The sequence below is a fragment of the Anomalospiza imberbis genome, chromosome 9 (assembly GCF_031753505.1).
Source record: "Anomalospiza imberbis isolate Cuckoo-Finch-1a 21T00152 chromosome 9, ASM3175350v1, whole genome shotgun sequence".
Lineage (NCBI taxonomy): Eukaryota > Metazoa > Chordata > Aves > Passeriformes > Viduidae > Anomalospiza > Anomalospiza imberbis.
Window position 1 is genome coordinate 30,641,907 of NC_089689.1, and position 270,023 is coordinate 30,911,929.

The 270,023-nt window shown below is 50.1% G+C and overlaps 7 protein-coding genes and 5 long non-coding RNA genes across 27 annotated transcripts; 4 read left to right on the forward strand and 8 right to left on the reverse strand.

The window, feature by feature from the left end:
* The first annotated feature begins 269 nt into the window (after nt 1-269).
* On the forward strand, nt 270-10,795 carry LOC137478862 (biotin-dependent 3-methylcrotonyl-coenzyme A carboxylase beta1 subunit-like). The gene is made up of 13 exons (XM_068198976.1): nt 270-361; nt 1,061-1,372; nt 3,325-3,521; nt 4,418-4,596; nt 5,376-5,456; nt 5,639-5,817; nt 6,549-6,741; nt 7,681-7,772; nt 7,957-8,113; nt 8,629-8,751; nt 9,125-9,267; nt 9,601-9,682; nt 10,604-10,795. Exons 1-13 carry the CDS (start codon nt 270-272, stop codon nt 10,685-10,687), a joined length of 1,914 nt encoding a protein of 637 aa, XP_068055077.1. The 3' UTR covers nt 10,688-10,795.
* Nucleotides 10,796-10,811: 16 nt separating this feature from the next.
* Nucleotides 10,812-30,685, reverse strand: LOC137478860 (retinoid isomerohydrolase). Of its 4 annotated transcripts, XM_068198972.1 has the most exons (24): nt 30,585-30,685; nt 29,587-29,852; nt 28,511-28,655; nt 27,701-27,819; nt 27,181-27,311; nt 26,682-26,729; nt 25,876-26,016; nt 23,873-24,045; nt 23,029-23,205; nt 22,641-22,826; nt 20,745-20,878; nt 17,314-17,396; nt 16,826-16,976; nt 16,443-16,550; nt 16,209-16,350; nt 15,483-15,630; nt 15,142-15,223; nt 14,812-14,944; nt 14,555-14,694; nt 13,579-13,708; nt 12,607-12,721; nt 12,408-12,502; nt 12,209-12,320; nt 10,812-11,719 (listed from the first exon to the last, which is right to left on the reverse strand). In XM_068198972.1, the coding sequence occupies exons 1-24, from the start codon at nt 30,630-30,632 to the stop codon at nt 11,568-11,570; spliced, it is 3,159 nt and encodes a 1,052-aa protein (XP_068055073.1). In that variant the 5' UTR covers nt 30,633-30,685; the 3' UTR covers nt 10,812-11,567. The 4 variants fall into 4 exon arrangements, 3 of the variants coding, with proteins under 3 accessions (XP_068055073.1, XP_068055076.1, XP_068055074.1); XR_011001854.1 differs by lacking the exons at nt 10,812-11,719; nt 12,209-12,320; nt 12,408-12,502; ... (3 more) ...; nt 14,812-14,944; nt 15,142-15,223 and having other exon boundaries at nt 15,491-15,630; nt 16,209-16,330; XM_068198975.1 differs by lacking the exons at nt 20,745-20,878; nt 22,641-22,826; nt 23,029-23,205; ... (6 more) ...; nt 29,587-29,852; nt 30,585-30,685 and adding an exon at nt 18,187-18,353.
* Nucleotides 30,686-32,264: 1,579 nt separating this feature from the next.
* On the reverse strand, nt 32,265-42,811 carry LOC137478863 (cystathionine gamma-lyase-like). Its single transcript, XM_068198977.1, has 12 exons — nt 42,616-42,811; nt 40,976-41,057; nt 40,351-40,446; nt 38,914-39,023; nt 38,230-38,361; nt 36,954-37,011; nt 36,649-36,726; nt 35,861-36,013; nt 35,634-35,755; nt 35,097-35,149; nt 33,946-34,084; nt 32,265-32,816 (listed from the first exon to the last, which is right to left on the reverse strand). The coding sequence occupies exons 1-12, from the start codon at nt 42,775-42,777 to the stop codon at nt 32,808-32,810; spliced, it is 1,194 nt and encodes a 397-aa protein (XP_068055078.1). The 5' UTR covers nt 42,778-42,811; the 3' UTR covers nt 32,265-32,807.
* Nucleotides 42,812-46,801: 3,990 nt separating this feature from the next.
* ANKRD13C (ankyrin repeat domain 13C) lies at nt 46,802-65,925 on the forward strand. The gene is made up of 14 exons (XM_068199027.1): nt 46,802-47,212; nt 51,327-51,368; nt 52,808-52,912; nt 53,889-53,974; nt 54,966-55,011; nt 55,776-55,842; nt 57,111-57,255; nt 57,952-58,083; nt 58,829-58,990; nt 59,692-59,771; nt 60,351-60,449; nt 61,023-61,123; nt 61,923-63,740; nt 64,000-65,925. Exons 1-13 carry the CDS (start codon nt 46,906-46,908, stop codon nt 62,051-62,053), a joined length of 1,503 nt encoding a protein of 500 aa, XP_068055128.1. The 5' UTR covers nt 46,802-46,905; the 3' UTR covers nt 62,054-63,740; nt 64,000-65,925.
* Nucleotides 60,225-60,837, reverse strand: LOC137478895 (uncharacterized). The gene is made up of 2 exons (XR_011001862.1): nt 60,635-60,837; nt 60,225-60,482 (listed from the first exon to the last, which is right to left on the reverse strand). It is a non-coding gene; the product is annotated as an uncharacterized lncRNA (long non-coding RNA).
* Nucleotides 65,926-66,618: 693 nt separating the features above from the next.
* Nucleotides 66,619-83,477, reverse strand: SRSF11 (serine and arginine rich splicing factor 11). Of its 3 annotated transcripts, XM_068199028.1 has the most exons (14): nt 83,458-83,477; nt 83,136-83,288; nt 78,190-78,323; nt 74,252-74,361; nt 72,982-73,074; nt 71,717-71,766; nt 71,289-71,416; nt 70,182-70,263; nt 69,808-69,939; nt 69,475-69,564; nt 68,845-68,940; nt 68,107-68,245; nt 67,455-68,006; nt 66,619-67,242 (listed from the first exon to the last, which is right to left on the reverse strand). In XM_068199028.1, the coding sequence occupies exons 2-13, from the start codon at nt 83,261-83,263 to the stop codon at nt 67,809-67,811; spliced, it is 1,380 nt and encodes a 459-aa protein (XP_068055129.1). In that variant the 5' UTR covers nt 83,264-83,288; nt 83,458-83,477; the 3' UTR covers nt 66,619-67,242; nt 67,455-67,808. The 3 variants fall into 3 exon arrangements, with proteins under 3 accessions (XP_068055129.1, XP_068055130.1, XP_068055131.1); XM_068199029.1 differs by lacking the exon at nt 83,458-83,477 and having other exon boundaries at nt 67,455-68,003; nt 83,136-83,317; XM_068199030.1 differs by lacking the exons at nt 78,190-78,323; nt 83,136-83,288; nt 83,458-83,477 and adding an exon at nt 74,659-78,185.
* A 3,385-nt stretch (nt 83,478-86,862) lies between these two features.
* On the forward strand, nt 86,863-102,230 carry LRRC40 (leucine rich repeat containing 40). The gene is made up of 16 exons (XM_068199020.1): nt 86,863-87,052; nt 88,701-88,882; nt 89,134-89,207; nt 89,886-90,015; nt 90,362-90,485; nt 90,729-90,871; nt 91,404-91,576; nt 92,305-92,395; nt 94,702-94,747; nt 95,460-95,568; nt 96,069-96,176; nt 97,233-97,343; nt 98,102-98,179; nt 98,356-98,541; nt 99,193-99,449; nt 99,981-102,230. Exons 1-15 carry the CDS (start codon nt 86,896-86,898, stop codon nt 99,296-99,298), a joined length of 1,818 nt encoding a protein of 605 aa, XP_068055121.1. The 5' UTR covers nt 86,863-86,895; the 3' UTR covers nt 99,299-99,449; nt 99,981-102,230.
* LOC137478892 (uncharacterized) lies at nt 99,213-100,060 on the reverse strand. Its single transcript, XR_011001859.1, has 3 exons — nt 99,993-100,060; nt 99,435-99,883; nt 99,213-99,346 (listed from the first exon to the last, which is right to left on the reverse strand). It is a non-coding gene; the product is annotated as an uncharacterized lncRNA (long non-coding RNA).
* Nucleotides 102,231-103,506: 1,276 nt separating the features above from the next.
* On the reverse strand, nt 103,507-210,897 carry LRRC7 (leucine rich repeat containing 7). 11 transcript variants are annotated; one of them, XM_068198985.1, is made up of 26 exons: nt 206,797-207,022; nt 166,734-166,936; nt 162,775-162,892; nt 161,046-161,124; nt 160,179-160,268; nt 157,324-157,380; nt 150,032-150,095; nt 146,653-146,727; nt 146,024-146,168; nt 145,100-145,172; nt 140,552-140,681; nt 139,616-139,731; nt 133,953-134,022; nt 132,129-132,228; nt 130,776-130,900; nt 127,807-128,007; nt 122,261-122,372; nt 121,875-122,055; nt 119,310-120,987; nt 117,460-117,609; nt 113,926-114,045; nt 111,993-112,211; nt 109,778-109,870; nt 108,303-108,360; nt 105,140-106,168; nt 103,507-104,857 (listed from the first exon to the last, which is right to left on the reverse strand). In XM_068198985.1, the coding sequence occupies exons 1-24, from the start codon at nt 206,966-206,968 to the stop codon at nt 108,349-108,351; spliced, it is 4,383 nt and encodes a 1,460-aa protein (XP_068055086.1). In that variant the 5' UTR covers nt 206,969-207,022; the 3' UTR covers nt 103,507-104,857; nt 105,140-106,168; nt 108,303-108,348. The 11 variants fall into 11 exon arrangements, with proteins under 11 accessions (XP_068055086.1, XP_068055087.1, XP_068055082.1 ...); XM_068198986.1 differs by lacking the exon at nt 206,797-207,022 and adding an exon at nt 210,792-210,897 and having other exon boundaries at nt 103,508-104,857; nt 108,303-108,377; XM_068198981.1 differs by having other exon boundaries at nt 103,508-104,857; nt 105,320-106,168; nt 108,303-108,377.
* Nucleotides 106,767-107,113, reverse strand: LOC137478893 (uncharacterized). The gene is made up of 3 exons (XR_011001860.1): nt 107,073-107,113; nt 106,934-107,033; nt 106,767-106,894 (listed from the first exon to the last, which is right to left on the reverse strand). It is a non-coding gene; the product is annotated as an uncharacterized lncRNA (long non-coding RNA).
* On the forward strand, nt 146,734-148,071 carry LOC137478896 (uncharacterized). The gene is made up of 2 exons (XR_011001863.1): nt 146,734-147,550; nt 147,877-148,071. It is a non-coding gene; the product is annotated as an uncharacterized lncRNA (long non-coding RNA).
* LOC137478864 (uncharacterized) lies at nt 186,262-192,034 on the reverse strand. Its single transcript, XR_011001855.1, has 2 exons — nt 191,952-192,034; nt 186,262-187,788 (listed from the first exon to the last, which is right to left on the reverse strand). It is a non-coding gene; the product is annotated as an uncharacterized lncRNA (long non-coding RNA).
* Nucleotides 210,898-270,023: the final 59,126 nt, after the last annotated feature.

Sequence of the window (270,023 nt, forward strand, 5' to 3'; positions counted from 1 at the left end):
CAGTGTCCCCTCACGACCCCTGCGGGAATACGGGAGTCGGGAATGTCGCCTCTCCACCCCCCATGCAGTGCTGGAGTCGGGGCGTCCCCTCATGTCCCCAGCTGGAACAGGGGTGTCCCCTCACGGCCCCCGCGCAGGCCGGGCACCGGCGGAATGGAGTCAGGGGGTCCCCTCATGACCCGCGCCCGAGGCGAAGGGGCCGCGCTGCCTCAGCCGAGGGAACCCGCTCTGTAATTCCTGTCACTCGCTGTCCCTCAGCTCTCGGCGCCATGTGGAGCCCGGCCCCGCTGGGCGCCCTGGGCCGGTGGCGCCCCGGCCCCTCCGCGCCGCTGCAGCCCCTGACCCGCCTGCTCCAGAGGGAGTATCGGGAGAAAACCCCGATCCGCCTGCTCCAGAGGGAGTATCGGGAGAAAACCCCGATCCGCCTGCTCCAGAGGGAGTGTCGGGAGAAAACCCCGATCCGCCTGCTCCAGAGGGAATATCGGGAGAAAACCCCGATCCGCCTGCTCCAGAGGGAGTATCGGGAGAAAACCCCGATCCGCCTGCTCCAGAGGGAGTATCGGGAGAAAACCCCGATCCGCCTGCTCCAGAGGGAATATCGGGAGAAAACCCCGATCCGCCTGCTCCAGAGAGAATATCGGGAGAAAACCCCGATCCACCTGCTCCAGAGGGAGTATTGGGAGAAAAGCCCTTTCTGCCTGCTCCAGAGGGAATATCGGGAGAAAAACCCTTTCCGCCGGCTCCAGAGGGAATATCGGGAGAAAAGCCCTTTCTGCCTGCTCCAGAGGGAGTATTGGGAGAAAACCCCGATCCACCTGCTCCAGAGGGAGTATTGGGAGAAAAGCCCTTTCTGCCTGCTCCAGAGGGAGTATCGGGAGAAAACCCCGATCCGCCTGCTCCAGAGGGAATATCGGGAGAAAACCCCGATCCGCCTGCTCCAGAGGGAATATCGGGAGAAAAGCCCTTTCTGCCTGCTCCAGAGGGAATATCGGGAGAAAACCCCGATCCGCCTGCTCCAGAGGGAATATCGGGAGAAAAGCCCTTTCTGCCTGCTCCAGAGGGAATATCGGGAGAAAACCCCGATCCACCTGCTCCAGAGGGAGTATCGGGAGAAAACCCCGATCCGCCTGCTCCAGAGGGAATATCGGGAGAAAAGCCCTTTCCGCCTGCTCCAGAGGGAATATCGGGAGCTGCCGCTGCCGGGGCAGGGCTGGGGAAGGACGCAGCACCTGCCTCCCCGCCGGTTTTTAAGTAATAAACACAAATCCAGGCACCATCCCAAAACATTCCCGGTCCTAGATGGACGTGTCCCAGCCGTGTATCGACACGTGTTCGAAGAGAATTTAAGGAACAGCGAGGCTGTGATTAAAAGGTAATAAAGCGGTTTTGTGGGGTTTTTAGAGCATTGCTGTTTGTGACATGGTGTAAGAGTCACTTATGGGCACTTTAGGGACTTTTAACATGGGACAACATTTGCCCCATGGAGCAATGTAGCTGCCCAATCCCTGGAAGTGTCCAAGGCCACGTTGGATGGGGTTTGGAGCAGCCTGGTGTCCCTGCCTGTGGCAGAGGGTGGCACTGGATGAGCTTTGAGGTCCCTTCCTACACAAACCGGTCCGTGAAATGTTGACTGAAACACCCAAATCGAGGTGCAAACTGTTTAAAACAGTGCCACGTGTTGTTTTGCATATATTGCCAAGAAATACTTTTTCCAGACCAACGCAACATTTGTTTCGTGTTGCATTTCGAATGCAAAGACGTAAATGGTGACTCGCACACTCCTGATGGAGTAGGGGATGGGTGCTGCAGTCCATCATCATTTACAGATAAAACGACAAAATGTGTTTTATGTGTTTGTCCCGAAAGATCAGACAGCAAAAAAGGCCTTTGTTCAGGGGAGAGATCCACGAGCTGGAAGCAAAGCTTTGGAAAACACACTGTGCCCTCCTGTGGTGGCATCGAGGACATGATTAAAATCCCTTTCCTCCGAAGTTTTTCCAGCCTCCAGAGTGTGCAGGGAGCCACACTCATCACAGAGTCACACCCAAAGGGCTGTGCGAGTCTTTGTGTCAAACAACATTTACAGTTAAAGGTGATGCATCTGGGGGAAAAATGTCTGAAATAAAGGAAGAACTTGGTTTATTTCAGACCAAAGTTGAGATACCATGTTTGTTTACAGTTTACTCATTTTTTTACCTATACATGGTGCTGCCCTGACAATACCATGGGGTAATCACTTCCTCCTTGTGACACTGCAGTGTTCCCTGCTTTTAGTATATCTTCCAGATTTAGTAATTTATTCCCCTTCCCAGTTACTGATTTTTGTCAGATAAACTTGACAGAGGAAGCTCTTGGCTGGATTATTCCCTAGAGTAGATGGAACATGGAGGTTCATCCTGAATTAGGACAGGCGCATTATGGTAGTCTCATTATTACATATTATATTATTGGCTTTATTAAACAGCTTTTGGCGAACTAAAGTGAAATGTTTGCTTTAAATAATAGACCTTTGCTTTTTATTACACTTTGGAAAAACAGTAATCTGAAAATGTGAATTTATCATTTTCATGCCATTTGTGTGCAAACTGTGCAATATATTTAAGCTCAGTCTGCTAAAGAGTAACTTGTAAGGAAAATGGTTTGGGTCAGGAGGGCCCTCAAAGCCCACCCAGTGCCACCCCTGCCCTGGCAGGGACACCTCCCACTGTCCCAGGCTGCTCCAGCCTGGCCTTGGGCACTGCCAGGGATCCAGGGGCAGCCACAGATTTTCCTCTGGGAATTCCATCCCAGCCCCTGCCCACCCTCCCAGGGAACAATTCCCAATTCCCAGTGTCCCATCCATCCCTGCCCTCTGGCAGTGAAGCCATTCCCCGTGTCCTGTCCCTCCCTGCCCTGTCCCCAGTCCCTCTGCAGCTCTCCTGGAGCCCCTTCAGGCCCTGCCAGGGGCTCTGAGCTCTCCCTGGATCCTTCTCCTCTCCAGGTGAGCAGCCCCAGCTCTTCCAGCCTGGCTCCAGAGGGGCTCCAGCCCTGCAGCAGCTCCGTGGGTTCCTCTGGACAGGGCAGGATGAGCTTCCCATCCACCAACACCCCAAATCCTCCCAGGGCTCCTCTGCATCGCTTCTCCCACAGCCCGTGTTTGTCCCTGGGATTTTCCCGGCCCAGGGCAGGACCTGCACTTGGCTGTGTTGGACTCCTGAGGTTCCTCCAGCCCCACCTCTTCCCCCTGTCCGTGTCCCTCAGGAAGCCACCCCTCCCCTCCAGCGTGTGACCGCACCCCACAGCTTTGTTCCCATCGACTTTGGTTTGGTTTTTTTTTTCCATCAGGTACTCGGAATTGCTGGAGAGGGTGAAGAAAGGAGGGGGAGAAGACGCCATCCTGCGGCACACGCAGCGCAACAAGAAGGTGTTCGTGCGGGAGCGCCTGGGGCTGCTGCTGGACGATGCGGATTTCCTGGAGCTGTCCCCGCTGGCAGGGCTGCACATGCCCTACGGGGATGTCCCTGCTGCCGGCTGCCTCACGGGTAGGGGGATGCTGGGGGCACTGGGAAAGGGAAACGGGGGGAAAGGATGCATGGAAAAAAGTTTATGGGGTGTTTTAGTATCTGAAGTGCTTTCCTAGGAAAAGTTAATGCTGCTTTTATCAAGTTCTTATTCCCAACAGGGAAGAGTTCAGCCACTGCTGTATTACTGTAATGGGAGAAACCTTTGAAAAAAAGGTTTTTAATTTCTTCTAGATTTAGTAATTCTACTTACCACTTACTATTTTTTGTCTCAAAAAATGTAGGGTGATGTGTTAAATAAGCTGTTGCCTCTCAACGGAGAGAGGACAAAGTTACTGTGAGAAACAGGAGCTGTGACATACATTTTGAAGTGTTTTTAAAACACAGATAATTGGATTTTCTCTGCAGACATTGTCTCTTTAAACTGCAACAGTTTAAACTGGAACAGCTCTTCAAAATGAAATTTCATTGAAATTCAGTGAAATTCAATTTCATTCAATATCAGCGAAATTGCATTTAGAAGAGTGGTTCTAGTTTAAAAAGTAACTAGAAGAACAGTATGAAAACCCTTTTTTCATCACAGATTGTTATATTTTTCAGTTTTACAGGGGTAATTTTTAATTGCCTTCCCTTTTATCTCAAGGGTTGGGAGTTACAGTGTATTTTTTTCTGTTACATTGTCACCAGAAGTAAGTAAATTTATTTGAGGTTCTTCTGTCATTTAGATTAATGTTTTAAATACTGTAATTCCAGACAAGAGTGTAGATTTCTTCCCTGTGTGGTATTTTCACGTTAATCTGGACCTTCTTGATGTAGCATTACTGAGAAAAACTCCTGAAAAAGTTTAAAAGTTTGCCCCCCTTGCTTTGCCTGTTGCTTTAGAAAGTCCTGATAAATACCTGTGGTACTGCTTGCAGGAATTGGCAGAATCTGTGGGGTCTGGTGTGTCTTCATTGCAAGTGATGCCACTGTGAAAGGAGGAACCATTTACCCAATTGGAGTGAAAAAGCAATTGAGAGCCCAGGAAATTGCCATGGAGAACAGGCTGCTGTCTGTGCACCTGGTGGACAGTGGGGGAGCCTTCCTACCCCTGCAGGTACTGCTGGCACTCTGCAGAGCAGAAAATATCACTGTTTATTTCATCACCTGGGCTAGTCCTGCACCTCCCACCTGATCAGAGGTTAGAAACTCCAGTGAGTGTGCTGAGCTGCTTTTGTGTCCGATAAATGAGTACATAGTGGAAGGTGTCTGTTTTCTCTCCAGAATGTCTAAAGTGTTTGTATTTTATTGTCCTGCTTGTGCCAGGGTTGCACTAAGCTCTGTGGCCTTTAAAAGTGGAGTTTTTGCAATTCTGATTGCAAAATAAGAATTTGAACAGGTTCTTTGGTGAAATGCAGAAATCATCCTGTCATAGAGACTGTAGGTGTTCTCTATCCACACTGAGGGCAAGCACACAGGAAAAAATACCTGGAATTTTAAAGTTATTTAAAGTTATCAAACTTTAAAAGTTACCTGGAAGTTTACGTGGAATTGTATCCAAAACTCAGTAAAAAAGGAAACTCCTGAAGGCATTTCACAGATGAAGTAGAGCTACCACCCTTCCCTTCTCCACATTTGCAGTCAGTTTGTGTAGAATATATTGATTTCAGAAAAAATCACAAGAATTAGCCTGTGCTTTCAAAGCAAATGGGTATTTTTGGGGGATTTAACAATGTATGAAGGACCACAATGAATGCTATATATGAAAGGTTCAGGAGTGATTATTAATAGGGACCTTTCCAAGGGAAGTTTTGGTGTGTTTGGGGATGAATGGAGGGAAAAGGAAGCATCAATTTTCGTAGTTAACATTAAAAATCCCTTTTTCTTTTTCCTCAGTCAGAGCTGTTTCCTGACAAGCTGCATGGTGGCAGGATTTTCTACAACGAGGCAATCATGTCAGCCATGGGAATCCCTCAGGTACAGTGGCATGGGGAGTGCAGGGGGGGTGTAGGAAAGGTGTAAATGTGTAGTAAATTTTATTCTGTCTCTGGTTTGTTCCCCAAGCTGTGATTTAGCACTTACTGCATTTCTGAAACAACTTTGGGCTTGGCTTTGCCTTTCCTGTCCCCTTCCAGCTCTGTGTGTCTCTGTCCCCTCAGGTGGCCGTGGTGTGTGGCTCCTGCGTGGCTGGAGGTGCCTACGTGCCCACCATGGCTGAGGAATCCGTGATCATTGATAAAATTGGGACGCTGTTCCTTGCTGGGCCACCCCTGGTGAAAGCTGCCACAGGAGAAGATGTCTCTCCTGAGGACCTTGGAGGAGCCAGGCTTCACTCACAGTGTGTGGAGTATTCTCAAAACCAGGGAATTCAGCATGCTCAGCCTGAAAGGAATGTGGCATTGGCATTTCAGAGCAGGGCTAGGAGTGGAACCTGTGGTTACACTGGCTTGCCTTCTCAGGTTCAGGGGTTTGGGTTAAATCAGCCAAATGGAAGTAAAATGAAGTTATTGATGGGGTGAGGCAGGGACCGGACAGGTTGGATTTGGATCTCTATTGTTCCACATACTTCTTGAACAACTTCAGGCAAGTAATTTCCTCTGTGCCTCACAGGGAGCAGCTACAGAGGAGGGATGCTATCTCCTCTTTTCCAAGTGTTTTCTAGAGTACACATATTTAACCCAATTATGCTACATGGAATACATTCCTGTCTTTGTATCTTGGCTGCAACCACTTATTTTGAAATAATTCCTGAAGTTTGCTTTCCTCTTTTCCCTTTTTGATATTGTCTGAAACAACAGCATCACAAAAAATAGATGCCAAGGTGTTTCTTTAATCCAGATAAACACAAAAGTCACAGGGAAGAACAACTCCTTAGTGTGAATTTAATTTGGGATTGGACTGCACAGAAATTCCACTGAGTGACTGCTTTCAGCTCATTCATTCAGAAACAAATCACACAGTATTTCCACAGGGCATTTGTAGAGTCTCAACTTTTTCCCTAGAGTTTGGGTTTTCCCTCAGGATTCAGAACTCATTAATTCGATGCTAATTAATGTCTCTGTCTCCTAGAGTCAGTGGCTGCAGTGACCATTTTGCACCCTCAGAAGAGGAGGCCTATGAGTGCATTCGTAATGTTGTCTCTACCTTAAACTGTGAGCCAGTGCCAGAGCAGGACAGGGAGCCTGACAGTCCCTTGTACAGCCCTGAGGAGCTCCTGGGCCTGGCACCACTGGGTTACAGCTGCACTCTTCCTGTCAAACTGGTAAGGGAACGGGCATTTCATTCCTGCATCCTTCACTCTGCTCCATCCCACAGCTCCAGGTGTTATTCTGAATTATTTCCTCATCTGTTGCCAGCCTGTCTTAAGCCTGAAACAAAGCAGCATGGCAGCAGTTCTGTGGGATTATAGAAAATATTTAACCTGAAATCCTGCTGGAGATAAAATAATCCCAGATTGTGCCAGTGCTGCCCTGCTGTTTCCATGCACTGTTGGGATGCTTTCTTTCTGTCTTTCACTGTGTTAGCTGCCTTGAGAACATACAGCCCTTTAATGTCTGTGTTTCCCTTCCCCTGCCTTTTTGTTTCTTCTCCCCAAGTGTTCAAGATGATGTAAAAGAAATGGTGAAATTACTGACTAAAAAACAACACAGCTCAAATCAAAGTTGTTTGAGGTTGGGACAGACACTAAAGCTTAAGCAGAGACATGCAGAGTTGCCCACGCTATTTCCATTGTGTTCTACATGAGATTTTGTCTCCATGGATGTGAATGCAGTATCTTTTCTAGTGATAAATCCCTGCACTTGAGGGAATTGACTGTAGAAAGCTTTGAAAGCAGCTTTTAACTGTGTTAGAAAAAAGCATGAGCCATATGAACCAAGCATTTCTTCTGCACAAAATCTGAAACTGCACACACTGGGGTTTGGTTTTTGCTATTTTGCATTTTTATGCACAGGAACAACTGTGCTTTGTAAAACTAAAATAATTTTGGAGTTGGCCTTTGTCTTAAAGTACACAGTTGGTAATGAAACTGAACAGATATTGGAAGGTTTGTGCATATTGAGCATTTAGCAAGTCACCCAAAGACCCTCTATCCATCTTGCATAACTCAGGTACTGTTTGAACAGAGCATTTCTTTTGGCAGAACTCTCCTATTTTCACCTCTATTTCTCTAGTAAAGTAAAGTCTGTGTGTTTCTTTGCAGGTTCTGAGCCGGCTGGTGGATGGAAGCAGATTCCAGGAATTCAAGGCTACTTATGGCACAACACTAGTGACAGGATTTGGCCATGTGGAAGGGTATGGCTGGGAACATTCCCCATCCAAATGGATGGATGTGCATTTCTCAACAGCTTTTGTGTCCTCAGCAGGTTCCACACCATCCCAATCATTCCTAGGCCTCAAAAGGGAGAATCATGGAATTGCTGAGGTTGGAAAGAACCTCTGAGATCATGGAGTCCAACTGTCCATGTTTGTTCTGTAGGCACTTGGTGGGGATAGTGGCCAACAACGGGGAGCTGGCTCACGATGCTGCTCTCAAGGGCAGCCACTTTGTCCAGCTCTGTGGCCAGAGGGGAATTCCCATCCTCTTCCTCCAAAACACTGCTCCACAGCCAGCAGGGCCTGCAAGCATCTCACAGGTACGACGTGTTTGCTTCAATGTATTTCAAACACCTCTTAGTTCTTGTTGTGCCTAAAGTTACATTTTCAGAATTATTACCTGTTAGGAAAACTAGTTTTTTTTACCAGTCTTGATGAAGCTTCGTAATGACTTTGCTAACGGAAAGATTTAAGAACATTCTCACTTGAATTTTAAGCAGGGCTGGATGCTGATATAAAATGATACTGTTCAGTTAGCAAGGCAGGCTGGAAAGTTTGGGATTTGCAGTGCTTTTGACATTGGAATACAGCTTATTGATTCCTCTGGTAACTCTGCACTCCAGGAAATTGGCAATTTCTCTTTTGAAAATGAAGGTATTAAAGCCCAGTAGGATTTCTCCTGGGCTAAGGAAAGTAAAACCTCCATTAGATCCCAGATCTGTTTCTGCAGAACTGTAAATAAATAAATAGATAATTTAGAAATGCAAGTTTGTTGAGAGTGGAGAGAATCTAGAATAAAGTCTTAAAGGATCTGAAATATCTATTTTTATTCCAGGCAGAGGCTCATTCCAACAGGCTGAAGGCCCAGGCCTCCATGATGGCTGCAGTTGCCTGTGCTGCTGTTCCCAAAATAACCATTGTCATTGGAGGCTGTTTTGGGAGTGACAGCTACATCATGGTACGGGGTGGCACCAGCCCAGGGCTTGGGGACACACGTGTCACACTGCTCAAGTGTCACTGCATTTCTAAAACACAGCTGGGGAAGTCGAGCTCTGAACTCATATCTGAGTAAGAAATGCAACCCTGCATGTGATTGCTGAAAAGTTAACAGGGAAGAATTAAACGTGGAAGTGCTTGGAATTCAAAGTGAAATATTAAAATAGAAATATTGAAGGCAGTGGGGAGGTGGTGGTTCCTAGCACAGGGTGTCTGTCCTCATACAAATCCACCTGTGTTCCATCCTGCCTTGCCCTTGGTTGTTTCATCCCACAGACACCTCTTTATGATTCCTCTCAGTGAGTCTGTTCTGTTCTTTGGTTTTTTCCTTGTAGTGTGGGAGATCATTCAGTCCAAACTTTCTTTTCCTGTGGCCTAATGCAAGAGTTGGTCTTGTTGATTCTCAACATTTCCCCACAGTTCCACCAGCTGGGGACTGGACAGCAGAGGAACTGGAGCTAAAACAGCTGAAGACAAAGTAAGGACATTCAGTATAAACCTGACAGGGATTTCATTGTTAAATTACCTACTTTTGTTCGTCTTACAGAGCAACACATCCCAACTAATGAAACAAACATGGATCTTCTAAAAAAATATTTTAAATTTCCACATAGTTTGATGTCTTTCTGTTAGGGTCTTCCCATTACTGCAGAATGGTCAGCTGTTATTTGCTGGTTTCTGACCAATTTTAACAGCAGTGCTGCCCATTCTCTTGAGATGGATGGATTTGCCTGTTTCATCTGTAATTTCTTTTCACTGCTCTGCTGTTTTTATTGTGCTTTTAAGCTTGTTCAATTCTCTGCCTCTCCAGGCTAGAGGAAGAAAGCAGTGCCTTTTACTCCTCTGCCAGGCTCTGGGATGATGGGATCATTCTACCTCAAGACACCAGGAAGGTGGGTTTTCCTTTTAGGCCATTTTATTCTCCAGTCTCCCAGTGGGTGAACATGACTCACTCAGGGTTGGCAATGCGCTGATTCCAGACCTGGGGCTCCCACTTCTCACTCCATGGAATTTCTCTCTGTAATTCTCATCCTGTCTCTTCCCTATTAGTTTATAAAAAAAGTTTCTCTTGAATTCTGGTTACTTGACCACAGCATTTCCTCACTGAGCCTCTCCTTTGACTTTACCATAATTTGAATCTACATCTGAATCCCTTTTTTCTATATAATTACCATATCTTTGTTCTTTGGAGTTCAGGCTCCTCGGAATTCCTCTAATTTCCAAAACATTCTTTTATCCTGGGATGTTGCTTGTTGCAATTTTCTTTTCCTGCTTTAAATTTGCTGTGTACATTTGGGATGCTCCCCTGCCTTTTTATTGATTTAAAATTGGCAGACATCCCTCCCTCCATTAGGTTCTTTCTGAAAGCCGCTGCCTTTGTTCTTTTATTTTGCCTTGTTAGATTGTTTATTAGCAATAAAAATCTTCTCTGCACTTCTGAAGTTTGTTTACTTGAAGATCTCAATCTGTCCTGGTTTCAGCTGGGGTTAAATCACAACACAACCCTTCTAAATATGGTGCATATTTATGGAACTATGTGGATGGTAAATATTTTAATGGAGTTTATGAGAACTTTGATAATGGGAGAGCACCAAGAAGTTCTTTTAGTCCTAGAGCCCTGAAATTCCCACTTTATGAGCTACACATGAAAATAAGTGAGAGTTGAACTGTTCATTTTACTGTGTTTAGCATTTCACAAACAGAAGGAACAAATAAATAAGCACAGAACTAATGAGTTGTACTGTTTTTTTTGGTTTTTTTTTTTTTTTTTAGGCTCATTGTTTATATTGGTTTTTTTTTTTGTTTTTAATTAGGTGATTGCCCAGTGCTTGGAGATCATGGAACAGAAGAAGTACCAGGCTGTGTCTCCCCGTCCCCATCCCATCATCAGGATGTAACTGCAGCCCCCTCAAACCAGAACCCTCTACCAGAACTCTGAGTATAAACATTTTCTAATTCTTTGATACCATTAATAAAAGTGTTGAACAATTGGAGACAAACAAGAATCCCAGATTTTAAATCTGCTGGCAGGAAGTTTTTATTCTCAACAATAGCCCCTTTTAACATGAAAGTTTATTTTGGGAGAAGGAAGGATTAAGCTGAACATCTGTAGCACTCTAAGGTAGCAAAGTCAGCCCAGGGGGTAACAATTGTTTGATTTTTTCATGTCCATGTTTTAACATGAAATCCAGAAACCAAGAAGCTGCATTTGGACTAAAGAAAGGGAAAAGAGCAAACACACAAGGGAAGGTTTGCAGTTTGCAGCCTGGTTGAAGAACAAAACTCTACCTGCCACCCTCTGCTTTGGGATTCCCAAAGCAGCTATGGCAAAGCTCCACTGGGATTGCTCTGAGGATACCACAGTAATGACCAGGATGATGTTTAAATCCAGAATCCTTCAGTATAGCCTAAAAATTCTCAACCATGTAACAGAGCACAGCCAGTTGTACGCAAAGTTACCACATGTAAAAGTGTTGAGGTTACTCTCTGCTCTTTCAGCCTCTTCACTCTGCTGCAGCTACAAAGTTTAATTCTGCATAAACAGAGCCTCTCCACCACCCCCAACTTGTGGTTGAACTGGAAATGGTACCAAAGGGTGCATTTAAAAAATACCTGATTAACCATTTTGAAGAATCATTGACAAGACTGAACTGCCTGATCTGAGTTAAGCAGCCCCACAAATGCAAAGGGCTGTGGAGGGAGTTTGGGTCACCTGTAAACGGAGACTGCACCTTTTGGGAGCTGGAAGAAGCCTGGGCCAGGTGTTGCTGTTTGTGCTCACGCTCTCTTGAAGCACCCATGGAATGTCACGGGAATGTTCACCTCCACCTCGGCCCTGGCCACCTCGCTCATGTCTTTGGCGTTGAGGATGAGGAGGAAGGCGGGCTTGGGCCCCGTCCCCGGGCTGATCACGATGCTCAGCACCACCCCTGCAAGGTGAGAACACGGTGGATGTGGCCCAGGTGGGTGTGGGCTGTGTCTGACCCCGGCTGGGCAAGGCGAGAGCAGCCCTGGCACTCGGGGCACCAGAAATCCCAGGAGTGTCATCGGTGCTGAGGGGCACGGCCAGGGACACAGCACGGGCTGCCCAGGGAAGCTGTGGCTGTCCCAGCCCTGCAAGTGTCCAAGGCCAGGTTCAAGGCTTAGAGCAACCTGGGCTAGTGGAAGGTGCCCATGTCCATGGCAGGGCATGGAACAGGATGAGTTTTAAGGTCCCTCCCAACCCCAAAATTTTATTATTCTAGTTTTAGTTTTCCCGTGTTTCCTCAGAAATTTCCCACCAGTGTTAGCATCTGTCCCATCTCGTCCGGGAGCTGCCTGCAGGCTCTGCCCTGCCCAGCTGTGGCACAGCCCTGCAGCCAGCCTGGCACAGCCCTTCCCAATCCCAATCTCAATGCCACCAACCCCCCCAGCATTACCATCATCTTCCTCCAGCGCATCTGGGTGGGAAACGAAGATCGGCTCCGATGGGTACGCATCCGGCTCCTGCCACACCCAGGTCTCCTTGGTTTTCACGTTCAGCTTGCAAAGCTAAAGGTGGGGACAACACACAACCACAGAGCTCAGAAATACTCCTTGTCCCCAGACTGAAGCCATCCCCCGTTGGCTGATAGTTACCCTGTCTGGGACAAAGTGGTTCAGCCCCAGCCCATAGGTGTACGTGTACGGCTTCCCTCCGTACTTCGTGTAGTTGATCTGGGGGAATTCAAAGGCTACAAGGAGAAATAAATATGCATAAATGCTGAGGGTTAGTGGGACGCGGTGTGCAGGCAGCACTTGTCTGCTGTGACCTGGGGGAGCTGGGGTGTCCTCATACCATGACGTGGCCCTGAGAAAATCACCTCTGGCTCCAGCCAGATGGTCTCGTCACTGCGCAGCGTCGCTGTGGCTGTCGTGTAGGGCAGGGTGACCAGGTTCTTCCCCGTGTCAGCCTGTGACAAAGAGAAATAAATACCCAAGAGATTGGAGAAAAGTTTTGGTTTATTTGCACAGAACTGTAGCAAACAGCACTGAGCAGGGAAGGCAGCGACGTGTGTCGAAGCCTCAGGAGCGGCAGGAGGCGACTGCTGCTGTGTGCTTGGCAGTGCTGCAAGTGCTGTCCTGTTCCTCAGCCTAAACACAACTTCCCTCCCTGCTGAAGGCATTCAGAGGTTTCATTAAGCACTGCCACGTGGGCTTGCACTTCTCACTTGATCCACAGCACAGTGAGCTCCGTGAGAGGCTCTGCTGACCGGTGCCCTGCAGCCCTTGGCCCACCTGCCAGCCACCACGAGCGGGGTCATGGAAAGGAACCAAGGAACCCAGCAGCTGCCAGCCAGAGAGCTCTGTCTGTGCCAGGCTGGCAGCTCCAGGGACCTCACACCGAGGGCTGGAGGATTTAACCACGCATGCTTGGGCTGTGCCTGCTCCCTTCTGTGCTATGAGCAGATCCAGTGTTAACTGCTGCCCCACAGGCTCTGCCATGAACCGTAACACATGGAGTCATCAAAGAGTTCGGGTTGGAAGGACCCTTAAAGCTCATCTCATTTTCCTCGCCATTGGCAGGGACACCTTCCACTAGACCAGTTGCTCAGAGCTCCACCCAGCCCAACCTTAGACACTTCCAGGGATGGGGCAGCCACAATCTCCCTTGGCAACCATATAAATTACTAGAAAAACATTGATCAGCTAAAGGAAATACAAAGTTTCTCTGAAAGCCCATACTTCAAGTTTGCCCTCTTAAGGAGAAGGTTGAATTTGAAGTAAGTGGGGCAGGAGGCCTGGCAGGGAGAGGAGCAGACTCCAGTACCTTGTCGATGCTCAGGGGCAGGACGTATCTGCGGGCCTCGGGCTGCGGTGCCTTCTCCGCCTGCCGCTTCACCTCGTCCCAGTTGGCCCGAAGGTTGGCCAGGTACAGGTAATTGTAGACAAACTCAAACCTGCACCAAACAGCATCACAGCGAGAAACACAGCTGGGCTTTGTAATTTGGGGGAAGTGTAGGTGGTTTTTGACCAAAATTCATGGAAGTGTAGAGTGGTTTGGGGTGGGAGGGGCCTTAATATTCATCTCGTCCCAGCCCCTGCCATGGGCAGGGACACCTTCCACTGTCCCAGGGTGCTCCAAGCCCTGTCCAGCCTGGCCTCAGACACTTCCAGGGATGGGGCAAAACAGAGTGACAGAAGCCCCAGTCCAGCTCCTCAGCAGAGCTGAGCTGTGTGTGCACCACAGCCCCTGTCAGGAAAACCCAGCAACTGCTGATATTCAGCACAAGCCCAGGAAGGGGCTTGGAGCAACCTTGCTCATGGCAGGGGGGAGGAACAAGATGAGTTTTATGGTCCCTTCCAACCCAAAGCAGTCTGGAATTCTATGATCCGCTGCCAGCATCAGCTCAGCTCAGGGTGTCCTGGGTATGCAGCCAACACAGGATTGAGCTTCATCACTTCAGTGCCACATTTCTGTGTTTACATGAACAGCAGCGTTCAAGCCTCACACACACCCTGCTCATTGCAGGCCCAGGAGCCAGCATAGCATCAACCCTTCACCAGTCACTAACATTTCTTAAAGATAAAAGTAAATAAAACATAAAAATATTTTTCTCCTGGATTGTGAGTGCCAAGCAGGCTCCCTGCACCTCTGGAGAGGTCAGTGCTGTAGAGTCTACATGTCACCACATGTTAAATGGGTTGGTGGAAGTGCCAGAGGCCCCAGCAGGGATATGCCAGGGCAGGGAGTGGCGTGTGTGGTGCAAGGGGCAGTTGTGATGCCCAGGCACCCTTGGCCTCACCCCTTCCAGGTGCACAGGTCCACGATCAGGAACCCGTTGTCCTCGTAGGTGTTGATGTGGTGGAAGAGGTTGAAGGCCGAGGTGCGGTACTTGAGGTTGAGGAGCCTGCCTTTCTTCTTCTCTGCCACGTGAAGCCACACCTGGAAACCACACAGCAGCTGGGCTTGGGCTCAGGGAAATGAAGGTGAAGCCAATGGACCTCCCAACCCAGGTCTGGCTGCCCAGTCCAGCCCAGTTTGGGATGACCCCATGCTTACCCCCATGGTCTCGTTAGACTCAAAGCAGTCCATGTAGTTGGCTCCCCAAAGGCTCCAGGAGGAGAGGAACTTGAGGAGGTTGATTTTCACTGGTGTCTCCACAAACACAATGTAGTTTGGGGTCAGCCCAAAGCTGTTGGGAAAGGCAGGGGAGCACATCAGGCTCACTGGGGTCAGTTTGGACAAAAACCATGGAGTTGCTCATCTTAAACACATGGATCATTACTCAAAATGAGCCTGATTTTGGTTAATCACCTAATTTTCATTGCTGATTACATGTGAAAACTAGTCCCTGGTTCCAGCTGACCTGCTGACCCCATGGAATGTTACCTGTGGACATAGGAGGGCTTGAACCTGTCACTGCAGGGGAACTGCACCACCACCTCCGACTTGTTTATGGGGTCTTCCTTGTCTGGAATGGGACAGGTGAGAGGTTATGGAGGTCTCACCCACGCTTGGTCTGTACTTACAGCATCTACCCAGCAAATTTCTGCCTTTAACACAAAATGATCATTTAGAAGCCACCTGGAAGTGGTTTAAACACAACATTAAAAAAAAAATTAAAGGAGCTTAGAAAAAACCTAACTCGGTAACAAAGTTCATTTAAAGGATAAAGAAATGACTCATAAGGGAAAAGTTTCCCAGCTGGCTCAGAGGTGGGACTGACTGACCTGCCTGCAGAGGAGGAATCCGGATGATGTTGTAGGCCAGGGAAAAGTTTTTCCCAAAGCAGTTGCCAATGTTGTAAACGGTGCCGTCGTTCTCAATGTGGGGATGAGCCGTCGCCCCATTGACAGACACGTATTTACAGAGATCCACCTGGAGAACAGCAGGGACAGAGTCAGGAGCTTCCCTGGCAGGAGGTGGGAAGGCACAAGCTGTGCAAGGTGTTGTGAGCCAATACATCCTTGCCCTGCATGTGGGAAGATCCTCTCAAAGTCTGCAATTGAGCTCTGATTTGCAAACTCCAACCCTAACCTGAAGATGCTCCCTCTGCCATGGGGTGTTCAGCCTGGAGAGGAGAAGGTTCAGGGAGGACCCTTCCAGGGCCTAAAGGGGCTCCAGGAGAGCTGGAGAGAGACTTGGAACAAGGGATGGAGGGACAGGAGGGCAGAGTTAGATGGAATATTGGGAAGAATATCTGTGAAGGTGGGCAGGCCCTGGCACAGGGTGCCCAGAGCAGCTGTGGCTGCCCCTGGATCCCTGGCAGTGCCCAAGGCCAGGCTGGACTCCGAGGCTTGGAGCCACCTGTGACAGTGGAAGGTGACCCTGCCCGTGGCAGGGGTGGCACTGGATGGGCTTTAAGATCCCTGCCAACCCAACCCATTCTGTGACTCCGTGATTTTCATTTTAGTTTTACTTCCCCACACTTCTGTCTGCCCAGGACGAAGACCCACCTGCTTGATGGTCTCCAGGGTGTCTGGGTTAATCCTGGTGATGAAGTTGGTCTCAGTACAGGCATAGTAATCCTCACCCACAGGGTAAACATTCACCAGGGCGTTATCTGTCACCTCCACACCTTTGAAGTAGGTGAAAAACCTGAGCAGAGAAAACCGACAGGCAGTCAGGGGCTCCTGGGAAACAGAAATTCCGTAGGACATCCCAGCAATGTCTGCACCATCCCGAGGTACCTGGAGAAGATGTTCTTGCAGGGGTCTGGGTAGGCGTAGGTGCCAAACTCCGTTATCACGATCCTCTTCTCCGTCATGGCTCGCACGTAGGCGTCAGTCCGGACAAACCTGAGGGGCCAGGAGGGGAAAGTCTGTTACACGTGACACCAGGCTGTGCAATAAATACAGATATTCATTGAGGAGCCTCATGAGAGCTCTGGGAGCTCTCCAGAACCTCACGTTGCATCTGGAGCTGGGTTTAATGATATCACTGCTAGAGCTCTTCCAATAACCACATGGACTCAAAGTAACCAGGATCTCCCACAGGCACAGCCTGTTCCCAGCATTTCAGACAAGCAAATGCTTCCTTATTTATTCCTTTTTCTTGGAAAACTGGCACGTACCTTCGGTGGTAGGTGACATGCCCCTCCTTGAAGTCAAACTTGTGCAGCAGTGCCTGGCCATCAAAGAGGTGGTAGAAGGGCTCCGAGCCCACCTCGAACAAGCCAGGACCACATCTCAGGAGGCTTCCTCGCAGCCAGGTGGGAATCCTGCCTGTGGGAGACCCAGCATTGGGATGGGCACAGCAAATCAGACCAAGGAATTTTTATTGTGACAGCAAGAAAATCAAAACTTCAACTCATTTTCTAATTAAACTTAGTGTTTAAACACACATGAGCTCTTCAAGCTCTGATTTCTTCACACCTGCTGTGGACCAAGACACTCATACTGAAATACCTAAAGAGCTCCCCACCCAGTCTGACCTTTCTCTACCCCAGATCACCAGCCCTGTGAGCTCCTTCACATCCAGCCTTGTAAAGCCTCTGAACCCTGGAAGGCCCCGAGCTGCGGGAGCAAAGGAGAGCAGGAAGAGGTGAGGCCCCAGACCGACCTGTGACGTGGGCAGTCACTGGAGAGGACAGCTCCTCCACAGTCTCAAAGAGCTTCTTGTAGCCTCCAGCAGGATGCTCTACCCTGAAAGGGCACAGCTGGGTGAGCCTGGGGCGGGGGCACAGCTGGGAGCCCCCTCCCAGGGACGGATGGATCATTCTGCATGGAATGATCCATGACTTGCAAAGAACTTCAGGGAGGAAGGAGAAGCACCTTTCCATGGGGAAAGGCTCCGAGGCTCCAAACAGCTGCTGAGAAATGTCCTGAGCATGAGGAGGGACAGGGACACTGAGGGGACAGCCCATACTGCAGCCCAACAAACCAGGACACCCAAATCATCAGAAAGCAAAATCCAGCTTGTATCTTCCAGCTCTTACAAAAGCCTTTTTTTTTTCCTTTTTTGCCTTTTTTTTTTTTTTAAGCAAAGAATAATTTGTTGGGTTCCAATTTTATCTGCTGCAAAGCCCATGAAGACACACCAGGCACAGGCTAGTGAACTCTGCCCAGAGCAGCTGGGGCTGCCCCTGGATCCCTGGCAGTGCCCAAGGCCAGGCTGGACACTGGGGCTGGGAGCAGCCTGGGACAGTGGGAGGTGTCCCTGCCATGGCAGGGGTGGCACTGGGTGGGCTTTGAGATCCCTCCCAACCCAAACCATTCCAGGATTCCATTATTCTACTCCAAATTCTGGTCAAACCTCTGGAACCTGGAGGTGAGCCTGTTCTTCCAGACCAGAACCACACCTTGGCATGGGATGTGAGATGAAGACATGGAGACCTCCCCATTTCTCCTCCCTCCAAACCTTGCTGCCCCCCAGCCCCAGCCAGTGCTCCACTTGGGACGTGTTCCCACAGAGAGGAGCCTCAGCAATACTCACTGGCTGTACATCCTCACTGATGAAGGGCCCGAGGCTCCAGAGCCAAGCACGGAGCCAGAGCTGTGCTGGGTATTTATGGGGTGCTGAGCCCTGCCCAGGGCAGCCCCATCCCAAAACAGCCCCCGCCAATGAGAGCAACCCGGGAACAGAGCCGGCTTTCAGCACCAAAATCCTCCCCAGGCTTTGGGAGCTTTTGTCCTGCTGTTCACACAAAAAGGGGCTTTCACTGTTTTTCTGAGACCTAAATTCTTCCCAAGCAGAAGTGATTACAAAGAAAAAAAGCCCAGGGAGGAGTGAGACGGAGCGCGCTGGAGCCGTGCCGGGAGCTGGCACCGGCACTCGGCTCTGCAGGGACCATCCCAGCTCCTCCAGAGCCTCACCCAGGAGTGGTGAGACACCAGAGACACCAAGAGAGGAGAAAATGCCAGTGGCAAGCATCAAGGAATCTCCTGAGCTGGAAGGACCCACAGGGATCATTGATCCAGCCCCTGGCCCTGCACAGACCCCCCCCAACAATTCCAAACCCTCCCGGAGCTCTGGCAGCCTCAGGGCTGTGCCCATTCCCTGGGGATCTGGGCACTGCCCAGCACCATCTGGATGAGAAACCTTTCCCAAAATCCAAGCTAAACCTCCCCTGACCCAGCTGCAGCCATTCCCTGGGTCCTGTCCCTGTCACAGGGAGCAGGGATTGGAGCTGTCCCTCAGCCCCTTGAGGTCTCCCTCAGTCTCCTCCAGACTCATCATTAGTAAGAGTCAACATTTATGAAAACAACAGTGCTGTAAAGAGCAATTTCAAAGATTAACAAGGTCCAAGGTTCCTGCTGTCCCCTCACAGGCAGAGGATGAAGGTGTTTTATCACCACATACACTCAGGTGCTGCTTCCATACAGAAACAGCTCCAGGACCCAAACTGAGGTGAAGGGACAAAAAAAGACATTAAACACCCCCTGCTCCCTTTGCTGCCACAACCAGCACGCGAGGGTTGGCTTCTTTCCCTGGTGTTGTTTGCTTGCTCCCTCTTTCAAGGCAGCATTTCCACTTGGACAAGGGCTCATTTAAGGCTTCTCACAGAAAACCAGGATACTGCACTGAGATCTTGATCGAGGCCTCCCATTAACCCTTTGCATTGAAGAACCGTAATTATAATTTCTCTATTTATTCCCATTTTGGTTAAGTTCTGTCAAAGCCTTAGAAGGGAACATTAAATAACCTGGATCAAGAACTGGGAGTAATGAGGGCAGGCCTTTGAAAGCCAAATCCTGGGAAATGTGAGCTTCTCACCTAATAAGTTACTTAACTGGAACACTACATAAACAAAGCATTTATGCAACATGGAATGGGGTAGGAAGCACTGGAAGCAAGTTCAGGCAGGTGCTGAGTGCTGGAGGAGGCTGGTTACAGATGTTCCAGGGGAGGAACAGCTGTCCCCTGCCCTGAAAGCACAAAGTTACCCACAGGACATTAAGGCATCATTAATACAGGGTAAAATGAGGCTAATTTAGGTTTCTCATTTACAAAATCTTTTTTAAAAAAAAGGAGAAAAATTGTACTTTTCTGGGAGAGAACTGACAGGCTCAGGATCACAGCTGTACCAAGGAATTCCAGGCTGGGAAGGAGGGCTGTCCCTGGATCCCTGGCAGTGCCCAAGGCCAGGCTGGAGCAGCCTGGGACAGAGGGAGCTGTCCCTGCCATGGCAGGGGTGGCACTGGAGGGGCTTTAAGGCCCCTCCCAACCCAAACCAGTCTGTGATCTCAGAACCATGAAGTACACTAATTATTATTAATTATACTTTCCCAAATGTATTTCTGCAGATTTAAACTCACGTGGGGGAACCTTTATCTTAATTAACAACCAAATCCCTAACTCTGGGAAAAAACAGGGAAAATTAGTGAATTGCTCTCACTTCATGGATCATCCATCACTCCTATTTTGAGAATCACACCAACAGATCCAAAATGAGTTCTCCATGAAAATGTCAGAAATACGCTTCGAGTCTTTTAATATAAATAAATACCAAAAAGCTGATGAGGGTTTTGCAGATTATATGAACAGAAGCATTTATGGAGTGAGACAATCCTTTATTTATGGTGAACTGGCTCTCCTGGTCCTGAACCCATAGAAGCTCCTTTGTTTAAAGACAAACATTTTGAGAATAGAAAAGGCACTTAGTCACAACACACACACATGTAAAAACTACAATAAATGGCACAAATTCCTGACCAGACATTTAAAAGTTGTAACAACAGGCAGGTCATTAGTTTCCCAAAAAAAACCCATATATAAATTTTTGGTTAACGACAGCTTTATGTGTATTTTCACATTTTCCTACTCCAATATACCGTAATAATTTGTAAACAGATAAATATTTTTTCTTTTAAAAGTTATTCCAAAGTATCTGCACCAAAAAAAAGGTATTTTGGCACCTTCCAGCACAGTGTCCATGTAAACATTTCCTCCTTCCACAGCGCAGCCAGCACCAAACTCCTGCAGCAATTCCTTTGGTGAATCCCTCAGATTTCCAGCAGGGAGAGACGGCTCAGGTGTGCCGAAATCAGTACCTGAGGCTGCGGAATTTGGGTTTCCTGAGGCTCAGCATGGGCTGCTTGAGGGTGGGTTTGTTCTCCAGGAGCTGCGCTTCCGACTCCGTCGTTGGGAACCTGCTCCCGTAGATCTGGGGGTATTCCTTCTGGAACTGCAGCACACACAGGCACCAATGATGAGAAATCCCAGATCCCACAAAAAGCTCCAGCTGTGCCAGAGCACACTCCATGCCTGCTGTGCCTGCAGAGCTGCCTTCCAGGAACTCCTTGGATAAACTGTTTTACCAACAGGGAGCCAAGATTCAGCCCGTTTTGGAAGGGTTCTCCCAGGAAAGCTTAGCAGTGATTCCATGGAAATGAAAACACCTGGAATCAGAGCAGCGACTGGGACATTGTGCCTGTTTCCCTTGCAAGGCCTCAGTGAGGGATGAAAAACTGTAAATACATCTGAACATGAGCCAAACCTTTCCACTGACGGATTCAAACCACCTTGGTAACTTCTGGTGTTGACACAATTGGGACCTTCCTTACCCTCTAGAAAGTGCCATGAATTTGGCTTTTCCCAAGAATTCCCAGCAAGAAGAACATGTCCAGCAGGCCCAGGGCAGTGCCCATCCTTGTGCTAAGGCACCTCCAGTCCTGGGATCATTTTTGGGCCCCCATTTCCTTCCTCCCCTTTCCCCTGCTGCTGTGAATCACTTCTTACTCCTCACTTACTCCAAGCCTTAATCAACTCTAATTAACCATTCTTCTTAGATTCAGAAGTTTTGATGAACCAAACCAGACTCACTTTTAGAGGCCCAGAAAGTTTCCACAACACACATGGAAGTCAGAGCTGCAGGAGGGGCACCAAAGCCAAGTGTGGCTGTCCTGAAAAGCTGCTTGTTCCAATGGGAGTCACAAGACTTGCTTAGGAGATTCCAGGACAAGTACAAAACTATTCCATTGGGCAGAAAGACTTGCCAAAAGAAGGAAAAGCCCTCCAGGATTAAATCCTGACAGAACTGCTGTGTTTTAACCTTTCTATTAGGCAAGTTGTTGGTAGGCCAGAGAAGTGCAACATAATCTTGAGCACTGTAAATGTTACAAAACACAAAGCCAAGGCCACCAAAAGAATGTTTCAGGGTTCTCAACAGAGACAGTTTGGTCTCTTCAAGCCAAATATTATTGCTTTTAGCACCTATTGACTTTAACCCCACCTATGGCATGTTAATGGCGACTTGGATGGCCAGTGCAGCACAGGACTCCAGGCTGCAATTCCATCAGGAATCACTGAATGGAGAGCAGGAGCTCCAGCAGAATCATTTGTCCTGGTTTTACACCATTGTTTGAACACCACTGCTGCCAGTCAAGGGCCGGATTATTATGGAGAGGTTTGGATTGGAAGGGACCTTAAATCCCATCCCATGGCAGGGACACCTCCCACTGTCCCAGGCTGCTCCAAGCCCTGTCCAGCCTGCCCTGGGCACTGCCAGGGATCCAGGGGCAGCCCCAGCTGCTCTGGGAATTCCATCCCAGCCCCTGCCCACCCTGCCAGGGAACAATTCCCAGTTCCCAATGTCCCATCCATCCCTGCCCTCTGGCAGTGAAGCCATTCCCCGTGTGCTGTCCCTCCCTGCCCTGTCCCCAGTCCCTCTGCAGCTCTCCTGGAGCCCCTTCAGGCCCTGCCAGGGGCTCTGAGCTCTCCCTGGATCCTTCTCCTCTCCAGGTGAGCACCCCCAGCTCTCCCAGCCTGGCTCCAGAGGATGCAGCATTAAAAACCATCTTTAAAATCCCAAGCAGAGCACATGAAGCACTGAACAGCTCTTGAGCACAAACATTTCTCAGCACATTCTGCTCCTCTCCTGCCCCAGGCTCTGCTGCCTGAGCCCTTCCCTCACAAAGGCACTGCAGAAGCAGATGAAATAAACCCACCTGTTTCAACTTTTTCTTTTTGTCTTTCACAGAGAGGTTTTTATCCTTGATGATGTTCTCCAGGAGCTCTGCCACTGCAGCCTGTGAGGTGGAGACCTTTTGTTCTTCAAACTCCTGAGGAGTGATTTGTTTGCAGTAGGAATACGTTGGCAAGATGGCACAAATTTCTTCTTTTTCCTTTTTGCACTGGAAGAAAAAGGGCTCCGCATGCACTCAACTGATTCTGTACTGTTTGAGTAAGTACCTAATAAAACCCACACCCACTCACAAGCTGCAAAACATTATAATTAACATCTACCCATTCAAAATGTCCTGGGCTTATTTGCATTTTCCCAACTTCAGAAGAAGCAATTAACAAATGAATCTGAACTGCTCTCATGGCACCAACCTGAGCCTTCTCCATGTCCTTGAGGTGATCCTGCACAGCAACCTGCAGGTAAGCTGGGACTTGGAATATTTCCTGCTGATGGTCCATCAGGAAGGAAAGCAGGCGTGTGGAAAGCAGCTCATCCAGGTCTTCCTCCTCTGCACAGCGCAGGACACAGCGGGAAAACGTCTGGATCAGCTGGAAAAGTTCAGCACAGCTGCAGTGGAGAAAGCTGGGGGGTTTATTTTCTCCTCTCCACTCTACAATGGCTCAAATCCCCCAAAACCAACTTCCAAGTATGGTCACACAAGGAGGAAAAGTCATCCTTGCTCCACCAGCTGTATTAAAATGATTTCTTTGGAACTGAACAGCACTTTCGATTAAAAATACATAATATAAAAAGGTAGCAGAACGAGGCTTAGCCTATAGAAAAATTAACATTTTCACAGAACTGTAGAATAGAATCCTGGTTTGGGTTGGGGCAGGGACACTTTCCACTGTCCCAGGTGCTCCAAGCCCTGTCCAGCCTGGCCTTGGGCACGGCCAGGGATCCAGGGGCAGCCCCAGCTGCTCTGGGCACCTGTGCCAGGGCCTGCCCACCCTCTGAATAAAGAATTTCTTCCTACTTCTAATCTAAACCTGAATCTTCAATTGGTCATCTTGAGATGAGTGATGTGATTAAAACCTGCAGAGCCAACCTAACCCAGCCCTAATGCACAGCAAGAGCCAGGTTTAAACTGGAATGAACTGGGCTTTATGGCTCCTCCCAACCCAGTCCAGTCTGGGATTCCAAGTAGCAGCTGGGTGGGACATCGGGCTGAGGAAACATCGGCATTCTTTTAAGAAGAGCTTTCCCTGCCCTTACCAAGGACCGGTTGCCCATGGCATCGTGCAGCCGTGGCATGTCAACATTGCCACTGATCCTGGCCACCATCCTCAGCAGCAGCTGCAGCTTCCTGCGCCTCGGGGGGGGCAGCAGCAAGCAGCAGATCTGCAGGGCTTCCACTGCAATTCTCTCCAGGTGAGGCTGCAGGAGATCTGCAATTAACCACAAAGAGAGCTGGCATTAAGATTTGAAACAGCTTCCAGCATGTTTTTACCTCAGTATCTCAGATCTCTTATTTTTCAGTGTGATTACTTATGTTTCAGAGAAATCAGCTGTAACACAGAAGAGAATGTTCAGGCCTTTGTTTGTGTGGTCATCTTCAACTTCCTTCATTATGGTGCAATTAGGACCACAATACAATTAAGGAGTGACACTAATTATTCCTAGCAGTATTTCCAGGAACTACTGATTTACAGAACGGGAAGAGACATCTCCAGCAGGCAGGAGTGTGCAGATTCCCATCACTTACCCGAGCAGAGAGGCCAATTACATCGAGCTCATACTCCACAGGTACTACACACTGTTAGCAGAGCTACAGCAGCTGAAACAATTTAGCCAGCAGATTTCCTTTAAAAACCCCACAAATCCATGCTCTGTGCCTATCCACAAACCTAGCAAGGGTGGCAGAGGTGAGGGAAGCAGGGATTAGTGAGGCCACACAACAAGGCAGTACAGCATGCTGCAGAGAGCCCTTACTTGTGCCAGCCAACACGCAAGGGGAGGGGGACACAGAGCGTCCTGACAGGTCTGTGCTGCTCCTGCAGAGTCTCTTTTGGATGCTGATGGCCACAGAGGGGCTGGGAGTGCCCTGCCCCCGGGGCAGGGGCTGCACTGTGATCTCAGCACTGGGTCTGTTGATGGCACTGCAGCTCCTGGAGCTGCTCCTGCCCAGCAGGCTCAGGGAGCGGCGCAGGGCCCGGGACCCCTGGCTGCCGTCCCACGGCTCCTCAGCCCAGGGACACGGGCCAGGCACTGTCCTGAGGCCCTGGCTCTGGGCTGGACCTGAGCTATGCCAGCCCAGCTCCACCACTGAGTCCACTCTGCGCTCCTCCAGCAGCTCTCCACTCCTCGTGGTGGTGCTCGCACCTCCTCCCCTGAGGGGGGCACGTCCTCCTTTATCACACACACTTGAAGCAGCAGCTCCCATTCTTTCCAAGGAGTAACACCTTGTCCTAAATGCTCCAGGTGGCTCTTGGTCATTCCTGGATGCTGCAAGATTCTGGCAGCTCCCTCCTATCGGGCTCCCAGCACTCCCTTGCTGACGTGGCAGTTTGTGCTGCTGCCATTTCTTTCTGTGCCGGTTTTGGGCTCCCAGCTCCTCTGAGGAAAACCTCCTGGAAGCTTCTCCTTTCTCCTTCTTGTCAGACCCTTTGAGGAGCAGGCTTAGGAGAAGACACTCAGTGGACTTGAAAGAGTTCAAGTGAGGAGTTTTTGAAGGCTGAGGGTCACATTTCTCCTCTTGGACAGAACGTTTTCCACTGCCCAGACCAGGAATTTGGATGCAGCCACACAAAACTATCAGGAAATGAAAGAGATGTTAAAGATGCAAGTGGTATGAAAATGAACCAGTTCAGAGAGCTGCTAACTGGGCAGACAGACAACAAAGTCAAGATATTAATTAAGATATTAATTAAGAAGACTTTAGTTCAGTCCCAAAGCAATTTAACGAGGCCATTGCAACCAACATGCAAGAACAAAGACAGGTAACACTGCAGCAGTGAGGAGCAAGCAGAACAAGCACATCTTTTGAAGTTTTTGTTATTGAATATTTAGAATGTGAGCTGAAACAGCAATTTAAATGGGAAATCACGAGGCAGAAGTACATTTTAATTAACACTAATACAGAATGGAGCAGTGATGATCCTCCTCAGATTGGAGCTCCCACACCCATCAGAGGGCCAAGCTCTGCTTTGAATCACACATTTGTCCCCCAGCCGATCTGAACTCAGAGCTTCCCTGACTGTTTCTGAAGTCATACCTACCTAAGATATTAACAAAGAGCTCATAGTATTCAAAAGTAAGCAATGGCTCAGGAAGACTGAGAAAATAATCAGCAACTGTTCTGAACACGTCCCGCTCAAAGCCACTGTAGGTGGCTTGGCTCATGTTGTTGTTCCTGGGCCCTGAAGAGAGGGGAAGAAAGGAAATTCACACCAAAAATCCACAGTCCCATTAGAAAAGAAATTTTTGAAGACCAGCCTAAATGTATTCTTGTTTCACAAGCAAAGAATCCTATCAGCAATCCACAAGTATTTTATTTGGCACAGTTTGTAAGCAAAAGCAGTGTAAGAGATTCCAGGCAGCCTCTGAAGAGCTGTGCTCTGTTCCACACCAAGAAAACAAATAAAGAAAAATTAATCTGTGGTCTTTATAGCTTCCTCAGCAAAATAATCACCCACCCTTAGCGTGTCCCTTCATTTCCAAAGCACAGTTCTCCCACAGGCAGTTCAAGCTCCTTGAGCAAAAGGAAGCTCGGCACATGGAAAAAAAGCTCATCATCTCTGGTTCCATTAGAGAGGCACTCATCTAATTAATTTAGAGTTGATTGTTTGCAAACCAAAGAAAATGCATCTCCCCAGTGTAGTACGAAGTGTAGGAAATGTTTTGGTCCAGCTAAAAGCCAGGGACTGGAAAAGCAAAGTCCCTTTCACTCCTGAAAAACTGCATTAGAGGAAACCACCCACAGGTTTCTGAACTGAAACATCCCAGCTGATTTCACACACACAGATATTTCCCTTTCAACTCTCAAAAGAGGTTTCTGGAACTTGAAAGCTCCTCAGTGACTTACAGTAGGCCAAGCACTTCATGGCTGACAGCACCCAGTGAGGGAGGTCTTCTGAAATCCAAACAGATAAACCATCATTTCGACATGGGCCCAAATCATTAACAACTAATAATGGCTCACACGTAAAAATAACAAAGCACAAAACATTACATTTGAAACTGACTTAAACACTGCTCCACATGTAATTTTGAGAGGACAAAGGGGAATAATTTCAAGCTGAAGGTGGGCAGGGTTAGATGGGATATGGGGAAGGAATTTTTGGCTGGGGTGGAATTCCCAGAGCAGCTGTGGCTGCCCCTGGGCCCCTGGCAGTGCCCAAGGCCAGGCTGGAGCAGCCTGGGATAGGGGAAGGTGTCCCTGCCAGGGCAGGGGTGGGATGGGATTTAAGGTCCCTGAGCTGTGCTGTGGTTTGGGGGAAAAGTGTAAACAACAGACTGTGAAACAGGTAAATTATTATCTGTAAACAAAGACTTCTAAGCAAATCTAGGGAAATCAATGTCACCTGCTTTGTCCTGCAGGATCACCACCCCATGTCTGCTGGTGTTGCTCATGTTGTACATGACAAACTCGGGGATGATCTGGGCTGGCTGCAGAACCTCCTCCAGCGAGGGTAGTCCCAAAATGGTTTGCAAACTGGGGAGGAAGAGAGCAAAGATTCGCAAGGGATGAAGGAAAACAAGTTCTTTCCATATCTATTCCAAAACTCTGGGTGAGCTGAAGTGCTGTTTGAGAACTTCTCACTTCCAGGAGGGCAACTGGGGACACCTTTCCCCGGGACAAACAGCAACAACCAGCAAGGAAGAGCACCTGAGGTGTTTAAAATATATTTCTGCACCAGCACATGATCAGAAATTCCTTAAATGCAACAATCCAAAGTTCATAAACAGATTAGAAAACCTGTGTAAACAACAGGAAGAAATTCAACCTCAAACATAGTTTTAACAATCAAAACCAAAGGGTGAAAGCTTGCTTGGGCTATTTCACACCAAAGGAGAAGGTGCTGTGTGCAATTCCTCACTCACTGTATCTGGATGATGTTTCTCCATGTTTCTTCCACATATTCCTGGCTTATCTCCCTCCTCTGCAGTGTGCTTTCCTTCTTTTCTCCTGCTACATCAGCTTTTGGTCGTGTTAAGTTTTCCTGAAAACGAGTGGTTCTTACTGTAAGATAAACAAGCTTCTTATGGCAATTAATGATTAGAGAAAACTGGAATTAGAAGAACAGGGCATTCTGTGGAGCATTAAATTCTACACGAGCCAGGGGGTAACCTGCAGCCCCAGCACTGAAATGGGAGCATACATCTAAAAAGAAATGGAAAAAATGCTCATCAATCCAAAATCAGCAATTTAAAAGGTAAAAGCACCTCAAATCCAGATGTATTGATATGTGAATTATCTTCCTTTAGGACTGGAACCTAAATTCAGAATTTATGCATGCCAATCTCAGCTGAATCAAGGCCCACACACACATTCCACCTTCTCCAAAAGATGGCAAATCAAGTGATTTGTGCCGTTTATTTGTCCCCCCAAAGACAAATTAAATTTCAACAAGGCCATGTTGTGCAGCTCATTTCTAGGACTTCACCTTCCAGCCCTCCCAATACTTTAAATTCCCTCAGCAGGGATCATTCTGCACTCAGACAAAACAAAGAAAACCCAAAACAAAGTAAAAACCCCTCTCCTATAAATTTACTTCTTCATATTTCCGAATTCCTTAAGTCTAAGCTATTCTTTCTTAAGGGAAGATGCCACAACAGAGCAGTGTCACTAAATTTTAAAGAATGAAGACAACACAAGCCAACTGCAAGGCTGTGAGGAACAGAAGTTATTACCACAGACTGCAGGAACTCCTGTTTTTTCAAACCCCTTTTGGATGAGCTGGGCAGTTTAGAAAGTTTTCCTTTGTCTCCAGAGAAGTTTCCCAAGTTCTCCCTTGGTGGGCTTGGTAGAAGTTTGACTGGAGAGGTTGGAGGAAATCTGTAATGAACGCAAGAGATGTTAAATACGTCCCCAGTTGATCTGTAATCAAATAAACGACCTGACAAAACAAAACCTCTGACTCCAAACCAGTGTGGCTCTGTTAGATTCACTAAAAAAAGGAAATTATTTTTTCTTAGTTTATCATATGATAAATGAGCTTTAGGCTGTTTGTCTTGATGCCAAAGTCAAGCTGAAGACGTTGGCACAGCCTGAGCCCAGCTCTGAGAAGTGGGGGCCATCAACACCTCTGATTTCAGAGCTGCTTGGCTCTGTTCCCACTCAGACTTTGTGTGAAGGGCCCAAGAGAAGCAAACCCAGCAGGCAGCTCCTACAAAACACCCTGGCTTCACTCCAAAGCACTGGGCTGCAGCTTGAATTCCAGCAAAAACCTCGGATGGACAAAAGCATGGGCACACACAGGAGCGAAGTAAAGCACTCGGAGGAGCAAAATTACGCCAATAATTAACTTTTTGGTGTTCAACCAGGATGTTCAACCCAAAGCAAGCTCTTTTTGCAAATCTGAGCATTTTTAATTAAAACCCTCAACCTGAGAGACCACGGTGTCGCTACTGGACACAAAATGAGCACACAGAAGCTTGGTGAGCTCAAGAGAGAAAAAGAGCCAGTTTTATTTCTGACCTCGCAATATATGGAGTTCCAAAAGTGGCAGTGGATTGGAGGATGGAATTACCACCTCTCCAACCACACTGGTCAAACCAACAGGCCATCAATTCTCTCCTCCCACAGAGAAGAATGCAAAACAATCATTGTTTACATGAACGGCGTGAGAACGCCAGCAGAAACGTGTAAACATCAGAAGGCACGGAAAACTTGCAGAAGAGCTTTAAAACCTTCAAAAGAACTACGAAAGAGAACTCAACGCTTTTAAAAATCAGGGCAACGCCACGGGACAGCTTTCACTCAGTACCTGTACAGGGCACCGTTGTCTTCCAGATTCTCGGCGCCCCAGCGGCCCTTGATGTCCTCGATGACGTGGTTCTTGAGGAACTTGCGCAGCAGCTGCACCGTCTGCTGCCGGCTGACGTCGGGCCCGAAGCTGCTGTGGCTGCGGAGCACCTGGTGCAGCCAGTCCGCGGCCTCGGCGGCCGTGAAGCAGCTGCCGTGCGAGCGGAGGCGCTGCCGGTGCCGCCGCAGCGGCATCCCCGCGCGGAAGCGCCGCGTCACCTCGTTCCACTGCGGGGACACGGAGCTGCAGCCGCCGGCGGCCGCGGGCGCCCGCGTGTCGCGACACCCAGCGTGTCGCGACAGCAGGGCATCAACATCATCGCGACAGAGGGCGGGGCGGGGGAGGTCTCCGGGTACCCCCATGTCGCGAGGGTACGGCGGGGTCCCAGGGCACCCACATATCGTGGCACGGGGTGTCCCTGAGCGGGCAATGTCGCGACAGAGCGCGGGGCGTCCCAGGGCTCCCCCATGTGGCGTCCCCGAGCACCCGCGCACCGAGAAAACGGACTCGGGGCAGAAGGGCGCCAGGCGCCCGCGTGTCGCGACAGCGAGCGGGGGTCCCAGGGCACCCACGTGTCGCGACAGCGAGCGGGGGGTGTCCCCGAGCAGCGTCACGACAGCGAGCGGGGGGTATAACGACAGCAGGTAGGGGGGTCCCAGGGCACCCAGGTGTCGCGGCAGCGGGCGCGGCGCGTCCCCAAGCGCCCCTCTGTCGCGACAGCAGTCCCGAGGGGCAGAGCCACCTCCCGTCCCGCAGCGCCCGCACGGGTGCCACGGGCGCCCCGCTCCCCCCGCAGCAGCCGCGCCCCGGGTCCCGCCCGGCCCGGTGCCGGTGCCGCGGCAGCCCCGCCCGGTGCCGGTGCCGGTGCCGCGGCAGCCCCGCCCGGTGCCGGTGCCGGTGCCGCGGCAGCCCCGCCCGGTGCCGGAGCCGGTGCCGCGGCAGCCCCGCCCGGTGCTCACCAGCCTCGTGGCGCGGTACGGCCCCGGCCCCGGCCCCGGCCCGGCCATGGCGCCCCTCAGCCGGGGAGCGCAGCGCCCCCTGCCGGCCCCGCCGCGCGCACAACGGCCGCCGCCGCCGCCGCGCCGCCGTTCGAATCCGCCGCCGGCCGCTGATTGGGCGGGAGCGGCGCACGCGCGCGTGACGTCGCTCGGCGGGCCGGGCTGAGGGGACGCCGCGGGTTCGGGTCCCGGCCCGGGCAGCGGCAGGGGCGTTAATTACCCAGCTGTGACTGACACTAATTACAGCTCCTTTAACAGTCATTAACGTGCTGCGACAGCTGGCCCCGCCTCATGCCAGGGCTGCTCCCGAGCTGCAGGGGTGGCACGGGATGGGCGTTGGGATCCATTCCCTCCCAGAGCAGTCTGGGATGCTGTGGAATGAGGAGGGTTACGTGGGAACACCTTCACTCTGCTTTGGTCAGGATCCAATCCCTCGGTGCAATGAAGGTTATTCTGGGTGTGGCCAGTGCAGAACTGTCCTGCCCCAGCTCCAGCCTTTCCTCAGCTCCATTACCCTTTCTCCTCAGCTCCATTCTCTCTCTCCTCAGCTCCATTCCCCCTCTCTCCTCAGCTCCATTCCCCCTCTCTCTCCTCAGCTCCATTCCCTCTCTCCTCAGCTCCATTCCCCCTCTCCCCTCAGCTCCATTCCCCCTCTCTCTCCTCAGCTCCATTCCCTCTCTCTCCTCAGCTCCATTCCCTCTCTCTCCTCAGCTCCATTTCCATTTTCTCTCCTCAGCTCCATTCCCTCTCTCCCCTCAGCTCCATTACCCTTTCTCCTCAGCTCCATTACCCTTTCTCCTCAACTCCATTCCCTCTCTCTCCTCAGCTCCATTCCCTCTCTCTCCTCAGCTCCATTCCCTCTCTCTCCTCAGCTCCATTCCCCTCTCCCCTCAGCTCCATTCCCCCTCTCTCCTCAGCTCCATTCCCTCTCTCTCCTCAGCTCCATTCCCCTCTCCCCTCAGCTCCATTCCCTCTCTCTCCTCAGCTCCATTCCCTCTCTCTCTTCAGCTCCATTCCCTCTCTCTCCTCAGCTCCATTCCCTCTCTCTCCTCAGCTCCATTCCCTCTCTCTCCTCAGCTCCATTCCCTCTCCCCTCAGCTCCATTCCCCCTCTCTCTCCTCAGCTCCATTCCCCTCTCCCCTCAGCTCCATTCCCCCTCTCTCCCCTCAGCTCCATTCCCTCTCCCCTCAGCTCCATCCCCTCTCTCTCCTCAGCTCCATTCCCCCTCTCTCTCCTCAGCTCCATCCCCCTCTCTCTCCTCAGCTCCATTCCCTCTCTCCCCTCAGCTCCATTCCCCCCTCTCTCCTCAGCTCCATCCCCTCTCTCTCCTCAGCTCCATCCCCTCTCTCTCCTCAGCTCCATCCCCTCTCTCTCCTCAGCTCCATTCCCTTTCTCTCCTCAGCTCCATCCCCTCTCTCCCCTCAGCTCCATTCCCTCTCTCTCCTCAGCTCCATCCTCCCTCTCTCTCCTCAGCTCCATTTCCATTTTCTCTCCTCAGCTCCATTCCCCCTCTCCCCTCAGCTCCATTCCCTTTCTCTCCTCAGTTCCATCCCCTCCTGCCTTCCCACAGGAGAATTCCAGCAGCTCCAGCAGCTCTGATTTTGAACACAAGGAGCACGTGCACATGTAAAGACAAGCAAGGAAAGGAAAAGTGTGTTTTAATTAAAATTATTGACCCACAGCACATGATTTTTTCTTAAAAGAGATAAAGGCTCCTGTTTAGAAAGTTATTATTTACCTGGTGTTGGATTTCACTTCATTTTCAATAAAAAATCAAGAGAAGAAAGAGAAAAGAGAAGCTCTTAGGCAAATTTCTAACTTAATTAAAATAAATCTAAGCTCAACCAAGTTTTTGAGCCGAGCTGACGGGTGAGAAGAGAATGACCTGAGAGCAGTAGCAGGAAGCAGCCCCTGTGCCCCAAGCCCTGCAGGAGCAGGAGGAACACTGAGCTCTGCTGGGAGAACTGGGATCACATTCCCGGGGTGCCCACGGCTGCTCCCACACAGCTCCTGGCTCCAGGCATTGGCAGGAGAGCCCAGGCTGTGCCCAGCACACCCTGCACAGCCTGGGAGAGTCCCAGGAGCCAGGGCTGGAATTCCCAAAGGCAAAGCAAGAGCGGTTTGGTTTCCGTGTCCTCGTCCACAGCCATGTCCAGATCCAAGTTCCTTCTTGAGCCTCAAGGTTTATGCAAACTGCAGGAAGGAAAGGGAGGGATCATTGTGCTCTGCCCCTCTATCAGCCACACATTTAATTTTCATAAATTAAAGTCATGTTTTAGCATTAGATTCTCTTCATGCTGGCAAAGATAAACATGTGGAGTTACTGATGGTAATTTCTCCTTTTGTAAAAAAACCCAATATTCCCCCACCCAGTAAAAAGCCACACACACAAAAAGAGAAAACACAGGAACAAACCTTTCCTACCCTCTCTGAAACCCTGCCCTGACACACCTGAAGCCCACCCTGAGCCCTGAGTGAGCCTCCCTCAGCCTGACCTGAGCAGGGCCATTCCCATCTCTGCAACCCCTGGCACACCCCAGCTGCCCCTGAATCCCTGGGGAACTGTGCCTGGCACAGCCCAGCTGCCCCTGAATCCCTGGGGAACTGTGCCTGGCACAGCCCAGCTGCCCCTGAATCCCTGGGGAACTGTGCCTGGCACACCCCAGCTGCTCCTGAATCCCTGGGGAACTGTGCCTGGCACAGCCCAGCTGCCCCTGAATCCCTGGGGAACTGTGCCTGGCACACCCCAGCTGCTCCTGAATCCCTGGGGAACTGTGCCTGGCACACCCCAGCTGCCCCTGAATCCCTGGGGAACTGTGCCTGGCACACCCCAGCTGCCCCTGAATCCCTGGGGAACTGTGCCTGGCACAGCCCAGCTGCCCCTGAATCCCTGGGGAACTGTGCCTGGCACACTCCAGCTGCCCCTGAATCCCTGGGGAACTGTGCCTGGCACAGCCCAGCTGCTCCTGAATCCCTGGGGAACTGTGCCTGGCACAGCCCAGCTGCCCCTGAATCCCTGGGGAACTGTGCCTGGCACAGCCCAGCTGCCCCTGAATCCCTGGGGAACTGTGCCTGGCACACCCCAGCTGCCCCTGAATCCCTGGGGAACTGTGCCTGGCACACCCCAGCTGCTCCTGAATCCCTGGGGAACTGTGCCTGGCACAGCCCAGCTGCTCCTGAATCCCTGGGGAACTGTGTCTGGCAGGGCTGCAATCAGGGAACCTTTCCATGCCCAGCGCAGGGCCCATCAGGAGGAGCTGGAGGCTCAGCCCCTGGGCAAGGCTGGCTGGGGATCCTTGTTGGAGGGGAGCTCCCCACTCACCGCAGCCTCCAGGGCCCGGTCCAGGTCTGCCTTCAAATCCTCCTCATCCTCCAGCCCCACCGAGAGGCGGATCAAGGTGTCACTGATTCCCAGAGTTTTCCTTTCCTCCTCAGGCACTGAGGCGTGGGTCATGATGGCCCTGCAAGGACAAAAACCATCTTTATCCCAAGAATTTGGGACTTTTACTGGTAAAACCAGCCTGGCTGGTTCCCTGCCAGCACCCCCGGAATGGCAGCAGGCTCTGACACCTCCTCTGTGCCACCTGTGTGACCCCAGGGATGCAAAGAGCTCCTGGCAGCCGTTCCTGGAAATGGTGGGAATGCTGACAAGTCAGGGAGTTGCATCTCCAGGCTGTATTTCCAAGACACAAATGATTAACAAGAAGTGGATACTTTAAAATCTGGACCTGACGAAGGAGAAAATCCTGATCCTCTTCCTTCCAGAGCTGTTCTTTTATTCCACAGAAGCTCTGTAAGCTCTGCATGTGGGGAATGTGCAACCTCCAGTATAAAATCTCCTGGTTCCATTCCTGGTTCCTCAGATCCCTTCTCAAACTGTCCCAAAGGACTCTGGAGGGTTTATTCTCTCCAGCTACAGAGCACACAGGCAAGAAGGGATTTCCCCATGTGCCCAGTCACCGGCACCAGTTCCTTCCAGCTGCTGGAGGGGTTCAAGTTTTGCTGTGAAATCATGAAGTGAAATGATTTAACATTTAAATAGAGTCACTAATTTCCACGGACCTTTTCAAAAAGCAAACTAGTTTTGAGTAAAATAATGCAATTCCATGAAGATGCTGTTCTGAGCAGTTTAAAACGCCCCAGGAGGCCCTGCCAGGGACCAGAGGCAGCTGGGTGCACACAGTGACCCCGGGCATTCCTCAATCCAAGCTGCTCCTCATCCCAACACTGCAGCTTCTGGGATTGTCTTCATGGACGCCAGCTGTGCCTCAGCTCTCCAGGCAAAACTCCTCTGTCTCTGCACTCTCACAGAATTCCCTCCCTCTGGAATCTCCCCTGGCTTTGTGCTGCACAACTGTCCCTGAGTTTTGCTACAGGCAAACCAGCAAAACAGCGTTGGGGGCTGGGAAACTCTGGGAATTTTGTGGTGCTCTGCAGCTTTTTGAGGCTCTGAGGATGGGAGGATGAACTTACGGATGCTCTGCCAGGCTCTCGAAGCCACCCAGACTCTCAGCCAAGGCAAACACCTATGGCAGAAAGGGAAAGGAGTTATCAGGAGTGGGCTCAGGACACAAACACCTCCCGGGGCACAGGCAGAGTGAACACCTGGCCAAGCACCAGCACAGGCTGGGCCAAGGACCCAGCCAGGCACTCCCAGAGCCAGGGGCTCCCTCTGTGCCCCACGAGTGCCTTTCCCTCCTGAGGGCACCCTGCAATGTTCCAGCAGAGCTGCACCAGCCCCAGCTCCCCAGCCCTGCGGAAAGCCCTTTGCCAGAGCAGCTCCTGGGCTCAGCTGGACACGCCTCACCCTGGGAGCAAACAAGCAAACAAACAAACACTTCCAAGGGGCTGAGGCGTCCCTTCCTTCCCTCTCATTAACCCCATGGACAAATTATCCCTGATTTAGAGTGGGGCACAGCCAAAGGACTTGGCAAGAAAAGGCACTTCACCCTCCCCTCAGCAGGGCAATTTCAGCTCCCTCTGAGGGTGATTTTATTGCCTCTATTTTACCTTCAAGTTCCTGAGGAAGGCAGAGGCATTTTTGATGTTCCCTTTGATGTAGAAGGTGACCATCCCAGGACAGCCCGTGCACTGCCTCTTCATCACCTCGTGCTGAGGGTGGGAAGGCAGCCCTGGAATGGGGAGAGTTGGGAGAATTCCCCGTGAATTCCAGGGCACAGCTGGGCACCCAGCCCCAGTCACGGGGCACCGCAGCTCCCAAATCCCTGCCCACCCACCTGGGTAAATGACCTTCTCCACCCGGGGATGGGATTCCAGGAACCTGGCCACAGCCAGGCCGTTCTGGAAGTGCAGCTTCATCCGGATGTGCAGAGTCTTGAGCCCCCGGTTGCAGAGGAAGCAGTCAAAGGGGGAGGGGACAGCTCCCAGGGCTGTGGAAATGGGAACAGAATTCCAGAGAATTCCACAAATTCCACAGAATCCCACAGCAACGTTTGTGTTCTGCATTCAGCAAAGCCAAACACATCCTCATCTCCAGCATTTCTGAGGTTGGAACACGTGGGAGGACACCCGAGGCAATCTCTGTTCCTCATCTCCCACATTGGGGAGCCAATTAATGAGGCCAATTAACAGGCTCAGGCCTCAAGGGTTACATTCATTGGGCACAATGCACCTTCACTGCAGAGGGCAGAGCCATGGACAGGAATTTATTCCTGGCAATGAAGAGGCTGGAAAATTGCTGGAATCATCGGAGATAAGAAAATTCTGCACTGGGCACATCCTGATGGGTGAGGGAGTTCCAAACCCCCCAGACTGCAGGGGGCACCTCAGTGGGTTCAGGATGGGCCCCAGTGCTCTGCTGAGCGCTTGGGAAGTGGAGATCAACGTCTCTCATTTTATTGTCCTTTTACTTGTTGGAGGTTTTTTTAAATTGAACTTTTTTCAGTTCTGCCCATTAAAGTCACATTCCCAGGCAGATTTCCCACTCGCGTGCATGCCCACCCTCCCCAGCAGGAGCTGTGGATGTGAACAGGATTCCTGTCAGGAATTCCCTGTCTGGACTTACAGTTCTGCAGGAATTTGAGCCTCTCATAGAGATCATCCCGGTTTACAGAGACCAGGCCCATGAGGACATCGCTGTGCCCTACAAATGACAGGGGACAAGAATGGGATCAGCCACTCCAGGCTCCTGCCACAAGCCCCCAAGTGTAAATAAAACCCCCGGGACACCTCCCACCATCCCAGGCTGCTCCAAGCCCCAGTGTCCAACCTGGCCAGGGATCCAGGGGCCTCCCCTCCCTCCCAGCCAGGAATTCCTTCCCAATCTCCCTCCATCCCTGCCCCAAGGATGTGCTGAACTCTCAGACTCACCATTCATGTATTTGGTTGCAGAAGACATACAGATATCAGCCCCCAGGGACAAAGGACGCTGAAAGGAAAGGAAAATAACGTCATAATTCAAGTTTGGCTGCACTCGGGTTCATTCCCAGCCATTCCAAAGGGCTCTGAGCTCACACAGGAAAAACGAGTGGAGAAACAAACACAAAAACCTGAGGGTGACAACAGAACATGTGCTAAAAGCAGCAGTACAGGGAAGCACTCTGAATTCAAGGTAAGCACAAGAAAATGGGATTTAAAAGCACTGCTCCAACTCCCACAGGCTCCAGGGAGAGAAGAGACTGAGCACATCCAACAGCCACTGCAGAGCTGGGAAAAAATGGCTCTACTGCTCGGCTGAGGCAGGGACAAATCCTGGCATTGACCCCACAAAGTGCATTTCCATGGGAAAGGAAGGACTCAGACCGCAAAGCAAAAGAACTGCTTTGCTTTCCAGGTGCTGCAGATCCTGCCCTGGAGGAGCTGAGAACACGAGGAAAGGAGGTTCCTTTGGCAGCTCCCTCTCCCCTCAGCTCCCAGCTCTCTGCCCAGGAGCCTCATGAAGTGAGACAAACCAGGAGGTGGATGGGCAAGAGGTGCTGAGCAGTGCCAGGTTTTTAATCAATCACTAATTAGGGCACTTTGCACATGGTATCAGCACATTCTAAAGAGTGAGGGGCATCACTGTTAAAATGGAACAAAGCGGGCAGATGCAAAAACTGCTGCTGCCACATTAACACAGACTCCCACCCAGGGAATGTGGAGATGCCCAGCCAGGACCATCGTGGAAAAGGCCTTTTACACTCAGTATTGATGGACAGATCACCGTAAAATTCTCCTTTTCCTCGCCCAGTGTGGTACCTCACCTACTGCTCCCACCAATTAATCATTAGCACTGGCTTTCCCTCCACACCAGGCTGCTCCCGACACATTAACCAGCACCCTGTGTTCTTCCACACAGCCCTTTCCGGAGGAAATTGGGAATTCTGAAGTGAATAACACATTGCAGGGCAAATCCCCAAGCCTCTGCTACGCCCCAGGCCAACTGCAGAGCTGCTTGAGTTAAGCATTAAGACTTTCTGAGGAGTTCTCTTAATTCAGCAAGATCACAGGACTGATCCTGAACAAAACCAGGCACTTTGCACTCTGCAAAAGGGGTGACTTTAAACCTACACCACCAGGGCTTAGCTTGGGCTCCTGGGAAATAGATCTGATATAATCCCTTTCCGATCCCTTTCCCAATCTACCTGCCCTGGGGCAGGTGACACACCTGGAAGTAGGCAGACATGAAGCTGTTGTCCACAGCCAGCAGCACCCCCGGGTGCCTGCGCACGATGTCTGCGCAGGCTTTGATGTCGATCACCTTCAGCGTGGGGTTCGTGGGGGTCTCGAGCCAAACCAGCTGCACAAACCCAAAAACACTGCAGGTCAGAGTTGCCAGTGCTGGGCTGAGTCCCAGGGGCTCTGGGGGTTCAGTGGTGGCAGCTCCCCGTGGGGTTTGTGCAGTGGGGACGGGCAGTGGCCCTGCCAGAGCCAGGGGAGGCTCCGGCTGGTTCCTCCAGGCTCAGGGAGGTTTCCCTGGGCTGGGCTTGTGCCACCCCAGTGCATCCCAGCTGGAGAAGGCCTCACACAGCCAGGACACAGCCTTTCCCAAAGCCTTTCCCAGCACACTTCCCTTCCCCTGGAGCAGGGGATCACCCAGCAGTGCCACGGAGCACCCCCGGCTCCGCGCTCGGCGTTCCCTCTGCTCTTCCTCACCTTTTCCCTTTTCTTTCCTCCCTCTCCAGGGCTTTCTGCTCTTCTTAGGATGCTTTCCATGAGGCAGCACCGTGGGATATGGTGGACCCAGCTGTGCCCCAAGCTGCCCCCCTCAGCTCCACACACCCCCAAACCCAACAGAAGCAAGGATAAAACAATTTAACATCCCTTTAAAATCCATTTCCCTCTCCCCTACCTTGGTCTCTGGTGTAATTGCAGCTTCCAGGCATTTTGGTTTTGTGCAGTCAACAAAAATTACTTTCAAATTATTTTCTGAGGCTACTTTCTGGAAATATCTGTTTGTGCCTAAAAAAACCCAAAAATCACAAAATGAAACAACTTCTGTAATGTTCATTCCCTGCTCTCCAGCCTCCTGCACCATGCAGGGACAGTCAGGAGGGCACAGCTTTATGCTGCACACCAGAAATGGCACATTTATATCTTCCTTATTTATACAAAGTTTAAAGATTGTTGTGGGTTTAATGATCATGAGATAGCAATAATGGGAATATGGGATCAGAGTGATTTAGGAAGTACTTGAAATCAATGTGGGGTTTATGATCAGGAAATTAAACAGAGAAGAATGAAGGGGAAAGCTCCAGCTACTGTTTTCCATCACTCCAATAAAAATGATTCCTTCCTGTCCTTGAAGCCTTTCCCTGGGAAGATCAGGATAATCCAGCAGCAACAGGGGATCAGTGGATGTGCAGCACTCACTACCAGGAAACACTGCCTGCATTAAAAATTTATGGATCTGGCCCGTTTGCCAAGGTGACCCCCAGGGACTCAGTTTTCCATCTGAGCATGAAGGGATGGAACAGGGAGGTGGATTCTGCGAGCTGAAGGAAACATCTGAGTGATGTTTGGGTGGTTCTTTTGTGAGAAACCCTTTCTTTATAACAAACCAAGGCAGAGGAGGAATGAAATTCACCCCTGCAGAAAACAGCCCAGGCTGAGGCTGTAAAGCAAATGGGCTTTGCCTGACAGACCCACCCTGAGCCCCTCTGAATGAGGAACTGAGCCCCTGCTCTGCCTTAATGACTCTCGTTAATTGAGTGGTGGAGGGAGGGCTGGCAGTGAGAGGAGCAGAGATTCCTGCTGTCTCCAGGTTCCAGCTGCACTTTGGAGGAGGTCTCCTGGCAGGGCAGAACTGTGATATGAAAAGGAAATGTGTGTGTGTGTTGTATGTGCACAAGAACAGGGAACTCACTGGCCAACCGTCACCATTCCCAGGGAGGGGAAAGGGGATTCCTTTCATTTTCCAGCTCTTGCTTGGGAAAGGCCACCAGTGGCTGGGCTCTGTAACCTGCCCTGAACTGGATCTGATCCTCCCAGGCTGGATTTGTGTGCCACAGCCCTGGAGCAGGGACAGCTCTGCTGATCAGTGACACAGGTCACCCAGCAAGGACACCAATGTCACACCAGGGACAGCCAGGCTGTCCTGGGAGCTGCAGTGAGCTCACCCTGCTGAAGGACTCTGGCAGAGCTGGGTGCACTCTGCCACTGGGCAGTTGTGAGGAAGAGAGGATGGATAAAAACAGGCTTCAAAGGGGAAATTCAGAGTTCCTGAGAGCCACAGACAGGTTTGATCCCCTGCACAAAGAAGGCTGAAGCCACAGAATGCTGTACCCACCTCCATAGACATCATCCATGCAGATAACTGTGTCCCCTGTCTTCAGCAGGTGACAGATGTTCAAAAGAGCTGCTAAGCCAGAGGAATAAGCCAAGCCTGGAGGAGAAAGGATCATCAGTGTTTGATGTGACACAACAAGTCAGACTTGCCTTGGCCTTCCTCGCTTTGTCTCTGAAAAGAACCTGTTCTGTCACTGCCTCACTGGGAACGCGGAGCCAGTGGAAGCAGGAGATGGATGTGCACAGCACGGAACCAGCACGGACACTGGGACAGACCGGGACAGGACTGGGACAGGACTGGGACCAGGGGCTGCCTGCTCCCACTGCCTCCGGTGCTGCTGCACAAGGATGGATCCAGCTCAGCCCAGGCATCAGCCACAGTGAGGAAGCAGGAGAGACACCCAGGGATGGAGCTGGAATTTCCTGAACCAGAAGTGTTGGGCTCTTCCCCACCTTGGAGCTGCTCCTGCCCACAGCCAACAGCCAGAGCCGTGGTCACAGATCCATGGAATGGTTTGGGATGGAGGGACCCCAAAGCTCACCCAGTGCCACCCCTGGCCATGGGCAGGGCCACCTCCCCCTGTCCCAGGCTGCCCCAAGCCCCGTCCAGCCCATGAGGTGCTCACAGTATTTGGCTCCATCGAGGGCGGCCACGGCCTTTTCCAGGCAATCTCGAGTGGGGTTCCCAGACCGGATGTAATCGTAACCCTGAGGTGGGAATAAGAAACAAACATCAGAGAGGGCACTGGGAAAGTCTGGGATAACAGCAGTTCTAGGTTCCTTAAAAAGCCCTGGTTGAGGGCATCCAGCTCCTCCCAGAGCAGCAGGAGGGTGTCCTGGCTCAACATCCAGCTGGGCATCCCTGCCAGAGAAAGGGGCCTGGGGTGCACTGGGGCAAGGAGCCACATTCTCCTGCTTCTCCCCACACATCCATCTGTGGCCACTGTGGGAGAAAGGGCTTGGGCAGCACAGTCCAAGCATCCCCAGAACGCCAGGCTGGGGCAGGCTGGAAGGGACCACGAGGGTGCCCTGCTCCCACTCCCTGCTCAGCAGGGCCATCCCAGAGCACAGGTCACGGGATCGTGTCCAGACAGTTCTGGGTATCTCCAGTGAGGGAGACTCCTCAAGCCTTTCTGGAGGCAATTCTCAGGAAAAACGTGTGTCCATCACACCCACACGGTTCATAGTGCCACAACTTTTATGCAAATTCTGGGGAAATTTAATGAGGAAAATACCACTCATGCATGCACAGATGCAGTTGTTACCAAGAGAACCTGCTGAGCACCCTGGGATTTGCCTGCTTTTAGGATTTCTCTTTAATGTCAACTTCCTCATAGTCAGGAATCCTGCAGATCGCTCTGGCAGAGCTCCCGGCAAGAGCATGGATCCTGTCATCAGGATGTGGATACAGCAGCGTGAGTCCTCCTGAGGGCCTCCTCAGCACAGCTGGGATTCTGTGTGGAATGAGGAATTACAAGGCAAATTCCTCCTGCCCGACCAGCACAGCGCGAGTTTGGAGCAGGTGCTGATTTAGGAGTGACAGCTTTGTGCCACGTCCCGTCAAACCTTTCCAGCACTTTCTACAGGGCATCCACAAATTCCTTAGGAAATATTCCCTCGGTTTGGAAGCAAAACCGAAGGAGGCTCTTACACAAAATATGTGTAGTGGAACAGGGATTCTGCCCGGGCCCTGCGGCGGGTGCAGGGCCGGGAGAGCCTCCCAGATTTCCGGCTCCGGGCAGCCCCTGGAGCAGCATTCCTGCGAGCCTGGGGGCACTGGGCGCTCCCTGCTCCCCTTCCCCCGCCTTTCACACGGGAGTCATCCCAGCCTCATCCCAACCGCTCCGGATCGCCGCCCGCTGCGGGAACACGGAGCGCCAGGCTGGCTCAGGCTGGAAGGGACCACGGCGGCTCCTCGGCTCCCGTCGCTGCTCAGCAGGGCCAGCCCGGAGCACAGGGCACGGCATCGCGGGCAGGCGGCTCTGCAGTGGCCCCATGAGGAGCCTCCACCGCCTCCCCGGGCGAGAGCCCCGCTCCCGGCCGGACGAGATGCTCGCGTCGGCCCAGGAGCTGCCACGAGGGGAAACATCCGCGCCGGGAGCTGCCTGCCCTGCCCAGGACCTGCCGCCTTCCGTTCCCCCGGCCGCGACACGCCGGATGCTCGTGGCCTCCCGGCTGTGCCCAGGCCCGGAGGCGGGCTCGCTGTCCCTGTGGGTGACTCAGAACCCCGTGCGGGGCTCGGTGCCCCGGCGGCGGCCGCACTCACCGTGTGCTCGCCGGGCGCCTGCTGCTTGAAGGTGGTGGAGAGCGAGATGGGCGGCACCACGGCCCCGGAGCGCCACTGCTCGGGCTCCTGGCCGGCGTGGATGGCGCTGGTGGCGAAGTGCTCGAAGGGCGGCAGGAAGCCCGGCGTGCCCCGCTCTGCCATGGCCGCGGCTCTGCGGGACCGGCCCTCAGCGCCGGGGGCTCGGCGGGGCGGGGCCCTCGCGCCCTCCCATTGGCTGCCGGCGGGGCGGGGCCCGCCCTGCACAGCCAGCGCCCGCCCGCTGGGGGGCGCCGTGCGCTGCGGGGCCGCTCCCGGGGCCGCTCCCGGGCAGGAACCGGGACTCGTCCACAGGCGGGCAGCGTGCGGACAACCCCAGCGCTGGGAGTAACCCCACGCGGCGCAGCCTGGGCCGACCTGCTGCAGCAGCTCTGGGGGAAGGACCTGGGGCCGACCTGCTGCAGCAGCTCTGGGGGAAGGACCTGGGGCCGACCTGCTGCAGCAGCTCTGGGGGAAGGACCTGGGGCCGACCTGCTGCAGCAGCTCTCGGGGAAGGACCTGGGGCTGCTGGGGACAACGAGCTGTCCTGGCCAGCAGTGCCCGTGGGATCCTGAGGGACAACGAGCTGTCCTGGCCAGCAGTGCCCGGTGGGATCCTGAGGGACAACGAGCTGTCCTGGCCAGCAGTGCCGGTGGGATCCTGAGGGACAACGAGCTGTCCTGGCCAGCAGTGCCGGTGGGATCCTGAGGGACAACGAGCTGTCCTGGCCAGCAGTGCCCGTGGGATCCTGAGGGACAACGAGCTGTCCTGGCCAGCAGTGCCCGGTGGGATCCTGGGATGCATTGGGAAGAACATTCCCAGCAGGTCAGGGGTGATCCTGCCCTGTGCCCAGCCCTGGAGGAACCTCTGGGTGCTGTGTCCAGCTCTGGATCCTCAGCACAGCAGGGACAGGAGCTCCTGGAGCTGAGCAAGGGCCTGGAGCATCTCGGTGCCCAGGAAAGGCTGAGGGAACTGGGGCTGCTCAGCCTGGAGAGGAGCCCCAGTGAGAGGGGCCTCAGTCCTGGGTGTCCCAGTCTGTCCCTGTGTGTCCCTGGGTGTCCCTGTGTGTCCCTGTGTGTCCCAGTCTGTCCCTGTGTGTCCCTGTGTGTCCCTGGGTGCCCCTGGGTGTCCCAGTCTGTCCCTGGGTGTCCTTGGGTGTCCCAGAGTGTCCCAGAGCCACGGGCAGGGACTGAGCCCAGCAATTCCCCTGCACACGAGGCAGAGCTTCTGCCCTGGGCAGTGCCCGGCCCTGAGCAGTCTGTGCAGAGAGGTTGTGGACTCTCCTCTCTGGGAATATTCCAGAACCATTGGGACACAATCCTGTGCTCGGGGGTGTCCCTGCTGGAGCAGGGAGGTGGCTCCAGAGGAGCCCCTGTGGTGCCTTCCAGCCTTATACATCCTGGGATTCTGTGATTAAAAATTAATTCACTGGGTCTCCCTGCCAAGGTTATCCCACATGGACTGACGTCCATGGAACAGTACTTTGACATCTGAGGACAAAGGACATGTATGTGCTGAAGGCCACTGACGAATGATTTATATATTAGATTTTGTAAGGAAACATTTTCTTTACAACAAAACTATGGATAAAATCTGAACAAAGCTGGATCTAAGAAGAGCAAACCTCTGGATATGTGCAGGGCCATGCCCCAGCCCCACATACAAGCAGGAACCTGGGATTTAGGAGGGAGGAATTCCATCCCCTGTTGACAAATCTGCTTGCTGTAGGAAAGTTCTGTTGATAGGCAGACAAAAAAATCCATTCTCAAGAATTTCTAAGTGTAAAGTAATCCCAGAGTTGGGATTCCCTAAAAACACCAGTTTTCCCAGAGCCCTTCCCTTGAGTAATGCCGGGGTTCAGTTTCTGGGGTGAATAAGGGAGTCCATAATAAGCTGGTAAACAGTGACTTCATGCCTCTAGTAATTAAAAAGGCAGCGTGAGGCTTCCAACATCAGCTAAATCCCGAGCCAACCCCTCCATTCCACAAGACCAGCCACGCTCCGTGTGTGTTTCCAGCAGAACATCAGAACTGCTCACAGTGCCAGCCTCTCACATTCTGCTCGCAACTGGGTTTGACTTTCCTCAAAAAACAAGGAGAGACAGAAAAATCTCATTGGAAAGACCACTGGAGTATAGAGCAAAAGCAAACTGGTTGTTTTTTTTTTTTTGTTTTTTTTTTTTTTTTTTTTTTTTTTGTTTTTTTTTTTTTTTTTCCCTAGAATTACTTCAAATTGTATATTAGGACTGTAAAAAGCTGCGTGGGAAGCAGCTGGGGACAGCAGGCACGGGAATTCCTAAATCTGCCTGGAATTCTTCTTGGTCACTTGGGATGAGGGAGATGATGCGAACCAAGGAAAGACAAGGTCACCAGGAGGGCAATTCTGTTATCACAGCAGGTCTGGTCTCCCTGGCAACTTGGGGCTTGTTTTCCCTGGGAGAATTAGCAAAAAATCCAATTCACCAGGAATTTGGGACATCATCATTTTTACAGTTACTCATCCCATGCTGGAAGCAGAAACTTGCAGAACTGGCCCAGGAGCGGGAGGTGCAGCGGGAAGCTGGGAAGCTCCGACCCAAACAGGTCCTTTCTGAGCTGACACTGCACCTGCAAGGGCTCGCACCACGACAGGGGGACTGTCCTGCTTTTCCCTTTGAGGAGCACTTGTCCGGGTCCCACCATTTCCCAAAGAGCTTTCCATGGAGGGTGGGAGAGCTCTGGAACAGCTGCTCAGAGAGTCGTGGAGTCTCCCTGTCACGGTCCCTTGGGATGTGGCTGCTGGGATCCATCACTGATCCCGCCCGCCCCTCAGGATGTGCTTGTTGGGATCGATCCCTGATCCCGCCCCTCAGGATGTGCTTGTGGGGATCGATCCCTGATCCCGCCCCTCAGGATGTGCTTGTGGGGATCGATCCCTGATCCCGCCCCTCAGGATGTGCTTGTGGGGATCGATCCCTGATCCCGCCCCTCAGGATGTGCTTGTTCGGATCGATCCCTGATCCCGCCCCTCAGGATGTGCTTGTGGGGATCGATCCCTGATCCCGCCCCTCAGGATGTGCCCGTTGGGATCGATCCCTGATCCCGCCCCTCAGGATGTGCTTGTTGGGATCGATCCCTGATCCCGCCCCTCAGGATGTGCCCGTTGGGATCGATCCCTGATCCCGCCCCTCAGGATGTGCTTGTGGGGATCGATCCCTGATCCCGCCCCTCAGGATGTGCTTGTTGGGATCGATCCCCGATGCCGTCCATCAGGATGTGCTCGTTGGGATCGATCCCTGATCCCGCCCCTCAGGATGTGGCTGTTGGGATCGATCCCCGCTGCCGCCCCTCAGGCCGCTCCCGTTGGGATCGATCCCCGCTGCCCGGTCCCCGACGCCGCCCCTCAGGCCGCTCCCGTTGGGATCGATCCCCGATCCCCGGTCCCCGCTGCCGCCCCTCAGGCCGCTCCCGTTGGGATCGATCCCCGCTGCCCGGTCCCCGACGCCGCCCCTCAGGCCGCTCCCGTTGGGATCGATCCCCGATCCCCGGTCCCCGATGCCGCCCCTCAGGCCGCTCCCGCTGGGCGGATCCCCGCTGCCCGGTCCCCGATGCCGCCCCTCAGGCCGCTCTCGTTGGGATCGATCCCCGATCCCCGGTCCCCGACGCCGCCCCTCAGGCCGCTCCCATTGGGATCGATCCCCGCTGCCCGGTCCCCGATGCCGCCCCTCAGGCCGCTCCCGTTGGGATCGATCCCCGATCCCTGATCCCCGATCCCCGGTCCCCGATGCCGCCCCTCAGGCCGCTCCCGCTGGGCGGATCCCCGCTGCCCGGTCCCCGATGCCGCCCCTCAGGCCGCTCCCGTTGGGATCGATCCCCGATGCCGCCCCTCAGGCCGCTCCCGTTGGGATCGATCCCCGGTCCCCGGTCCCCGATGCCGCCCCTCAGGCCGCTCCCGCTGGGATCGATCCCCGATCCCTGATCCCCGATCCCCGGTCCCCGCTGCCGCCCCTCAGGCCGCTCCCGCTGGGATCGATCCCCGATCCCCGGTCCCCGCTGCCGCCCCTCAGGCCGCTCCCGCTGGGCGGATCCCGCCCCGCCCCTCCCGGTCACTCCGTGGCTCCTCCCGCGCGCTCTCTCGGTGCGGCGCAGTCTCGCGAGAGCGGCGGCCGAAGATGGCGGCGCGGAGCCGAGGCCCGTGAGGCGCGGGCGGAGCTGCGGCCGCTCCGGGGGCTCCGGGCGGGACCGGCCCCGCGGGCTCCGAGCGCTCCCGCCGGCCATGACCGGCGAGAAGCTCCGCTCGCTGCGCAGGGACCACAAGCCCAGCAAGGAGGACGGGGACCTGCTGGCGGCAGGCGAGGACGAGGCGGCCGCGGCGCCCGGGGGCGCCTTCACGGGCGGGAAGAGCGGGCGGGCCGGGGGGCACCGCGGGCCTGGCGCGCACCGGCACCGCCCGCCGGCCCGGGCCGCCCCCGCCGGGCCCGAGCGCGGCCCCTTCCCCGTGCACGAGTGCGTGTTCAAGGGGGACGTGCGGCGGCTCTCGGCGCTCATCCGCACCCAGGGCATCGCCCAGAAGGACAGTCACGGTGAGCGGGACGCACCGGGGCATCCGGGGCCGCGTCCCGGTGAGGCGGGAGATGCGGGTGCTGGACCGGGAAATAGGGAATTCGTTGGGAGTTTTGAAAGGGAGTTTCGTGAGGGTGTGTGAATCCCCTTTAGGAAGGATTGTGGACAAGGGATGGAGAGACAGGACACAGGGAATGACAGAGGGCAGGGGTGGATGGGATACGGGGAAGGAATTGTTCCCTGGCAGGGTGGGCAGGCCCTGGCACAGGTGCCCCGAGCAGCTGTGGCTGCCCCTGGATCCCGGGCAGTGCCCAAGGCCAGGCTGGACACTGCGGCTGGAGCAGCCTGGGACAGTGGAAGGTGTCCCTGCCAGGGCAGGGATGGACTTTAAGGTCCATTCCAACCCAAACCATTCCAGGATTCCATGATTTTCGTAATATGAGCGAGCACTGTCAGCTCCAGTAGCAGCACTGTGCAGGCAGAGCTGCCTCTGCCCCGGTGTTGCTCTGTGTCCAAGACCCCACTGCATTTAAAAGATTCATTCTTTTTTAGGATGTCTGAGCTGTCACCTGTTTGCTTTGGGCAATGCTGAGCGGTTCCTTTGGCTGTTGGCAGAGCAGTTTTTGATATTTCCCCAGGCTACAAAAATCAGTCCTTTCCCCCCCTTTCTTTTTGAATGCTGTGGCTCTGGATTTTGAGAGAGTTGTTCTCAGCTGCTCCTCTGCAAATGCTCTGTCCACGGCAGTGTCAGTGGCAGAGATGGAATCTGATCCTTGTGCTGCTCTGAAATTTGTAAATATTGAATGTCTTGCCAGGATATTTCAAACCGTTTTAATTTGGGGGATGTTTTATGCTGTTAACAAATAAATCAGCCTGGGGGATCAGCTTGACCTTCATGGTTGGTTTTAATCTCTATTTTTAATAGCTGTTTCAAGAGTAACATGATCCATTTCTGCTGGAGAACTCCCAGTTCCACGTGTGTAGTGTCTGAGAAGTTGTGATAAAGGGGATGCTTATGTTGTGTTTCTGATAAGGAGATCAGCTTTGCTTAATTGTGGTCTGCAAATTCCAAAGGAACACGAAGGTGAAGGATCTCTGGGGCTGGCACGGTGGCAGGAATGATGGAATTGGGAATTCCGGCTGTGTCTGTGGTGGCACTGGGCGCTGGAAGGCAGCTGAGGGCTGCAGAGTAACACAGGGCTCATCTCCCAGCCACGATGGGCAGGAGTGTTCCCTACAACTGGCACAGCACTTTCCTAAGGGCAGGGCTCCAAATCCAGCTACAGATCTGTTTATCCTGCCACCCTCATTCCAGCAAATCCTGCTGGAATGAAAGCAGCAGACTTGGGGAGGATTTTTCCCACTTGCTCTATTCCTGCTGCTGCTTCTCCCTGTTCCTCCTCCACTTCCCCTTCAAGCAAGGCAGCAGCTCCAAATCTTTCCCTGAAGGCACTTCCTGATCCCTCCTTGCTGTGGTGTCACCCTCAGTGTCTATCACACACATTGATTCCATCCTTTTTAAATCCATATATAAATCCGTGATTAATATCTCCCTGCTTTCCCAGCTCTGTTCCGAGTTGGGACACTTTGGGGATCTCTGACTCATCATCTCCCTCCAAGTTTTTACTTGAATTATTCAAAAAAACCCTACAACAAACGTCTTGATGGCTTGACATTCCAAAGGCCTGAGTAACATTTCCCTGTTATTGTTTTCTTCCTGCCTGATTCCATCTGTCACTTGTTTACACACGCTGGAACTGGGAATTATTTGGGGGACACTCCAGCTGATGATTTGCTCGGAAAGAAGCCAGAGGAATCCGGGGATGTGCTAGGGGTTGGACAGAGAGGAGAGAGAACTTACTGTTAATAATCCAGGCTTGTTTTATTGTTGGTTCAGTGCAGGAAAGCCAAATCTTGTGGAATGGGAGACTCCTGCTGTTCTGTTAAAAGCAATTGAGTGTTAATTGAGTGCCTACCCAGCTTCCTAAATTAACCTCCAAATCACTGCCCAGAGGAAGGCCAGGGTCATTATTCCCAAACAATGAGTTTCCTGGGAGAAGCCTGTAGCTACACCTAGCAGATGACTTTTAGTTTGATTATAACATGCATTTAATAGCTTAAATCCTGAACAGACAAATCCTCTTGCTGGAAAACAGCTGGAATACAGCCCTGGCTCCCTGCAGGTGTGCAGGTACCTCAGCAGAGGTGAAAGGCCACACGTCTGTGGGGACAGGTGCTGTGTTTGAGGTGTGGTTTTGGGCCAGCAGGCCTTGTTTGCCCACCTGGATGGGCACGGGCAGGATTCCAGGAGCTGCTGGAGCACTGATTTCTTGGGAAAAGGGGCTGTGGCTGTGCTGGGCACTGATGAGGCCTCACCTCAAATCCTGGGGTCAGTTCTGAGGCCCTCACTCCAGCGAAGACCCTGAGGGGCTGGAGCATGTCCAGGGCAGGCAACGGAGCTGGGAAGGAGCTGGAGAATCCCTGAGGGAGCTGGGAAGGGTCTGGAGCCCCAGGAGAGGCTGAGGGAGCTGGGAAGGGGCTCAGCCTGGAGAAAAGGAGGCTCAGGGGGCCCTTGTGGCTCTGCACAGCTCCTGACAGGAGGGGACAGCCGGGGGGGTCGGGCTGTGCTCCAGGGAACAGGGACAGGAGGAGAGGGAAGGGCCCCAGGCTGGGCCAGGGGAGAATTGGGTTGGACATCAGCAGGAATTTCCCCGTGGAAAGGGTGGTCCGTGGAAAGGCACTGGAGCTGCCCAGGGAGGTTTGGAGTCCCCATACCTGGAGGTGTCCAAGGAAGGGCTGGATGTGGCACTCAGTGCTGGTGACAAGGTGGGAATTGGGCACAGCTTTGGACTTGGTGATCCTGGAGGGCTTTTCCACCCTCACTGTTCTGTGACTCCATGATTTGGACAATGTTTCCCCTTGAGTCACGTAATTTGCATTTCCTGGGCATACATACAGCGTGGCTCCCTCTCACACGTTTTCCTCAGCAAGGTTATTTCCATCCTCTGCCAGAGCCTGGCAGCATCCAGGATGCCCTGTGCTGTGCTGGCTCCCAGATGTTGGAGCAGCTATTAATAGCAGCAGGAGTTGAGCTGGGTTAGTGTATAATGGGCTGGGCTGTGGCTGCCTGGGATGCTGCCAGTGTCCTGCAAGGATGAGATGCAGGACACATTGAACAGCCCTGTCAGCCCCTCCTGGGCAAGCAGGGCAGAGTTCCCATCTCCATCCGAATTTCCCTGGTGCTGCAGGGTGCTGGCGTTCGTGTGGCAGCCTCTCCCAGATGTGCAGCACATCCTCTGCACGGAGCAGGTTCTTCCTGCTGACAAAATGGGAGTTAGAGAATAACTCTCAACCCAGTGTGTGTGTGTTAGAATTGCACAAGGAATTTGTTTTCCAGCATTTTTTTTCTCTTGACTGCTCTAAGAAGATGTTTAAATGTGCAAAATACAGTTAAATGGAAGAACTTTATGTCCTTAAGCTTCCTAAATAAAGTGTGTCATGAGCCTGGTAGCAGCATTAATCCAGGAAAAACAGCTCTGGGTGCCTCACAGTGAATATTTAACACACAAATGCCACCTGTGTCACAAAATCAACAGGAAAATGGGACAGGTTTGAGAGGCTGCTGATCACCTCCAAAGCTTTCTCTGGAAACAACCAAAAGGCAGCTTTGTAGTGAAGGTGCTGTTCCTTCTCAATATGCCTAGTACTGTGGTTGTAAGAAATGAGTACTCAGTCTTTGAAAAATTAATAAAACAGGCTGTTAAATTTTTAATCAGTATCATATCTGTGAGTAGCTTTTAACCCAGATATGTCAGGCTGGGAAGGGATGGGACCCTTCAGCCCATGGGGAGCACAGGGGTTTTGTCTTTCTCAAAGACACCTCTGGACCTCTTTGCCTGGAGTGAGTTGCAAGATATCATTAAAAAGCTTCTCTTGGCCCATGAAATGTGTCTCAACATATTTATTTTGACAGTTATAATCCAAGCAAATGTCACTCCTCTGGTGGGTGTTGGTGTGTTCCTGGGTTAGAGCAGGAAGGGATTGCAGTGGATTCTGGTGACTTTAATCTCATCTTTTTATTTCTATGGTTTCTTTTAGGTAATCTCATCTTTTTATTTCTATGGTTTCTTTTAGGAAACACTCCTTTACATCTTGCTGTGATGTTGGGACATAAAGGTGGGTAGAACCATTTGTTTTGTTACCTCTTTGATGATCCTCAAGATTTAGGGGCAAGAGGAAAAAAAGGGGTTTTTTTTCCATTTTCCTGAATGTGATCTTGTGTTTCAAGTTAGTGAGGTTTTCTGGAAAGAAGATGCCACATGGATTTGGAGGAGAAGAATGGGAAAAGGAATCTGAGCTTTATTCCCAATATCCCACCTAACCCTACGCTCTGGCAGTGGGAAGCCATTCCCCCTTTCCTGTCTCCTCTTGTCCCCAGTCCCTCTGCAGCTCTCCTGGAGCCCCTTCAGGCCCTGCCAGGGGCTCTGAGCTCTCCCTGGATCCTTCTCCTCTCCAGGTGAGCACCCCCAGCTCTCCCAGCCTGTTTATTGAACTGGAAATGGAATCTGGCTGGTGATTCCAAGCTGGTTTGCCTGCTCCCTGCAGAGTGATGTTCTTGTCCTGGGCACTCTTTAAGGAGCCATAAAAATCCCTTGGTGTCTTGGCTGGTTAGTCAGGGCCTTTGTTTATCCCCACAGGAGACAGTTTATTCAGCAGGGAGGGATCTCGTCCTCCCCAGCCACTCAGCCTGCCACTGACTCACAGCTGCTGCATCTGGAATGACCAGTGCAGTTTCCTGTGGCACCTGTGGTAGGAAAATAACCCAGGAAGTCCCTGTCTTGGTGGTGAGACAGCTGGGCCCTGCTGCATCATCTCCAGACGGCTCAGGGTGGATTCAGTGACATGCGCTGAGGTTTCCCTGTGGCTGGAAACTGAAGAACCATTTCCAAGGAGCACGTGGGAACACTGAAACCCTCCTTGTCCCCTTCAGTTTTTCCACCATCATGTCCACCTGTGGATAGGCAATGCAGAGTGTTGGTTCCACACCTGCTCTGAGGCTTTCCTGGAACAGAGGTGCCTGTTTGCCCTCTTTAAATCCCGGATTCCCCAGGGGGTTCTGGCACACAGGAATGTGTTGGTGCCTCAGCCTCCTCTGCCTCCCTTCCACCTGATGGGAATTGCCCCGGATCTGTGTCCCCATGATCCATTCACCCCTTGGAGAGGGATGAAGGCCCTGAGGTATTTCTCTGCTTTGTGTGTGCAGCAGAGAGAGATGATGTCATGCATTAAATATAAATATCCTTGTTCCATAGTGGTGTGTGTGTCTGACACGCAGAAATATTATAAAAAGCAAACTCCATGTAACAGGAGGGACAGGTCTCTTCAGTGTTACATAATTGGTGGCTGATAACCAATTATTTTTAGTGGTAATATTGAACAGGGAAGTGCTGGAAGTACTTGCATAAATGGCTTTGTTTGTTAGAATGAGTCAGGACCCAGATATGTGTTTTGATAATCTGTGTAGTATTTCTGATATGAATTGCTTCGGTAGAGTTTTATTCTGACTGCTGGTGCTGCATCCGTTACTGTAAATAACTGTGGATATTTTGTTCCAGAATGTACCCACCTGCTTTTAGCCCATAATGCTCCAGTAAAGGTGAAAAACGCTCAGGGATGGAGCCCTCTGGCCGAAGCCATCAGCTATGGAGACAGACAGATAAGTAAGCACCTCTTCATTCATCCCAGTTTGCCAGTTAATCCCAAACTGGGGCTCACTCAGAGCAGGAAAGCAGAGTTCTCAAGCTGGGTTATTTTTCCACAGCCCTCTTTCAGCTCTCTGAAGGGTTTCTCTTAATCAGCTGAACATTTTATATCTGAACATGATCAGGCACATCCATTTCCTTGATGAGAAATTGCACTGGGTTACATAAGCAAACTGTTAACTCTGCTCAGACTGAGGGCGTTGGGAAAGCCCTGCACGAGCACAGTCTGGGTTTGGAATGGCAGTGGCAGCATCCAAATGGATCTGGGCTGGGTGGGATCATCTCCTTGGCCTGCTCCCTGTGGTCACAGGTTTGTTTATGCATCAGTTGCCAGTGGGATGTGGCTTTTAGGCTGCATCTCAAGAGGCCTGTGGGAAAATATAGTTTATATATTATGTATTATTCAAATATTATTTATTCACCTCAGACATGGAGTAGCAAAAGAAAATTATTCTGCTGCTACTCACTGGTGGATGTTAACAGTATTTGGTACTACCAAATGTTAATAGTACTTGGTATTACCATGTGTGGTGGTGCATTCCTGTAGCAGAAAACTCACTATATATTGCACATATACACGTATTATTAATATTTAATGCACTAGTTTATAATCTACCAACAGCATTTTCATCTCAGCTCCTCACTACTGATTTTCTCAGTGGAGTAGATGTTACTCAGTATATTTGTATCCACATATTTACTGATACCTGTGTAAAAACCCTCTTGACATGATTCTGTAGCTCATTTTACAAACAATTATTGAGGCTTTTCTTCCTGGGGTGATCCAAGCAGGTTAATGTGCAGTTCCTGTAACTGGGATTAATCCCTCAGGTCTGATGAAATGTTCCATTGCATTGTTGGGTTTAAGACCTCAAATAAGACACTCACCTATAATTACCAAACAAACAGAGTTCATGGATTAATTCCTGTGTAGTTTCAGCACTCCTGAGGAAGCTCAAGCAGCAGTCCAGGGAAAGTGTTGAAGAGAAGCGACCTCGGTTACTAAAAGCCCTGAAAGAGGTGAGTTGTGCTGACACAAACAGACGGGGTGGAAAGCATGGCTTGTGCTCTGAGTAGGGAGAAGTTTTTTCCATGTTTTTAACCAATCTTTTTGCTCTTAAAAGCAATCTTGGCTCTGTTTTAAGGGGTCCCAGAATTCTACTTAAGATAATACTTCCTTTCAACTTCTAGAAATTCAAATATAAGGTTTGTGTAAGGCAGACACATCATCATTGCAATCTCAGAGTTAAAGAATCTCTATTCCATTAGATTTTTAAGGCTTTCTTAAATCTTGCATCAATGAATAACTTCCTGGTCTGTTCAGTCCCCAAATGACTCTTGCCCTGTGATGGAGGAGATTTTTGGTTTAATTCTCCATCAGCATCCAGCAGCCAGTTGCCCTTGGGCACAGTCAAGTATTGCTCAGTTTGGGGACAGCAATTTGTAGAAACCCAGTTATTTATCAAAAGTTAATGAAATTGTCCCTGTGAAAGCTGAGCTGTGTTGTGATCCCCGACCACCTCGTGGTGGGGTTGGCTCTGGCTCACACGTGCTCTGGAGGCACAGGAGGTCTGACCTGATGACTTCAGCACATTTCCATGAGGCCAGTGGCAATTGATCTTTGCAAAACTCCTGCCTGAAACATGACTCATTAATTATTGTATAATTAATTCTAATTCCGTGGGATTGGTTGGGATCAATCAAAGCAAGCAAAGAGCTCCATAGGTGTTTTTTAAACACATGTTTACAATAATTCTTTTGCAATCCAGGGCTTGCTAGTTGAATCAGTATTAAGAAACTATTAAAAACGTGAGTTCAAATGAGTTACATCATTTTGTCATCATTGATTCTGCTGCAGCTAAAGTTTCAGTGATGTTTAAGTTCAGTGCAAATTCAAGTACAATGTTAGAGAAAGTTTTCTTTGCCAAACACAGCTTCTGCCTGTCTTCCAGCAAATGTTACAGTTATTTAGCCTGAAAAGCTTGTTAACACGTTCTTCTTTTCTTCTCAGCTAGGTGACTTCTATCTAGAGCTTCACTGGGATTTTCAAAGTTGGGGTGAGTGCTTCCATGTCCCTTCCCCGGGGAGATAATGCAATCAGCCTGCAGCACACTTGTTCTCCTCTGCTTTGTGCTGGAACAGTCACAATCCAGTGCTCGAGATCTGAGTCCTGAGGAAAGGACACATAACTTCTTCCTGATTTGTTTTTGCTTACTCACTTTTGGAGCTGAATTCTCTTCTCTCATCCAGTGACTCAGTAAGGAGGGGAAGTAGCTCTTTGCTGAAGAACCTGGGCCATGGAAGGTGTCCCTGCCCATGGCAGGGGGTGGGATGGGATGATCCCCAACCCAAACCAGTCTGGGATTCCAAGATTTTTTGTGTTTTATTAATTTAGTAATTAATATTAATACTTTGGACCATTTTTTATGCTTGTGGCTGTTCTGCTTTAAGTGGAGCCAGGCTTTCCCTTTGTATAAACTGTTAAATCCCATTAAATGTTAAATGCATTTTATAAACTGTTAAATCCCAGAATTCAAACTATGAAAAGCCATAATTATTAGGATTTATAAATGGTTTTTGGAAATACCAAAAAACTGGCAATACAAATTCTCTCTGATACTGGAAGCAGAGTGGGCAATTACAAAGAAATCAATTTTATCAAATAGAAACACCCCTGATGTTGTGTTTGATTGAGTTGATGATGGAAGATGCTGTATCTGCATTAAAACACATCCAGAATCAAAGTGATGGAGTGGTTTTAATGGGAATACTTTGCAGAAGGATCTCAGTGCCCTGACTGCCTTTTCTCTCCCTCCTTTAGTGCCTTTACTTTCCCGAATTCTGCCTTCTGATGCATGTAAAATACACAAACAAGGTATAAATATCAGGTGAGTGCTGCTTTTGTACCCAAATACTTCTGTGCCAGGGAAAAGCTGGATCCCAGTGAGCCTGACAGAATCCCTGAGGAGCCTGGGCACATCCATGACACAGCACTGAGCCTTGGAATTTCAGGCTCTGATTATCTCTTTTGAGCTGAATATAACTTAAATGTAGAGCAAGAGCAGTTCAGCTGGATAAGGCTTTATCTACCAGATGTGCCAGTGAAAAGCAGCGATTGGGTATTTATAACAAAATTGCACATAAATTCCAGTATTTTGTGGGGAAGTGTTGCTGCTCCAGTCTGTAGTTAAAACAAAAACACACACAAAAAAAAAAACCCCAAAACTGATATAATTTCTCTCTTTAAGGTGCTTAATGTGACAAATTCTCAGACTCAGTAGAGAGTTTCAGGAGTCTCTCCAAGCTCAGCTCTTTTTAGTTTGGAATCAAGTGTATTTTCTGGCATTTTCTTTAGGGGCCAAAATTTAAAACAATGAGGCAAGAATATGATCCTGGAGATTCAATCTGTAGGAACTTTTATTCTATCAAAGGGGCAGCTTGGGTGTGTAAAGTGAATTTTTTGGTGAAATTTGAGTCTGAGGCTGTTGCTTTCCTTCTCATTTCTGAATGCTCTGCCTGTATGAGGCCTGAACTGAGGGGATACAGATAAATACAGGTTTTTCCTTGGAATCAGAGGCAAATCTGTGAGGAGTTTTAATCCCTCACCACTTAGAGGTGAAGTCTCCCAGTTCAGGTTCTTTAACCACCTTTTTATGAGAAATAAATGCTCTGGCAGTACTGGATATGAATTGCTACAGACATCCGTGGTCTTAGCTCCATCTTCTTCCAGTTACTCAGGTCTGCAGGAGCATTTCTTTGGTGTTGGTGAGGGAGAAAAGTAGAAATAGCAATGAAAAGAAATCAGATTTTAAAAAATGACTTTGTTTCTGAGAAATCTTCGGATTTTGGGTCATGTCCCAATGCTGTTACTCAAGTCAGGACCCTGCTGAGGAGTTGTTTCTCAGTGTGTGGCACTGAATAGATTCTCTCCCCCTCCCCTCCTCATGCTGGCAGCATTAAATACAATTTTCTGAAGAAAACTTCGTAGCATTTTTTTGCTGATTTCTGCATCCAGGCTTCACTTACTGAATCCTGTGAAAACTCAGCCCTTTATGTGCTTGTCTGCCATTAAAAAAAATTCACTTTCCTGCTTGAAAGCTGAATTTCCTCCTGCATTTATGGGTAATTTTTATGAAATTTGGGTTTTTTTTCACAGGCTGGACACAACTCTGATAGACTTTACTGACATGAAGTGCCAACGAGGGGATTTAAGCTTCATTTTTAATGGTGACGCCGCACCCTCCGAATCTTTTGTAGTTTTAGACAATGAGCAAAAAGTTTACCAGCGAATACACCACGAGGTAAAGCTCTGGGAAGAGGGTGGGACACATCCCAGGCTTTTTTGGGAATGTATCAAACAAAATTAGCCTCAGAAACACCCAGAGAACTGCAAAGCAAAGAATTTTTTTCCGCAGTTGTTCCAACTTGAGCTGTGAAGGTGGCATGGAATTTTGTGAGGGAAACCAGCTTTGAATCCAGATTTGTGGTTGAGGAAAAGCTGGAATGGAAATAGACTGGAAAGATGTGGTTTAAATTGTGATGTGCTGCTTTTAGTCTTTCCACTGGGCTTAGCTTAGGTGGGTTTGCAGACCTGTTCCCATTGCTTTGCATCCTTTTAGTCACTCCATGGCCAGTTCAGCTGATAACAAGTGAGGGTCTGACTCACTGGACCCCCTGTAATTAGTCAAGTCTTTAATTACAGCTTTATCCCCCAATCGCTTAAGCAGGGCTTATTATTGCCTGTGGAAAGGGTGTGGCTGCTGAGCTGCTGCATAAATCCCATTGGGATGCTTTATTCACATTATTGTTCAAGATTAAACTATTTAGAAACCATTTGGCCAGAGGTTTTGTAAAACCGCTTGAAAATTCAGGAAATGCTGCTTCTGGGAAAAGATCCAAAGGACGAGGCTTATGGATTTGTATTTATTGGTGTATCTTTAGAGGGAGCAATTGTTGTTTCTTAAGTTATTCTGAGAATTTTGGAATTTTTCTTCCAGGAATCTGAGATGGAGACAGAAGAGGAGGTTGACATTTTGATGAGCAGTGATATTTACTCTGCCACCTTATCCACCAAATCCATCACATTCACACGGGCCCAGACGGGGTGGCTCTTCAGGGAGGACAAAACTGTGAGTGGGAGGGGAGCTCAGAGCCTGCTGCCAGGCAGGAGGGAGGAGGGAAAGGCACTGCAAGAAGCACTGGAGCAGATTCCCTGGAGAAACTCTGGCTGCCCCATCCCTGGAAGCGCCCAAGGCCAGGCTGGACAGGGCTTGGAGCAGCCTGGGATGGTGGAAGGTGTCCCTGCCCATGGCAGGGAGTTGGAATGGGGTGGGTTTTGAGGTCCCTTCTGGCCCAAACCAGTCCAGGTTTCTAAAAGGATAAAGTGTTCAGGACAAAGGAAAAAATCCCTCTCCCTGTATCCCCAGTTATCACAAGTTCATTCCATGTGGAATCTGTCTGCTGGACTGCCTTCAGCAGGAGAAAGGAGGAAGAAAGATTCTGTAGCTGTTGGGCAGGGGGAGGACAGATTGTGCTGGGAATGGTTTTGTTCCAGGAGGCTCTGATCTCTGCAGGTTGATTCCAGGGAGTGCAGGAAGGATTCTGTGCATTCCTGCGGGAGGGCAGGGATGGGAGTGCTCTGGAAAGGGATTTCACTCAAATTCTTCAACAATCTCTGCCTTAAAGCTTCCCTTCATAAGAAGTACCTGTTGCTGCTGGATTTTTGGGATTGCCCACTGCCAGCCCATGTGGGGGGCTGGGGGAATTCCAGCTCAATCCCCAAGTTCCCTTATCGCCATTATTTGATACGCAAGAATCAAAATGTTTTTATTTTATCTTCTGTGAGTCATTAATGTCCCAATTCCTTTCATGCAGGAAAGAGTAGGAAACTTCCTGGCAGATTTCTACTTGGTGAATGGACTTGTGTTGGAATCCAGGAAAAGAAGGGAACATCTCAGTGAGGAGGACATCCTTCGGAATAAAGCAATCATGGAGAGCCTGAGCAAAGGGGGAAACCTCATGGAGCAGAATTTCGAGGTATAATTGATAAACTTTGCCCAGGGTGTGGATGAATAATCTTGCACACCACTCCTCATGGTGCAAAATACATAGATAATGTTTTTATTTTCTTTTGATTGGCATAATCTAAAAATCATAAACATGACCCTCAAGTATAATTTTGGTGATGCATTAATGAATTACCCTGATTAGTGCACACAGGGAGGGATTTCTGTGGTTATATTGGGTATTCAGCCTTAATTTGTCTCTTAGAAGAGATGAGGGGTTTGGCTGTGGCAAATCAACTTTGGATTCTTTTAGACCCAATGTTGATTGTTGGGAATGAAAGAGAAGCCAGAAAGGCAATCGTGTTCCTTTGAGCTTCATTAAAATGGGAGGAAGCCTGTGATTAGCACCAGGAAATCAAGAGCTCTTCAGAATGAGCCAGGCTTCAGCTGGGAGCACACAGAGAGCTTTTAAAGTGATTAATTTATTTCTGTGTGAGCTGGAGCTGCTGCCGTGGCGCTCGGAGCCCTGAATTAACTCATTATGGTGGAGCAGCACAGCCCAGTCCTATGGAAAGTGCCCTTGGAGGCCAAACACCTCAGTGGGGGCTGAGAGCCGGGGCTGGCACGAGCAGGGCAGGCGCTGTGGCTGTGGTTGGAGCTGAGGGGCAGCTCCAGGTGGGAATGGCAGGATGAGGGACAGGAGCACTGAGCTGAGCTGTGCTTGTCCCACAGCCCGTGCGCCGGCAGTCGCTGACGCCGCCGTCCCCCAACACCATCTCCTGGGAGGAGTACATCTCTGCAGAGAGTGGCAAGTGAGTGCTGCTGGGTCTGCCAGGGATTCCGGGGACACCTCTGCATCCCTGGCATGGGGATGGGGGTTTTGGCTTCTCCACCTGGTGGGTGCTGCTTGTGTTTGTGTGCAGTTTTGTGGGGAGGGAGGAACGCTGGGTTTGGTGTCTCGGTGTTTGTTCTGCAGAGGGCTGGGAAGTGATCCTTGTGTGTGGGAGCAGTGTCAGTGCCTCAGCTACAGGCAGGGAATCCTGGAATGCTTGGGGTTGCAAGGGGCTTAAAGCCCATCCAGTTCTACCCCCTGCCGTGGGCATTTCTGGGTGGTGGTTAATAAACACTTCCTGAAGGGTTTATTAACTCCATGTTCATGAGGAATTATTTTATTGGAGTAGTTTTCCTGTTTTTGTCTTGTCTCCTGGTTTAGCAGAGCTCAGAGTAATGTAGATTAAGAGGTTTTTTATCTTTATTCTGCACAGCTTTACAATAAAGCAAACCCTTTGAAAGTAGGGATTCCTCCCTGATGTTTTCCAGCCCAAGTCTGTTTGCCTTCCTTTAAACCCAGGATTTCCCTGGGAAACACTGACTTTGTCTCTCCCTCACAGAGCTCCTCACCTGGGCAGGGAGCTGGTCTGCAAGGAGAGCAAGAAAACCTTCAAAGCCACGATAGCAATGAGCCAGGAATTCCCCTTAGGAATTGAATCGTGAGTCGAAGCTCCTGGCCACGGGAGTTGTTCCTGTCGGGAATGTTTTAACGTGTTCGTGAGCTGCAGAACCCTCCAGATCCCCAGGAATGGGAGCTGGGAGTGCAGTCAGGCTGTTGAGCAAGGAATCCCTTAAACTGGGAATCCGGGAGCTGCTGGGGCTGGGGGAGGAGCCAAGCCCTTACCTGGCTTGATGAGAGCAGAGTGTTGGGCAGGGTTATCAGCAACTGGTGCCTGGTCCCACAGAATTCTGAAATGCTTTTCCCCATAATAAACTTCAGCACAAAATTGTGTCCCTGACCCAGTGCAAAGCCAGGTCAGTTCCACATGTCCATGGAGAAGGGGGGTGGTTCCTCATCCCTCATCTCCTGTGGAAAATGAGGACAAGGACTTGGTGTCCTGTGTTGGTTTGTTGTAATTCTGGATGTGGGGTGACCCTGAAGCCCCGGGATGGAGAAGGGGGATGATGTCATTGTCACCTTCTCTGTCCCCTTTGGATCATGTTTTCCTGTTCCAGAGGGACAGGGTGTGTGTGGCAGGAGGATCTGTCACAGCCTCTGCTCTCCTTTGCAGGTTGTTGAATGTCTTAGAAGTCATTGCACCCTTCAAGCACTTTAACAAACTTAGAGAATTTGTTCAAATGAAGCTTCCACCAGGCTTTCCTGTCAAATTAGGTAAGAGCACACAGCAACTCCTGGGGCTTTATATGTCCAGAATTTTAGATTGGAAAAGCCCTCTGAGTCCAACCATTCCCCACCACTGCCTCATGTCCCCAAGTGCCACATCCACACAGCTTTGAAATCCCTCCAGGCATGGGGGCTCCTCCAGGGCTGGAAAACCCTTTCCAAGAGAAATTTTCCCAAATATTCAATCCAGATCTGAACATGTGCATGTATTCTTGCAATATGTTCAGAAAGTCTTTTTTGGAGTTTTGGGGAAGAACTCTCACCTAGGAATGTGTTGCTGGAGAGTTCAGGAGTGCTGGGGCCTTGCTCCAAGGGCAGTGGGATGTGCTGGATTATTCCTGCTTTAGGGGAGGATCTCAGGTGTGTGGAGTATTTTGTAACATTCCTGTGTTTTCTTTTATTGAAGGATTACTGGTGATAGATTTATTTTAAGTGAAAAATAGAAAACTGTTGCACTTGTAGCAGATGGAAATGTCTGAGATCAGCTTATTCATGGGATAGATGACCCCAGAAGCAGTAGCCCCTTTCCTAAAGGATGCAGGGTTTCTGGAGTTGCAGGGAGCTGTGTGAGCAGGTGGGCTGTGCTCTACCTGTGCCATGTTTGCACAGCATTCCAGAGCAGTTGGGGTTGGGAATGACCTCAAATTCCAGCTCCTGCTCCCATTCCCATGGGCAGGGACACCTCCCACTATCCCAGGCTGCTCCAAGCTCCATCCAGCCTTGCAGGGGTGGGGATCAGTGCCATTCCTGGCTGTGCCTTGCCCCTGACTGTGCCCCGTCCCCGCAGACATCCCGGTGTTCCCCACCATCACGGCCACTGTGACGTTCCAGGAGTTCCGTTACGACGAGTTCGATGACTCCATCTTCACCATTCCCGACGACTACAAGGAGGATCCCAGCCGCTTCCCGGACCTCTAAGGGGGCTGGGAGCTCCAGGGAGCGTCCACCCCGGCATGCCAGGGCCAGGGAATGGCTGCACCCACAGCAGAGCAGAGCCGTGGGGCACGGGAAGGGATGAACTCGTGAGCCCGCAGCGCAGGGAGCGAGCAGCAGTGCGGATGTGCCGGCACTGCACTGGGCATCCAGCCCCTCCAGCTCCCGCTTCCCAGAGCCTCCTGCTGCCATCCCCTTCAGCACAGCCACTCCTGGCTCGGGAGCTGCCACCCCCAGCTGGGAGGAGCTGCTGGTTTTTAAATTTTCTACACTTGTGGTGATCCACGAGGCACTGCTGGACCTTGGCACCGAGCTGGGCCTGGGGCTGGGGGTGAGGTGAGCTCCCCTGTCCTTCCCGTGCTCCCTGTTCCCTGAGCTCCCAGCTCAGCCGCAGAATGTTGGAAGGTATCCCGAGGGAATGCCTTGGCTGTAGATGAATGAACCAAATGGGCACCACCGGCACTTGGATTTCCTCCTGCACCCCAGGCAGAGCCAGCTGTGCTCCGCAGGGAGCGAGGCACCTCCGGAGCGCCGGCCCAGCCCGGTGCTGTCCCTGCCTGATCCCTTCATTCCCCTTCCCTCCCTGCTCTCTGCTCCCTGCCTGGCCCCTGGGCTGTTGGGGAGCCTCCAGGGCTGCCTGGCCGGGAGTGTCACTTGTTAATCCTTTATTTGACCCTCACCTGGGAGAGGTGTCGCAGAAAGGCCGAGCACCACCGGGTCAGTTGGTGAGAGCTGGGAAAAGCTCAGGCATTGCCCCTTCCTGCCGGAGGGGCTCTCCCTGCGCCCGGGGCCATCGCGGTGCTCACGGGCAGCGTTCACTGGGGTGTTCCCACGTTCATTTCCTGCCTCTTCGTGTTTAAATCACAGAGAATCCCAGACTGGTTTGGGGTGGGGGGACCTCAAAGCTCATCTTGTCCAGCCCCCCTTCATGGATGGTTCAGTGCTCCTCGAGCTTATTCCCATTCCCAGTTGTTCCAGTCTCCTCATCTAACAATAATCCACCTTTTTGGGGTTTGTTAGGCAAGATTTGTGCAGAAGGCTGATGGTGCTATTTGTTTGTATGAAGAAATTTAGATTCAAGTGCTGTGGTGTCATTGTACAAAAATGTAAATATTTTCCAAATTATATTCTTTGTGCACTGTAGGTAAAACTTTTCTGGAATTCCATAGAGTTAAGGATCAAAGTTTATAATGAAGAGGATCATTGATGCTCAGTGGAGGGAACAGCTGTGCTGAGCACAAGGGACAAGGGAGGGGCTCAGCACAGGGCAAGGTGTCAGGCACACCTGAGAGCAGGGAATTCCAGACTGCTGGAATCTCTGATCCATCCCAAAGAGGTTGCTCTGGGGAGGAACATGCAGGAGGCCCAGGGAATCACTTTCAGCAAGGTCCAGGAGCACTGGAGTGGGAGGGTGGGGTTGGTCCTTTCCCAGCACCTCTGTGAACCTGGGGAACAGGGAAGCTCTGGGACAGGGGAGCAGTGCAGCTTTCTTGTTAATTCAAACTCAAATCCAAAATTAAACTTTAGGGAAAACAAGCAAAGGGAAATGAGTCCTGCCAGTGCCGTGTCAGGGCAGGTGTGGAGCATCCTCTGGGAATGATGGAACTTGTTCTCCCAAGTAAGGATGAATTCCTGACGTGTTTCACACCTCTGGGATGAACTGACACCATCTGTGCTGCTCCTGGGAGCCAGGTGGGATCCTCTGGGACAGACTGGGGATGTCCATGGGCTGAGCTGGAGCTTGGATCCGCGCTGTGTGGCAGTGCAGGGCTCTGCCCCTCCCAGGGTCCCCTGTCCCCTCCCGGGGTCCCTTCGGGATGTTCTGTGTAGCTGCAGGACCGGGGCCAGCTGCCACACAGGGACCCCATTCCTTGGGAATTCAGTGAAGGCGAGAGGTTCCTCCCCGAGGTGAATGTCAGAATGTTGCTCAGTGGTACAGGGAGGATCCGTGGGTTTGTGTTTCTTTGCATTTTTGGTCATCCCAAATTCATCCCTGGCTCCGTGGAAGCATCACTGGGGCTGTGGGGCCTGGGCAGTGCAGCCACTGCTGGATCCCAGGGTGGATCCTGGGCTTGGAACTGGAAAACAAAAAGGGTTTTGGGTGGCCTCCTGTGGGCTTGAGGCTCCTCTGGCTCTGTCCCCTCTGGACCAGCCCCTGCTGGGGGCTGGTGGCCACGGGGTGTCTGCCCAAAGCCCAGGGCAGGTCCTGGAAGTGTTTCCAGTGGTTCCTGTGGCCTCTGGCTGCAGACCTGGGGGATTTTCACCCCCCAGGACACGGCTGCTCCCTGGGACACTTCAGGGGCTGCAGGAAGGGTTGCAGGAAGCTGCTTGTTCTGCCTTGGAATGTGGGCACAGCTTTGGGGCTGTCCTTGTTCTGGGTTACCCCAGGAAACCTGGCTGCTCCTGCTCTCCCTGTGGAGCTGAGGGATGGGAATTCCCTGGATTGTTCCCCAGCTGCCAGGGCAGCCCCATGGGCTCCCGGAGCTGCTCTCAGTACTTTTCCCTCCTCCTGGGATGTGCTTCCTGTCTGAACATTCCGGGTGATGAGTTCTCACAGTAGGGACACCTGGGCATTCCTAATGGATGCACTGCAGGAATTCTCAGTCAGAGGGACACTGGGCTGAGCCTGTGGATCCTGAGGGGCTGCCCACGTTGAGATCCATGTTTATATCGATGTTTTCTCCACTAACGCCTGTTTTTGTCACTGGGTTGTGTTGCATGGACACACGGAATGTTTGTGGGCCTGGATGTGTCTCCAGGGTGTTCCCAGCCCCAGCCTGGGGCACAGGTTCCCTCCCCTCTCCCCTGGCTCTGGGAAATTCCTTTTCCAAGCAGCACTGATCCAGCAGAGCCTCACCTTGGCTTTTCCTGTTTTCCTGGAGGCCAGGCCAGGTGTTCCAGGAGGGTTTGCCCTGGGAGTGAGCACAGATCCGTGGATCGTGTCCGTGCAGCAGCTCCAGCTCATCCCTGTGGCCTGGGAATGTCAGGGGGACCAGGAGCAGCCCTGGACAGCCCAGCTGGAGTCGGGGTCCAGGGCAGGAGGAGAAGGGAGCTGGACCAGGCTGGTGGGAATCACATCCCGCTGCTCCTGGGGGGTCGGGGCTGCCCAGGCTGGGGCTCCCCTCCCACCGCTTCTTTTTCTCCTGAGGTTTTTTATGGCTCTTAAAAGACAACCAGGAACTTTGCTCAACCCAATTCCGACCTCACTGCGGAAGGATCCCGCGGGTTGTTTCTGAACCAAACTGTTCCTCTGGTCTTCCAAGCTCCTGCTCTGTCCCGTGGCAAAGGGAACACCCTGGATTTCCTCCCCGGAGCTGCTCTCCAGCCACTGCACTCCCAGCACAGCAATTCCCCATTCCTGCCTTGAGTCCGTTCGTCCTGCCCCGATGTGTTTGTGCTGGAATCCCCCCGGATTCCGTGGATATTCCCAGCCACCTTCTGTTATTTCATGTCTCTGCTCCTGAGTTGTAATTCCCACCAGGAGAACTGCGTTATTTAATCCAGATTAACCAATTCCTGTAATGCTGCAGTTTCACCTTTCTTTTCCTGACAGTTTGTAACTCCCATGGAAAACGAGTCGCCTCTCTTGGTTTTCCTGTCGTCCGCTCCCTGGTTTTCCCTTCCCTTCACTCATAGTCACTTTGGGTTGTATCATTTGTTAGAATAAAGACCAAACTATGCTGTTGGATTCGGAAACTGCTCCACCTGTGCAATCCAGGCTTCCCTCTCCTGTCCTGCCGGGCCTGGGCTCCGCTGAGGGAGCGGGACCAGAGGGGAGGGAACGAGCTCCTGCTGCTGCGTTCTGCAAGGGCATTTTCTTGGTCATTTTTTAAATAAAATCCTGCATTTTCATTACAGCCTCTTCTCGGCCCTCTGTGAATCCCAGGTTTTATGGGGAAAGGATGCAGGGAGCAGTTCCTGGCCTCACCTGGAGCTGAGGGAGCAGGTTGGGAACAGCTGCCCGGGAGGGAGGGGGGAAAAGGAGCCTGAAGTTCACTGAACTCTCTTCAGTCCTTCCAGAGATTTCGGTCTGGATAGAGGCTGAACCCTGGATGGGTTCTTCTGGGTTTGGGTTTTTGGTTTTTTGAGGGAGGGCTGGGAGCTTTTTCTGGGGTTTGGGGTTTTTAGTTTTTAAACAGCCTTGCTCTCCTGCCCCCAGGGATCAGGGCCTCCCTCTGTAGGTACAGATCTGCTGATGGAAAATCTCCTGTTTCTAAAGGGGCAGGAAAACTTCCAGGAAGGGCTCCAGCCACTGCCAGTTAAAGATTTTTCTAACTGCAGCTGTGGCCCTGAGCTTGCTCCAACTGCTCCCTGCCAGGCAGGATCTCCCCAGAGCCTTCTCTTACTTTTCATCCACCAGCACTCCCAGGTGCCCCTCAGCAGTCCCACAAACCTCCACATTCCCATTTCAGCCCATTTCCCCCCCAAAAAGTAAAATCATTCCTTCTTCACTGTAACAGGGAGATGGAAAAGTCCCCTGTAAGGAATGAGGTAAAGTTCGGCGCAGCCAGAGGTGGAAATAAAACCCAGCAGTTTTCTAGGAAGAGGAGTTGAAGTTTCAGGGTTTTATTATCAAAGTTTTGTAAAACATTTTCCGAAACTGTACATCGACATGGCACAGACTGTCGGCTACTTTTGTCTCTTTACCTGCACAAAAGTAAAAGCTCTGGATCTGCTGGAACTAAGGAACAGCTTTGGGTAACTACTCTGCAAATACCATGGGATCACCGAGTGCGGGAGGGAGAGAACGGCCGGGACAGGAACACAAATTCATCTGTTTGTACAACTTGAGATCAAGTAAAAAGTACATTATCAATGGACTTGCTTTAAAAACAGACCAAGGTCATTTTAAAATGCACTCCCTGCTGCAGCGGGTGAGCTCCTGAGCCCCCAGCCCTGGGTGAGGCTGCTCCCCCAACCCTCCCTCACTGGGCACAGCCAGGATTCCCCTTCCCAAGCTCAGATGGTTCCAGCTCTCCCTGGGACGTTGGAGAGAGAGAGCCCTCAGGAAGGTCAGGGCACAGCACCCTGGGCAAAGCCAACCAAAACCCAACGGGAAACCAAACCTAACCAAGCCCAGCACATGGCTTGAAACCAGAACTAAAGCCAAGAGCACAAAGAGCTGGTGCGATCCAAGGCCAACTCCGGAGCGTCCGGCAGGCCCCCGGCAGTGCCTCGGAGGCTGCAGGACAGGAGGGCTGTGCCACACTCCCGGGGCATTCCCACAGGACAGGAGGGCTGTGCCACACTCCCGGGGCATTCCCACAGGACAGGAGGGCTGTGCCACACTCCCGGGGCATTCCCACAGGACAGGAGGGCTGTGCCACACTCCCGGGGCATTCCCACAGGACAGGAGGGCTGTGCCACACTCCCGGGGCATTCCCACAGGACAGGAGGGCTGTACCACACTCCCGGGGCATTCCCACAGGACAGGAGGGCTGTGCCACACTCCCCACACTCCTGGGACACTGCCACACTGCTGGGCCCTGCTGGCTCAGCCCAGGACGCTCCGGAGGGAGGGAAGCAGGGAGGGAGGGAGGGAGGAGGGGTGCTGTGGGAGGGAGCTGTGGCCTGGCCCGGCCCCAGCCGGGCCCCTGGAGCAGGGGATCCCTGTCTCAAGCTTTGGGTGTGAGTTAGTATCGGGATGGACAGACCATGGAGATCTCGGAGCTGGAAACATCTAGGTTGAGGATTAACAAGTACAGCATAAAGGATCACACTGGAGGGGCTGTGGGCGGGCTCAGTCGCTCATGTCCATGTCCTCCTCGTGGTGGTCGTCCCCATTCACCTTGGATTCCCTGCCCGGATCCCCGCTGCCCTTCTCGGCTCCGGGCTCCTTCCCTTTGGGGGAGGGAGCATCCGCCACTTTCTTCTCCTCCTTCTTCTCCTTCTCGCTGTCGTAGCCCTGTTCCTCCTCGTCGTAGTCCCTTGTGACCTGCTTTGCCAGGGAAAAGGACACGTTAGCACTTCCCTGTGGGCCGGGGCGGGGGGGATGTGGGCAAGGGCTGGGAGCAGCTCCAGGGCTTTTTGGAACATACTTTCACATCCTTGTCGCTCTCGGATTTCCGGTCGCGATCCTTCTCCTTGTCTTTGCTCTTCTTTTTCTTGCTCGTTGACCGCTCCCTCTCGTCTCTGCTCCTCTCCTTGTCTTTATCCTTCTTCTTTTCCTTTTTATGCCTATGAGGATCAGCAGGAAGAGGATGAGGCCCATCACTGTCACCCCATTCCATGGCTGGAACTGTGTCCAGAGCGTTACCCACAGCAAACCCAAAGGAAAATGGCAGAGTGCAAGTAGGGAACAGGCTCTGCTTTCAGGAAATACCCAAAATCCCAACTTCTTAGCTCTGGCTCAAGGACAACACCGGAAAGCCAACACTGAGCAATGCTGTGGCAAACAGAACCATGGAATCTCCTGAGCTGAAGGGCCCCACAGGGATTACGGAGTCCAAATCCTGGACAGCAAGAACAGCGATGCTCCAGTGTTTTACAGAGGAGCACCTCGAGTCCCCCATGCTGGCACAGGGTCACAAAACCCCCAGGCCACCCAAAATCAGCCGATTCCTACTGTGCAGAGCCAAAGGGGCTGACAACTGTGGCACGTCCTACTCCTGCCACCCATGGAACCCTCCTGACCCTTGGAGCTCCCAGCCCAGAGCAGCTCCACAAAAGCAGCAAAGATTCCCCCCACACAGAATCCCCCGGGAGCCTCCCTGGAGGGCACAATTTGGGAACTTCCCACCCCAACACCATTCTTCCCAGCCAAGTGTTTCCCTGACCTTCTGGGTGACGGGGACCGGGACATTTTCCGTTTGGGAGACCTGGGCTTTTTCGGGGACCGTGTCCCGCTCCGGCTCCGCCGGCGCCGCCGTTCTCTGCAGGGAGACACAGGAGCTTTGGAAATTTCTGTTTATTTTTTAGAGCTACAAATGCAACCCTAACTCCAACCCTAGCCATGCTCACAGGGTACTTAAGAGTTGGTAAAACTGCAAATTGAATTTGGAAGTTTTTTTAAAAACATGAAACACTTTTGCCTGGATTTATTCCCTAAATCAGGAAGAGCTTGGCAGTGACCCTGGAGCATCAAATTCTGACACAGAGCAAGGAGAAATTGTTCTAAACCCAAAGAATTTACCTCAAACACTGCAGGAAAATGCAAATATCTTACAGACATAGGTGGCAGAGGTGCTGCTGTGCCTGTACCAGACACATCCTCATTGGAATTATGCTCCAATGGGATCCAGGCATAGTTTGGGTTGGAAGGGACCTCAAAGCCCAGCTCCTTCCATGGGCAGGGACACCTTCCACAGACCAGCTGTTCTATCACAAGAACATTTTTTTCTATTTAATACTGAAGTGTATCAAAATCCTGCTGGGCACAAAGAGCAAGGAAAATCCCATTTCTGTACCTGCTTGTGCTTCTGGATCTTCTGGTTGTGCTGTAGCTTTTGGGGGGCGTTTTAGAACGTTTCTTTTCTTTCTCTTCCTTCTTTTTATCCCTTTTAGTAGAAGAGAGAAAGTTTAAGTCACTTTCAAACAGCACTTCCTAATCTGGGAAAGGGATGCAGAGCTGGGAGGGACAGGGGTGGCTCCCCAGGCTGAGCCCCTCCAGGTGCTCCAGCCCCTCCGTGTCCTCCCTGAACTGAGGGCCCAGAGCTGGACACAGCCCTGGGGGGACCCAGCAGTGCCAGCACGGGGACAGTCCCTGCCCTGCTCAGGACTGGGCTCCCTGGAGCCATTACCTGGTTTTGGATGTGCTCCGAGACCTCCTGCTCCTCTCTCTGGAGTGAGATCTCCTTCTCCTCGGACTTTTGGATCGCCTCCTGCTTCTGGATTTGGAATGGGACCTTCTCCTTGATCTGCTCCTGGAGCGTCTGCCAGGGACACACCAACATGGAGTCACAGGAGGGACATCCTGGGACTGCTCCCAGCCCAGCTGCTCGGGACAAGGAAACCCCCAAAAACCCAACAAAAGCCTCCATCCACAGGAGCTCTGCACGCTGAAATGTCAATAAAGCTTCGGAGCCCTAAAGCAAACCCAAGACTCTTCCCAAGAATGATTTTTGCAGGAATTGTTCCAGCCGTGGGAGGTGTTTCTAAGGAATTGCTCAGTCACCTGTGTCTGGATGAGGAAGGTGTCCTCCTCCTCCTCGAGCGCGACCTCGACCTCGAATGTCTTCGTTTTTCATCTTTTTTGTCTGAAAAGGGAAAAGCAGAAAATCCAATGTTTTGTTTTAATACTCAGAAAGATTTTCTGAAGGAAAGGACCTGGAGCTTCATGTAATTGATGTAAATCAATGTGATCTTGCTATTTGAAATGAAGGCTCATCTATAATTTTCTTCACAAAAAGACAAAAAGAACAACCAGAGGACAGGGACATGTTTGTGACACAAAATAATGCAAATTATTTTGCAATTAAAATAATGCAAATTAAAATAATGCAATTTTTATGCAAAACTGGAGAAGTCAAAATTCAGAAAAAAGTCTAAAGTCAGTGAAAAGCTGATGGCTGCAGGGCAATGGAAAATCATGTGAAAATCCCAGAATCTGCCATTCCCTGAGGGGCTGAAGAACCTGTCAAGTGATTGTTCTGAATTTCCCACAAAAAAGCCTCAAGCTAAGCAAGAACAGGAGCTCTGTTCTTTCCTAGAAATCATCAGGAGGCTGCAGAACTGATGAATATTCTGTATGTTCATGTTCAGGTTTCTGCCTCCCAGATTTGGTGGCTCTGACATTTGTGAGAGAGCTGCTGGAGCTTGTTCTAAAATCAAACATGCTGAAAGAAGCTCCAATAAAGAGAATTATTTACAAACCTGCCCAGATTAGGAATGAAGATAAAGGAAAGCATCCCTGAGCAGCATCAGCAGGGTGCCAAGTGGTGAGGCCAGGAAATCCATGTTCCCTTGGAATATGAGACAGCAGCAGGAACTTCCCTCGGGGAAGCCTGGGTGTTTTACAGCCTTCAAACCAGTGAATTTTGGGAAAATCAAGGGATTAATTCCAGCCCATTTCTGCAAAACACATGGAGCACCCACTGCAGGATGACTAAAAACCTAATAAAGGGATTCCCTACAGACCACAGGCATTAAGGCAGGGCTCTGCAGACCATCAGTTTGTGAATCAAACCCTATCAGATTGATTAGAACAAACCCATCAGTTTAGATCAGGTGCTGTGTCCAAGCCCCATGCTGGCTGGAATGGCTCATTCCAGGCTGGAATTACCTGGCTCTATAGCAGCAGAAATTAAGGACTGTGCTTCTCGGACTCTCTTCATGGCCTCCTCTATTTCTTTGCTGGAGGTATCTGATTTCAGGCTGGGGGACACGAGACCTGCAGCCACATGGTTCAACCTGGGCAACACAAAATTCCAAAGTTCAGGACTCAGGAATGCAAGGGGTACAGCTCTGCATTGTCAGACCCAGCCAGTTCACAGGCTCGGGGAATCCTGGGATGGTTTTGGTTTGGAGGGGCATCAAGCCCATCTCATCCCTGCCATGGGCAGGGAACCTTCCCTAGCCCAGGGTGCTCCAAGGCCCTTCCAAGCTGGCATCAGCTCCAGCAGGACAGGGACTGGGCACCGAATCCCCATGGATATTCCCATGGAATCCCCCAGCACTGCAGTACAAGGGATTGGGAACACTGGTGCTTACTTTGGATCCACTGTGCTCATCAGTTTTAGGAGCTGATCTGCTGCAAGAGACTGTGAGGGAAAAACAGAGTTAGAACCAGGCTGGGAGATGTGAGAGCTCCAGAGAACCTTCCTTGGGATGTCCCCCGAAGTTTTCCCAGCTGGAAAACCAGAGCAGAACACCCCCCAGCAAAGAGGAAAGGCCACACTGGGCTGGTGTGACTGGGGCTGCTGGGAGGGTGTGAACAGCCCACACCGGGGCTCAGGGGATTTATTTCCCACAGCAGCCAAAGCCAGCCCTGCCTGGGCAGGATCAGGGATAAAACCACAAATGGATAAAACTACAAACGGATAAAAATACCAACAGATAAAAATACACTGCTGGGGTGTGCTGTATCCATCATTATGCACTAGTAACTTTTTGTGCCCAGGTTATTTCTGTCACTGCAAGAGAACAGAGCCCTCTCTAAGCTGTCTGTCCACTGAAGACCTCAATGCCAACTTATAAACATTTAAATATTCCATGAAAAAATGTATTTTACAGCTCTTAGGATAATCCAGGTATTATGATGATCAGTCATTTCCTGCACCAATGGGGTTTTAAGAAGAAAATGTTTAATCCTCACTCGTTTTTTACAATGAACCCCGAGTTTCATTTTTGAAATGTTGGTTACAATCTGATGGTTTAATGTACAAAGTCCTCCATTACTCCAAATTTACATTTTTCTAATTTGCATTTAATTTTTTTTTCATTTGTTTTTTAATTTTCACCATCATTTGCTTGTTCTTCCACATGGGAACACATTAAAAAAATTCAATGATGGCACTAGCAATGCATTAAATTATTGATGCTTCTTGCTGCTGTGAAAGTGTATTTGGTTCTTACCTCTTAAATATTTTATCTATACAGATATATTTTTATTGATATAAATATACTAAATGTTACAGTACTTAAAAGCCTTTTTTGTTCAGCTGTAACAACCTAATGAAGTTTCCTCAAATTTTTGACTCCTACAAAATTAGAAAGTCAAACTATTTTTTACTTGAAGAACAAGGCAGGTTCCTGGCCCGATAATGACACACATTTGAAATACTTCATTGCTATTCCCAAATTATTCCTTGGCCCCTTCCAACATTTAATTTGATATTCAAGCAGGTATTTTTTATTCCAAGCAGAAACCAATCCCTGGAGCTCCCAGGCAGTGGCTGTGAAGCGATACGAATGAAAACCACTCTTAGAGCAGGAAAGAGGGGGGCAATAAAGGATATTTTGGAATGAGGACGTACCTGGGAGTTCAGGTTTGCTCCAGGAAGCCCAAGAGCAGCAAGGGCAGGGTCGAGAGCAGGAGCTCCTAAAGCAGCTAAAGGGACAGCACCAATCTGTGGCAGAGACAGCAGTTAGGGCAGTGACAAAAATCAGTCAGGGACATCACTGGGCAGGGGAAATCAAGGTGAAGGAGTAAAGCATTCCAGCAAATCGAAGGGATAGTTGAAAATGAAGTTCTGTTTCAGTGCTAAAATGGAAATTCATTTCAAGTTTTTGAGGCTATTGCCCCATTTCTAATTCATTTTAGGGTTGAGATGGCCATGGTTTACGTTGAAAGGCAATTTAACAATATTGCATCCCTGTAAATGTCTCTAATTTGGTTAAAAAGCTACTGGGAGAGCAGAAGGCTCCCTATAGCAGCTCATTTTGGGCCATTTCAAATGAGATGACTGAGACAGACACCCAAACCCAACACACACTGCCAAGATGTGCTTGAAACCCTGGCTGTGCAGCACAGTCCCCTAAAATGGATGTGTTGAACACATCCCACCAGAGGGGCTGGGAGCAGCCTGGGCTCCAGAGACACAGCTGCAACTCAGGTGGCTCAACAACCACTTCCAGGATTCATATGCACAGTTTTTTTAGTGAGTGACATCTTTTGGGTTGTATTTGGTCCTTCCAACCCCCTTCCCTGGGTTTCAAAGGTTAAATTTAGGCTCTTCCCTCCTGAGCAGCTCCATGGCCAGGGGGTCCTTCAGCTAAGCAGGAGCTGAGGTGGGTTTGAGAAGTGCAGGATTGATGAGGCTTTATTATGACTAATTTGCCTCCTGTACTTCGTTTCTGTGCCCTGTTAAGAGCTGAGCAGTGACTCCAGCTTCTCCCACGATGTGCAATTCTCACTGTTCATCTTCCACATGAATTCCTGTGGCTTCACACAACCAGGCTCCAATTTGCCCCTCAGCTGGAGGATTAATGAAGGGAATTTCACAGTGTGGCAACTCCTTGGACTTGAGGAATTTAAAATCTGTGAGACCTCTACTGCTTGTCACATCTGTAAAGTACAGTGGGTGAGAGGCACAAACAGGGCCCTGAGAAACCAGGAAATAGGGAAATAAGGATTTTCCATCTAACAACTTGTCACTGTCGTGCCCCCATTCACATCAGAGCTCTCCCAATCCACCAGGGTCGATAAACCACTCTAGGAATTGGAATCAACACATCAGTCCTGAAAGAAAGAGCAGGAATGAAGTGGGAATGCAGCAGAAGACACCCAGGGGATCCCCAGCCTACCTGAGACAGAGGGTTGGGAGTGGGCAGCAGGCCACCCCCGGGCAGCAGCCCTGCCACGGCATTAGCTGGTGCCAAGAGAGACAAAGCCTTAGTCTCATCAGGAATGACTCCTGCAGGGAAACAGCCTGGCATTAGAGAGCATCCCAGCCCAGAGGCACCAAATACACAAATACACCCAGCAAAGTCTCCCTGATACACCACCTGAGTTTGTTGAAAGTACTTATGTTGGCTAAAATACAAAGCTTGATGGCTATTAATATTTAGCATTAACTTTTTTTGTCAGAATGCAACTTCAATGGGTGACAATTTGACTGTTCCTTTTTCTCTACAAAAGGTTAAGTTTCTAGAGCAAAAAAAATAGCACAATACACACTACTTTGTTGTTAACACTGCCAAGGTTTCATCACCTGTACTCGATTTTTAAGTCATGAACCAAACGTAAGCAAGCACAGTCGGTTCTCCAGGGGTGAGAGTGCTCTCAACTTTCAAAAGCTGTTTTATGAACAACGACTCGTGTCGGCTGCTTCACTACAAAGCACACAGAAAAATCAAGATACACAAGACAAAAAAAGTTGGATTTAGGGGTTAATAATATGGTACAGTTCACTATGTTTTCTTTTACACCTACCATACAAATTTTGGCAAACTTAAAGAGAAGGGATGGGTGTTTTGGGTAGGGCTTTTGCTGACGTGTCACATGGAATGCGGTCCCTGCGGCTCTCCGGGAATGCTGGGGGTGTGTCTGTGGCTGGGATACACACAGGGATGCTGGCACATTCCTTACCTGTGCAGTAAAATGCTTTTGTTCCAATATGTGCCAGCTTAGAGCACCAACAATGCTGCTGCCACCTGCCGTGGCACAGGGGACTCGTGGCCCAGAGTCTTGCAGCCAGCTAAGCCCAGGGGTGACTGCACTGCCTGCTCTGCACACAGAGTGCTCAGGGCCCTACTAGCAAACAGTTGTGGAGGGAGTTTTACTCTATCCAACAGCAAAAGCCCTATACAGATGGATTAATTTGTTAATGTGCCCAAGCCCCCAAAATGAGAGTTCAATAAAACAATTTTACTATATAGTTGCAAATACCAGTAGTGTTTCTGTAATACATATTAAGAAACTGCATCTCATCATAAAACATACAATATGTACAGGGCACTTAAGAGAAACTGGATAAGCTGCAGAAGAAAACTGTTGGGTGGTATTTTCAGCAGGGCCTGGTATATAGTTCAGGCTGAACCAGGGAAAAGAACTGTAAAACACAACAACAAAAAAGAAAAACCACTGTTAAATAAAGGTAATGGTTCCTCCCACCTATACTGAGAAGTGCCGATAATCTACACAAATGTACAATACACAGCACTGATATCTGGCTCGTGGCACTGAGCTGGCAGCACTTTAGATACCCAAAGTTATGGAGGGACAGGGGAAAAAGGTCATGGAGGCAAAGGGCAGGAATGCATAAATATATCAACATACCTACAGAGAGATTATGGGGTCATTTGGCATGCAAAATTATGTCTCAAGAGGATATTTATCAATTACAGCTAAACATTTCAAATTAGTGCAACTACAACATTTCTGGCATCCAAATACAAATCCTCAGTTAGCTCGAGACACCTCACAGAAGATCTGCATCCATTAAAAAAAATCATGCATCTGATCCTCTAATTGTTTCTTTAAAAAGTATTTAAATAAACTACAATTTAAAAAAAGCAATGAGGCCCCTCACCAGTTAATTTTCATGCTTCAAGAGCTTTTTTTACTGCTGCTTTGTTAGAACCATGAAATACTGCATGAATGTGTAGAAATGAAAGAAAAAGAAACAGACAAAAGAAACAAACATTAACCAAAGAACCTAGACACCCGCCCCAGCCATCTTTAATCTTAAGAGTTCCTTCCAAATCCAGGAATTAGCCCAGAGAAAATGACAAATACTAAACCTTACCGTAGCCTTTGTGTATAGTTCTATAACACAAAGCAACAGCCAACACCAAAGTGTCTGTGTGAGCTAAAACTTGGGATGGGGGGGGAATTATTGCACTAAACAGATAATAAACATTTGCTTTAGTGACAGGCAGTAATCACACAGATTCATTAGCACAGCAGAAATCAGAGAGGAGGGCCCCATTCAGCACAGGCCTGGCTTTAAGCACATCAGCAGTGGCACTGTGGGTTGGGGAAATGCTGCTCCTGGTTGAATTGGGACCCTGGCAGGCTGAATTTTGGGGGAAAACTGTACTCCAGCACAGGGACAGAAGTATGGGATAATCAACCCAGGGGCAATACTTTATTGGCTGAACATCTCTCTTGTGATGTGCCAAGGCCATTAAATTCTGAACTGTTAGACAACATAAGGTACAGCCCAGGAGTGACTCCTAACAGGCCCAGGAAAATATTCTACTTGAATAATTGGATTTTCTGAAGCCCAGCTGCTGGGCAGGTTTCTCTATGTGCCAGGTTTATCCACAGTGGACAAAGAGAAAAGTGGGTTTATCCTTGTAGGAAGAGTTAAACACTGGCATTATCCCCATGGGCCTTGGAGAATATTCCAGCACCATCTCACTGGACTGGTGCTGTGTTGAACACCCACACAGGGCCAAGAAGCCTCTCAGCTCTGCTGTTCTCTAGCAGTGGCAGAGGAGCAGTAACTCCATTGCAGAAGGGGCTCTGTGCCCTCAGGAAGCAGCAGGGCTCACTCAGAGGCCACACTGCACATTCCTACACTCCAGGAATTAGGCTGGACATCTTTTAAGTTGAAGTTTTGTATCTTTTAAGCTTAAGGAATACAAAGATAAGATAAGACAGCTCCCCAGGCCTCAAGAGACAGCTCCAGCATGACAGATTACAGGTGTGACCCCAGGCCATGTACCAAATTTAGCACTGTAGTATGACTTAATCTGCAAGATTTTATTCAATTCAACCTTTCCCAGAAGTAAACCAAGAAATGAACAAGTACAATGGAAATCAGTTACTTCTAAAGCAAGTCTAGAAGAGTTTAATAAGACTTCTGTAAGAAGAGGTGTCTTCTCAGCACTTTGCTTTTAAGGTAAGTTCCAAAAACCCTGCTCATTGCCTTTCAAATTACTGTAACACCCTAAAATGTAAAAATAAAAAGAAGAAGAGAAAATGTAGTTAACAAGTGGTTACACCAGGAAAACACTTGGGGACTTGAGTGCTTGCTGGCCTTTAGTTAATGGCTAGAATCCCCTGTAGCTGCAGAGGACCCACTGTTTTTCAGTCATCTGGAAGGGCTTTGCATTTGCCTTCTCCACTACAAAAATCACACACACAAATAACAGAGAGAAGAGTTTATTATTTAGTGAAATTCTATTAAATATATCAAGGATGAACAAGAAAACTTGGAATTAAAAACTAGGACCAGTGCCCATGTGGCACCTCTTGGAAGTTGTCACTTTTGAATTAAACCGTAATTATTCAAACCCTTGGTATACTGGACTCCACAAGGAGAGTGAGGGCCTTTTTTTGGGGATGTTCCCAAATAAATGCAGCGGCAGCATGTCCCAAAGGAATGCTCATTCCTCTCCCATGCACTCTGAGGGAGGGAGAAACCGTTCTCATGAAGAGAGTGAAAGTGGCAAACAATTATTAAGGTAAAGTTGCCTTAAAATATTGACCTGTTTGCATTACAATCTGTTTGGGAAAATGTCTCATTGAGACTGACACAGAGCAAAATTTGCATAGAATTCTGCCTAAAATGTTCTTATTCTACACTTTAAGACACACAAAACTTTCCACTTAGATTTGGTGTCACTATGGAAGCAAACTGACCAAATCCAGGCGCCAAAGGCAATATACCAAGGGTTTCAGAATGGCAATCTCTGATGTGTTTGACATAGGACTACTGTTAAATTCTGTGCACTAGACAGGAACCAGCCACCACCCAAGGGTGGCCCCATAGAACATCAAACAAGTTACAAACCTTCAGCATAGGGAACGACTATGAGGGCTCTGTCAACGAACACAGTGTTTGTCAGGTGCTGGGCCACCACGGCCGAGTCGGGGTCGTGGAACTTTACAAAGCACACGCGCGACGACACCGGCAAGGGGGAGTCACTGCAAGAGACAGAGGCAGCACTCAGGGACAGCAGGCAAGCACGCCCACCCACCCCAAAATCACAGCAGCTGTTAGCCCCCTCACTCGGAGCTGCACGTGAGCACTGCTATCGCTTGGAGCCGCACGTGAGCTCTGTTATGCACAATAAACCCACGAGCGGCCACCCGAATGCAAATTCCGCCCCGGCTGGGAGGAAAACTTGGCTGAAAAAAAGAGAAAAAGTGACCAGTTAAACTGTCTCAGTTAAACCCTGCGGTCTCACACTCGCTGCTTTAGGCCCCAGATGGCTGATTAAGGTAGACTATGAAACGAAGAGGGTGATGATAAAAGGATCCTTGTGACTCGGGACAAGGGCATGCAGGGGCAGGGTGTGGGGTGAAGGCTTTGATCTGACAGAGGGCAGGGATGGACGGGATATTGGGATGAATTCCTGGCTGGGAGGGTGCAGAGGCCCTGGAATAGAATTCCCACAGAAGCTGCGGCTGCCCCTGGATCCCTGCAGTGCCCAAGGCCAGGTTGGAGCAGACTGGGACAGTGGAAGGCGTCCCGGCCATGGCAGGGGTGGCACTGGATGAGCTCTAAGGTCGCTGCCAACCCAAAACAGTCTGAGATTTTGTTTTATTTATCAACCCAATTCCAACCCAGCTTCTAGACTAAACTTCACACCGCTCCCACATCGTGAGGAATGCCCAGTGCTGAGCTCCTGCCTGTCTTCAGCAGGGATGAACAAACACAAGGAAATTTAAGGAGCTCAGGCAGGAATGAAAAGCTGAGCACACTAAAACACACCTCTCTCCAAGCTAGGCCTCTGCCTGCTCCAGCTCAGAACAACTCTCTGTCAACCTACAAACCCAAAACTGAGAAGTTTTGAGCCACTTTGAAAAAAAATCAACCCAGAAATATCCACTTTCTATAACAGGAAAGAATGCTAGAACTACAGCTGTAAGTTCCCTAAAACCAAACCAAACTGAAAAACCAGGTGCAGTCAACCCAGGCAAGCTCCAGGATGGGTTTTAAGAGCCCCCCTGTCCTGAAAGTGGGGCAGATTTTGCTGTAATTGGATGTACAAAGCGAAAGACAGGAAGAAAAAAAATTCTTCTGCAGACAGAACTGTGGGACAGAGGCGTCAAAAGCTGCCTCCAGAAGGCACAGGCAGGGAGTGGAAGCAGCAGCAAATCCTAAACCCCTTGTTGCTATACCAGGCCAGAGGTCCAGATCAGCCTGGGGAGCTCTGAAAACATCACTGATCCTGACAAAAGCTGCTTTTCCTACCTGGATTCCCAGCCAAACTCCAAAACATCCGACTTCAAAGGCATGCCAGCTCCAGAGCAGTTTGATCTGGGCTGCTGAGGCTGATCAAGCCTTTCAGCACTGGGGGTTGTCAGAATTCAGGAACAGCTCCCACACGAGCAGACAGATCCAGGGTCTATTTTGGGCACTGCAAATGCCAAAAGCTCCCTCACCTTCAGCCCCACTGGGCCCACCACACACAACTGCCCCAGTGTCTGTCAGACCACACTTCAATTACCTTACACTTCACCTGGTGTAGAAAACTAAATTGGAGCTAGCACATTGCAGCTTCTGAAACATTAAAATTAGAAACAGCCACTTGCTCCCACAGCTTGCAGACTGAATAAATTGGGAAATAACTGCAGTGATAAATGGGAGAAAAAAATTGAATCTGTTGGCTCTTTTGTGCCCAGGAAATCACAGCAGCTTGCCAAAACGGTGCCTTTTTTAGCCTGTAAGTAATAATTAATAATAAATAAAAAATAATAATAACAAACCCAAAGAAGCATTAGTAGAAGGTGTTTAACAAAATCACAGTAAAATTGTAAAGGAAAGTAAATCAAGGGTTGATGGCAGAGCTGAAGGAGTTCCTGAACTAAACTGTATAAAAATTACACAATTCATTACAGAAATGCAGCCCAGTATTTTGAGGCATTTTTAAAATGCCAGTGATAACATAGGAATGTGAACCAGAGCAGATCCTATTGACTCTTCAGCAGATCCTGTTTACAGCCAGGAGAGCCACTGGGAATGCTCTGGGGTAGCTGAGCTTTCTCCCAAAATAATGAACCTAAAATAAACAACTGAAAATGTGTTAGGCAATGCTTCTGCAGCCTGACATTTAATTTACATCTGTGTATTGCACTTTTAAAAATGGTATTTCCACTCACTCTCAAATCCAAGCTGGGTGAAATTCAACAAGAACTGGATGTTCTCAACAGCTCCCCCAAAAAAGCCACCATCCATCATTATTCTAATTCACCCAGGACTGAAGCATTCAGGAATTGTCTCTCAGCCACTGGAATGCTGGGACACACAAGGATTTCCTGGGGCTGCAATACAGGAAACTCAGACATCCACTCCCTCCACTTTCCAGTTTGGATGGAGTTTTATGGAATATAATAAAGATGAGAACCAGGCAATGGAGTCAGGGAAAAGCAGGAGGAGGAGGAGAATTGGAAGAAGTCCCAGAATTGGTTGTGCATTAAAGATGCGGCTGAGGAGTACAATAAATGGGAAGCTGGGGATTAAATAAACTGGGAAATGGGGTGGATAAGGAGAGAGAGGGAAAACCAGGAATTGAGAGAGGCTCAGGAAGTTACACGTGATCTGGAAGAGCAGGAGAATAAGGAAGTTCTACAGCAGAGTCAGAGTGACACAGATCAAACAAGGAGGTGGAGCAAAGGAAATAGGATTGGTTCCCCAAATACTACAGGCGAGGGAGAATCCCAGCATGATCCAGAAAGGAATCCAGATTATGGGGAGAATTCGCAGATTATGATTTATATCCCCTACCCCTCCAAAAATGGATGGGCACCATGGGAAGGGAAAAGTCAAGAGCTGGAGTCTGAGGGAAAAGGAGCAGAAAAAGAAGGTGGCACTATTAGAAAATGTCCCTTTCTCTGGGACAAAGTGGATGGGGGCCCTGAAGTGACCCAGAGCAGACTGCCATCAGCCCAGGGAAAACCCCCTGGGGCTGAACTCCTCCCACAAGGGAAAGGACACCAAGGCACTGCAGCAATCCCCGAACAGATTAGTTAATGTGTATCTAAAGCTGCAAAGTTTCAGAGACACAATCACCTCCAACAAGTTCCCTGAAAAGCGAGCCCAAGCGCTCAAACTCAGAGCAGGCCAGGAAAGGACTGCACCTGCCACAGGTGAGCTCCTGCCAGGTCGGTTATCCCAGCTGGCAACAAGGAAACCCCCTCTGGAACTGTCTGTGCTAGCAGGGATGGAAGCCTCAATGAGGAAAAACAAATGCTCTGCTATAGTTTTTTCCCCTAAAATAAATAAAAAAAAACCCCAAGTAATTTTGGGTATTACAAGTAAGTGATTGATTAATCTTCAACGTGGCAGAAAGAAAACCTTTAACTTACGTAATAAATATGCAAAACACCAACATATAATGACACCAGGCTCTGTAAATCAATCAAACTGAAACCATCAGCACTGCTAACACCCAGGCTTTAGATTGCATCAGAAAGGATTCTGAAAGCACTATTTATGTTCATTAGAACTTAATTGCAAGTGAAGACATAAAAAAACTGGCTTACTTTTTTTGTTTGTGGCTATTTGTAAATTGCCGGGGTACCTGAAACTTTCTTTCCAGTTATATACACACCTGAAATGTGCATTATTTGTTTTAATTTGCACAGAGTTCTTTGCAAGATGCGCAACTGACAAATATGTACTTGTTAGCGGTTTCCTCTCTGCTCAGCTCAGATTTGTTTGCAAGGAAGATTAATAATAGAAGTGTATTTTTTGTAGACTGGGGGTAAGCCGCTCTTCTAGCAAAAGTTTCTTTGTAACGAAACGCATTTATCTACATCTAGAAGTTCTGGTGGTGTGGAGGTGACGCAGACAGCAGAGGCTCAGCGGGCACAACCCCGGACAAACAACTTCAGGAGACAAACGCGCATTTCACCGGAGCCGCACGTGTCGCTCCACGCCCCGCACTGATGTGACCGAGCGGGGAACACCGACTCTCGGGGTGCGCAGCGAGTGCCGGGCCGGGAGCGATCGCCGGGAGCGGGAGCGGCTCGGGCCGGGAGCGATCGCAGGGAGCGGGGGCGGCCCGGGCCGGGAGCGATCGTAGGGAACGGGGGCGGCCCGGGCCGGGAGCGATCGCCGGGAGCGGGGGCGGCCCGGGCCGGGAGCGATCGCCGGGAGCGGGGGCGGCCCGGGCCGGGAGCCGCCGGGAGCGGGGGCGGCCCGGGCCGGGAGCCGCCGGGAACGGGGGCGGCCCGGGCCTGGAGCGATCGCAGGGAGCGGGGGCGGCCCGGGCCTGGAGCGATCGCAGGGAGCGGGGGCGGCCCGGGCCGGGAGCCGCCGGGAGCGGGGGCGGCCCGGGCCGGGAGCCGCCGGGAACGGGGGCGGCCGGGTCCGGGAGCCGCCGGCAGCGGGGGCGGCCCGGGCCTGGAGCGATCGCCGGGAGCGGGGGCGGCCCGGGCCGGGAGCGATCGCCGGGAGCGGGGGCGGCCCGGGCCGGGAGCGATCGCCGGGAGCGGGAGCGGCCCGGGCCGGGAGCCGCCGGGAACGGGGGCGGCCCGGGCCGGGAGCCGCCGGGAACGGGGGCCGCCCGGGCCGGGAGCCGCCGGGAACGGGGGCCGCCCGGGCCGGGAGCCGCCGGGAACGGGGGCGGCCCGGGCCGGGAGCCGCCGGGAGCGGGGGCGGCCCGGGCCGGGAGCCGCCGGGAGCGGGGGCGGGCGGGAGGCGGCGCCGGGCCGCGGGCAGGGCGCGGGGGGGGGGAAAGGAACGGAGCGGGAGGCGGCGAGGCCGGGCCGGGCCGGGCCCGCACTCACTCGGGGGGGAAGAGGCGCAGCTCCTCGATCTTGCCCAGGAAGCCGAAGAGGGTCCGCATCTGCTCCGAGCTGGCGCTGGGCGAGACGTTGGTGACCTGGATCACGTCGGTGCCGCTGCTGGAGGCCATCGCGCCGCCGCCCGCTCCGCCGGTGCTGCAGCAGACACAGCGGGGGCGGGGAGCGGGTGAGGCGCGGGCGGGGCGCTGCGGTCCGCCGCTCCCCGGCGCGGTTCGCTCCCTCCCCCCACCCCGGTCCCGGTTCGCTCCCCCCGGTCCCGGTTCGCTCCCCCCGGCCCGGCCCGGCCCCGCGCGCGCCGCCTCACCAGCCTGCCCGGGCCGCAGTGTCCCACAGTGCACCGCGCCGCGCCGGCGCGCGCGGGGCCAGGGCGGGGCCAGGGCGGGGCCAGGGCGGCCCCGCGCGCGCGGGGAGGGGGCGGCGCGTGCGCGGGGACGGGGCGCGCTCCGCCCCGCCCCCTCCCCGGCCCCGGCGCGGGCCCGCGCGCGGGAAACCTGAGGGGGCGGCGGGGCACCGCCCTCGGCCCCTCGGGCCCCGGGCAAGCGCTCGCAAAACACGCGGTCCCGGCGGTGCCTCGGGATCGGAGCTTCTCTGTGCTCCTGTGTTTGTGGTCCTGCAGTTCTGTAGTGCGTCACTCTCAACTCCGTACTCGGTGTGAGCCGCTGCTGTCCCGTTTTTGGGCAGACGCAGCAATGCCTCTGCAGGCCTGGCAGTCAGGGGCTCCTCACTGCCTCAGGCCAGAGAGGTGGGAATCTTATGTGTATTTGAAACAAAAGTGAGTTGTGGGGAGCAAACCTGAGGCAAATGGCTTCATTAGCTGAAGCTGTAATTGGGAGATTAACCCCAGTATGCAAATGGACCGAACTTATAAAAGTATGAAAACCCGTCCGTTTTTGGGTGTACCCCCTGGAAGGGCTTAATCTGCCTAAATGCTCCAAAGGTACCTGAAGGTCTTTCAAAAATGTAACAAGTTTTTTTTCCCCTAACTCAGTGTGGCCTCTGTTTTCAGGTAGCCCCGGAAAAGGCATCACAGGCAGTACAAGGTTGGGTTGGGAATTTCTCATTAATGCTAGGGGGGAAAAAAAGATATTTGCAGTTTACATAGTACAAATCACGCTATTTCCTGATGAGTTTGTTGCTTTGTGTCAATGTGTTTCCCATAAATGTTCCTGAATGTAAATAAAACAAGCCTTATTTATTAATCAAGCTGAAATTCTACCACATCTGATTCCCTTAGCAGATACCAGTTTCCACATGAAGTGTCACAGACACCGTATTGTAATAAACGCCAACCACTTGGTTTTTAAAATTTATAAAGGTTTAATAAAAATAAAATGGGAAAAAAATTAATACAAGTATAGTAATAAAGATTAAACAATTAGAGTTAGGACAATTAAAGAGACAATAACAGCAAAAAGTTACAGCCCGGGCTGGGTACCTCTCTCTGGACAAAAGTGAGGCGGGAGAAGGACCCCGATAAAAAGAATTCCCTCCTTAAGAGGGGTAACCTGTTGCATACACAAATCACTTAATGAATAGGCATATTTTTTATTTAAAACAAGAAATTCGTCCGGTACTTGTTGAGGAATTCCTGTTAATCCCAGGCGCCTTGAAGTCTAAGTCGAGTTTGGAGAAGTTCGGTTTTTTGTTGATAAGGAAAGCCATAAATTCCTCTCCTCTGGAAGATTTAGGGGTTTCTGTAATTGTTATCTCTGTGTGAAGAATTTCTTGATTATCTTCTTCTCTTGAGCAAAAAGAATACCACACACACATATTTTCTATTTTAACTACTAAAGCTTAATTTCAATGACAAAGCTACATTTACTATATTATTAAAATGTTACTACAGCATAACTTTCCAACCTAGCATAATACATATAGTAAATATCTGCGTAGAGCCATGTAATATGCATTTTTCGCAGTATCTTGTACCGAGTTGCCCAAAGCTTATTTAAATTCCCGATTTGTCAGCAATGCTCCATGTGGAACTAAGTTATCCAACAGCATTGAAACCGAATGAGATGAAAGTGACACACTGTTTATACCAGGCGCCCTGAGGCACAGAGCACTCACCCTCTGAAGCGCTTAAAACCCACTTTTAAACACCACCGTTTTAAAAAAAAAAAATCAGCTCAAATATCCAGTATTTTCTGTGTGTTTCTGCCTCCACTGAGAGAGGAGAAATAAAAAAGGTGGGGGAGAGGGATTAAAGAGCACTGGTAACAAACTAACGAGGCCAATATCCTTAGTCAAGAGCAGGTGCCTGAGGTGAGTTTCCCGAATTACATACTTGACTAATGTGCTTAAACCTCCACTAACTGCTTTTCATTCCAATGGAACTACTCGTAGGAGCATTTTTCACAGAGGGGAGTGCCTGAAACACAGATGTGCTGTTTCAGAGCGAGGAGAGCCACAATCCAGCGTGGGACCGCGTTCCTTCGCCAGCATTTTCCGCTCACTGGGAGCTGCTGGTGCGATCTGCAGGCACGGGGCTGGCTCCACGCGCTGGTTTAGATGGGACACTGCGGGGGAATCCTTCCCTGGGACGGTGGGTGTGAAATACTTGCCAAGCACTTGGTTTTGAAAATTTTAAAAGTTTAATAATAAGACAATAGTTGTAAAAATAGTAATACAATTAGAGTAATGAAAATTTAGAGTTAGGACAATTACAAGACAATAAAAAGCAAAGAATTACGGACGTCCGGATGTTTTTGGGCACTGAGCTGCCTTGTGAGCAAAGGAATAACCCTTAAAAGCAACAGCCTGTTGCACGTTCCTGTATCTCATACATGGTGCATAAATTCCCTGCAAATTAAGAACTTTTCTGGTTTTTGTCAACTTCTTAATCCTGGTGGTTCCATGGAGATGGAGAGAAGGAGGAAGGATGTTTGTCTTTTCTGATAAGGAGGCTGTAACTCTTTATGGGCCCGTCGCTGCCATCTCTGTGCGAAGTTTCTTGATTCTGTCATCTCTTGCTTGAGCTAGTAAAAAAAATCCTATATTGCAGAGTTTCTATTTTAACATTATGTTGTAACCTAAAACTATATTTAACACACTACTTAAGAGAATTAATACAGCGTAATTTTCTAACATTACACATATAATATTCATTGTAATATTTGCGAAAAGCCAATCATAAAGTATGCATTTTTCACAATGGGGAAGTCCTGGCACAGAGAAGCTGCGTCTGCCCCAGGATCCCTGCAAGTGTCCAAGGCCAGGCGGGACACTGGGGCTTGGAGCAGCCTGGCACAGTGGGAGCTGTGGAATATTTCGTGTATGATTATTCAGAACATCACTCTTCGCACCTTCCAAGCTATTGTGACTTTGAATATCCTCTCATTCCAGCCCAGCCATGGGATCCCTCCCAAGCCAAACCCACCCTGAGATTCTGCTGAGGTTGGAACACACCCTGCAGCTCATCGCGCCCAGCCACCCGCAGCCCCCAGGAGGCTGCAGCGTAGCAAAACCAATAGACCGATGCGAAAGCGCCGCTCCGTTTGCTGCTCCTCGTGTGTCCGCGTCCAGCACCCCGCGCTCCGGGGCTCCATTTCGGCGCGGCGGGGCGGCAAATGGCGGCACCGGGGCCGGGCCGGCTCCGCCCGCGGGGCCCCGCCTGCCAGGCGGGCGGGCGGCTCCGGCTCCGGCTGCGGGCGGCTCCGGCCCCGGCTCCGGCGGCGGGCGAGCGGCTGCGGCTCGGCCCCGGCCCCGGCCCGGCCCCGGCCGCGCTCGGGCTGTGTCGGGGATGGCGGCGGCTCGGCGGGCGCGGGCGGGCGGCGGCGGCGGCGCAGCGCCGGGTTTCGGGCGGGCGGCCGAGCCGGCGCCGGCGGTGCCGCAGGGGCTGCTGCGCCTGGCGCGGCGCAGCGGGCAGCTCAGCCTGGCGGGACGCGGCCTCACCGAGGGTGCGTGAGCCCAGCCGGCCCGCGGGGCCCTCCTGCCCCGCAGCTCGCCGGGGCTGCTGCCGGGGAGCCCGCGGGGCTGCTGCCGGGGAGCCCGCGGGGCTGCGGGCGGGGCGGGAGCGGCTCCCGGGGAGCGCCGTCTGCTCGCCGTCGGCTAGCTGTTGTCTGTTTCTGGCATGTTCCCGTCGGCTTGGTGTTGATAGCTCCGCAGCAATGTCTCTAGAACACAATGCACCGGAGAGTGACTATGGGGATGTGTGTATTTTATATAAACGTGTGCATGTGTAGATATATTTAGGGATGTGTGTATTTTATATATACGTGTGCATGTGTATAGATATATTTAGGGATGTGTGTATTTTATATATACGTGTGCATGTGTATAGATATATTTAGGGATGTGTGTATTTTATATATACGTGTGCATGTGTATAGATATATTTAGGGATGTGTGTATTTTATATATACGTGTGCATGTGTATATATATATATTTAGGGATGTGTGTATTTTATATATACGTGTGCATGTGTATATATATATTTAGGGATGTGTGTATTTTATATATATATGTGTGCATGTGTGTATATATATATTTAGGGATGTGTGTATTTTATATATACGTGTGCATGTGTATATATATATTTAGGGATGTGTGTATTTTACATATACGTGTGCATGTATAGATATATTTAGGGATGTGTGTATTTTATATATATGTGTGCATGTGTATATATATATATTTAGGGATGTGTGTATTTTATATATATATGTGTGCATGTGTGTATATATATTTAGGGATGTGTGTATTTTATATATATGTGCCCATGTATATATATATATATATGTAGGGATGTGTGCATTTTATATATATGTGCCCATGTATATATATATATACTTAGGGATGTGTGTATTTTATATATATGTGCCCATGTATAGGTATATTTAGGGATGTGTGTATTTTATATATATGTGCCCATGTATATATATATATACTTAGGGATGTGTGTATTTTATATATATGTGCCCATGTATATATATATATATGTAGGGATGTGTGTATTTTATATATATGTGCACATGTATATATATATATATGTAGGGATGTGTGTATTTTATATATATGTGCCCATGTATATATATATATATATATTTAGGGATGTGTGTATTTTATATATATGTGCACATGTATAGTTATATATATTTAGGGATGTATGTATTTTATATATATGTGCACATGTATAGATATATGTAGGGATGTGTGTATTTTATATATATGTGCACATGTATAGATATATATAGATATATGTAGGGATGTGTGTATTTTATATATATGTGCACATGTATAGATATATATAGATATATGTAGGGATGTGTGTATTTTATATATATGTGTCCATGTATAGATATATTTAGGGATGTTGTGTATGTTTTTATATATGTACACACGTGTGTACATGCCCGTATACATCCATATATATTTATCTATCTCTATGTATGTCATCCCCCAAGGCAGAAGGGTTGGAACTAGTTGGTATTAAGGTCCCTTCCAGCCCAGCCCACTCCGTGATTTTACCCACAAAAGCCCTCTGACAGTGAAATCTTGGAGCAGACACCTGCGGGGTTCAGCGGGTGGCTGTGTTTGTGCTGCAGTGCCCGAGCACGTGTGGAGGATCAACCTGGACACGCCGGAGGAAGCCCAGCAGAACCTGTCCTTCGGAGCTGCCGATCGCTGGTGGGAGCAGACGGACCTGACCAAGCTGATCCTGGCCTCCAACAAGCTGCAGAGCCTCTCGGAGGATGTGCAGCTGCTGCCTGCCCTCACCATGCTGGACGTGAGTACAGGCATCCCTTGGTGCTTCCCTGTAGGACATGGGGAAACGTTCCTGGATCTTTGTTTTCCATTTCCCTGGTGTATTCATTTCACAGGGGCGTGGAGTGGCAGGACAAGGGGGAATGGCTTCCCACTGCCAGAGGGCACAGAGAGATGGGATACCGGGGAGGAATTCTTACTGGTGGGGAGGCCTGAAAAAAGCCCCTCCAAGGTACAAATTAGTAACTGTGTCCTGAAACCTCTCTTTTCCAGGTGCATGACAATCAGCTGACATCACTTCCTTCTGCTTTAGGGCAACTTGAAAATCTTCAGAAACTCGATGTCAGGTAAGGCCATGTTACAGAGCAAGAAATGCTGCAGTGACTTTCGGGTATGAGTGAAAGATTGCAGGATAGCAACCTTTCTTTCAAAAAGTTAATTCCTGATTACTCACTGTAAAGTATTATTATATATTATATATGTTATATTATCCATTTTGGATCAAGACTGGTGGCCTTGGGTTTCTAGAAATTGTTTTCACTGATATTCAAAGTCACAATTGCTTGGAAGGTGCAAACAGTGATATTCTGAATAATGATACACAAAATATTTATTTGCATTCATTTGCTTCAGTCTGGCAGTTCTGAGGATAAAACATTTCCAGTCATGAATAATGCACAGTGTAAATAACTGTGTAGATCTTGTTTGTGCTGGAAGGTTCAGAATCTTCTGTTTACTGGGGTAATTTTGTAAATTTGTGCACAAGGAGAGGTTATGCTACCCACTGCGTGTGTGAGGTACATAAACAAAAAAACCTGGGGATGTTGTAAATTCAGAGTAGGATTAAAAGTGTTCTTGAACAAATAAATAAAGTTAATCAATTGTTCCCATGAACCAGGTTTTCCTTAGAGGCGGCAGTGTCCTGACCAGCAGGCTGTGGCACACAAATGATCTGTGTGCAGTTACATTCCTGGAAACTCCTGAGTGTTTTTCCTTCCCCTTTGTGTTCCATGTTTCCACCCCAGCCACAACAAACTGAGGAGCCTTCCGGAGGAGCTGCTGCAGCTGCCCCGTCTGAGGAGCCTCCTGGTGCAGCACAACGAGCTGAGCCAGCTGCCCGAGGGGCTGGGGCAGCTCCTCAGCTTGGAGGAGCTGGTAAAGCACAGCTTCAGACCTGTTTCTGTGTTTGGAAGGGGTTTATATGCTAGTTAAAAATCCCTGGGATTCAGTGGCAGAGCTTGGTGACTATTCCAGTGGCTGTTCTGATGTCAGTTACTGCATGGTGGGGTTTGTTTTTAGTTTGCTCTTGGTTTGACATATTTTGGGAAAGCTGAAATCCCCAGTGATCTGTCAGTCCTGGGGGAGTTGTTTCTTCTCTCACACTTGTGCCAGTTGTCAGCCATCTAATTTTTCTGTTCTGCCACTAATTAACTTTGCACTAGCAGCACTCCTGGGATGTTTCAGACACCTCTCATGTCTCTCTCTCTGTTTCCATGTGCAGGATGTGTCCAACAACCAGCTCACAGCCATCCCCACCAGTTTTGCTCTGCTGGTGAACTTGGTGCGGCTCAACCTGGCCTGTAACCAGCTCAAGGAGCTGCCTGCGGATCTCAGTGCCATGAAAAGTAAATCACTTTCCTTGGGTTATTAAATGGCAAACAGCCGGTGCTGTGCTTATGTTCAACAATACAGAGCAGGGTTTTAAAATAGATCCTTAAAGAGTTACTGTTTCTTCAAGAAAATCAGAGTTATTACTTCTAGAATCTGTTTGGCAGAATGGTGTTGTGTTTATTTTAAATTAAACCCCAGGACAATGATGCTATTATCTTCTCCTCTTTCTGTTTGCCACTGGACATTGATTTCCACAGGCTTGAGGCAACTGGATTGTACCAAAAATTACCTGGAAACAGTACCTCCTAAATTAGCAACCATGGCATCCCTGGAGCAGCTTTACCTGAGGAAAAACAAACTGCGTTCCTTGCCAGAGCTTCCCTCCTGCAAGTTACTGAAGGTGAGCTTGGAATGGCTGCTCTGCTGGAAATGCATTTGCTGTAAACTTTGAAACAAGGACAGTTACTTTAAACACCAGCTTTTTTTGTGAGGTGCTGTGATCAAAACCAGAAGACAGCTCTGTGTTTAGAACTCTGTTTAACGTGCAACTTCTCTTCCTGCCCTCATTATTCAGCCTTTTGAAAGATGAATTTGCAGGACTTTCCAGATTTGGAAAATAAAAAGTGTTTAGGAGAGGAATGACTGAAAGCTGGACCTAATATTGCCTGCAACAGTTGGTTTTTATCTCGGGGGACTTTTTCTGGATAAATTCACTTTGTTCATTATCATATTTTCTTCATAACTATGGAGTAAACACACTGTTTTACCTCTTAACATAATCCAGTTATATCCAGGTATTTTGTAGGCAGATGAAAGGGAATCAAGATGTCCATATTCTCCACATCATCATACTGATGACTGTTGATGTCACTGTTTAGGAGATAAATTATGAAGTAATTTTACCACAGTTGGGGTGCTCTTTGTTCCCACAGGAATTACACGCTGGGGAGAATCAGATTGAAATCCTGAATGCAGAGAATCTGAAACAGCTGAGCTCCCTGTGTGTGCTGGAGCTCAGGGACAACAAGATCAAGGCAGTGCCCGAGGAGATCACGGTGCTGCAGAAGCTGGAGAGACTCGACCTAGCCAACAATGACATCAGTAGGTAATAGTGGCACCTGGGCTGGGGCTGGGTGGTGGCAGCTCCTTCCTTCCCTGGGAGGGGCACTTGAGGAATGACTCAGGAAATGAAGGAGCCCTCTGTGTGTTGTGGGATTGCTGAGATCAAAGTGGGACTTGTGAAATGTTCCCTGTTCTGCCTGTGGCTTAGGTGTGACTTGGGAGTGCTGTGAGGAGCAGCTGAGGGAGCTGGGGTGTGTCTGGAGCCCCAGGAGGGGCTGGGGGAGCTGGGAAGGGGCTCAGCCTGGAGAAAAGGAGGCTCAGGGGCCCTTGTGGCTCTGCACAGCTCCTGACAGGAGGGGACAGCCGGAGGGTCGGGCTGTGCTGCCAGGGAACAGGGACAGGAGGAGAGGGAACGGCCCCAGGCTGGGCCAGGGCAGGCTCAGGGTGGACACCAGCAGGAATTTCCCCATGGAAAAGGGGGTCAGGCACTGGAGGCAGGGGCTGCCCAGGGAGGTTTGGAGTCCCCATCCCTGCAGGTGTCTGAGGAAGGGCTGGAGGTGTCACTCAGAGCTCTGGACTGGGGACAAGGTGGGGATTGGGCAGAGCTTGGACTTGATGGTGTGGGAGAACTTTTCCAACCTAAATTAATGTGGGATCCTGCATCTTTTCCTTTGAACCTGAGCTTCAGGTTCCCCTCTGACCAGCCACTGCACATTCTTCAGCAGTTGTTTTGGAGCTGCTTTGGAATCAATCAGTTGTTTCCCTCTGCAGGTTGCCTTACACCCTGGGGAACCTCCCTCAGCTGAAATTCCTGGCCCTGGAGGGAAATCCTTTGAGAACCATTCGGAGAGACCTGCTGCAAGTGAGCACTGGGGTTTGGATGTGTGTGTGGACATCTGCACTGGAAGGACCTGGAGCTGCTGGAGAGGGTCCAGAGGAGGCTCCAGGATGAGCAGAGGGATGGAGCAGCTCTGCTGGGAGAGCTGGGATTGTTCACCTGGAGAGGAGAAGCTTTGGGGTGACCTCAGTGTGGCCTTGCAGGACCTGAAGGAGCTGCAGGAAAGATGGAGAGAGACTTTGGACAGGGATGGAGGGACAGGACAAGGGGCAGGGATAGATGGGAATTAGGAATTGTTCCCTGGCAGGGTGGGCAGGCCCTGGCACAGGTGCCCAGAGCAGCTGTGGCTGCCCCTGGATCCCTGGAATGTCCAAGGCCAGGCTGGACACTGGGGCTGGAGCAGCCTGGGAGAGTGGGAGATGTCCCTGCCATGGGATGGGATGGGATGGGATGGGATGGGATGGGATGGGATGGGATGGGATGGGATGGGATGGGATGGGATGGGATGGGATGGGATGGGATGGGATGGGATGGGATGGGATGGGATGGGATGGGATGGGCTTTGAGGTCTTGTCTTAATGAAGGATCTGGGATTCAGTGCTCTGTTCTCTTGTAGGAAGGCAGCAAGGGGAGGGTGTGAGTTGTTCCCAGGAAAAGGAGTCCTTAGGGCAGCAGGGAGGCTGGAGCCTGGGCACCACTCCTGCTGCACAATTCCTTGTGATTTTTTTCCCTGGCAGGCCCCTCTCCTCAGTGGTGCTGTACATTCCTACTTCTGTGCCTTTGCCAGGCTTGTAAAATCAGTGTTCCCAAAGCACTGGGATGCTCCAAAAATAAGCAGAGCTGACAAGTCTGTGTTGCAATGAAATCTGTAACATGTGTCAGGAGAGGGAAACCCTCGTGTGCCTGGCTGAGGGAGCAGAGTGTGCCCTGAGTTAATGAGCACTTGTCCAAAGTGCTCCTGGGAAGGAGTCTGAGTCAGGAAGGCTGGAGTTCTGCTGTTCCCTGGATTACTGAGGATTTGCTGCTTCAGCTGCAATTGTCACTCCTGGGCTGTGTTTCCCACCTGGGGCAAAGGCCAGGCACGAGGAGCCCGTCAGGCCACGCTCTGTTTGTGCTGCCTGGATCCATCACCAGCACTGTAAATTCACGTGGCTGCGATTTTCTCTGCCTGGCCGGATTTTTTCCACTTGATTTAGAGGAGGAATTGGTGGAGGAGCTTTAGGACTCCCCAGGCATTGCTTGGAGCAGGTGGATAGTGAGATAAAGGAGTGGGGCGAGTGCAGAGGAGCAGCAGATTCTTCTCTTCCCTTCTCCAGCCTTGCCCAGCTCACCTTCTCTTCCTCAGGCCTCATTCCAGTCCCAACCCCATTCCTGGCTCTTGATGAATTTCCAGTTGATTTCTGGTAAATCCTGGTCTGTTTTTGTTAACTCCCATGCCATTACTTGGCTCTGGAGCTTTACCCTGCTCTCTGCTTTCCTTCCCACACCTCTGTTACTGAGATTTCAGTTTGACCTTCACCTTTCCCTCACAACTTCCCAGCTTGTTCCCTGTTGGCTTCCCTTGCCATGCTCAGCACAGCCCCACTCTCCCTGCCGGTCCCCTTGTGGCAATTCCCTCCTTTTCCACCATCCACATTCCCTTCATCCCTCTGTGTTCATCCAGTCTCCTAGGCTGTGTCAGCTGGAGTGAGAAATGTTCATTCACATCCAGCACTTCAGGTCAGTCCCCGCTTCTGAAACCTGTAAAATCATCCCCCAAACTTGCCTTTCCCCTAAAACAAACAGTGCAGAGGAGACTGGGCTTCACTACCCACAGGTTTGTGCAGGTGGCAGCTGTGTCTGACCACTGGGAGTTGCTGTGAGAGGACTGAGGGGAATCTTTGGAGCTGTTAAAAATCCCTGCAAATGATGCAAACTGCCATGATTTTCCCAGAGTTTGTGATTTGGGCTATGATAAAGTAGCAGAACAATGGGCAGTCAGCTTCACTGACAAACTGTAAATGTGTTCTCCACAGCAAATTGTGCTGGAGCTTTATAAAGGGAAAATTAAGCTCATTGGAACTTTTTAACTTGCTCTTGGAAGTGGCAAAAATCTTCACATAAGGAGCTACAGAAGTGAAGCCCGAGGCTGTGATGCAGGATCAGAAATGTTCAGCTGGAATAAACAAAATGATGACTAAGCAAGTTCCCAAGCTGCTGTGGGATTTTCAGTGGGATTTTTAGTCAGGAGTGCTGTGGGCTCCACCTGTGTGCTGGCATTGTCCCTCTGCATTGTCCCCCCAGCTGCAGAAATACTGCTGAGTGACTTGGGGTTTGTTTCTTTTTTAAAGAAAGGCACCCAGGAACTGCTGAAATACCTGAGAAGCAAAATCCAAGGTATGTTGCTTTCTTCCACTTCATTTTAAAGAGAATATTCTCAGAAATTAAAGTAAATTAGAATTTAGGGAAGACGGTTGTTTAAATCCAAGTCCCCCCAGTTATCCTGCAGCAGTAATTTCCTTTACTCAACAGTTTGCTGTGATATTTCAGTTTCTGATCCTATTAGCTAATACTGAATAATAAACATTCTGAATTGAGGATTATCCTTTACCAACCCGGAGTCACCCTGCTCAGCTGGATGGGGATTCCCATTTCAGGCGTGCAGGAGCTTTTTCATGTGGATTGTGGGGAGTAATCAGAAGGAACTTCATAGAGGAGGGTTTGTAAATATTAATGCTTTAACTGAAGTTGTGGTCAGATGTGCCAGTGTGGATAAAGCTGCTCTAGGCCATCATTTCCAGTCAGAATTCCCTGTTTTTTGTAGTTTGCAGCTCCCTGCCCCACAGAGCAGAGCCTCACAGAATCACATCTCCAGTGCTCCCTCCCCTGCTTGACAAAGTCCAGGTCAACCCTTCTCCCTCCTCCACCCTCAAAGAACCCCCAAATCCAAGATGGTAAAAAACCTTTATTAGGAAATGATTGAAATAATCTGAATCTGATGATCTTGAGTTGAGCCACGGTAGAGCAGGATTAGAGGGGGGTGGTGGCAGCTGCCCGGGGCCATGCACGGCAGCTCAGCTGTGTCCCTGCACCCCTCTGGTGTCCCCAGATGATGGACCTGGCCCCAATGAAGAGCCTCCTGTGACAGCCATGACTCTTCCCAGCCAGTCCAAGGTCAACATCCACGCCATAACCACACTGAAATTATTGGAATACAGGTATTTGGGAATATTGCCCATTCCTGAAGCTGTAAGAACACTGTCCTATTTTATGCTTGTGGGTTTTTTCCCCCACCATCATTATACACCAAGCTGTCCACAAACCCTGCTGCATGTGGGCATTTTTCCCTTTAATTCCTGTGCTTGGGAGAGGGCAGATTTAGGTTGTGGGGTTTGAATTATTTTTTGTATTATCAGATATTCTGCAGTAACTCACTGAAGTGCTGAATCCCAGCAGGTGCTTTTAGTGCCTTTGAAGCTCTTTATGATTTTCACTGAGCCCCAGAACATCTTATGGCAGGGGAGTGCCTGCTCAGTTATTCCTTAAATGGACCTGGAAGGGTTGGGAAAGGGGAAAAAATCCAGTTTGGTGGCATGGGGCAGCGCTGGGGGTTTTCTGCAGCTGTTCCCTGTGTTCTGCTCTTCATCTTCTCTAGAAGAAGGTGGAAGTGCCCTGCTGATGAGCAGGCAGTGGTTAATTGGTGTCACTCCTGTCCCAGTGACAAGCAGGCTGCCGAGATCCCCGAGGCCGTGTTCGATGCCGTGGGCGCCAATCCCGTGGCCACCGTGAACTTCAGCAAGAACCAGCTCAGGGAGATCCCCCCAAGGTACTGCTGGGAAGGCCATTCCCAGCTGGGATTTGCTCCCCAGCATGCTGTTCTCCCCCCGAGCTGTTGGTGCACACAGATCCCAGTGTGGGGAGGCACTCGTGTGCAGGGGGGCTGTGGGGCCAGCCACAGCCAAGGAAAAGCTTTCCCTGGCACTGCTGGGAACCAATAATCCCTCTGTGTCAGGAGGACGGTTCCTGTGTCTCTGGGAGCCCCAAAAAATCATCCACAGTGGTTTTTGAGGACAGTTTATTCCCAAGTGTGCTGAACACTGGACCTCTGGCACAGACAGCTCGGGCAGGTGCAATCCCAGAGGGACAAAAAGGCTTCAAGAGACTCAGTGTTGGAAGCTGCTGCTTGTGCATCCCATGCTGTGTCACTGCGTGAGGGGCTGCTGAATTCCCTGGGATGGGTGTGGGGGAGTGTGCAGCTGCCTGAGAATTCCATTCCATGCCAATCCAGACAGGAGAGTTTTCTCATTTGATTGCCTCTTGTTTCAGGGCTGAGCCAGAGATTCTGTTGGAGGGGTTCAACAGAGAACTTTTTGAGCTGTGAAAACCTTTACACCAAAGCGTGTTAGTACAGTAAATAACCTCCTGCAAGCAGCAGCAGGTACTCCCAGAGTCTGTAACAGCACCACAGGGGAGCAGAAACAAAGGATGGGAGAAAATAGGATTTTTGGTCAGGTTTTTTGGCTGCAGGGGAAGGTGGGTAAAGTCTGTGTTAAAACATCTCCAGGGCAGGAGGTGGCAGTGATGTCACCTGTGCCGTGGTTTCTGAAACAGCTCCTGACTGCATTTACTGAGGAGGCTTTGGTAGCAATGTTTGTGAGAGAAAATGCAATCTGGTAACTGCAGATAAATGATTTGAGCTTCGCCTTACCCCACATGTAAGGCTGGAGGAGCAGCAGCTCTCACAGGTGACATTGCATGATCTCCCCAAAATCCCTTCAGAAAAAACACGTGTCCTTGATTTGCAGAATAAATCAGGTTTTCTAATAGCTTCCAAAACAACCACGAGCTTCCACAGTGAGAGGGTGTTCCTTTTGTGCTTCAGGCTTGTGGAGCTGAAAGACTCAGTTTGTGACGTCAGCCTGGGCTTCAACAAAATCTCCTCCATCTCCTCGGGGCTGTGCCTGCTCCAGAAGTTGACACATTTGGATCTCAGGTTGGTGATGTGCTTTGCACTTCCTTGCCTGGGAACTTCTTTGCCTGCCTCCCTAAAGCAGCCATCTGTTCCAGTGGGATGGCAGCACTGAAATCATCTCACTCCCAAAATCTCTCCGTGCCAGAGCCAGATTAGGACGTGGCCTCAAATTTGGGCCTTGCTTAAAGAAGACACAAAAAGAAACGGACCGTTTCTGAGACTTGCTGGAGGAGAGATCCTGCCTCACTCAGAGAAGGGTTCTGAGATGTTGCTATTCCAAAACACTCCCACAACCCCCCAGAAGAAAACCACACCAAAAAAAAAATATCCTGGGAATTAGGACAGGGAAGATGCAGCTTTTGTTGCACTGCTGGAAGGAGAGGCGAGAGATGGTTCCTTGTTGTCACCTTGCCTCCTCTTATTCCTGAGAAATGCTCCTGGATCAGGATTAGCTTAATCCATTGGTTTTGGGGAGCTTTGGAGTGACCTGATGGATTCACTTTGGCTCCAGGGTCTGGGCACTTTGATAAGCTTTTCTCTGGGAACAAGGAGCTAAATTTCCAGGCAGGTGTGTGCAGTTGGTGGCTGCTTGGGAATACTTGGGAATCTTTAGGGGACAGGCTTGGAGTGTCCTCCTGGCAGAAATGGGAATCCCTGGCGTGCTCTTGCCCCTGTTATGAGGCAGTGAACTGGCCCCAGACTGTGTAGCTGATCTGGGAATTCTCAACCAAACCCTGACTAAGTTTAGTGCTTGTTGTTTTTCCTTTCTCTGATAACAGAAACAATGTTCTGACAGCCTTGCCTGAGGAAATGGAGGCACTGAAAAGACTGCACACAATAAATCTTGCTTTTAATAGGTGAGCAGCTCTTCAGATTTTGTTTAATACAATAATTAAAAAGAGCTGGGCTGAGTTTGACACAATTTTCCTGTGATGTGAGAACAAGGAGCCACTTCAAAGAGCTGGGAGCTCCCATGAAGTGCTTCTCCTTTGAATATCCTGTTCCTGACTATCCCTCCTTTCTCTTCCTGAAGATTTAAGGTGTTTCCCAGTGTCCTGTATCACCTCCCAGCCCTGGAGACCATCCTGCTCAGCAACAACCAGGTGGGATCCCTCGACCCCGTGCAGCTGAAGGGGCTGGACAAGCTGGGAACGCTGGACCTGCAGAACAATGACCTCCTCCAGGTGCCCCCAGAGCTGGGCAACTGTGAGAACCTCAGGTGTGTGGGGTCAGGGGGCCTGCTTATAAACACATTTGCTGTCTGAGTCCTTCAGGGAGTGTTTGCCAGAGGAAGAAGCACCCATTGGCAGGGTGTTGGGTTTGCCCAAAAAGGGTCTCTCTGCCCACCTGTAGAACAGGGCAATTTCTTCCATAATCTCTTCCCTAATTTCTCAGTATTGCAGAGAATTGTGGCAGTTGTTTCATCAATTAGAGCTGATGTTGAGGGTCTGGGGGTTGTGTGAAGCGTGTGGTGGAGCCTTGGGGGGTGGCATTTCCTGTGCTCCCGGTCACGCTGCTGGTGCACCTCCCGTCGAGCAGGGAGGTTGGACCAGCTGGCCCCACTGCTCCCTTCTGGCCTGAGCCACTCTGGAATTCTGTTTCTATATTCCAGAAGTTCTCTTCTCGCTGCTGCTGGCAGAGGCTGAAGGAGTGGGGTGTGGGCTACACCCCCACTGATTTGTCAGCATAAATTAAAACTCGGCCGTCTCAAAGCTCAGCTGCTGAGAACGAGGGAGGCAGAAACCCAAACTCCTTTAGCAGCACAGAAGGGGCACTCCCCAGGAATTTCAAAGGCCTCAGAAAGCTGCACGCAGTGGATGAGTGTGTGGGTACAAGGAGATTTATCCCAGTAACTCGTCCCCGTTTGCAGGAGCCTGCTGCTGGAAGGGAACCCGTTCCGCACGCCCCGCGCCGCCGTGCTGGCCAAGGGCACGGCTGCCGTGCTGGAGTACCTGCGGAGCCGCATTCCCTCCTGAGCCTGGGCACTGCTCCTGAGCCTGGGCATTCCTCCTGAGCCCTGAGCCCTGGCCATTCCCACTTCAGCCCTGGCCAAGGGCACGGCTGCCGTGCTGGAGTACCTGCGGAGCCGCGTTCCCTCCTGAGCCTGGGCACTGCTCCTGAGCCTGGGTACTCCTCCTGAGCCCTGGCCATTCCCTCCTCAGCCCTGAGCCCTGGCCATTCCCTCCTCAGCCCTGAGCCCTGGCCATTCCCTCCTCAGCCCTGAGCCCTGGCCATTCCCTCCTGAGCCCTGAGCCCTGGCCATTCCCACTTCAGCCCTGGCCAAGGGCACGGCTGCCATGCTGGAGTACCTGCGGAGCCGCGTTCCCTCCTGAGCCTGGGCTCTCTTCCTGAGCCTGGGTACTCCTCCTGAGCCCTGGCCATTCCCTCCTCAGCCCTGAGCCCTGGCCATTCCCTCCTGAGCCCTGAGCCCTGGCCATTCCCACTTCAGCCCTGGCCAAGGGCACGGATGCCGTGCTGGAGTACCTGCGGAGCCGCATTCCCTCCTGAGCCTGGGCTCTCCTCCTGAGCCTGGACTCTCCTCCTGAGCCTGGGTACTCCTCCTGAGCCCTGGCCATTCCCTCCTGAGCCCTGAGCCCTGGCCATTCCCACTTCAGCCCTGGCCAAGGGCATGGCTGCTGTGCTGGAATACCTTTGGAGCTGCATTCCCACCTGAGCCTGGGCATTCCCTCCTGAGCCTGGCCTGGCCAAGGGCACAGCTGCACTGCTGGAACACCTGCAGAGCCCCATTCCAGCACCACAGGAGCAGCCAGGTACCCCCTGTCCCACCAGCACCCCTGGGCTCCACTGCTTCCATCCTTCTGCTCCTGGCTGGGAGTCTGCCCAGTGCTAAGAACCCAGCTGTGGAACATTCCCTGCCCTCTGCATGTTCCAGCAGGGATTTCATCATCCCACACCACTCTGTTTACACTGTTTGTAATAAAGGACAGCAAGGAAACCTGCCTTCAGCATAGCCATGGTGCTTCCTGCAGCTGAGCTGGGCTCAGGAGAGAGTTCTCACCACCAAAGCATTGGGGCCAAAGGCAGAAGGGAACACTGTGGGTTTTGTATTCCTGTTCCCCCTTGTTTCACTGCTGTCCCCTGAACTGTCTCCTGGTGAGAGTGAGGTTGAGTGCTTGAGCTGTGAGGTGCTGAGAGATGCCCCAGGTGTAAGCAGGGCTCACTTGAGTGAAAATGGGGCTGGTGCTGTGCTGAGACAATAAATGTTCCCCTTGGATGTCTGCTTTGGGTCCTTCAAGCTGTAACTGAGCTCTGTAGATGGGAGCATTGAGAACTTCTCTTGTTCAGACACACTTCCAAATGTCCTGCAGGTGATACCTTTAATAGTAATCGTGCTGTGGGTGAGGCTCCACCAGCCTCCAGTGCCTGACCCTCCTTTCCATGGGGAAATTCCTGCTGGTGTCCACCCTGAGCCTGCCCTGGCCCAGCCTGGGGCCGTTCCCTCTCCTCCTGTCCCTGTTCCCTGGAGCACAGCCCGACCCCCTGGCTGTCCCCTCCTGTCAGGAGCTGTGCAGAGCCACAAGGGCCCCCTGAGCCTCCTTTTCTCCAGGCTGAGCCCCTTCCCAGCTCCATCAGGGATTCTCCAGCCCCTTCCCAGCTCCGTTCCCTTCCCTGGACTCGCTCCAGCCCTGGAGGTTCTGCAACACGGCAGGATTTTATACAGTTCCTCACTAAAATTCCCAGCTTTTGAACGTGTCCAGATGAACATAGAGCACTCTGAGCTCACCCTCAGCTCCCCAGTTGTGGGAATTGCCTTCCAGCTGGAGCAGGGATGGCTCGGGGGGCTCAGGCCCAGCTGCACCTCCCCGTGTCCCCAGGGAGGGGACCAGAACGTGGTCCTGGCTGCAGGAAATGGGTGTCACTGACCTGGCTGGGAAAGGGTTTTGGGGAGTGGGAATGGGAAGGGCAGGATCTGTCCTGTGGGAAGCAGATGACAGGGCGGGTGTGCAGTGACAGCAGGGGACACCTGGAGCTCCTTGGATGATGGAACTGCTGCTGCCCTCACCCTGCCCCTTTTTGTTTCCATACATTTTGTCCTTTGTGCATTATTCCTTTCATCCATTTCTTCCATGCATTCATCCTCCATACGTCTGTCCTGCCACACATGTGCCCCAAAAGCTGCCAAACCTGAGTTTTCTTCCCCATTTCCATCGCTCCCTTTCCATAGTTGGTGTCTCCCAGTGGCTGCAGCTGGACCAGGAGAGTCCCAGTTGGGAGTTAACCAATTTTCCAGGCTCATTCCCCACCCTCTGAAACCTCCTTTCTGCCGGGGAAAAAAAAAAAAAAAACCAAACCAAAAAAACCACCACCCAAAAGCCTTACAATAAGGTGACGTTTTTATTATTTATACAATAAAGAGACTTTTTAATGTTATTCAAAACACTTTTTTTTTTTTTTTTTTGGAAATACTGAAAAAGGTGGGTACAGCAAAGCCGAAAATGGCTCTGCTGCACTGCACAGCATTGGTTCAGTCCCTGGGCTCCCTCTGCAGCAGAGCAGCTGCAAAATGCAGCAACCCCACAGCACGGGCCAGGCCCTCCAGGGCACGGGGAGGGGACAACCTGCATGTGCCAAGGGACAGGAGCTGATTGCACTCAATCAATAGATTTAAAATAGAATTCTTGAAGTACCTTTTTGCACATAAAATGAAGCAGCTTTCAAGTTCGGTAAGTCTTTATACTGCAAAAAACATGAAGTACATTCACAATCTATGTTAATAAAGTAGTAAATATTTCCTCATTCAGCTTTATTTACATGGATACTGGAATTCAACTGAAAAGTACAGTCATCTGGAATATAGCAATCTTTGAACACATACAAAAATGACCATTTCTGTATATAATTTAAGCTCAAAATCACAATTATCTCAAAATATTAATTACAATACAGCCATCTCCATCATAATTAAACATGTCTTTTATAAAATGGTAAAATCTTTACTAAAGGAAGCTGTTGGTTCTGAACTGGATACAGTACTCACAGGTAGAAAACCGAAGTGATGAGCGAGTGCCCTGCCCGGGGAGGAGGAGGAGGAGGAGGAGGAGGAGGAGGGAAGGAGGGAGGGGACACAGCCACCGCCACCCAAGGGCACAGAAAGGTCCCAGTGCCACCTCTTGTGCCATGGGCTGTGCCAGGAGTGCCCAGAACCCCGGGAATCCTGACCCATGCCATGGTGTCAGCCAGTCACTTCCACTAAATCAGCTGGAATCGGCCGGGGAGAGGATTGGCAAAGAGCTTTTTCTTGTTTGGTGTTTTTTTTTTTTTTTTTTTTTTTTTTTTTGGTTTGAAAATCCACGATTTGCAAATGGTGCCTTTTGGGGTTGGGTGGTGGCACCACGGCTGTGCCTGGCCGTGGCTCCGGGGCCAGGCCAGCTCCCCGTGGATCCCTGGATCCGTATCCTGTCCAAACTGCTGCCCAGAAAGTTGTATGGGCACGGGATGGGCCTGCCCTGCCTGCCAGGGACAGCCCTGGAACTGTGCACTTCCAAAGGGATGGCGAGGGACGGGCACGGGCAGGGAGCTCCAACTGGCACAGCATCCCCAATTTCCTTTGGAAATTCTAACTGTGACACCCCACCAGTTCACAGAATCACAGGAGGGACCTCTGGACACCATCCAGCCCAGCCTGGGGACGTGTCCGCGTGGGGTTGGGATGTCCCCAGAGAGGGAAACCCTAGGTCCGCTGTGGGCAGCTGGTCAGGGCTCTGCCACCCCCAGGGAAAGAAGTTCTTCCTCGTGCCGAGGTGGGACTTGCTGTGTTTACTTATGTCCAAAACCTGCCAGGGTGGGTGCTGACCCCGCAGCTCTGTCACCCCCTGAGCCGTCCTGGGACCTGTCCCCTGCCCTGCTGCTGTGGGACAGGCTCTGCCTGGCCAGGGCGTCCCAGCAGGACATCCCTCATCCATGGGCAGCGCCTGGGAATGAACACCCTGATCCCCCCGGGACCCGGGGCCTCCCCGGAGCCCTGCCCTCAGCTGATCCCTTTGGAGTGGGGTCATTTCCCTGGTTTTGCATTCCCTGTCCTCGCGTTCCCCCTCAGAGCCCTGTGCACACGCCTGTGCAGAGGCATTTCTGATTGCATCAGGAAATTCAGTGCTAAAATACAGCACAGAGGGGTCCCGGCATCCCAGAATGGGCTGGGGGGAAGGGACCTCCGAGCCCCTCCAGTGCCACCCCTGCCCTGGCAGGGACACCTCCCACTGTCCCAGGCTGCTCCAGCCTGGCCTTGGGCACTGCCAGGGATCCAGGGGCAGCCCCAGCTGCTCTGGGAATTCCATCCCAGCCCCTGCCCACCCTGCCAGGGAACAATTCCCAATTCCCAATGTCCCATCCATCCCTGCCCTCTGGCAGTGAAGCCATTCCCCGTGTCCTGCCCCTCCCTGCCCTGTCCCCAGTCCCTCTGCAGCTCTCCTGGAGCCCCTTCAGGCCCTGGAAAGGGCTTTAACCAAGGGTTTTAACATCTTTACACTCCAAGCGCTCACTACCAACAGCAAACCAACCTCCTGGACATTTCCTTCTCAGGTTTTTCCTGGATTTCCTTGGCTCTGCTCTCAGCTGCCCCATTCACCCTCAGTCTGGTCCTGCCTGCTCCCCGTGTGGGGCCCCCTGTCCCCTCCCAGGGCTGGCACTGCCACCAAACACAGATGCAGACGTGGATGTGTTAAACAATACCTTGAAAAACATGAAACCGGATCTGAGGATGTTAAATGGTCGCTCTTGGGAACAGCTGGCAGAGAACTTTCCTGGTTTGCCATCACCTGGGTGGGAACTGTGAGCTGGCACTGGGAAAATGGGAAATTGTTAGGGGTGGAGGGTCCTGGAGGCTTCCCTGGGCCTGCAGCTGCCCACAGCCAGAGAGAGAAGGTTTGGGAATTCTTGGAGAAGTGGAACATCCCCATGGGCTGTAGCTGCACCCTTGGCTGTGGGATTTTGGGTGGGAATGGTGCAGGTGATCCCAGAGCTGTCCCTCAGCCCCTGGCCATTCCTCGAGGGCACTGGGATCCCCTGAAAACACCTGCAGGGGGCTTTCCCATTTTGCTGTCAGGGATAACCAGGCTGGACCCTGGCACCCCTGAAGCAGCAGCAGCTGGGCACAGTCTGGGCTTTGGGATTCTCCCTTGGGAACAGCCCCAGGACTTGGATATGAGGAGTTGTCCCACTGGCCCTGTGCTGGGAATGCTCCTCCCGGGCTGGCTCGGGGTCACCTGCTGCTCCCTGGGATGTGTCTGTGCCCATCCCTTTCCAGGACTCCAGGCCGGGCTCCCAGAAAGCCTCACCCATGGGAATATCCCGAGCAGGGCCCGCCAGGGCCTGGAGCAGGGGGGAAAAATACACAACAATGTCAATGGGGAGTCTGAAATGAAAAATTAACGAGTTAAATTAGCAGCAACAAAAGGAGTTTTACTGCCACCATCACAACCTTCCTCCATCCGTGAGCCAAACCTGCCTGTCCTCGGTGTTCTCCTGTAGTGTGTGCACATGGAATCGAGGGAAGAGCCAAAGCAAAGGGAGTTAACCTTTTCTGAAGGGAGATCACCCATTCCAGAGGAAGCTGGAATCAGAGAACCATGGAATGGGTTGGGCTGGGAAGGACCTTGAAGCTCACCCTGCTTAACTCCTGCCATGGCAGGGACACCTTCCACTGTCCCAGGCTGCTCCAAGCCCTGTCCAACCCGACCCATTCCAGAGGGAATTCACTCCTTCCAGAGGGAGTTATCCCATTCCAGAGGGAGCTCACCCATTCCCAGAGGGAGTTCACTCCTTCCAGAGGGAGTTATCCCATTCCAGAGGGAGCTCACCCATTCTAGAAGGAGCTATCCCATTCCAGAGGGAGTTATCCCATTCCTGAGGGAGCTTATCCATTCTAGAAGGAGCTATCCCATTCCAGAGGGAGTTATCCCATTCCAGAGGGAGTTATCCCATTCCAGAGGGAGTTTTCCCATTCCAGAGGGAGCTCACCCATTCCAGAGGGAGCTGACCCATTCCAGAGGGAGTTATCCCATTCCAGAAGGAGCTGACCCATTCCAGAGGGAGTTTTCCCATTCCAGAGGGAGCCATCCCATTCCCACATGGGCTCCTTGTCCCGAGGTCCCAGAGTTACAGCTGGAGAAGTCTCTCACCCTGTGTAGTGAATTGTTCCTGATCCCTACGGAGCCAGCTATACACACGGCATATGTACAGGTATTTTCATAAGGCATAGAATATCTTTGCATTGAAAATAAATGAACATTATTAAATTTAATTTAATATATACTTTCTTTGAGGTGTTTATGAAAATATTTTCTTCTCTATACTTTCGTATGCGACATGATAGAAATATTTCATGGGAAGTACAGGTTAATATATTTCATCTTTATAAAGGCATATACAACTTTGAGGCAGTGTTTCTGATGGACAGCAGAATTCCTAAAGGATTTGTATGTGCTTCTGTGTTTTGAAATCATATGAAATTGACTTTTAAGAAGGAACTTGGTTAAAAAAACGCACCAATGCACAGCCAGAGGCTGACAAGTAAAACTAATACGGAGCCACATGAACAATATATTTATAGAGTTAATTCTTATATTTTCTCCCGATGATTGGTACTAACATAGAGTATTATACATTTGGCACTACTGTTTGCCATTGGTCCAGCAATTGGCAAAAAATTGGTTTCCTATGTATAAATCCTTTTGAACATTAGATCTGGCTAGACATATTTACTATTTATAAAAAAATATTTAGACAGTAAGCTCACGTTGGATAACTAAGTCTACTGTGTTCTGGAAACTCTTCAGTAGGAGCACAGCCTTCTCGTGTTCCAGGTGTACAAAGCTGTGTCCGTTGGCCTGCAGCAGGGAAAACACAAGGGAAGAGGCTTTAGTGGCTTGTTTTGGGGGAAAAAAAGGGCTATTTGGCAATTAAAAGCAAGGCTGAAATAAATAATGAACACACAGGGGTTTCTCATGTGCACAAAGCACACATTTCTCTTGTGCTCCGTGGAATGGTTTCAGGGCTGGGCTGGGGGCTCCAAGGAATGATTTCATTCCCACTGAAATCATGCTGTGACTCTGGGATGGCTCTGGGGTCTGACCATGCTTAAAGCCTTAACACAATAAAATACCTTTCCCCTGGGAAAGAGGAATCCAAATTCCGGGCAGGGGAGATTCCAAATACACTGACAACCGTGCCAAAATGAGGCATTAATGGAATCCCAGAATTCTGCACTGTGGGGTGGGGGGGATCTCAGGGATTTGGAAGATCCGAGGGAGATCATGGAGCAGAGTGTGAGGAGAGTGCCATGGCAGGGACACCTTCCACTGTCCCAGGCTGCGCCAAGCCCTGTCCAACCCGACCCATTCCAGAGGGAGCTCACCCATTCCAGGGGGAGTTATCCCATTCCAGAGGGAGCTCATCCATTCCAGAGGGAGTTATCCTATTCCAGAGGAGTTATCCCATTCCAGAGGGAGTTATCCTATTCCAGAGGGAGTTACCCCATTCCAGAGGGAGCTCACCCATACCAGAAGGAGTTACCCCATTCCAGAGGGAGCTCACCCATTCCAGGGGGAGTTATCCTATTCCAGAGGAGTTATCCCATTCCAGAGGGAGCTCACCCATTCCAGAGGGAGTTATCCTATTCCAGAGGGAGCTCACCCATTCCAGAGGGAGTTATCCTATTCCAGAGGGAGCTCACCCATTCCAGAGGAAGTTATCCTATTCCAGAGGAGTTATCCCATTCCAGTGGGAGCTGACCCATTCCAGAGGGAGCTATCCCCTTCCAGAGGGAGCTATCCAAGGCTGTGGGGGGAGATGGATCCTCTCCCCAAGCCCCAGCTGGTGGCACAGGTAGGGACAGACTCCAGAGGGAGGATCAGGCTGGAGAATCTGGAATGAGGGGCTGAGGGGGACAAAGGGGGAATGGCTGGGGCTGATCAGGGTCCTGACACAGCCTTAGCTGCACCAAGGGGAATTTAGGCTGGATATTGGGAAAAAGCTTTTCCAGAAAGGGTGATAAAGTTCTGGAATGGCTGCCCAGGGTGGGTGGTGCAGTCACCATCCCTGGGTGTGTTTAAAAAGCCTGGAGGTGGCACTGGGTGCCAGGGTTTGGCTGGGGCGTTGGGGCTGGGATGGACTCGGTGGTCTTGAAAGTCTCTTCCAACCTAGGGATTCTGGGATTCTGTGGTTCTGGGATTCTGGAATTCTGTGATTCTCGGGTTCTGTGATTCTGTGATTCTGTGGTTCTGGGATTCTGGAATTCTGTGATTCTGGGATTCTGGAATTCTGTTATTGTGGGGTTCTGGGATTCTGTGGTTCTGGGATTCTGGAATTCTGTTATTGTGGGGTTCTGGGATTCTGTGGTTCTGGGATTCTGGGATTCTGTTATTGTGGGGTTCTGGGATTCTCTGGTTCTGGGATTCTGAGATTCTGGGGTTCTGGGGTTCTGAGATTCTGGGGTTCTGTGGTTCTGGGGTTCTCTGGGAATGACTGGGAGGGCACTGTCAGACCTCAGCAGGAAAAGCAGGAGAAATTTGATACCCAAACAAGCCAAAGGGTTTGACCTCCCTTTGAGGGAAAAATTCCTCTACCCTGAGCCTGCCCTGGCCCAGCCTGGGGCCGTTCCCTCTCCTCCTGTCCCTGTTCCCTGGAGCACAGCCCGACCCCCCGGCTGTCCCCTCCTGTCAGGAGCTGTGCAGAGCCACAAGGGCCCCTGAGCCTCCTTTTCTCCAGGCTGAGCCCCTTCCCAGCTCCCTCAGGGATTCCCCAGCCCCTTCCCAGCTCCGTTCCCTGCCCTGGACTCGCTCCAGCCCCTCAGGCTCTGGTTTGGGGTGCCCAGAAGTGGGCACAGGGTGGAGGTGAGGGTTAACAGCTGTAAATCAATATTGGAGTCCCCCCAAACACCGCAGGCAGCTCAGTCCTGCTGCAAACACCACCCACTGTGCTTTCAGGCTGAGCTCTGAGCCCAGGACTCCCCAGGATCCCTACCTGGAGGATTTTGTCTCCGGGCTGGAGCAGGCTGGAGGCAGGGCCGTCAGGCTGAACCCTAGTAACAAAGATACCCTATAAGTCAGAAGTAACACAGGTTAGGATGCTTTCTCCAAGAACTACATCCCAAAAAACACGGGGCTCCCTCCCTAGCTGGGGCCTGGGGCCTCTGCATACCCTGGAGGTGGGTTAACAGCAAACTGGGTTATTGTGTTTGCTGTCAAACACCAGGCTGGGGTGGAGCAGCTCTCTGGGACATTCAGCACTTATCAATACTTGTGGATAAATTTAAACTAAAATCCCACATCACAAAGAAAGTCCAGCGTGAACAGGGCAAGAGTGGCAGCTTGTCAGGAGGGTAATTAAAATGGAGCAAGTGTCAATTCTTGGAATGATGTGTATCGTGATCAGTACAGCAATCTTTGCTTCCTCTAGAAGCACAGCTTCAATTTCATTATTTGAAATATTTATGGAAGTTCTCACTGTCCCTGCAACACGAATCCAGTATTATCCAAGCACGTCAGCTCCAGGAGTGTGTTCAAGGCCTCCTTTTCCAACGACCTCCAGTCAGTTCCGTGGCACCAGACACTAATCCACAGGGGTACGAGTCCACGTCCCAGTCCTACAGCCCTGGCAGCTGGGACTCGGCACACGCTGGAGTTTCCGTGGCCTCCTTCTATTGCAAATCGATTTCTCTTAAATGTGCAATTCCCAAAATGAACCCTGAGTGTCCCTGACCACCACCAGGTGTCAGTTTTAACTCCCGGTGCAGGAGACATCTGCTGCCATGGGGACTGAAAGGATCCAGGGACTTCCAGGCTGCTTTTATTTGACACAGCAGCTACAAACCCTGGAATTTCAGCCTCCAGGGATGATACTGTACTTTAGTATAGTAAAATATAATAAATAAAATAAAATAAAATAAAATGAAAGGAAAATATAATATAATATAATATAATATAATATAATATAATATAATATAATATCATATCATATCATATCATATCATATCATATAATATCACATAATATCACATAATATCACATAATATCATATAATATCATATATATTTATATATAATATATATATTGTTTATACTATACTATGATATATATAATATAATATAACTCTAATTAATTGATTAAAAGATTAATTGGGGTCTAAGGCAATTCTTAAAAAGTGAGAGAGACAATTCTCCAGAAAACGGCCCAAAAATTATCTTGTCCAGGGAATACGGGCCAGACACTCATGGGATTGATGCTTGATTCCCTCATCTTCTTTAACTGGGAAAACAAGCAAACAACACTCTGCTAAAATAAACAAACAACCAAAAAAACGACCCCAAAACCAAAGTATGGGGGGGAAAATCTTTCAATTACACCAACAGAGAGGTACAAACATCCCCCTCATTGTTCTCTGCCTCCGCTCTGTGACCTCTGAAACAAGGAGCAGGGAGAGAGGAACTTCAAACTTACCTTATCAGAAGGTTTGAATGGATTTCCTTGTCCACTTATTCCACCACTGATGCTAAACCCAAGGCCAGGATTCTTCTCTATCCTCACACAAAACTAGGTAGGAAAAACAGGGGTGTCAGCACTGAACCTTGCCCCGGGCAGGCACCTCCTTCCCTCACACCCCATTTCCCTGAGGAGCTGAGCCCCTGCACTCCACCAAATGGGAAAAGCCACTGGGATATTGCTAACATATAAAAATATTATGAAATTATAAAATTATAAAATATATAAACGGGAAGGACTGGCAGCATTTTCCCACACGGCAGCAATACCAAAACATTCCCTGTGGTTCTCAGATTTTTGCATGGATTTTAATGTTCTCTTTTTGAGCAGGACAAAACACTTTAGATTTGTGGAAGAGAAGTTTACCATGGCCAAGTTTTTCACTTGAACACTGGTTTAAACCCATCAGTGAGGCTTTGGTGTAATTTTATTTTCCCAGGAGGAGCCAGACGTGCAGCACCCCTGGGACAAAGGCAAGGGATAAAATCCTCTGGGATCTCTGGGGCACTGCTGGGATCTGGGAGCCTGCAATGCCACAGGAATCAGAGCTGAGCCTCCTCTTCTAGTCAGGGTGGCTCCAAAGAGCGCCGGGGAATTGGATATACAATAAAAATGAGCTCAGAGAGCTTCGTGGCCGTGCCCTGAGCTGGTGTGAGCACGTCCTCCCCCAGCAGGCGCTGAACATCAGGGATGTGGGGCAGGAGCTGCTCCGGGGCTCCACTGACACTCCCACAGGAGAGAGGTTTGGGGATGGCTCTGCGCCTCATTCTGCTCCCTCTCACAGCCCTGCTGAGGGACAAATCTGAGGGACAGGAGCAGGGAATGAGGAAACTCCCCAGTGCCTGTGCCAGGCTGGGGCACTGGGGCAGCAGCTGGGCTGTGCTGGGCAGGTCTGAGCAGAGCAGGGTCCCACCAAAGCCCTGCCCTGCTGCCACTCAACCGGGCCACTGTGGAAAGGGCAGAAGCTGAATTTTTAATTCAGTCTGACCCAGGAATGCCAGCTCTGCCCAGGGACCTCAATTCCAAACGGTGTCACTGGGTCAGTCTGGGAGAAAATGGGTATTGGTGGTTGGTGCTGGGGAAGGGATGGACCTAGCCTGTCCCCAGCCCAGCCGGAGCTCCTCCAGTCCAGCCAGAGCTCTCCCAGCCCAGCCAGAGCTCCTCCAGCACAACCAGAGCTCTCCCAGCCCAGCCAGAGCTCCTCCAGCACAACCAGAGCTCTCCCAGTCCAACCAGAACTCTCCCAGTCCAACCAGAGCTCTCCCAGCCCAGCCTGAGCTCCTCCAGCACAACCAGAGCTCTCCCAGTCCAACCAGAGCTCTCCCAGTCCAACCAGAGCTCCTCCAGCCCCACCAGAGCTCTCCCAGCCCAGCCTGAGCTCCTCCGGCACAACCAGAGCTCTCCCAGCCCAACCAGAGCTCTCCCAGTCCAACCAGAGCTCTCCCAGCCCAGCCAGAGCTCCTCCAGTCCAACCAGAGCTCTCCCAGCACAACCAGAGCTCCTCCAGCACAACCAGAGCTCCTCCAGCACAACCAGAGCTCCTCCAGTCCAACCAGAGCTCTCCCAGCACAACCAGAACTCTCCCAGCACAACCAGAGCTCTCCCAGCACAACCAGAGCTCTCCCAGCACAACCAGAGCTCTCCCAGTCCAACCAGAGCTCTCCCAGCACAACCAGAGCTCTCCCAGCACAACCAGAGCTCCTCCAGCCCCACCAGAGCTCTCCCAGCCGCACCAGAGCTCTCCCAGCCCCACCAGAGCTCCTCCAGCCCCACCAGAGCTCCTCCAGCCCCACCAGAGCTCCTCCAGCACAACCAGAGCTCCTCCAGCCCCACCAGAGCTCTCCCAGTCCAACCAGAGCTCTCCCAGCCCCACCAGAGCTCTCCCAGTTCAACCAGAGCTCTCCCAGCACAACCAGAGCTCCTCCAGCCCCACCAGAGCTCTCCCAGCCCCACCAGAGCTCCTCCAGCCCCACCAGAGCTCCTCCAGCCCCACCAGAACTCTCCCAGCCCCACCAGAGCTCCTCCAGCCCCACCAGAGCTCCTCCAGTCCCCTCCCCTGTGCTGCCCGGCTCAGGTGCCCCACTCCTGCCCCAGGTTCCCGTCTCCCGGGGCACTCTGCAGAAGGCACCGGGGGCTGCTGGTGCCCGGAGCTGCCCGGCGCCCCCGTGCCTACCTGCTCCTGGTAGGCGTCGGTGCTGCGCTGGCCCTTGGTCTGGATGAGGCACCGCTGGGGCTGGGGGGCCCGGGAGCCCTGCGAGGACGGGATCTGGATGGGCAGAGGGGGCTGGTACTGCTGGATGGTCACCTTGTTCATGCTGCCCTCGTACTGCTGCTCCCGGCTCCGGTGCTGCAGGCTCTGCGAGCCCATCAGCGTCTGGATGTGGCTACCTGCCTGTGGGCAAGCATGGCGTTAGAGCAGCCGGCCCCGCGGCTCCCAGAGCCCCGCGGCTCCCAGAGCCCGCACACCGCCCGGCCCCAGCGCTGAACCTTGCCCCGGGCAGGCACCTCCTTCCCTCACATCCCATTTCCCTGAGGAGCTGAGCCCCTGCACTCCAGCAAAGGGGAAAAGCCACTGGAATGTTGCTAAAATATAAAAATATTATCAAATATATTAACTGGAAAGACTGGCGGCATTTTCCCACGCGGCAGCGATACCAGAACATTCCCTGTGGTTCTCAGATTTTTGCATGGATTTTAATGTTCTATTTTCAAGGAGGGAAAAAGCCTTTAGATTTGTGAAAGAGAAGTTCACCCTGGCCAAGTTTTTCACATAAACACTTGGATAAACATCCCCTGCTGGCCTCTGGAGCTGGGAAATGCAGGGCTCGGACATTGCTCAGCCCGATTTCTTGCAGATCAGGGGACAAACAACTCGGCTGTCAGGGCCAGCTCCATCCCACACCATCAGCTTCCCTCCTCCTCCTCCTCCTCCCACTCCCGTGCCTGGAGGCATCCTGGGAGCGGTGGCTTTTGTTTCCATCCCCCAGCAATCCTCCTGCACTCAGGGATCCCTGGCTGCATCTCCCTGTGAAGCCAAGGATAAAAGCTTGGAGCAGCAGGAGCTCCTTGGGATCCTCCCACACCGCAGGGGCCAGTGTGCACATCGTGGTGTCGCTCACTGCTGCGGCTCCAGGGCTGGGCAGGATGGATCTCCTGACATGATCCCTGTCATTATCCTGGCTCATCCCTGCAGCTCCTCCTCCAGCACGGTTCGTGAGGATTCTCCATTCTCCAGCTTTACTGCCACAGCAGCTCCTGAACCCACCAGCAGAGCTGGGGCTGGGAGGGGCAGCCACTGGAGTTCAATATCCAGCAGCACAGAAGCACCAGGAAGAGACCCTTTTCCTGGGAGTTTATCAGCAAAAGGGCTGTGCCTGTGCAGGGCTGGGCTGGAGCCACCCCACCACTCGTGCTGTTTATGGACTGAACATCTCTGGGGTGAAACCTCGGGATGACACCCTGCAGGAGCAGCCCTGCCCAGCCCTCCGTGCCCACTGCCCACAGCAGAGCCAGAGCACACAAAGGGCTGATGCCTCAGGTTTGGCTTTTATATTTTCACATTCTGAGCTGCTTTAGTGTGTGGCTCTGGGCTGCACATCAGGGGATGGTGAGCTCTCTGCACAGAGCAGGGAGACAAAACAATTCCTGCTCCAGCTGGGCACCGAGGACAAAGGATCCAAACCTCAGGCCCAGGAGCACAAACAACGTGGGCTGGAGAGAGAAAAACAAGCAGGATGGGACTGCACGGGCTAAAGCTGGAATGGGACAGTGAACTGCAATGTGCCCATGGAGCAGAGCTGATCCCAGGGAGAGCCCCCGGGAGCGCTCGTGCATTTTGGGACCATTTGGGTTCCTCTTGGGTGCAGCCCTGGCTGGGCTCTGGTGCTGCCCAGGGTGGATCCATGGAGGAGATCCTTTTGATCAGTCCCTGCTTTATTCTGTGACTCTGCCCAGCCTCTGCTCCGGGGCAGCCTCACAAGGCATCAGGGCCACCATGACAACACTGCCCTCAACTCACAGCAGCTGCTGCTCTAAGCCTTGGGACGCCCCGAGTGCTGCCCAGAGCTGTCCTGCTGTCCCCAGGGCGGGCTGGTGGCACCCCTTACCTTCTTGGTGACGGTGTCGGGGGGCACGTCCCGCCGGCCCAGCGGGTACGGGGTCCAGGGGCTGCCCACGGCCACCTCGTCCTGCCCGTTGTCCAGGAGGCTGCTCTGCTGCGACGGGGTCTGTTCACAAAGGCAGGGCAGCCTTTAGTCACCAGCACAAGCCCTCCACACCCAGTGGAGTGACAACCCTCCACAACAACCCAGCAATGCACTACTGCCCGGTGCTCCACCAGCACGGCATCACTGGGGGGGCTGTCTGCAAGCAGGAGGGCTTGAGAGGTTCAGGACAGAAACAATGAGAATAATGAATGGTGAGAGAGAAGAGAAAATTCATTGAACGGGACTCGTTACTTTCAGAGAAACAGATTTTGGCAAAATTCCAATATTTATACAGCCTGGCATTAATTCTGGAGTTAGGACTTTCTCACTGCTCATTCCAGCAGCAGGAATCCTTCCTTTTTTAGGAAGGCTTTGCCACCAAGGAAAAGGAGCTGTTTGTGTTTTCTGCAGCAAACATCCCCTGCTGGCAGTGCCGAGGCTGTGCTGGCTCCGTGTGCAGCTCCCAGAACCTCCTGGCTTGTGCCAGGGACATTTTTGGTACAATATTAACCTGGAATTCAATGTTTGCCTCATCATGAATGGCCACAACACAAAGGGAAAGTTTCCTCAATGCTTATAAATTCCCTTTTCTCTCCTGTTCCTGTTTCTTCCTTGTCACTTTCCCCTCTGGTTGTTTCATCCCTGTTTTCAGGACTTTGGAGGGGGTTTGGACTTTTCCTGCCTCACTCTGAGTTTCCATTGTCTGTCCCTCTATTTCTTGATCATCACTGGGAGTTTTCCTAACACCTTTTGGGTGTCAGACTTCCCAAAATTCCAGCATTTTCCCACCACTGACAGCACCTGGCACAGTCCAGTGCATATTGATTAAAGGGAATCTGCAAAGGAACAAAATAATATTCTTCCCCTCTGCCGTTCCAGGCATTTGTTCTCCAGCTTCGAGTAAAAACAAAAAATCAGGATACACTTCTCTAGATGGATGAAGAATTAATCAAATTTGCTTTGAAATTTCAAAATTTTTCCATTGAAAACTGTTTTTAAACAGAAGCTGAAAAGTAAATAGAAGGAAATTATAATTTAAATCACATCTCTGAGATGAGGTGAAAAAAGTCCAACCCTGATTACTTAAAATGAAAGGAAACTTCCATTATAATTCTTTCATCATTCAAGAGATCTTCCAGAAAAATCATGGAATTTGTGATTTTCCTTCTATGAAAAACCACTAGAAAAAACATTTTCCCTATTTAAAGCCCAGGATCTCCTTGCAGAGCTTTCTTTACCCCCATTAAAATGGAAAAATGAGCAATTCCCTCCAGAGCTGTCCTGGGAATCCACTCACATCCCGAGGGATCAATTTATGGACCCCTCTGGGTGGCCTCCCCAGGCTCACTGCTCCCCTCACTGCTGTTGCCAAGGAAGGTGGGAATTCCCATTTTGGGAATGGGCTGCACCAAACCATGAACTTTTAAAAGTTTTCACTGGCAGCCAGAAGTGGAAAGGATCCCTCTGGAGGGGGCTGGGCCTGACCTGCAGAGGGGAGTTTGCACTCCAGAGGGAAAAGGGGAAATGCAGAGAGTGCTCTCAGCCTCCTCCAGAAACAGGGAAATCCTGGGATTTTATTTGCTGCGGCAAAAGGAATTTGTCCCCAAAATTTTGGCTGTTTTCTGAGCTGCGACAGGCTGCAAGCCAGCTCCACTTCCATGAAATCTGGGGAAAAGAGGAAAAGCAGCACTTCCCACATTTTCTGCAGGGAGCAGATTGATGTAATGAACATTTTCAAGGCAATTCATTGTTAAAGTTGATTTCCTGACATCCAGAGCTCACTCATTACTCTCTTGAATCCAGGCCACGGGAAGGAGGGAGCAGAAGAGGCAAGGATTACACTGCTGTGGCCTGGATTCTTTAGGAAATGCAAATTCTGTGGAAGGTGTGAAGCAATAAAATTAAACAACACTAAATATACACGGCATTTTTCCAACAGTCATTTCCCCCTGCAGTGGTCTTTCCCAACAATAATTTTCCCAAAGAGTACAGCGAGAGAACAACCCCTCAATGCAGTTCAGCATCACAGTTTCTATGGATATGGATCAATGGAATGCTGGTGAGATAGAAAAGCAGAGTAATCCACATCAGACCACACCCCAAAACAGATCACAGAGCAGATTCCTGGATTTCCTCAGACATCCATCATTAATATCCGCATTCACCTACAGCCTCAAAGCCTGGCAGTGCCACAAACCACCTCATTCCTAACGTGTGGAGGGAACCAGCGCCACTCTTTGGGGCTGATGCCCAGTGGATTTTTGCAGGGACTCGTGACAGGTACCTGAGCAGACAGACAAGTTCTTGGGAAGCAAAGACAACACCGGGACGTCCCTGCCCAGCACACACATCCAGGTGGGATCCCCTCGGAGCCTCCCGCCCCACCGCAGAGCAGCACAGACCCAGAGCAGCACGGGAGCCTGGGGGGACGTGGCATGGAGGTGACAGGGGATGGAGGGCTGGGGACACTGGGGAAGGCCTGGCACTGCTCCCTGTGTGCTGCCATCCTGCCCTGGGTTGCCCGGAATTCCGGCTGGAGCACGCGGGGGGTGGGCAAGCGCAGCAGGGCCGGCTCTGGGCCAGCTCCTGCTGCTGCTGCTGCTGCATCATCCTGCTCTCCTCAAGTCCTTGGATCTGAGCTCTGAACCCTTGGAAGCCTCCTTTGGGAACTGTTCCACAGGGGCCGCCTGGCAATTCCCAGCACAGATGGAACACTGGGATCCGGGCTCTGCTGCCCTTTCATCGCTCACAGAGCCGCTGCTGCTGATTTGTCCCCTCAGCTCCTGCGCCAGGGCAGGGAGAGGCTGAGCCGTGCCCATCCCTCAGGATGCAGGGAAAGGTCTCAGCATTCCTCCCTGGCACTGAGAATCCTGCAGGAACGGCCCTCTCTGCCTTGTCCTGTGTGCCTCTCCCTTCAGATATTCCTTGAGAACACACAGTTTTGCATGTCTTTGCTAGTCAACAATATATTGATAATAAATATAAGATACATAGAAAATGAATGAGGAAAATATTCCCTTTTTTAGGTGTTTCTCAAAGTTTAAAATGGGTTTGGGTGTGGTAACGTGTTCAAAACCCATCAGATATTACAGCACACCCAATTAATGCTCAGATATTAAAACCCCTGTCTCTTGGAGCCTGTTTAACATTCCCACACCCATTTTTCTAGGATCAAACAGTCCCAGTCCCACATTCCCCACTGAGCAAATGACAGCGCTGGCCTGTGTGAGGAGAGCAGGAGAGCAGGAATGACAGCCAGGGAGCTCCAAAATCCAAAAAGCAAGGCCACCAAGGGGCAGAGCTGCGTCCCTGCCAGCCTTGCTTTGTGGACTGGGCATCCTAAAAGCACGAGGAAGAGGCAGAAGCTAAACCAGGAGGAAGCAAGGATCATTAATGAACCAGGAATGCCGGGAATGCTGGCTAGCCCATACTTACTTTCGGTAGAGGTAGCTCTTGAAGCATTTGGTTTTCAAATTTAGATTTAGGCTGCAAGTTTAAAGTCATGCTTCGGCCGGCATGCATGGCTGAAACCCCTCCAGAGTGCAGCATGCCAAGGCTAACTGTGTGGTGTTTGTAAGCAGCGCTCTGAGTAGAGGAAACAACCACGGGACACATATGAACACACATGCTCAGAATTAAGTCTCACACATACATGGTTAAGTTCACAGAGTTTTAGTTTAAGCCAACAAACAGTACCGAGTACCGATAGCTCCTCCAGGCATGCACTGGTCACACAAAGCGAGTACATTGCTCCTCGTACAGAAAATGGGCACCAGAGAGGACTTCCACGCTGACAGCACAAGGGGGGTGGTGGCATCTGGAGTTCACCTGGTACAAGTCTTGCTTTTGCAAAAAAACGGCCAAATTCGGGGTGGGCTGTGCAGCCAGGGCCGTGCCCGGCGTGGAGGAGCAGCCCCTGGGGAAGCCCTGCTCCATGAACGCCTGGCTGCCCACGTGGGACGAGCTGGGCAGGGCAGGGACACGGGTGCTGTGCCCACCCCAGGGACAGGGGCTGCTCCCCTGTGCTCCAGCAGGCAGCCCAGCCCAGCCCAGCCCAGCCCAGCCCAGCCCAGCCCAGCTCCTTGGAGCTCTGCACCCAGCAGGAACCACCTCGCAGGGGTTAGGGACAGCCACCAGCGTCAGCTTTGCAGGGTTAAAGCACCCTTCATACATGTTGTAAACCAAGTGTAAAGATGTTCCTTAAGCCAACGACACCTGGCAAGGGTTTATTTGCACCAGGAAGGGCCCTGCTCAGGGTCCACTGGTTTCCCTGGGTAGGAGGCAGTTTCCACTGGGTTTACACAGCACAAGGAAAAGCACTGAGGGAGGAAAACGCTTCAGCCTTGGAGCCCCTTTTTGAAGTTTCCCCATTTGATCCTTAAGGATAATTTAATGTCATCACATCCCAGCAACTGGAAGGTAAGGAGAATATTAACACCAAACTTAGGAGGCTCTAGCATAAAGCAGTATATGGACACATTTGGCAATGACTCCTTAATGCATTTCACCACAGGAATTTGTCACAACCACTTCAGATCACGGAGTAAATCGGATTCATGGATTAGGTCATTAAACAGGTAATGACTGAATCATGCACTAAAGTACCCTTTGGATAGAAGGCAAATCAGCATAACTTCCTACAGCTAAAAGGAGTTACGATCACATTCCCATTAGAACCGTGGCAGTGGATACCCAGGGATATTTCTGTTGTAGACACTTTTAAGCCCCCTGCACTAACAGTGACACCAGAGCTAAAATACATTTTATTACTTATTCTCTTTATCCTTTATTCCCTTTTACTGCCAAGACGTGCCCAGCACCTCTCCAAGCTCTCGGTCGTTACTGACCTGGTGGCTCCAGCAGCGCTTCCGTGGGCAGGGGAGAACCTCAGGGTTCTTCCTAATTTTGGGCAGAGCTGCAGGAGTCACCACCCCCGTGACGGGCACTGGGGCAGAGCCTCTGGATTTACCCAGGTTTCAGAATCACCACCCCACTGACTGCCCCAAGGAACGTCACCAGCGTGAAGCCTCTGGATTTACCCAGGACCCAGAGCCACCACCCTGGTGACTGTCCCAAGGGACATCATCAGTGAGGAGCCTCTGGATTTTCTGGGATCCCTCACTCCAGCTGAGCACCCCCAGGGCCCTTGGTGGGCCGGTCCCTCTGACACCACGGCAGGAATTTCATCCCTGGGAATTCTGGTGGTCACCACTGCACGTGCAAATCGTTTGACAGAGCGAAACACACAACTAAAGGCATTAATTGCAGAGAAATGCCAAACATACCCTGTCTAACCTTCTAGCTTCTATATGTCTAAGTAGCTGTTGTCTCCAGTCAGCGGGCATTTTAGCACAGCTCTCATTTCCCTTCCCAGGGGGAGGCCTCGGCTTTATATCACTGCTATCGGAAGGCTTGTCGCCATAGTTACCCAAGTTATAGTCTGACGGAATCTTTTCCAGCAGAGCTGCCATGGTGGGCCTCGCTGAGACCGGCCGCGTTTGGGCCGTGCCGTAGCTCTCTGTGCTGTAGCTTCGTGCCGACAGGGGCCTCCTTTGCGTGAGGTTTTTAACTGGGAAGCTCCCAGTCTGGGCTTTCACTTCCTGGTAGGAAGGGTGCTCGTCTTCGTAGCGCCCGTTGCGCTTGAGGAACTGGGCCTCGGGCACGGCCATGCTGCCCTGGCGCTCCGGGGCGCCACGGAACGGGGCCCGGCCGTACCTGTCCGCCGGGGGCAGCTCCTGGGGCTCACCCACCCTGCGGAACACCGACATCTCCGCCGAGCTGGCCAGCGAATCCGCCCTGCGCAGGAAGCCGGGGCGCGCGGCCGGGCCGGGGAACGGGGCGGCCGCCGGCTCCTCGCCGACTGAGGGCTGTGAGAAGGAGAACATGGGCTCCACGGGCGCGTAGCCGCGGTAGCCCCGCGGGCTCACCAGCTCCTGGGGCAGGCTCTTGGCCGGCTGGGGCAGGTACTCGGCGTTGAGCTGGAAGGGCGGCAGGAGCCGCTTGTCGGCCGGGAGCTCCACGGCGCCCTGGGGGTTGAAGCTTTGGTCGAACTGATAAACCTTCTTGGTGACCGACGCCTTGTGCTGCGGCTGCACCTTGACGCTGCCGTAGGTCAGCAGCTCGTCGTCCAGCATGGGCACGGACTGGCTGCGGGACATGCTCAGCACGCCGTGCTCCGGGCCCAGCAGCTTGTCCACCCTCTCGTGGGGGCCCACGGTGTCATTCCCGGATGCATAGTTTTCCAGGGGGATGTTGTACACCTTGTACGCACCGATGTCGATCTCGTCGATGCTCTGCGACTTCTTAAACTTGTTCGTTTTTAAATCCCGCATCATCGGGGAGAGCCGCTCCGTGCTCTTGCTGATGGAGATGACATTTTTGGAAGGGTCTGGGCGACAGTGCATGTGGGAAAAGACGTTTGTGAGGCTCCTATTAGCGCTGGCATCGTGATATTCCCACGGAATTCCTGGAGTGAAAGTGCTCGTCATTTCGGGGGACTCCTTGACGTGATCTTTCCGCTCGGGCAAAGGGCTGGTGTTGGGGGTGCTTTCCAGTTTGGAAGGAAAAGCTGTCCTGTCTTCAAAAGGACTGGGGGTTCTGGTCCAATTTTGCCAAGGATTGGGAGGAGGCACTTCAGAGTCGTGTGTGTTTCTGAGCGCGGGCTGCTCCAGCTCCAGGGGGATCCCCACGATCCTGTCCTGCCGGATCAGCGGCCGGCGCCCGTGGGCGGAAGAGCTCCTGGATTTGGTGCTCAGCAGGGGGTTGGTGCCGGCGTTCTCTGCCGTGCTCTCCTCGGCCACGAATCCCGTGTTGTCGTAGTGGGAGCTGTCGTTCCAGCTGTCGGCGAAGGCGTCGCTCAGCGGGCGCCGCTCCGGGCGCACCGGGACGTTCCCGGCCGGAGCCGCTTCCCGCTGGCTCAGCAATGGCTTGGTCTCCAGGGGCTGTGGGAACGACTGGGCCAGCCTGCAAAGACAAGAGAGGGGAACAAGATAAAATGTCCTCTGTCCCAGCACGCCAGCACTCATCATCCTTGGAAAGCAACTCAGCTTTCTCCCATCTACGCTCTGGCTTCGGGATCGCACCGGGAGACTTCGGGGATTCTTAGCATGGAATATTCCCAGCTGGAAGGGCCACACAAGGGTCACTGAGTCCAGGAATCAAACCTGCCCCCTCAGTGTTTTTAGCACCAACTGAGCTACTCTCAAGCTGTTGGGAACTCCATGGATGTCGTGCCACTGGCACGGGAATGGTGGCAGCAGGTTTCTGCCCCGGAGCACAGACTCTGCCAGGACACGCATGGAGAAGCTAAGAAGTCACTCAAAGGCCTGGCTGGCTCCATGCTGTGTTCCCAGAAATCCCGCTGAACAGATCTTCCTGCTGGAAAAATAATGGATGAGTGCAGCAGAAGGTTTCCCCCACTTTTTAACCAGAGACACTAGAGGCAGATTTTGCTTGTTCCCATCCAGCTCTTTAACAGGGCAGAGCTGTGGAGGGAACAATGGGAGGGGATTTAGGGCAGGCACAGACAGGACAGGCTGGTCCTGGAATGTTTCCAGTGCAGGTTATGGCTTTCCAAGAACCTTTTTGGAGGTCCAGGGCAGAGGGAGCTGGGACAGCAATAATGGGACACCAACAGCTGCAGATCCACCTGCAGGAGCTTTAATGCCTGGAGATGGCACAGAGCTGAACCACCAGCTGTGGGATTATGGAATATGGAGGGCGGCCATCTCTGCACAGCCAACATGGGACAAAAACGTGGATTTTTAAACCCAAACCCCCTAACAGGGTCACTCTGAGGGCCCAGAGAGGACAAAAGGGAAGCAGAAGCTGTGTCAGGAAAGATGTCACACCTGTTCCCCCACAAAGAGTTATTCACTGCTTCTTTAGCCGTGGTCTGCAGGGAGCCCATTTTTACGTGCGCGTTGGAGGACCCTGAGGAAGCCTGGGAAGGGGAATAGTCTGAGTAAGTGCCTGAGGAAACGCTGTTATTCAGACAATGGATCTTATCTGCTTCAGACTCATCTGTCGACTCTGAAACAAAACACAGCAAACGCTTTCAGGGGGCAGCACTTGGGAACGAAGCACCAGAAAAACACATTTTTAAATTAAATCTATTACTGTATTGTATTGGGTTGTACTGATACGTGCACAAATGTCCACGGGCTATGGTTTACAAGCAGAGGGGGAACATCCCCATCACAAGGTTTCATCTCAAAGGCTGCAAATCCATCAGTACCTTTCTTGTCTTTACCCAGCAGGACGAGTTTTGGGGGGTAGAGCGGCGTCTCGGGCATGGAAGGACGGAGCTCCCCTATCCTCATCTCGCTGCCAGGATGTCCAAAGGCATCCTGAGGGACACAACAAGGCAGAGTCAGCACAGGGAACAGCAACACTTCAAACTGCAGCTCACAAACAGCTCACAGCCTTCTCGTGATCATTCAAACACCCCAAACCCACCACACGGGCAGTGCAGGAAGTTCTAATTTGTCAGCAGAAAGTTCTAATTAATCCTACACAAATCCTCCTCAAAATTAGGGTGACGTGCTCGTTATGGAAATGTGGACAAACCAGATGGAACTTGCAAGATACATCAAGGCCGTGTAAACATTTTTGAGGAAGTCAAGGTCACCAGAAATGCTGCCAGCAGAAAGAAACAAACACAAATTGAGTGTAAACAATTGGTATTTCAGGAGGGAGGATTCCTCGCTCAGTTATTTCTGGTGAGTCCTTCCAGAGATTCAGCTGTCCCTGGAGCTGTACTTAATTAAAATGGCTTTGCCTCTGAGGAGTTTGTGGCTAAATTAAAATTATTTGGATTTAATAAACTTCTGCCTGAGGGTTCAGCACACCTGACCTTCACACAGTCCGTGCAACAGGACATGTGCTGAAAATAACCCCAGTTAAACCTGGGGAGGAAAGTGGGACTCATTCTTAGAAAGAGACATTTTAAATTAGGACAGTTAGGCCCCTAGGGTGGCCAGGAGGGAATGAAGGCACCAAGGGAATTTTGGGGCTTTTTTCATCCCTGCAGAAAGCTCAGAGATGAGGAGGATGAGTGTCAGGGGAGACAGGGATGGGTGACAGAGGAGGGTTTCTGTACCCTGACGGGTTGTAAAGGTTCTCCAGTGAGTTTGGAGAGGGAAGGCAAGAGGGAGAGATGTAATAATTAGAGAAACAATTTAAACTGGAGTACCCAAACCAAATCTGCATTGCTAGAGTGTTTAATGCTACAAGGTATAAAAAATTTTCTTGCTTTCACTTACAAGGAGGAAACTTCAAGGGGTTTACTGCCATTAAGTACTTTTTGTAGTGACAGAGATTTGTAGGAGCATTTGCCATGTGATTTATCCTCGGAGAATTTAATTCTGTTTACACCAGAGCTATTTCAAACCCTCTGTATCTGATGTTCTACTGGAGGCAGGGCCTTCCCAGAAGAGCCATCCTCAGTTTAACCAACGCCCTCGGGGCTAATTTGGCCACAAAAATGCCCTGCAATGTTACAAGCTGGGGACAGTGTGGCTGGACAGCGCCCAGGCGGAAAGGGACCTGGGGGTGTTGGTTGACAGCTGGTTGAATGTGAGCCAGCAGTGTGCCTTGGTGGCCAGTGGCTCCTGGCCTGGATCAGGAATGGTGTGGCCAGCAGGAGCAGGGAGGTCATTCTGCCCTGTACTCGGCGCTGGTGAGGGCACACCTCGAGTGCTGTGTCCAGCTCTGGCCCCTCAGTTTGGGAAGGACGCTGAGACACCTGAGCGTGTCCAGAGGAGGCAATGAGGCTGGAGAGGGGCTGGGAACACAAACCCTGTGAGGAACGTTTGGAGGAACTGGGGGTGTTTATCCTGGAGAAGAGGAGGCTCAGAGGTGACCTCATGGCTCTCCACAACTCCCTCAAGGGAGGCTGTGGACAGGTGGGGTCGGTCTCTTCCCCCGGGCAGCACTGACAGAACAAGAGGACACAGCCTCCAGCTACGTCAGGGAAGGTACAGGTTGGATATTAGGAAGAAATGTTTCACTGAAAGAATAATAAAGTACTGGAATTGTCTTCCCAGGGAGGTGGTGGAGTCACCATCTCTGGATGGGTTTAGAAAAAGACTGGACATGGCACTTGGTGCTGTAGTCTAGTTGAGGTGTTAGGGCATGGGTTGGACTTGATGATCTTAGAGGTCTCTTCCAACCTCATCATTCTGTGATTCTGTGATTCTTCAGGCAGTTCCATGGTGATTCCCACGTGGAGTGACCCAGCCCAGCCTTCCCTTCCCCATGCAGAGGACTTCCCTGGTGCTCCCCAGGTGCCCAGTGACTCCCACAGCCCTTTCCCAGTGCAGTGGGACAAACTGGTGGGAGCCCAGTGCTGGGTGCAGAGCAGTGCAGAGGGTGAAGTTCTCCACCTGAGCAGCCCAGGTGTGCCTGTACCTCTGAGCTTTGGGCTCGGTCCTCCCTGCCCGGGGCCTCCAGAGGTGATTTCGGGCTGTGCTCAGGGTCAGCCTGGGGGCTCTTGGGGGGTTCTTTGGTTTCTTTAGCTTGGACCTGGAATCCCAATATTGTGCCATGAAGCTTGCAGGAGTTTGAAGCTTAAACTGCTTCCCCCCCACCTTGCTGGAAGAGAGGAAGACCCAGCAGTTTGATTTTTGACAAGATGGTGAACTTCAGGTGCATGAAGTTCCCTATTTCATTGTGTTTTCCTTTTCTTTTCAAACCCCAGCCCAGCTATCCAACAAAAACCAATGCACTTTTGAAAGAACCACTCTGGCATTTGTGAATCTGCCATGAATATGTGAAATACGCTGTAAAAACCCCAAATCATATTCCATTTAGTTCCACTTTCTTTAAGAGGACCTTTTTCTTACAAGCTGAAGAACCAAAAGGTCACTAATAGGAAGAAAATTACAAGGAGAAAGGGAAGAGATAAATGCAATTGTGTTGAGTGGGTGCCTGGAGATTATTCCTCAGGATTATTCTCAGGATTAACTGGGGAAGGATGCAGGAAGAGGGCAGAGAACTGTGGTGAGGAGAAAATACCTGGTACAAACCATTAAAACAACTGGCAAGAGAAATATCACCAAATATTCGGGCTGAGAACACAAGAACATTAAATTATAATCCGGAGGGACAGAATGTTTGGAATGACCAGACTCCTGGAATCTGCCTGGAGCAGCCCAGGGCTCTGGGAAGGGATGAGGCAGAGGAAATGTGGGATATTCTCAATGCAAACCCATCAAGAGCAGGAACTATAAAGACCTGACTTGCTGATCTTGATAGTCCTCATTTTTTCTCATGGAAAGGCAGCACAACTCCCTGAATAATCCCAGACTCCTCTTTGGCCAAAACTCACATCTTCCAGAAAGAATTAGTATGATGAAGAGGTTTGTTTTAATTGATGATTAATCAAGATATTGTTTGCTTATTGTGAATGGAGGTGAAGGATGGTACAGTGGATTTGACATGCAGCTCCTCATTCCAGATGCTCCCTTTCATTATTTAGAAACAGTTTCTGAAGAGACACATGCAAATTAATTGCAGGAAAAGGCAAAAGAGATCAGAAACCAGCTTATCTGAGGATGAAAAGTGAGCACTGCACCTGAAATTCAATTACCTGGGATCAGAAACTGCCTTCAGCCTTTAGCTACATCACAACACACCTGCAATTTCAAAGTGCACTTTAACTCGAGGCTTGAGTTTGTCTGCTAATTATCTGCAAAGCAAATGGAGCTTAATTATGTTTTATTTAATGGGTTACAACTGAAATCAGGCCAATATTGTTCACAAATCCATTCACACTCTGCCTCCACTTCCCGTGTGTTTTATCCTGGTGCAGGAAGCCAAGGAAAGGGAAATGGATCTGCACCACCCTGATTAGAGCTCAAAACCCCTCCTAATGTCTGGGAAGGACAAGATCATCCCTTTTCTTCTCTTCAGCTGCTGGAATAGTTGTGGTACCACTCTTGACTCCCTTCCAGGGAAATGAAAATCTGGAAAAGTTCCCCCATCTCCACCACGACAACACAGGAGATGAAATCTCATCTCTGCTGGCACTTGGGAACAGGGGGAGCTCCCAGCTCTGCGGTGGCAGAGAATGAGGGAGGGAACTGCGCTCCCATTATTTAGAGGCACTTCAGGAGTCACCCCAGGCTCTGGCTGCAGCAGCTCAGCTCTCCTGCAGAGTTCTGTGAGGTTCCTGCATCCACACCCCCCAGGGATGTCTCCCCAGCAGCATCCCATGTTTGTGGTGTCACTGCCATCTCCTCCTCCCTTCAGATGCATTCCCTGGCTCTGCCAGCTCCCAGGAGTCTGCTGGGGCTCAGCTCACTGGGATGGCCATGTTTTCATTGACAAAATGAACATTATTTTAACAAATATTAACAAACCACTGATTTCTGGAGGCCACACCGCCAGCCACAGCCACGAGACCAAACACCTAAAACCTCTGCCAGGCCACATCGATCAAACTCCAGATGGAAACATGTAGGGATAGTAAAAACCCACAGAAAGCTGTTGAGAATATTCAAGTTCAAATGATAGCTAATACTGAATAAATTCTATATATTCAGCAACAAGAGCAGAATGTCAAGACTCATGGCCTGAGTCACCAGCTGGTTCAAGGACCAGATTTACACAGTGAGAATTTAATGAGCAAAAGGGAATAATGGTTGAATTGAAGATTTCAGATTTAGATGGAAACATGAGTGATTTAACTGAACAATTTTAGTTGAAATTAAATATTTAACTTCAATATTTTAGTCCTAATTGAAATCGTGCCTAGAGTTGAAGTCTCCCCAAGCCAACTTGAGGAGAAAACTTTGGGGGGTTATTTTTTTAAGGAATGAAAATGTTTGACTGCAAAGAAAACACAGCGCTGAGAGAGCAGCTACAGCTGAATGTGTAATATTTGTGCCAAAGACATGGAAATCAGAGGGAGAACAATTCCTGCCCACAGGAGTGACCACGGACAGGGGATATTTCAAGGATATTCCTGTTTCAAGGACAAGGAGTTTATTACAACGTTCAGATAACAAAGCAGTGAAAAAGAAGGAAAATGTTTCTCCTCATTTCTTTCTTTTCAGCATTAAAGCTTTGCAAAGACTTCCAGGAATGCTGGCATTCCTGCAAGACCTCTCCAAGCTTTTCAGCTCCCATGGGAAGGGATTCCCCTCCTGTGGTGGGGTAGATGAGATCAAGCTCCAGCAGGACTGCAGGATTTAGGAATTCACCTTGTGGGGATTAATCCTGGGGTAGGATTTGTCCCTGTGCTTGGCAAACACTCCAGGAAGAGCTGGATTCTGCAGCTCACAGCATCCAGGGCTGCTCCCTGCACTGGAAGGAGCTCTCCCGATGCCTTCATTAACTCTGGGCAGGGTTAATTGGATGCCTGCTCCTGGCAGCAATCCCAAGGGCAGAACCTCCTGGCACACAGACCCAAGGAGTCTTGAACAGATGAAATGGGATGGAAATGGTGCCTGGGCCCATCCTCCTGTCACATGCCAGCCTCACATCCTTGAAATGGAACAGAGTGCTGGGAGAAATCCACAGCAAAACTCCCATCTGGGGAGAGTTCAACCCAAAAATTCAGCAGCACTGGGAAAAACAGCAATGCAGTCTAAAACTGGACAAAACTCAGCAGCTCAATCTAAACCTGAATGCAACCCAGCAAGTCAACATAAAACTTCACAGGCGGAACAAGGAACTCTCGGGTCTGAGGCTCCCAGTGGATCAAAACATCCTCTGGGTCTTCAAAACCCTGAAAAAGAGCCTGGAATTCTGGAGAGGAGCAAGGGTCCTTCACAGTACCTCCACGGAGATCTCCTTGGGGGTCAGGGGCCACTTGTGCTCGTACTTGTCCTTGCCCGTGGGGTCCGCGTTGGCGGCTGGGGCCGAGTTCTCGGGCCGCACGCCCAGGCTGGGCTTGCTCACCAGGTTCTGCACAGATTTCACCATGTTCTTCAGATCCTCGGGGTATGGCGTGGGGTAACGTTTGAGGTTTATCTCAACCTGAGTAGCCGGGAAACGAGGAGTTGGAGTTAGGAATGGAAGCAGAAGCACAGGAAGGAAACAGAGCGCAAAGGAAAGCCTGGTTGCAGTTCTGGGCTGAGGGCGCTTTCCTCGAGGTTTGGTTGGTCTGTTTGGGGAGTTTGAGGAGTTTAAGGACTCAAATTTGCTCATTCCCTCTTTGTCAGCATCGAATGCAATCCCAGGGCCATAAAATAAGGGATGGAATTGTTCCCTGCAGGCCCATCTCTCCCCCTGGGAGGGTATTGGTAGCTCTGCTGACACATCCCATCACGCCTTCCCAAACAATCCTGCTGTAAATGCAGAATTAATTCAGCCACGCTCCGTGTACTCAATTAATGTGAATTATGGATGGCAGCTGAGAGCAGGATCTGGTCCTCTGGGAGCCACTGGCTCCCGGAGATGGATGATGCTCACACGCAGCCGGGTGTCTGTGGCTCTTTTCTGGCACAGGAGAACAGAGCCAGAGTTCTCCAGGGAGCCCCCAAGGCCTGCCTGAGTTTTACTGAGTGCCAGAACCACAGATCTCCTGGAGAACACCACATCTGAACTTCCCAACTTTCCCAGAGCGTGTCAGGGTGATGAGGGTGGGAAAGTTCAAATTCCTGCTGGTGATAAAGGATCTGGAATTGAGCACACAGCAGCTTTTACCTCGTGGTGTAGGTGAGCTGATTTGAATAGCTCCCTGCCAGAGCTGCCGCATTCAAATTCCCAGCGAGTAGGAAAACCACACTTTTGGATTTAGCTGAAAATGGTCTGTCCATAGGAATATTTCAGAGGCAAAAGCATGATTGATTTGGTAAATAAAACCGTGTCAAGTGCTGGCATCCAGATCCGAACCAGGGGAGAGTAAACATCACGGGGTAGAACAGAAAATGTTAAAATCTGTGAGCGGGATGTCACTTTTAATAAAGAATTCCAACAGAAGAAGACAGATGAAGTCTGGAAAGCAGCACTAAAAGCCCTGCTTCAATTATGGCTGAATGAAACTGCGCTCAGGAGTGGCCTAATGAGGCACTTGGTGTCTCCCAGAGCCCAGGCCATGGCTTGAGGGCAAGGCACAGAGCAAATCCTCAGGAATCAGCCAGGGAGGAGGAACGGGAGGCTGGGATGAGACAGACAACCCCAAACTGGGATTTCAGCAGGAGTTGCACCTCCCTGGGAGTATTAATTTTCATTAACATCAAACTGCCAAACTCCTGCAGCCCTGGTAGGGGACAGCAGTGGGATGCAGATCTTTCCCTCACTGATCCACATTCCCCATCCCAGAGGAAATCTGTGCTCCCTGCCAATCCCCTGCCAGGGCTACATCAAAAGCAGCCTGACCCCAAAGACAGAATTTTCAGAAGCTCAAAATCCTTGATGGAAAAAAGCCATTGGACAATCCCAATTATCAAATCTATTTTAGCATCTGCCTGGCTGAAAGTTCAGTTTGATGAGAGATAAAAAGTGAAAACTTCTTCTGCTGTTATGAAATGCTGCAGTGTTGGTGGTTACTGCCTGTTGAGAATTTATGTTTATTTAAATTTATCCCTTAAAGCTCTGGTGAAACTGCTAAAAATGTTCATGTTGAAACCTCCAGCCATGTCACCCCCAGGGAAAATTCTGATAAAAGTTGTGGAACAACAGAAAACTGTCCCAGATGCTGTTTTCCATGCATGACCCATAAACCTGCAATTCATCAAGGGGAAAATTCCACTCTAATTTATTTATTGTGAGGTGAAGGCTGCTTTTGGCTTCATTTTCTGTTTCACTAAAGCAGAAGAGTCCATTAGCTCTGGGCAGAGGAGCTGGAGAGAAATTCCCAGCTGGGAAAAATATTGGAAAGAAAAATCAAGAATTTCCACCAAGTTTTCAACGGGGTGTTAAAATGCCGTTGACGAGAGAACTGTTAATTAAAGAAGTAAAATCCGACTTAAACCTCCTCAGATGATTTTATCTCTGACCCTGCATTTTACCCTGGGTGTTCTGCCAGAGTTAGAAATCTGCAGGGTTGAAGTGTGGGATAATTCCTTGTTATTATTCAAAAAAGAGAGATTTCCATGCCATGCAAAGGCTGACAGGTTTCAAAATACCCTCCTGACAGTGCAGCTGATTGAGGGATTCATTTCATGGAACTGGGGGAGGAAGCTCATGCTTTGAACTTCATTTTTCACAGGTGATGCCCTTTCCATGAGGCTGCAAAGCCCTTGCTGACTTCTGCTTTGAGAGGAATATGGGATCCCCTATGGGATTCAAATATTCCTGAAAAAGCAGTGGTTGGACAGTAATTCTGTAGGAATATAATAAATATAATATAATAAACATAATATAATAAATAATATAATATAATATAATATAATATAATATAATATAATATAATATAATATAATATAATATAATATAAATATAATATGACGTGATATGATAAAATATGATATAATATAATTAAAATCATATCATATAATATTCTGTAAATTATATATATAATTTCTATATAATTAACATATAATTATAATGAATATATCATTATATATAATATAATTAATCATATTTCAATATAATTTCTATATAATATATAATTATATGATTAATAATATAATTTATTATCTATAATCTGTAAATAAAACGTGGGACAGTAATTCTGTCTCAATTCCCTTGGGACAGAGCAGGAATCTGACATTCAAACACAAACCCAGCTCAATTCAAGACCTGCATATTGAACCCTGCCCACAACAAATGAATCCCAGAATAAATCCAGCAGTACTCACCTTGACTTTCCCTGGATTCTCCTCCTCTTCCTTCTTGTCCTCGAATTCAAAGGCCACAGTCATTCTCTGCTGCCTCTGCTCCTCCCACAGAGTGGGGTTAAAGCTGTCACTGTCTGACTGGAAATCTGCAGGGAGTTGGAAAGGGAGGTGGGGATGATCCGAACGGATTTTCCTTGTTGGTCACCTGGGTGACTGTTTGAAAACTCCAGGGGGAACTGAGAAACCACTCCAGGGTTGTGAATAAAAGTGTGATGAGAGTGGTGGGAAGCACCACCAGGGCTGGGGGCAGCCCTGGAGCAGAGGGGCAGTGTGAAAATGTGAATTTAGTGGAGCTGGCGGGGGAGCAGAGCCTCAATCCAGCCAAGTTTGGGAGCCCTGAGCCCCCACACCATGGACTGCACATCCCCAGCTCCTGTCTGGAGCCAGCAATTCCCGGTGTGTGCACACCCAGAGCTGGGCTCACACTGCTCCTGCAAAGCCTCTCTGAAAACAAAAGGGGTTCAGGAAACATCAGGGTGAAAGTGTCAACCAGAAAATGCCAGTCTGAAAGTGTCAATCAGAAAATGCCAGTCTGAAATTGTGCATCAGAAAATCTGTCAGTCTGAAAATGTGAGTCAGCAAATGTCAGTCTGAAAGTGTAAATCTGAAAGTGTAACTCAGAAAAAGTCAATGTGAAAATGTCAGTCTGAAATTGTGAATCAGAAAATGTCAGTCTGAAATTGTAAAGCAGAGAATGCCAGTCTGAAATTGTGAATCAGAAAATGCCAGCCTGAAAATGTGAATCAGAAAATGTCAGCCTGAAAGTATAAATCTGAAATTTTAAATCAGAAAATGTCAATGCGAAAATGTGAATCAGAAAATGCAGTCTGAAAGTGTGAGTCAGAAATTGTCAGTCTGAAATGGTAAATCAGAGAATGTTAGTCTGAAAGTATAAATTTGAAATTGTAAATCAGAAAATGTCAATGTGAAAACGTGAGTCAGAAAATGTCAGTCTGAAAGTGTCAATCAGAAAATGTCAGTGTGAAATTGTAAATCAGAGAATGTCGGTCTGAAATTGTCAATCAGAAAATCTGTCAGCCTGAAAGCATAAATCAGAAAATGTCAGTCTGAAAATGTAAATCAGAAAATGTCAGCCTGAAAGTATAAATCTGAAAGTGCAAACCAGAAAATGTCAACGTGGAAATGCCATTCTGAAAGTGTAAATCAGAGAATGTCAGTCTGAGAGCCTGGGAATCCCAGGATTCCTCCATGTGGGCCAAACCAGGGATGTCCCCGTGGCCCTGGCGTGCCAGTGGGGCCAGGGCCGAGCCCTCCTGTCCCTGCCCTCCCCGAGAAGGAGCTGCTGGGCTGTACCTTCATCGCTGCGGGGCTGCTGGGGGAACATGTAGTTGGTGAGCACGCGCTGCTTGGTCTCGGGGTGCGCCTCGGTCTGCAGCGGGATCAGAGCCTTGGACTGCGGGGAAAGGGACAACAATAACAATTATTAATAATAATAATAATAATAAACAACAATAGAATGGGAACATGTCCATTCATTCCTGGTGTCGCTGTTGAGGCAGGGACGGGGATAAAATGACTCCAAGTTCAGAAGGCAAAAATGATCCATTTATTCAAAGTACATCGCTCTTTTGTAGAGAACACCGCGAACATTAATTCCATTGGTCTTAGAGTGAAAACATTTCACCTGATTGGTACCCTGGACTTAGGTCAGTGTGGTAGAACAGATCTATACACAATGTGAACAGAAAGAGAGATCATAGATTGTTTACATCCCTCTCAGACTTTTTCCCAGGCTTAGCCTGGCAGAAATCTCTCTCCTTTTCTCTCTGACTGAACTGACTCTATCCATAGCCTGGCAGCTGGGCAGGATCCAGCTTGCCCTGCGCAGGGAGCACCAGGCTGGCTGCAGCTGTGCAGGAGCACAGACTCCCGGGGGGCTGCAGGAGCGTGCAGCCCCCTGTGCCTCCCCTGACTCCTGCGATTCCTGGCATTGCCAGCGGAACGGGACACGGGCAATCCTGCCTGGTGCTCCGAGGGAAAAGGATCAGGGAGCAGACCTGGCACTGCACACTTAAACACCCCTTGGGATGCGTTTCAAGCCAGGCCTAACGAAGAGTTAATGAACGATGAGGAGTAAATTCCTGGTGGCTGGCAGCTCACCGGGAGTAAACCTGGTGCAGGGCACAGCAGAACTCCCAAGGAGCATTCCCTGGGAATTCCTGCTGTGCTTGACTGCAGCTGGGGATGTTTGATCACCCAAAGTCACTCTGGTCCAGGAGCGACTGTCACAGCCCAGAGAGTGGAAATCAATCCTTGCTATGCCACAGGAAAGCCAAAATGCTGGAAAATGTTGTATATTTTAAGGGCTGGGGGTGTTCTGTGCCTGGGCTGCACAGCCAGGCAATGTTATTTTTTAAAATGCAAATCAGAGGGGAAAAAAACCCCAAGATTCCTCATTTTACACATTAAAAATTAATAATGTTTTTCTATTACCCCCCCCCCCATCTTTCAGCTTTCACACTTTTGGCTCGGCTCTAAAACTAAATGTACATTTCAGACTTATTTTAGGGCGCAGCTGCTGCTGGAACCGTTGCATTTCTCAGGGTTCCTGTTGCATAATTCGATTTAAAATAGAATCCCAAAGAATACCTGCTATAAACCAGAGTCCTGGAACAAAGAAAGGCCTCCTCAGATTTCAAAGGCACAGAAATGAGTTCTATCCAAAGCAAGACCCAGAGTCCTTGTGCAGCTTTGACTTGTTTGAACCCCCCCTGACTGCAGTGGAGTTTAAAATGTGCAGGGATGGGAGAATGGGTGGGAAAAGGGAAGAGGAAGCCAAGGAGAGAGGAGCAGATGGAGCAGAGGGTGGGAACAGGATAATAACGAGTTTGGGAACAAACATCTTGGGTTTCTACTTCAAAAATACTCCCGTGCTACTTTTGCCCTTTATTTACTACTTTGTTGAGGAGGCAGAAGCTGATCCTGGTAAAATAAATCCTGCAAAAGTGATTTTTCCATGGTAAAAAATGACACCCAGCAGGATTTATGGCTGGATACGGAAATCTACAGCTGGACTGGGAGCAAACCCTTCCAAAATTCTTCTAAATCTTGTATTGAGTGACAGGGTTCAATGACAGCCCCTTTCCTAAGGAAAATGGGAATACTGAAAGGCATTACCTGGTTGTCAGAAAGCCACAAGGCTGCCAGTTCTTTGAGTTTGGTAAAAGTGAAGGGCAAATTCTTCAGTCTGTAAAGGAGAATATTGGGACAAATTGAATCCTTTATTTCCAAAAAAATTTATTTAAAGATTTGTATGCAGCATGTTTATCACACTGAAATAACTAAAATTTCACTGCGTTTTAAAATCAGTTTTACTAAAATGCAATATTTTATCAATGTGCCTGTTATTGTTATTCCTATTGTTCCTATTTATATTTTTATGTTTATTTTTATTTTTATTATATCTGATTAATATTCCACATCAAGAGTTCTGTTTGGAAAGTAGAACTGCTGACACCACATCCTTTGGTACTGAGGAGAAACTGATATTTTCTTTTGGTTATAGTGTAATAAAATCACACCTATAAGACAGAAAAAAGAAAAGAAATCGTGGTCCCAGGGAGGTTTAGAGGAACCTCAGTGGCACTCACAGAGCTCCCTTTATTGGACACTGGAGATCTGGAACAGAAATATTCCAAGATGATGGAAAATTAATTTTTGTCAGAACATCAGACCAAAGATTAAAATAATATAAATATCCATAGTGAACCTAAATGACAAAATGAAATGGAGCAGGGAAAAAGACAAAATCAGCATTTAAACACGATTTCCTAAAAGGGATCTGGGAGTGGGAATGGGAATGGATGACAGGATATTTGTGGAATCTTCATTGAAGCTTTTGCCATAACTCCTTCTGAACAGGGTGTTTTATAGAACCATGGAATCCAGGATGGTTTGGGTTGGGAGAGACCTCAAATCCCATCATCCCATCCCATCCCATCCCATCACACTGTTCCATGGGCAGGGACACCTTCCACGATCCCAGGCTGCTCTAGCCTGGCCTTGGACACTCCCAGGGATGGAGCAGCCATGGCAAATCTGGGAATTCCATTCCAGGGCGTCCCCACCTCCACATCCAAGAATTCCTTCCCAGTTCCCACCTAACCCTGCTCTTTCCCAACACTTGGCCTGGCCCAGCCATGGACTGAGGCTCTCCCAGCTCCTGGGAGTTGAAGGAGCATTGGAAAAACAAAATCCTAAATGGGACTTGGGAAAAATCAGGAGGAAAAGCCCTTTTGTGCCAGACTCAGACCCTGCATCCCACGGAAGAGATTCCCACGTTTCTGGGCACCTCAGAATGGAACACAAAAGTCAGGACTAGATGGAAAGGTGCCTCTGGGAGGGCACTGGGACGCTCCTGGGAACTCGAGTGGAGAGCTGGGAATCAGAGGGAGAAGAACTGGCCACACCCCTTGGAATGATGTGGGACAAGAACATTCCATGCTGATCTTCCACTTCCATTCCCAACCAATCACAGAACTCTGCATTTTACATTTGCTTTGCCAAGACCCCTGGATACAACTTTTAAACATCAAACAAGGCCTGATTTTAAAGTTTTTGAAAGGAAAAACCTCAAACTCGAGCACAAGGATGGGGAGCACCCAAAATCCTTGCTGGGCTTTGGACATTTCCAGCCAAGCCAAGCCCCAGCCTCTTTTTCTAACACAATTTTTTTTTTTTTTTGCTTTTAAATTGTGCAGTGCAGGAAAAATTCTTCATCTGTAGAAACACACGTGCAAACACCCTGACTAAATCCTAATTCCTGACCAGGAGGAGGAAAGGACAAAGGGAATGGAATTTGTGGGGATGGATGGTGAGGTCTGAGGAGCTTTTCTGACTTGTGCGGGAGGGACCCCAGAAGCACAGACAGAAGGGGGGATTCTGTCAGCTCTTTTAGGACAGAAAAGGGGAATTCACTCAGCTCTTTAAGAATGGGAATGGGGAATTCGCTCAGCTGTTTTAGGAACTGGAAGCAGGGGGGGGTTCTCTCAGCCCTTTTAGGAACAGAAAGTGGGGAATTCTCTTGGCTCCTTTAGGAACAGGAAGGGGGAATTCACTCAGCTCTTTAGGATCAGAAAGGGGGGATTCTTTCAACTCTTTTAGGACAGAAAGAGGGGGTTCTCTCAGTCCTTTTAGGAACAGAAAGAGGGGGTTATCTCAGCTCGTTAGGAACAGAAAGAGGGGGTTCTCTCAGTCCTTTTAGGAACAGAAAGAGGGGGTTATCTCAGCTCTTTAGGAACAGAAAGAGGGGATCCTCTCAGTCCTTTTAGGAACAGAAATAGAGGGTTATCTCAGCTCTTTAGGAACAGGAAGGGGGATTCACTCAGCCCTTTAAGAATAGAAAGAGGGGGATTCTGTCACTCCCTTTAGGAATAGAATGGGGGGATTCTCAGTCCTTTTAGGAGCAGAAAGGGGGGTTTCTCTCAGCCCCTTTAGGAACAGTAAGAGGGGATTTTCTCAGTCCCTTTAGGAACAGAAAGGGGGCTTCTCTCAGCTCTTTAGGAACAGAAAGAGGGGTTTCTCTCAGTCCTTTCAAGAGCAGGAGGTGGGGGCTCTCTCAGCTCTTTAAGAACAATCTGGAACTAAAAGAAAGGTCACTTACCAGTAACCGAGGCTCTGTGGGAAGTGTAGCCCAAATGGACTTTTCTAACAATTCTACCTCTCAATCACAGGGCTCAGACCTGGAAGGACTCTGAGGAGAGAGGAGAAGCAGTTGGGAGACAAGGTGTTTGTGGCTGGACAGGGACACCGGTTACTGGTAAGGAATTTGGGATTTCCAGACTCCCATGAGCGCCTGAGGCCAAGCAGCCACCTGGGAGAAATTCGAGATGAGCTGGAGCTCCCAGAGCTTCCACAGAGCTGCTCCTGCACAAGCACCTCACCACGGGCACCTTCTGGATCCAGATCAACCCCTGCTGGCTCTGCTGGGCAGAGCTGAGAGAATCCTGCATTCCTTTTGGAACGGTTTGGAGCTGGGAAGATAAAAGGAGAGAGGACTCCCAGGTGTGGAGATGAGAAGTTTGGGCACAGCTTAGAGGGTGTGGCATGGGGGAGGAAAGCTGGAGGCATTGCCTTGGGTTAAGTGGAATTCCAACATGGGAGTTTGAAGGAAATCCCGAAATTCAAAGATCAGCAAGTCCCAACATCCAGAGATGAGGAGAAGACATGGAACAGAGTGAAGGTCTGTAGTAGCAAAGATCAGAAATCTAAAAAGTGCCAGAGAAGGACTCAGACACTGATTCCCCTGAGCAGAATGGAATCTGGGATTCCCATCAGCCCCCCGATCCAAAATGCTCCGGAGAGAGGCTCAGACACCGATTCCCCCCGAGCAAAACGTGTCCCTTCTTCCAAGGGCTCCAGGGAAAGAGCTCCTGGGATCTCCCTCCTCTGCCAGGTCCAGGGAACATCAGAGGGCCAGAGGTGCTGTGGGGACACAGGAATGTTCCAGCAGGAAGTGGAGCCCCAGCTCTCTTTGGTGTGAACGTGTGGGCTCATCCAAAGGAACAACAGGGATTGCTGGAATGGTGAGGGAAGTGAAGCTGGGACCACAGAAAGTAAAAAAAATCACTAAAAATCCAACATTAGGGAGGTGTCCAGACTTAATCCAAACTCTTTGGTGCAGAATGTCAGAACTTTTTAGTTTTCATTGAGGTGGGAAGTTCCATGGCAAAAGAATTATCCCAACATCTCAGCAGGGCAATGTTCAAACTCAGCTGGAGCTGGGAGCAACAGAGGAGGAAAATTTTGGAAAGACTCACTTCCCAAACCACTCCAGAAAAGTAGAGGAGATGATTCCACCAGGTTTAAAGACAATTCAGTCAGGTTTAAAGGTTGAAGGTCTGGGATCTGGGTCACCAGACACCACTGAGGGGGAGTGGGAAGGGCACAGCTGCCACATCCCACCCATGGAACAAACATCACATCCCACCCATGGAACAAACACCACATCCCACAACATGGGACATCACATCCCACCCCATGGAACACCGCATTCCATCCCATGGAACAAACACCACATTCCACCCCATGGAACACCCCATTCCACCCCATGGAATGGCACATCCCACCCCGTGGGACACCACATTCCATCCCATGGAACAAACACTACATTCCACCCCATGGAACACCACATCCCAGCCATGGAACACCACATCCCACAACATGGAACACCCCATTCCATCCCATGGAACAAACACTACGTTCCATCCCATGGAACACTACATCCCACCCATGAAACATCACATTCCACCCTATGGAACAAACACTACATTCCATCCCATGGAACACCCCGTGGAACACCACATCCCACCCGTGGAAGAAACACGCCATTCCAGCCATGGAACACCACATCCCACCCCTTGGGACACCACATCCCTCCCCATGGAACAGCACATTTCTGGGATACTGGTCCCATAATCCCCTTCCTCTCCAGTGGAAGCCCCAGTCCTCTCCCAGCTGGGCAGGGGGCTGGAATTCTGCTGGAACCCAGCAAGGTGGGGAGCCCTGCCTGCCCCTGAGCTGCCTCCCCCTGTCCCACCTCAGCATCCCAGTCAGTCCCTACACACCAGTGATGGAACCAGCAGGAAAATCACTGGGGAAAAAAAATGGGAAAAAACCCCAAATACCTCCCAACAGCTTCCTGCTTCCCCATCTCAAACTCCTGGCACAATTCCTGGTTGGAAAAGGGGGCAGTGACCCTGCTCAGGGTGGTTTAACGTGCCAGGGAAGGCTCCCTGCATTCCTTACTCCCAAGAAATCCTGGATCAGCACTGTCCTCTGCCCCAGGCCCCCTCCTTTGTGTCCCCACAGGGCAGAGGAGGGACCAGCCTTGGGGACATCCACCTGGAAATCCACTGGATTTGGGACAGGATGGAGTTGTGCAGCGGAATTGGAATGCAGGACAGAACGGAACGGAATGAAGGAATTTGAAACAATATTCCAGGGGGTTCTCCATGCCTTTATGTAACTTATCTTTTCATGTTCAACCTGGATCTCAGCAATGAAACTGGGCTGGGAAATCCTTCCCTAATTTTTGCTGAGTGTGGATGGCAACTCCTGGAGAGAAAATGGAATTCACCCCCCTACATCCTGCACTGCCCAGCAAACCTGTGCTGATACTGCAAATCACCACACTCCTGGCACATCCACACGGGTGAATCCCAAGGAAATTCAGATTTTCCACGTGCCAGTGGCAGCACAGGACAGGGATCAAGGACAGCTCATTCGAAGCATTTTGTTTCTCATCTAAGCACAGTCCCGTGCATAAGGACAAATGAATCTGGGGTTTGACAAAAAAAAAAAAAAATCTGCTGAAGGAAATTAAAAATGTTCTTTGGATTTCAGTGGATGCAGGATAATTCCTGTTTCCTGGTTCCCTGGGTATCAGCTTTTTAATCATTAAATATTACAAGTCAATAGACAATATCTCATTTTTTGGGCATGGAAATAGCAGGAGATAAAAGGAGGAAATGGGTTTGAAGCTATTAAAACACATCAAGATCCAGATTTTTGCCTTATTCAGTTTTCTTGAAGTTTTCCCTTGGATGTCAAAGGAGCTGAGACCAAACCATAAAGATTAAGAAAAAACAACCAAGAATCTTTCCTTAGAGTTTAAATAAACTAAATGATAATGATGCTATTTTAAAACTAGAATTCTAAAGATATTTTTAAATTTTAAAATATATTTCAGAGAAATTATATTAATAAAGACCTTAAAGGAAAAGTTTAAATTAAAAGAAAAAATCTTAAATTGGCTAAAAAAACAACGCTGTGAACTGTACCTGTTATCACTCAGATTTAACACCCTCAGCTTCTGCATCTGGCCAATCTCATCAGGCAGAAATTCCAGTTTGTTGGAGCGCAGGGACATCACAGTCACGTTCTTACAGCTCCCAATCTGCGGGAATGGAAAAGCCAAATGATGGAACCTCAAATTTGGGAATGCTCATTATCACTTTTCATTTCGGGAGGTGCCTAAATTGGCTTTAACTGGAAGCCACAAAAGGCAGAAAATCCAAAATTCAGCCAGAAAAGGACATTTTCCTGCTGGCAGGAACCTCAGCGAAAGCCTGGGTTCCTCACACTGCTCCTCACAGGGATATTCCCAACTTCCCATGGACTTACTGCTCAGCTTTACCACCCAGCACCTCGGCAATGTTTGCTCTTGCACGCCCAGACAATTCCACAAAGAGTAGTGATCTGTCTGTGGGGGCAGGGATGGGATGCTGGGTCCCACGGGACATCCCAGGGATGGGATGGGATACTGGATCCCACAGGACATCCCAGGGATGGCATGCTGGATCCTGGATCCCACAGGACATTCCAAGGATGGGATGCTGGGTCCCACAGGACATCCCAGGGCAGGGATGGGATGGCATGCTGGATCCCACAGGACATCCCAGGGATGGCATGCTGGATCCCACAGGACATCCCAGGGCAGGGATGGGATGGGATGGGATGCTGGGTCCCCCAGGACATCCCAGGGATGGGATGGGATGGGATGCTGGATCCCACAGGACATCCCAGGGCAGGGATGGGATGGGATGGGATGCTGGGTCCCACAGGACATTCCAAGGATGGGATGGGATGCTGGGTCCCACAGGACATCCCAGGGATGGGATGGGATGGGATGCTGGGTCCCACAGGACATCCCAGGGATGGGATGCTGGGTCCCACAGGACATCCCAGCCTGGAATGGGGCACGGGGAGCCGCTCACTTCTCTGGGCAGCTCCGGGAGGAAGTTCTCGTCCACGGCCAGGGTGCGCAGGTTGTGCAGGTACCCGATGGTGGAGGGCAGCGACTCCAACTCGTTGCAGCTGCAGTCGAATTCCTCCAGCAGGGACAAGCTGGAAGGGGAAACCCCTGGTTAGTGGCCGTGCAGGGACTGCACCTCCAAACAGCCCCAAACCTCTGGGAGCTTCACCAGCTCCAGGCGCCACCAGCCCTGAGAGGGGACATCCAGGGGAGATCTGCTGGGGCTGCCCCTGGATCCCTGGAAGTGTCCCAGGCCAGGCTGGAGCAGCCTGTGACAGTGGAAGGTGTCCCTGGTGGCACTGGGTGGGCTCTGAGGTCCATCCCAACCCAAATCATTCCATGATTTCCCTGGCAGAAGTCTATAACAACGGGATTTTTGGAACCCACTTTAAGGCCACCTGGTTTGCCTGTGCTACCGTTCAGATCTTCTGGGATATTGAGGATATTGAAGAACATGGGGAAGAATTCCAAGGACTTCAGACAGAGATCAGGGCAACCAAGGTCATGGGACCAAGAATTTAATGTTTGTTAACAGGTTTAAGGGTTGAAGGTCTGGGATCTGGGTCACCAGACACCACTGAGGGGGAGTGGGAATATATTCCAGTGGGAATATATGGATGTACTACACATTACAGAGTGAGTTATACAAATAGATATATATTAAATATACAGGTTATAGACATACATAAAAATATTCTGAAGAAATATTTCCTAATCTTCTTCTAAAATGAGACAGCAAATTAAAATCTTTCAAGTGAAAGTTGTGTGAGCACCACAAGTGCCACCACCCAGCTCCTCTGTCCCCCTTGCTCCTCACTTTCCCCCTTGCTCTTACTCTCAAGTACTTTAATCAGAATAAGGTTAAACAACAGCCAATCATTTCTTCCTAAAATTTCCCATCTCCCTGTCCACTGCCTTAGGGACTTGTCAGAGGATTCACTGGTTTTTTTCCCAAATATTTGGGTGGATCTGATAAGAAGTTTAGCTCTGATCACACCTTCCACAGACCTCGTTCTGTAGGATTCACAGGAGTCTCAGCTGCAGGATTGGGTCTTCACTCTGTATCTAATTTACCTTTACTTCAGTTTCTTAATTAGGAAGATCTTTCAGCCTTCAGATATGATGCCAAATGAAGGCAGAGATTGCTGTTCCTCCCAGGGAGCCCTCAGAACTTCCCTGTAACTGGGAAGCCAAAGGGATCAGGGAAGGGGTTCCTTGGAAAGGCTCTGCAGGTTCTGTTCCAGCTTTCCTTTCAGGCAGGCTCTGCACCCACTATTCAACCAAACCACACACAAAAAGATTTCAGGGAAGGCCCCGCTGTTTGCAGGAACTGAGGGGAGCCCGATGGGGATCCTGTTAACCTGCAGGATGAGCACATTCCCCTCTCCCTGCTGATAACCTGTGCGAACCCAGGACATCCCTCTGGCTGCCCTGGCTGGCTCCAGACCCTGGCAGGGGGCTCAGAGACCTTGGCATGGAGTCAAAAACACCTGTGGCTTTGATTTCAGCCCATGGAAAAAACTGCCAACTCTGTGTGAGGAATTACAACCCACAAGGGTTTGAGTAGTGCGGTAGTTGAACTAACACAGGGTGAAAAAGTAGAATTTTGGGGTTTTTAGAATGGGGTCAAAATGGAGGGATCTGGGCGTGTCCTGGCCTTCTTCTCCTTCTCCTTGCCCTCCATGTCTTGCTGTGATGGTGACATTTTTCTGTTGGTTTGAGGTACAGACACACTGTCCCACATAAATGACAGATATTGGCACGTTATTGTAAACATGGCACACGGAGTTTTGGGTATAAAATGTGAACACCGCCCTGAGGACAGACAGAATGCCATGGCCGACCTGCTGGACAGAGCTCAGCAGGGCAGAGAGAGAATGTTCTGGATAAGGGAAAATAAACAACCTTGAGAAGCCGACCCTGCGCATCCAGACTCCTTCTTTGGCTGTTGGGCTGGGAAACGAGGACTTTTACACTCTCGGGGTCACCTCGACACCCAGACCCCAAGAATAACCCAAGAATGAGATCATCTCCTTGGGAGCTGCCATGTCCCAGGCCATCAGGAAATCTGAGCTGCATCCAGGAGTTTCCCTGGCAGTGAAGGATGACTTCATCAGGCCAGGATTTTATTGGGAAGGTGATGGTGGCACAGCCCTCCCCAGCTGCTTTCCTGCCTGCTGCCATCAGGACATGGCCCAAGAAAAACACCAAAATCCCTGTGGAGTTGTGCTTCCCCTCTGTAGCCCCTGTGGTGGGAGAGATGCCCTTCAGAAAGGGATTTTCCATCCCCATGGAGCATGGCTCACGAAGGGAAGCTGGCAGGAACAGCCATAGTTCTGACATTGCTGATTTGGGTAAAATATCATTAACCTGGCTGCGCTGCTGGGAGGAATTCCCATCATTCCTGACAGGCTTAAGGCAAGGCAGGCACAAATCAGCTGAGCTGGGCACCCACAGGAACGGGGCACTTCATGGTCCAAGGAAAATCAGGAATACTCTTAGAGAGGTGAGCAGAGAGATTCATGGAGTAGGAAGAGTGATTCCCACCCACCCCAGCTGCATTTCCTACAGCCACAGATGTTCCCAGCAGCCGCAGCACGCAGGGAATGGCCAAAGCAGCCCAAATCCCAGGGCTCACCTCCAGGCACTGCTCATCCAACATCAGGCGAAAGGAATGCTGCAGACCAAAGAATCCCAGGATCCCAGACTGGTTTGGGTTGGGAGGGACCTTAAAGCTGATCCAGGGCCATGGCCAGGGACACCTCCCACTGTCCCAGGGTGCTCCAAGCCTTGGACACTTCCAGGGATGGGGCAACCACAGCTTCAGCTGTGCCCTCCCTGTCCTCCTCCTCCTAATCACTGATCTCAGCTCTTCCAGTTCCATTCCCTCTGGTTCTTCCACTCCAGGTCCTGCTAAAACCTGGGAATACAAATCTACTCTGGCACAGACTGGACCTGTGCCCCAAACATAGCCCCAGGCCCAGCTGGGGGCCCTGGATTCCCCCTGGCACCTTCCCAGATCCCACAGGGAGCATCTCCAGCCTTTGGCTGCATCAGGGAATTCACGGGAATCCCTGGGTTTGTGTGGAATGTTTGATTCAGCCGGGCCTATTGCGCACTCTGAGAGCCACCACGGGCTGGTCCTTTGAAGAGAAATCCCAAAAATGAGGGTGGAACTGCCCAGCAGAGCGTGGAGCCAGCACGGAGTGCTCTCATGGAGGAATCCCAGAGGGAACGTTCCCTCCTCCACATTGCCCATCCCTGTGTGACAGTGACAGCCTCTGGGCGGGGGTTCCACCACTGGAATTTCGGACAAAGAGACCCAGCAGGCATCCATCCAAAGGGATGAGTCAGAGAGCCAAGTTCACTGTGATGTGGGACACTCTGCCTCGTTAGAGGAGAGGGAATTTTTCACTGGAAAAGCACAGCCAGCGGCTCCAGCACAAGGTGGGGATCCCAGGTGATCCCAGCTGCTCTGCAATCCCACTTCGGAGCAGTGGCTGTGCCTTTGGAAATGTAAGCAAGGCTCCATGGCAAACACTGGAGAGAAACTGGGTTAAAAAAGGGGGTTTCCCTTCAACAATAAACAAAAAAGGTTTAAAAGGTTTTAGAACCCGACTCCCAGAATTGCTGAAGCTAGATTTAAATCCATCTTTTTGCAGCATCCAGGAGATCTTGGAGCCTTCTGAGCTTTCACTTGAGATGAGAATTTGCTGCTCCACAGAGATTTGGGGAGCAAAGTTTTGTCCTTCACTGATTTCCATCACCAGCTTTTAATCCTCTCCACGAAATGTAAAACATTCCAAAGATGAGCCAGCCTGGGCTTTCAGGGGCTGCAGCTGGAATAGGTGACAAATATGAATTATTTTTCCCAAATTGCATCACAACAGCTAAATTCTTCTTGAAACAGGCCAGGGCCAGGGTTTGGAGCAGCCTGGGATGGTGGGAGGTGTCCCTGCCCTGGCAAGGGGGTGGAATGGGATCATTCTGGAGGATTTGGAAGCCACCAAGCTGCAGCCCCTCAGCAGAAGGGGGCAGAGACATTTGAGACGCCACACCAGAGCTGCAGATCATCCTGAGTGCTTCCCATGATCCCAGCCCCTGGAATCCCCCCGGCTTGCCCACAGAGGTTTCTGTCATATTTCAGGAATTCTCCATCCCTGTGAGGCCACAGCCAGATCCTTGTGAGCACCAAGCCCTGGCTGTTGCCATGGCAACAGATGGATTTCCCCCAAATTCTTCTGCTTTTGCTGCTCTGCTCATCCAAATTGATTCACACCCAAATCTTTGGTTTTCCTCTTGGAAAACAGGATACATTTTACCTTCTTCCCCCTTGCCCTGAAAAATCCCCAGGATTAAAAGTGGTGCTCCAGATCTAAATGTCGCAACCTGGGGACTGGAAATTATTTCACAATTCAGTGTATTTGTCTTATTTTCTATTTGAAAACCCACGCTCCTTGAGCAGAAGGGAAAAGGTATTTTAATGAAAAAGGATGAAACTTGGACTCACTTTCCAATGGCATTGGGCAGGATGGTGAGCTGGTTGTCATCCACTTTCAGAGTTGTCAGTCTCTTCAACAATCCTGCAGGGAGAAATGATGGATAAACAGCTGCCTTGGGGATCTCCTAGAATCCCATGAGCAATGGATGTAACCCTGAACAGCTCTGCTCTGGATTTTAGGGAGAATCATTCCAAATGGGTTTATTCCTGCTAAATGCCCTCTAAAAACCAATCTGGGCAGAAAGCCACGGAACAAAAATCCTGGGATTGATGGGGAGATGTAGAAGAAGAAGATGGAAAATAGGAGGAGAAGACACCCAGTAAGAGTGTCAATAATTAGCAGCACTAATTAGCAATCCATGTTGGAATCTGAGTAAATTGATTTAAAATTGAGGAATTTTACAGTTCCGTGTTCAAAGGGAAAGGGAAAAGGGCTCAGGAGTGAAAGGAAATATCCCAATGGACAGAGGGATGTCCTTACAGCCACTCAGCTCCCAGAACTTCCACAGAGCCTAGGTAATCCAGGAATTCCATGCATGTAAAACAGTCAAAATAAAAAGAAAATTCATAGTTTGAATTATTTCCTTTTTATTCCCTTTTTCCACTGTGAATGAGCAGCAACCCCATAATCGCTTTCAGACTGATTTTTACATTTAAATGAAATTAATTCTGTCCCTCTTGGCTTCTTTTCCTTAAAAAAGCAAACCAGGTGGAGCAATTCCTTCCAGCCAGGGAATTGTGCTCCTGACTTTACAAAATGGGACTGTCCAGACACCATTTTCTGCCTCCTATGGGATTTAATGGCAGGCCTTGCTCCGTGGTTAGAAAATCCCGTAAAACAAAAAACAAAAAACCAAAACAAAACAAAACAAAAAACACACCAAAAAAATTAAAAATCTATCAAATGGAGAGGAATCCCAGATCTTCCCTCACCTATGGAATCTGGCAGCTGCTGCAGCATGTTGGAGGAGAGGAGGAGATCCTCCAGCCCCTCACAGCCTGAGATGTCCAGGTCGACCGTCTCGATCCTGTTTTTGGACACATCCAGGTACACGAGCTGTTTTAACTTCCCTATAGACTTAATAGCACGTGAGACAGAGTTACTTGAGCAGATAGAGCTGTTAATTAGAGCGTTAATTAGAGACAAACACACAAATCCAGCTGATCTGGAGTTATCTCAGCACCCTTCGGATCGCTGCTCTCCCCGCGGCAGGGCTGGGAGGGGCTCAGCCTCAAAGGAACAAAATAACCCCCCCCCCCAGGTTAATTAATGTGATCCAAATTCATTAAATCTGCCGGGATTTGGCATTACTGGGCACGCAGCTGAGGTGTTTCTCCATATGGACACAGATCCAAGGGATATTCCCTTGGACAATTCCCACCTTCCACTAGGCAGGTGGAGGTTTTCTGTGTTGAACCATCCCAAAACTTTTATATTAATTAATTAATTAACTAATGACTCTCTGCACCCACCCAAGGAAATGCACAGGCAGGTGTTCCCTGCCAGGCAAACAGGGGAATCACCAAATCACCCAATAAGTCCCTAGAATAAATGTCCATACCCCAGGTAGCACTTGCAAGGAATTATTGTCCATCCACAACTCCTTCAGATTCTGGATTTGTTCAAGAACCTCAGGCTGAGGAAAAGAATAAGTAATTATGGGCAGCTAAGTAAAGCAATGTGTCTTTAGTTAAACAAAAATCAATATTTTCTTAAAAAATTAAAGCTTCCCTCTTCACTTCCCTTAGGTTTTTTATACCCCATCTCAGCCTTCCAGGTGTTTAAGGACAAGAAGAGAACATTCCCTTTGTGTAATTTAACCACTGGTGCTCTTTATCAAAACTTGCAAAATGTAAGAACCTTTTGCAAAAGAAATGAGCCCAAAGGACACATCCTGGGGAGGTTTAATATCTGCAGTTGGCACAGCCAGGAGTCAGAATGCACAGGAGATAATGGGCCCGGATAAAACCTGGAATTGCAGAATCAAACTTTCATCCGTTTTATTCTTTTCAGGGTATCGGTGAGAGGAGCTAAAAAAAGGCAATTCCCCAAATCACTCCTCACTCCTTACAACTGTGAAATCCCAGAATTACAAATCCAGGCCACAAATATTCCCAGGTTTCCTCAGCAGCGTTTTCCTTTCCCACGAAACACTTTCCTCAGCAAACCAACACTTGGAATTTGCCTTTGCCCTCCCAGGCTGTAGAGATTTTTTCCCAAAGCCTGTCCGAACCTGGTATTAAATGCTCCATGAAATATTCCATTCCAAATCAGCCTTTGGAAGCAGTTCAACTGCCCTGGAATGATTCCAACACAGGCAGAGGCAAATGGAGCTCCAGACCCCAAGAGAGACCTGGAGTTCCCCGCGTGGTCTGTTTTGGAATGTTGCCATTCCCAGAAGAAATCTGATTTTCCACTTGCCCGGGGAATGGTGGGAGAAGCTCCTGATGCCTCAGCAGGTAAGAGCAAAGCTGACGAACAGGAGAACTCACTCCTTGTTTGCCACATCTCCACATAATGAGCTCCTGTTAAGAGCCAGTGGTGAGCATTTTAAAGATGATTTATTTTGCCTCTGTTAATTCCATTGAAATTCTGCTGTCCTTCGATGATTAAAACCACTTCTCATTTCCAGGCTGAATTGATTAATGGACATTTGATACTATTTGTTCCTCTGCTGATTAATGTTTCTTTATCCCTCTGGAGTGTTCACGGGCTGAGGTCATTATGGATAATCATAATTTCCCCTCTCAACTTTAATTTGCTTTTCAATCCCTCTCATTAACAGACACCTTTCTTCAAGGCCTGTTCCTGGGCTGTAGAGAGCACAATTTGATGTGGAATTTCTTGGATTATAATTTCCCAGGATGATGGAATTTCCCATTCTTGTGGAGCACCATGGAATATTCCACATTATGGCACACCATGATCCAGATGGGATCTCGTGGATGGGTTGGTATCAAAGTGCCATTAAAAGTTAAAAGTGCCATTAGAACCTTGTTTGTCTCTGTTAGAAATGCTTTGGTCTGGGCCTGTTTGGGGAATATTCCCATTTTCCACATAGGATGCTACAATTGGAATAGAGTAGAATGGGAATAGGAATAGTAGTAGGACAGAAAAGAAATAGGGATAAAATAGAACAGAATAGAATAGCAACAGGAATAGAATAGGGATAGGAACAGGAATAGGAACAGGCACAGAAGGGAAGCAGCTGGAAGGGTTTTACACTGACCACCCAGTCCAGCTCCCTGACCAATTCACTCTGACCAAAATTAAAGGATATTATTCAGGGAATTGTCCAAATGTCCCTTAATCCCCCTTTCTGGGAGCCTGTCCCAGGGTCTGACCACCCTCTCCATACAGAAAAGCTTCCTGGGATCGAGTCTGAATGGAAGACTCACAGGAATTCATGAGAACGTTGCATTCTAATTTATCCTCTTTTCTTTTCCTTCCCTCCCTATTCCCTTCCTGAATTTCTCCCGAAGCCTTGCTGCTGCCTGCAGACTCCTGGGCCTCTGGAGCTGGCTGGAGAGAAGCCAAACCTGGCAAAGCTGCTGCCTGCTCCTTGCTGGGAGCAGCCTTGCCCAGCTCCAGGGCACAGCTGCTGCTCCTCCTCCTCCCCCAGGTTTGACTCCCCAGAATAAACCAGGGAGGTGCCAAACTTTGGGATTTTCTGCTCCTGGAGTGACAGGAGCTGCCTCTTCCCTTCCTTGGTGACAGCTTGGGTACAGCTGCTCTTCAGGGAGCCAAAGTGGCATTCCAGGAGTGCACAGGTCTCCCTGGATCTGGGAGCCCTGATCCCAGCAGAGTGGGGGAGCAGAACGAGCTCGTTCTGGCCCCGTGCCCGTGGCTCCATCAGGGAGGGCACAGAGCTCTCCAGCCCCAAGGGAAGGACAGCAAAGAAATGAGGACACCTTTGGTGTCCCAGGACACCAAAGAAACGAGGCTCTCCCACACCACCAACTCCCCTTCCTCCAATAAAAAGGAAATTTCTGTCGAAACCCAAGTCAGAGTTTCAGAATCCATGGAAACAGGACCTCTTAATCCTTTTTGTCCAGGTGTGAGTTAAGCTAGCACCACTTTTCTTGACATTCCTGCACATTCCCACTGTTCCTTGGCCTCTTGGCCCATTTGGCTCCTGGCACTTGATTCCAGCTCCTACATTTTGGCCAAAAAATGAGTAAACTTGGGAATTCTGGCCCTAACAGGAGGATGGGACCACCCCTCTCCAGCCTGATCACTTGTGGGATCACTGGGCTGCCATGGAATGGAAATACATGGAATATTGTCCGGTTCCTTTCAAACACCACAAACCCAAGCCACCCCCAGAAGAAAGGCTCTGAACTCGGGCAGGATTTAATTCCTACAATTAAAATTCCAAGCAGCTCTTCTGAAAATTTCGCTCTGTTTATCCACGCTGAAGATTTTAATTAAAAATGGGAGTTAAATCCTCTCTTTCCTCCTGCATGGAATAAATGAGCAGCCTGGAACAGGGCGGGAGCTGCTCCATAAAACAGATGTAGAGACTTTGCTACAGCTTCATGGCACCAGGTGACATTTCAGGGATTGTTTGAAGTGGAATTATCTCAGTTTAATCTAAACCTACAGGAGCTATTCCCTTGTAGGACTGCAATCCCTGATCCTGTTTTTCCATGGCTCCCAAGGAACAGCATCTCTCACTTCCTGTGCTGACAACAGGGAAAATTCCCAAAAGATTTCAATTTCACGGAAAGTAATTTGGATTTTGGGGATGAGTTAGGGGCAGAAACTCCTTACGAGGTTCAGAACTGACCTCTGCTGGAATTGCAGAATGCCAGACTGGTTTGGGTTGGAGGGAAACGTGTCCCTTGCCCAAGGCCATGATCCCACAAAGCCTCTCCGGTAAAAGTTTAATTCTCCGTGGACCCCCCAGGTTTCCCCTTAAAAACTGGAGCATTTCTTACCAGCTCAGAGAACTCATTATTGCCCAGATCGAGCCTCTCCAGCTGAGTCAGTTTGTGCATTGACCTGGAAGAGATGAGCAAAGACTCAAAATGAGATTTTAACAGGCAAAACGTCGGTCAGGTTTTGGTGGGATGAAAATAAAGCTGCATTGACACTGTGATGGCAAAAAAGAATTGCACCAGTTTGATGCTGATGCAGATTTCAACAATATATTCCATCCTTGAGACGCTGACCGAGGTCACTGAACTCAAAAGCCAGCAACAATTATTTTCATATAAAAATAAACAAAATCTTGGCAGATTTTTGCTTATTTGCTCAGGGAGAATGCCCCATGTTATATTAATAAGTGGTTGAAGTGAAACGTAACAGAAATTGTGGCTTTTTGAGAGAGATTTGTGCATTTGCTGTGTTTTTTTATAAACCGCTGGAAAGTGTTTGGACTCTTGAGCCAGGTCCCCTGCTCTAAGGCTCAGATTTTATCAAGTTCAAAGTTAATAAATCAATTTTTGCCTTTGTTTCCATGAACAAAACAGGAGAAGGGCTTCATCCCAAGTGCGGAATTTCTCCTTAAGCCCAGACAGACCAAAGTGAACCAAACACCGCGCTGGGTTGGGGGGGGGTGCAGTGAAAAAAGAAGATGAAAATAATTAAATCATTTAACATGAACTTCAACAGGCAGTTCAGAGGCCTCCCGAGGTAATCAGATCCTAATCAAAAAATTAGCATAGCCTTAATTGCTGTGATCTAAAATATCAACCATTTTTTCTCTGCAATTTGTACCAGAGGTAAAAGTGATTATTGTTGAAAGGCTGTGGCTGAAAAACAGAGCCCTGGTTCAGCATTTCAACCTGGCTGTGCTGAGAGCACTGCTGCTGTTTTATTGCCAGAAAATGTCACTTTTCCTTTGTTAAAGCAGGGAAATAAACTCCAAAACACCAGGAATTAAACTCCACAGGAACAGGAAATGAACCCCAGAGAAACATGGAATAAACTCCACGGAAATAGGGAAATAAACTCCTCAGAAACAGGAAATAAACTCCATAAAAACAGGAAATAAACCCCACAGAAACAGGGAAATAAATTCCATAAAACCAGGAAAATAAACCCCACAGGAACTGGGAAATAAACCCCACAAAACCAGGGAAACAAATGCCACTGAAATGCATCACCGTATATTATTACAATTAATATTTTTATTATTACACACATTATATATTACCTATATGACATCTATTTTAATATTTTAGATATCTCTATTATGTCTTTTCAAGGATTAAATCCTGGAACTCTTCAGAGATTAAATACACTCAAATTGGTAAAACCTTTGTCTTTCATGCCAGATTCTTTTGAACACAACTTTATCAGCTTTGGGTTTTCCACTGTAAATTCAGCTTCAAATGGAACTTTTAACCATTGTTTGTGCCATTTCTACAGTCAAATAAACAATTCCAGAAACTAAAATTGATGTGGGGGCAGATTAATTTCAGGGAGTTGGGGCTCCATCAGAAAATGAAGCTCTGCTGATGCTCCCAATGGAAAATTAGATTTTCCCATTAGCTGCTGCTATTTTTATCTCTTCCGTATAATTACTTATATTTTTCTTATGGAAAACTTCGTTAAGTTTCTATGTGGAATCATTTTATAGAGGTGGATTGGGAAAGGAGCAATTATGAGTAATGCTCAGTTAAACATTCATTGCCCGCATGATGTCGTGGGGAGAGCGAACGTGCTCACTCCGCAAAAATCTCCCACAAACCTTTATGGGGATCCCATCTGGAGCTCTCCTTCCACTCAGGAGCGAGTGGAGACTTTGGGCTACGAGGGTGGAATTCCCACGAGGTTCAGAATAAAACGAATTCATTCTTGAATGGTTTTTAAATGTGGGATGTGCTTTTTGAAAGGCTACAGAGGCACGGAAATCAAGAACAGGAGGGTGGGGCTGGGGGATTCTCCAGGGTGATCCATGTTCTCCCCTCCCACCACTCGGGGCCAGCAAGTTTCTCTCTGGAATTCAGCATTCCTAAGGAGATGGAAAATAATCTTTTCTCTTTTCCTCCAGAAAAGAACACCAGAATCCCGTGGAAAAGACCTTGAAGCTCATTTGGCCCGTGGAAAGTGTCCCTGTCCGTGGAACTGGATGGGATTTTAGCTCCCTCCCAACCCAAACTAGCCTGGATTCTATGAAGAATAATTAATAATCTGGGATTCTATGAAGAATAATTAATAATCAATTAATAAAATAAAAAATCTATTTAAAGATAAATGAATAAAAGAAAATAAATTAATAATTAAAATAAATCAATAAATTAAAATAAATTAATAAAAGAAAATAAATTAATAAAATAATTTAAAAATAAAAACTAACAATAAATTTTCCAACAACTTTACCCCCTTTAAAAATAGGAAAAGCCTTTTCCCCTAAAGCAAAACAATGGGAAAAGCATTTCTTTCCAAAGCAAAACAACGGGAAAAGCCTTTCTTCCCCAAAGCAAAACAATGGGATGCATTTCCCAGCCTCTTCCCCGAGCAGCAAGCGGATCCAGATTGGAAAAGCCTCGAGGGAAACCTCGGAGTAGCAGCTGCTGATGAAAATATTGGCAATATTTTAATAAGGTGGTGCAGCTGGGGGGTGTGCGTTCCCCAGGCCAGCCAGGGCTGCTCTTTGAGGAAACAGGGCGCCAGGGACGCTGCCAATACCTGCAACCCCAAAGCGTGGCAAACACTTCCCGACCTCATCGGGAGCTCGGGGGAAAGTGGAGCAGCATCTCAGAAAACAGCAGGAGAGAGAGAAGCTTTTCCCTAAATTTATCCCCCCCCACCCCAGACAGATTCTCAGCTGATTTAAATTATCTCTTCCACTGACTTCAACACACTTCAAAAAAAAAAAAACAAAAAACAAAACTGAGAGTTTTGCCAAGCAGCTTCCTGAAGAGGGGTTTGGGGAGTGCTGAGGAACGTGAATTTTATGGCAGGGATGTTTGTAAGTCACGGGGAAGCTTTGGACCGCTCTGCTATCAGGTTCCTGGAAGTAAAAATCACTTTTATCCAGCAAATTCCTGCCAGGAGGGAGGTAAAGGATCGGGAGATCTGTAATCTCAGAATGTTTTTCTGGAATTTCTGGATTATTCACTTCATTTCTCCCTCAGGAGCAAAGTCTTGGCTGCAGAAGGCACAAAAATTGTCACTCCACGGGGTTAGAGACTTCAAATTTGCAAATTTAACCTCTGCAAAACAGCCACTGTTATTGATAATAGGAAGAATCTTGTTTAATTCACTTGATTCTCTTTTTAAAACAAAAATCTGCTTTTCACACAGTTTTTATGACGCTGCTTAAAAACCTTAATGTGATAAACCTCCTTATATACAGTCTCTGCCCTTTAAGAAATAATCATAAATAAGAGTTACAAATAATCCAAATAAATCTGAATTTTATCAAGAACAGGAAAACTTTCCCCCTCTGCCTTGTTCCCAAAAGATTTTTCCTACATTTTGGGGAGTTGTGGATACCTGGCACATTCATTTGGTGGGATTAATTCAAATTAAAACTTTGGGTCTATCTCTAAATCTGGGGGGAAAGAGAAAAATGGAAAAAGGTGGGAAGGCCTGGGGAAAAATATGGAATGAATGTCAGAGAAAAATGTCATTTTTTTCACACTGTATTTACAGGAAAAAAAATCAAAGTACACTTGGAATTCAAAGGACAGAGAAAAATCCATTTTACAGAAATTCCTAAGAGGAAATTCTTGTGGGTGAAAAATGTGTTTTCCCCCCCAAGCTTTTTTTCCCAATGTATAATTGGGAAGCCAAACCAGATATTTTCAGTTATAACTGCACCAAAATATTTTTTCACCCCTTCATTGATTACCCAGAAGGAAATTCTTAATTGAGGAAGATCCTTCTTGCATCCATTTCTCCTTCCAGTATTTTAATGCAAAATTTTAACCAGGCTGCCCTTGGTTTTAGATTACGAGAAGAAAATTTATCCAATTTTCCCTTTATCAAGGAAAATATTGGAGCATCGATAGGAAAACATTACACAGAATTGTAAAATTTAATTTTTATAGCATTGAATGCACAGAAATAATTTTGTAACTTAAATTGTGGCAGCTAAAAACCCCAGAAATTCAGCTCAGCTTGAGGGATTTGGAGAAAAAGGCAAAGCAGAAAATTCCACATTCCATTGCCCACAACAGGCAAAGCCAAACAACTTTCCAAGGAAAAATCTGAATTTTGACAGCAAAAAGAACGAGCGGGAATTCCCAGGAATAAAACTGGGGGGCTGAAATCAACCCTCTATTGTCACATGGCTCTCTTTTGGTACAGTCAGAGCCTAAAAGAACCAAGAATTAAAACCAGAGTTCAAAACACTGGTTTTGATTTTAAGGCTGAAAACTGAACAAGATAAAATGGGTGATTTTAACAAGAGGAAAGTAAAGGAAAAAGGAAAATAAAACCCCCACCCCATCATTATCATCTTCTTGCCCATAAAATCCTTTCATTCCTGACTCCAAGCAGGAGGAGAAGGACAAGGATGGAAGATTGCAAAGAGAGAGCTGGAAAATCTGATTATTTCAGGAATTTCAGCCCTGGCATCTGTGATGGAATGTCCCATTTCTGGCTGCTTTCAGCCCATTTCCCCACTTCCCACTTTCCCCAGTGAGCACATTCCCTGGGAGCGCACGCAAACACTGAAATATCTCCCTCAATTCTGGATTTTTAGACAAATACCATTATTTTTAGGCCCTCCCATACCATTCACTGTGCAATCCCTATTTTTCCTATCAGAACCTGCTCCAGCCTTTCCCATTTCCCAGATGAGCTCTCCCCGTTTTGTCATCCCTGAACTGATTTTTTCGGGATTTGAACATCCTGTTGGACTCCTGAGGGCAATCAGGAAGATTCTGCTTTTATTCTGGTGTTTTTCTTTTACCTCAGGAGGGATCTGGAATCTGCCCGGTGGCACAAACATCCCTTTGGCTGGGGTGAGAATTCCCTGACGGGTCCATTTGGACCTATGGCTCCCAGCCCCTCTCAAACTCTCCCATCCCTCATTCCCACCTGGAGAGCTCCTGATTTATCCCCAGATTCCCACTGGTCCCTTAGGATGCGACTTTGCACGTTAAATCCCAGATTTTGACTGTTCTGCCCTCCGAATCCTGCCCATTTTTTTGGGGACTGCAACTTCTCCTCCTCAAGAAGCAAATGAATCCTGAAGTCCAGGAGAAATCCTGGTTTAATTTTTTTTCCCCCTACATCAGGGCTCGCTCCTTTGGAAAGGATCCATTGGATGCCACTTTTCCCAGCAGGTCCTGCAGGAAAAGAACTCCTGCTGCCAAAAAATCCCCAGAGATCTGCAGAGGAGCCGGGGCTTTCTGGGGAGGCAGTGAGGCAGAGGATGGTGCAAGCGATGCTCCCAAGCTCCCCTCATTGTTGCCTCACGTCTGCCGCAGTGGCAGAGACTGAGATCCTGGAGACCCTGGCTGGAATTCCAGCTTGGAGAGGTGTTGCCCTGATTTTTAAAAGCATTGAGTTTTCTTTTGTAGTTCTTTTGAAAGTTTTAAAGTTCTTTTACAAGTTTGCCGTGCCTTCTGATTTGCTTACGCATTTCTGCTGGCGTTCTCACACTGTTCATGTAAACAACGATTGTTTTGCATTCTCCTCTGTGGGAGGAGAGAATTGATGGCCTGTTGGTTTGACCAGTGTGGTTGGAGAGGTGGCAATCCCATCCTCCAATCCACCGCCGCTTTCGGAACTCTACGAATACCAGCTGTTTGAATAAAACTTTCTCTTTTCCTCCTTTGAGCTTACCAAGCTTCTGTGTACTCATTTCGTGTCCAGCAGCGACAGAGAGGTGGATGATTATTTTTGCAGGTGTGTTTGCTGTGCCACCACGGAACACTGCCTCCAGCAGGGCTTGGCACGGAGCTGGCAAGGAGCAGCTTGTCCTACGTGCTCACACCCGCTTCACGATACCTGCTCAACCCACGAATGACCCGCCTCTTGGCCAAAAGAGCTTCCCGGGGTGACTCTGGTGACCTCCCCCAGGGTGGAAACCCACATATACATTTTATATCAAATATAAACATTTAAAATTCCCCTTAGAGAGGGACTGCGCTGTGATTCAGGAATGTTTGGCCTGAAAAATCAGGAAAATGGGTGGGAAAAGGTGGTTTTTACAAGCAGGAAATCCCAGCGCACTTTCCCCAGCAAAGGTCACCAGCAGAGTAAAAGTGCCCAAATTAAAACTTGGTCAGAATCTCTCAAATGCTACAAAACTTTATGGAAATTCCAGGAAAAAAATCCAGATTTTTCTCTTTTTGTGGGACAAATCAGAGCTTCCATAAAATATCCAAAATTATCTGCAACATTCAGCAGAGATTCCCAAATATTTCCAGCTGCTCAGAAGATCTCGGGAAATGATCAGTGATAATCTCTGATCAAACAACACAGAGGGAAAAGAAATTATTCCATAATTTATTGGAATTCTGTAATTCCATTTTTATGGAAGAACCTTGTGAAGGTCTTTGGGCTAAACATGAATTTTCAGCAGGGTGAAAACTTTTCTGTGGGGCAAATGGGAATATCCTGCCATGCTTTCATCCCCCACAGTCAGAATTCCCTTAAATTGGTATTTTCCCAGCAATTTTAGACCATTTTGCATCCAGTTCCTATGGATACATCTTGGAACAACCTGGAGTTAGCAGGAAACAAAGCAAATTTAGAGCTCTGATGAGCACAAAACACATTCCATTCCTGTCAATGCCCAAATGCTGATTTTTCCCCTAAAACATTATTTTTTCTAAATATTTTAGAATTTTTTTTTGCAATATTTTCTAAATATTCTCAAACCCATATTTTCTAGAGCATGCAAGAGATGAAAAAAAAAAAATCTGCTTTTTGATAACTTTTTGTGAACTTAAGTTAATAATCCTGAGCAGAAGGGACTCAATATCCTGCTGGCACAGTAAAATGCTGCTACAGTCTCACTGACCATGGTTAGCTCGTCTGGTGCTTCCCAATTTTGTTTATTTATCTTAAAATATCAGATATTTATCTTAAAACATCAAATATTTATCTTAAAATATCAAATTTTGCCTTTTGAGTTACAATCAGGTGATCTTGGAATCATTAATTTGGGTTTTTTTGCTAATAACCTTCAGTAGAATTTATGTTATAAATGCAAAAAACCCCCAAAAACTCAGAGAAACATCACCACTGCATTGCTACCAATCCAAATATTTGGCACTTTCGGAAATTCCAGGTGAATAAATGTAAATACCCCAGCACTTACTTTGGTAGAGTTTTCAAGTGGTTTTCTCTTAACTCCAAAATTCGCAATTTGACAAGTCTGGAAATAGGAGAGAAAATAATTAATGCATTCAAAGAATCTATCAGAACCATTTGATATTATTCTTTTAATTTTAAGAAGTCTGTTTTATGCAAAATAATCCAATGTCCAGTTCTTGTGGGACAAAAATCAGAGCCAAATAATTTCTGTAATGCAATGTCTGCCCTGATCTGAATTCTTCTGAAAAGCTCTGGTACTTATCAGGTGTTCCCAGCAATTTTAAATTCATTTTATTCATGATTCCAGCAAGGCAAACACAGGGAAAGTTGGGAAGTTTGGAAGGAGCAAACAAAAAAAAAAAAGAAAAAAAAAAAAACAAACCCAAACAAAACCAAGAAAAAAAACAAACAAGGTTTGTAAGTGCAAGGTCAAATAGATCAGGGAGGAGGGAAATAATGGCAATAATAAAGGAATTAGAGTCACTTAGTTCATATAAAGTCAGTACTTGTGGAATAAAATGTTTTCTGCTAAAAGATTTGGGTCCTAAACCTGTCCTTAATCCCAAAATTATCAGCCTAATCCCTGGCAGGGCTCTGCCAGAGCAGGATGGGTACAAACACCACACTGAGGGCTCCAGCCACCCCTTCTCCTGGATATTTGGATTTAGGTCTGACCCAAAATTAGGAATTAGGGCTTATCCTGGCATTCCACACACTCCTCACAGGCAAACAATTCCCTTCCTCCCGCTGGTGTTTTGTGTTTCTCAAAGGTGCTCAGACCTGGCCCAGGGGATGTGATTATAATAATAATTATTATAGTAATAATAATGATAATAATATAGAGTTAATAACAATAACATCAATAATAATAACATTATTCATAACATTAACAATAACATTAATAATAATAATGATGATAATAATAATGATAATGATAATAATAATAATAATCCCCAGCATTTTTATCTCCCCAGGCTTGAGCAGCCCAGCATCACTCCCAGCAGGATTTTGTCACATTTTGTCATTTGGTTTGGAGAGCTGAGCTAACGTTCCCATACATAATAGATAGATAAATAAAACAATAATAAACAAAATAATAATAAATAAAATAATTAATAATAGATAAAAAAAATAATAACACTTTCACCCAAGTGGCTCCAGGGATCAGCCTAAAGCTGGGCTTGGGTGAGTTGTGTGGCAACACCACAGCTTTGCTCTGCTGATCTTTTGTCTCCTGAGCTCCTCGCCCAGGGGGACAATCCAAGGGCAGAAGTTCCAGCAGTTCCCAGTGGGAAAAACTCCCCATTTCTGCCAGGGCTGTGCAGGGTGGGGACCCCCAGCTCCCGTGGGAATTGGGTTAACTCTGTGTCCACTGGGAAAAGAACAGCTTGTGGGGGGAGGAGAAGTGTTCTGAAGGGTTTGGTTCGATTCTTACTACTTTTTACCTTCTATTACTGTAAACAAAATTTTCTTTAGATCCTTTTGGGGTTTTGAGCCTGCTTTGCCTTCCTCCTACTCCTGTCTCCCAGCAGGAGGTGAGTGCACTGGTGAGTGGCCAGCACCGAACCCACCACAGCAGCTGGTGCAGGGGCTGGGAGACCTAAAAACCTGGTGAAACCTCTAATTGGTGAAACCTCTAACTGGTGAAATCTCTTACCTGGTGAAACCTCTAACTGGTGAAATCTCTAATTGGTGAAATCTCTTACCTGGTGAATCCTCTAATTGGTGAAACCTCTAATTGGTGAAACCTCTAATTGGTGAAATCTCTTACCTGGTGAATCCTCTAATTGGTGAAACCTCTAATTGGTGAAATCTCTTACCTGGTGAAACCTCTAATTGGTGAAACCTCTAATTGGTGAAATCTCTAACCTGTTGAAATCTCTTACCTAGTGAAACCTCTAATTGGTGAAACCTCTAACTGGTGAAATTTCTAACCTGGTGAAACCTCTAATTGGTGAAATCTCTCACCTGGTGAAATCTCTTACCTGGTGAAACCTCTAATTGGTGAAATCTCTCACCTGGTGAAATCTCTAAGCTGGTGAAACCTCTAATTGGTGAAATCTCTAACTGGTGAAATCTCTTACCTGGTGAAACCTCTAATTGGTGAAATCTCTAATTGGTGAAACCTCTAATTGGTGAAATCTCCCACCTGGTGAAATTTCTAACCTGGTGAAACCTCTAATTGGTGAAATCTCTAATTGGTGAAATCTCTAACCTGGTGAAACCTCTAATTGGTGAAACCTCTAACTGGTGAAACCTCTAACTGGTGAAATCTCTAACCTGGTGAAACCTCTAATTGGTGAAATCTCTAAGCTGGTGAAACCTCTAATTGGCCAGCCAAACCCACCACACTCTGGTCCCTACCACCTCTGCTCTGTCCTTACCTAACATTTTTGGCTCTGATCTCGCTGGGTTTATTTTTGCCCTCGCTCCCCACCCCTCCTGCCCCGCTGTCTCTGGACTCCTCTCCCTCGTTCTGCTTCCACATTTCACCTTCGCTTGCTCCACCACCCTCAGCCACTTCTTCCTGCCCTTCCGAGCCACAGCTCCTCACCCTCCTGTCCCTTTGTCACCAGGAGGGGACCTGAGAAGAAACCTGCTGCCTCTGGCCCTGCCACAGCTGAGTCACTGCAGAGGGATGAGTCTCTGCAAGCCCTGCTGGCCCTCACCTCTCCCCAGACTCCATCAGCTCACCACCCCGTTCCTGCTGACTCAACACTCACTCATGAGAACAGGGCTGAAAAGCCAAAATCTCAGCGTTTTGTGCTCAGCTTGCCAAGGGGAGCCAGCTTTGAGCCTGTCCCTCGGAGCCTGAGCCGGGTTCAAGCAGAGGAATGTGCTGCGGTGACTCATCCTTACCTTCCAAAGTTAGCTGGAAGAAACTCCAAAAAGGCATCGTTTAGATAGAGCTGGGTCAAATTTAGAAGTTGTGTGAAGCCATCTGGCAGCCTAAAAAAACAGAGCAAACCTTAATGCTCACCCCGAGTTGCCATGGAGATAATAACAATGTATATTTAGAAGCAGAAAGGTGACTTTCACCTACTTCTTCTACCCAAATTCTCCTGAAGAACTCACTTTTAACAGACATTTTTGCCCATTCCCATCTTCACTGCATTGCTACAAACAGGAAATGCAATGGTCTGGCACATTCAGGGGACAGCAGCCTTTTCTCCCTTCCTGCTTGAGGGATTTAAACCAAAGTTCTCTTCTCTTCTCTTCTCTTCTCTTCTCTTCTCTTCTCTTCTCTTCTCTTCTCTTCTCTTCTCTTCTCTTCTCTTCTCTTCTCTTCTCTTCTCTTTCTCCTTCTCTCCTTTTTTTCCTCTCATTCTTTGCCCCTCTTCCTTTCTCTCTATTTTTTTTAAACTGAAACATCAACATTTCACCCTTTCTCCCCTTCACTCCACTTTGTAAATCCTGGATTTACAACTCTTTTTTTTTTTTGTTGCTATTTTTTGCAAGATTTTGGGAGGAATAAGGAATAAGGGCTGGCCAAGTGTCCAGGTGAAGCCTCACCCCTGTGATCAGAGACTGCCCAGCCTGACTGGCACTAACAGAGTACTCAGATCTCAGACAAACCCACTCTGGGTTTAAATGAGGAAGTATTTAAATTGTTTCAATTTAAACAATTAGAAAGACATTCAGATTAACCCTGCAAAAGGACTGGGTAAAAAGCTCTCAGCTCATTTTGTGCCCTTGGAATGAGCAAAATGAGCTCCTGGTACTCACTTGGACACGGGGTTGACGCTGGCTTCGATTATTGTTAAACACTTACAACACTTAATGTTTTCTGGGAAATCTTGGATTCCTAAAAAAAACATGGAAAGAGTGTTAGATACACAAAAATATTTATTAGAAACAGACAAATATTATCTACAAGAAAACTGTTCAGCCTGGTTTGTTCATAAGTGCTTAACTGGGATTTCCAGCTCAGACTTCAGCTCGAGCAGGAAGGAAACAGAGTTTGGAATTAGCATCGAAAAGGTGATGCTCTAAATAAATACATAAAAATACAAAATTATTACTCTTCAGCTACTGCTTGATTTATATAATGTTCCAGAATTAACAGTGACATAATTTGTGCTGAGATTTGTGCCTTCATCCCTTCCCAAATTGTTTTTCTCTCACAGAATCCTCTCAGGCTCCAGACCTCCCCTGACAGGAAATTTCCCGACACTTCCAGGAGTTCCTAAGCCTCATTTTTAAAAAACTAAGACCCTCGAGCTCAGACAGCAAAGGTTTTTAGGCCCATCAATATGAAAATGCAGAATTGGGAATGCACAGCAGCAAACCAGTCTAGATAAATCCTGGGAATTGTTCAAGTCCCCCACACAAGAGCCCAGCAAGCTCTGAACCCCTTTGGAAGTGGAATGCTCCTAAGTGCATGGAAAACTGGCCTCACATTCCTATTCCCAGCTGGGCAGAAGCCCCCAGAGCACAGGATACTGAAGAAAACTCGAATTTTTAAAGGAAAAACCAGAGCTGGATTTGCGCAGACCCTCCCCTAAAGCGCTGGGCGGGAAACCTGAGACAGAGCATGAATTTCTGCACTGCGAGGAGGAAAAGCTTTGTCTCAGCTCCCAGTTTTTTGGGGGGGGATCCTGGGGATTGGGAGCCCTTGTGGATATTCTCAGTTCAGTCAGAGAGAAAAAGAGAAAGATTTCTGCCAGGCTAAACCTGGGAAAAAGTTCAAGAGGGATGTAAACAATCTATTATCTTGCTTTCTGTTGTGATGCACTAAATAATCCCAGGGTCGTGCGTTGGAGCCCCACGTTGGGTGCCAGCTGTAGGAATTCCCTTTGGTCCCCTCTGAGCACGGGGTGGGAATCCTACATGGACACAGGTAAAAGACGAAAGGCGCTCTTCTCCTCGGGACTAAATCCTGTTTATTCTAAAGGAGCCACCTCAGATCCAGGTGACACCTCAGGGGTAACAGAGGCTGAGGTGTCTGGTAGTGTCCAGAAGAGAGAGGACGAATGTCTTGTCCCGGGGGGTTTTGAGCCGAGGGAAAAGTGGGGTGGGGCAGAACCGAGGGGCCACATCCAATGGGACACAGGTGAGGAGAAGGGGAGGGGGGAGCAGGTCAGGGAGAGCCCATCACACCTGAGGCTTGGGGGAAGGAAGGGAAAGGTGTGTGGGATAGACCAATGTGACACAGTGCAATATAAAAACTACTCTGTGCAAATTCCCAATCACCCAGTGCAAAACAACAACTAAATAGCTATTTAGTGCATCACAACAGATTTCCATTCATATTGTTTATAGATCTGTTCTGCCACACTGACCTAAGTCCAGTGTACCAATCACGTGAAATGCTTTTACTCTAAGACCAATGGAATTAACGTTCACGATGTTCTCTATAAAAGAGAGAAGTACTTTTGAATAAACTCTCATTTTGCCTTCTGAAATCGTGCGAGTTGTTTCGCCCGTCCCTGGCTCAACAGCGTCAAGCCCTCACCATTCTTGCTGATGTCGAGCTCACGGAGGTTGACCAGGCTGGCGATGGACGTCGGGAGGCTGGACAGGTCGTTGTCGGGGATGCTCAGCTTCCGCAGGGCTTGGCAGTTGAACAGTTGCTGTTCCAGGGTTTCCATGGGGAGACAAAAAAAAAAAAAAAAATTCCATTTGGGATCGTTACTTGTCGGGGTCAGCCTGTCGGGACCCCAGCAGTGTGACAGTCCTTTCCCAGCCCGTGCAGCTGAAGAAGGAGCCTGGAATGCTCCGATTGCACTTTCAAGGTTGTTTATTTCTTCTTACCTATAACATTCCTTCTCTGACCTGCCCAGCTCTGGCTACCAAGGAGGCCATGGCATTCTGCCCCGAGCCCTGGGCGGCTCCCACATTATATACTCCAAACTACGTGTGTATGTTTACAATTTATTACCAATTCCTATCACCTATGTTAGACTGTGAATCTCTGCCTTGAACCAATAGAAAACTGCCACCATCACACCAAGACATGGAGAGCAAGATGAAGGAGAAGAAGGCCAGGACACGCCCAAATTCCTCCACCTTGTACCCCCTTGAACCCCATTTTAAAATTCCCAAAATTCTACTTTTCCACCCTGTGTTAGTTCAAATATCACCCTATTCAAATTGATATTTGATACTCAAACCCTTGTGGCTTGTAATTCCTCACACAAAGTTGGCAGTTTTTTCCACGGGCTAAAATCAATGCCACAGGTGTTTTTGACTTTGTGCCAAGGTCTCCGAGCCCCCTGCCAGGGTCTGGAGACAGCCAGGGCAGCCAGAGGGATGTCCTGGGTTCCCACAGTTACTGACACTCAAACAGCACAAAGCCCCGCTGGCCACAGCAGAGTTCAACCCTCCCAGTGGGGTTTTTGGGATGGTGTTCCCACGGTTGGCAGGGATAAGACAAACGGGTCATGGGGAGCAGGGATGTTCAAAGCCACTCAAAAGCTGTAAATTCATTGCAGTCAATATCTTGCGATTCTGATTTCACTGCATATAATCCATATTTATTGGTGTGTTTCATATTTGTCATAGAAATTCCCTAATTTTTGTGCCTCCCGGGGAATTAAAATATTTGATTTCATAATTAAATTTCATGGCAGATTTTAAATTACCGTAACTGCATTCAGATTAAGTAATTATCCTCAAGATTAAAAAATGCTTTGGTGCTATCCAAAGGATACTTCCTTGAAATCCCTGCCCAAAATTCCAATATTATAGAAGTGGATCCCCAGTTTTCACCAGGAATTCCTTTGGGAGCTGAGGAAGGCTGGGAACTCGGAGTTCTGACCCCACCTGGACACACCCGAGGCTTTGGAAGTGCTGCAGGGAGAAGCCCAATTAAAAATCTTCCGTCTGGAATGATTTCATGAAGTGCTGTTGCACCAGAGGGAATATGAGACATAGAATGTGGGAATGAGGTCCCAAAATTGCTTTTTTTTCCACCCACTGGGTGCTTAACAGATGTTTTTCCCAGTTTCCAGAGCTCCCTGGCCATCAGGATTTTGTTGGAATCATCATTCCCTCTGCCCATGAACAACTCTAATTCCTCTCAGACCAAATCCAAGTGATGCTACCAAGCTCTGAGTTATGAAATCAGGGTTTTATTCTGCACCTCTGGGGAGAATTCCAGCCCACTCATGTTTTTCTGGATGCTGATTCCAATGACTCCACTCTCACCCAGATCAATTTTCCCTTTATTAGTCATCAATTCACTTGACTCATACAAATAAAGGATTTTTTGCAGCAGGAGAATGAAGTAAAAGGCAAAGAGAATAAAAAGACTTTGCTGGATTTAACCAAAAAAGAGAGTTAGAAGTATAAAAACATCTTGTAAATCCTTAATAAACCAGAGAAATACAAGAAATGAAGAACTAAAAATCTGCAGGAAAAGAATCATCATTATGATACCTAAAACAAAAGCAAAAATAAAATCAGGCAGAACGAGTTTAAGGCATCAATGTAAAATAATTTACTGGACTCTAGAACATCATATGAAATTAAAATAGAGCTGGACTTAACTAAATTGTTTCTTCATTAAACAATAAAACATGATCAAGAGTTTTGATTCAAAAGAATTTTGCAATATCAGGGGCACAGAATATTTGGCAAAGAACAGAAAATGACCAAAAATTTCCTCTGGAATAAATTCTTTGAAAACACATTTACAGAGGGAGGAGAGAATGGTAGAATTTAATGTATAACACAAAAGTTGTTAAGTTGTTAAGTAATACAGTGCCAGTTTCATGGGGGGAAAAAAAGGCATTTTCTCTCCTGGAATATTAGTTCAGTGATGAAAAAAAAAGCCTTGAGCTCTGCAGCAAAAACACCTCGAGCAGAAAATTTGATAAAGGAATTATTTCAGCTGTTGAATTCCTGGTAACAATTAATAAAGGCTTAAGACAAAAACCGATGAGTGCTATTAACTCTGCCATTAATCTTCTCTTCTACATGGCCAAGATTATGTTAAACTCAATTTACTCTAAATCAAAATTATCACCTTCATCCCAGTTTCAGCATTTTGGACCTCTTCCCTTTGGTCTGCATTTTTTCCATACAGGATTCTGACATCTTGCTCTGATATATTTATTTTTTGAAACACTTTGATCATTCCAAGAGGCCCAGCCCAAATATCCCAAAAATCCCTCCCTAAATGAGACACTTCCAGTATTCCTCAGTAGCAGAAGGGAAAGAAGGGAATTTATTATTTTTATTACTATTAGAGGAAGAACAAAAGGAAGAAGAAGAAAGAAAAGGAAGAAGAAGAAAGAAGGGGAAGAAGAAGAGACCTCCGGGCTTCCTGAGCAGGTTTTCCCCAGGATCCATTTGGGATTTCTGGGGATAGAACCCAGCTGGTTCTGTGCTGCGTCTCCAGGAGAGCTCAGGCAGCTCTCCACAGCATTTTTCCATGAAAATAAAGGGATTTTGGTGGCCCTGCCCCACCATCTGTGCAGAATTCCTCCATGGAGTGAGGCCTCTCAAGCAATGAACCATCACATCCCAGCAAAGCAACCCCATGGCTTGGAAAAAGCCCATTTTGTACTTTTGTAAATGGAATTTTGACAAAGTCTGTGCTGCAGAAATGGGAAATTTGCTGTGAGATGATGGAGAATGAAGCAGTGTTTAATTAAAGATTTGTAGGCATCTTTCATTACTGTGGAGAAAAATTCCATTATGGCCTGGATCCCATCCCTTCATGCTTCATTATGGAGCCTGCACCTGCCATTAATTGGTTTCTCCCCCTTTCCCTCTTTTGTTTCCAGAACATTTTGTTTGCAGTAACTTTTAATTCCTTATAGCAGACATTGATCAGCAGGAGAACGGATTGGAAGGTTCCAGAAGGGGAGTTTTACATGGGAAGGATGGCTTGGATGACCTCAGGGCAGTTATGAAACACCTGCTTGGACAGTTGGCATTTCCCAGGAATGCCCCACAGGGATAAAGGGCTGGTCCTGCCACGGAGGAGAGCACTGGCATTCCCAGGAATGTCCCACAGGGGTAAAGGGCTGGTCCTGACAGGGAGGAGAGCAGTGGCATTCCCAGGAATGTCCCACAGGGGTAAAGGGCTGGTCCTGACACAGGGGACAGCCCTGGCATCCCCAGGAATGTCCCTCAGGGATAAAGGGCTGATCCTGAAGGAAAAGCAAGGATGGAGAGGATCCAAAGGCAGTGGTGGCTCCTGATCCAGGTACTGGATACCACAGGAATTTCCAGGGCCAGAACCGTTTCTTTTGGAGAATTGTTTTTCCCAGTTTCAGGCTCCAAGCTGCCCCATTCCTGTGCTGTGAAGAAGGAGCAGGAGTCCCTTCTCCTCCCAGTCCAGCCCCGATTCCAAGGAATATTCCTGGAGCTCCCATCTCCACCTGTCCCCAGGCGCTCCAGCAGCCCCAGAGCCGGGCACACATTCCAGGCTTTGCCCTGGCACCCCAGCAGGACATGGATTACCTTGGGAAGCTCCTCAATCTGGTTGGCATCGAGGTAAAGCTCCTCCAGGGTCCTCTCGAAGTTGAAGACCTCCTTTGGCACCTGCTGCAGGCCACAGTGGGAATAATCCAGCACGGAGACGATCTCCTCCTCCCCGCGGAAACACCGGCACGGCACCAGGCGGCCGATGAGCTTCCTTTTGCTTGTCATCTCCAAGCAGCATACTGAGGGGAAAAGGGAGGAAAAACGGGATTTCAGCAGCGTTTTGGGGGAATGTTCTTGGGAGTTATCCTCCGGATTGCAGCTCATTAAAAGCAGCTTTCCCCAGGGATATCCGGAGCGTGCGTCGTGCGGTGTCTGCGGCACCTTGCTGGAATGGGAAGGTGGGATTGGGAGTGCAATGAGAAAACCTGGACCCTGCAGCTGTTCCCTGCTCTGGGGTGGAAGGGAACACACCAAGCCCAGCCACAAGCCTGGCTTTCATGGGAAAATGGGAAGGCACGGAATCTAAACCCATCCATGGAAGCACAGAGCCTCTGGCTCAGAGCTGGCAGGGATGCAGGTGGAGGCACCTGGGTGTGATTCCCATGGGAGATGGGCATTATCCCTGGATCCCCCACACCAGCAGAGCTCCCACAGCTGCTCCCACGGGCTCCTGCAGCAGCTGAGGAAAGCAGGGATGGAACCCTTGGCTACAGAGCGATCCCAAACCATTCCTGCTCCTCCTGTGCCACCAGGCTCTGCTGGGACCTCCAAGAGGGGATTTAGCAAAATCCATTCCTTTTCCTGCACTAAAATACGCATCCAGGAAGTTTTCCCAAACTTCTCCCACCCTCAACCCCAGTGGTGCACACCCTCCCTCACCCCCAGCGTGCGTGGGCAGCCCTAACTCAGTGAGTAACTTTACACAGTGTCCTACTCCTTGTGGAACAAACCACTTCAGGCTGGAGGGAACGCTCCAAAAGCAGATTTGGAACATGTCAATCAGTCCCTAAATCCATCCTGGACACCTTTAGCAGTTACTTAAACATTCTGGACAAACCAGGCTGTCCTGAAATGTATTTACCACAAAGGCAAGGAGGACTCAACCTTCAACTCCCATTTTCCAAACCACTGCCAAGGTTTTGAGTTGTATTTAGGAAAAAAAACGCACTAAATTAGTCCTAATAAAGCAAAAATAAGCTTTTTGTAGCAAGCACCAGTATGGAATGGAAGGACCTGGGCCACGACTGAAAGGAGTAGAATTTCACACCCTGTGGGCTCATGGTAATTAAACATTTTATTAATTTCAGCATTATTAATTCCTACCCTGGACTAATTCCAGCTTTGGTAATTACACTTTCCTTCCCTACATTTTGCTCTGTCCTGAAGTTCAGAGGTCCTTTCCTTGGTGCTGGTGGTTGCTGATGGAAAAGTCTCAGTCCAGGAGCCACCCCCTGACTGAGCTGAGTCAGGGACACAGCAGCTCGATCCATTCCTTAATCCCTGCCAGGGGTTCCTCATCCCTCTTCCACTCCCCCTGGAAGCACCAGAGCTCGGTGCTTTTCCCCATTTAAGAAATAAAATTCCCCACAGCCGAGCCCTGGGGTCATTGCTCCACATCACACATCACACAGGAAGATCAGAGCCTCCAAAAGAGCACAAAAATCAGATTATTTCTTGAATAAACACAGATAAATGAGGAAAGCAGCATAAAATAACCTGCTCCTTTTCAGCTCCAGCAAGCAGCTCATTATCAGTTCCTGCAGTTTATTGTCTTACAAAGAAACTCCTTCCTCTGAGGAAAACAGGAGCTTTATGGAAATCAATTACAATAAATTACAATCCCTTCTCGATTCATGGATCTTTTGTGCAGGAAAACACTAATCCCTGGATATCAGGAGTCACAGGAGAAGACATTTCCCTCACCTGCTGGAAAGACTGAGAAAACTGCTGCAGGTTCACCCAGCTGATTTAAGGAAGGGATGAAACAGCTCAACAAATTCCAACATTCCAAGTGCCTTGGGAAGGAATTCCTGGCTGGGATGGAATTCCCAGAGAAGCTGTGGCTGACCCTGGATCCCTAAAAGTGTCCCAGGAGCCGCCTGGGACAGTGGAAGGTGTCCCTGCCATGGCAGGGGTGGGATGGGATGAAATTTAAGATCCCTTCCAAACCCCAGCCATTCTGGAATTCTGGGATCTCCTGAAGAGTCCAGCTGGGGGTGCAGAGCAGAGGTGGTGAAAATGCTGCTACAAAAAGCTCCAGAGGTGGCCTCTGTGTGATTGGCAGGATAAATCCATTTTTAATTTGCTGGTTTGCAGGATACGTTAATGATGGATTTAATTTTTCTCCCAAACAAGTTTTCCACGGAACACTTCACAGAAGTGCTGGTATCTCAGGGAATTGTTGCAGTGCCACAACCAGAGCCAAAATTCAGTAAATAACCAGAATAACCAGAGCCAAACTTCAACCAGGGCCAAAGGCAGCAGGTTCTGGGCTCTCAGGGACCAGCCTGAGCTGCCTGACTGGGCAGCAAACATCAAACCCCTCCTGCCCTTCCCATTTCACTCAGAAAACTCCAAGAAATCCCAGTTGCAGGGATCTGTCAGAGCTAGAAAGTTACTGAGAAATGCTGAAAACCAAGAACTTGGAAGTGTGGATGGGAGCGTGGCGGGGCTGGAATGAGCAGTAAAACATTTGCCAGAGGGTTCAGAAAATAGGGATTATTTCCAGAGCAGCAGGGAATTCTCCTCAGTGTCACACGTCTCACAAAAGGGATGGGTTTTCTGCTCCTGCTTTCTTTCTCTTTTAGCAGCACAATCAGCACCATTAACATGGAATCCCTTCCCAGTGTCTCATCTAAATCTCCAACAAAGAATCCAATCTAAACCTCCCCTTCTTTAAAGTACATCTCTCGTTTCGCCAAATCCCATGAAGGACTTGTTTGGAAAGCAGGAGCCCTTTCTGGAGCATTTACCAGGATTCCTGGGGGGGTTCCAGGGCAGCTGCTCCCTCCTCTGACCTAAGGAGGGCACTGGGAATTTCCCAGTTTGTTCCAATACCCCAGAATTTACATTTTCTCTGCAAAAAGAGATTTGATAACGGGGACTACACATAAGAAATGGAACAAAGCTGAGCTTAAGGTTGGAATTAAAAAAGAAAACAACCCTCAAATTTCCTTATGCCCAAAGCCTTTTCCCCATGGATATTCTCCTGCCACTGGCCAGACATCCACTTGTGTTATCCACTTGTGTTTCCTTTCTTCCCTTTAATTAACTCTGTGGGCTGCCTGGCTGATTTCCACAGTGTCCAGTTGCAGTCTGGGTCACTGCAATAATCAGGGAACTTCAAAGCTCTCGGAGCCATCTTCATTTCCAGCACCACATTTCAATTAGAAACACAACCCTGCTAATAATTCAGAGCCTTGAAGGAACGGAGGAAGGTTCTCTCTGCATTTACAGCCACGTGGAACCTTTCTACAGCTTGGCCACCTCCTCATCCAGACTTTGGTTTTTAAATTTGCTGCTCACCTTTCTGTGAGCTGCAGCTTTGTGGGCACCAGCTTTGCACGAACGCTGGGAGTTTTCAGCACTTTGTTTCTTTGCTCTGGGAGTTGTGTAACTCTCACTACCTCTACCTTGCATTCTTCATCCCAAACATTTGTCTCCAGCCGTAATCCCGTGCGCGTGACATGGGAATTGTGCTTATGTAAGCTCTGACATCAGTCCTTGCTGCTGTTTTGCATTTCCTCCCCATTTTCCCATTCAGAAAAGGCCTCTGATGAGGTGCAATCTGCTTATTCTCTGCCTGAAAAACAGCGTCGCTCTTCCTGAGCAATCTGCTTGATTTCCCCAGGAGACATCCCGAGGGGAAGGAGCATTCCCAGCCTGGATGCTGCCCCTCTGCCCAGGTGAGACCTCACCTGAAGAGCTGCCCCAGCCCTGTCCCAGCACAGGGAGGAGCTGGAGCTGCTGGAGAGAGCCCAGGGTGAGCAGAGGGATGGAGCAAGGAGGACAGGAGCCAGGGAAAGGCTTTCCACTGCCGGAGGGCAGGGATAGGTGGGATAACGGGAAGGAATTCCTGGCTGGCAGGGTGGCACAGGTTCCCAGAGCAGCTGTGGAACCAGCTGATCCCTGGCAGTGCCCAAGGCCAGGCTGGACAGGGCTGGGAGCAGCCTGGGACAGTGGGAGGTGTCCCTGCCATGGCAGGGGGGTGGAATCTTCGATGTCCCAAAAAAACATCGGAGACAATCAGTCACAGGTTGGACTCAGGGACCTTGGAAAGCTTTTCCAGCCTTAGGAATCCTGGGATTCTCCACTAGAAGTCTCTCCACTTCATCCAAGTTCCACTTTTCCACACCCTGTTTAGAAGCAAGAAGCATTTTGTCCCAAACTTCCCCCCTGAGCCAGGTGAGGGAGGCGGGAATGTCCCTGTTCTGCTCCTAATTGGAAATGCAAAATTAAAGATTTATTCCGGTTGTAGAAGCCATTGGTAGTAGTCTTCATTAACCTTCGTAAAAGATTAAGGAACTCTGGCTCTAAAGTCACAATAACAGAATGATTAGGGAGCTTCCAAAGGGGAATTGGTCTTATCAAAGAGAAGGGTGTGCAATATTATCTGAATTGTTTTCCTGCTCAGAAATTCCCAGATAAGCAGCGTGTCTCCCCCAGAAATGCCATTTGATGCTGGTAATTGAATTCTCTTCATTATGTCCCCATTACAATGGTCTGCATTCAGGTTCACATTCAGATTTGGCTAATCCTAAAATAAAATAACCAAGCATGAAAAATCAGATTTCAGCTTTTGTCTCCTGGGAACATTAATGAGGGGAAGCTCCCCTGGCTTTGCTGCAAGTCCTGGGAGATCCCTGGAGACCTGAACACCTTGAGATCTGGGAAAGGTGCAGAAAAAGGGCGAAGTAAAGTTGAATAATTATTTCTACCAAGTATCAGGTTTGAATGTCCAGACCTCACACCTTTGGGATATAAAGGCAAGCCTTTATCTTTTCTGATAAGATATTCATTGATTCCAAAGGTTACGATTGGCCTTGCCTCCAAATTCCCAAATTCCCTCCTTGAAATTCCTACCTGAAGGAGCTTTTCTGAGTAAATGGTTTTGGATAATCCTAGATGATGATGACTCCAATTGCAAAGGCATTTTAGTGGCAGCAAAAGCAGTTGTTGGGGTTGGTTTGATTATCAATATTCTGTGTCCTGTTCTCCCTACAGGCAATTCTTGCACAACCTCAAGGAAAACCCCGGATTCTTTTTATAAAAGTGACAGAATTCCAGTAATTTGTTGCACATTAGTGACACATGTTGAAAATTAATCATTATGCCGTTAATTGCTAGAAATTCCAATCACTCTGACAGCTCACCCTGCAGACATTTCAGCAGGAGAGAATCCCAATAAACAAGAGACATTTCTTGGGGAAGCGTGCTGTCTGGAAATCAGGGAATTTACATTTCTGCTTGGATCTTTGATGTGTCACAGCTTTTATGTGAAGTAATCCTTTCGTTTAGGAGATGATGTGCTGTGAAATTTGGGATGAAATGGGCTTTATTTGATGCTTTAGGGAGCAGTGGCTGGAAGTGCTCTCCAAAGGAACAGCAGAGAAAACATCGTTTACCTGCTGGAGGCACCACGGAAACAAATTGGGATTTAAGTAGGAACAACAAAACTTCAGGGTTTCTTCCTCACAGGTTCCTACAGAATCCCCAATTACTTCCCAGTGGTTTCCATCACAATCCAGCTGCATTATTCCTGACACAGGACTGCAGCAGGAAAAGGGGGGGCATTCTGCCGGGCTGGCAGTGCCAGGGAGGGGAATGGGAACCACAGACTGCAGCCAGGACAGGGAGTTTTAACTAAAAGTGACAGCTCTGACTCCCAGTGAGAGCTGACCCTCTGCACAGACATGGAATCACAGAACCCTGGAATTGTTGAGGCTGGAAAAGATCTCTAAGATCTGTGAGTTCTGCTGCCACCCAGCAGTCCTGGCCAGGTCCCCAACTGCCACATCCACACATTCCTTGAGCATCTCCAGGGATGGGCACTCCAAACCTCCCTGGGCAGCTCCTCCCAATCCCTGACCCCCTTTTCCATGGGGAAATTCCTGCTGGTGTCCACCCTGAGCCTGCCCTGGCCCAGCCTGGGGCCGTTCCCTCTCCTCCTGTCCCTGTTCCCTGGAGCACAGCCCGACCCCCCGGCTGTCCCCTCCTGTCAGGAGCTGTGCAGAGCCACAAGGGCCCCTGAGCCTCCTTTTCTCCAGGATGAGCCCCTTCCCAGCTCCCTCAGCCTCTCCTGGGGCTCCAGCCCTTTCCCAGCTCCGTTCCCTGCCCTGGACATGCTCCAGCCCCTCAGGGTCCCTCTTGTCCTGAGGGATGAGGGTCCTTTCCTTGCCTCTCTCCCATGGGATGGGACATTCCCACTGGAGCAGGTATTACTGAAGTTCCAAACTGGAGATTCAAGCTCATTTCTGTATTTCCCAAATCTCTGGAATGCACACAGCAAACCGCCTGGAAAATGTGTGGCTCCCTCAGCGTGGGAAATGTTCCCATCCAGCCACAGAACCTTTTCCTTTCTGAACAAAGCAGGGATTTTTGAACCATTAAAAATTCCAGTTCTGATCCCATGCCCGGTTTTCTGCCAAACCCCTCCACTCCAACTGTACCTTGAGAGTTTCTATCCCACCAGGTGCCCATTCTTATGGATATTCCCACTATTTCCCAGCTTTCATTTACCTTCTTTAACATTCTCTGCTCTTTGTTATTCCCCAGCAACAACTTCTCACCTGGGCCATCCTCTCCTTCCTTCCCCATCCCAATGCTCCTGGATTCCCTCCCTCCACACATCCCCCTCCCATTCCAAGCACAGACACCACCCCCGACCCCTCCTCTGGCTCCCACCCTCTTTCCTGACCTCCCCAAACGCTCTACAGCTGGGTTTAAAGTTCTGCATCTCCACAATTATTTCCTGCCTTTCTGTCCTGTGGAATTATCCTTTCCTTACTATGGAATTACCCTCTCTTCTAGGAATTCCTACAGGAACATTCCACTCACCTGCACAAACATAGATTTAGTTCTTCCCCTTGTTCATTCCCAACCAAAAACTTTTCCCTGCTCACTCTGCTCTTTATATTTTGGCAAAAAAGCACAAAACATTTTGCTGTCCACCCTTCCTCTTTGTCCTTTGTCCTCTTTCCTGGCTGTGGATGCAGTGTTGGAAGATGCTTCCATGGCTGCTCGTAAATGGGATTCTGGGAATGCCAAAACCTGTGGTTGTACAGGGAATGTCAGCACCAGAGAAATCTCAAAGGCACAATTCCCACAAGCAGTCATGAAGATTGGTTGCTCAAATATGAGAAAATGATTTTACATTAAACCTGACATTTATCTCCATAAACACCTCATTATCCAGGAACTCCTGAGCCTGTCTCCTCTGTATTTCAGTCCTTAGCATGGAATCCTGGAATGGGAGGGACCCTAAATCCCACTCAGTGCCACCCCTGCCCTGGCAGGGACACCTCCCACTGTCCCAGGCTGCTCCAAGCCCCATCCAGCCTGGCCTGGGGCACTGCCAGGGATCCAGGGGCAGACACGGCTTGCCCAGAGAATGTTCCCTCATAAAATGCCTCACTGGCAAGTGCTTCCTTGAAATTTCCCTTCCCTGAGGAAACCTGTGGCAGGCACATCCTCACTTCCTTCCCATACCCAGGGTTTTAATGCTCCAGTGCCTCCTGCTCTTTTGTGCTTTAAACATGTTTTGTCAGGGCCAGGTCCCCCATCAAAGGGAGATGAATTTGGAATTCAGAACTCAGAATTCAGAACTCAGAATTCAGCACAGCCTCTGTGTCTGAAGTTAAATCCCCTCCTTGCTGGTCCTGGAAATGGGAGGCTCCCAACCCTTGCCATGGTGTTGTCAGAGTCACCCCCAGAGCAGCTGCCCTTGTACAGGAAAATGGGAGATCCCAGGGCAGCTCCAGGACAGCTCCTCCCTTTTCCAAGGAAATGATTGTGCCAGAAAGCCTCAGCTTCATACAGCTGAGAAAACAAAGCCCTACCAGAGCTCTCTCTGCTTCAACTGTCCTCAGGAACAATAAATGAGACCTGTGCGGGGCCAGGACTTGGACTTGGATGATCCTTGTGGGTCCCTTCCCACTCAGGAGATCAATTCCGTGATTTTATTGTGTGACACAAACCCAGCTTCCACCTCTAACAACAAAGTAAAAATAAAGAATAAAATAATGAGCAGTTTGTGGCTGTAAACTCCTTCTCCAAATCCAGTTACCAGCTCGGGCTGGTCGCTCTCCAAACGCTGCACGCAGAGCTCCCTCCAATATTTCAGCTGGAACACCTCCAGAGTGTTCAAGGAGCAGGACAATGGCAAGAATGTTCAAGGACATCATGGAAAGGAAGGATGTCTGCTTGGATGGTTGGAGAATCCCAGGAGAATCTCAGTGAGGATGGAAAAGCCCTCCAGGATCATCGTGTCCAAGCTGTGCCCGATCCCCACCTTGTCACTGAGTGTCACCTCCAGAGATGGCCACTCCAGCCCCTTCCAAAGTCTGGCCACCCTTTCCATGAGGAAATCCATCAGCAGAGGGCTCTAGAACTACATTTTCCCAAGTATCCTGCTCCATGATTAATCTGTCCCAGTTTTTTTTTAGGCAATTAACATGCTGTTCTTCTGGTACAAATGTTCTGTAAAAAACTCTCACAGCTGAGCTGTCAAACACTGAAATTCAGTGCTTTGGAATGTCAGGTTTTTAACAAAGTCCCAGAGTTTGGAAAGTATAATCAGAACTTTAATGCCCAATTATGCAATCTTAGCAATGACTTTCTCAAGAGAATTTTATCACTCACGTTGTAGACTGGGCTCAGCCACCAGAACTGCACCAAATTGTTCCACTCGGGGAATAGGAGGGCTGGATTCCTAAGGGAAGGGAACAGCAGAGCTTTGGGAATTGCAGCTGTGGACAGAACAGCTCAGGAAGACTTTGGCACCTCCTTTTCATTCAGCCACAACGATATGCTGTGGGATTTTTTTCACTATTTCCCCTGTTTATCCTAAGCACTCCGACAAAACAGAAGGATTTTCCTTGTCTCAGCTCATTTAGCTTAGGCTGAGATTCCTCCCCAGAGCAATCTTGACAAGTGCTGGATGTCCAGAGCCACAGCCTGGAGCCAGATTAAAAAAACCACGGACAAAACCCTTGGATAAATTTACCATCCACCCACCTGCTGGATTCAGCCTTAGCTGGGTACAAGCACTGAGAGCCTCTGGGCTTTTGCTTTTTGGCAGCAGCTTATAAATAACCACCAAATTTCCATTTACAACCTGCTCTGGTGACTCCAGAAAAGGAGCTCAAGCCTGGCCCAAAGGCATGGAGCTGTAATCCAGGGGGAAGGGAAATAGGGAATTTCTCATCCTGGGCTGAATGAGGATTTTATGGGCATTATCTGTAGCAGGTACCAAGTATTGAATTGTTTGGACAACTACAAACCAAAGCAAAGCCACCACTCATCCAAATAAATCTGGAGGGTTCTGCCCAGGTCTGCCTGGAACTGCAGCCACAACATTCCCAGCAGCACTTGGAATGTTGTTACAATGTCCTCCAAACCCCAGTTTACAAAACTCAGATTAATTCTGACAGGAATTGCCAATATTAGAATTTCACCAGTTCCAGAGCAAAGCCCTCAGACAGGTGCATTTTATAAAGATTTAACTTGGTTTTTTGAACTGCACCAATCGGATATTTCCCAGATCTTCCCCCAGAGCCAAACTGAACAATCCCCGCTTGTCATTCCCACAGTGCCAGCACAGGAACTGAGGCTTTTCCTAAAGCTGTTCTAAATTCATTGGACAGCCGACGATTCCATCAGTTTATTTCCATTTAAATTATCCCAGACACCTTTCTACTGACTATGATGAAAAATAAAAATGTGGATCAATGTCCCCACAGCAGCACGAGGTCCCCAGTTCCTCCAGTACTCCTTGGCATCTGACAATTTTCTCTGGCTATTGCCAAAACAACTTTATTTATTCTTAGATTATATTACCAATGTTTTTATTCAATTTTATGCTAATTTCTATTGAAACATTTCTAACAGATTGGTAATTTCTCAGTTTTGAGACACACTGTCACTTTTCAGTCCATGTGGATTCTCTCTGGGAGACCTGGAGGAGGCAGTGGAAAGAGCTCCCGGGGGGATGGGGATGTCACCTCCAAAAACCAATAAAACCAACCCAAAAAATACACTGAATTATGTCCATTAAAGTCCTCGGAGCTGGGTGACTCCAAGACAACCCTGAATTTACTGATTTACTACAGGTACTGAGCTCTTACAACTCAGAGAGGATTTTGTTAATATTTAATTAAACACATCCTTTCTCTGAGTTCTCCAGTGGCAAAATAAAAATTTTATCCCTCCATGGCCTTAAAAAAGGCAAACTCATCCTACCAGGACTAAATTTAGGAGAAAGAAAAGGATTTTCCTAAGAATAGAATTGTTTTACAGCCATCCATTGAGTGGGGAGTCAGGATCCATGAGCAGAACGTGGCTGCTCCATCCCTGGCCAGGCTGGACACTGGGGCTTGGAGCAGCCTGGGACAGTGGGAGGTGTCCCTGCCCATGGAAATGGGATGGGATTTAAGGTCCCAAAGCATTGCAGGATTTTGGGATTGAGCTGTAAGTGCTGCAGGGATTTCAATCCCCACAGTTCCCACCTCCCAGCCTTTGACAGTTTTCCAGTGTTGTCACTCAAGGGAGGCACTTGCAGAAAACTCTCCTGGAGGAGCCACTGGAAAAAAAAAAAAAAAAAAAAAAAAACAGGAAAAAGCATCCAGAAGCTCCTCTCAGTTTCCCAGGCTCAGCTTTGTGGTGAGATTCACTGATTTAAAGGCAGAAAACTGCAAACTGGGAAAGAAAATCAAAAAAGAATCTCACTGTCCTCAGTGTCAGCTGCCTAAGGGGAAAAAAAATACAGGGATCAGAAAATGAGGACAGGGATCAGGAAAAGAGGGAGAATAAGATCAGGGCTCTGGCCACTGTTTAAGTGGAGGGAAAATAAAGAGAATTTGGGATGGGATGTGAGAGAATCCAAAAAGGAATGAAAAATCAGCAGCAGTTAAGATAGACACAGAGAAGATGTGGGACCAGAGAGAAGTGGGGTAGGGCAGGGAAAAAAGCTGAGGAGGGAGCATTCTGTCCATCCAGACAGAACCCACTGGGAATGCAGCACAGGAATTCAGGGACAGCTCCACTGCCTCTGGATGCAGCAGTGACCCCAGAGCTTTCCATCCCCACCCAGAGGTGACCCCAGCTCCGTTGGATCCATCTGCATCAGGACTGCCCTGAGCCCAGCCCTGCCAGCGCCGCTGAACGGCGTCAGGAGCTGCACATGAACATCTGAACCTCAGCCTCAACCAGGGAAAAACATTTGGAACAGCTTGGAGTGGATCCCATTCCTCCCTCCCACCCAGGAAAGCAGATGGCATCAGGAAGATGAACAACAGCCCAACGCTCCCGAGCGCGGCTGCTCCGAGGGAATGAACGCAGGGAGCAGCAGGGCACGGCCAGGGACTTCTCCGGGGCCCCTCCACGGCTCCCACCCCCTTCACCCCTCACCTGAGCTCCCCCAGCCCCAGCTCCAGGACTCCTGCTCCTGGCTGCTCCGCCTGGAATGTTCTCCACTTCTTTGGAGCCCCCTGCTATCAATAACTGGCCTGGATCCATCCAGAGGATTTTTATTTATTCCTCCTTTTCCTCTGCCAGCGGGCTCACTTGTAGGGATGGGCTGCATGGAATGGACACAAGTCCAGCAAGATGTGGGAATTCAGAGGGAGAACTAAAAACTGTCACAAAGTCTCCAAAACCAGAACCTTGTAGGATCTTTCCTCAACCTCGTAGGATCTTTCCTCTCGGGCTGTTTAAGGTAGGGGCAAAGCAAGTGTTCTAAAATGCCGTTATTTCAATGATAATTATGGGGGTTTAACCCTAAGGAAAAGCGGAAAACAGCAATAAAGAGAGGCAGGATTTGGCTTCTCTGTCAGCAAAGTGTTGTCACTCCATTTGAGAGGGTGGCAGAGAGGACACACCTCGACCCTCCCCAGCAGGCACAGGAAAAAGCCAAGGGAACAGGCACAAGGAGCAGCACTGGGAATTCTGACTAAACATCAGGAAAAAAACCCCTCATCTTCCAGTGGCTGATAGCAGAGTGTGAGGAAGCTGAGACCCTCTGCAGGATGAGCATCAAAGGCTGGCTTTAAACCCGAGCTGGAGCACAGCCTCTGCTGCTCCTCACCTTCCCCAAGGATCTGGGCTATCCACAGCTTTCCTTCTCCAGGTGCTGCCCGCTGGAAATAGATTTAAGGCAGGGCAGAGTTCACGTTGAGCTCTCCTTTCCATCCTTTCATCACAGCAAGTTTCCCTGGAGTAAAAACATTCCCCCTTCCCAAAAGGTGCAAAAAATATCCCCATTCTTCTGCTCAGCACAAATGGAACAGAAAGACAGCAGCAACCATAGTTACAGAGTCTTTTAGAATACTGAATCTATAAAAAGAGATACAAACTGTGTTTTAACCAGCTTGTTCCCTGCTCAGAAAGCTGACAACTTCCAGCCTTGAATGTTTGCTTGGTTTAAGCCCCATTTTTAATATTTATTTACAGCACATTCTGGAGCTCTCACTTTCCAAATTCAAGTTTGAAACAAAAAAAGTAAAAACTAAATTACAGCTCTGCGCATATTTTATATTTGTTGCCTTCCTAGCTGAGAAATTCAGTGCTGTTGTTATGAAATTTAATCCCATTAGTCACGAAATTGGTGGTTCAGAGGCTCACAGGTTTCATCCTGCTCAACCAGCAGGTGAATTATTTTAAGGAAATACTTTGGGATTCCAACTGTTGGTTGTTGACAGCTGCCAAAACCAGGCTGGAAGTGCCTTTGCTTGAAAACTTTTTAAACTGAAGAAATCTTCTGAAAAGGGGTAATGTGTTTGGTGGAACGCTGATCTCACACAGTCAGAAAGAATTAATTCAGTAAAATTCAAATAAAATTCAAAATAAGACAGAATGTTTCACTTAAATTATTTTTGGCCCAAGTCATTTCCAGCACATTTCTCCTGGCTTAATCCTCTCCAGTCGTGGATTAGTCCCATATTCAGGAAGAGACGAGCAACAAAATTCCACAGGTCCTTTCCCTTGATCATCTCCTGGCACAGCACAGCCCAAGGGGCCGGTAGGGACAAGATATCCCAGGCACACTCTGCTGGGTTTATTCCCAGTAGGAAGAACGCTCAGCAGCTCCCGCCTGACCCCTCAGCTCTTTGGGAGGTGTGAACAGAGCTTCCTGAATTATTTACACCGGACAAGCTGGCAGCTTGCTGGGAATACAGAGGAGCGGAAAGGCTTTGGGCAGAGACAAGAGGAGAGCAATGCCACAGCCACGCGCAGGAGCTACCCCGTGCCAGCTGTGTGTCTGTGGGGATGCAGGGAAATGCTCCAGTGGGAGTGGGGAACAGAGCCTGGGGATGGAATCCCAGTCCAGCTCCTCGCCCCCAGCGGTTCAACCCGTGTTTGTCCCCGTGGAAGGGAACCTTGTGCCTGGCAAAGGAACCCAACAGCTCTCCTGGAATCAGGGAGTGCTTTGGGGTGGAAGGGATCCTCAGCTCATCCCGTCACACCTCCTGCCAGGGGCAGGGACACCTTCCACCATCCCAGGGTGCTCCAAACTCCATCCAGCCTGGCCCTTCAGCACCCCTCAGCTCCACAGAGCAGAGCTGGGATGGAATTTAACCCATGGAAGCTCTCGGTGGTGGAATTAGAACTGCCAGTGCTGAGCCAGGACTATTAAATTTTAATTTCTGGGGACTTGCACTGAGTCGAAAATACAAATAAACACTGAGAGAGAGAGAAGCTGAAGTCTGGCAATGCCTGAGATGAGATGGGAGCTGCTGAAGCAGGGCTGCGAGGTGTGTGAGCATCCACTTGGAACAGACGGAATTCTGAGGGGAGGATTTCACTTTGTCACTTCCCATGAGAGCAAAAAAGCGATTATTTAGATGACAAAGAACCTGTCTTCTGGATTTAGAAGATGATTATAGGAGATGTCAGTCTGCCAGAGAAAGAAGTTCCTCCTGGTTTAGAACAAGCTTTTTTCGTGACATTTTCCTGACTTAATTCTTTGCTTTTAGGGAATATTTCTTAAGAAGAGCCATCAGTTTAGAGACAAAGCCAAAACCTGGGAGCTCTGTAAGGGCTGCAGTGAGGCACAAAAATGCCCTTAAGGCCAGCTTGGACAGGGTTTGGAGTGGAAGGTGTCCCTGCCCACAGCAGAGGTGTAGCTGGATGGGCTCTAAGGTCCCTTCCATCCCATGATTCCACAATTCCCCTTGTGTTTTCACAAAGGGCACCAAGTATTTTTCCTGGTTTATGCCCATGGGCAGCAGCCCAGCTGTATCCCACAGATTCCTTGCTTTGGCACACCAAGTTGCTCCAACGCTTTTCAAGGGATGTTGATGTGCCTATAAAATAGTCTGGCCTGGCTTTTAATCCTAGAAAAAACATGGCAGCCTGGCACAACCCAGGACTTCATGAGACCGGGATTGTATCAGAGATCAGAGGGGAGGCAAACAGAATATTCCCTCCTTCTCCTCCAGTGCTGAAACATTCCAGTACAAAATCCAAACCAGCCCAACTCCTCCTTGGAGTGCAGATTTTGCCCTTTCCAAATGGGAATGTCAGGCTCTGCTGTGACTAAAGATGAGTCACACCCAAAATCCCAGCTCTGAGCACTCCGATGAAAGCAGGGCTGGAGTTTGGCATGGAAACATCTCCTTGCAGCAGTACCATATCCTCCTAAAAGTCCACTTCCACATTAACGTGCAGCAGCCAAGCGCCAGTATTCCAAACCATCCCCCCCCCCAGCCCGTATTTAGCCAGTTTTAATTGGTTTGCTGCCCTAATTTGTATAATTGGTAGCTCCCAGCTTTTCCATGTGCCAGGGAGGTGAAACCTTGGAGAGCTGGGCCCAGTTCCAGGCTCCCAGTACGGCACAGGCCTGGAACGAGCCCAGGGAGGGCCAGCACTGGCACAGCACGGCTGGAATTCCACCCGAGCCTGGGAAAACACTCCTTTGGGGTGGCTCTAACGGAGCCCTGGCACAGGTTATCCCAGGAGACCACGGGGACTCCAGCCACGGAGAAACCCACACCCCGCTGGACACGGGACTGGCCAACCTGCTCCAGGTGACCCCAGTGGCCACGGGAGCCAACATCAACTGCCTGGCAAATCTACACCTCCGGGACTTCTGCTGCCTGTGAAACCTGTTGTAGGTGAATTTCCTGCATATTCCGTGTGAATTTTCCACGTGCTCCATGTGAATTTCCCACATGTTCCATGTGAATAATTCCCTACATATTCCACGTGAATTTCCAATGTTTTATGTGAATTTCTCTCATGTTCCATGTGAATAATTTCCCACATGTTCTGTGTGAATTTCCAACATTTTATGTGAATTTCCCTCATGTTCCATGTGAATTTCCCAATGTTCCATGTGAATAATTTCCTACATATTCCATGTGAATTTCCAATGTTTTATGTGAATTTCCCTCATGTTCCATGTGAATTTCCCAATGTTCCATGTGAGTAATTTCCTACATATTCCATGTGAATTTCCAATGTTTTTATGTGAATTTCCCACATGCTCCATGTGAATTTCCCAATGTTCTATGTGAGTAATTTCCTACATATTCCATGTGAATTTCCAGTGTTTTTATGTGAATTTCCCACACGTCCCATGTGAGTTTCCAGCCTCAAGGGATGCGGACTCCCTGCCATCCCTAAAGGCACAGAAGTGAGAAGTCACACAAAGCCAGAGTGAAAGAAGAGATGGATCAACCCAAAGCCCCCATCCCAGCAGGCTCCAGTTTGGGTCACAGGCAATTGGGCATTCCCTAGGAAGGAAAAAAAGGGAAGTAAAACTTCCCATGATCGACTCTGAACCAATATCCCACCAATGAAACCTGCTGTACTTTACATGAAACAGTGATGTGGATGTATCCGTGTTCCCCAAACACTGCACACAAAACCAAGCCCAAATTAAGCACTAATTAGCCCCTCAGATGCCATTAAGTGTTGTGAAAGTCACCACACAGAACACTGGAGCCATCCCTGCTCAAACCCTTTTTGCTTTAACGCTTTCAAGGCTTTGTTTGAGGCCATGAACCCAGAACTGCTGTTTCAAAGCAGAATTTCAGTGTTTTGAGAGCAGTATCAGAACAGAGCCGTTGTCTAGGCCTGGGTTGATTTTCTGTTGTTTCAGCTGTAAGGGAGCCCAGCACGACGTGTCTGAGCCTTCCAATCCATGTAGAAAAATGAAATACTCAGTGAACTAATTAGAGGAGCAGATGTTTTTAACACCCATGTGTGAGACCGTGATAACATTTTTTACACTAATGAAAACAGCTCTTCCTCCCTTTTACTCCCAAGCCATCCCATATTTTCTGATTCAAACTGTCAAGATGTTTCATTAGAACAAAACAGGAGGAATTCTGACCAGAAAAAGATGTAACAATTTGTGCTGCTTAGAAAGGAAATGAAATAAAGACAATATTTTGATTTTGAGATCAATGCCATCCATATGTCATGTCAAATATTCTCAGATGTTATTGGGACCTTCTAGTGACAAGTAATGGGCTAATTAGAGCAGAAATCAATCTATTTCACAGAAAAAGAAATGAAACTCAATTCTGGCATTTCCCAATGAGATATCTTCATTTGCTGTCCAACCTCAAATTTTGACAAGTTCAGGAATTTTTAAAGTATTTTTTGTGCAGTTCTACTCCCTTTAAAACAGAATGGGAGGTGCTGCTCAGGAAGTCCCAAGCCCTGAAAATTCTGAGACAGTAAAGATGGGGTTCATTAGGTCACTTCTCTATGCTGGAAATGCTTTTATTCCTGGATTTTGTGCTTGTTGATCCAAAGGCAAGGAGCTGAAATCATGGGGCACTCTCCAGAAACAGGGATGAGCATTTCTAAGCAGCCCTGGCTGCTTGGGTAACCTTCATCACCTGCACATGAATTTCTGGGGTGACAAATCCTCCTTGTTCCAGGAGGATTTTCTTTTGTGTCCCCACAATATCTAGAATAAAGGAGCTGGAAGCCAAGGCAGGATCTTCCCTGAGAGGTGGAGCCGTGGAAGGGAGCAGAGCAGGAGGTGAGGCCCTGTGCTCCTGCTGCTGCCAGAGGGCAGGGATAGGTGGCATTTTGGGAAGGAATCCCTCCTTGTGAGGGTTTGAGGCCCTGGGCTGGAATTCCCAGAGCAGCTGTGGCTGCCCCTGGATCCCTGGCAGTGCCCAAGGCCAGGTTTGGAGCAGCCTGGGACAGTGGGAGGTGTAGGGGAGAGGAACTGGATGGGCTTTAAGGTCCCTCTCAACCCAACCCATTCAGTGATTAAGAAAACAGAAAACCTTGCAAAACAAAGTTCAAAAAAGCTCCAAAAACCCCTCAGGTTTTGACTGATACAACTTCCCCCAGCATACAGATTTTATTTCCAAGGAAAAGTGTTCCTTCCCAGCACCACAGGCTCTGGAAAGGTTATTCCCACACCGGTACCTGCTGCTGACTGATCATTTTGTCCCTTCCTAATTGGCTTTGGAACAAACAAACTCATCTGCTCCCTTCCCAAATGCCACAATAACAACCCCAAAACAAACCCGGTGACAGATGCAGATCCTGCTCATTGTTTGCTTGCATTTTAATTAACTGCAATCCGACCTTTTCCAGCAGATTTATTGCCCAATAAACATCACAAAAGCTTCCTTTTGGAGATGGGAACCCTTCAATGAAGGCGAGGTTTCATTAACAATTCCAGGCTGATCCAGGCCACGTGTGACCTTGGAGACCCAGGGATTTCCCTCTCATCGCCAGAGCTGCCTCGGGATAAATGAGCTATTAAATTACAATTGTTGGGGGTCAGACCCTGCTGTCAAGTGCAAATCTGCAATAATTTGCCGCGGCAGATCCGCTCTGACATAACCCAGAGTGACATTTGTTTCCCAGGGAATGGGGAAGCCCTGAAAGCGCTGGGAATTCCGCGCTCTCCAGGCGCTGAGCTGTCAGGGAATTCATCCCGACCATTCCCGGCGCTTCCCTGCTTTTTGTGGGGAGTGAAAACCCAGTGAGTGCTGCTGAGCTCCCTCCAGGATCACGAAGGCTTCCATGCACACAGACTGAGCAGCTCAGAGTCCCAGGATAGGACAATTTATTAGGGGAAAAGTGGAATGGCTCCCGGGACACCATTCCCGGAGCTCCCATTTCTAGGTAGTGACTCTTGGGATGCACAAAGGGCTTTCATGGCGTGCGTTAAAAAAGGAATAAATTTTAATTAAGTACAGTTAAAAAGGGCCCAATTTAAAGCAAGTAGGTCAGCACCTGCTTTGAAAAGGCTGCTCTGAATGAAGTCACTGCAGCAGTGCTGGAGCTGGGAGCTTTTCATTTGCACTTTCTACCCTGAGCACAGGCCCAGCCTGAGCAGTTCCCTTGAAAATGCAGGCAGCAAAGGAAAAGAACCTAAAATTGACAAAAAAAGAAGGGCTACACTGTGTCTTCAAAAATGGGAGCTTTGTGCTGTCCCTGAGCCGACCCAGTCATGGCCTTCAGGAAAGGTTCATAATAATAAATAAGAATTTACTTGCCAGCAGGTGAGTTCATGAACACAACAGGGAAGTCTTACAGCAAAGATTCCATAGAATCCCATCCCAGCATCCCAGGCTGGTTTGGGTTGGAAGGGACCTTAAAGCCCCTCCAGTGCCACCCCTGCCATGGGATCCAGGGGCAGCCTCAGCTTCTCTGGGAATTCTATTCCAGCCCCTCCCCACCCCCACAGCCAGGAATTCCCTCTCAGTATCCCACCTCTGGCAGGCGGAAGCCATTGCCCCTTGAGCATCTGAGACCAAAGATAGACGTAATTGATTTCCTTTTGTTGCTGATACTGAAATACAGCAATAAAACCCTGCCACCCCCAAATTTGTCAATGCCACGAATTAGGGTGGAACAAAATGCCAGAGGGAGAGGGGGAAGGAGTCAGTGTGCATCTTAGGAGAAGTTCTCCAGTAATTTATTTTTAGGAACTCTCTCTCTACCCTTCACCACAAATTATTAGCTCTAGCACAATGTCAAAGAAATGCCAAGCACCAGCCTCCATCCCTCCCCTCCGACTGGGAGCAGGTAGGAGAAGCAGCTCAGGGGGCTCAGGACAGAAAAGCAGATTTCCTTTGCCTCGGGTCCATCCTGTGGGAGTGGAGCTGATTCCTGCTGCCCTGACCCAGTTCCCATCCCTGCCCTGTTCCCGGAGCCAGCCGGGAAATCTGCTCCGTGCCACAGCAGATCACAGTGTCCCCGTGAGGTGACAGTCCTGGCAGCTCCTGCCACAGCCCTGCACCTCCCAGTGTCCCCAGATCCCCTCCGAGATCCCCCCAGCACCCACGGGAAGGGAGGGACAGGAGGAGCCCTCCCGGCCACTGCTGCTCCAACACTTTTCCTCCTGTCCTCTCCAGCTGACAGAGAATGTCCCAAATTTCACACATTAAAACCCAGGGAAGAAACAGGCAGTGCCCCTCAGCTGGAAATAAAGCAGGCTAGGATTGTAAAAAATCACAGGACTGGCTTCAGGATGAACAGAAAACCCAAAGCTGGGCGTGGAGAAACAACTTGAATCCCCTAAAATTTCCCAGCCATGGAGTTCTTAAGTGAGGAGAATATTTTGCCAAAAATACAACTTGCCATACAAATATTTTCCTCTGAGAGTTTTGGTTCCCAAGTAGGAGGTGTCAAAGTTTTCAATCAGCTCCAGAGAATCCATTTTAACCTTTCTAGGACAGAACACCAAAACCCTTCCTCATGCAAATGTTCTGTATCCTCCACCAGCCTCTACATCCAGCATCTGCATCAGACAGCACTGAAATGCCTCCGCTGAGCACTTCTAGGGCAGTTTGGAAGGAATTCTGCAGCCTTTGTTCCAGCCTAAAAGAAGGAAAATAAGAAAGAACCCCCAGAATTTCCTTTGGAACAGAAATTCCAGTTGGCTCAGCTGTAGTTTCCAGGCAACCAAATCTCTCCTCCAAGGAGGATGTTCAGGCTGTGGCTTCAGCACCTTCCCCAGAGAAAGGCAGGGGATACTGCCAGGAGTAGCCGCAAGCACAAGAGGAAAAGCAGGGATGTGGGAACCAGACAGTGCCACGAACAGCGTGGCCAGCTGCCACCCTGAAAATGCAGATGGGTCTGAGAGAAAAAGGCAGAAATCTCCCCGGGCTGAGCGCGCCCAACAACGGCTCCTGTTCATTTGTTGCTTTGCAGGATTGAACCTCAGCTCTTGGCAGCTGCCCGAGGCAGGCAGCACCAGTCACCCGGAGCCCCGGTCAGACAGGACCCAGGACAAGGCCGTGTCTCAGAGGAGGCACACAAAAAGCACATGGCAGCAATGGTTTTATTCAGCACTGGAGAAGAAAGCCAGCAGGGAAAGCAGCGCTATCTAAAAGCCCTGTCTGCATTATTCTCCAGAACACTGGAGCTTTGTGCAGCAGCCCCTGGGCAAAAGCGCTCTCAGAAAGGCTTTTAAATAATATTTATAGGGCCGGGGACAATAATATTTGAAAGCGTTTGAAAACCAGCCCGGGAGCTCGGGGCTGGGCTGCTCGGCCCACTCGCATTGTGAGTGGTGAGCGCACACATTGTGCTCCTCGATGTCCTACAAAACAGCTTCCAGAGGGGCTGGAGAATCGCTGGGAAACCAGCACTTCGCAGGTGAGAAGCGCCCGAAATAAGCTGCCCTCCCAACCCCGGTTTTACCCATTTTTATGAGCACAATGTGACCCAGGCTTTAATGATCACTTTGACACGAGCCCACAGCGCTCTGAAAATCGAACTGAACAAGAAATAAAGTCCACCAAGGATACAAAAGATCTGTGCATGACACAGTTCAGAATTCTCCCTCATAAATGTGGAAAGAGGAACAATTTAACGCCAGAACTATTCACAGCCGCATCTCCCTGTCCTGCACCAGGTCCCAGAATGTTCAAAACTCCTCTGACAGCACCTGAAAACAAAAGGTGATTTTTCCCTTGGTCTTCAGCGGCAAAAACTCCAAACTTCAAAAAACCCCAACACAAATCAACAACAAAACAAATAACCCAGAACCAAGCCTAGGGAAAAAAAAAAATCAATCAAACGCTTCATGCAGCCCATTTATAAACAATTAAAAGTGTGTTGATATCCTGGAAATTATTCAGCCTGATTAATTCTGGATATTGCTGCTGCTGTGTCAGTAAAGCAGAAGGGAACAGATGCAGCAGCAGGAATTCAGCCTCACACGAGTGACCCCCAGTTCTGGGGGAGCAGCAGAGCAGTTCCAGCTTTTCCTGGAGTTTTTATGAGGAAAGGAATAAACCAAACAAACAGGACAATCAATTTGTCCACTAAAGGTGGGATAAATGATGAGGAGCTCTTGCTGCAGCCACCAGCTATATTTAAACATAAAATCCCGAGTTCTGGCCATTCTTGGCTATAAATAAACCTGAACATGGCCTAAGGAATATTTATTCCTTTTTTTTTTTTTTTTTATCCTTCTTACCCAGCACCTAATTAACCCATAAGGACTTCACTGACTTCCACTTAAAAGCTCCTTGAGGCCACAGTTACTGAGGTGAAATCCATCCCCTGGATATCCCAAATGCCTGTTTGGAGGGCACCATTCCAAGGCATCCTAAGGACAGCTTTTCTCCTCCTCAGGACACCAAACACCTGCAGGCACATCCAGCCTGTAACGTGGAATGTCACCCTCCAGGCCTTACATGGAACATGGATTTTGCTGGAAAAGATGTTCCAAAGGGCCAAAGGCAAAACATTTCCTTTCCAGAACGAACTTTTTAATTCCTACCCCTGACTGGCAGCTTTTTTGGGATAAGCACAGGGCAGGCTTGGCGCAGGGCAGGGATCACTTCCAGGCTGCACATTCCTGGTGATTCCCAAAGCACTCAGGGAATGTTTTCTGCTGCAGAAGCATGGATGGAGTGAGCAGCACAGATGGGGAGAGTGCTGGAGAGCACCAGGGATTGCAGCACATCACTAAATGTGGCAGGGTCCCGTTCTTTCGTAACCAAGGATTCCTTACATAACTCATCCCTAATAATAGGGAATCTCTTTCCCCCCACTTGTTGGATGTCTTACACTTTGCAAATCCTTTCTCCTCCAGAGCTGGAGTGCAGGGAGAAATCCAAGGACAGCCCGGTGCCCATGGATGGCTCCAGCACGGAACAGCCTGACCCAAAAACCTCGGGATAAAATCACCTTTTGGGAACAAATAACATCAAGGAAAGGGATATTACTGACTAAATTCCCATGCTGAGCCCTAAGGATCTGCCAGGAGCTCACACCTACACAGCAAATGGCCACTCCACATTATCCTAATGATCCATAAAACTGCCCAAGCGTTCCTGGAGAACAGCCTGGATTTTCATTTGTGCCCCAGGAACTGCAGCTCCCCAGTCCCAGGTGAGGACCTGACTGCCACACATCCCCTGTGGAATATTCCCATTCCTTCTTCCTGCACCGTTTTGCTCCCAGCAGTGCCCTTGTCCTTTTCCCCATCCTGCCTCCCATTCTGGGAAACCAGCTTTGGGACATCTGCCCTCTGGAATAAGGGGCACTAAACTCTCTGTAATAGCGTGGATCTCCTACTGAAACAAGCACAGCCCACTGGAAAAGCAAAACCCCACTTCATTTCCCGCAGGAACACTCAAAACCTGGGGGGAATGTGCAGAATTTAGGGCACCTGGGGCCATGGGCAGTGCTGGAGGAATGGTGAACTCGATGATCTGAGAGGGCTTTTCCAACCTAAACAATTCCATGCTCTTAACCCCAGCAAGGCACTGGAATCTCAGTGCTGGCTCCAACACCTGAAAGAATTCTGAAGGTTTAAAACCAGCGCTGAGTGAGCTGGGCCTGTCAAATGTCAGACAGGGGTTTGTGTTTTGGGGTGAAACAATGTCATTCCTGCATTTCCTGCCTTCCCTGCTGGATACCTAAGTGACTTCCAATGCATTTCCCATCCAGTTATTTCTAAGGCAAACAAGTCATTTCAGGCTATCAATCTTTCAAATTGCTCTCTGGAATAAAACCTTTAAACTTTGATTTTTTTTTCTGTGCAAAAAAACCCATTCTTCTCACTGGAGGCGGGGTGATTAAATTCCTAATTACCCAGCTTCCACCTAAAAATGTCTTTCAGGAGAACTAAACGTGCCTTTTATGGATGGAGGTTAAAGCCCAGTTTGGAAATCAGTCCCTGGGTGTCCATTCAGGAGCTACCAAGCTGCTAAAAACTGGGGAAAGAGCACAGACAACCTTAAATAACAGCAGGGCCTCCCTCTGGATCCTCACTGAGGTGCACCAGGCCTCTGCTCGCAGAAAGGAAGGCAGAATTCCCCTGCCTGCAGCCAGGGAAAACCAGGATCTCTGCTCCTGGGAGATGCACTGGCTACATCCCAATTAAAATCCCTTTAATGCCACGTTTTCAATGTGTAAATGCAATTATACTCTAAGCGCTTTAATTACATCATGGTGTCTCCCCTAAAAGGAATTTTAAGAAAGGATTTTCCTGTTTGGAGTTTTCTGTCAGAGGATGCTGGAATTACGGAATGGTTGGGTTGGGGGGGGACCCCAAAACCCCTCCAGTGCCACCCCTGCCATGGGCAGGGGCACCTTCCTCTGTCCCAGGCTGCTCCAGCCTGGCCTTGGGCACTGCCAGGGATGGGACAGGAATTCTGCCTGCTGCTGGACTGGCTGCAGCAAAGAGGCACAGAGGAATTCTCAGGGAATTCTGCCGCTGCGACAAGACTTCAGCCGTGGTTTTACCTTTTGTGCTCCTTAGAAAGCCAAGAATGAACTCAGCTGTGCTCAGTGCTTTGGGAAGGAATCCCAAATCACTGCACATCCACATCCCAGCTGTTTCACAGGATATTTCACACCGGTGGATCAGCACATGAGGCTGCTCCCTGTTTTCACCCCCAGACCCTCTCAGGGGTTATTCTGTGTTCAGTGACCTCATTAAAAACCTGGAAGTTCACTTGTCTGTGGGAAACCCCATCTCTCTGAAGGAGAGGGAACACAGACCTGGAGCCATTCCTAGAAATTCCTTTGGTCTTTTTTCTCCTCTCTTGTTAATTTTTTTTTTTTTTTAATTTCTTCTTAGAAAGCAAGGAAGAGCCCCCCCTGCTCCAGCTCCATTCATTATCCCAGGGCTGCTCCCATCCTGCAGTCCAGCAGGAATGAGGAATCCCTGCTCCCCCAGCTCATTCCTGGGCACTTCTCCCTGCAGACGTGGATGCGGCTCCCCCTGGAACTGCTCCTGCTCATCCCATCCCATCCCATCCCATCCCATCCCATCCCATCCCATCCCATCCCATCCCATCCCCTCTGCAGAGCACAGATTCTCCCTGACACAGGTGATCCATCATGGGGTCACCACTCCCAGTCCAACAATTCCTGCCCCCAACCCCTTCCCTGGGCCAACGAAGCCATCCAGGAGAGCTCCTGGAGATGGGAATTGGGCTTTGGAGCTGCACCTGGGGCTCCTGGGACGCTGAGTCCCATTCCTGGCATGCACAGATCACAGAATCTTGGAACATCCTGGCTTGCGAGGGACCCACAGGGATCTTGGAGTGTAGATCCTGGCCCTGCACAGGACAGTCCCAAAATCCCACCCTGGGCATCCCTGGCAGCATCCAAACCCTCCTGGAGCTCTGGCAGCCTCGGGGCCGTGCCCGTTCCCTGGGGATCTGGGCAGTGCCAGCACCCTCTGGGAGAAGAACCTGTCCCAAAATCCAACCTAACCCCCCCGGCCCAGCTCCAGCTGTTACCCCAAGGGAAGCCCTTCATCCAACATCCAGGATACCCCCAGTGCCCAGCTCCTCTCCTGCTGCTGGAACGGCAGCCCATATGAATACATGCATATTCATTGCCTGTTTTGTGTATGCATGTGGCATTTGGAGCCAGGCTGCTTTCCTGCCTGGTTCCCGTGATTTCCACAGGAAAGGACTCGTGCATTGCCCACTTTGCAGGGCTGGAGCCATTCCCACAGCCCGGCACAGGACACGGAGCTGGGAATGTGGGACCGTGGGGACCCTCCGGGACAGCTCCCCTGGGACTCTCCAGGAGTGACAGGCTCCCCTCACGTGGAGTGAGCGGATTCACCCTCACACCCACCTGGATTCCGAGAAAGAGCCAGAGAACAGGGATTTTCGTTTGCCCCAGTGACAGGACACAGGGAATGGCTTCCCACTGCCAGAGGGCAGGGCGTGATGGGATATTGGGAAGGAATAGCACCTCACCTCACCTCACCTCACCTCGCCTGGGAGGGTGGGCAGGGGCTGGGATGGAATTCCCAGAGCAGCTGTGGCTGCTCCTGGATCCCTGGCAGTGCCCAGGGCCAGGCTGGATGAGGCTGGGAGCACCTGGGACAGTGGGAGGTGTCCCTGCCAGGGCAGGGTGGCACTGGGTGGGCTCTGAGGGCCCTCCCAGCCCAAACCATCCCAGGATCCCGTGATGATTCCACTTTCTTTTGTTCAGGTTGAACATTTTCCTTGTGGATCCTCCCTTCAAGCTCCCCTCAGCAGCAGGGGCTGCAGGGTCTGACACCCCCAACATTCCTCATTCCCTTCCCAGTGCCTCCCTCCTCTCTCTAAATTCCCCAAGAAAAGGGATCCCCGAATCCCAGACTGCTTTGGATTGGGAAGGACCTTAAATACCCCCCAGTTCCACTCCTTCCACACTTCCAGTGGGAGCCGGAGAACTTTTCACCTTCTTCACACCAAGTGCCCCAGAGGCAATCCCACAGAACAGATCCCTTTGGAATGCCATCGATGTCCCAGAGCCTGGGACCCGGGATGCTCCTGCCCAGAAATTGGGAAGTGCTTAAAAAGAAAGCAGACTACAAAACCTAAGCCAAACACCTGCATTTATAATTGTTTGTTTCCAAATTGAAATATCTCTATTTATATTTTCTGTATTTATTTATGCTTCTGTGTTTGCATATGGAAATAGCCCTGGGTTTGGTATATTAAGCTATATTTGCTTGTTTACATATTTAAATTTCTGTCTGGTTTGGGTATTTATGTATTTATATGTCCGTATTTGTATTAATAAATGTATGTATTTATCTACTTGTACATGAGGCATTTATAAATGTCTGTTTATATTTATATAAATGCCCATTACATAATTATAGTTACTGATTTATAAATATTTTTTTTAATTCACCTTTTAACTAAAGAAACATTGGGAAAATATTTTATGTAACCGAGTCCCATCAGAATTAAGAGAGGGATATATTTTAAATAAATATATTTTAAAATATAAATTTGATAATTTTATATTCATTTTCATAGTAAAAATGTTATTTTAAAAGTCTGGAATTTGTTTCCTGTGCATCCTCCATACTTAACTCAGAATGACAGTAATGGGAATGATAGGAGCTGTTTTTTAGGAGCAGAATGAACCTTTTAACTGCTTTATTTGGTGGGTTTTAGCCCCTGGTGGTAACAGCTCTCTTGTCACAAAGGAGATTTATATCCTACAAAATGCAGGGAAAGAAATTTGTCCTCAAAAATGCTGGATTTTTTTCCCCCATCTCCTTCCATTTTACTGATTTGCACCAACAGAAATGCTGGGAATTTTCTGGGATATAAATTCACCATCCTATGGTTGTTACAGCACCCAGGGATATTTCCATGTGAGAAACACGAGGCCAATTCCAGATGCACTTTCCCTGTCATCCGTTTAAATTCCATTAAAAATGGATGGCAGGGCCCCCAGGCACCGGGAGAGCTGGATCTGAGGGAGACCAGGAGGGATTTGATTTAGGGATACCAGGAGGGATTTGATTTTAGGGATACCAGGAGGGATTTGATTTATGGACACCAGGAAGGATTTGATTTTAGGGATACCAGGAGGGATTTGATTTTAGGGATACCAGGAGGGATTTGATTTTAGGGATATGAGGAGGGATTTGATTTATGGACACCAGGAGGGATTTGATTTTAGGGATACCAGGAGGGATTTGATTTTAGGGATACCAGGAGGGATTTGATTTAGGGATACCAGGAGGGATTTGATTTAGGGATACCAGGAGGGATTTGATTTAGGGACACCAGGAGAGGCTGGATCTGAGGGATACCAGGAGAGATTTGATTTTAGGGACACCAGGAGGGATTTGATTTTAGGGATATGAGGAGGGATTTGATTTATGGACACCAGGAGGGATTTGATTTTAGGGATACCAGGAGAGGCTGGATCTGAGGGATACCAGGAGAGATTTGATTTAGGGATACCAGGAGGGATTTGATTTAGGGACACCAGGAGAGGCTGGATCTGAGGGATACCAGGAGGGATTTGATTTTAGGGACACCAGGAGAGATTTGATTTTAGGGATATCAGGAGAGATTTGATTTTAGAGACACCAGGAGGGATTTATTTTAGGGATACCAGGAGGGATTTTATTTTAGGGACACCAGGAGGGATTTGATTTTAGGGATATGAGGAGGGATTTGATTTTAGGGATATGAGGAGGGATTTGATTTAGGGATACCAGGAGGGATTTGATTCAGCGATACCAGGAGGGATTTGATTTTTGGATGTGGCAGCCCCAGCTCCCTGTCAGGCCTGGCTGCCTGTCATCCAGGCTGGATCCTCCCAAGGAGCTTTTCCAGGAGTGGGATTCCAGAGGGGTCAATTCCACTTGGGAACAAGCCAGAGAAGCACAGGTGGTGGGAAGGCACCCACAAGGATCAGGGAAGCCACTCCTGCCCTGCCCAGAGCCCAGCAATCCCACCCTGTCCCAGGGGCCTCGTCCATCCCCAGCACTTCCAGCAGAGAATTCCAGGGGGACTCCAGATTTTGGAGGGAATGACTGGAATGGTATCAACCCTGCCAAGCCCATTTTTAGTCAGTGATGCAAAACATCACTCAGTGCCCAGGGCTACTCCTGCCTGCTGCTCCATTTAGCTCCTCCACAGGGAATAATGGAGTTCCTTCCTCGGAATAATGGAAATCCTTCCTCGCCTTCTCCCTTCTCCCTCCATCCCAAACAAGACCGAGGCACGGCAAATCCCGATTTCTTTGTCACTGACCAATTTTCTCCAACAAAGAGAACCCAACACAACTTTCACTTTCCCAGCCAGGAAAGGAAAGATGGAGCTCCTGGTCAAATGTTAAAATCCTGGTTTGTTTCCATTACAGGACTGGTTCAGAGCTCTCTGGAACGGGAAACGTTCCAAGGTTGGGATGTGCACATGTTCCTGTCACAAGGGATTTCACTCCCACCTCCCAACTTTCTCCTTACGCACAGCACAAGGCACTGACTGGAATTTTTGGGTTGGATCCAAGAGTGGAATTGCTCTGCTCTCCCAGCAGAGCTTGGAGTGTCCTGTACCTCCACAGCAACACAGAACACTCAGGGGGTGTCTGAGGGATGTCCCTGGTTTGGAAAGAAGGACAGGGAATGAAATGGAGATGGAGGAAGGGATGGGTGACCAGACTGGGGCTGGCTGGCCTCAGTCACTCCAAGAACCAGGATTCCATGGAAGGAGCTCTCCCACCTTCCCACTGAGGCCATGGAGAGAGCTCTGCCTGCATCCCACCCAGCAAAGCTCCCACTGGGCATTTTGGGAATGCCAGCTCCCACAGGAGCCATCCTGCTTCTCCCCAGGCTCTCCAGAGAGAGGGTTCCCTCCCACACCACATCCTGAAACACAGATTTGGTCACTCTGGGCTCACCTGGGGAGATCCTGCTGCTCCCTTCCCAAGGAAAAAGGGACGGGACAGAAGGGAACAGCCTCAAGCTGTGCCAGGGGAGGGTCAGGCGGGACAGCAGGAGGAATTCCCTCATGGAAAGGGCACGCAGGCCTTGGCACAGCTGCCCGGGGCAGGGGTGGAGTCCCCATTCCTGCAGGGATTTAAATCCCTGTGGATGTGGCACCTGGGGACATGGGGCAGGGTGGCCTTGGGGGCTGGATGGGCCCAGAGGGCTTTTCCATCCCAGTGATTCCGGAATTCCCTGGTTCTGGGGAGCACTCCCAGGCAGGAGTTACAGGTGTGAGGATCACCCGTTCCCCTGCCAGGAGCAGGTGGGTACAGAGCAGCAGGAAAAGGAGGCTGTGGCACTCCCCGCTGAGCTCCTCGTGGAGACACAACTCCTGGCCTTCAATACCTCCCCGTTTCAGTCCTGTGCAATTCCCTTTCCTCCTGCTGTTACCCCAGAGCCATCACTCTCAAATCCCTGTGCAACAAATAACCCCCAGGACTTCCTTAAGAAAATCCAAAGGATTGTGACTCCCCAGATATTTCAAAATCAGTAACACAACAGCAGAAAGGACAGCAAATAAAGGCGAGTTTCAGAAGCACTGGGAAGCTGGGAATTCGATGGTTTAAAACAGAGATGTCAAAGGTTTGCCTTTTGCAACCCTCCCCAGCTCGGCCTTCTGCCAGAGGCCATCCAAGAGGGATTTCCCAGTTCTCAGCTCCTCTCACACCTCAGTGCCCAGCACAAATCCAGCACCTGAGGATCCCAGACAGAGCTGATCCCTCAGGATCCCACCTCAAGCTCAGGTTGCACAGTCAGCTGGAATAATGTCTATTAAAGCACAGCTGAACAGCAAAACTTGAACCCAAGCCTAAAAAGATCAAAATAAACCAGACAAATTTGCATTGAATTCAACCACAATATTTATCTTTAGTTATCCAGTTATCTCCACTGAGGATTTGGAAATAAGGGGTCCAGCCCTCACTCCAGGATTGGCTCCTCTTCGGGCAAAGGAATAAATAAATAAATAAATAAATAATCCTTTCTTTTCCCTCTTGCTTTGCTTCCTGGAGGAATCTCCCCCCTCCTTTACCCCAAGAAATCCCAGCAATCAGCCTGATTTCAGTGGAAATCACTTCTCTCCTGTGCAGCCTGAGCTGGAGCCTCTCCCTCGCCCCCCTTGCTCTCAGCTGTGCAGTTACAAATGCAAAGGTAAAACGAACACATTTCCCTTCCCCTGGAGCTTCCCCCAGGTTCCATTCCGAGCACAGCCCTTAATTAGCAAACTGTTGTGTGGTTTGAGCCATGTCCTGCTGCCCTCAGCACCACGAGGCTCTCAGAGCACCCGAATGCCCCCAGAAGCACCCGTGGCCACGGAGTGGAACAAACTCCGAACCCCTGCTCCTCCAGAGGCACCGTCCAGAGGACCAGGAAGGGACAGCTTGGAATTCCCAGGGGTTTCTGCCCTGCCCCTCCATCTGCCTGAGAGGTGTTCCTGACCAGGAGTGACTGGTGTAAGAGAGAAATCAAATTAAATTAACCCCGAGCAGCAGCTTTACATCATTTTCCTTCAGATTTTCCCCAGACATCTGAGGAAAGGCAGCAAATCCTGTCCCGGTGTCTCAGGAGCACCTCAGCACAGTCCACGTCCACAGGGAGACTTTTCCAGAGTCCCTGAGCAGCACTGGGGATTTCTCTGCCTTTCTTAAAATAGATTTCCTTATTCTGCAGATCTGGCTCGGGAGATAAGGAAGAGCCAGCAGCAGCTGGGGAAGTGTGAGTTCCCCCGGTGCAAGGTGCACCATCAGCCCCAAAAGTCACTTTATTCCACAGTTACTGAGTCCAAAAAATTGTATTTTCCAGCAGCGTTTTCCTGACAACTAAACTGCCAAGAATTCCCAGCCTCAGATGGCAGCTCCCTTCTCCTCACTGCCGAGTTGGGGTGAATTATTCCTCTTGTAAATAAGCAAACAGGGTGACACTGACTGCCTACATTTGTAACTAATGTTACTTTTCTCTACGGTACCTTGAGATATTGTCCCTTTTTTACTGCTTGGGTGGGTGTGTGTCCTGATTTATGGAGTGCTAAATCATCCCTGGAATAGCGGGGGGTGGCCTGCAGTGGTTTCCAGCACACAAAAGCCACCCTGGCTGGGATTGCACACCAGGTAAGAGCAGTCTGCCACATTTTGCAGGAATTTCCCTGCTTCCCAGACAGGATCTGGGAGAGCTCGGGCCAAAGGGGTGCCCTGCTGATTGCTGCCAGGATCTGGGGAAGAAAGCTAGAAATAAGATTAACTGATCACTTATTGGAGCAGTGAATATATTGATGCCTCTGTTATGGTTCTCACACTGGATTAATGAGAATTTATGGGAATTTCTGGGGGTTTATTTCAGCAAGAACTAGTCCAGGCCACTGTTCCCTTCAGATTCCCGCTTTCCATGGTGCTTCTTTTCCAAAAATCTTTGGGACTGTGTCTGTAACTCTCTGGAACCTTTGTGTTCTGAGACAAGGACTAAACCATAACTAAAATAACATTTTTTTTGTGACAAACTGCTCTTCCTTGGCAAAGGGAATTAGGAGGGAGCAGGCGGCTGCTGCACGGAATTACTGGAGAAAATGGGATAAGGGGAATAGTCACAGGCCTGGCAGCCTGACACTGATCCTGCACAGTGCAATGGAATCAGCAGCACACAACATCATTTAGGGAGAATTACAGCAGCTTAATACAATTAATGCCAGTCCACGTGTGCCTCTCACCCTGCAGCGCCAGGGCGGCCTCAGCATTCCTGCTGCTGGGATCAGCGGGATGAGGCAGCCCAGGAATGCATTTCCAGCTGCACGGGGAGCTCGGGGTGCTGCAGTCAGGGCACTGCACCGAAGAGCTTGGGGTGCACACACGAAGGGTTTAGGGGAGAAGCCAAATTCTGACTGGGAATCTCCACAGCCAGAGAGGGATCATCCAGGGAACAGCTCCGAGCCTTTGGGCACTTCAGCTCTACCCCAAAGTGACTTCAAAGTGATATAAAGTGATTTAAAATCAGGGACAGGACACAGGGAGTGGCTTCCCACTGCCCGAGGGCAGGGCTGGATGGGATATTGGGAAGGAATTCCTCCCTTCCTTCCCACCTTCCTCCCCAGGTGATGTGGGACTGGGATGGAATTCCCAGAGCAGCTGTGGCTGCCCCTGGATCCCTGGAATGCCCAAGGCCAGGCTGGACACTGGGGCTGGAGCAGCCTGGGGCAGTGGGAGGTGTCCCTGCCATGGCAGAGTTGGCACCGGGTGGGATTTGAGGTCCCTCCCAACCCAAACAAAGCTTAAATTTAAGTTCAAGCCCTCAGGGAAAGCCAGAGGAGCCCCAGCTGCCCTTGGGAATGCTGCGCTGCAGAGGGATTTGGGACAGCAGGAAGCAATATCTGCTTGGGGTGGTCCAACACATGGAGTAAAAACAGAATAAAAAGCAAAGAGCACCCCCAGAGCTGGCCCTGTCCCAGCAGTGCCACATCCCCAGAGGAGGGGACAGGGGATTTACCAGAGCCCACTTGGAAGCACCAGCCCCAGAGCAACGTTCTCCTGCACTGGCATAAAACCCATCAAAGCCCCATCTTGCACAGCTCAGGTCTTGCAAAGTGAACTTGTTCCCAACAGAGCTGCAAGAGAGCCTGACATGTGAGATGCTGGCAGAAGAACACATGTCCCCAGGGCAGGGACACGGGACAGCCAGCCTGGCTGCCACCAGGTGCTGCCACCCCAGAGCACTCAGCTGGGCTGGGGGCTCCTCATCAACCCCAGCTCTGCGGAGGATGAAACACACCCAGGGAGTGGAAAGGGAACCAGAGCATTCCAAACTGTGCCCCAGGCTATGATCAGGGTCTGCTCCCTCCTCATCCTCCAGCAGCGTGAAGGACACCCTCACTGCTCCCTTCGCTTCCATACAGTCCTTTTTAATTCCACATATTTTCCTCCCAGAGAGCCACAGGAGCTGCTGACGCATCTCCAACCTTTTTCTTAGAGATTCATCAGCTAAAATAGATCCCACATATAAGAATAGGAAGTTTAATGAATTCACACTCCTGTGATGTAACATGTTAAATTAAAAACACTGAGCTCGTAAGATTTAATAACAAGCCTTTTATGGCGATTTTGCTTTTCCTGCAGGAAAACTTCCTCCTACCAAAACTGGGAAGGATATTTTTAAAACCTGTGAAACTGGAAGCGATGTTGGAAACCATCACAAGGAACAAAGCCTTTCAGGGACAGTCAGAGTGCCTGAGAGTTTCTTCTGCAATTGTTGGAATTCTTACATCACCAAATGCTGGAGCTCATCCCAAATCCAGTGTGGAGAATGGACAGGGACCTTTATTCCATTGGTGCTGTGAAATCCCTCCAGGAATGGGGACTCCACCACTTCCCCAGGCAGCTCCAGGGCCTGACCACCTTTTCCATGGAGAAATTCCTCCTTTTCTCCAGGCTAAGAGTGGAAGTACAAGCTCCATTTTAGGGTGAAAAGTCTCAGGATAAGTAAAAATAACCAGCCTTGGGTTTAATCCTCCCCCTGCAGCATCATCCCCTTCGCAGGGTAACAAAACCCTCACCCAACCATCAAGCACAGACACTTGTTCAGCTCCCAGCAAACAAAGGTCATTCTGACCAAACTGGAAAGGGAAAAATAAAAAAAAAAAAAAAAAAAAATGAAAGGAAAGTGCCTGGCCATGCCAATGAACATAAAAAAAAAAAAACCAAAAAAAAAAAAAAAAAAAACAAAAAACAAAAAACCCAAAAAACAAACAAACAAAAAACCCCCACAAACAAACAAAAAAACACCAAAAAACCCCAAAAAATACCCAAACCAATCCCCACCAAACTCCAAACCCAATCCCCGTCTGCCAAAGCGCAGCCTCCGATTCCTAAAATATCTAAAATATTCACTGCTTGCACTCCCAGATTTGAAATAAGCTCTGATTGATGCGAGGGCTTCAGATGAGCTTTGCAATGGTGGTGAGTGCTGCTCTGAGGCTGGGGCCAGCAGGAATGCATTCACCTAGGCTGGTGTGGAATTGAGCTGGGATCAAGGATGGGGAGAGCAGGAATGCCAGCCTAGGCTGGTGTGGAATTGAGCTGGGATCAAGGATGGGGAGGGCAGGAATGCCAGCCTAGGCTGGTGTGGAATTGAGCTGGGATCAGGCTGGGGCAGGCAGGAATGCCAGCCTAGGCTGGTGTGGAATTGAGCTGGGATCAAGGATGGGGCGGGCAGGAATACATTCACCTAGGCTGGTGTGGAATTGAGCTGGGATCAAGGATGGGGAGAGCAGGAATGCCAGCCTAGGCTGGTGTGGAATTGAGCTGGGATCAAGGATGGGGAGGGCAGGAATGCCAGCCTAGGCTGGTGTGGAATTGAGCTGGGATCAAGGATGGGGAGGGCAGGAATACATTCACCTAGGCTGGTGTGGAATTGAGCTGGGATCAGGCTGGAGAGCTGCTGAGCTGCTGCTCCAACACAGCCTTTAAAACCCTGAACCAGTCCTGGGCAAAGCCTCCAGGGCTTCCCACAAATTCCAGGCTCCTCCTGCTGCAGGAGGGAGGGACGGGAGCTGCACGGCGTGGGCAAGGTGGCAGCTGTCACCTCCTGCCACCGCCACCCACGGCAGGGGACAGCTCTGCCTCAGCTGTGCTGAGGGTCCTTCCATGCAGCTCAAATCAGGCTGGGACATTCACCTTCCTGTGCTGCCACAACCCACCAGGAAACCCCGGCTAATTACCCCTCCTAATTGCCATCAACCTCTAAAGGAATGTGATTTTTACGAGCTCAGTGCTTCTAAAGAATGACAAATTTTTGCCCTCCCAGGAACCACCAAGCTGAGGGCAAATGGTCAGAGGAGTCTTTGGAGAACTTTGCTGGTGATGTTAAGTTTAAAATCTGGATTTTAAGGTCTCCCACTGGCACAGGGTGCCCAGAGCAGCTGTGGCTGCCCCTGGATCCCTGGCAGTGTCCCAGGCCAGGGTGGGACATGGAGGTGTCCCTGCCAGGCAGGGGTGGCATGGGAGGAGCTTTAAGGTCCCTTCCAACCCAAACCACTCTGGGGTTCCATGAAAAGCTGCTCTAGCAAAAGGCCAAAGGAAGCAATGCAACTGTCAGGCCACGGCTCCACAGGAGACAGGGAGCACATGGCAGAGAAATCCCAACACTTGTGCTCTGCACAACCTCTCCCCCCATTTATTTCATAGAACACTGCATCGATCAAACTGAAGGAACAGGAGGGAAAAGCACAACCCCCACCCCCGAACGTAAAAACTGCAATATTGGTGCTGGATGCACAGCCCTGCACCTGGCACAGGGAATGCTGACCTTCAGCAGGCCCTGGGATTCCTGGATTTGATGCTCTGCCTGCTGCTCCCAGTATGGAAAGTCTCCTGAAAACACTCAAACAATCCATCAAAACCTGGCAAAACCACCCCAGGACGCTGACTGGAGATGCCACCTTTATTTAATCACTTCCAGGAGCTGCTGATTATCTCATCCATAGAGCTCTGCTGCTCCAGGATCCCACGGGGCTGCTCCAGGCACTGTCCCAGGTGAAATGAGGCTGCAAATGCGAGCAGCGGGAGCCTGGCTCGGAGAGCTGGGAACAATCTGCTTCCCAAGCAGTGGGAAAAGGGACAGCACCTGCAGGGGACAGGTCCCCTCCTGCCCCGAGGCCGCCAAACTTCTCCCACCTCAGCCCAGGGTCACTCTGAGGGGAGCGTGGGGTGGGCTCCTGCCAGGGGCTGCTCCAAAGCAGGGCAGATCCGGATCGTTCCTGGTTCTTATGGACACTGCCCAGCCCAAGGGTGCCTTTCCTTCCCAGCTTCTCCACACGCCCTGGAATTGTCTGAACTTGTTTAAAATTAGGGTTTTTTAACTTTTGCATGTGTTGCAGGACTTTTGTTCAGAGTCACAGGATTGTGGGTTGGATTCCACAGATTTTCTGGGGTGTTTTCCCCCTTTTTGGGATTCCCACTTGGGATGTCCTGCACAGAGACAGGATTTGGGCTCAATAATGCTGAGGGTCCCTTCCAATTCAGCATATTCTGGGGTTCTATGAAAAATCATTTAATTCCAACCCCCAAAGCTCCTCTAATTCCATCCCAAATTCCCAATTTACCTGTGCAGAATAAACCACAGCTCAAGTTCCTTTCCATCCACTGCACTTCACCCACTAAACCTTGTCCCAGGGCTCTCAGAGCTGCTCCAAACAAACCTGGCTTTTGCTCCTCTTGTTGACAAATAAATCACAAACACACGAGCAGCTGAAATCCCATAAAATTAAGAATCCCGCTCCAGGAAATCAATTACAAAATCATAACAGATCTTCCAGGAAACCTGGATTTCTTTCCTGGCCTGCTTCCTCAAAGCAACTTTAATCACAAAGCCCTCATCTCCACAACAATGCCATGATGCAGTTTGCTAATTAGCTTTTTCCACTCCTTAATTAAGAAGAAGTGTTCATGTTGTATCTGCAGTTAAATGGTGGCAGCAGCCACCGCTCTGCGTTTTATTTCTATTTCAATATTTATTTGCTTTATTTTCTTTTAATTTTATTTTCACTTCCCTTTCAAACTCCCGTTTTGATCCCTGTTTTAATTAGCTGGGTTGTAGCTGCTCCAGAGGAAATCTGGGAAGCTTTTTTAGGATAAACATGGATGAGTCTCTCAACAGAGCAGCTGATTCACTCAAAAGCTCCCACAGGTCCTGCACCCTCCTGCCCTGCACTGGGACCCAAGGAATGCACTCTGTGGAGCTCTCCTGACTCCAGTTAAATTATGAGGACACAGAGGATGGGATTTGACCCTCTGGGCATTCCAGAGAGCAAGAAAAGCTGTGGGATAGCTCAGAGTCAGATCTGCTGGCCAGAGAGGAATTAAATTAGGCTGAGTAAAAAGCAAACGTGTTTGGATGTGGGGACGAGCTGCCCAGGATTTCCTGGGAAACAAATGACCACTGGAAATCACAGCTCACAGCTGAAAACAAGCGCCCTAACACCAAAAGCTTTTCCCACCCCGCAGTTTCAGGCACTCTTTGTGCTCCTGGCTGGAGCCACAGGGAGATGCTGTCCCTCGCTGGCGTGGTGCATTCAGGTGGCCAGGCAGGATCAAATCCAGCAGCAGGAATTCACATTTTCCCAACCCCAGGTTAATCTGAGGGCTCACACCAATGAGGTTCTCCTGCCTTCACCAACCCTATGGATGAGATTGCAGCAAATCCCGAGAAACAGAATCCCAGAATTCCTGGGGAAAGAGCCCTCCAAGGTCACCGAGTCCCTGCTGTGTCCAGTCCCAGAGCACTGAGTGTCACCTCCAGCCCTTCCTCAACACCTCCAGGGAAGGGGACTCCAGAATTCCCTGGAATGCCACTCTCCTGCCTCCTTACTCCCGCCCTGGTTTGTATCTCCCCCAAAATCATTTGGATTAAAGAAAAACTGAAGAAGGAAACAAATCAGACAGCTGCTTTGTGGGTGGATTTTCCCAGCCCTCCCCATGGATACAGAGTGACCTTGGGGATGAGATTTATCCAAAGTCACCACTCCAAACCCAAGATGTCTTGGGCAAGGATTCAGTCCAGGCTGACACTTTGCCTCACACCTACTGATGCTGAACCAATCCCCCCAGAATAGCAGCTCTGATGAAAGGCCTGTGCCTGGCAGCTCCTGGAGCTCCCTCTTCCACTTGTCCAAGTTCCTACATGGTTGTCATCACAACTGGAAATGCTCATCCAGCAGAGTGAGAATGACATCCCATTAAAAGAGTGCCTTTTCCTGGCAGGTGGAGATAAGGACAGCCCTGGAAAATGCACACAATTCCGTGTTTTCAGGATTTTCTGTGCCCAGGCTGGGAAGCTGATGCTGCTCCCAGTTTTCAGTGTGGCCTCTTTCCCAGGTATTTCTGCAGGAATCCTGAGAAGTGGTGTTGCTGCGAAAAAAAATCCTGAGAAAAACACTGCAGCACCTTCAGCCATGGATCAACAAACACAGAAAACCCTGTCCTATGATCCCAAGAAAAATTCCTAACAATACAGGGCCATTCACTGAGCTGGTGCTCGAGGCTCATGCAGAACCTCATTCCCAAAATGGCACATCCTGCTGGAGTCCCTGGACAAGGACCTGGGGACAACGAGCTGTCCTGGCCAGCAGTGCCCGGTGGGATCCTGGGATGCATTGGGAAGAGCATTCCCAGCAGGTCAGGGGTGATCCTGCCCCCGTGCCCAGCCCTGGGAGCATGGTCCCATCCACACCCTGAGTGACCACGGCCAGTCCAGCCTGGCCATCCTCCCCTTCCCCTCAGCTTTGCCAGGAACCAGCAGGGAGGAGGCCTCACTCCACTCCTGCTCCTCCACGAGCACCACAAAGCACCACCAAGGGATTTGGGAGTGATGCTCCTGGGCAGGAACACCTCATGCAGCCACGTATATTCCTGGACAAAATCCGTTGGAAGGCAATTCCACCCCTCCATCAGCCCAAGGAGCTCCTCCCAAGGCTCTGTTCCAGGAGTCTGTCCCAGCCTCTCCCCAGCGTTCCCACAGGACACCACCAAGTGCTCCCAGACCTGCTGTGTTCCCTGAATTTCCCTGTGTGACACGGCACAATCCCCCTGGCACAGCAGTGGGGAGCAGGGTCCCGTCACTGTGCTGTGGCACATCCCAGCTTTTCCCACAATTCCCGGTTTTCCCTACAATTCCCAGCTTTTTCCTACAATTCCCAGTTTTTCCTGCAATTCCTGGCTGCAGCAATGCCACCAACACGGCTGGGGGTGGGAGCTCCCAGGCAGGAATAGGAGGGAGGCACAATTCCAGGAGAAACAGCACCTGCTGCTCCCAGGTACCTTCACCTGGCAGCTCTGCAGGTGGGAGAGCATCCCCCACTTCCAGGCCCAGTTCCTGGATGGTTTGAGGGCAGAGCCACGCTCCTGCCAGGAAGAGAAGAAAGCCCATTGCGTATTTCTGGTTCCTAATCCAGCCTGGAGAGCACCAGGAAGATCAAACTGCGTTAGTACTGCAGGAGAAAGCACTGATGGATTTAGAGGGGGAAAAAAAATCCATCTCCATATAAGGGCTGTGAACATTTTCCCACTTAAGACAACGTGTGGGATCATATTCACAGACACAGAAATATGTTCTGTTCCCCGACACCCACGGGCCTGGAACACCAGGCTGAAGTGCTGGCAGGAATCAGAACCATTTGTTAAGTACAAAAAATGTCTCACATAATTAGGCAACTGCTGAAAGCCACCAATTTAGTGCTCAGGCTGGAAAATGTAGGAATATTTCTTGGAACAACAGGCAGAGCTGCCTCCACGCCGCACACACAGCAAATACCTGGGGCAAAATCAAAGTGCACCGAGATTCCAAGCCCTTCAGAGGATGGAACCAGGATATCCCCAGCTGGGAGAACCATCAGAGTCCAGGTCCCGATTTTAATGCTGGTTGTGAAGGGAGTGCCCCCTTCCCAGCCTCATCCCTCCATTCCCAGCATGGCTCCACCACCATCCCAACCTGTCCCTCTGGTCCAGGCTGTCCTTCTGGCAGGAGCAGAGGGCCAAAAGCATCTCCCAAACATGTCCCAGAGCTGAGCAAGCTCTGCCCCAAAGACTCTTCAAAGGTCAGCACTGGGAAGGGCAGCAGTGAAGGGAAGATGGAAGGTGCTGCTGGAAGCAGAACTTGTGGAGGTGTCTGGATGGAACTGATTTTTTATATATTTGGGGGAAAAAGCAAGAGAAGCAGAGATTGCTGGGGTTTGACCTGAGAAGAGCTGGAGACAGAGCTCCTGGCAGTCACAGCTCAGCTCCTTGGCCCCCAGAGCCACCAAAGTCCCCCCACCCTGAGCTGTGTCCCCTCCTGCCAGCATCTCCTCAACCCCCAGCAGGGTTTGTCCCCCCCAAAGTCACCAAGGTGTGTCCCCCCAGAGCTGTGTCCCCTTCTGGACAGCAGCTCCTCAACCCCCAGGGGCTTTGTCTCTCCCAGAGCCACCAAAGTCCCCCTGCCCAGGGCTCTGTCCCCTCCTGCCAGCATCTCCTCAACCCCAGCAGGGTTTGTCCCCCGCCAAAGCCATCATTGTTCCTCCTAAAGCCACCCAGGTCTGTCCCCCCTCCCCGAGCCGTGTCCCCTCGTGGCAGCAGCTCTGAGCTCCACAGGGTCTGTCCCCCTAAAGCCACCAGGGTGTGTCCCCCGAAGCCCCCCAGGTGTCCCCCCGGCCGTGTCCCCCCCGCCTGTCCCCAGCACCTCTGCAGAGCAGGGATGGGTTCTGCAGCAGGGACACCAAGCGCCGGCGCCGGCCCCGCTCCCGGCTCCTGCCGTAGCTCAGGGGAGGGGTGAATCCGCTGCCTCGGCGCGTTCCTCGCGGAGGGAATTCGGGAATGCCGCCGTGGCCGTGGCCGTGCCCGTGCCATGCCATCCCTTCCTTCGCGGGCTGCCCTCAGGCCGCCGCAGCAGGAGCGTCCGAGCGACTGAAGCAGCGCGCAGCGGAGCGGTGCTGTGGAACAATCCAGGGCCGAGCCGATCCCCGAGCGCCGAGGTTTAAATCCCGCTGGATCCAGCGCTCCGGGGCAGCTCCGGGCCGGGCTGGGCGCCTGAGCCGCCGGCGAGGCTCCGCTGGCAGGAGCCGAGGGATGCTCGCCCTGCCCCGCTGTCCCCCTGTCCCTCGGGGACGATTCCCGAGCTCCCGCCGCTGTCCAAAGGCTCCTCAGTCCCGGATTTTATTGCCGGCGGATCCCTCGGCCGATTGCTCTATGCCAATCCGAGCTGCCGAGCATCCGAGATCTCCCAAGGACGTCTTCACATCTCCAGCACGCCTGGAGCAGGAGCGGTGCCCGGCAATTCACGTGACGCGGAGCCGAGCGCTGGATTCCCGGCCATGGGAATGTGCTCGGCACTCCCAGTCCCACCGGTGCTCCCTACATCCCGACTGCCGGGGCTGGATCAGCTCTGTGCTCTCCTTCACCCGACTCGGACAAATTCTGATTATTTCTGCCCACTGGCCACTGGGTCCTAGCCTAGAAAAGGTTACATCTGCTCTCCACAGATTCTCTTGGCTCCGATTCTCATTTCCAAATCTTTTCCCCAGCAAAATATTCGGGAAGGAAAAAAAAAAATTAAAAAGAAGCACCGTTTTCCTCCGATGAGCTTAAACTCCTGTAGCTCTAAAGTCATTCACTCCGGATCCAAGGGAACTAAAGGATGAGGAATGTTCTCCTCCTTATAATAAAAAAAGAGCCTTCCTGATCTTACAGCTTCTTTTCTTCTTTATTCACCAGAACCTGATCCATTAACACGGTATTTGCTCCTCTTTGCCAGAGCGCGGGGATTTAAGGCTCCTTTCTTCCCCTAATTTTGCACTTGGCTCCAGCCCTGCCAGCAGCAGCCTCTCCCCGGGGCTGTCGGGGCTCTCCAGCCTCATTCCCAGCTGCTCCCAGCCATCCCTCCTCATCCCTCCACCTTCCTCCCTTCCCCAACTTCTCCGCAGCTCACACCAGGAGGGGCGGCTCTGCCCAGTCAAACACGGAGGATTTCTCTGCTCTCGACAAATTGCTGCATTCCCAAGGAAAAAAAAAAAAAAAAAAAAAAACCCAGCCCCGAGTTCTGCAAGCCTTGTCCTAGGATTTGATGCAATCTGCAAATGAGAGCCTACGGAAACCACGCTAAAATTAGAGGGAGCCGAGATGAAAACCAAGGACACATCGTGGCTCTTAGAAATCTTTAAATAGGGCTTGGTACCACCTCGAGGAGCTCGGGCTGCGCTGGGCTCGCATCCACCGAAATGCTTAATTGGGATTCTCAAGTGGCCCTGGATGTTCCTGGGACACCTCTCAGGGTGCTGGGGGTGGGTTCCCGCCCCCAGCTGTGTCCCAGCGGATTTTCCCGGTGCTGATGATCAGCCCGATGGATCCACACCCTGCAGGGGAGCAGCTCCTCCTCCACCTGCTGACAGAACGTCCCCAGCCCGTTCCCAGGCGGGGACAGCCGGGATGGGCAGCCCTGGAGCACGGCCGGGCTCCTGAGCAGCCCCAGGGATGGAGCCTCTGCTCCCCCACCGGGCAGGGGAGGGGGTGTCAGCTGAATTCCAGGAGAATAAAATTCCCTGAATGCCCAGGAGGATAAAATTCACCATTTCTGAAGCCCTGCTGTCCACCAGTCTCCCAAGGCCTCTCCCAGGTTTGCCCAGCCCCCGGCAGCCCCAGGGGATGGTGCTGGCCCAGGGGACAGACCCGGGGGTGGCTCAGTGGCCACGGGGCTCTGGGGGGACTCCGGGGCTGCCACCACACAGCCCCAGTCTGTCCTGGCATGGATTGCCATGTCCTGCTGTGTTTGGGATCCCTGGGGTCTCTGCTTTAGGATCAACATTCCCAGCAAAGCCTCGTCCAGATGCAAACACCTCAGAGGTGATTAATCTGAATTTTGGGGGCTCTAATGGTGCTGCTGCCTTGAAATATTCCAGGGACAGTGGCCAAGCTTCCTTTTAAAGTCCTTTTTGTGGGATTTTAAACTTTAACCAATTTTGAATGCATTGTGGGAAGCACTGAGGAATTCCTGCTGGTGTAGGGAGTGGGGAATTTGCTGCTGGGCAGGCAGCACCTTCCCAGGGATTCCAGCCCAGCCCTCTGCAGTGTTTGCTACCGAGCTGCAGCTCCTCAGATCCACCAGGCACCCAGAAATGGTTTTGTTACTCCAGCAACTGCTAAAATCAGTGGAATCTAACCCCCCTTTTCTAGGGATTTCACATCAGTGGTAACAGAAGCACAGAGCAAAGCTCCTCCTCTGTGAGGTAATTATAAAATAAAAAACGCTGCTTTATCCAAGGAAAAGTTTTACAGGTGGAATACAGGCCAAGGTTAAAGTTCACAGGGACACCAAGGTAAAACGGCACAGCAAGGCACTGGATGATAAAATCACTGAATTTCGGAATAATCACAGTAATTAACGGTGTTTGGAGAATGAAGAGCCCTCCTCTCACTGCGGCTGCACGCAGAGGGAGCTCCGTGACCTCCCCGAAGGCTCCTTCCCTCTCCACACCCACACCTCCGAACCAGGAACACCAGGAACGCTCCCCAGAGCAGGTCACGCTTTCCGAGAGGCACCGTTCATCCCCGGTCCTGCCTGTTCTGAGCTCAGCTGTTCCCGTTTCTTTCCCAAGTCCTGCTACTTCCCCGGAGTGGCTGCAATCTGCGCCGCGAGGTTGCCATGGCGAGCATCCCTCCCTCCCTCCTCCTCCTCCGCGAGGAGCTGAGCGAGCAGATGCGGAACAGCAAAACCCACCGGATGAAGTCACTTCTCTGCTCGTGGAGTGCTGAGGGAAACGCTTTGGATTTCAGCTGTTCCTAAGGATGATTCCCACTCAAACACCTGAGGTTAAAGGCACCAACCAACAGCACGTGGCCGGAGTTTTTAGCTGGAAATCACGGATGGACAGGAGCGAAAGGAAGGGATTTAGATGGAGTAAGGGGCACGGCAAAATTATCAATCGGACCGTTTCTGTTTCCCAAAACCCAAGGAACTTTCAGCAGGGCTCTCCTGTCCGTGACCCTCCCTGGCCCGGCCACCCAGAGAAAACGAGCAAAGCTGGCTCGGTGCCCTCGGCACTCGCTGGCCCTCGGCAGCGACACGGACACGGGCCCGGGGCGCGCGGGCTGCGAGCGCCCCGGGCCCGGCCCCTGCCCAGCCTCCCCCAAATCCCCCAGCGCGGGGGCAGCCGGTGCCCATCGCCCCGCTGCCCCCAGACCCCGGGCACCCGGCCGGGGCACCCGGCGGCCTTCAGCAGGGCGGCCGGGCCGGACAAGCGGGCCGGACACAAAACGGGCCGGTGCCGGCCGGGGGACGCAGCGGCAGCGCCACGCGGGACCGCGGGAGGCGGCGATGTCCCTGCGCGGAGGGAGGGAAGGAGGGATGGAGGGAGGGATGGAGAGAGGGAGGGAGCCTCCTCCGCACCTCCCCGCGCCTCCACCGGCGCTGCGAAGGGCGCAGAATTTTCCAGGAGCTGCGCCGAGCCCGACCCCCGCCGCAGGCAGGTTCCGTGGAATCGCGCCCGAGCTGTCACCGCGCCGCGGGGGCTGCGCGGGGGCGGCGGCGCGGAGCGCGCCCGGGCTGCGCGCACCGAGCGCTCCCCGCGCTCCTTTGTCCTCGGCGGAGCCGCCCCGCGCTCCCTCCCCGCGCCCGGGGGCGGGGGCGGCCCGGGCGTCCCCGGGGGCTGCGCGCCCCTCCCGGCCCCGGCCCCGCGTACTCACGGTGCAGGCGGGAGCGCGCGTCCATGCGCGGCCGAGCCGCGGTGCGGGGGCTGCGCGGGCGCCGCCGGGGGCTGCCCGCGGCTGTCCCGCCGCCCGCCCCGCCGCGCCGCGGAGCCCAGGGCCGGGCCCGCTCCGCCTCCGCGGGCGGCGCCCAGACACAAAGCGGCGGCGGCGGCGGCGGCGGGGCGGGTCCGGTCCCGCTGCGCGCCCGCGCTGCGCTCCGCGGCGGCGCAGGGGCGGTGCGGGGGGGGCGGGACGCGGCCGCGCCCCCCCAGCGGGGCGGTGCGGAGCGGAGCGGAGCGGAGCGGGAGGATGCGGGGCGGGGGATGCCGTGCGGGATGTGCGGGGGATGCGGTGCGGGCAGGTGTGATGCGGAGCGGTGCGCGCAGGCGGTGCCGCCCGTCCCCGTCCCGACGGCGCGCCCCGCGAGCGGAGCATCCCCGGAGAATCCCCCCGGCCCCCAGCCACGGCCCCGGGGCCGCGCTCGGGCAGCCCCCGGCTGCCGCATCGCTCCTTTCCCACGGCGGGAGCCGTTTCCTCACCCGGGCCAAGGTGCGGGAAGGGGCTCGCAGCTTCCCGGGAGCTGCGCGGGCAGTGGTGGGGACAGCTCAGTGTCCCCTGCGGGCTGCGGTGTCACAGACCACGGGCTAAAAACGCGGGGGTCATAGGGAACACCCGGCAGGGGCATCGTGCCCGGGGCTGAGGCTGCCCTGGCTGTCCTCCATCCCCGGGAGCATCACCCACCGCGGCACAGAGCCGGACAAACCCGTGGCTGTCCCTCCCTGTCCCACCCTGCCCTGTGTCTGTGTGTGACCTGGAGCGATCCTGGGAACCCTCCGGCGAAACGCGGAACGCGTTGTGTTGGGAGGGTCCTTAAAGCTCACCTCGTTCCACCCCTGCCATGGCAGGGACACCTCCCACCACATCACTGCCCACGGGCTGGGCTCCTGCAGCCTCTCCTGGTGCTCCTCAGAGCAGGTGTGGCAGCAGCAAGTCCTGGAGCTGCTCAGCTCTGTTTTCTGCTCCCAAAGGCAGCAAAGCCAGCCCTGCTGCTGCCGTGTCCCATTCCGGGGTTCTGGGGCAGCCGCTGCCACCCACGGCTGCTGTCAGGCCTGGCAGTGACACGGGACGGCCGCAGTGACAGGGTGACCCCACAGCTCTGTGCTGGGTGAGGTCAGCACCTCGCTCTTCCCGCTCCGTGGAATCTGCCCGGCAGCAGGGAGCTGCAGGAGGGTCACAGGAGGGTTTGTCCAGCAGCGAGCTCCCCAGCCCTGTTCCACGGGGATCATCCCTGGCACAATGACTTCTCCTCTGCCTCTTGCTGGTGGAGGAATTCCTGCTCTGGGGACGCTCCCAGTCTCTCCCACTCTCTCCGAGTGGGAAAAGTTTTACTCCACCAACATTTTTGCTCAAAGCGCACACCCCCTGGTTTAATGTTGCCCAGAGCGGCTGTGGCTGCCCCTGGATCCCTGGCAGTGCCCAAGGCCAGGCTGGACACTGGGGCTTGGAGCAGTCTGGGACAGTGGGAGGTGTCCCTGCCATGCCAGGGGTGGGAATGGGATGAGATTTAAGGACTCTTCCCACCCAAGCCAGTGATTCTGATCTCAGGGGTGACATGGGGGGTGTCCAGTGTCAGCTGGGACAGGGACAGCTTCTGGGAGGCAGGAGATGGAAATTTGTCTCCCAGGAGATCCACAGTGGCACACGATAGGAATCTTTTGTTACAGCTGAGAGTTCTTTCCTTTCCTGATGTTCCTGAAAAACACCAAGATTCTGAAGGGCACAAAGGAACTGGAAAACCCCTGGAAGGGTCGAGTTCTTCTTGAGAAAATAGAGACTTTTCTTCCCTGAAAAGCCAAGTATGGAGAGGGAGGAACACAGGGGGAGGTGGGAACCAAACCCCCCAAGCCAGCAGCTGGGAAGGCCAAGGCTGGAGCTGTGGAACTGAAATCCTCAGTTCCCATCATCTCACACCAGTTCTGCAGTGGTTCCACCGAGTCCAGCGGAGACAGGAAAAGCAAGGCCATCAAAGAGCAGGCCAGAATAGTGAGAAATGTGGGTTCCAGCACACGCCTGAGCTCTGCTGAGGCAGGACTCCAGCTGGTCAGTGGAACAAGTCCCTAAGCTGGGCTTTGCCGCTGCTCTTCCATGCATTTCCCCTGCCAAGCTCCTATAAAAAACCCTTTCCTGCTGTGGGCCTGGCTAAAGCAAGGTTTAGAATAATGAAATTCTTTCAGCAAATTTCCCAGGAAAACTGGATGTGTTCCCTAGAAGCGTCCTGCAGGTCTGGGCTCACAAGGGTCTGGTCAAGCCCAGCTGGGAAGAAGGGGGGTAAATCAAAGCAGCACATAGATAACCCTGAAATAAAGATATTTTTATTCCCCATTTTTTAAAAGTCTGGACTATAGAGAAAAGGAACAGTTTTAAGGACTCAGCTCTTTCTGTTCAATACATAGTAGAGCTGCACAGTTTTGAACATTTTCCCTTTAGAACTCCCAATATATTTTTTTCCCTCTGGTTTCACCAAGTTCACTCAAGTACTACTTGAAGTATTCCCAGATAAAGCTGATCTCCATTTCTGGAGCCTTTCCCTGTGGGATTGAGAGGAGGGGGTGAGGCACGGCCCTGGTGCCACAGACACAAGGGGGGGTTCAGGTCATCCTCTGTGGATGGTGACAAAGAGTCCAGCTGGGAGCTGGCAGAGGGTGACAGTGCTGGGGCAGGAGGGACCTGGCAGGCTCTGCCCAAAATGGCCAACGGGTTTGAGAATTTTGATTGAGGCAGAATTTAGGAGATGAAAAATGGGGGTGGAAAAGGAAGGAAAATCTTCATGGAAATCCAAAAAGCAGCCGGGTGCTGCCCTCCCCCATCAGTCCCAGCATGCAAGCAATGGATAATTGTCACTATGCATGAGGAATTGCTGGAGCTGTTCCATCAGGATGACACTGGAATAACTTGGGATATTTGCATCCCTGTACTAAAGGTAATTTGGGAAAAAGTTCATTTTTTCTGAAGCGATGACATCATCAGGCTGGACCTGCAAAAATGATAATTCTTAAAACTGGACCAACTAATTTCTTCTTTTAACACTGCAATTATTCCATTTCTATCATCTGGAAGCACCTTAAAAACCTGTTTTAAAATGTAACAACCGGGACATTAAACTGCTCCCTCTTCCCTGTCTGACAAAAGGACAAAGGAATTCAGGAGAGAAGCTGGGACCATCCCAGTCTCCTGCTCTGGGATGTGCCCTGGGACAGCAGGAGGTGTCCCTGCTGGAATGAGATGAGCTTTAAGGTCCTTCTCACCAAACCAGTCTGGGATTCCGTGATTCCATGAGTATCCTGGCAGCCACTGGGATGTCCAGTGCTGGCCACAGGGGTCAGGAATTTTGTCAGAAGAATCCCTGATCCAATTTCCATTTTGGAGTTCCCGGGATCCGGCGATCAAGTGGCGCTCCAAACCCTTCCCTCCTATTTCAGTTCCTCCCTGGAGCAGCTGAGCTCTCCTGGTCTACAAGAAGTATTTAAACCTCTGCTTCCAACCTCCCCGCAGCTGCCTCTCAGACACAATTCCCTCTCAGCTCCCCACGATCCGGGCACGGCTCTCCCAGGCGGAGCTGGGTCTGAAGAGCAGCTGAAGGTCACTGCCAGCTGCTCTGCCAGCGTGGGGGAGCCGGGATTGCTGGGATGCAGAGGCTCCCCAGCAGCGCCTGCTGCCGGAGCTGCCAGAGCTGGGGGCTGCTCCAGAGTCTGTGCACAGCCTCTCCTCAGAGCACAGAGCCCGGGGAAGGGAATTCGCCTCCCTCCCCTGCTGCAGTGGGCTGCACTCCGCAGCAGCGTGTGGCAAAAATACACTGCAGGCACCGCAGCAGGAGCAGAGCCTCAGCTGGACCCACGCTGGAACGGGCTCTCTCCGGTCCCTCTCTCTCATCCTTCTTCGAGAGACGGGCGCTTTCTCTGCCTCTGAAATGGAAACGCGGGCCTGGGGCTGAGCTGGGAGGGAGGGAGGGGGAGCAGCCCCGGGCAGCTCCCAGCCCCGGAGCACCGTCAGTCCCAACGGGAAAGGGAAAACGGGGATGAACAATCCTCCTGTGCCAGATGTGGGCTGCTGTGGCCGTGGGCGGAGGCGGTGCCCGGCTCTGCTGGGCTTTGTGCCTGGCCATGGAGCTCCATGGGTTTTTAAGGGTCTGGAACATCTTCAAGGTCTTTCCCAGCCGAAGCGTTCCAGGGCTCCGTGCTGGTGTGCGAGGAGCCCGCGTGTGCCGGGAGGAGCTGGGAAACAGGAATGGCACCAAGGACAGCTCCAGGGCAGGTCCCGGGAACGTCCCAGCGCAAACTTCCCCTCGCAGCCGCAGCCCGCAGCAGCCGATCCAGGCTTCCCCTCCGTCGGGCTTCACTGCCATGGCCACTCCGGCTTTGAATACCCTGGGAAATGCCATCTCCACCCTCAGCACTCTGTCCATAACACGCCTTCCATCATCTCCCCTCCAACACCTGTTTCCCTGCCGTGCTCCGCTAATCAACAGCTCCAAATCATGCCTGGCACCGTGGGTGCTGGCACCTCGGCGGGTTTCCCCTCTGGGGGTGGTTCTGGGGGAGCTGCCGTGCCCAGGTGCCTCCGTGGGCAGGGCACAGGAGCCGAGCAGAGGCAGCTGCAGCCTGGCAGGGCTCCCACGGCAGCGTCACTGGGAGATCTCAAGAATAAACCAGCATCTCCTTCTGCTCTGTGGCTTCCTTCTGACGGGCACTTTGCAGCAGGAGGGGGATTGGTGGCACTCGGGGGCGCACACAGCGAGGGCTTTGCTGTCCCCAAACCCCCGGGCCTTGGTTTGGCACCTCTTCACCAAACCGGGGTTTGGGCACAAATGTAATGCCACGTGTCTCACAGGAACGGATTAAACCCACAAGGATGGGTGGTGGTGGCACAAGGCTTCAGGGAGCTGTCTTCAGCTCTTTGTTAGCCCTGGGCCCTCCTTTGTTCCCTCCTCGTGTTCCCGAGGGATTTCCAGGAGTTTATCCTTGAGAAAGGAAAGGAATCATCAGTGCCAGGCCTGGATAGAGGGAATTCTGCAAAGCCCAGGGAAACGAATAAAATTCCATGACCTTCAGTGGATGGGGCATGGGATAAATGATCCCGTTTATTTTTATCCTGATATTTTCCATGAGGGAAGATCCCACGGGCAGGACGTGGCCTCAGCCATCCCGGTGCAGCCGTGTGGGATCGGGCAGTGGGAGAACAGGGGGTGCTCCCCAACCCACGGGGCTTGCACAAGCTGCTTCCCAAATCAGATTTTAGCAAGTTTGGATACTCCTGGAAATGCATTTTAGCAGAAACTGTTGGAGATTTGCTTTAAGCTGAAAGAGGGGAGGAAGGTATGGGATATTGGGAAGGAATTGTTCCCTGGCAGGGTGAGGAGGGGCTGGAATAGAATTCCCATGGAAGCTGTGGATGCCCCTGGATCCCTGGCAGTGCCCAAGGCCAGGTTGGATGGGGTTTGCAGCAGCCTCGGACAGTGGGAGGTGTCCCTGCCATGGCAGGGGTGGCACTGGGTGGGTTTGATGTCCCTCCCAACCCAAACCAGTCTGGGATTTTGGGATTTCTTTCCGAAGTGGTGCTGGGGTAGAAGCAGATGCCCTAAGGAAGGAGGTTCCCCCTGAAAATGCCCTGTTCCTGCTGCCCAGGCCCAGCTCCCTGCATCCTTCCTTCCCCAGGAGCCCTCCCGTGGCTGCCCCAGGAGCATCCCATCCCTCACAGGGTCAGGATGCCCTCTCCAGGAGATCTCCACGAGCTGAGGACTGCACAGATTTCCCAGTTTGGGGTTCTTTTCACCCAGCTGGAAGCATTGAAAGTTGGTGTGGGCAGCTCCTAGCCCTGGTCCCACAGCTCCCAGCCCAGCTCCTACGATCCCAAGGGCCCCATCCCGCTGGGTTTAGTGCCTGTTGGATCAGAAACTGAGTAAACTCCCATTTTTTGGTCTATTACCCTCTTAGCATTTAAAAATAGAGCTGTTACTAAGCAATGGCAGCGAGGAGAAAGCCAAGCCTATTGAGGAGCATTCCTGGGAACAGGTATTTTTCCCAGCCCAAGTGCTGTAAACATTGTGGGATGGGGAACTGTGAATCAGAGCCTCCCCTCCCTTCCTCCCTCCCTCCCTCCCATCCCCACTGCTGCTCTCCCATCACCCCCAAAACCCACGGCAGCAACACCAGGAGCTCTTTGTTTTCACTCTGCCTTGGTTTGCAGGCCAGGTTTTCCAGATTTTCCACACATCTTTCCCAAAAAAAAAAAAAAAAAAAAAAAGAGAAAATAAGTGGGATGATATTCTCATGGGGTGGGGGAACCATGGGGGGCAAGAGCTGCAGGAGTCCAAGCACTGCCAAGGCCACCCCTGCCCCGTGTCCCCAGGTGCCACATCCTCAGGGCTTTGGAATGCCTCCAGGGATGAGGGCTCCACCCACCCACTGCTTCTCCTGCTCCCTTCCCTTCCTGGGGCTCCATCTCCCTGGACAAAGCCAAGAGCAGCACTGGCAGACAAGGGAAAATTATGGAATTAATAAAAAGATGGGCAGAAATTGGAAAAATAGCTGTAATTTTCCTACATGGGTTCAAATCCCTGTAAGCCCCAGTAGCTGTCCCGAATCCCTTATGGATTTATGGCAGCAGAAAGTTTTGCAGTGGGTTTTTAGGACTAGATTTGGGATAAAGTCTCTTCTGAGAGGGTTAGAATAGGGCAGAAATTCTCATTAAATACAAGAAGTGACTTTTTCAATTAAGCAAGAGGAAGAAAGCAGCAGAGAATTGATAGGCCTGCTCCAGAAAATGGGGAAAATGTCATTAAAAAATGGGAAGATGCAGCTGGAGAAGCCTGGGTATTAAAAATCCCACTCATACACTGAAATTATCCAAAGGAATGATGGATTTGTCCCTACTCCAGGCTCTTCTGTGTCAAAATAATTGGGAATGCAGCAGTGGAGAGGCAGAGCTTGGCTTTCCTCATTTGCAGCCGTGGCCGTGTGTGGGGGGGAGGCTCAGCCCATCCCAAGAGTTCTTTGGGAATCTCGTTTTTCGCAGCAGGATTTCAGGGTCTCTGGTCCTCCGTGAAATGGAGGATTTGGGATTTGAGGCTGGAATTAGGGAACTTCAGGAGCCACGTGTGCAGGGCTGGAAGCCAGTGAGGTGTGAGCTTTGTGCGCTCCAGGAGCGGCTCCCCTTGGACTGGCTCCTGGAATTACTAAATGGAAAAAGGTGAGGAAAACTGGGATGAGCAAATCATTCCCCAGTCCAATTCCTCCATCTCCTTTTTTGCCAGCCACACAGGGATGGGGCTTTTTTTCTGGGAAGTCCCTGGGTTCGACTTGGAGGCTGCAACTTAGAGGGGAGGATGAATGTTCCTAACCCTTCTGTTTGCTCCAAAGGGCTCCAAAATTTGGGAATAGGGAATGGCAGGAAGACATGGAAGGGGTGAGCTCTTTGTCCAAACCATGTTGCTTCCCAAGAAACTGCTGAGGGATGAGCCAGAGCCCAAGGGTGGAACAGGAGCCGGGGGGGCTTTGTGGCTGGAAAAGCAGGGATGGAGCTGCTCCTCACAGGGGAGGCGGGGAAACAGCGAGGAAAGGATTCCAGACTCCCGCGGAAGTTTGCTGCTGGATCTGCCAGCCCATGCTGGATTTCACGTCCCTACACAGCACAGCTTCCTCCTCCCCAGCCCAGGCTCCATTTGTCCCAGTGCTGGAATCCTGCTCGGTCCCAGAACACGGATCTCCCCACGTTCCCCTGCAGCCAGGAGCTCCCTCTCCTCTGGGACTCAGGGGCTGCTCTGAGCTGTGGGTTCTGCCCAGCTCTGCTCTTTCCCTGTTTGGACAAAGCAAAACCTGTTTAATTCCCCCACAAAGTGACTAAAACACATTTCTCTCTATTGATGCTCCCAACGTCCTTCACATCCCAAATCCAGCAGCAGAGCTGATGAAGGAGCTGGGAGGAGGACGCTGCCTCCTCTTCCCCAAGCAGAGCCCAGTTAAAGTTTCTGTGCTCAGATGCTGCTTCAAGGCTCGAACTCATGATCCTGGAGGTCTTTTCCACCCTAAAGAATTCCCTGATCCTGCCTTTCTCTCCGACTGCCTTTGCTGAATTTTTTATTGCCCTGCCAAGGCTCCGGAGCCGCTGGCAGGGTCGGGGTTGGATTGTGGAATGTGGCTGCTTCCTGCCCAGCCAGAGAGCCCCAGGAGCTCTTCCCACAGCCAGGAGAAGGCTTTGGTGGGATCCCCATCTCCCTTGGCTCATCCTCACCCATGCAGGGTGCTGCTGTGCTCCCCTTCATGAGGCTCCCTGGATTTTCCTTCCCCTTCCACAGAGGACTCAGCCCTCCATAATTTATAGCCAACCTTTCTTGTCCATGCTCTAGGACAGGCACTGCAAAAAAACCCTAAAAAATTTATTTTCTGCAGGAAAAAAATAGCAAGTGGCTGTGGAAGGAGCTGGTGCCTGCATCAGCTGCTCCCGGTTCCCAAGCTGGCATGGGGAATGACCCGAGCCAAGGCAGGGGATGGGGCTGGGGAGCACGAGGAGTGGGAGCCCCCACTTCCACCTCCTTTTCTGTTTATCCAGCCCTTCCACAGAATTCCACCCTGGGCTCTGCAACCTCTGCTAGGGAGGGAATCCCTCAGGGGATGAATCCCTTGGGGCTCCAGCGAGGCTCCCGGATCCTGCAGGAAATGGGGGGATCCAGCCTGGGCAGGGCACAAACTTCCCACAGGGAATTTCCCAAAATTCCATTTCCATGGGACTGAATTATAGAATCCTGGATGGATTTCTGGTGGGACATCCCATTCCCACCCCTGCCCTGGCAGGGACACCTCCCACTGTCCCAGGCTGCTCCAAGCCCCAGTGTCCAGCCTGGCCTTGGGCACTGCCAGGGATCCAGGGGCAGCCACAGCTGCTCTGGGAATTCCATCCCAGCCCCTGCCCACCCTGCCAGGGAACAATTCCCAATTCCCAATGTCCCATCCATCCCTGCCCTCTGGCAGTGAAGCCATTCCCTCCCTGCCTTGTCCCCAGTCCCCCTGCAGCTCTCCTGGAGCCCCTTTAGGGGCTGAATCTCAAAAACTCCAAAGCAAAGGGATCCAGGACACATTTGGAGGAGGAGGATTTGTTTCCAAACACATGAAAGTGCATAAAATGCCTTTTTTATATCCCTCTTGCATGGAGAGAGCAGGAGTTGCCCAGTGCAGCGGATCTCTGTGGGCTGAAGAGCAGGAGATTCCCAGCAGGATCTCCACAGGACACAGCTCCTGCAATGGGGTGTGATCCGTGCCCAGGATGTCTCCAAGCCTCTGTTTGTTTTTCGCCGCTGGTGCTGAAGGAGCTGCAGGGAAGCGGGTTTGTTAAAATTCAGCTCAGCCCATCCTCCCTGACAACCGAGGGAGACAGGGGAGGCTGGGAGAGCTCCATGCCGCTGAATCATCCGGCTCTCCTGCAGGAGAGACTCCTTCCTCTGGAAGGAGTGGGGAAGGGACAGGGAAAATCACAGCCACTCCTCTGATGAATGTCACAGCAGGGGAAGGTGTGAATTCCTGCCTTTTCCCTCCCCAGTCCCACTGAAGGAAGTGGCTGGATGGAATTCCTCCCGTTTCCATGCTTGGAGACCCCAAGGGCAGGGGTTTGGCTCCAAACCCCATGGAAGGAATTGGAGCAGCAATTCCCTCCAGGAGACCATGGATGGGATGGTCCATGGTGGGAAGGATGGAATGCTCAGGGATAAAGGTGTGTCCCTGCCCTGTCCACATCCCTGGAATGTGCAAGGCCAGCTTGATGGATCTTGCAGCACCCTGGGACAGTGGAAGGTGTCCCTGCCCATGGCAGGGGTGGGACAAGATGAGCTTTAAGGTCCTTCCCAGTTCCAGCCCATTCTGGGATCCCAGCAGTGCAAACAGCGCTTCCCAAGACCATTATTTTGAATGGCTGGAATGTTTCAGATTTTCCGTGTTGAATATTTGAACAATTCTTTAATCTCAGTGGGTTGGTTGTGTGAGAACATCCAAGGAAAATCCATGGCTTAGCAAACAAACATATGGAAAGAAGGCTTTGGAGAAGTTTTTCCTGATTAATTACATTTACTAATTTCTTTCCAGCTTCTCTGGTTTCCTTATGGATTCAAGAGGTGCTGATGAGGCAGAAAGCACCGGGAAAGGAGCAGTGGAATTTGCACAAGGTGCTGTTTGCCCCTGAGGGAAGGAGGATGGAGGGTGGCCCAGGGGTGATGTGCTCAGGGATACTCTGGAACCCAAAGCCAAAAAGGCTGGGAATGGGATGAAGCACCCGGCCCTTGACTCAGTGTAAATCCATTATCTCATCCTGGCCCAAAAATAACCACTCCAAATTATTCCGAGCTCTGCACAGGCTTCTGCTTCCTCCTCACACTTAGTCATAAACCCTTTAATCAATATTAATGTTGTCAGCCCAGGCACGTTCCTGCCTTGTGCAGAGCAGCCCAGCACGGAGCTTTCTCCAGGGGAAGCGTGGATCCTGCCGTGGATGGAGGTTGTGGGGCTGCTCCTTGGCTCACTGCCATGGAAAAAGATCCTTTTTGCCCTTCCCTTGGCTCGACCCCACAATAATTGTGTCACACCCCACGTGGCACTGGGACACCTCTGCCCCCTCCCTCGTGGGAGAGAATCCAGAGCGTCCAACTCCCACCTTAGACCAAGCTGGGGAGAGTTTGCTCAAATCCCTGGAAAAGTCTGGGAATCCTCCAGGCCCCAAAGGTGGCACCTGCGTGGCCATGTATGTGTGAAGTCACATTTGAAATGCATCCACTCACAGGGTGTGCAGTACCCAGCTCAAACAGGGATTCATTCCTTCCCAAATTCCTCACTGTTTCCCGGCTATAAATCACAAATTGGTACCTGCTCCACTCCCCTGATCCACCAGTAATAGTTTAATACCACTATTAATCATTATTAATTATTCATGGAGTGCTTGTGCACTTAAGGAAATGAATGGCCTGGGACTGGCTGAGTGGCAGTGTTGGATTTCCAGTGGTTATCTCCCAATTAATTGGGAGATGCTTTCCATGCACAAGAGCAAAGAGTGTAACACATTAATTTTTGATGGGGAAAAAATTCCAGAGATCAATTTACCATTAATATTAAACTGGCTGTGAATAAACATTCCATTAAAATGAAACTGGATTGTTCATGTGAGCACGTCTGCCCTGTTTACTTTCCTGCCAACCCGTTGGAATAAAAGCATGGAAACCCATTCGGCAGAGGGAGCTGGGCTCCCTCATCCTGGAAAGCCCTGCTCCAGAGGGGCTGCAGGAACACAGCCTGTTCCTACCCAAGAGTTCTGGGATGGGTTGGCTTGGCAGACACCTTGAATCCCTTGAAGTCATTCCATGCCATGGGCAGGGACACCTTCCACTGGACAGGCTGAATTCACAGGGAGGAATTCCTGCCTAATCTCCCATCCATCCCTGCCCTCTGGCAGTGAAGCCATTCCCTGGGTCTTGTCCCTTGTCCCCAGTCCCTCTGCAGCTCTCCTGGAGCCCCTCCAGGCCCTGGCAGGGGCTCTGGGCTCTCCCTGGAAGCTTTTCCCACCAGCAGGACCCGAACAGCTGCAGTTCCAGTGATCTGAGGGATGGAGGGAGCAGCTGGAGAAACCCAGGGAGTTTCGGGACTCCAGGAGCCATGCTGGGATTGCAGTGAGGGGAAAAGCTGTGGACAACATCCCACATGCTGATAAGGAAGGCTTTGATGACTTCACCTTTTCCCAAAGATCCAACTAAACCTCCGCAGGGCTTTTCCTCCTCCCTCATTCCCTGGGAGCAGAGCCCATCCCCACCTGGCTGTCAGGGAGCTGTGGGGACAGCCCTGCTTTGGGACTTTTGGGGGATGGACACTGGCAATGACTCCCTGGGAGCCAGAGCAAGCAGGAGCACAAAGAAGCATCCGTGCCCAGCCCGCGCCCTTGGCGTTTCTGGGATGAGCTGGCTCCGGAGTTCTGCATAACAATGGGAAAATCAGAGACAAGAGCTGCCACCAGGAGGGATCTTCAAAATAATTCAGGGTGAGGAGCAGCACTGGAGTGGGCAGGAGCTGCTGATCCATCCTCGGGAATTGCTGCAGGTGAAGCATCACCAGAAATGACAAACTAGGGAATGCGAGGAGGAGGAGGAGGGTGGGGGGGAGGGGGAAAAACCATTGGAAGGATGAAATAATCGGGCAAGGAAGGTGCTGCTTGCCCTCCCCTGCCCCGGGGGATTAGGAACCCTGGGATGAATGCCAGGAGTGCAGCCATGGGTCATGGAGAGGCTGGAATGTGTCTGAGGCACCGAGGAGTGAGACACTCAAGTGCTGGGATGGAGACACCCCACGAGGAGGCAGAAGTGGGTGGATGAAGATTGATGCAACACAGAAAACTCAGAAAGAAAATAGCCTGAAATCCTGGCTGCTTCAGCAGGAGGACTGGATCCTGGAACCACCCCCCCATCCCAAAACCAACCCACAGGCAGCTCCAGAGCCAGGGCAGCTGCAGTCAGGGGCTGGTGGCCAGAGCTGTCAGAGCTGGGGATTGCTGGGGAGTCCCATCCACAGCCCCAGGGAATCCTGGAATGGTTTGGCTGGAAGGGCCCTTCCAGCTCTCTCTGCCCCATGGGCAGGGACACCTTCCCGGGTGTCCAGCTTCCCTGGCATCCTGCTCCAGTGCCTCCATCCCTCCCTGCAGCCCTCTGGGCACCGGGAAAGCACTGCCTGCCCTTACCCTTGGGCTCCACCAAGTTGCTTGGAACTCAAAAGGGACTTAAAGCCAAGCATTCCAACAAATCTGCATTTCTTCCCCATGGGCACTGGGGAGGAGCTGGGGAATTAAATCCTTTCTTGGGATGAGCAGTGGTGGTGGCAGAGGTCAGGAAAAAAGTTATTAAAGAATCTGGGAATGGTGTAAAATGGGAACAGGGACCTGGATCAAAACGTGAGGTTAAGGACAGGAACAGGGAAAGAATTTAGAGGGGAAAAAATAACTTTATAGAGCATGGGAAGTATAAAAACTGGGAACAAGTAAAGGAGAGCAAAACGAGAGTAAAAGAGAGCAAAGGCCACCGTGTCACCAACCCCCTTGGGGACGAGTCCAGGGTGTTCCAAGAGCAAAGGGATGGAGGGAAGGAGGGATCTTGGAAGTTTCAGGTGCTTTGGCTGAACTTTAGGTGTGTGGAAGTTCTGAAAAGTAGAGCAAGACATCAAATAAAGCCATGCCCAGATGAGCAGGAGTGAGCCATGACCCAGCCCCAGCCCAGGCTGCTGGAAAAGGAGCAAAAGTCAAAACTTCCCTTGAGCAGTGCAAAATCAGCTAAAGAGGATAAAGCCCGGGTTTTCCAGGGTTTTTCAGGCATGAGGAAGCTGTGGCTCTGGAACTGCACAGCTTTGCAGGCTCTTCCTTCTCCCCAAAACTGAGTGTAGGGGCAAGATCTCAGCATTTCCAGGGGAAGCTGAGCTGGGAATGATGGCGCTGCCCCTGACGAGGCAGGGAAGTCGTTCCAGAGGATCATTCCCAAAAATCAGCTGGGCAGGGCAGAGCCTGGGAGCTCAGGGGAGCAGGGCAGCCCTGGGAGGTGATGCCAAAGGGAAAGGGTCCTGCTCCAGCAGCCCATCCTCTGCCACGCCGTTCCTGCTTTTTCCTGGAGCAAGGAACCAACCAGGCCTCCCCAGCAACTTGGGTGCAGCCACTGCAAAAATACATCCCACCCTTGAGTCCCTCCTGCTGGAGATCATTTTCATTGACAGATTCTGGCATTTTCCTCCTTTTTTTTTTACACTAAATTATTTGACAGGATTTATTTTTAAACCTGTGGAACCCACAGAACCTGAATTTGAAAAGAATTTAAATATATAGATATATATTTAGATATATATAGAGAGATAATATATAGATAGATATAATATAGATATATAAAATAGTATTTTTATATTTATCTGTTTTATATAATTCTATATGAAATACAGAATTACATATAAATATAAAAATATATTTATATACGCATATTTTTATATACACATATATTTATATATCTTTTTTCCCCTTTCCATCTGGAAGCCCCCCTTGAACTCATTCCATGAACCACATTCCCCATGACAGGGAATGAACCTAGTTCCTTACTCGATCCAAGGAAAGTTAAATTAAGCTGGAAAAAATTTGGAGGAGAGCAGCTTCTATATTTATACAGCCACGAGTGGTGCAAACACGAGGCTGAGGTTTTGCTGGTGTAAAACTGAGCAGATATTTCAAATTTTATGAAGAGTCCAGAGAGTTTCTGCAGGAATATTTCCTGTACGGGCTCCATGTGATCCATGCAGGGATCGGGAATTTCGAGAGTTTGTCTGGGAATTTGCTGCGCACACACTCTGTGTCCTGGTTTTAATCCAGCTCCAAGCTGCTCTCCTCTCAATAATTGGTATTTTGGGTTCTTTTTGCCCCCCTGAGCTGGAGCCGGCTGGTGCTGAGCCTGCCTTCCCAAACGGGCGTCTTCCCTTGGATCCCGTGTCCCGTTAACGACTCCCATGGAACGGAGGGAAGGGAGGCATCCCGGGCGGGCTGGAGAGGGGAATTCTGTCCCTGTGCCCTGCCCAGGTGAGACCCCACCTGCGGAGCTGCCCTGGCCCCGGGATCCCAGCACAGGAGGAGCCTGGAGAGAGCCCAGAGGAACCCACGGAGCCGCTGCAGGGCTGGAGCCCCTCTGGAGCCGGGCTGGGAGAGCTGGGGGTGCTCACCTGGAGAGGAGAAGGATCCAGGGAGAGCTCAGAGCCCCTGGCAGGGCCTGAAGGGGCTCCAGGAGAGCTGCAGAGGGACTGGGGACAGGGCAGGGAGGGACAGGACACGGGGAATGGCTTCACTGCCAGAGGGCAGGGATGGATGGGACATTGGGAATTGGGAATTGTTCCCTGGCAGGGTGGGCAGGGGCTGGGCTGGAATTCCCAGAGCAGCTGGGGCTGCCCCTGGATCCCTGGCAGTGCCCCAGGCCAGGTTGGACACTGGGGCTGGAGCAGCCTGGGACAGTGGGAGGTGTCCCTGCCAGGGCAGGGGTGGCACCGGGTGGGATTCATGGTCCCTCCCAGCTCTGGGATTCCCTGGCTGCTCCATCCCACATTCCTGCCGGGAAGGACGCTCCGGGCTCCTCTCCCGGCCAGCCCTGCCCTCCCCAGGGCCGATCCTCCCTCCTGCCCAGGTGCCCCCGGAGGTGCCCCGCGGTTCCCTCAGCCCCTGCGCTCCCGACCCTTCCAGCGGGACGTTCCCGGGCCGGGACAGTCCCCGGCCGGCAGCAGGGGAGGAGCTGACAAGCTGTAACAGCATCCCTGGGGACAGCGAGCACATTTGCTTATCTGCGAGATAAGGAGGCTCTTTGCCGTCGGAATTCCTTATCGGAGCATGTGTTGTTCTGCAGGAGCGCGGTGCCTCCCGCCAGGGATAAACCCGGTGGTAAATGCGATGCTCTGACCTACATTTTATGTATATGATGTCTCTTCTGCTGATAATGAGCACGGAAACCTTGATATATTAGCACTTCCCAGGCAGTATTTTTCCCTGCTTCCCTCCTTAGGATGCTACGGAGCATTCCGGGAACAAGATGGATTTTCTTTAATTTCTGTGAAATATTGAACCCTCTGCAAACATTTCCATTTAAAAAGCTACCAGGGAACACTCTTTGATAGGAATCTTTAGGAATCTTTCCCCCCCTTTTTTTTTTTTCCCAGACAAAAACATGGATTGGAAAAATAACAATGGGGAGCCACTTTGTCCGTGGAATTATTCCTGTTCCAGTCCCGGGGTGACTGGAGCCTCATTCCCAGCTGGAATGTGGCACTCCCGAACTCGGGAGGAACTGGGAGTGGATCAGCACCTGCGCTGCCCCAAACATCAGCTCCTCATTCCTTCCTGGATGGGCTGAAACAGATAACTCGGCATAAAAACGGGGTTGTCCCAAAGAAATCCTCCCTTTTCCAGGAATCCCTTCTCAGGGACCCACAGATGCTCCCGGGGGGAGTTTTTCAATCTGCCACGTTCCTGAAACACAAAGGGAGAAATTCCCTGGAGAAAAGAGGGTGCTATGGAGGATCCCCACTGCTGCTTCCCACTCTGGTTGGAGCAATAATTGCCCCCTGCCCGCCACCACGAGCAGTCCCAGCTCCTTCCCTCCCCTTGTGCACCGAGGCTGCTCCCTAAATCAGCAATTTTTTCTTACTCCAAGCCAGTTTTCTCTCTGTTATTTTTAAATAACTCATTTATTAAAATGTATCAAGAATAATTATAATTTCTTCAGAGTGGTTTCAAGCCTCCCATCTCTAATTATTCCAGTCTCCCATCTCTAATTACTCCTGGCCTGCTTTAACTAACTCCCCGTTCCTCAGGGTGTCCCGTGCCCTGCTTTGAGGATGCTGAGCTGTCCCAACAGACCCAGACCCTTTACTTATTGCCTACCCAAAATTAGTAAGACTTTACTACAGGTGCAAGGCTGCCCTCAGATTGTGAAGGCTCTCATTGGTTTTTCTCTCTTTAATTAAAGGATGCTGGAGCCCAGGAGGGGCTGGACACCCCCTGAAGCTCCTCATCCTCCCAGACCCCATTTCTATTTTACCTGTGGGGTTCTCAAACGCCTCTGAAATGATGCAAAAACCATTCAGTGTTTACTAAAATCTCCCAGCTCTTTTTGTCTCATCCTTTTCTTGAGCGACTTAAGCATCTCTGACAGGAATTTCTTCAAGCCTCTCCTCGATCAGGGGCTTAATCCAGGAGCAAGAGATGAAAAAGAGATTTGGGTCAAGGCCTGCAAGAATTACACTCATTCCATCAGAGCCCAGGGAACAGGGCACAGCTCAGCTTCTTCAGCCCTCACCCGAGCAGGAGAGGCTCTCCGGGGGTTAAAGTATCACATTTATAAATTCCATACAATAATTCCATCAAATAAACCTGAGCTTCAAAGCCTCATTCAGCTTAATTGAACCAATCCAGACAAGAACCCAGCTCGAGTCGTCTTTTCCATTTCACAGGCGAGCCTGGAGTAGGGAAAGAAGCCCCATTTCCTGCATAAATTATTGGCTGGGAAATATTCCCTGCCTTTTCCCCGGCTCCTTTTCAGGGGTTCGATTTCATCGTGCTGACATCAGCCGCAGCCTTTGCTGTGCTTCAGTGGGAGCTGCCCCAGCTCTCCTCAGCTGCAGGGGCTGCCAAGGGCAGCAGAAAGCTCCTTCCCACCCCTGGACATGGGTCCAGGGCCTGCAGGGGCAGTGGGATGGGGTCAGGGCACCCCACGCAGCTCTGCTCGTCCCGAGGATTCCTGGAGGTGAAATCCGGTTGGGTTTTAGACTGCACAGCCCCACCTGTGGAGGGTTTCCCTGGCTTCCAGGAGAATCACTGGGTCTGGGGGAGGATCCTGGAATGGTTTGGGTGGGCAGGGACACCTTCCCCTATCCCAGCGTGCTCCAAGCCCCATCCTTGGACACTTCCAGGGATCCGGGGGCAGCCACAGCTGCCCTGAACAGCCTGAGCCCATCCATGCAATTCCCAGCGATGGAAGCTCCCGGCAGTGCCAGCTCCAGTTCTCCCCACTCCTGGAACCAGAGCATCCCACAGAATATCTGAGCACCCTGGGGAGCTCAGGACCCAGTTTGCGCCAGGGTGGTGGGGCCTTGGCAGCAGCCACTGCCACCCGAGGGGTCCCTCTGGGGTTGCCATCAAGGCTTTTCCTCCTCAATCCACAGGGACTGATCCATGTCTTGGGATGAAAGGCAAGGTCAGATTCAGCAGAGGGGAATCCCCGTGTCCCAGCACAGCTCTGGTTCCCCTCAGTGTCCCGGGATAAGCCCAGGCCAGAGGAAGATCCTGAGAGCCAACCTGCCAAAAGAAAAGCTCCACCCTGGAGCCCTTGGGCAGGGTCTGAGCAGCTGCAATTCCATTTATTCCTTCCCCCAGCCGGGTCCCACCCCTGCAGCCCCCCTGGCACCCAGGGCCACAGCCCTGGCAGAGGGAGGGGAAATCCTGACCCACCCTGGGGCCTCTCCCTTGCAGCTGGATTTTTGGCTGTTTCTTTCTGTGCTTTTATCAGAGCTTTTCTGTGCTTTTACCAGAGGGTTCCTGTGCTATTTACTGTCACTACGAGAAGCAGGAAAAGTCAAGGAAGCAATTTTCACCTCCTAATAACTTTTCCCTGTCATGGACATAAGCCTTGAGTAATTTTTGACAACCAGGGGCCCAATTATTGTCTGCCATGGGGTCAGAAACCTCACCAGGCTTCAGGGGAGCTGCAGCAATTCACACAGGCTGAAAACGTGTCAGGAAATCTTTGCAGCCAATTTGGGAAAAGCAGAGGTTGGAGCAAGTGAGAAACAGCAGATGCTGCAAACCCAAATTGTCAGTGTCCTTTAGCAGCTTTGGTCACCAACACTGCTGGCAGAAACCAGCTGGAATTGAGGGAAACAGCTCAAAGAGCAGGTCCGGCCATCCCCAGCACTGCCCAGGCCACCCCTGACCGTGTCCCCAGGTGCCACATCCACAGGGCATTGAAACCCCTCCAGGGGTGGGGACTCAGCCCTGCCCTGGGCAGCTGTGCCAGGGCTGGAAAACCTTTCCCTGAAGGAATTTTCCCAATATCCACCCTGAGCCTGCCCTGGCCCAGCCTGGGGCCGTTCCCTCTCCTCCTGTCCCTTTCCCTGGAGCACAGCCCGACCCCCTGGCTGTCCCCTCCTGTCAGGAGCTGTGCAGAGCCACAAGGGCCCCCCTGAGCCTCCTTTTCTCCAGGATGAGCCCCTTCCCAGCTCCATCAGCTTCCTCAGGACAAACCATTTCCTCTTCCCAACCTCATAAATAAACCAACCCAGACAAAGCCACACTTTGCTCAGCAGATCTGGCTCTAAAACCACCAAACAACATTTAAAACAGCCCCTGAGCAGAGGACTTGGGGACATGGGACAGAGGGGGTGATTAACAGACAAAATCTCCAAGTATTTTGTGTTGGTAGCAGGGACAGGAAGAAGAGGATGAAGCAGCACAGGCTGCTGGCACTTCCACAAGTTTTGGGGTCACCGGGAGCTCCGAGGGCTCCTCATCTCGCCCAAGGATGGGGACATCCAGCTCCCCTTGCTGGTGTCAGCATTCCTGGCTGTAACTTTGGGATTTTACAGCACCAGCAAAAAAACCAAAGCCCAAATGACAGCTTCGAACTCATGGATTTTAGCATCACAGAAGGTTGGGAAAAATCTTTAAGATATCAGGTCCCACCATCAGCCGACATCCAACCCCATCACCCGAGCTCAGGGCTGGAGGACACGGTGCTGGGCAAACCTGCTGTGGTTCACAGCTTGCCAAGGGCTCCCAGTGCTGTCCCACAGCACGGCCTGGCACAGGCTGGGGGCGAGGGCATGGAAAAGCAGGAACGAGGCAGAGCCTGCCACGGACTGTGAGTCAGCCAGGATTTTCCAGGCTGCCACAGGGATGGATGAGGGATGGATGGATGATGGATGGACTGATGGATGGATGGATGGATGGATGGATGGATGATGGATGGATGGATGGAGGGATGGATGGATGGATGATGGATGGATGGATGGATGATGGATGGATGGATGGAGGGATGGAGGGATGGATGGATGGATGGATGGATGATGGATAGATGTATGGATGGATGGAGGGATGATGGATGGAAGATGGATGGATGGATGGATGGATGGATGGATGGATGATGGAGGGATGATGGATGGATGGATGGATGGATGGATGGATGGATGGATGGATGGAGACCCTCAGCATCCAGCCCAGATAAGCTCTGTGTCCCTCAGCCACAGACTCAACCCTTCCATTGGATGCCTTAAGTTCATTACCCAAGTGGAGCCTTCTCCTCACAACCTATCAGCTCAAATTCCAGCTTTCCAAGGAAAGACGCAGTTCCTTCACTCAGTTTTTCTCAGGAATGATCAAAAACTCCATTCTTACCTATCCAGGAGGAAGGTGGATGAGTCAGGCTCGGAAAGATCAATGTTCTTCCTCCAGGAGAAGGGAGCTGCCAATTTAACCCATGGAAATATCGGTGTTTGTAAGAACCCCGTGTATTCTTTGTGTCTGCTGGGGAAATGTGATTACTGAGGAGGGTGGTCCCAGGCTGGGCAGGGGACGGGAGCAGAGCTTTGTAGCAAACTCAACCTCCTTAAAACTATCAAACCACAACAGCCACCAGGCAGGAGTTCAGCCGGCCCTGGGGGCAAAATTATCCTGGCCTGCCGTCCCTGGGGCTTTGGCCTCAGTCTAATTCCTTAATCTGCTTTGTTGAGGGCCAGCTCCTAATTTTTAATTATGTCCCAGGTTTTTTGCCCTGATTTCCTCCTCGCTGGGAGTGTCTGGGTGGCCTCAGCAGGAGTGGGGCTCCAGAGGTCAGGTCTGCTCCCAGGATCTTCCAGCTCCTCCTTTGGATCTTGCCCTGTCCTCAGCCTCCAGCCTTTTCCCTGGATGTGGGAACAGAAGGAGCTCCTCACGCAACAATCAGGTCTCTCCAAGGTGTCCACACCACCTCGATGCCTGCTGCTTGATGTCCTCAACATTCCTGATCCCTCCAGTCTTTGGAATCTGCAAAAAGGAAAAAAAAATCAGCATCAACTGGCCCCAGTTGGTTCCCATCACTGGTGTTTCCAAGAGTAAAACCACAAATCCAAATAAATAAAGGAAGAAACTCTCCAGGCAGAGGGAATGAGGGACACCTGGTTTCCCTGGAGCCACCTGCAGGTCCCCAGCCTCCCTCAGAACCAAACTTCGTCACCAATTAATGCTCATTAACTCTCCTGGCTCTTTCCTGCCGCACACAATTCCTTGTTTGGGTTTTATTCACCAAGCCCAACGTGGGGACTGTTTTAGCATCCAGAATTTATGGCATCTTTCCATCCCTCCGAGAGCAAATGAAGAATTTGATGACAAATTCACCAATTAAGTGGGAGCAACTCAATTGACTCCAGTGGAGTTCCACTGCCTCATTCCTGCTAATTCCATTAGGCAGCATTTGGATGACATTTATAGAGACAGACTTTGGCCTCTCTCCCATAATCGGGATATGGAAGTATCCCAAAAAGCCTCTGGAGGTGGGAAACACTCCTGGCTTTCTCTCATGAGCAAATTTAGCACCTTCTAAAGGCCACTGGAAGGTTTACTCCTTATTTTTAACACATTTTTGAGCAGCAGAAAACACAAACTTTGAGCTAACCATATTTTCCTTATTTAAAAAAAAAAAAAAAAAAGAAAAAAAGAAGAAGAAGGGAATATTATTCCCTAAAACTCTTGCATTTTAAAGGAGATCTTCCAAGCTACAAGGCTACAACAATGGAAATTTTAAGTTATTTTCACTTTTAAAAGAATTCTTGTGCTTTTCCTGGGATGCCCTGGAAATTCTGCTTGGTCCCTCAGTCTTGCTGCCCCTTCCACTGCAGCTGCTTTTTTCTGGCAGTCTCCAAAGCAGAATAAATATATTTTTTTAACTAATTTGCAATAAGGCTTCATAACTTCATTAAGCAGAAACCGAATTATGTGAGTTTCACTTGAAATCAATTGGAACAGACGAGGCTGTGGCAAAAACCTTTATGGATCCATCCTAGAAAGGTCTGTATTCCTAAAAATTGTATTGGGATCTCTCGAAATTCAAGGATGTCCTAAACTGAACACCTCATCCTGCTGCCCTGTGCTCTCCCATGGGAACAAACCAGCAGAATCCCAAAAATTTGAAATTCCTGTTGGAAGCTGAGCATCCCATGGACAAACCTGGATCCAGGTCCAGCCTGAAGCCACGTGATGGACACGGAATGTTCAGTGTGAGCTCAGGGTGTTTGCATCCCTGAGACCAGGAAGAAAGGAGCAAACCCACAGAAAGCCAGGAACGTGAGCCAGCTGCACTCCAAGAAATACTAAAGGAATCTTAAAGGAATTATTGCTCCAGGGAAAAATTCCCCTTCCCTTTCCCTCTAACCTCAGAGTAGCCCATTTCCTGAGCAGTGGCAGCTCCTGGTGAGCTCCAGCTCCATCCCCCACTTCCCAGGCTCCTGCTCCCAACATTCCATCACCATCACCTGCTTGGGCAGTGAAGCTTCTCAGGTTTTCCCTGCAAGCCCAATAAACCATCTCCATGGAACAAGTGGCTGAGCAGAGCTGGGGATGCTCCAGACCAGGAGCTGGAGTGTGACCGCTGTGTTCCCATCCCAGCTAGCCCAGCCCACGGGAATTCCCTGCTCCAGGGATGGATTTTCTCCTTAACGTGGGACAAGTAGAGTGAGTGGAGCAGCAAATGCCCCCCAGAGCTCTCCACCCACAGGTCCTGGGCAGAGCAAGGCTGCTCATTAACCAATTCAAACCAGCAGAAATAAAATGAATCATGGAAAAATCAGATCACGCTTTCCTGGCTGTATCCGGGCCACACAATTAAGGATACTGGGAGGGATGAATAATTTTGTTGTTTTTCTTTCAAGCTTGGGATGGTGGAGAGCAGGATCTGAGGTTGGCACAGACAGCCCCAGCTCTGCAGGCAGAGACAGAAATCCAGGAGAGCCCCAAACTCCCCAATATTCCCATGAAACACCCGCTGGGCAGCCTGAGACACTGATCCATGGCTGCACTTCCCAACACCAGGAATCAGAGCAAGGGAAGGGCCTGGCTGCAGAGCTTGGGAGCTGCTCTGGGAACACTCCCCATTCCCAACCTCACCCAACCCGAGCTCCAGCTGGGATCCAGGGCAGGCCACACACCCGGGTACGGACTCCAGCCTGGTATCCCTGGAGTGAGAGCTCCCAGGGAAGCAATTCCAGTGTTATTAATAACTTCTGGAGCATGTGGAAGTGGGAGCCGTGGAGACGTGCTGTTTCCACAGAAACTGGAGGCACTGGAGGTGGGATTCTTCCAGCACAGGCACGACCTCGGAGCTGCTGCTGTGCCCAGAACAGCTTCCCCTCACCTCTGATACCCAAAAACACAAATAAAATCTCATCAGGGAGGCAAAGAGGGCAAATTCAACATTACCTACACTGGGAAAAAAGTCTGGAATGTTCTTCCTGTGTGATTAAGCACAGGGATTGCAGCTCCCAGCAGCTCTGGGCTAACAAAGGCTGCTACTTGTGGGCTGCAGCTGTGTCAGCAGCTTGCTCCCTGCATGTTTAACACTCCAGCTCTTCTGGCTTCCATGATTATTTCCACACATCCCAATCCCAGAAAGTTGAGCAGCAGCAGCTCCCAGGCTGGGACTGGGCAGACCAAGATCTGCAGCTCCAAAGACATCCCCAGCTGCTTTTCCTCCTGCCACTCTCTCCCATGTGGGAGCTGCAGCATCCTGGGATGCTGGAGAATGTGGGGAATCCACATAGATCAGAAGGAAGGAGTTCTTTTCCCTGGAAAACCAGGCTGCTGTGGTCACCAAGGAGAGGGGATGGAGCCCACAGGAGCCTGGCACTGCCAGGCTGGGAATGAGACAGGGGTGGCACCGCAGGGGGGACCAAGTGAAGCCATTCCAGAACGAGCCCTTGGGCATCCATTCCTTCAGGAAAGACACTTCTGAAGTGGTGGCTCCCAAGGGAAGAGGCTGATGAATCCCCAGGTATTCCTGGAGCAGTGTGAGGGTGTCAGCTCTCCTGCTGGATGCACAGGACTGGGACCAGTCTGCAATCTCCCATTTTCCTGCTTTGCTTCACATAAATCAAAGCCCTGGCGCAGAGACGTGAGGGGAGGCCAAGCAGCTCAGGAGGGTCCATGTGGGAATCCAGGGCATCAAAGAAGTGTTCTTGGTTCAAAAAGGAGGGGGAGATGTGGGAATCCAGAGCATCCCTCTGGCTGCCCTGGAAGGTCTGGGACCCTGGCAGGGGGTCAGGAGCCCCCCTGTACAGAGCCCCAAGAGACACTGTCTCTGATCTCTGTCCATGCAAAAGACTTTTCAGTCTCACAGGATGAATTACAAGCTCTGAGTGTTTGACATAAGTAGTAATTAGTGTGGCACGGGTGCAAAAGTAGAATTTTAGGATTCTAGATAAGGGTTTCAAAGGAGGCAAGATGGAGGAAAGTGGGCATGCCTTGTCCTTTTTCTTCTTCTTCATGCCCTCCGTGTTTCACTGTGGTGTTGGCATTTTTCTGTTGGTTTGGGCTGGGCACACACTGTTCAACACGGGTGATGGATATTGGCACGTTATTGTAAATATAGCACACGTAGTTTCTGGTATATAATGTTTGTAACATCCCACTGAGGGGCAGAGCCCCGCACGCTGTCCTGCGAGACAGACCTGCTGCAGGTCAGAGAGAAAACATTTTATAAAAAGAAATAAACAACCTTGAAAACCAGCACAGATGAATTATGACTCCTTCTTTGGCAGCGGGGCTGAAAGACAGAGACTTTCCACAATCTCAGGAGCATCTGAATATCACAGATCCCGACAGGCCCACTGGAATGACAGAAGATGTGGAGCTGCAGCAAATAAACCCCAATTTTAAATTCAGTTCCACTTTTAAACCAGACTCCAGCCATCACTTCAGCCGGGAAGGGAGCGGACAAACAGACCTGGCTCAACAGATCCTCACTATTCCCACACGGAATAAATAATGGCCTGACTGTCCCACATCTCCCCCATGTTCCAGAGCCAGGCCCTCCCATTTCCCGTGGAACCAATGATTTCTTCAGCACAACTGTGACTGCTGGAGCAAATTCCAGTCAGGATTTATCCAAGGAGAAGGGCTCCTGTGCTGTGGTGGAACGTGGAGCGGCACAGCTCCGACAGGAGCCCTGAGGGACAAAGCTTGTTTGGCAGAACATATGTTCCTCTGCATTTCTTGTATCTGGGAATTAACAAAGTCAGGTTCATTTAGGAGAAATAATCAGGAATACTGGCTCTTTGTCCTGAGGACTTGGCTGTGGAACAGCTTTTCCCATTAAAATGGGATCGCTGTGGGCGGGAATCTGCTCCAGCAAAACTGCCCCAACTCTGGGTACTGCTGGGAAAAACACCCGGGGGAACAAAACATGGATTAATCCATTTTGGTGCCTGGGAGGACTCCAAGGAGGCAGCTTTGCATCCCAAGTTCCTGCTGGAAAAGATCTGGTCTATGGAAGATATCCCTGCCCATGGAACAAGATGGCCTTTAAGGCCCCTCCCAACCCAAAACAGTTGGGAATTCTGGGATTCTCCAAAACCCGACCTTACTCCTCCTGAACAGCCCCTCACCCAGCACTTTTCCATTTTTTCTGTCCAATCCAGCTGGAAATCCTTTCCAGCTGTCCTGTGTCAGATGTAAAGGATGTTTGTCACACAGCAAATTTCTCCCTCTGGATGTTGGCCAGAACCTACAGATTTGTACAAGTAGGTATTGGTGGGATATTGGGATAAATTTCCTCCCTGAGTGATTCAGCCTTGGAAGGGCTGCTCAGGGAGGTGCTGGAATCACCATCCCTGGAAATGTCCAAAATCCAGCTGGATGTGGCACTTTGGGATATATTTGAGTGGGATGTGAGCTCTTGGCTGATCCAGGCCTCTCTCCACACAGATATTTCTGTTCCCAACCTGTTCTCACCCATATTTGCAGTGCCACTGACCACACCAACACAATGCTTAGACCTGGACTTAGCTGGGCTGGACTTAGCTGGGCTGGACCCCATGTCTGGGTTGGCTGGAGCACCCCCAGTCCTGGATTGCTGTCCCAGCAAACCACGGGTGATGGGAAGGGAGAAGCCAGTGCAGAAGCATTCCCTGGCTCTGGGGAGCATTCCCAGGAGGATTTGCCAGCCCAGGCCTCTGCAGGGATGGGTGAATTCCAGAGCAGCAGGATGGATGCTACAGCACAAAATCGGCCCCACTTATGCTAATTAAACTGGAAGAGTTTATTAGGTAAATGGTAATTGCACTAATACGCTGAAGGAACGATGAACCACTAAACCCGATTTCAGGAAAATCACAGATCCCCTCTTCCCAATAACCTTCAGGCAGCTGAGTCAGGGTTAACATGAGGAGCAGCATGTCCAAAACCTGAGCTTTCCGGAGCTCCTTTACACATCCCAGCTTTCTTTCCCACTGTGGATGTATTATGTCACACTACGACACGAAATAACTCACGCACTCACACTAAGATCAAAAGAGCAAAAGGAAGTAACTTTTATTTCTGACCTCCCAATATATGGAATTCCAAAAGCGGCAGTGGATTGGAGGATGGGATTGCCACCTCTCCAACCACACTGGTCAAACCAACAGCCCATCAATTCTCTCCTCCCACAGAGAAGAATGCAAAACAATCATTGTTTACATGAACAGTGTGTGAGAACTCCAGCAGAAATATGTAAACATCAGAAGGCATAGGAAACTTTTAAAAGAACTTTAACTTTTCAAATAACAGGGCGACAGTTTTACTTCCATAGACCCATGGAAGGTTGGAAAAGATCTTCCACACCACTGACTCCAACCCTTGCTGACCACCTGGAGGAGCAGGCAGTGCTGCAGGAATGGCTGGATGGCCTTCGAGGGCTTTTCCAAACTCATGATTCCATGACTTTGTATTTTTCTCAGGAGCTGAGCGCATTTTTATCCCCACAGCTGTGGTGAAGATGTTTATTTGTGCTGCTGTGGCACTCCAAGCTCCAACTCTGAACTGGGATCCAATTATGTCAAGTGTTCCCGGATTTAACAAGGGATTGTGGAGCGGGGGGAGCAGTGGCGGCAGAACGAGCTCCTGATGGAAGAGCTCCAGCTCCTGGTGGAATGACTTGGGGAATGGGAAGGGTTGCAGTTCCTCCTACCAGTTAGCACAGGGACACGGGAATGCCAGGATGTGTGGAACAGCTGGATGCATCCCAGCGTGGAGCCAGGCAGCTGGAGGAGCACTGGCAGCAGTGGCCAGGAGCAAAAGACATTCAAAGGCACAAAACCAATTATTAAAATGTAAAGACTTGAAACAAAAACTGATATTCTAAAGAAAAAAAAAAAAAAAAAGGAACAAGAACCTGAGCCAGGACAAGTTACAATAAAAACAGCTCAGGGGGAAAATGCCTTTGGAACCAAGTTGGGCACATTAAGCCCTTGGAAAACATCAGGAATATTCACCTTGCTCTCAGCAATTGTTTGCAAGTTTAGAGCTGAGGTTTCTCACTGTGAGTTCATCTCTCCTTCCGTGCTTAATGAGATAATTCTAAGCTCTAAAAGCTGCCAGAAAATTGGTATGAGGGACTTTTCTGCACTTTGGTTCACAAATACTCACAAAGGCATAAAAGTGGGTTTGGAGCTGCTGCTATCCATTGTTTCCCATGGCTGGGCACTCAGGGTTAATTAATTCCCAGCTGGAGAGCTCTGTGGTGAAATGCATGGCTGGTGCGAGCACAGGGTGGCACCTTTGCAAATTCCATCCAAAATAAAGCGCTGGGAATAAAGCCATCCCGTTATTTTAGCCTCTCTGGTGTGAGATGCCATTTGCTGCCACCACACTCCTGCAACACGACTGCAGCTCATCAGGAGAATGGCAGTGTCAAGGAGGACTTGAATTCCCTGGAAACAAACAGGCTGCTTTCCCAAGCTCTCTGGAATGTGTGGGGTGCAGATGCTGCTGATGGTGGCAAAGCGCTCAGGAGGAAATGCAAATCCTTGCCCCGGGGAGGGCTGGATGCACATAGAAGAATAAGAGGAATTTTCTGATCCAGCCTGGGGACGTGGGGACAGGAGCCGCTCCCTGGGTCCCAAATCCAGGGATGAGCTCCAGGATCCAACACAGAGGTGGGGAACTTGGCATGGTTTGGTGCGGCAGAGCCCTCTTTCAGCCCCCCCCCAAACTGTTCTGCTAGTTCAGCCTTGGGGACTTCAGAGGAGCAGTGCCACAGAAACTAGGAGAGAGAGGCTCGTTTTCCAGGTGTTTATTCTCTGGTGGTATGCAGGAAAAGAGACCGAACAATGGCGGGAAGGTTTTTTATCTAGGTCTGGGTCTAGGGGGGCTGGAGCTATCTGGCACTCAGCCAATGGGGTCTAGCTAAGGTTAAGGTTCATTCGGACATTCCTATCTGTGGGGCCCAGCTGCAGGGCACCCACTGAACTGCAACACCTCTCTCTTTTTTGTTTTAAAAGGTTATAAGAACATTTGATTCATTTGGACCCTAAGCGCGGGTTTCCCCACCACTTACGGTCTTTGGGGTAGGTATGCTTTTTTAGGTTTGCCAACTCTATGTGATTGACTTGTGAGGTAGAAATAAGATTTGTGATGGCTCTGAAAATCACGCGACGCAATATCCCGAACGCTATGGTTACAAGGAAAAGGATAATTACAAATAACAGAATTGTTCTAAATACAGAAATCTACCATCCCGTGATTCCCCCACCCTTAAACAGTTCTTTGAACCAATCTTCAGTTTCTTGCTTCACTTGTCCTATCATCTTGTTCATGTTTCGAAGGGCAGCATGGATGTTTGTTTTTTTCTTTGGAGGATCAGAGGTATTTGGTGTTGGTTTACTCTGGGGTTTTTCCTCTGACTGTGTGTTTTTTTCTGCTTCTAAAAGCTGTTTTCGGGCTTGTAAAAATATCGGAATAAACTGAGAAGCCCTATCCTCTCCATCTTCAATTTTTAATGTCAATGTGTGTCCTATTTCATCCCAAAAGGAAACTGAGTTCATATCTTGAATATTAAATTCTGGTATTTCTGTTATTAGCCAGCAAACGAATTCCGATATCAGCTTTTTTGAAAATTTAGCATTAATTAAAATTTCGTTAAGGTGTTTAATTATTTTCTTCTCTAGAATTGACATTTTTCCACCCATCTTGTTGTTTTAGATGTCTTTTTGTTCACTCTCTATCCCTAACTTAACGCAGGACTATATCCTTCTCTCCGCCGCGGGGGAGAAGGGAGGGGGGTGGGGGGGGGCTGCGCCGCCACGGGGGGTCCCTCCCGCAGGGTTTTTCGGTCTCCCCGGCTCGGGAGAGGTGTCCCGCCGCCTTCCTTGGCTTCGGTTCCCCGTCCCCGTTTCGTTCACCCCCGATTTTTCGGGCTATTCGGGTCGGAGCGGCTCTCCGCCGGTCCGAGGTCCGAACAAAGACACGCCCACTTTTCTCCACAAGCGGCTGCCCTGGGTCCTACGTTCTCCCCGCCGCCGCTTTTAACTTCAGTCCCACCCCACCTTGGTCGCTCCCGGGTCGCGAACGGGGGGGCTTACCCGGACTCCGTGGGGTCGTCCTGGTGGAGTTAGGGTTCCCAGCTTCAGACCGGCTCTTCTCTAGGTGCAGAGAAGAGGTCCCGACCTTCTCCTCCTAACTTTTAACCCCTTAAAGGCTGCTAAAAGTTACAAGGTAGCTGAACAGCCTAAAATGCTTTTGAAATCCTGAAATCAGGACTTCCAGCTGTCTGTGGACTCTAAAAAGACCACGTTGGGCGCCAACCTGCGGCAGAGCCCTCTTTCAGCCCCCCCCCAAACTGTTCTGCTAGTTCAGCCTTGGGGACTTCAGAGGAGCAGTGCCACAGAAACCAGGAGAGAGAGGCTCGTTTTCCAGGTGTTTATTCTCTGGTGGTATGCAGGAAAAGAGACCGAACAATGGCGGGAAGGTTTTTTATCTAGGTCTGGGTCTAGGGGGGCTGGAGCTATCTGGCACTCAGCCAATGGGGTCTAGCTAAGGTTAAGGTTCATTCGGACATTCCTATCTGTGGGGCCCAGCTGCAGGGCACCCACTGAACTGCAACAGTTTGGTTGGTGGGACACCTCACCAGGGACTCAACTCCCACCTGGGGCGAGGTGTGGCTCAGTCTCCATCTGGGTCGTGTCTCAGGGAGAATTTCTTCATGGAAAGGGTGCTCAGGTATTGGAAAGGGAGGAGGGGTTGGAGTCCCCATCCCTGGAGTTGTCCAAGCAAAGCCTGGAGGTGGCACTCAGTGCTCTGGGCTGGGGATCAGGCACAGCTTGGCCCTGCTGATCCTGGAGTTCTTTTCTAACCTCAGTGATCTGGGATTCTGTGAGTGGCATGTTGTACAGATGTCCCCACCTGTGCCACTGCTTCCCCTGCCATCAGCTACGGGTTATGCTGTGAATCCGTGACTTTGCCTTGGAAAAACAGGCTCCGGCCTGCAGACAGCCCCTGCCCCTGAGCCAGGGGCAGGGACAGGGACCCCTCCACCTGCCCCTCTGCTCCCAGGAGTGCACAGGGAGAAGAGAACACCAGGAAAGCTCCTCTGGGCACAGCATTTGTCCATTCCTGCATTAAAATCATCCAGACTGGTACAAGGCATCTCTGCAGCAGGCACAGAAAACTTCGGGTTTAGCCCCAATTCTTCCCCTCACTGCAGCTGAATTCCACACTTTTATTCCAGCAGAGAGGGGAGTGGACAAAAATCCCTCCTGGGCAGTTCAGACACAAACCCAAGGTGCTGGAGGTGCTTTTCCCCTTCCCACACTCCTGCAGAGCTGGAAGCCAGGAAGCGCTCGGCTGAGACTGCTCCTGGGAGACTTGGGGCTATTCTTAGCCCAGGGAAGGAACGGCGCTGTCACAACATGGAACAGGGAATAAAGGAGCTAAAAAAGGAGCCGGGGATGGCTTCACTGGCATTTTGCCTCACAAGTTCATATTCATGTTGCAGAAATATTTATTTGCCTTCTCGGCCTATTGATCGGAAAGAATCAAATCAATAGCAAAAGGAATCAAAGCCAGTTAAACGTAATCAACTGCCTGGGACCTGGGAAAGTGGTGTTTCAGGGAGGAGGGGGGAAATCCACAGCTGTTGGATTCTGAAGGCTTGAAGGTCGCCAGTCTGAGATGTTTCTGCTGTTTTCCCCAGAGAAGCAGTGTCAGGTAAGGTGAGGACTGGGGAGCACTGGGAACATTGGATCCATCCCCCACAGGACAGCCAGCTGTGCCCTGCCTGCCCCGGGAGGCTGCAGCATCCCAGGTGTACATCCCATGGAACCACAGAGTCCTTGAGGTGGGAAAAGGGCTGCAAGACCATCGATTCCAGCTGGATTTGCTGATGTTTGTGACAGAACCCAGAGCAAAGGCTCCCCTTGGTGTTCCCAGCAGCCGTGTCCTGCACACTCAGCAGATCCTGGCTGTGAAGCAGGGCTGGACAGACGATCCCTGCTTGTGGATATCTATTTTTTTTTAATTTTTTTAAGGTTAAGATTAAATGTGTGAGATGGTATTTTTTGTTTGGACTTAAGTGTTTATTATTTTTTATTTATATTACAGTCTTGCAAACTGTGGCTTTTACAGCATTTCACACTAACAAACTAAAAATTGGAGTTTTATTTCTCTCTTTATAAAGTTTTTTTAAGGATAAACTGTCTAATTAAGAAATGATACTTAAATTACTTTTATTTTTAACTTAATGACTAACTACTCATGGTTTGTAATGTGGACTTCTTTATCTACACAATGCTACTTAAATTTATGAAGAAGGTGAAGAAGAAGGATTAGCTTTTGTTCTAAAATTTCTATTTTGTTTTATATATATTACTATATTTTATTTATTTTTATTTATTTATTATTTATTTTATTACAAAACTTTAAACTCTAAGTTTTCTACTATGTGATATTACACACTTCTGTTTAAACTACACACTTATAACCTTAGTTGTATCATTTAATTTTGGAAGCCTTCTCTATGGCCTCAGGTCAAATGCAATGTTCTCTTGGGGGTCAGTGCCTGTTGTTGCTATTGGACAATAAATGAGTGCACAGAAGTTTGGTAAGTTCAAAAGAGAAAAAGACCCAGTTTTATTCCAACATCTGGTATTTATAGAATTCCAAAGGTGACCGTGGGTTGGAGGATGGAATTACCACCTCTCCAACCACTCTGGTCCAAAGATCAATCCATCATTTCTCTCCACCCACAGAGAAATATGCAAACTATTCTGTTTATACATGAAATTGTGTGGGAACTCTGACTCTCAAATATGTAAACATTATCAGAAGGCTAAAGAAGTTTTATGGGAACTTTAACACTTTCAGAAGAACTAAAAAAGAAAACTTAACACTTTTAAAAATCAGGGCAACAGCCTGAAAGTCTAAAATTCTCAGTAACCAGGGTTCCAACACCTGCTGGGGGTGGAATGTCCCCCAGCACAGCAGGCAGCTCGGAGCAGGCAGCTGTGAGCACCTCGGCTTGTCCTGGTCACCGGTGGTGTCCCAGAGACTCCTCCCAGCAGGGCTGCAGAAGGTGCTGCCACTTCTCACTCACTCCTCAGCCCAGCCAAAAACTGCCGCAGCCCTAGCCACCCCTCACCAGGGATCGTTAAACACACCCAGAGATCCCTTCCTCAGGGCTTCCAGCAGTATTGGATCCCTTCCCTGACAGGGGATGGTCCCTGGCCACTGCTGACACCATGCAGATGATTTGGAAGCTTTCAGAAAAATGAGTTACAGGAACCTGAAGTTGAAACAAACCCCAGTCAAATCCTGGGGATAAGAAAAAGAAATCCTCCTTTAACTTTTCCTCCCTCTCCACATGTCCCACGTGCCCTCTCCTGCTGGTGACAGCTCAGCTCAGAGCAGCCACGTCTGGAGGAGCAAAAATAGGCCACACTTAGTTAAGAGCAATTTAAACATGACCTTGCTCCTGGTGCAAATGAAATCAAATCCTTTCACAAATCTGTTAACTGCTGGTGAGTGACTCTGGGGAAGAGCTGACATCTCCCAGCCTAACCTATTTTTGAGTCTAGACACGCCAGATGTGTCCTGCCTCTGGTTCCTGGAGTTATTTCCTGCTACTCAGGGATGTATTACAGCATCTGTGACAAGCCACAATGGATGAGATCAGTGAAATTCTGGGACTCTCCACATGATTTATGGATATTAGCAAGGCTCTCTTAAGTGATTTACTCTCATCCAACCTGCTGCTCAGAGCTCAGTCCTGCAGCCCCAGCGAGCTGTTTTCCAGGGAAAAGGCTGCTCCCTCCATCCCCACAGCACCGAGCCACAGAACATCCCAGGTGGGAAGGGATCCACAAGGATCAACGAGCTGTTTTCCAGGGAAAAGGCTGCTCCCTCCATCCCCACAGCACAGAATCACTGAGCATCCCAAGTGGGAAGGGATCCACAAAGATCACCAGAGTCCAGCTCCAGCACCCCCAACACAAAAGAAATAAACCCAAAAGTAACTCTGGGTACACAAGACCCTTGAACATCTCTGTGCAGAAATGTGAGCAAGAAAGAGAAGAGAATGTGCCACGTCGTCAAACAGAGGCAGTTTTGAATATTCCAAGTGGTTTACCCAAAAAATTCCAATTAGAGACTACAACTGCCTTGAAAACGCACTGGATTTGATTCTTGGCACTTGCAATAATTAGGACTTCCATCCTTGGCTGCTCTTCCAGCTCTGCATTAGCAAAGGTGCTGGGGAGGGAGCACCAAGGGGGAGGGAGCCATGGCCCTGCAGAGGGGACACAAACCCCCCTGTCCCTGCACACACAAATCTCCTGTCCCTGCCTCGCTTCCTTCACGCCTGACGGGTTCTCCAATACCCACCAATAAATTATTCCTAATGAGAAATTATTTAATAGACTGAGCAGAATTGATGAGCATGACGTGCTGGGGATAAAACCAGAACAGAAGCTGCATCCCTGTAAATCTCAGCCCAGGCCCCTTCCACCGACAGCGCCCCTCAAATTTGGGACACACGTCTGGGCTCAGGAAGAGCTGCAAGAACCTTTTCATAATTCAGGCACTCCGGTCCAAAGTATGAACTTGGGTGCTGTAATTCCACCTGTTTAAAATAAATATTCTATATAAAATTGATTACAAGTGAAGGTCTCCCCTCTGGGACAGGGAATGGGCTCAGGCTTCAGTTAGGACCAGAACACATTCAGAAGAAAAAAATATTCTGCCTTCATTTGCTTCAAAGATTTGTGAGGAAAACAAGAGATGTGTTACATGGTTATTCCCTTTAAAAGTTATTTTCCAGCCAAAACATCAAAAATAGATTTAAAAGGTGTTTCTCTTGTTCAAAGGCGAGAAGGACAAACCTGAGCCAGCCTGGTACAGAGAGAAAAAGACATTTCCATGTTCCTAATGCAAGTTTTCTGTTCTGTTCTACTTTCTTATTAAAACAGGTCAATATTTTAATGGGGAATTATCTTGTTTTTTTAAGAAAAAGCAAGTCTTTCACATTAGAGCTGTTGTATAAGGTTTATCTCAAAGCTTGACCTCATCCAGGGAGCTCAGTGTCTGCTCCTGGTGTGCCTGGGACATTCACACGGTTGGGAATGCCACAGACCTCGGGAATAACAAAGCACAGGAGCACGTGGCAGTGTGGGATAGGAGCAGATCCCTCCTGCCCACATCGGTTTATATTTAATTACAGAAGGGCAGGGGCAGGAGCGAGGCAGGCCCGGCCCGAGGCCCGACTGGGCCTTGCTCCCGCTTGGCAGGCTGGGACCTCATTTTCCTCTTTCCCTGATTACAAATAAATCCCCTTTTAAAACACTGACAGATCTGGTTTTGCTCTTGGTTTTTAATCATCCTTTTAATCTCCCCGAGTAGCTTGGGGCCTCTTTGGTGGGGATGGAGGAGGAGGCCACAAAGGAGAGGCACCCCCCTGTAAATCCGGGTGCTCCGCAAATCCGGGTGCTCCACGAAGAGCAGATTTGCATCTGGATAAAGGACAGACCCCCTGGATCCAAACAACACTCCACTCTTCCCCTGGATTTCCACCATGGAACTCCAAGGGCACTCCTCCACACCTCACTGGGGTCAGGGTCAGGAGAACAGGGGCTGGGGGAATTCCTGCCCCAGGCAGTGCTCCAGGGGAACACAGGGATCCCACATCCACTCCTGGGAATTTGGGAGCCCAGGCAAAGGCCAAACCCAGCTGAACAGCATTCCCAGCTCCACAGCAGCCTGGGAGCAGGCCAGCACCGCCCTTAGAACACGGGGAAAGGGCACAAGAAAAGAGCACCTGAGCCACAGAGCGCGAATAAAAACATTCCCCGCTCCACACAGAAAAAGCCTTTGCGGTAGATGAGTAAAGCCATCGTTGACTCTCACAATTAAAAGGCAAATATAATGTCTATATGTTAAGAGAAGTTTTAGATTTAAGGAAGTGAACTCACCACTGGACAGCAAAGAAGCAGTTGATGGACACAACTTTGAGAGGAGCTAAAAGGTTAAAAGGCAAAACCTCCGTTGTGTGGGCGAGCACATGGTGGGGAAAATCCTCTGCTCTCAGCGCCGTAATATTTTCTCTATTCAGTCTTCTGTTGCATTTTTGATAAGGTTTCAATAAACATTTTAAAATTTTTTAGAAGTGTGTAGCATTTCTCACACCTTTTTAGAGCTAGGATGATCCCAGCAGGAGAGAGGCCGGGGCTGATACCAAGCTGCAAAACTAGAAGCTGGAAGGGAGAGACCTCGACCTCATGGGACAAAAAGCTTATCCCAGCGCTGTCCCTGGCAGTGGCACTTGGCCACGTGTGGCTCTGCAGCCAGCTGCTGCATGGGGAATGGTGCAGGGGCTGCTCAGGCAAGGAAATGCCCCTAAAGTTTCCCAAATTCACCAGCAAAGCCCATAGGAGGAGTTCCACGTGGGCTGCGACTCCCAGTGCCGCCCATGATCCGACAGCGAGCTCTCCTCAGTGTTCCTACAGCATTAATTTTGTAGGACTACATGGATTTGGGAAAATATTTCCCCTGATGCTGTCAGATCCTCTCTACTTGGAGTTTCTGAGAATGAATTCCTGTTTGCTTATTAATTTGTGATGGGATGGAATTCCAAACCAGGTCAGCTGGAAGGCTGGAGGAGGATGCCTGACCTGTCCTTGCTCCCAAACCAAACAGAGTGGATGAACCCCGCTGGGTCACGGTGCTTCCCAAAATCCTGGGAGGAGAGGGGAGCACAACACTGGTCCTGGATGGGGCTGGTAGCCTGGGAGTGGTATCCCAGGAAAGCCCTGGATGCAGTCAGGAATCCAAACCCTCACCTTCTGCTGCCCCTCAGCACAGACAGACCTCACACATTCCTCACAAAACACCTCTGCTGGACAGCAGGAACACGTGGAATTCAGCAAACACAGCGGCTCAGGCTCTTCCAAGAGCCACGTTTTCCAAGAGAGCAGAGCCTGATCCTGACTTTGTGCTGGGAATTATCCCCCCTCACGGTCTGAGCAGCAAACAGAGGTGATGGAATTTGTGCATCCAAGTGAAAGCAGCCAAACGTGCTCTGCATCCCTCAGCACAATCCCCTGGAAGGGAAAGGGATGCTTCCCGTGAGAAAAGCCATGGATAATTCCTGCCTGCCAGCCAGAAGCCCACAGACTTTTATTTTTATAAACCTGGGGGGAAATTAAAGCCTTGGTAGAGCTGGAAGGAATCTAAAATCCAGGTGAGGCTTCCCTTCAGTCTAAAGCTACAATCAAATCTCTCTCCACCGGGGTCAAACCCCAGGGCTGGAGTTTGCAGGGATTTCACCATGCAGGCAGTTCCGAGAGCTCAAAGGGAATCATCAGTTTCTGGACCACCTAACCCTAACCAGGGAGTCCCAGGGTCCCAGACTGGTTTGGGTTGGAAGGGTGCTTAAAGCAGACCCTGTTCCACTGTTCCATGGCAGGGACACCTCCCACTGTCCCAGGAGCTCCCAGTGTCCAGCCTGGCCTTGGGCCCTGCCAGGGATCCAGGGGCAGCCACAGCTGCTCTGGGCACCTGTGCCAGGGCCTGCCCGCCTGTCAGGGTCCAGGAATCCCTCTGGCTGCCCTGGCTGTCTCCAGACCCTGGCAGGGGTCTCAGAGACCCTGGCATGAAGTGGAGGACAGCTGTGGCTTTGATTTTAGCCTGTGGTAAGCTGCCAACTCTGTATGAGGAATTACAAGCCACAAGGGTTTGAGTAGTGTGATATTTAAACTAACACAGGGTGGAAAAATAGAATTTTGGGGTTTTAAGATAAGGGGTTCAGGGGATCAGATGGAGGCATTTGGGCATGTCATGACCTTCTTCTTGTTCTTCTTGTCCTCCATGTCTTGCTGTAATGGTGACACTTTTCTATTGGTTTAAGGTAGGGACACACTGTCCAACATAAATGTTAGGTATTGGTATGGGGACTGTAAACATGGTACACGTAGTTTGGAGTATATAAGGTGGGAGCCACCCAGGCTCGAGAGCAGAATGTCATGGCCTCCTTGCTAGCCAGAGCTCGGCAGGTCAGAGAGAAAATAATATAGATAAGAAGAAATAAACAACATTAGAAAAGCAACTGGAAGCATTCCGGGCCTCTTCTTTGGCGAAGTTCGGGCTAGGAAAGCAAAGACTCTTTTCTCATCTCTCTTGGGGTCACCCTGACCTATAGGAACCCCGAGAGAGAAGAAATCGACACCCACCCTCCCAGGGAACAATTCCTAATTCCCAATATCCCATCCATTCCTGTCCTCTGGCAGTGGAAGCCATTCCCTCTGTCCTGTCCCTCTATTCCTTGTCCAAACTTTGGCACCGATCACTACAGAAAGAACAAAGGAATCAGTTAAAAAATAAACAAAATCGGAATTTCCTCTGAACGCCTGTCCATGGAAGGTGTCTGGAGCTGAGCAACCCAACAGATTTCCCTGCAAACAGCCCAAAGTCTCCATGGGGCAAGTGGATCTTTGCCCCTTTTTTATTTCCTTCTGATAAAAATGAGAATTTTCCCCCATGGCAACACATTGCAGTCCAAGTTATTTCTGATGAACGTTTTCAGGAGGAAACTGGGACAATTCCCCAACAAAACCCCAGCTCTGCCTGTTCTCTTGGACACACACATGCTCCTGCTTCCCAGCAATCCGGATTGCTTCTTTTCCCATGGAAAAGCCTGCCACTTTTAGCCTCACAGAAACAAATCTGGGTTTAAGCTTTGACCTTGCTTGCTGTGAACAAGCTCTCCGGGGGCTGTGCTCCAGTGCCTGAGGCTGCTATTCCTGCCGGGGCTGTTATTTCGGAGTGACACCACTCCTCAGCCAGGAATAGCTGCAGGACCTGGCGCTGCACGCTGAACTCCCTGCTGGGGCTTTCCTGCACTCCCAACAAAGCTGTCACCGATGCCACTCCTGCCACGGATGGGGCTGGTGAAGAGGTGGAAGTGTGAAGAGAAATCTTGGGTTTTCAACGCCGGGTTCAGATGCAGAGGGAGCTGCCAGGAAAACAGGCTGTGCTCCCAAAGCGCTGGGATGGGGTGTGGAATCACCCGAGGGGTAACCACAGCACCCCGGGGTGTCACCTCTGCCACCCCTCTGTGTCCGGCTGCAGCTGGAATTTCCTGCTATTTATGGATCTGAGCTGAGTGACAACTGGGGGCTCCACCTGCTGTGTCCCCCCCACCCATGGAGGACATCCCACTCCTTCCTCCCTCCCCAGCACGGAGGGCCTGGATTGCACAGGGAACTTGAGAACATTCCAGCATCTTCATTTGTGGATCTGCTGCTGGTTTGGGACCTGCAGGTCAGGCTCTGAGCCGTGGGGACAGTCCAGGACACCCTCCCAGTGCCTCCCTCTGGATCCACAGCCAGCAGCCACAGCCCCTGCAATCCCACCACGACTTCCAGCACCAGCTCCTCCCAGAGACCTCTCCATGTGCAACCCAGGTCCCCTGGCTCTGCCATCCCTTAATTTGGTACATTAATAGTCCCCATCATTTAAAAAATACAGCTTAGATATACCAGCAATGCCAAAAACGGAGGATCTTGCAACAAGAGACAAATTCCCTGACAAAACTGACACCTCCCCAAAAACACCACCTCCTGGGCCCCTTGGCCAGGGCCAGCCACCCCTTCCCTCCTTTTCCTGGCATCCCACCCACCCCTGTCCTCATGGATGCTGGGGATGAGGTTCACAGCTCTGCCAAACCCTACTCCCATGGGATGTGCTCCAATGAAATTATCAAAGAGAATAAAATCCAGACCTTTAAAGGCAAAATTCTGAAGTTCTCTACAGGGGAGTTTTCAAAGTGAAGCCTCTTCCCTTCGAATTCCTTTTGTGTGGAAAATTTTGCAATTTTTTTTTTTTTTTTTTTTTTTTTGTCCCAGATTTTAGACCAGTTTCCTTTTGGGAAGTCCTGACAAAAAGGCCATGTTCAGACCAGACCCTGGCTGAAGGAGGTGCGGTCTCTTCTGGCCAGGATGCTCCAGGAGAACTCCCAGGAGAGCAGATATGGATCCCTCAGTGCTGGATCCAGGGAAGGAACCACATTTTCCCTGAGGAACTCACAGTGTCCCACCTCGGGAAGCAAATTCAGGCCCCTCTCTCATATCCCCAAGCCTGTGCCCACAGCAGGGGCACATTTGGGGTACAACTGGGGCTTTGTGCCACTTCCCCACTCCAGAAGTGTCCCAGCACCACCCTGGGGAATGCCACATCCACTTTTCTCATGGATAACCTGACCAAACCAGCCCCAGCTGACCCTGGGCTGTGGCATTGGCACAGTGCAGATTTCATTCCCAGCCCAGCAGATGGAAAATGGGAAGAATCCTTTAGCCTGAAACAAAGGCAGTGCCTCCTGCAAACCCCACAGATCCCCAGGGCTGGTTCCAGACTTTGGGAATGCAGAGAGCCCAGCACCAGCCTGGCACTAATTATCATCCTCCATGCTTAAATCATCAGCTTTGCTCATTTGGCTTCCAGAGAAATTGTTGTTTTAATGGAACTGGAGTGCTCAGCACATTCCAAACATAAATCCCAGACTGTTTTGCACCAAAGCTGGGTGAGTGAGGTCTGTGGGGGCCTGTGCAGCTCCTCCTGTTCTGCAGCAGGTGATAAACATTGCTAATTAAAATAGTTTATAATTGTCTCCGAAAGGTTAAAAATGCTGGAGCACAAAATTTGGACTTTTCCTGACTAAACTGTACTTTTCTCCCCCGGCTTCCCGGGCCGTCTCCATGGCTACCAGGAGATTGCTGGGCTGCCTGTGCCAGCTAATTGATTTCCAGGAAGGAATGATTAATAAAGAACAACAGAGTCTCCCTCTCTGGCAGGGCACTTCTCCCAGCAGCCTCTTCATTTTCCCCTGCGAGCGCCTGGACTCCGGAGGCAGATCCAGGCTGGGCCATAAATCCCACCTGGAATCCCCCCAGGCTGCAGGGATAAAAGGGATGGGAACCCTGCACTGGGAGGGCCGCGGCACTGGAGACGGGAATTATGGCTGATACAAAAGAGATTGGATCCCAGCCCCACACTCTCCCCATTAATCCGTCACGCTCGCCTTGCCGTGGATTAAATTGCATTCCTGGAAAGCAGAGCCCTGGGTGTCAGAGCGGCCCAGAGAGAAAATGATTGTCCTCTGCTTCCTCCCTGAGCCTGGAGCCAGCCAGGCATGGAGGGAAAGATGCACCCTCATCCTGCCATCCTTCAATCCTGCCATCCCTGCCATCCCTGCCATCCCTGCCATCCCTGCCCCCTGCCCTGGGAGAGGGCCATGGACACCTGGGCATCTCAGGGGTGCCCTTTTCAGCCAGCTCTGCTACACACAAACCAAAACAATGTCAAAATCCCAATATTTTGCCTTAATCCTTCACCGGGATGCTGGACAGCGCTCCCCAGAGCTCCAAGTTTTTATTTATTTTCCCCCTCCAGGTGATGATATTTGATACAAAACTTTAATCTCCATTTCGGCATCATTTTACATAGAAATGCAAAGTAAAATTTGGATGAATATTCCATGGATGCCTGAGCACTTGAAGCAAGATTTAAAGCACTCCTGAATGGCTCCAAGAAGAATTAATTCCTGAATTAATTCCTGGCAGTGGAGCTGCACGTGCTCCATCTCTGCCCAGGGCTCTCCGTGCCTGCCAGCACAGCGAGCACGCCCCGCTCAGAGTGTGACAGGGACAAACCCAGGCTCTGTGTGCCAAAAGTGCCTCTGGAGCGACCGCAGGGAATTCTCATCACGCCCCTGTGGGCTCAACAGCCAGATCCAGGCTCGGTGTCCCAGTGATCCACAGGGATGCGCTGGGATGAGAGCGGCGGGGGCAGTGGGACAGCACAGGCTCTGCACAGCCCTGCTCCCGCAGGGTCCCACCGGAGCATCCCCGCAGCTTCCAGGGGCCCTGCTGGGCTTTTCCTGGCTGTTTGCTCCCTCAGGCCCTGAGCAATTCCCAGCCTGCGGCTCAGCTGGTCCCAGACCTGCTCCAAGCACGGGTCCAGGCTCAGCCCCTCACTGGGAGCAGCCGGATCCCATCCCTGCCGGGTTGGGAACGCTGTGACACCCCCAGGCTCAGCCCAGGAGGGGTTTGGAGTCTCCAGGTCATGCCCTGCAGCGATCCCAGCGGGAATTGGGCAGTGCCCGGCCGCTCCTCCTCCAGCACTGCCCATTTTCACCATTCCCGCTCCAGCCTCGCCCGGAGCTGGCACCACCAGGGCTCATCCCTTCTCCAAGGGCACTGGGGAGAAGCAGGGCAGTGTCGCTATTGGACACGAAATGAGCACACAGAAGCTTGGTGAGCTCAAGAGAGAAAAAGAGCCAATTTTATTTCTGACCTCGCAATATATGGAGTTCCAAAAGCGGCAGTGGATTGGAGGATGGGATTGCCACCTCTCCAACCACACTGGTCAAACCAACAGGCCATCAATTCTCTCCTCCCACAGAGAAGAATGCAAAACAATCATTGTTTACATGAACAGTGTGAGAACTCCAGTAGAAATATGTAAACATTATTAGAAAGTTAAAAGTTGTATGAGAACTGTAAAATTTTCAAAATAACTATAAAAGAAAACTTAACACTTTTAAAAATCAGGGTAACAGGGCAGCCCCAAAGAGCAGTGGGGGAGCAGCTTGCCCCCCCTGTGCTGTTCGCACATTCCCACCTCAGACTTTACACCCTGGTGTAACCCTGCCTCAGCTTCCCGGATTTGAGCCCCAAACCCCTGATTTCCACGCGGGATGCTGCAGGGATCGCCCCCTCCAAGGCTCCTGCAGGGTGTGGGAGCAGCCAGGTGAGAGCCCCGTGCAGCGACTCCCTAAAACAGCTCCTGGTAGCACAAGTGAAAATCAAAAGGTGCTTTTGGGTTCCTTGCCAGGCTCCTCTGGTGCTCCTGAGGAACGGGAATGGAGATCAATCCGAATAAAAGATGAAGGAGCTGAGCCTGGCTGGGCTGTGCCTCAGCCAGCACGGAAACACGGAGATATTGATGCCACATCCTCAGCACTCCTGCAGTGATTTAATAATTAGGGGGAGAGATTAAAAATTACTCCAAACGAGCAGAATTTTTAAGCTCTCCCTCTTCCCCTACCTGTGCTGGCTGGGAGGGTTTTTTTAATCACAGATTTCTGAAAAAGTTGGCAAAATGAAATGTGGCAGCAGGATAAATAATGGTTTTGCGACAGAAACGAAGCACATTTGGGCTGGTTTGGGTGAAGAGGAGCAGGAGTTGCTCCTTGAGATGAGCTGGGGCCTCAACCAGGGAAGTGCAGCCATGGACTTTCAAAAGAACTATAAAAGAAAACGCTTTTAAAAATCAGGGCAGCACCCTGAGCCCAGCGAGGACTGGCTCCTGGCGATGCCCTGGCCCAGTGGCCCAGGCTCTGCACTCTGAAGCCCCGGCCCTGCTCCAGGAAGGAGAGGAGGATATTCCAGGAGTGCTCCAAGGCCAGAGCTCTGCCCCACACAACCCTTTTAGGATCCCAAATCCCTTGTGTGATTTCAGGAAACTTCAGGCACAGGACACAGCAGTCAGATGGGCCTGGAGAAACCTGGGATGCTGCTCCCCCCTCTCTGCCCTTCCTTGCCCTGGGTCTGCTCTGAAATCCTGCTCTGATGCTGAGCCCAGAACCCCACAGTCCCCTCAGGCCGGTGCTGAGATCCCAGGAGATGCCAGCGGGAGTGACGAAGTCTTGGAATTCTCTCCAGAAACCCGGATTTCCTGATCTGGGCCCGGGAGGGAGCACACAGCTGTTCCTGTGCCAGGCTGCCGGGCTGTGGGAGCATCCCTGGGATCACCAGGGCCACGCCCTGACCAGGACAACCCCAAATCCCTCCCAGAGCTGCTCCTCACCCCACAGCCTCCCATCTCCAGCACTGGAGGAAAGCTGGGAAGGGCAGGGAAGGGGATGGCTCTGAGCTGCCCTACTTTAATGCTATTTTTGAGAGCAATCCCTAAAATCTGGGACTATGGCACGATCCCGGAGGCTTCCCCACATCCAGGTGGCCACCACACCCAACCCACCACTGCTGACCCTCAGCTGTGCTGGGATTATTTTGCTTTAAAACTGCAACCCCCCCTCCCCCCCATTTTAATATATTCAAAGAGAGCTGTGACTAAATTTCCAGAGCTCCCACGTACAAGGGTGTCTATTCAAGTGAGACAAAGTTTTGCAATTCAAAACTCATTTCTTCCCAAAATTGCTTCCCAGAGCCCTCAAACAGTGGCCACATCCCTACAGCACTGCAGAGTTTCAGTGCAGAATCACTGTCCATTTGGAATTAAATCACTTACAGTGATTAAATCTTCCTATTTTATCCACACATCCATGGAAAGGCGGCATCAAAAGGAACCAAATTTGGTTCAGTTCGTTATGGACAAGCTCCAAGAGTGGTGAGGTTTGTGTTGCCTTTCTGGAGGTGGCAGTTTCTCAGCCCTGGAATGGCAAATGAAGAGCATAACCTTGTTTCAGGAGGTTTTCTGCAGGTTTTAAATAGCCTGGCAGGAATGCAGCCCTGCAGCTCCTGAATACCAATGCACAGCTCTGCACCTCCTCAGGGCTCAGCAGAGCCTCAGGGCCAGCACCTTCCCATTCAGCTAAAATCACATTTCAACCAAATGCCACAACCCACTCAAACTCACCCAGATTAATCCGATTCTTTGCCTATTTTCTATTTCAAAATTAAAGAAAGCTGTGGTTGCCTAAAATAACCCCAGAAAAGACAGCTGTGCAGCAGCCTCTCGTTTTCCCATTTTCCTTGGTGTAATCATGGAATCCCAGACTGGTTTGGGTTAGAAAGACCTTAAAACTCTTTTATTCCACCCCAGCCATGGCAGGGACACCTTCCACTGTCCCAGGCTGCTCCCAGCTCCAGTGTCCAACCTGGCCTTGAATACTTGATCCAGAGGCAGCCACAGCTGCTCTGGGAATTCTGTTCCAGGGCCTCCCCACCCTGCCAGGGAACAATTCCTGCTCGGAATGGAGAAGACCCTTTCATTCGTGGTCAGCTTTGGTGGATGTGGGACAAAGGGACAACCCTTCCCTGGGCAATTACAATCCAGTCCTTCATGGTTTGGGGTTTTACTTTAAAGATTTCTCTTTATTTCCTGACTTTTGAGTGAACATTTAGGAAATGAAGCCCCACAGCTGTGCAGGGAATCCAGGTGCAGGAGCAGCCCTGGGGACAGCACCCAGACCCCACTGACAGGGGCCCTGAGCCACAAGTGCAGCACCTCCGGCAGGGAAAGGCACCAAACATCCCCAAATCCAGCTGCAGAGCTGAGCCAGCACTGCCAGGATGCAAATTCCTCAGGCTCGGGCACCCATCAGAGCCAGGAGAGCCTTTGGGGTGTGCAGGGTGCCCTGAACCAGGACAGGATCCCTCCTTTTGTCATCATTAACAACATTAGTTGATCTATTTGGCGTGAGTACACCTGACAGCTGCTCCTGGGAGGAATGAAACTTTCCATTCTAAGGCAAGCCCAGAGCCCCGCACGTCTGCATCCAAGCACACCTGAAAACAGAGCCCGTGGGGGGAGAGATCCTCCTTGTTTAAAGTGTCACATGGATTTAAAAAATACAATTTCTCCTCTCCCTGCAAAGCCCAGCAGCCTTCAGGCCACACCGCCCGACACCCCCCAACTCTGCTCTGTGCTAGTCAAATAAAAACACTCAGCTTTAACAGGGGAAAAATGGCATTTTTTCACCTGCTGCTTGTCCCCCAGCCAGATAAACCCTCCAGAGCTCTTCCTTGGGAGACAAGCAAAATAAGAACAATAATCCAAAGCAACGCTTCCATTCTTTCCATTTAATCAGCTCAGTCTTGCCCTCAGAGCCTCCCCAGACAAGCAGTGGGGCTTTTAATGGATGCTTAATATGTCAAAGCCGTGTATTTTTAATTAAAACACCGAGTTTGACATCCTGGGTGATCCACTACCCACACATCTGACTAATACACTGTCTCCAGACCAGCTGAAGAGATAAAACTCCCCAAAATAACAAAAGCAGCTTTTTTTCTTTGTTTAAATCCAAGCACAAAAGGGCTTTTCATCAAGCTGGACGGTAAGCACCCATCACTGGGGTCTCCCACTGGGGCTTTTCTCATTTGCAAGGTGGCCTTGCCCCAGCACACGTTGTGGGATAAAGGGATGGCCAGGAGCATCAGGAAAATCGAGTTTGTGTAAAACACAGCCCTGCCCGTGAGACTGGGGAACTCGAGCAGCAGTTTGCCTCGGGAAGGAAAACCAAAACTCAAATCCGTGGATGAGTTGCCGTGGCTGAGCCAGCCCAGCTTTATCCCAAAATTCCTCCAGGGACCAGGGATGTCAGCATCCCAAGCAATCCCTGGCAGTAATCCCCATCTCTGCAGAGCCTGGCAAGGGCAGAAGGCTCCTCCTGAGCCAGGATTCCCTCTGTGCATTCCCAAGCCCTGGCCAAGCAGCAGCCAAGGAAAGCTTTGCCCTTGGCAGGGAGAGAGGGCGGAATTCCAGAGTCTGTAAGGAAGGCTGGGAGCCACAACCTGGAGACCAAAAGTCATGGGTAAGTAGGAAATGGAAATTTCCTCCATTAGGTAGAAAAATTCAGTTTGTTTCATCAGCAGAATATTTTTTATCTGGGGAAAAAAAAATAAATGAGGTTCTACCATAAGAGATGAAGTTCTGAGGGGAAGATGGAAAAGCAGGATATCATTTATGGATCCCAAGCAAAGTTAATTCAGTGTCACCTCGGGGTTCACACTCAGCTGCCACAGTGAGGCAGGGCTGAAGGCCTGAGGGGTGAAATCTTTACTGGCCACCCCAGGAAAAAGCATCCACAGATGAGGGGTGACAAAGGGGTCCTGACATTTCCACAGCCAGAAGGTTCAAGGGTCCATCTTCCAGCAGTGCTGGCAGTCCCACACCAGGGAATGCCCTTGGAGATGGGATTTATCTTCTGGAGGAGTTTAAGCTGAGATTTGGGTTGGAAAACTCCCTCTTGGGAGGATTGCAATGCCCATCCCAACCAAGTATTCTCATTACAGCAGGAAAAATGGGAACACCGGATTAGTTTATCCTACTGAAGACAATTCCTTTTGTTATTTATGTCCATAATTACTTCTATTTCTTTCTCGTGACTGATAAATTGTCTAATAAGATTTTTTACTCATTATTAAATCAAGAAAAAAAGAGATTGGGACAACAGAGGAGCTGATTTTTTTCTGCTGAAAAGCATTTTAGGGCCACAGACATGCTCTGGAGCCGGGCTGGGAGAGCTGGGGGTGCTCACCTGGAGAGGAGAAGGATCCAGGGAGAGCTTAGAGCCCCTGGCAGGGCCTGAAGGGACAGGACACAGGGAATGGCTCCCACTGCCAGAGTTGGTGAATTACAGAAAATTCAATATTTTGAGGTGCCGCCGCTGTGCACAGTAATTTTTCTGACCAGGAATGGGGAATTCACTCCACAAATATCTGCAGGGAACAACTACCTGGGTTGCACCACTCAGGAAAACAAGGGTAAAGAACTGGAATTAATGTTACAGAGGAGTTGCCAAGTATTTAAAACCCTCTTTTGCCTGAATTTGTGTCTTTATGTGGGCTTGAGAGACTGTCTAGGATGGCTTTGCTTGATTTGTTCCTTCTTTTATCCTTAAAATATCAGGAATGCCAATATTAGCCTGGTTTTCAACACAAGTCTTGAATTCTTTTTAAACCAAGCCTTAAGGAGAGATGTTGGATTTTTAGCAAAGTCTTCCTTCCTCTGAAATGTTAATTAGCATCTGAAGTGGAGAAATTAGGGAAAAAAAGGCAAAAAGCAGCAAACCTTGATATTTCCCTCTCAACTTCCCTTTCAAGTCCAGAGTTTTCACTCCCTTTCTTCTTGAAACTTTATCTGCACACATTTTCTCAGGTTTTTGTAGATAAGACACCTCAGGAGTTTAAAATAAATACAGTTCAGCCCCTGAAAGTCTCTTTTCAGATATCAATATCTCCCCCATTATCTGCTGTCATGTAAGGGAGCTGACAGAACCCTTTCTGAGCTATTAAGAAATGAAATGAGCCAGAGAACACAATCCTCAGTTTTCCCCTGATTTTTCTCTGTGAACATCCACTCTCCCAGCCTCTTGCTTGGAGCTGCACCATCAATTCTTGGAAAGCCACCTTGGAATGCTGCCCTTTCAAGCTGGGATCTGGCCTTTTTAGGGACAAGGCAACTTAGAACAACCTATCCAACCTAAAGCCTCACTGTGGGGCTTTCCAGCAGCAAGGAGAACCACGAGAACCGGGAGTGTGTCCTAAAGAAAAGGCAGAGGGGCTGGCAGGGCCCTTCCATCTGCACCACTTCAAAACATCTGCAGGGCAACAAATTCTGGTTCCTCCCCAAAGGCCCAGAGCAGCTCCAGGTTGGAAAAGGGCAGCAGCAGAGACCTGGAGCTGGGGAGATGCTGCCTCCCCCCGCCTGGAGCTTTAAAAATGAAGTTTTATTTCATTCTGGAAAGCTTCAGTCTCATAATCTGAAGGTCGTGAGTTTGATCCTCACATGGGGCACCACTAATATTTTGGGGAAGTTTTTTTGTTTGTTTGGGGTTTGTTTTTTGTTGTTTTTCTCCTTCGTTTCTTTGGTTGAGGTTGGGATTGGAACTGTTTGAGGTGGTATTTTGTGTTTGGACTCAGATGTTTATTATTTTTTATTTATATTATAGTTTTACAAGTTGTGAGTTTTACAGTATTTTACACATAAGTTATAAATTGGCATAGTATTTATCTTTACAAGGTCTTTTAAGGAAAAACTATTTAAATAAGAAATTATACTTAAATTATTTTTACTTTTAACCTAACAACTAATCATGCATGCCTTGTAATGTGGACCTTTCTGTTTAATTACAAAATACCGCCCAAACCCGTGAAGAAGGTGGAGAAGGACTAGCTTCTGCTTTAAAACTTTTATCTTGTTCTTTATAAATTACTACATTTTAAAAGTTAAGCTTTTTATTACATTGTATTATACACTTTTAATTAAACTACACACTTGTAATCTTATTGTTATGATTTAATTTTGGAAATCTTTTCTACGTCCTCAGGTCAAATGCAGTGTTCTCTTGGAGATCTGTGTCTTTTAACACAGAAAGTTTAAAATTCTCAGTATCTAGGGTTCTAACACACCAGGACAGGATTTCTTTTCCAGGGAGATGGGGCTGCTCTGGCGTAACTAATTCCAGCTTATCCAAACTCATCCCAGCTCACAGAGAGGAAATGGCAAAGGGGCAGATGTCGCTGTTGGACACGAAATGAGTACACAGAAGCTTGGTAAGTTCAAAGGAGAAAAAGAGAAAATTTTATTCGAACATCTGGTATTTACAGAATTCCAAAGGTGACCGTGGATTGGAGGATGGAACTACCACCTCTCCAACCACACTGGTCAAACCAACAGGCCATCAATTCTCTCCTCCCACAGAGAAGAATGCAAAACAATCATTGTTTACATGAACAGTGTGAGAACTCCAGCAGAAATGTGTAAACATTATCAGAAGGCTGAAGAAGCTTTATGAGAACTTTAAAACTTTCAAAGGAACTATAAAAGCAAATGCAACACTTTTAAAAATCAGGGCAGCAGGCAGCTGGGGAGGCAGGAGCAGCACGGGCCTGGCTGGAGCCCTTCCCATGGAGCCAGACTTGTTGCAGTAAGGTAGAAAAATGATCAAGAAAGAACTCATAAGATCAAGCCTGCTCTCCTGGAATCAGTGGCTGGCCTTGTCAAGCTGGCACTTTGCAGGTTCCCATGTGGAAGCAATCCTGGTATGAGCAGTTCATTAACATAACTATCTATTCCTGGGTGAAAAACAACCAGCACCTGTATAAACTGTTTTTGGATAGAAAAATGAAAACTATCTCTCACAAACGACTTTTCCTGCACGTGCACACCGAGAGTTTGAGTGAGCAATCAATACAGGGTAACGACTTGTTAATAACCAATAAAGTAATTGGCAAGAAAGCTCCTGGCTAGCTGGAGTCACCCACGAGCTCTGTAAAACTGGATAAAAAGGAGTCATGTCTCGGGGTCTGGGTGTCGAGGTGACCCCGAGAGTGTAAAAGTCCTCATTTCCCAGCCCATGCAGCCAAAGAAGCAGTCTGGATGCGCAGGGTCGGCTTCTCAGGGTTGTTTATTTTCCCTTATCCAGAACATTCTCTCTCTGCCCTGCTGAGCTCTGTCCAGCAGGTCAGCCATGGCATTCTGTCTGCCCTCAGGGCGGTGTTCACATTTTATACCAAAAACTCCGTGTGCCGTGTTTACAATAACGTGCCAATGTCTGTCATTTTTGTTGGGCAGTGTGTCTGTACCTCAAACCAACAGAAAAGTGTCACCATCACAGAAAGACATGGAGGGCAAGGAGAAGGAGAAGAAGGCCAGGACATGCCCAGATCCCTCCATCTTGACCACCTGAACCACATTCCAAAAACCCCAAAATTCTACTTTTCCACCCTGTGTTAATTCACCTACCACACTACTCAAACCCTTGTGGGTTGTAATTCCTCACACAAAGTTGGCAGCTTTTCCCACAGGCTAAAATGGAAGCCACAGGTGTTTTTGACTTCATGCCAAGGTCTCCGAGCCCCCTGCCAGGGTCTGGAGACAGCCAGGGCAGCCAGAGGGATGTCCTGGACTCCCACAGTTATGTGAATAAAGAAGGGCTTTTTCCACCATGAAGAAAATGGAGCCCGAGTAATTTATTCCCTGAATTTGTTCTGATCCAGACTCAGTCGTGGGTGGATCACACCACTCTGGGATCTGGAATTTGATTTCACCCCGGGTTTGTGCCACAGGCTCCCTTGGGCGGAGGTCCCTGTCCCTTTGGGAATGGCTGGCAGCTCCCACACCCACGGGAGAGCTCAGCCCACACTCCCACAGTGCCATCACCCACCACAGCTCCAGCCCTCGGAGACACCCACTGGGCATTCCCAGAGCCTGGAAATGTTTCTTCTGACTGATGGCGCCGGCTCAGCACATTGCAGAGGTGGACACAGCCATGTGGAGAGGGCTGGGATGTGTGGGTGAGCCCTGGTGCTGCTGGAGGAGGCACAGCTTCCCCCAGATCCGCTCTGCAGCACACAGGGAGAGCAATTCCAGCTGGGATCTGCCTGCTCTCCTTCAGCTGGAGGGACAGGACACAGGGAATGGCTCTTACTGCCAGAGGGCAGGGATGGATGGGATTTTGGGAAGGAATTCCTAGCTGTGAGGGTGGGAAGGCCCTGGCACAGGGTGCCCAGAGCAGCTGTGGCTGCCCCTGGACCCCTGGCAGTGCCCAAGGCCAGGCTGGAGCAGCCTGGGATGGAGGAAGGTGTCCCTGCCATGGAACAGTGCAATGGGATGAGCTTTAAGGTCCCTTCCCACCCAAACCATTCCAGGATTCCATGACCTCAGGGCCCTGCAGTAAATTCATCACCCCCCTTGCTTGGTGCACAGTTCCAAATCCCTTTTCCCTTGGGTTTCTCTGGATGCCCACCCTGCATTCCCACAGCCCCTGGGCCAGCACTGCTCCCCCAGGACACCACTGCCGCCTCCCACCCCGAGCCCGGGGTAAATGGCTTTTTCCCCTGGGACAAAGGGAAGAGCCTGGCTGTGCTCTGCTTCACTCCTCATTTGCTGGGCCTGGATTAAGTGTGGAGATTATTGAACATGTGCTGGTGCTCAATTAATATTTCATTGCTGCTGGCTCCTGTGTGGGCTGCCTGTTCTCCTGGAGTGCTCCAGCACCATGGAAACGCTGGGAGAGATTTTCCCTTAATTGCATGAATGGTTGACAGACAACAGCACAGCACCATGGAATTAAGCCCCGATGGCTGAGGAATTCTCAAGAGCTGCAGCTGCTGGTGACTTAATTTTGTTTTTAAACCTGGCAACATCTGCTCATGTCCAGGAGAATTTGTGAAGGCTTTAATGTGATCAGGTAAGGAATCCGTGTGACAGGGAGCACGTAATCACCAGAGCTAAACTCACACAGGTGAGCCCTTGAAACTCAGGGAGAATTCCAGTCAGGGAAGAAAATAAAAACAGGTAAATGTTTAAAAGTGATCAAAAACTAATGAAATGCTGCTTTCCCTTTTAAACTGTACTTTTAATGGCAAGTTTGATTCCACAAATAACCACCCTCTGGCTTTAGGGTTGCCAGGGAAAGAGTGGCTGAGCACCATTGTCCAAACCCAGGCAGTTCTAAATCAGCTTCTTGTATTTCTCAGGTTAAAATTGTCCCATGTCTTGTAGGACAGAGCCCTGGCAAGCCCTGAGCATCATTATATAATGAAGCAGGTTTTTGTGAGCAGGATTTGTGCTGCTTGATTCACCACACTGAAACTCGTGGGGATGCAGATTTTCCCTGTTCCCAAAGCCAGCAGGGATCACATCAGGAATTTCATTGAACTGCACCAAGTTTTTGCCATTTTATTAAAGCAGAGCTTGAAGTGTAGTATCCCCAAAGCTGTGGCTGAGGCTTAGCCGAAAATTAAATATCAGTTTAAATCTAATTCAGACCCATTTACTGTTAAAGGCCCAGTGCCCCTCTAAAGTTTTCTTGGCAACTTAAACCTCACAAGCTCCAAACTCTTATCAAAATAACTCCCTGATGATTTTAAACAGCACAGATGATAAAGGGGAGGTTGGAGAGCTGGGAGATCACTTGATCATGGGCCCACTTGTCTCAGTGTCTGCCAGAACTCTCAAAGAGCCCTAATTTAAGAAAGCAAATTATATTAATTGCATTTATCATTATTATCATGAATGTGCCATCAGAAACTCCAAGTGACATTTGTTTTGGTTTGTTTTTAATATGTTTAAATGAGCTGGATTTGAGCCCATTGCCAAATCTGAACCGAGGTATTGCTGGAATCCTGAAAAATTCCAGTTCTGAGTTTAGACTAAAGTGTCTCTGTGGCCGGTTTTAAATACACAGCAGTAAAGCCTGGACCTACTCAGGAGCTCAAACTTTCAGCGTTCAAAATACAGGCTTAGGCTCCAAGCCCCACCCAAGCTGGCCTTGAGCACTCCCAGGGCACGGGGAGTCCATCCCTGGGTACCCATTTGCTCTCCAGGACAGAGCCCTGATCCCAAGGCTTCAGAAGCTGAACTGCCCACATTTCTCCTACGAAGGGAAGTTCAAAGCATTGCCCGGCGTTTAACTGGTGCTGAGGTCAAGATTAAGTGAAGATAAGCCCAGCTCTCAGTCCTGTTTTACCCCTCGCGCAGCCTCATCCAGCTGGGATTCTCAGCTGGGATTTCAGGCCGTGGTCATGCCCTGCAAACATCACAGAATCCCGGGATCCCCGAGGCTGGAAAAGCTCTCCCAGCCCATGGAGTGCCAGCTGTGCCCAATGCCCCCCTTGTCCCCAGCCCAGGGCTCTGAGAGCCTCCTCCAGGGATGGGCACTCCACCCCTCCCTGGGCAGTTCCAGTGCCTGACCCCCCTTTTCCAAGGGGAAATTCCTGCTGGTGTCCACCCTGAGCCTGCCCTGGCCCAGCCTGGGGCCGTTCCCTCTCCTCCTGTCCCTGTTCCCTGGAGCACAGCCCGACCCCCCGGCTGTCCCCTCCTGTCAGGAGCTGTGCAGAGCCACAAGGGCCCCTGAGCCTCCTTTTCTCCAGGCTGAGCCCCTTCCCAGCTCCCTCAGGGATTCTCCAGCCCCTTCCCAGCTCTGTTCCCTGCCCTGGACATGCTCCAGCCCCTCAGGGTCTCTCATGAAGGGCTGACCCAATCCAGGGGCCATCGGCCTCTTGCCAACCTGGGCACCCCTGGCCTCGTGTCCAGCTGCTGTCACCAGCATCCCCAGGGCCTTTCCCAGCTTTCCGGCCCCTCTTTCCCAGCCTGGAGCATTCCAGGGGTTGTTGCCACCCAAGTGCAGGACCCAGCCCTGGGCCCTGTTGACCCCTGGATCCCACCAGCCCAGTCCCCCTGCAGAGCTTCCCGCAGCTCCAGCAGCTCCACACTCCCACCCAAAACACGGACACAGCCTGCTCGGGGTGGTGAGCAGCCCACGGACGCCCTGACAGGGCTTTACTCCCCACACCACACGAGTGGCACTGCAAAGCCCCATTCTGGGGGCTCTGGTGGGGAGCTGGGCAGGTTTCCCTCAGCCCAGTCACGTTCCCAGCACTGCACTGCTCCACCCTCCTGGCACGGCTCGCTCTGAGAACGTAGAGCCAGGCTAAAATTAGAGGTGTTGCGAGTGCCTTATCAGGGAAAAAAAAAATTGCTGAAAAGAATGGATCTGAGCTAATTCTGGATGGGGCTGGCTATATTTCCTGTCAGGAGATTGCTCAGCACCCAGCACTGGCGCTGCTGGAGGAGCCTCTCCTGAGACAACATTTGGTATTTCATCACTCTTCCCATTCCACCTCAGGTGGAGTAGAGATGTCTCCAACTCGAGGAAGGGAGCCCTCCCTGCCCTGCAGCAGCATCTGACCTGAGTTCAGGCTGGGAGGAGCGTGGCAGGCACATTCCTCTCTCCCTCTCAGGATTTTCATAGAGGAGCACAGAGGAAAGAAAGAGAAAACAATTTCTATTTCTGCTCCTTGTTTTTCCCATGTGGAATGTGTTTGGAGAATTGTTCACCTGGGGTGATTGCTTGGTTGGATTCTGGTGAGGATTGTTTGAGCTGATGGCCAATCCAACCCACCTGTGGCTGGGCTCAGAGAGGGTCACGAGTTGTGAGGAGTTAGATATGGCAGTTAGAACAAGTAGGTTTGTGGTGTTAGTATCTCCTGTAAATAGTATATTAATGTATTATAGCATAGTTATAATGAAGAAATCATTCATCCTTCTGAGCTGGAGTCACACATCAGCATTTCTTCCACCGGGTTCATCTGCGTTTACAATAGAGGAGAGCTGGGAGCGCCGGGCAGGAGGACGTGACCTCCACCCAGCACAGCCCCTCTGCCTCTACCAGTGTGGACAGGAGGTTTGACTGCTCACAAATATTCACCAGCCCGGAAGCAGGAGCTGGACAAGAGCCAGGGCAGGAATCTCTCAGCCTGGCTGAGCAGAGGCTGCAGCAAGGGCGTTCTGGAGGGGGACGATGCACGGAGGGCACGGGCCTGAGTGAGAGCAGCCAGGCTCCAGGGATGGACACACATTTGTTGCAAACACCAAAGAGCCTGTCCTGTGCTGCCCTCTGGGCCAGCTCCCACCTGCACCACACCACCTGCACGGTTTGTCCTCCTCCCAAGGCTCTCTCATTATTCCAACATTCCCCCAGACCCAAAGCCACACAGTCCTGGAATTCCTTCCTGTTCTCAGTTAATGGTCAGGCGAGTCTCTCAGTCCATCAAAATCTGCTCTGCTGAAATGAAGAAGTTTTTTTAAAGTCTATTTAAGTCAAATAACCTCCTCTTGCACTAAGGTCATTTTTAACAACAAGTGCTAACAATTTTAGAACAGCATCTCCTCCTTTTCAGCCAGGGCATATTTATTTTAAAAATCTGTTGGCTAAAAACTGAAGAGTTGAAATTGATAGGAAGGAGACCAGCTGATAATAGTGTACAGTGACCTAGAAAAAATTCAAATTACTGCCATTTTTGTCCATAGCTTACAAGCAAATGAAGTACAAAAACTTGCCAAAGTTGAACTGCACACAATGAATTCAAAGCCCACTCAGAGTAAGTGGCACTGGAGGGCTGCTGAGGATGCTGGAGCTGCACTGACAGGTGCCTGATGGAGAGGAGCTGTCAGAGCCTGCTCTGCCCCCAAACACTGAACTTCCCCCGAATTGCCCTTTTTAAAATGCATTTTGAAATTAAATTCCACAGAACTGAACAGATTACACAGCTCCACCTGCACAAGGCTCCACTGCAGCTACACAAGAACCAGGAATATGCCAGGACGGTCATGGAATCTCGGGATGGGTCCAGAGGGAACTTAAATCCCACCCAGTGCCACCCCTGCCCTGGCAGGGACACCTCCCACTGTCCCAGGCTGCTCCCGCCTGGCCTTGGGCACTGCCAGGGACCCAGGGGCAGCCCCAGCTGCTCTGGGAATTCCATCCCAGCCCCTGCCCACCCTGCCAGGGAACAATTCCCAGTTCCCAATGTCCCATCCATCCCTGCCCTCTGGCAGTGAAGCCATTCCCCGTGTCCTGTCCCTCCCTGCCCTGTCCCCAGTCCCACTGCAGCTCTCCTGGAGCCCCTTCAGGCCCTGCCAGGGGCTCTGAGCTCTCCCTGGATCCTTCTCCTCTCCAGGTGAGCACCCCCAGCTCTCCCATCCCTCTGATCCTCCTGGTGCCTCCTCTGGAGCCCTGCAACAGCTCCACATCCTTCCTGTGCTGGGGAGCAGCATCAACAGGCAGTGTAATTACACGTAATTAAATTGTGCCTGATTTCCTTCCCTGTGGCCATGGGGTGAGGAAGAGGAGGCACCAAAGCCCTCTTGATCTCCTGGCCCAGCTGCTCTGGGCCCTGCCTGGCTGCTCCTTCTCCTCGCTGGGGGACCAGGAGGGACACAAGGGTGGCTCTGCTTCCTCTGCCATCAGAGGCGAGCTCCATTTCCAAGCGGGACAGAGCCCAGGCCATCTCAGGGTCAGGTTTTACCAATAAAAGTGGCTCCTGCCCTAAAACTAACCCAGGGCACACCTCAGCTTCCAGAGCCAGACCAACAGGGATGGAGGAGCCCATCCCACACCCCTCATCCTGTTTGGCTGAGTTTTCTTTTGGTTTGAGGTATTTTGGTTCAGTTTTGGGCTGGTTTTTGTTTAATTCATGCTCGAGCTCCTGCTCTAATCCCAGCCTGTAAGCACGGCCTGCCCAGGACTCCTGGATCTCAAGGACATTTCAATTGCCTTTCCCCACAGCTTCTGGCTACTTCCCAGCCTTCCAGGAAGGATTTCACAGCATTCCAGAGTCTGCAGGGTATTTGGCCAAGGAGATCTGGCCTGGATCAGGCGCTCAAGGATCACACACAGCAGCTCCAACCTCTGTCTGCTCCTGAGCATCACTGAGCAGGCAGCTCCCAAACAAGATCTTTTTGGGATTTAAACCACTGCCAATGGGAATCTGGAATGATCCACTCCTTATAACAGAGCCTAAACCACCTTTTCACAAACAACAGCTTTATTTTTATTAAATGATACCCAAGGACTCAAAGAGTTCTTAAGTTCTCCTGGAAAAATGGCTCACCTCATTTCACCCCATGGGGATAAACTGCACTAAACCACCAAACTCAGGGAAATTTTGGATCCCAAAGCCTGAAAAGCTGGAAAAGCAGCACTGCTTCTCCACACAAATATTGACGCCACGTTTCTGATGTCCTGCCATGAAAACTGCATGAACGTTTCTCAGGATCAGCTGTTGTCAGTCAGCTGCAGCCCACAAACCCGGCCCTTCCCACTCCCCCAGCTGCTCCCAGGAAGAGCTTTTCGGGATTAGGAAAACAACACCACCACCGTGTGGCCGGGATCGAGGACAGAAGCCAGGGAAGGAGGGCTCGCTCCCTTCCCTCAGTCACGCATCCTGCAGCAGATTCCCAAATCCGCCTGTGGAAACCAAGATGAGCCCAGGCTGCTGCAGGCTGCTCCTGTGCAGAGCAGGATGTCCCACTCCAAACTCAGGGCCATGGATTCTGTGCCTGCTCTCGCTTTCTGGGGTGCCCTGGTGCTGTTCCCAATCCTCCTTTTCCAGGTGGTACTGGATTCAAAGGCATGGATGTCCTGCAAAGGTGTCTGTGGCTCTGGGAAGAGGGGGAACCTCCCCTGCCAAAGAAACCCCAGTGGAGCTGCAAGGCTGCAGCAGGGATGGGCTGTGCCCCTGGGGATGCAGAATTCCTGATGGGATTGGGTTGGCAGGGACCTGAAATCCCATTCCATGGGCAGGGACACCTCCCACTGTCCCAGGCTGCTCCCAGCCCCAGTGTCCAGCCTGGCCTTGGGCACTGCCAGGGATCCAGGGGCAGCCACAGATTTTCCTCTGGGAATTCAGTTCCAGGGCTCCCCACTGTCCCAGCCAGGAATTCCTTCTCCACATCCCATCTCTCCCTGCCCTCTGGCACTGGGAAGCCATTCCCTGTGTCCTGGCACTCTCTGCCCTCTCCCTCCTTTTCAAAGTCCCAGTTGGTTTGGATTTTGTTCCCCTTTTCCCAGGCAGCCAGGGGAAAACGAGAGCATTTCCAAATCTTTCCCTCAAATTGCATTCCACGGACAGCTCACAGCCAGGGAATAAGGGAAGCAATTGCAAAATTAAACTTCCCAGTCACCTGCAGGAATCTGCAGCATTTGAAAAGACATGGATTATTCCCAAGAACAAAGTGCTTTGTGTTTCCATCCTCCTCATGCTTTTCCAAGCTGTTTGGATCTTCCAAGCCTTTTGAGTAGCTCTAGAGAAAACGGAATTTCTATTTCTTTTCCCCAGCAGTGCAGTCTCAGCCATGGAACAGCAGTGGAAACAGCAGCAGGAACATTCTAAAGGTTGTGTGAATGCAAAACATGCTCGCTCCAGCTGGAGTCATTTGGGCACTGGAGGAAATCTAGGAAAATCCTGGGGAAAAAAATCTCAGTAAATATTTAGTTGCATTTCCTAGTGAGCAAGCCAGCTTCTCCCTGCCAGCATTCCTGGTGTTTAACATTCCTGCCAGCTGCCACCTTCCACTCCAGGAACATCTGCATCCCAGAGACTTGCAAGGAACAAGTGAAGCCCCAAAGCCATCGGGATAAAAGCCTGGAAAGAGGGATAGCATTCCCATTTCCTCCCTGCTCCCGAGGAGCAGCACAACCCCAGCCCTCTGAGCATTCCCCTTCCAGCACCTCTTCCAGAGAGGCAGGAATTGAGAGCCCACCCTCCACATCCCAACCTGATCCCATCCTTTGAGCCAGGGGCTCCCAATTGCTGCCCTCTGGAGCATTTCAATGGATTCTGTCCATGTGGTTACCACAAATGAGCGATTTAGTGACAAAATGTTTGCAGTGAACCGATTGAGAGGAGGGCAAGGGAAATGAGGCTGGAGTGGAGCAGCAGCTGCTGCACTTTTGGGGAATAATGGAGCTGATGAACTCGTTTGTGAGGGAGCTGGGACAGCTGCAGCTCCTGGGAAAAACAGGGCACAAAAGGCTCATTCTGCAGCCCGGCTCCTGAACTGCTCAGAGCTGGGCTCGGGGGTCCTTTGGGGTTTCGTTTTTAATTAACTACTTTGGGGGACAGGGAGAAAATGTCTCCATCTGAAGGAGCTGCCAGTTAAAGGCCCGGGGCAGAGGCAGAAAAGCAGATTTTTCTAGAAGTACAGGAGTGATCCCATTGAATCCTAAAAAGCCATGTCAAACAGACACCTTAAAGGCAAATTTTCTAAAGAAGTACCATAGACCAAAACTCTCTGCATCCTAAGTACAGCTATTAAATAATCACAGCAAACTTCCATTTGTTACCACAATTTGCACCTTCCCTTCTCAAAATTATCTCAGGGGTGGATGCCACGCAATCCCAGGAGTGTGAGGGATAAAACAGGATTTATTTATCCCAGCTCCCAGGAAAAATCTGATTGATCCCCATGGACTTGGCTGGTTTCCCTCAGTTTTTTTTTTTTTTTTTTTTTCCTTGAAAAGTCAAAAGATGCCTCAGACTTCCTGGATGGAAAACTGAAGCATTTCCAGCCTTTCTTTCCATCCTGAACTTTCTAAGGCAAAAAACCTCAGCACAGGCAAGGGCAGTAACAGGCACTGAGAATTCCATAAAATATCTAAATAACAGCTTTTAAAATATAAAAATTGTAACTAAAACAATTTATAAATGTGGATAAATATCCAGGAAATTTCCTCCTGTTTGATCCAGGTAGATCTGAGCAGCAGGACCCCACACCACAGAAGGAAGTGCTCCCAATACAGTGAATATTCAGCTTTAATGTCCCTTCAAGCCAGCAAAAAGCGACCTCAGCTGAATCTCTTCACTACAGCACACTTAACATCCACTATTTTAATTAAATCTTAAGCCAAATGACTGGGGGGTGGGGGGAACAAGTTAATTAACATATCATGACACAGTCCATAAAAACCCTGGGACAGGGGCATAAATAATAAACCAGAGGCAAAGTAAAAGGGCTCTCATTTAGGATTGGCTCAAGGACCTGCATCAATTAGGAGTGTTTGAAGCCAGGACTGCTCATGTCTCTGCCTCCAGCCAGGGATTCAGACACTTGACCTCAGGTAGAGCAGCTCAAATC

Excerpts from the sequence above, each read along its gene's own strand:
- LOC137478862 (XM_068198976.1), top strand. The coding sequence starts at position 270 with ATGTGGAGCCCGGCCCCGCTGGGCGCCCTGGGCCGGTGGCGCCCCGGC. Across the intron at positions 6,742-7,680 it reads GCACTCTTCCTGTCAAACTG|GTTCTGAGCCGGCTGGTGGA; the intron begins GTAAGGGAACGG and ends GTTTCTTTGCAG. Across the intron at positions 8,114-8,628 it reads GGCCTGCAAGCATCTCACAG|GCAGAGGCTCATTCCAACAG; the intron begins GTACGACGTGTT and ends TTTTTATTCCAG.
- LOC137478860 (XM_068198972.1), bottom strand. The coding sequence starts at position 30,632 with ATGGCCGGGCCGGGGCCGGGGCCGGGGCCGTACCGCGCCACGAGGCTG. Across the intron at positions 29,853-30,584 it reads CGTACCGCGCCACGAGGCTG|TGGAACGAGGTGACGCGGCG; the intron begins GTGAGCACCGGG and ends GTGTCCCCGCAG. Across the intron at positions 11,720-12,208 it reads TGCGCTGGAGGAAGATGATG|GGGTGGTGCTGAGCATCGTG; the intron begins GTAATGCTGGGG and ends CTCACCTTGCAG.
- LOC137478863 (XM_068198977.1), bottom strand. The coding sequence starts at position 42,777 with ATGGCAGAGCGGGGCACGCCGGGCTTCCTGCCGCCCTTCGAGCACTTC. Across the intron at positions 41,058-42,615 it reads AGGCGCCCGGCGAGCACACG|GGTTACGATTACATCCGGTC; the intron begins GTGAGTGCGGCC and ends TTCCCACCTCAG. Across the intron at positions 40,447-40,975 it reads CCTCGATGGAGCCAAATACT|GCTTGGCTTATTCCTCTGGC; the intron begins GTGAGCACCTCA and ends TTTCTCCTCCAG.
- ANKRD13C (XM_068199027.1), top strand. The coding sequence starts at position 46,906 with ATGACCGGCGAGAAGCTCCGCTCGCTGCGCAGGGACCACAAGCCCAGC. Across the intron at positions 59,772-60,350 it reads ATCTCTGCAGAGAGTGGCAA|AGCTCCTCACCTGGGCAGGG; the intron begins GTGAGTGCTGCT and ends TCTCCCTCACAG. Across the intron at positions 60,450-61,022 it reads TTCCCCTTAGGAATTGAATC|GTTGTTGAATGTCTTAGAAG; the intron begins GTGAGTCGAAGC and ends TCTCCTTTGCAG.
- SRSF11 (XM_068199028.1), bottom strand. The coding sequence starts at position 83,263 with ATGGCCTCCAGCAGCGGCACCGACGTGATCCAGGTCACCAACGTCTCG. Across the intron at positions 69,940-70,181 it reads CCTTCCTCATCCAGACACAG|ACGCTCCAGGAGCAGATCAA; the intron begins GTGACTGAGCAA and ends TGTCCCTGGCAG. Across the intron at positions 69,565-69,807 it reads CGGAGCACATCCAAAACCAG|GGATAAAAAGAAGGAAGAGA; the intron begins GTAATGGCTCCA and ends TTCTACTAAAAG.
- LRRC40 (XM_068199020.1), top strand. The coding sequence starts at position 86,896 with ATGGCGGCGGCTCGGCGGGCGCGGGCGGGCGGCGGCGGCGGCGCAGCG. Across the intron at positions 88,883-89,133 it reads CTGCCCTCACCATGCTGGAC|GTGCATGACAATCAGCTGAC; the intron begins GTGAGTACAGGC and ends TCTCTTTTCCAG. Across the intron at positions 90,016-90,361 it reads TCCTCAGCTTGGAGGAGCTG|GATGTGTCCAACAACCAGCT; the intron begins GTAAAGCACAGC and ends TTCCATGTGCAG.
- LRRC7 (XM_068198981.1), bottom strand. The coding sequence starts at position 206,968 with ATGGCATGGCACGGGCACGGCCACGGCCACGGCGGCATTCCCGAATTC. Across the intron at positions 146,169-146,652 it reads CCTTGCAAGTGCTACCTGGG|TCTATAGGGAAGTTAAAACA; the intron begins GTATGGACATTT and ends CGTGCTATTAAG. Across the intron at positions 114,046-117,459 it reads AAGAGCTACCTCTACCGAAA|ACCCCGTCGCAGCAGAGCAG; the intron begins GTAAGTATGGGC and ends CTTTGTGAACAG.